Source organism: Phyllobates terribilis, unplaced genomic scaffold (genome assembly GCF_046119375.1).
Source record: "Phyllobates terribilis strain yellow unplaced genomic scaffold, ASM4611937v1 Scaffold_1__5_contigs__length_1240528914, whole genome shotgun sequence".
In the NCBI taxonomy this organism is placed as follows: Eukaryota; Metazoa; Chordata; class Amphibia; order Anura; family Dendrobatidae; genus Phyllobates; species Phyllobates terribilis.
In genome coordinates this window covers 647,318,264-647,606,621 of record NW_027362761.1, presented here as the reverse complement: position 1 = coordinate 647,606,621, position 288,358 = coordinate 647,318,264, and positions in this window count along the sequence as shown.

Genomic DNA, 288,358 nt, shown 5'->3' with positions numbered 1-288,358 from the left:
TGGATTTTTGAAAATTTCACTTTTTTGTGAAAATATCCACTAAATGAGGGAATAATATGTGTGAGGGTACCCCAGGAGAGTTCCAAATGTGTGTGGACAGAATATATATCCCACGGGGGTAAAATTGAAAAAAGTTGAAAAATTTTTTTTTGGACTTAGTCATTTTTCCGGCGTTTATCAGACTTTCAGATAGGGGAAATGTCAGTGAGCGTTCCGATTTCAGTTCCAGAGCAATTCGCCCAATGAGTCCTTGATATTTCGTCGTTTTCAGGCAATTTTCTGAATTTTTGAAAATTTCACTTTTTTTGTGAAAATATCAACTAAATGAGGGAATAATATGTGTGAGTTTACCCCAGGAGAGTCCCAAATGTGTGTGGGTAGACTATATATTCCACGGGGGTAAAATTGAAAAAAGTTGAAAAATTATTTTTTTTGGACTTAGTCATTTTTCCGGCGTTTATCAGACTTTCAGATAGGGGAAATGTCAGTGAGCATTCCGATTTCAGTTCCAGAGCGATTCGCCCAATAAGTCCTTGATATTTAGTCGTTTTCAGCCAATTTTCTGGATTTTTGAAAATTTCACTTTTTTGTAAAAATATCCACTAAATGAGGGGATAATATATGTGAGGGTACCCCAGGAGAGTTCCAAATGTGTGTGGGTAGAATATATCTCCCATGGGGGTAAAATTGAAAAAAGTTTAACATTTTTTTGGGGGGATTTAGTCATTTTTCCGGCGTTTATCAGACTTTCAGATATGGCAAATGTCAGTGACTGTTCCGATTTCAGTTCCAGAGCGATTCGACCAATGAGCCCGTGATATTTAGTCGTTTTCAGCCAATATTTTGGATTTTTGAAAATTTCACTTTTTTGTGAAAATATCCACTAAATGAGGGAATAATATGTGTGAGGGTACCCCAGGAGAGTTCCAAATGTGAGTGGGTAGAATATATATCACACGGGGGTAAAATTGAAAAAAGTTGAAAAATTTATTTTTTTGGACTTAGTCATTTTTCCGGCGTTTATCAGACTTTCAGATATGGCAAATGCCATTGAGTGTTCCGATTTCAGTTCCAGAGCGATTCGACCAATGAGCCCTTGATATTTAGTCGTTTTCAGACAATATTTTGGATTTTTGAAAATTTCACTTTTTTGTGAAAATATCCACTAAATGAGGGAATAATATGTGTGAGGGTACCCCAGGAGAGTTCCAAATGTGTGTGGGTAGAATATATATCCCACGCGGGTAAAATTGAAAAAAGTTGAAAAATTTTTTTTTTTGGACTTAGTCATTTTTCCGGCGCTTATCAGACTTTCAGATAGGGGAAATGTCAGTGAGCGTTCCGATTTCAGTTCCAGAGCGATTCGCCCTATGAGTCCTTGATATTTCGTCATTTTCAGCCAATTTTCTGAATTTTTGAAAATGTCACTTTTTTTGTGAAAATATCAACTAAATGATGGAATAATATATGTGAGGGTACCCCAGGAGAGTTCCAAATGTGTGTGGGTAGAATATATATCCCACGGGGGTAAAATTGAAAAAAGTTGAAAAAAATATTTTTTTTGGACTTAGTCATTTTTCCGGCATTTATCAGACTTTCAGATTGGATGAAATGTAAGTGAGCGTTCCGATTTCAGTTCCAGAGCGATTCGACCAATGAGTCCTTGATGTTTTGTCGTTTTCAGCCAATATTTTGGATTTTTGAAAATTTCAATTTTTGTGAAAATATCCACTAAATGAGGGAATAATATGTGTGAGGGTACCCCAGGAGAGTTCCAAATGTGTGTGGGTAGAATATATCTCCCACGGGGGTAAAATTGAAAAAAGTTTAAAAATTTTTTGGGGGGATTTAGTCATTTTTCCGGCGTTTATCAGACTTTCAGATAGGGGAAATGTCAGTGAGCGTTCCAAATTCAGTTCCAAAGCAATTCGCCCAATGAGTCCTTGATATTTCGTCGTTTTCAGGCAATTTTCTGAATTTTTGAAAATTTCACTTTTTTTGTGAAAATATCAACTAAATGAGGAAATAATATGTGTGAGGGTACCCCAGGAGAGTTCCAAATGTGTGTGGGTAGAATATATATCCCACGGGGGTAAAATTGAAAAAAGTTGAAAAATTATTTTTTTTGGACTTAGTCATTTTTCCGGCTTTTATCAGACTTTCAGATAGGGGAAATGTCAGTGAGCCTTCCGATTTCAGTTCCAGAGTGATTCGCCCAATGAGTCCTTGATATTTCGTCGTTTTCAGGCAATTTTCTGAATTTTTGAAAATTTCACTTTTTTGTGAAAATATCCACAAAATGAGGGAATAATATGTGTGAGGGTACCCCAGGAGAGTCCCAAATGTGTGTGGGTAGACTATGTATCCCACGGGGGTAAAATTGAAAAAAGTTGAAAAATTTTTTTTTTTGGACTTAGTCATTTTTCTGGCGTTTATCAGACTTTCAGATAGGGGAAATGTCAGTGAGCATTCCGATTGCAGTTCCAGAGCGATTCGCCCTATGAGTCCTTGATATTTAGTCGTTTCCAGCCAATTTTCTGGATTTTTGAAAATATCACTTTTTTGTGAAAATATCCACTAAATGAGGGAATAATATGTGTGAGGGTACCCCAGGAGAGTTCCAAATGTGTGTGGGTAGAATATATATCCCACGGGGGTAAAATTCAAAAAAGTTGAAAAAATTTTTTTTTTGGACTCAGTCATTTTTCCGCATTTATCAGACTTTCAGATAGGAGAAATGTCAGTGAGCGTTCTGATTTCAGTTCCAGAGCGATTCGCAAAATGAGTCCTTGATATTTAGTCGTTTTCAGCCAATTCTCTGGATTTTAGAAAATTTCACTTTTTTTGTGAAAATATCCACTAAATGAGGGAATAATATGTGTGAGGGTACCCCAGGAGATTTCCAAATGTGTGTGGGTAGAATATATATCCCACGGGGGTAAAATTCAAAAAAGTTTAAAAAAAATTTTTTTTGGACTCAGTAATTTTTCCGGCGTTTATCAGAATTTCAGATAGGAGAAAAGTCAGTGAGCGTTCTGATTTCAGTTCCAGAGCGATTCGCCCAATGAGTCCTTGATATTTAGTCGTTTTCAGCCAATATTTGGGATTTTTTGAATTTTTCACTTTTTTGTGAAAATATCCACTAAATGAGGGAATAATATGTGTGAGGGTACCAGGAGAGTTCCAAATGTGTGTGGGTAGAATATATATCCCACGGGGGTAAAATTGAAAAAAGTTGAAAAAAATTTTTTTTTGGACTTAGTCATTTTTCCGGCGTTTTTCAGACTTTCAGATACGGGAAATGTCAGTGAGCATTCCGATTTCAGTTCCAGAGTAATTCGCCCAATGAGTCCTTGATATTTAGTCGTTTTCAGCCAATTTTCAGAATTTTTGAAAATTTCACTTTTTTGTGAAAATATCTACTAAATGAGGGAATAATATGTGTGAGGGTACCCCAGGAGAGTTCCAAATGTGTGTGGGTAAAATATATATCCCACGGGGGTAAAATTGAAAAAAGTTGAAAAAAATTTTTTTTTTGGACTTAGTCATTTTTCCGGCGTTTATCAGACTTTCAGATAGGGGAAATGTCAGTGAGGCTTCCGATTTCATTTCCAGAGCGATTCGCCCAATGATTATTTGATATTTAGTCGTTTTCAGCCGATTATCTGATTTTTTGAAAATTTCACTCTTTTGTGAAATTATCCACTAAATGAGGGAATAATATGTGTGAGGGTACCCCAGGAGAGTTCCAAATGTGTGTGGGTAGAATATATATACCACGGGGGTAAAATTGAAAAGAGTTGAAAAAATTTTTATTTGGACTTAGTTATTTTTCCGGCGTTTATCAGACTTTCAGTTAGGGGAAATGTCAGTGAGCGTTCTGATTTCAGTTCCAGAGCGATTCGCCCAATGAGTCCTTGATATTTAGTCGTTTTCAGCCAATTTTCTGGATTTTTGAAAATTTCACTTTTTTGTGAAAATATCCACTAAATGAGGGAATAATATGTGTGAGGGTACCCCAGGAGAGTTCCAAATGTGTGTGGGTAGAATATATATCCCACAGGGGTAAAATTGAAAAAAGTAAAAAAAAATTTTTTTTTGGACTTAGTCATTTTTCCGGCGTTTATCAGACTTTCAGATAGGGGAAATGTCAGTGAGCGTTCTGATTTCAGTTCCAGAGCGATTCGCCCAATGAGTCCTTGATATTTAGTCATTTTCAGCCAATTTTCCGAATTTTTGAAAATTTCACTCTTTTGTGAAATTATCCACTAAATGAGGGAATAATATGTGTGAGGGTACCCCAGGAGAGTTCCAAATGTGTGTGGGTAGAATATATATCCCACAGGGGTAAAATTGAAAAAAGTTGAAAAAAAATTTTTTTTGGACTTAGTCATTTTTCCGGCGTTTATCAGACTTTCAGATAGTGGAAATGTCAGTGAGTGTTCCGATTTCATTTCCAGAGCGATTCGCCGGATGAGTCCTTGATATTTAGTCGTTTTCAGCCGATTATCTGAATTTTTGAAAATGTCACTCTTTTGTGAAATTATCCACAAAATGAGGGAATAATATGTGTGAGGGTACCCCAGGAGAGTTCCAAACGAGTGTGGGTAGAATATATATTCCACGGGGGTAAAATTGAAAAAAGTTGAAAAAAATTTTTTTTGGACTTAGTCATTTTTTCGGTGTTTATCAGACTTTCAGAAAGTAGAAATGTCAGTGAGCGTTCCGATTTCAGTTCCAGAGCGATTCTCCCAATGAGTCCTTGATATTTAGTTGTTTTCAGCCAATATTTTGGATTTTTGAAAATTTCACTTTTTTGTGGAAATATCCACTAAATGAGGGAATAATATGTGTGAGGGTACCAGGAGAGTTCCAAATCTGTGTGGGTAGAATATATATCCCACGGGGTAAAATTGAAAAAAGTTGAAAAAAATTTTTTTTTGGACTTAGTCATTTTTCCGGCATTTTTCAGACTTTCAGATACGGGAAATGTCAGTGAGCATTCCGATTTCAGTTCCAGAGTAATTCGCCCAATGAGTCCTTGATATTTAGTCGTTTTCAGCCAATTTTCAGAATTTTTGAAAATTTCACTTTTTTGTGAAAATATCCACTAAATGAGGGAATAATATGTGTGAGGGTACCCCAGGAGAGTTCCAAATGTGTGTGGGTAGAATATATATCTCACGGGGGTAAAATTGAAAAAAGTTGAAAATTTTTTTTTTTGGACTTAGTCATTTTTCCGTCGTTTACCAGACTTTCAGATAGGGGAAATGTCAGTGAGCATTCCGATTTCAGTTCCAGAGCAATTCTCCCAATGAGTCCTTGATATTTAGTAGTTTTCAGCCAATTTTCTGCATTTTTGAAAATTTCACTTTTTTGTGAAAATATCCACTAAGTGAGGGAATAATATGTGTGAGGGTACCCCAGTAGAGATCCAAATGTGTGTGGGTAGAATATATATCTCACGGGGGTAAAATTGAAAAAAGTTGAAAAAAAAATTTTTTTGCACTTGGTCATTTTTCTGGCGTTCATCATGCTTTCAGAGAGGGGAAATGTCAGTGAGCATTCCGATTTCAGTTCCAGAGCAATTCGCCCAATGAGTCCTTGATATTTAATAGTCTTCTGCCAATATTTTGGATTTTGGAAAATTTCACTTTTTGGTGAAAATATCCACTAAATGAGGGAATAATATGTGTGAGGGTACCCCAGGAGAGTTCCAAATGTGTGTGGGTAGAATATATATCCCACGGGGGTAAAATTGAAAAAAGTTGAAACATTTTTTTTTTGGACTTATTCATTTTTCCGGCGTTTATCAGAATTTCAGAGAGGGGAAATGTCAGTGAGCGTCCCGATTTCAGTTCCAGAGCGATTCGCCCATGAGTCCTTGATATTTAGTCGTTTTCAGCCAATTTTCTGGATTTTTGAAAATTTCACTTTTTTGTGAAAATATCCACTAAATGAGGGAATAATATGTGTGAGGGTACCCCAGGAGAGTTCCAAATGTGTGTGGACAGAATATATATCTCACGGGGGTAAAATTGAAAAAAGTTGAAAAATTTTTTTTTGGACTTAGTCATTTTTCCGGCGTTTATCAGACTTTCAGATAGGGGAAATGTCAGTGAGCGTTCCGATTTCAGTTCCAGAGCAATTCGCCCAATGAGTCCTTGATATTTCGTCGTTTTCAGGCAATTTTCTGAATTTTTGAAAATTTCACTTTTTTTGTGAAAATATCAACTAAATGAGGGAATAATATGTGTGAGTTTACCCCAGGAGAGTCCCAAATGTGTGTGGGTAGACTATATATTCCACGGGGGTAAAATTGAAAAAAGTTGAAAAATTATTTTTTTTGGACTTAGTCATTTTTCCGGCGTTTATCAGACTTTCAGATAGGGGAAATGTCAGTGAGCATTCCGATTTCAGTTCCAGAGCGATTCGCCCAATAAGTCCTTGATATTTAGTCGTTTTCAGCCAATTTTCTGGATTTTTGAAAATTTCACTTTTTTGTAAAAATATCCACTAAATGAGGGGATAATATATGTGAGGGTACCCCAGGAGAGTTCCAAATGTGTGTGGGTAGAATATATCTCCCATGGGGGTAAAATTGAAAAAAGTTTAAAATTTTTTTGGGGGGATTTAGTCATTTTTCCGGCGTTTATCAGACTTTCAGATATGGCAAATGTCAGTGACTGTTCCGATTTCAGTTCCAGAGCGATTCGACCAATGAGCCCGTGATATTTAGTCGTTTTCAGCCAATATTTTGGATTTTTGAAAATTTCACTTTTTTGTGAAAATATCCACTAAATGAGGGAATAATATGTGTGAGGGGACCCCAGGAGAGTTCCAAATGTGAGTGGGTAGAATATATATCACACGGGGGTAAAATTGAAAAAAGTTGAAAAATTTATTTTTTTGGACTTAGTCATTTTTCCGGCGTTTATCAGACTTTCAGATAGGGGAAATGTCAGTGAGCGTTCCGATTTCAGTTACAGAGCGATTCGACCAATGAGTCCTTGATATTTTGTCGTTTTCAGCCAATATTTTGGAGTTTTGAAAATTTCACTTTTTTGTGAAAATATCCACTAAATGAGGGAATAATATGTGTGAGGGTACCCCAGGAGAGTTCCAAATGTGTGTGGGTAGAATATATATCCCACGGGGGTAAAATTGAAAAAAGTTGAACATTTTTTTTTTTTGGACTTAGTCATTTTTCCGGCGTTTATCAGACTTTCAGATAGGGGAAATGTCAATGAGCGTTCCGATTTCAGTTCCAGAGCGATTCGAACAATGAGTCCTTGATATTTTGTCGTTTTCAGCCAATATTTTTGGATTTTTGAAAATTTCACTTCTTTGTGAAAATATCCACTAAATGAGGGAATAATATGTGTGAGGGTACCCCAGGAGAGTTCCAAATGTGTGTGGGTAGAATAAATCTCCCACGGGGGTAAAATTGAAAAAAGTTTAAAAATTTTTTGGGGGGATTTAGTCATTTTTCCGGCGTTTATCAGACTTTCAGATATGGCAAATGCCATTGAGTGTTCCGATTTCAGTTCCAGAGCGATTCGACCAATGAGCCCTTGATATTTAGTCGTTTTCAGAAAATATTTTGGATTTTTGAAAATTTCACTTTTTTGTGAAAATATCCACTAAATGAGGGAATAATATGTGTGAGGGTACCCCAGGAGAGTTCCAAATGTGTGTGGGTAGAATATATATCCCACGCGGGTAAAATTGAAAAAAGTTGAAAAATTTTTTTTTTTGGACTTAGTCATTTTTCCGGCGCTTATCAGACTTTCAGATAGGGGAAATGTCAGTGAGCGTTCCGATTTCAGTTCCAGAGCGATTCGCCCTATGAGTCCTTGATATTTCGTCATTTTCAAGCAAATTTCAGAATTTTTGAAAATTTCACTTTTTTTGTGAAAATATCAACTAAATGATGGAATAATATGTGTGAGGGTACCCCAGGAGAGTTCCAAATGTGTGTGGGTAGAATATATATCCCACGGGGGTAAAATTGAAAAAAGTTGAAAAAAATATTTTTTTTGGACTTAGTCATTTTTCCGGCATTTATCAGACTTTCAGATTGGATGAAATGTAAGTGAGCGTTCCGATTTCAGTTCCAGAGCGATTCGACCAATGAGTCCTTGATGTTTTGTCGTTTTCAGCCAATATTTAGGATTTTTGAAAATTTCAATTTTTGTGAAAATATCCACTAAATGAGGGAATAATATGTGTGAGGGTACCCCAGGAGAGTTCCAAATGTGTGTGGGTAGAATATATCTCCCACGGGGGTAAAATTGAAAAAAGTTTAAAAATTTTTTGGGGGGATTTAGTCATTTTTCCGGCGTTTATCAGACTTTCAGATAGGGGAAATGTCAGTGAGCGTTCCAAATTCAGTTCCAAAGCAATTCGCCCAATGAGTCCTTGATATTTCGTCGTTTTCAGGCAATTTTCTGAATTTTTGAAAATTTCACTTTTTTTGTGAAAATATCAACTAAATGAGGAAATAATATGTGTGAGGGTACCCCAGGAGAGTTCCAAATGTGTGTGGGTAGAATATATATCCCACGGGGGTAAAATTGAAAAAAGTTGAAAAATTATTTTTTTTGGACTTAGTCATTTTTCCGGCTTTTATCAGACTTTCAGATAGGGGAAATGTCAGTGAGCCTTCCGATTTCAGTTCCAGAGTGATTCGCCCAATGAGTCCTTGATATTTCGTCGTTTTCAGGCAATTTTCTGAATTTTTGAAAATTTCACTTTTTTGTGAAAATATCCACTAAATGAGGGAATAATATGTGTGAGGGTACCCCAGGAGAGTCCCAAATGTGTGTGGGTAGACTATGTATCCCACGGGGGTAAAATTGAAAAAAGTTGAAAAATTTTTTTTTTTGGACTTAGTCATTTTTCTGGCGTTTATCAGACTTTCAGATAGGGGAAATGTCAGTGAGCATTCCGATTTCAGTTCCAGAGCGATTCGCCCTATGAGTCCTTGATATTTAGTCGTTTCCAGCCAATTTTCTGGATTTTTGAAAATATCACTTTTTTGTGAAAATATCCACTAGATGAGGGAATAATATGTGTGAGGGTACCCCAGGAGAGTTCCAAATGTGTGTGGGTAGATTATATATCCCACGGGGGTAAAATTGAAAAAAGATTAAAACATTTTTTTTTTGGACTTAGTCATTTTTCCGGCATTTATCAGACTTTCAGATAGGGGAAATGTCAGTGAGCGTTCCGATTTCAGTTCCAGAGCGATTCGCCCTATGAGTCCTTGATATTAAGTCGTTTTCAGCCAATTTTTTGGATTTTTGAAAATATCACTTTTTTGTGAAAATATCCACTAGATGAGGGAATAATATGTGTGAGGGTACCCCAGGAGAGTTCCAAATGTGTGTGGGTAGAATATATATCCCACGGGGGTAAAATTGAAAAAAGTTGAAAATAATTTTTTTGGACTTAGTCATTTTTCCGGCGTTTATCAGACTTTCAGATAGGGGAAATGTCAGTGAGCGTTCCAATTTCAGTTCCAAAGCAATTCGCCCAATGAGTCCTTGATATTTCGTCATTTTCAGCCAATTTTCTGAATTTTTTAAAATTTCACTTTTTTTGTGAAAATATCAACTAAATGAGGGAATAATATGTGTGAGGGTACCCCAGGAGATTTCCAAATGTGTGTGGGTAGAATATATATCCCACGGGGGTAAAATTGAAAAAAGTTGAAAAATGTTTTTTTTTGGACTTAGTCATTTTTCCGGCGTTTATCAGACTTTCAGATAGGGGAAATGTCAGTGAGCGTTCCAATTTCAGTTCCAAAGCAATTCGCCCAATGAGTCCTTGATATTTCGTTGTTTTCAGGCAATTTTCTGAATTTTTGAAAATTTCACTTTTTTTGTGAAAATATCAACTAAATGAGGAAATAATATGTGTGAGGGTACCCCAGGAGAGTTCCAAATGTGTGTGGGTAGAATATATATCCCACGGGGGTAATATTGAAAAAAGTTGAAAAATTATTTTTTTTGGACTTAGTCATTTTTCCGGCGTTTATCAGACTTTCAGATAGGGGAAATGTCAGTCAGCCTTCCGATTTCAGTTCCAGAGTGATTCGCCCAATGAGTCCTTGATATTTCGTCGTTTTCAGGCAATTTTCTGAATTTTTGAAAATTTCACTTTTTTGTGAAAATATCCACTAAATGAGGGAATAATATGTGTGAGGGTACCCCAGGAGAGTCCCAAATGTGTGTGGGTAGAATATATATCCCACGGGGGTAAAATTGAAAAAAGTTGAAAAATTATTTTTTTTGGACTTAGTCATTTTTCCGGCGTTTATCAGACATTCAGATAGGGGAAATGTCAGTGAGCGTTCCGATTTCAGTTCCAGAGCGATTAGCCCAATAAGTCCTTGATATTTCGTCATTTTCAGCCAATTTTCTGAATTTTTTAAAATTTCACTTTTTTTGTGAAATGTCAGTCAGCCTTCCGATTTCAGTTCCAGAGTGATTCGCCCAATGAGTCCTTGATATTTAGTCATTTTCAGCCAATTTTCTGGATTTTTGAAAATTTCACTTTTTTGTGAAAATATCAACTAAATGAGGGAATAATATGTGTGAGGGTACCCCAGGAGAGTTCCAAATGTGTGTGGGTAGAATATATATCCCACGGGGGTAAAATTGAAAAAAGTTGAAAAAAATATTTTTTTGGGACATAGTCATTTTTCCGGCGTTTATCAGACTTTCAGATAGGGGAAATGTCAGTGAGCCTTCCGATTTCAGTTCCAGAGCGATTCGCCCTATGAGTCCTTGATATTTAGTCATTTTCAGCCAATTTTCTGGATTTTTGAAAATATCACTTTTTTGTGAAAATATCCACTAAATGAGGGAATAATATGTGTGAGGGTACCCCAGGAGAGTTCCAAATGTGTGTGGGTAGAATATATATCCCACGGGGGTAAAATTGAGAAAAGTTGAAAAAAATATTTTTTTGGGACATAGTCATTTTTCCGGCGTTTCTCAGACTTTCAGATAGGGGAAATGTCAGTGAGCCTTCCGATTTCAGTTCCAGAGTGATTCGCCCAATGAGTCCTTGATATGTCGTCGTTTTCAGGCTATTTTCTGAATTTTTGAAAATTTCACTTTTTTGCGAAAATATCCACTAAATGAGGGAATAATATGTGTGAGGGTACCCCAGGAGAGTTCCAAATGTGTGTGGGTAGAATATATCTCCCACGGGGGTAAAATTGAAAAAAGTTTAAAAATTTTTTGGGGGGATTTAGTCATTTTTCCGGCGTTTATCAGACTTTCAGATAGGGGAAATGTCAGTGAGCGTTCCAAATTCAGTTCCAAAGCAATTCGCCCAATGAGTCCTTGATATTTCGTCGTTTTCAGGCAATTTTCTGAATTTTTGAAAATTTCACTTTTTTTGTGAAAATATCAACTAAATGAGGAAATAATATGTGTGAGGGTACCCCAGGAGAGTTCCAAATGTGTGTGGGTAGAATATATATCCCACGGGGGTAAAATTGAAAAAAGTTGAAAAATTATTTTTTTTGGACTTAGTCATTTTTCCGGCTTTTATCAGACTTTCAGATAGGGGAAATGTCAGTGAGCCTTCCGATTTCAGTTCCAGAGTGATTCGCCCAATGAGTCCTTGATATTTCGTCGTTTTCAGGCAATTTTCTGAATTTTTGAAAATTTCACTTTTTTGTGAAAATATCCACTAAATGAGGGAATAATATGTGTGAGGGTACCCCAGGAGAGTCCCAAATGTGTGTGGGTAGACTATGTATCCCACGGGGGTAAAATTGAAAAAAGTTGAAAAATTTTTTTTTTTGGACTTAGTCATTTTTCTGGCGTTTATCAGACTTTCAGATAGGGGAAATGTCAGTGAGCATTCCGATTTCAGTTCCAGAGCGATTCGCCCTATGAGTCCTTGATATTTAGTCGTTTCCAGCCAATTTTCTGGATTTTTGAAAATATCACTTTTTTGTGAAAATATCCACTAGATGAGGGAATAATATGTGTGAGGGTACCCCAGGAGAGTTCCAAATGTGTGTGGGTAGATTATATATCCCACGGGGGTAAAATTGAAAAAAGATTAAAACATTTTTTTTTTGGACTTAGTCATTTTTCCGGCATTTATCAGACTTTCAGATAGGGGAAATGTCAGTGAGCGTTCCGATTTCAGTTCCAGAGCGATTCGCCCTATGAGTCCTTGATATTAAGTCGTTTTCAGCCAATTTTTTGGATTTTTGAAAATATCACTTTTTTGTGAAAATATCCACTAGATGAGGGAATAATATGTGTGAGGGTACCCCAGGAGAGTTCCAAATGTGTGTGGGTAGAATATATATCCCACGGGGGTAAAATTGAAAAAAGTTGAAAATAATTTTTTTGGACTTAGTCATTTTTCCGGCGTTTATCAGACTTTCAGATAGGGGAAATGTCAGTGAGCGTTCCAATTTCAGTTCCAAAGCAATTCGCCCAATGAGTCCTTGATATTTCGTCGTTTTCAGGCAATTTTCTGAATTTTTGAAAATTTCACTTTTTTTGTGAAAATATCAACTAAATGAGGAAATAATATGTGTGAGGGTACCCCAGGAGAGTTCCAAATGTGTGTGGGTAGAATATATATCCCACGGGGGTAATATTGAAAAAAGTTGAAAAATTATTTTTTTTGGACTTAGTCATTTTTCCGGCGTTTATCAGACTTTCAGATAGGGGAAATGTCAGTGAGCCTTCCGATTTCAGTTCCAGAGTGATTCGCCCAATGAGTCCTTGATATTTCGTCGTTTTCAGGCAATTTTCTGAATTTTTGAAAATTTCACTTTTTTGTGAAAATATCCACTAAATGAGGGAATAATATGTGTGAGGGTACCCCAGGAGAGTCCCAAATGTGTGTGGGTAGAATATATATCCCACGGGGGTAAAATTGAAAAAAGTTGAAAAATTATTTTTTTTGGACTTAGTCATTTTTCCGGCGTTTATCAGACATTCAGATAGGGGAAATGTCAGTGAGCGTTCCGATTTCAGTTCCAGAGCGATTAGCCCAATAAGTCCTTGATATTTAGTCATTTTCAGCCAATTTTCTGGATTTTTGAAAATTTCACTTTTTTGTGAAAATATCAACTAAATGAGGGAATAATATGTGTGAGGGTACCCCAGGAGAGTTCCAAATGTGTGTGGGTAGAATATATATCCCACGGGGGTAAAATTGAAAAAAGTTGAAAAAAATATTTTTTTGGGACATAGTCATTTTTCCGGCGTTTATCAGACTTTCAGATAGGGGAAATGTCAGTGAGCCTTCCGATTTCAGTTCCAGAGCGATTCGCCCTATGAGTCCTTGATATTTAGTCATTTTCAGCCAATTTTCTGGATTTTTGAAAATATCACTTTTTTGTGAAAATATCCACTAAATGAGGGAATAATATGTGTGAGGGTACCCCAGGAGAGTTCCAAATGTGTGTGGGTAGAATATATATCCCACGGGGGTAAAATTGAAAAAAGTTGAAAAAAATATTTTTTTGGGACATAGTCATTTTTCCGGCGTTTCTCAGACTTTCAGATAGGGGAAATGTCAGTGAGCCTTCCGATTTCAGTTCCAGAGTGATTCGCCCAATGAGTCCTTGATATGTCGTCGTTTTCAGGCTATTTTCTGAATTTTTGAAAATTTCACTTTTTTGCGAAAATATCCACTAAATGAGGGAATAATATGTGTGAGGGTACCCCAGGAGAGTCCCAAATGTGTGTGGGTAGACTATATATCCCACGGGGGTAAAATTGAAAAAAGTTGAAAAATTATTTTTTTTGGACTTAGTCATTTTTCCGGCGTTTATCAGACTTTCAGATAGGGGAAATGTCAGTGAGCGTTCCGATTTCAGTTCCAGAGCGATTCGCCCTATGAGTCCTTGATATTTAGTCGTTTCCAGCCAATTTTCTGGATTTTTGAAAATATCACTTTTTTGTGAAAATATCCACTAGATGAGGGAATAATATGTGTGAGGGTACCCCAGGAGAGTTCCAAATGTGTGTGGGTAGATTATATATCCCACGGGGGTAAAATTGAAAAAAGATTAAAACATTTTTTTTTTGGACTTAGTCATTTTTCCGGCATTTATCAGACTTTCAGATAGGGGAAATGTCAGTGAGCGTTCCGATTTCAGTTCCAGAGCGATTCGCCCTATGAGTCCTTGATATTTAGTCGTTTTCAGCCAATTTTTTGGATTTTTGAAAATATCACTTTTTTGTGAAAATATCAACTAGATGAGGGAATAATATGTGTGAGGGTACCCCAGGAGAGTTCCAAATGTGTGTGGGTAGAATATATATCCCACGGGGGTAAAATTGAAAAAAGTTGAAAAATAATTTTTTTGGACTTAGTCATTTTTCCGGCGTTTATCAGACTTTCAGATAGGGGAAATGTCAGTGAGCGTTCCAATTTCAGTTCCAAAGCAATTCGCCCAATGAGACCTTGATATTTCGTCGTTTTCAGCCAATTTTCAGAATTTTTTAAAATTTCACTTTTTTTGTGAAAATATCAACTAAATGAGGGAATAATATGTGTGAGGTTACCCCAGGAGAGTTCCAAATGTGTGTGGGTAGAATATATATCCCACGGGGGTAAAATTGAAAAAAGTTGAAAAATTTTTTTTTTTGGACTTAGTCATTTTTCCGGCGTTTATCAGACTTTCAGATAGGGGAAATGTCAGTGAGCGTTCCGATTTCAGTTCCAGAGCGATTCGCCCAATAAGTCCTTGATATTTAGTCGTTTTCAGCCAATTTTCTGGATTTTTGAAAATTTCACTTTTTTGTGAAAATATCCACTAAATGAGGGAATAATATGTGTGAGGGTACCCCAGGAGAGTTCCAAATGTGTGTGGGTAGATTGTATATCCCACGGGGGTAAAATTGAAAAAAGTTTAAAAAATTTTTTTTTTGGACTTAGTCATTTTTCCGGCATTTATCAGACTTTCAGATAGGGGAAATGTCAGTGAGCGTTCCGATTTCAGTTCCAGAGCGATTCGACCAATGAGTCCTTGATGTTTTGTCGTTTTCAGCCAATATTTTGGATTTTTGAAAATTTCACTTTTTTTGTGAAAATATCAACTAAATGAGGGAATAATATGTGTGAGGGTACCCCAGGAGAGTTCCAAATGTGTGTGGGTAGAATATATCTCCCACGGGGGTAAAATTGAAAAAAGTTTAAAATTTTTGGGGGGGATTTAGTCATTTTTCCGGCGTTTATCAGACTTTCAGATATGGCAAATGTCAGTGAGTGTTCCGATTTCAGTTCCAGAGCGATTCGACCAATGAGCCCTTGATATTTAGTCGTTTTCAGCCAATTTTTTGGATTTTTGAAAATTTAACTTTTTTGTGAAAATATCCACTAAATGAGGGAATAATATGTGTGAGGGTACCCCAGGAGAGTCCCAAATGTGTGTGGGTAGAATATATATCCCACGGGGGTAAAATTGAAAAAAGTTGAAAAATTATTTTTTTTGGACTTAGTCATTTTTCCGGCGTTTATCAGACTTTCAGATAGGGGAAATGTCAGTGAGCGTTCCGATTTCAGTTCCAGAGCGATTCGCCCTATGAGTTCTTGATATTTAGTCGTTTTCAGTCAATTTTCTGGATTTTTGAAAATGTCACTTTTTTGTGAAAATATCCACTAAATGAGGGAATAATATGTGTGAGGGTACCCCAGGAGAGTTCCAAATGTGTGTGGGTAGAATATATATCCCACGGGGGTAAAATTTAAAAAAGTTGAAAAATTTTTTTTTTTGGACTTAGTCATTTTTCCGGCGTTTATCAGACTTTCAGATAGGGGAAATGTCAGTGAGCGTTCCGATTTCAGTTCCAGAGCGATTCGACCAATGAGTCCTTGATGTTTTGTCGTTTTCAGCCAATATTTTGGATTTTTGAAAATTTCACTTTTTTTGTGAAAATATCAACTAAATGAGGGAATAATATGTGTGAGGGTACCCCAGGAGAGTTCCAAATGTGTGTGGGTAGAATATATCTCCCACGGGGGTAAAATTGAAAAAAGTTTAAAATTTTTGAGGGGGATTTAGTCATTTTTCCGGCGTTTATCAGACTTTCAGATATGGCAAATGTCAGTGAGTGTTCCGATTTCAGTTCCAGAGCGATTCGACCAATGAGCCCTTGATATTTAGTCGTTTTCAGCCAATTTTTTGGATTTTTGAAAATTTAGCTTTTTTTGAAAATATCCACTAAATGAGGGAATAATATGTGTGAGGGTACCCCAGGAGAGTCCCAAATGTGTGTGGGTAGAATATATATCCCACGGGGGTAAAATTGAAAAAAGTTGAAAAATTATTTTTTTTGGACTTAGTCATTTTTCCGGCGTTTATCAGACTTTCAGATAGGGGAAATGTCAGTGAGCGTTCCGATTTCAGTTCCAGAGCGATTCGCCCAATAAGTCCTTGATATTTTGTCGTTTTCAGCCAATTTTCTGGATTTTTGAAATTTTCACTTTTTTGTGAAAATATCCACTAAATGAGGGAATAATATGTGTGAGGGTACCCCAGGAGATTTTAAAATGTGTGTGGGTAGAATATATATCCCACGGGGGTAAAATTGAAAAAAGTTGAAAAATTTTTTTGGGGGGATTTAGTCATTTTTCCGGCGTTTATCAGACTTTCAGATATGGGAAATGTCAGTGAGCGTTCCGATTTTAGTTCCAGAGCGATTCGCCCTATGAGTCCTTGATATTTAGTCGTTTTCAGCCAATTTTCTGGATTTTTGAAAATATCATTTTTTTGTGAAAATATCCACTAGATGAGGGAATAATGTGTGAGGGTACCCCAGGAGAGTTCCAAATGTGTGTGGGTAGAATATATATCCCACGGGGTCAAAATTGAAAAAAGTTGAAAAATTTTTTTTTTTGGACTTAGTCATTTTTCCGGCGTTTATCAGACTTTCAGATAGGGGAAATGTAAGTGAGCGTTCTGATTTCAGTTCCAGTGCGATTCGACCAATGAGTCCTTGATGTTTTGTCGTTTTCAGCCAATATTTTGGATTTTTGAAAATTTCACTTTTTTGTGAAAATATCTACTAAATGAGGGAATAATATGTGTGACGGTACCCCAGGAGAGTTCCAAATGTGTGTGGGTAGAATATATCTCCCACGGGGGTAAAATTGAAAAAAGTTTAAAAATTTTTTTTGGGGATTTAGTCATTTTTCCGGCGTTTATCAGACTTTCAGACATGGCAGATGTCAGTGAGTGTTCCAATTTCAGTTCCAGAGCGATTCGCCCAATAAGTCCTTGATATTTTGTCGTTTTCAGCCAATTTTCTGGATTTTTGAAAATTTCACTTTTTTGTGAAAATATCCACTAAATGAGGGAATAATATGTGTGAGGGTACCCCAGGAGATTTTAAAATGTGTGTGGGTAGAATATATATCCCACGGGGGTAAAATTGAAAAAAGTTGAAAAAAATTTTTTTTTGAACTTAGTCATTTTTCCGGCATTTATCAGACTTTCAGATAGGGGAAATGTAAGTGAGCGCTCCGATTTCAGTTCCAGAGTGATTCGACCAATGAGTCCTTGATGTTTTGTCGTTTTCACCCAATATTTTGGATTTTTGAAAATTTCACTTTTTTGTGAAAATATCCACTAAATGAGGGAATAATATGTGTGAGGGTACCCCAGGAGAGTTCCAAATGTGTGTGGGTAGAATATATCTTCCACGGGGGTAAAATTGAAAAAAGTTTAAAAGTTTTTTTGGGGGATTTAGTCATTTTTCCGGCGTTTATCAGATTTTCAGATATGGCAGATGTCAGTGAGTGTTCCGATTTCAGTTCCAGAGCGATTCGCCCAATGAGCCCTTGATATTTAGTCGTTTTCAGCCAATATTTTGGATTTTTGAAAATTTCACTTTTTTGTGAAAATATCCACTAAATGAGGGAATAATATGTGTGAGGGTACCCCAGGAGAGTCCCAAATGTGTGTGGGTAGAATATATATCCCACGGGGGTAAAATTGAAAAAAGTTGAAAAATTTTTTTTTTTGGACTTAGTCATTTTTCCGGCGTTTATCAGACTTTCAGATAGGGGAACTGTCAGTGAGGGTTACGATTTCATTTCCAGAGCGATTCGCCCAATAAGTCCTTGATATTTAGTCGTTTTCAGCCAATTTTCTGGATTTTTGAAAATTTCACTTTTTTGTGAAAATATCCACTAAATGAGGGAATAATATGTGTGAGGGTACCCCAGGAGATTTCCAAATGTGTGTGGGTAGAATATATATCCCACGGGGGTAAAATTGAAAAAAGTTGAAAAAAATTTTTTTTTGAACTTACTCATTTTTCCGGCGTTTATCAGACTTTCAGATAGGGGAAATGTAAGTGAGCGTTCCGATTTCATTTCCAGTGCGATTCGACCAATGAGTCCTTGATGTTTTGTCGTTTTCAGCCAATATTTTGGATTTTTGAAAATTTCACTTTTTTGTGAAAATATCCACTAAATGAGGGAATAATATGTGTGAGGGTACCCCAGGAGAGTTCCAAATGTGTGTGGGTAGAATATATCTCCCACGGGGGTAAAATTGAAAAAAGTTTAAAATTTTTTTGGGGGGACTTAGTCATTTTTCCGGCGTTTATCAGACTTTCAGATAGGGGAAATGTCAGTGAGGGTTACGATTTCAGTTCCAGAGCGATTCGCCCAATAAGTCCTTGATATTTAGTCGTTTTCAGCCAATTTTCTGGATTTTTGAAAATTTCACTTTTTTGTGAAAATATCCACTAAATGAGGGAATAATATGTGTGAGGGTACCCCAGGAGAGTTCCAAATGTGTGTGGGTAGAATATTTATCCCACGGGGGTAAAATTGAAATAAGTTGAAAAATTTTTTTTTTTGGACTTAGTCATTTTTCCGGCGTTTATCAGACTTTCAGATAGGGGAAATGTCAGTGAGCGTTCCGATTTCAGTTCCAGAGCGATTCGCCCTATGAGTCCTTGATATTTAGTCGTTTTCAGCCAATTTTCTGGATTTTTGAAAATATCACTTTTTTGCGAAAATATGCAGTAGATGAGGGAATAATATGTGTGAGGGTACCCCAGGAGAGTTCCAAATGTGTGTGGGTAGAATATATCTCCCACGGGGGTAAAATTGAAAAAAGTTTAAAAATTTTTTTGGGGGATTTAGTCATTTTTCCGGCGTTTATCAGACTTTCAGATATGGCAGATGTCAGTGAGTGTTCCGATTTCAGTTCCAGAGCGATTCGCCCAATGAGCCCTTGATATTTAGTCGTTTTCAGCCAATATTTTGGATTTTTGAAAATTTCACTTTTTTGTGAAAATATCCACTAAATGAGGGAATAATATGTGTGAGGGTACCCCAGGAGAGTTCCAAATGTGTGTGGGTAGAATATATCTCCCACGGGGGTAAAATTGAAAAAAGTTTAAAATTTTTTGGGGGGGACTTAGTCATTTTTCCGGCGTTTATCAGACTTTCAGATAGCGGAAATGTCAGTGAGGGTTACGATTTCAGTTCCAGAGCGATTCGCCCAATAAGTCCTTGATATTTAGTCGTTTTCAGCCAATTTTCTGGATTTTTGAAAATTTCACTTTTTTGTGAAAATATCCACTAAATGAGGGAATAATATGTGCGAGGGTACCCCAGGAGATTTCCAAATGTGTGTGGGTAGAATATATATCCCACGGGGGTAAAATTGAAAAAAGTTTAAAATTTTTTTGGGGGGATTTAGTCATTTTTCCGGCGTTTATCAGACTTTCAGATAGGGGAAATGTCAGTGAGGGTTACGATTTCAGTTCCAGAGCGATTCGCCAAATAAGTCCTTGATATTTAGTCGTTTTCAGCCAATTTTCTGGATTTTTGAAAATTTCACTTTTTTGTGAAAATATCCACTAAATGAGGGAATAATATGTGCGAGGGTACCCCAGGAGATTTCCAAATGTGTGTGGGTAGAATATATATCCCACGGGGGTAAAATTGAAAAAAGTTTAAAATTTTTTTGGGGGGATTTAGTCATTTTTCCGGCGTTTATCAGACTTTCAGATAGGGGAAATGTCAGTGAGGGTTACGATTTCAGTTCCAGAGCGATTCGCCCAATGAGCCCTTGATATTTAGTCGTTTTCAGCCAATATTTTGGATTTTTGAAAATTTCACTTTTTTGTGAAAATATCCACTAAATGAGGGAATAATATGTGTGAGGGTAACCCAGGAGAGTTCCAAATGTATGTGGGTAGAATATATATCCCACGGGGGTAAAATTGAAAAAAGTTGAAAAAAAATTTTTTTTTGGACTTAGTCATTTTTCCGGCGTTTATCAGACTTTCAGATAGGGGAAATATCAGTGAGGGTTACGATTTCAGTTCCAGAGCGATTCGCCCAATAAGTCCTTGATATTTAGTCGTTTTCAGCCAATTTTCTGGATTTTTGAAAATTTCACTTTTTTGTGAAAATAACCACTAAATGAGGGAATAATATGTGTGAGGGTACCCCAGGAGATTTCCAAATGTGTGTGGGTAGAATATATATCCCACGGGGGTAAAATTGAAAAAAGTTGAAAAAATTTTTTTGGGGGATTTAGTCATTTTTCTGGCGTTTATCAGACTTTCAGAGAGGGGAAATGTCAGTGAGCGTTCCGATTTCAGTTCCAGAGCGATTCGCCAAATGAGTCCTTGATATTTCGTCGTTTTCAGCCAATATTTTGGATTTTTGAAAATTTCACTTTTTTGTGAAAATATCCACTAAATGAGGGAATAATTTTGTGTGAGGGTACCCCAGGAGAGTTCCAAATGTGTGTGGGTAGAATATATATCCCACGGAGGTAAAATTGAAAAAAGTTGAAAATTTTTTTTTTTGGGACTTAATCATTTTTCCGGGGTTTATCAGACTTTCAGATAGGGGAAATGTCAGTGAAAGTTCCGATTTCTGTTCCAGAGCGATTCGCCCAATGAGTCCTTGATATTTAGTCGTTTTCAGCCAATTTTCTGGATTTTTGAAAATTTCACTTTTTTTGTGAAAATATCCACTAAATGAGGGAATAATATGTGTGAGGGTACCCCAGGAGAGTTCCAAATGTGTGTGGGTAGAATATATATCCAACGGGGGTAAAATTGAAAAAAGTTGAAAAAAAAAATATTTTGGCCATAGTCATTTTTCCGGCGTTTATCAGACTTTCAGATAGGGGAAATGTCAGTGATCGTCCCGATTTCTGTTCCAGAGCGATTCGCCCAATGAGTCCTTGATATTTAGTCGTTTTCAGCCAATTTTCTGGATTTTTGAAAATTTCACTTTTTTGTGAAAATATCCACTAAATGAGGGAATAATATGTGTGAGAGTACCCCAGGAGAGTTCCAAATGTGTGTGGGTAGAATATATATCCAACGGGAGTAAAATTGAAAAAAGTTGAAAAAAATTTTTTTTTGGACTTAGTCATTTTTCCGGCGTTCATCAGACTTTAAGATAGGGGAAATGTCTGTGAGCAATCCGATTTCAGTTCCAGAGCGATTCGCCCTATGAGTCCTTGATATTTAGTCGTTTTCAGCCAATTTTCTGGATTTTTGAAAATTTCACTTTTTTGTGAAAATATCCACTAAATGAGGGAATAATATGTGTGAGGGTACCCCAGGAGAGTTCCAAATGTGTGTGGGTAGAATATATATCCCACGGGGGTAAAATTGAAAAAAGTTTAAAAAAATTTTTTTTTTGGACTTAGTCATTTTTCCAGAGTTTATCTGACTTTCAGATAGGGGAAATGTCAGTGAGCATTCCGATTTCAGTTCCAGAGCAATTCGCCGAATGAGTCCTTGATATTTCATCGTTTTCAGGCAATTTTCTGAAATTTTGAAAATTTCACTTTTTTGTGAAAATATCCGCTAAATGAGGGAATAATATGTGTGAGGGTACCCCAGAAGAGTCCCAAATGTGTGTGGGTAGAATATATATCCCACGGGGGTAAAATTGAAAAAAGTTGCAAAATTATTTTTTTTTGACTTAGTCATTTTTCCGGCGTTTATCAGACTTTCAGATAGGGGAAATGTCAGTGAGCGTTCCGATTTCAGTACCAGAGCAATTCGCCCAATGAGTCCTTGATATTTCGTCGTTTTCAGGCAATTTTCTGAATTTTTGAAAATTTCACTTTTTTGTGAAAATATCCACTAAATGAGGGAATAATATGTGTGAGGGTACCCCTGGAGAGTTCCAAATGTGTGTGGGTAGAATACATATCCCACGGGGGTAAAATTGAAAAAAGTTGAAAAAAAAATTATTTTGGCCATAGTCATTTTTCCGGCGTTTATCAGACTTTCAGATAGGGGAAATGTCAGTGATCATTCCGATTTCAGTTCCAGAGCGATTCGCCCAATGAGTACTTGATATTTAGTCGTTTTCAGCCAATTTTCTGAATTTTTGAAAATTTCACTTTTTTGTGAAAATATCCACTAAATGAGGGAATAATATGTGTGAGGGTACCCCTGGAGAGTTCCAAATGTGTGTGGGTAGAATACATAACCCACGGGGGTAAAATTGAAAAAAGTTGAAAAAAAAATTATTTTGGCCATAGTCATTTTTCCGGCGTTTATCAGACTTTCAGATAGGGGAAATATCAGTGAGCGTTCCGATTTCAGTTCCAGAGCAATTCGCCCAATCAGTCCTTGACATTTCGTCGTTTTCAGGCAATTTTCTGAATTTTTGAAAATTTCAATTTTTTGTGAAAATATCCACTTCATTAGGGAATAATATGTGTGAGGGTACCCCAGGAGAGTTCCAAATGTGTGTGGGTAGAATATATATCCCACGGGGGTAAAATTGAAAAAAGTTGAAAATTATTTTTTTTGGACTTAGTCATTTTTCCGGCGTTTATCAGACTTTCAGATAGGGGAAATGTCAGTGATCGTTCCGATTTCTGTTCCAGAGCGATTCGCCCAATGAGTCCTTGATATTTAGTCGTTTTCAGCCAATTTTCTGGATTTTTGAAAATTTCACTTTTTTGTGAAAATATCCACTAAATGAGGGAATAATATGTGTGAGAGTACCCCAGGAGAGTTCCAATTGTGTGTGGGTAGAATATATGTCCAACGGGGGTAAAATTGAAAAAAGTTGAAAAAAATTTTTTTTTTGGACATAGTCATTTTTCCGGCGTTTATCACTTTCAGATAGGGGAAATGTCAGTGAGCGTTCCGATTTCAGCTCCACAGCGATTCGCCCTTTGAGTCCTTGATATTTAGTCGTTTTCAGCCAATTTTCTAGATTTTTGAAAATTTCACTTTTTTGTGAAAATATCCACTAAATGAGGGAATAATATGTGTGAGGGTACCCCAAGAGAGTTCCAAATGTGTGTGGGTAGAATATATATCCCACGGAGGTAAAATTGAAAAAAGTTGAAAATTTATTTTTTTTGTACATAGTCATTTTTCCGGCGTTTATCAGACTTTCAGAGAGGGGAATTGTCAGTGAGCATTCTGATTTCAGTTCCAGAGCGATTCGCCCTTTGAGTCCATGATATTTAGTCGTTTTCTGCCAATTTTCTAGATTTTTGAAAATTTCACTTTTTTGTGAAAATATCCACTAAATGAGGGAATAATATGTGTGAGGGTACCCCAGGAGAGTTACAAATGTGTGTGGGTAGAATATATATCCCACGGGGGTAAAATTGAAGAAAGTTGAAAAAAATTTTTTTTTTGGACTTAGTCATTTTTCCGGCGTTTATCAGACTTTCAGATAGGGGAAATGTCAGTGAGCGTTCCGATTTCAGTTCCAGAGCAATTCGCCCAATCAGTCCTTGACATTTCGTCGTTTTCAGGCAATTTTCTGAATTTTTGAAAATTTCAATTTTTTGTGAAAATATCCACTTCATTAGGGAATAATATGTGTGAGGGTACCCCAGGAGAGTTCCAAATGTGTGTGGGTAGAATATATATCCCACAGGGGTAAAATTGAAAAAAGTTGAAAATTTTTTTTTTTTTGGACTTAGTCATTTTTCCGGCGTTTATCAGACTTTCAGATAGGGGAAATGTCAGTGAGCGTTCCGATTTCAGTTCCAGAGCGATTCGCCCAATGATTCCTTGATATTTCTTCATTTTCAGCCAATATTTTGGATTTTTGAAAATTTCACTTTTTTGTGAAAATATCCACTAAATGAGGGAATAATATGTGTGAAGGTACCCCAGGAGAGTTCCAAATGTGTGTGGGTAGAATATATATCCCACGGGGGTAAAATTGAAAAAAGTTGAAAATTTTTTTTTTTTTTTTATTTAGTCATTTTTCCGGCGTTTATCAGACTTTCAGATAGGGGAAATGTCAGTGAGCGTTCCGATTTCAGCTCCAGAGCAATTCGCCCAATCAGTCCTTGATATTTCGTCGTTTTCAGGCAATTTTCTGAATTTTTGAAAATTTCACTTTTTTGTGAAAATATCCACTAAATGAGGGAATAATATGTGTGAGGGTACCCCAGGAGAGTTACAAATGTGTGTGGGTAGAATATATATCCCACGGGGGTAAAATTGAAAAAAGTTGAAAAAAATTTTTTTTTTGAACTTAGTCATTTTTCCGGCGTTTATTAGACTTTCAGATAGGGGAAATGTCAGTGAGCGTTCCGATTTCAGTTCCAGAGCAATTCGCCCAATCAGTCCTTGATATTTCGTTGTTTTCAGGCAATTTTCTGAATTTTTGAAAATTTCACTTTTTTGTGAAAATATCCACTAAATGAGGGAATAATTTTGTGTGAGGGTACCCCAGGAGAGTTCCAAATGTGTGTGGGTAGAATACATATCCCACGGGGGTAAAATTGAAAAAAGTTGAAAAAAATTTTTTTTTGGATTTAGTCATTTTTCCGGCGTTTATCAGAATTTCAGATAGGGGAAATGTCATTGAGCGTTCCGATTTAAGTTCCAGAGCGATTCGCCCAATGAGTCCTTGATATTTCGTCGTTTTCAGCCAATATTTTGGATTTTTGAAAATTTCACTTTTTTGTGAAAATATCCACTAAATGAGGGAATAATTTTGTGTGAGGGTACCCCAGGAGAGTTCCAAATGTGTGTGGGTAGAATACATATCCCACGGGGGTAAAATTGAAAAAAGTTGAAAAAAATTTTTTTTTTGGACAGTCATTTTTCCGGCGTTTATCAGACTTTCAGATAGGGGAAATGTCAGTGAGCGTTCCGATTTCAGTTCCAGAGCAATTCGCCCAATGAGTCCTTGATATTTCGTCGTTTTCAGCCAATGTTTTGGATTTTTGAAAATTTCACTTTTTTGTGAAAATATCCACTAAATGAGGGAATAATATGTGTGAGGGTACCCCAGGAGACTTCCAAATGTGTGTGAGTAGAATACATATCCCACGGGGGTAAAATTGAAAAAAGTTTAAAAAAAATTTTTTTTTTGGACAGTCATTTTTCCGGCGGTTATCAGACTTTCAGAGAGGGGAATTGTCAGTGAGCATTCTCATTTCAGTTCCAGAGCGATTCGCTCAATAAGTCCTTGATATTTAGTCGTTTTCAGCTAATTTTCTGGATTTTTGAAAATTTCACTTTTTTGTGAAAATATCCAGCAAATGAGGGAATAATTTTGTGTGAGGGTACCCCAGGAGAGTTCCAAATATGTGTGGGTAGAATATATATCCCACGGGGGTAAAATTGAAAATAGTTGAAAAATTTTTTTTTTTGGACTTAGTCATTTTTCCGGCGTTTATCAGACTTTCAGATAGGGGAAATGTCATTGAGCGTTCCAATTTCAGTTCCAGAGCGATTTGCCCAATGAGTCCTTGATATTTCGTCGTTTTCAGCCAATATTTTCGATTTTCGAAAATTTCACTTTTTTGTGAAAATATCCACTAAATGAGGGAATAATTTTGTGTGAGGGTACCCCAGGAGAGTTCCATATGTGTGTGGGTAGAATACATATCCCATGGGGGTAAAATTGAAAAAAATTTTTTTTTTGGACAGTCATTTTTCCGGCGGTTATCAGACTTTCAGAGAGGGGAATTGTCAGTGAGCATTCTCATTTCAGTTCCAGAGCGATTTGCCCAATGAGTCCTTGATATTTCGTCATTTTCAGGCAATTTTCTGAATTTTTGAAAATTTCACTTTTTTGTAAAAATATCCACTAAATGAGGGAATAATATGTGTGAGGGTAACCCAGGAGAGTTCCAAATGTGTGTGGGTAGAATATATATCCCACGGGGGTAAAATTGAAAAAAGTTGAAAATTTTTTTTTTTTTGGACTTAGTCATTTTTCCGGCGTTTATCAGACTTTCAGATATGGGAAATGTCAGTGAGCGTTCCGATTTCAGTTCCAGAGCAATTCGCCCAATAAGTCCTTGATATTTCGTCATTTTCAGGCAATTTTCTGAATTTTTGAAAATTTCACTTTTTTGTGAAAATATCCACCTCATGAGGGAATAATATGTGTGAGGGTACCCCAGGAGAGTTCCAAATGTGTGTGGGTAGAATATATATCCCACGGGGGTAAAATTGAAAAAAGTTGAAAAAAAAAATATTTTGGCCATAGTCATTTTTCCGGCGTTTATCAGACTTTCAGATAGGGGAAATATCAGTGAGCGTTCCGATTTCAGTTCCAGAGCAATTCGCCCAATCAGTCCTTGACATTTCGTCGTTTTCAGGCAATTTTCTGAATTTTTGAAAATTTCAATTTTTTGTGAAAATATCCACTTCATTAGGGAATAATATGTGTGAGGGTACCCCAGGAGAGTTCCAAATGTGTGTGGGTAGAATATATATCCCACGGGGGTAAAATTGAAAAAAGTTGAAAATTATTTTTTTTGGACTTAGTCATTTTTCCGGCGTTTATCAGACTTTCAGATAGGGGAAATGTCAGTGATCGTTCCGATTTCTGTTCCAGAGCGATTCGCCCAATGAGTCCTTGATATTTAGTCGTTTTCAGCCAATTTTCTGGATTTTTGAAAATTTCACTTTTTTGTGAAAATATCCACTAAATGAGGGAATAATATGTGTGAGAGTACCCCAGGAGAGTTCCAATTGTGTGTGGGTAGAATATATGTCCAACGGGGGTAAAATTGAAAAAAGTTGAAAAAAATTTTTTTTTTGGACATAGTCATTTTTCCGGCGTTTATCACTTTCAGATAGGGGAAATGTCAGTGAGCGTTCCGATTTCAGCTCCACAGCGATTCGCCCTTTGAGTCCTTGATATTTAGTCGTTTTCAGCCAATTTTCTAGATTTTTGAAAATTTCACTTTTTTGTGAAAATATCCACTAAATGAGGGAATAATATGTGTGAGGGTACCCCAAGAGAGTTCCAAATGTGTGTGGGTAGAATATATATCCCACGGAGGTAAAATTGAAAAAAGTTGAAAATTTATTTTTTTTGTACATAGTCATTTTTCCGGCGTTTATCAGACTTTCAGAGAGGGGAATTGTCAGTGAGCATTCTGATTTCAGTTCCAGAGCGATTCGCCCTTTGAGTCCATGATATTTAGTCGTTTTCTGCCAATTTTCTAGATTTTTGAAAATTTCACTTTTTTGTGAAAATATCCACTAAATGAGGGAATAATATGTGTGAGGGTACCCCAGGAGAGTTACAAATGTGTGTGGGTAGAATATATATCCCACGGGGGTAAAATTGAAGAAAGTTGAAAAAAATTTTTTTTTTGGACTTAGTCATTTTTCCGGCGTTTATCAGACTTTCAGATAGGGGAAATGTCAGTGAGCGTTCCGATTTCAGTTCCAGAGCAATTCGCCCAATCAGTCCTTGACATTTCGTCGTTTTCAGGCAATTTTCTGAATTTTTGAAAATTTCAATTTTTTGTGAAAATATCCACTTCATTAGGGAATAATATGTGTGAGGGTACCCCAGGAGAGTTCCAAATGTGTGTGGGTAGAATATATATCCCACGGGGGTAAAATTGAAAAAAGTTGAAAATTATTTTTTTTGGACTTAGTCATTTTTCCGGCGTTTATCAGACTTTCAGATAGGGGAAATGTCAGTGATCGTTCCGATTTCTGTTCCAGAGCGATTCGCCCAATGAGTCCTTGATATTTAGTCGTTTTCAGCCAATTTTCTGGATTTTTGAAAATTTCACTTTTTTGTGAAAATATCCACTAAATGAGGGAATAATATGTGTGAGAGTACCCCAGGAGAGTTCCAATTGTGTGTGGGTAGAATATATGTCCAACGGGGGTAAAATTGAAAAAAGTTGAAAAAAATTTTTTTTTTGGACATAGTCATTTTTCCGGCGTTTATCACTTTCAGATAGGGGAAATGTCAGTGAGCGTTCCGATTTCAGCTCCACAGCGATTCGCCCTTTGAGTCCTTGATATTTAGTCGTTTTCAGCCAATTTTCTAGATTTTTGAAAATTTCACTTTTTTGTGAAAATATCCACTAAATGAGGGAATAATATGTGTGAGGGTACCCCAAGAGAGTTCCAAATGTGTGTGGGTAGAATATATATCCCACGGAGGTAAAATTGAAAAAAGTTGAAAATTTATTTTTTTTGTACATAGTCATTTTTCCGGCGTTTATCAGACTTTCAGAGAGGGGAATTGTCAGTGAGCATTCTGATTTCAGTTCCAGAGCGATTCGCCCTTTGAGTCCATGATATTTAGTCGTTTTCTGCCAATTTTCTAGATTTTTGAAAATTTCACTTTTTTGTGAAAATATCCACTAAATGAGGGAATAATATGTGTGAGGGTACCCCAGGAGAGTTACAAATGTGTGTGGGTAGAATATATATCCCACGGGGGTAAAATTGAAGAAAGTTGAAAAAAATTTTTTTTTTGGACTTAGTCATTTTTCCGGCGTTTATCAGACTTTCAGATAGGGGAAATGTCAGTGAGCGTTCCGATTTCAGTTCCAGAGCAATTCGCCCAATCAGTCCTTGACATTTCGTCGTTTTCAGGCAATTTTCTGAATTTTTGAAAATTTCAATTTTTTGTGAAAATATCCACTTCATTAGGGAATAATATGTGTGAGGGTACCCCAGGAGAGTTCCAAATGTGTGTGGGTAGAATATATATCCCACAGGGGTAAAATTGAAAAAAGTTGAAAATTTTTTTTTTTTTGGACTTAGTCATTTTTCCGGCGTTTATCAGACTTTCAGATAGGGGAAATGTCAGTGAGCGTTCCGATTTCAGTTCCAGAGCGATTCGCCCAATGATTCCTTGATATTTTTTCATTTTCAGCCAATATTTTGGATTTTTGAAAATTTCACTTTTTTGTGAAAATATCCACTAAATGAGGGAATAATATGTGTGAAGGTACCCCAGGAGAGTTCCAAATGTGTGTGGGTAGAATATATATCCCACGGGGGTAAAATTGAAAAAAGTTGAAAATTTTTTTTTTTTTTTGATTTAGTCATTTTTCCGGCGTTTATCAGACTTTCAGATAGGGGAAATGTCAGTGAGCGTTCCGATTTCAGCTCCAGAGCAATTCGCCCAATCAGTCCTTGATATTTCGTCGTTTTCAGGCAATTTTCTGAATTTTTGAAAATTTCACTTTTTTGTGAAAATATCCACTAAATGAGGGAATAATATGTGTGAGGGTACCCCAGGAGAGTTACAAATGTGTGTGGGTAGAATATATATCCCACGGGGGTAAAATTGAAAAAAGTTTAAAAAAATTTTTTTTTTGAACTTAGTCATTTTTCCGGCGTTTATTAGACTTTCAGATAGGGGAAATGTCAGTGAGCGTTCCGATTTCAGTTCCAGAGCAATTCGCCCAATCAGTCCTTGATATTTCGTTGTTTTCAGGCAATTTTCTGAATTTTTGAAAATTTCACTTTTTTGTGAAAATATCCACTAAATGAGGGAATAATTTTGTGTGAGGGTACCCCAGGAGAGTTCCAAATGTGTGTGGGTAGAATACATATCCCACGGGGGTAAAATTGAAAAAAGTTGAAAAAAATTTTTTTTTGGATTTAGTCATTTTTCCGGCGTTTATCAGAATTTCAGATAGGGGAAATGTCATTGAGCGTTCCGATTTAAGTTCCAGAGCGATTCGCCCAATGAGTCCTTGATATTTCGTCGTTTTCAGCCAATATTTTGGATTTTTGAAAATTTCACTTTTTTGTGAAAATATCCACTAAATGAGGGAATAATTTTGTGTGAGGGTACCCCAGGAGTGTTCCAAATGTGTGTGGGTAGAATACATATCCCACGGGGGTAAAATTGAAAAAAGTTGAAAAAAATTTTTTTTTTGGACATAGTAATTTTTCCGGCGTTTATCAGACTTTCAGAGAGGGGAATTGTCAGTGAGCATTCTCATTTCAGTTCCAGAGCGATTCGCCCTTTGAGTCCTTGATATTTAGTCGTTTTCAGCCAATTTTCTAGATTTTTGAAAATTTCACTTTTTTGTGAAAATATCCACTACATGAGGGAATGATATGTGTGAGGGTACCTCAGGAGAGTTCTAAATGTGTGTGGGGAGAATATATATCCCACGGGGGTAAAATTGAAAATAGTTGAAAAATTTTTTTTTTTGGACTTAGTCATTTTTCCGGCGTTTATCAGACTTTCAGATAGGGGAAATGTCATTGAGCGTTCCGATTTCAGTTCCAGAGCGATTCGCCCAATGAGTCCTTGATATTTCGTCGTTTTCAGCCAATATTTTGGATTTTTGAAAATTTCACTTTTTTGTGAAAATATCCACTAAATGAGGGAATAATTTTGTGTGAGGGTACCCCAGGAGAGTTCCAAATGTGTGTGGGTAGAATACATATCCCACGGGGGTAAAATTGAAAAAAGTTGAAAAAAATTTTTTTTTTGGACAGTCATTTTTCCGGCGTTTATCAGACTTTCAGATAGGGGAAATGTCAGTGAGCGTTCCGATTTCAGTTCCAGAGCAATTCGCCCAATGAGTCCTTGATATTTCGTCGTTTTCAGCCAATGTTTTGGATTTTTGAAAATTTCACTTTTTTGTGAAAATATCCACTAAATGAGGGAATAATATGTGTGAGGGTACCCCAGGAGACTTCCAAATGTGTGTGGGTAGAATACATATCCCACGGGGGTAAAATTGAAAAAAGTTTAAAAAAAATTTTTTTTTTGGACAGTCATTTTTCCGGCGGTTATCAGACTTTCAGAGAGGGGAATTGTCAGTGAGCATTCTCATTTCAGTTCCAGAGCGATTCGCTCAATAAGTCCTTGATATTTAGTCGTTTTCAGCTAATTTTCTGGATTTTTGAAAATTTCACTTTTTTGTGAAAATATCCAGCAAATGAGGGAATAATTTTGTGTGAGGGTACCCCAGGAGAGTTCCAAATATGTGTGGGTAGAATATATATCCCACGGGGGTAAAATTGAAAATAGTTGAAAAATTTTTTTTTTTGGACTTAGTCATTTTTCCGGCGTTTATCAGACTTTCAGATAGGGGAAATGTCATTGAGCGTTCCAATTTCAGTTCCAGAGCGATTTGCCCAATGAGTCCTTGATATTTCGTCGTTTTCAGCCAATATTTTCGATTTTCGAAAATTTCACTTTTTTGTGAAAATATCCACTAAATGAGGGAATAATTTTGTGTGAGGGTACCCCAGGAGAGTTCCATATGTGTGTGGGTAGAATACATATCCCATGGGGGTAAAATTGAAAAAAATTTTTTTTTTGGACAGTCATTTTTCCGGCGGTTATCAGACTTTCAGAGAGGGGAATTGTCAGTGAGCATTCTCATTTCAGTTCCAGAGCGATTTGCCCAATGAGTCCTTGATATTTCGTCATTTTCAGGCAATTTTCTGAATTTTTGAAAATTTCACTTTTTTGTGAAAATATCCACCTCATGAGGGAATAATATGTGTGAGGGTACCCCAGGAGAGTTCCAAATGTGTGTGGGTAGAATATATATCCCACGGGGGTAAAATTGAAAAAAGTTGAAAATTTTTTTTTTTTTGGACTTAGTCATTTTTCCGGCGTTTATCAGACTTTCAGATATGGGAAATGTCAGTGAGCGTTCCGATTTCAGTTCCAGAGCAATTCGCCCAATAAGTCCTTGATATTTCGTCATTTTCAGGCAATTTTCTGAATTTTTGAAAATTTCACTTTTTTGTGAAAATATCCACCTCATGAGGGAATAATATGTGTGAGGGTACCCCAGGAGAGTTCCAAATGTGTGTGGGTAGAATATATATCCCACGGAGGTAAAATTGAAAAAAGTTGAAAATTTTTTCTTTTTGCACTTAGTCATTTATCCGGCGTTTATCAGACTTTCAGAGAGGGGAAATGTCAGTGAGCATTCCGATTTCAGTTCCAGAGCGATTCGCCCTATGAGTCCTTGATATTTAGTCGTTTTCAGCCAATTTTCTGGATTTTTGAAAATTTCACTTTTTTGTGAAAATATCAACTAAATGAGGGAATAATATGTGTGAGGGTACCCCAGGAGAGTTCCAAATGTTTGTGGGTAGAATACATATCCCACGGGGGTAAAATTGAAAAAAGTTGAAAAAAATTTTTTTTTTATACATAGTCATTTTTGCGGCGTTGATCAGACTTTCAGAGAGGGGAAATGTCAGTGAGCATTCGGATTTCAGTTCCAGAGAGATTCGCCCTTTGAGTCCCTGATATTTAGTCGTTTTCAGCCAATTTTCGGGATTTTTGAAAATTTCACTTTTTTGTGAAAATATCCACCTCATGAGGGAATAATATGTGTGATGGTACCCCAGGAGAGTTCCAAATGTGTGTGGGTAGAATATATATCCCACGGGGGTAAAATTGAAAAAAGTTGCAAATTTTTTATTTTTTTTGGACTTAGTCATTTTTTCGGCGTTTGTCAGACTTTCAGATAGGGGAAATGTCAGTGAGAGTTCTGATTTCAGTACCAGAGCGATTCGCCCTATGAGTCCTTGATAGGTAGTCGTTTTCAGCCAATTTTCTGGATTTTTGAAAATTTCACTTTTTTTGTGAAAATATCCACTAAATGAGGGAATAATATGTGTGAGGGTACCCCAGGAGAGTTCCAAATGTGTGTGGGTAGAATATATATCCCACGGGGGTAAAATTGAAAAAAGTTGCAAATTTTTTATTTTTTTTGGACTTAGTCATTTTTTCGGCGTTTGTCAGACTTTCAGATAGGGGAAATGTCAGTGAGAGTTCTGATTTCAGTACCAGAGCGATTCGCCCTATGAGTCCTTGATAGGTAGTCGTTTTCAGCCAATTTTCTGGATTTTTGAAAATTTCACTTTTTTTGTGAAAATATCCACTAAATGAGGGAATAATATGTGTGAGGGTACCCCAGGAGAGTTCCAAATGTGTGTGGGTAGAATATATCTCCCATGGGGGTAAAATTGAAAAAAGTTTAAAATTTTTTTGGGGGGATTTAGTCATTTTTCCGGCGTTTATCAGACTTTCAGATAGGGAAAATGTCATTGAGCGTTCCGATTTCAGTTCCAGAGCGATTCGCCCAATGAGTCCTTGATATTTCGTCGTTTTCCGCCAATATTTTGGATTTTTGAAAATTTCACTTTTTTGTGAAAATATCCAATACATGAGGGAATAATTTTGTGTGAGGGTACCCCAGGAGAGTTCCAAATGTGTGTGGGTAGAACATATATCCCACGGAGGTAAAATTTAAAAAAGTTGAAAATTTTTTCTTTTTGCACTTAGTCATTTATCCGACGTTTATCAGACTTTCAGAGAGGGGAAATGTCAGTGAGCATTCCGATTTCAGTTCCAGAGCGATTCGCCCTTTGAGTCCTTGATATTTAGTCGTTTTCAGCCAATTTTCTAGATTTTTGAAAATTTCACTTTTTTGTGAAAATATCCACTAAATGAGGGAATAATATGTGTGAGGGTACCCCAGGAGAGTTCCAAATGTGTGTGGGTAGAATATATATCCCACGGGGGTAAAATTGAAAAAAGTTGCAAATTTTTTTTTTTTTGGACTGTCATTTTTCCGGCGTTTGTCAGACTTTCAGATAGGGAAATGTCAGTGAAAGTTCAGATTTCAGTTCCAGAGCGATTCGCCCAATGAGTTCTTGATATTTAGTCGTTTTCAGCCAATTTTCTGGATTTTTGAAAATTTCACTTTTTTGTGAAAATATCCACTAAATGAGGGAATAATATGTGTGAGGGTACCCCAGGAGAGTTCCAAATGTGTGTGGGTAGAATATATATCCCACGGGGGTAAAATTGAAAAAAGTTTTAAAAAAATTTTTTTGGGACATAGTCATTTTTCCGGCGTTTATCAGACTTTCAGATAGGGGAAATGTCAGTGAAAGTTCCGATTTCAGTTCCAGAGCGATTTGCTCAATAAGTCCTTGATATTTAGTCGTTTTCAGCTAATTTTCTGGATTTTTGAAAATTTCACTTTTTTGTGAAAATATCCACTAAATGAGGGAATATGTGTGAGGGTACCCCTGGAGAGTTCCAAATGTGTGTGGGTACAATATATATCCCACGGGGGTAAAATTGAAAAAAGTTTTAAAAAATTTTTTTTGGGACATACTCATTTTTACGGCGTTTATCAGACTTTCAAATATGGGAAATGTCAGTGAACGTTCCGATTTCTGTTCCAGAGCAATTCGCCCTATGAGCCCTTGATATTTCTTCGTTTTCAGGCAATTTTCTGAATTTTTGAAAATTTCACTTTTCTGTGAAAATATCCACTTCATGAGGGAATAATATGTGTGAGGGTACCCCAGGAGAGTTCCACATGTGTGTGGGTAGAATACATATCCCACGTGGGTAAAATTGAAAAAAGTTGAAAAAAAATTTTTTTTTGGACTTAGTCATTTTTCCGGCGTTTATCAGACTTTCAGAGAGGGGAAATGTCAGTGAGCATTCCGATTTCAGTTCCAGAGCGATTCGCCCTTTGAGTCCTTGATATTTAGTCGTTTTCAGCCAATTTTCTAGATTTTTGAAAATTTCACTTTTTTGTGAAAATATCCACTAAATGAGGGAATAATATGTGTGAGGGTACCCCAGGAGAGTTCCAAATGTGTGTGGGTAGAATACACATCCCACGGGGGTAAAATTGAAAAAAGTTGAAAATTTTTTTTTTTTGGACTTAGTCATTTTTCCGGCGTTTATCAGACTTTCAGATAGGGGAAATGTCAGTGAGTATTCCGATTTCAGTTCCAGAGCGATTCGCCCAATGAGTCCATGATATTTAGTCGTTTTCAGCCAATATTTTGGATTTTTGAAAATTTCACTTTTTTGTGAAAATATCCACTATATGAGGGAATAATATGTGTGAGGGTACCCCAGGAGAGTTCCAAATGTGTGTGGGTAGATTATATATCCCACGGGGGTAAAATTGAAAAAAGTTGAAAAAAATTTTTTTTTGGACTTAGTCATTTTTCCGGCGTTTATCAGACTTTCAGATAGGGAAAATGTCATTGAGCGTTCCGATTTCAGTTCCAGAGCGATTCGCCCAATGAGTCCTCGATATTTCGTCGTTTTCAGCCAATATTTTGGATTTTTGAAAATTTCACTTTTTTGTGAAAATATCCAATAAATGAGGGAATAATTTTGTGTGAGGGTACCCCAGGAGAGTTCCAAATGTGTGTGGGTAGAATATATATCCCACGGAGGTAAAATTGAAAAAAGTTTTAAAAAAATTTTTTTGGGACATAGTCATTTTTCCGGCGTTTATGAGACTTTCAGATAGGGGAAATGTCAGTGAAAGTTCCGATTTCAGTTCCAGAGCGATTTGCTCAATAAGTCCTTGATATTTAGTCGTTTTCAGCTAATTTTCTGGATTTTTGAAAATTTCACTTTTTTGTGAAAATATCCACTAAATGAGGGAATATGTGTGAGGGTACCTCTGGAGAGTTCCAAATGTGTGTGGGTAGAATATATATCCCACGGGGGTAAAATTGAAAAAAGTTGTAAAAAAATTTTTTTTTGGACTTAGTAATTTTTCCAGCGTTTATCAGACTTTCAGATAGGGGAAATGTCAGTGAGCGTTCCGATTTCAGTTCCAGAGCAATTCGCCCAATCAGTCCTTGATATTTCGTCGTTTTCAGGCAATTTTCTGAATTTTTGAAAATTTCACTTTTTTGTGAAAATATCCACTAAATGAGGGAATAATATGTGTGAGGGTAACCCAGGAGAGTTCCAAATGTGTGTGCGTAGAAGATATATCCCACGGGGGTAAAATTGAAAAAAGTTGAAAATTTTTTTTTTTTTGGACTTAGTCATTTTTCCGGCGTTTATCAGACTTTCAGATAGGGGAAATGTCAGTGAGCATTCCGATTTCAGTTCCAGAGCAATTCGCCCAATGAGTCCTTGATATTTCGTCGTTTTCAGCCAATATTTTGGATTTTTGAAAATTTCACTTTTTTGTGAAAATATCCAATAAATGAGGGAATAATTTTGTGTGAGGGTACCCCAGGAGAGTTCCAAATGTGTGTGGGTAGAATACATATCCCATGGGGGGTAAAATTGAAAAAAATTTTTTTTTTGGACATAGTCATTTTTCCGGCGTTTATCAGACTTTCAGATAGGGGAAATGTCAGTGAGCGTTCCGATTTCAGCTCCAGAGCGATTGGCCCTTTGAGTCCTTGATATTTAGTCGTTTTCAGCCAATTTTCTGGATTTTTGAAAATTTCACTTTTTTTGTGAAAATATCCACTAAATGAGGGAATAATATGTGTGAGGGTACCCCAGGAGAGTTCCAAATGTGTGTGGGTAGAATACATATCCCACGGTGGTAAAATTGAAAAAAGTTTTAAAAAAAATTTTTTGGGACATAGTCATTTTTCCGGCGTTTATCAGACTTTCAGATAGGGAAATGTCAGTGAAAGTTCAGATTTCAGTTCCAGAGCGATTCGCCCAATGAGTTCTTGATATTTAGTCGTTTTCAGCCAATTTTCTGGATTTTTGAAAATTTCACTTTTTTGTGAAAATATCCACTAAATGAGGGAATAATATGTGTGAGGGTACCCCAGGAGAGTTCCAAATGTGTGTGGGTAGAATTCATATCCCACGGGGGTAAAATTGAAAAAAGTTTTAAAAAAATTTTTTTGGGACATACTCATTTTTCCGGCGTTTATCAGACTTTCAGATATGGGAAATGTCAGTGAACGTTCCGATTTCTGTTCCAGAGCAATTCGCCCAATGAGCCCTTGATATTTCTTCGTTTTCAGGCAATTTTCTGAATTTTTGAAAATGTCACTTTTCTGTGAAAATATCCACTTCATGAGGGAATAATATGTGTGAGGGTACCCCAGGAGAGTTCCAAATGTGTGTGGGTAGAATACATATCCCACGTGGGTAAAATTGAAAAAAGTTGAAAAAAAATTTTTTTTTGGACTTAGTCATTTTTCCGGCGTTTATCAGACTTTCAGAGAGGGGAAATGTCAGTGAGCATTCCGATTTCAGTTCCAGAGCGATTCGCCCTTTGAGTCCTTGATATTTAGTCGTTTTCAGCCAATTTTCTAGAATTTTGAAAATTTCACTTTTTTGTGAAAATATCCACTAAATGAGGGAATAATATGTGTGAGGGTACCCCAGGAGAGTTCCAAATGTGTGTGGGTAGAATACATATCCCACGAGGGTAAAATTGAAAAAAGTTGAAAATTTTTTCTTTTTGCACTTAGTCATTTATCCGGCGTTTATCAGACTTTCAGAGAGGGGAAATGTCAATGAGCATTCCGATTTCAGTTCCAGAGCGATTCGCCCTTTGAGTCCTTGATATTTAGTCGTTCTCAGCCAATTTTCTGGATTTTTGAAAATTTCACTTTTTTGTGAAAATATCCACTAAATGAGGGAATAATATGTGTGAGGGTACCCCAGGAGAATTCCAAATGTGTGTGGGTAGAATATATATCCCACGGGGGTAAAATTGAAAAAAGTTGAAAAAAATTTTTTTTTTGGACTTAGTCATTTTTCCGGCTTTTATCAGACTTTCAGAGAGGGGAAATGTCAGTGAGCATTCCGATTTCAGTTCCAGAGCGATTTGCCCAATAAGTCCTTGATATTTAGTCGTTTTCAGCTAATTTTCTGGATTTTTGAAAATTTCACTTTTTTGTGAAAATATCCACTAAATGAGGGAATAATATGTGTGAGGGTACCCCAGGAGAGTTCTAAATGTGTGTGGGTAGAATACATATCCCACGGGGGTAAAATTGAAAAGAGTTTTAAAAAAATTTTTTTGGGACATACTCATTTTTCCGTCCTTTATCAGACTTTCAGATAGGGGAAATGTCAGTGAACGTTCCGATTTCTGTTCCAGAGCAATTCGCCCAATGAGCCCTTGATATTTCTTCGTTTTCAGGCAATTTTCTGAATTTTTGAAAATTTCACTTTTTTGTGAAAATATCCACTTCATGAGGGAATAATATGTGTGAGGGTACCCCAGGAGAGTTCCAAATGTGTGTGGGTAGAATATATATCCCACGGGGGTAAAATTGAAAAAAGTTGAAAAATTTTTTTTTTTGGACTTAGTCATTTTTCCGGCGTTTATCAGACTTTCAGATAGGGGAAATGTCAGTGAGCGTTCCGATTTCAGTTCCAGAGCAATTCGCCCAATCAGTCCTTGATATTTCGTCGTTTTCAGGCAATTTTCTGAATTTTTGAAAATTTCACTTTTTTGTGAAAATATCCACTAAATGAGGGAATAATATGTGTGAGGGTAACCCAGGAGAGTTCCAAATGTGTGTGCGTAGAAGATATATCCCACGGGGGTAAAATTGAAAAAAGTTGAAAATTTTTTTTTTTTTGGACTTAGTCATTTTTCCGGCGTTTATCAGACTTTCAGATAGGGGAAATGTCAGTGAGCATTCCGATTTCAGTTCCAGAGCAATTCGCCCAATGAGTCCTTGATATTTCGTCGTTTTCAGCCAATATTTTGGATTTTTGAAAATTTCACTTTTTTGTGAAAATATCCAATAAATGAGGGAATAATTTTGTGTGAGGGTACCCCAGGAGAGTTCCAAATGTGTGTGGGTAGAATATATATCCCACGGGGGTAAAATTGAAAAAAGTTTAAAAAAAATTTTTTTTTGGACTTAGTAATTTTTCCGGCGTTTATCAGACTTTCAGATAGGGGAAATGTCAGTGAACGTTCCGATTTCAGTTCCAGAGCAATTCGCCCAATGAGTCCTTGATATTTCGTCGTTTACAGGCAATTTTCTGAATTTTTGAAAATTTCACTTTTTTTGTGAAAATATCCACCTCATGAGGGAATAATATGTGTGAGGGTACCCCAGGAGAGTTCCAAATGTGTGTGGGTAGAATACATATCCCATGGGGGTAAAATTGAAAAAAATTTTTTTTTTGGACATAGTCATTTTTCCGGCGTTTATCAGACTTTCAGATAGGGGAAATGTCAGTGAGCGTTCCGATTTCAGCTCCAGAGCGATTGGCCCTTTGAGTCCTTGATATTTAGTCGTTTTCAGCCAATTTTCTGGATTTTTGAAAATTTCACTTTTTTTGTGAAAATATCCACTAAATGAGGGAATAATATGTGTGAGGGTACCCCAGGAGAGTTCCAAATGTGTGTGGGTAGAATACATATCCCACGGTGGTAAAATTGAAAAAAGTTTTAAAAAAAATTTTTTGGGACATAGTCATTTTTCCGGCGTTTATCAGACTTTCAGATAGGGAAATGTCAGTGAAAGTTCAGATTTCAGTTCCAGAGCGATTCGCCCAATGAGTTCTTGATATTTAGTCGTTTTCAGCCAATTTTCTGGATTTTTGAAAATTTCACTTTTTTGTGAAAATATCCACTAAATGAGGGAATAATATGTGTGAGGGTACCCCAGGAGAGTTCCAAATGTGTGTGGGTAGAATACATATCCCACGGGGGTAAAATTGAAAAAAGTTTTAAAAAAATTTTTTTGGGACATACTCATTTTTCCGGCGTTTATCAGACTTTCAGATATGGGAAATGTCAGTGAACGTTCCGATTTCTGTTCCAGAGCAATTCGCCCAATGAGCCCTTGATATTTCTTCGTTTTCAGGCAATTTTCTGAATTTTTGAAAATGTCACTTTTCTGTGAAAATATCCACTTCATGAGGGAATAATATGTGTGAGGGTACCCCAGGAGAGTTCCAAATGTGTGTGGGTAGAATACATATCCCACGGGGGTAAAATTGAAAAAAGTTGAAAAAAAATTTTTTTTTGGACTTAGTCATTTTTCCGGCGTTTATCAGACTTTCAGATAGGGGAAATGTCATTGAGTGTTCCGATTTCTGTTCCAGAGCAATTCGCCCAATGAGTCCTTGATATTTCGTCGTTTTCAGCCAATATTTTGGATTTTTGAAAATTTCACTTTTTTGTGAAAATATCCACTAAATGAGGGAATAATTTTGTGTGAGTGTACCCCAGTAGAGTTCCAAATGTGTGTGGGTAGAATATATATCCCACGGAGGTAAAATTGAAAAAAGTTGAACATTTTTTCTTTTTGCACTTAGTCATTTATCCGGCGTTTATCAGACTTTCAGAGAGGGGAAATGTCAGTGAGCATTCCGATTTCAGTTCCAGAGCGATTCGCCCTATGAGTCCTTGATATTTAGTCGTTTTCAGCCAATTTTCTGGATTTTTGAAAATTTCACTTTTTTGTGAAAATATCCACTAAATGAGGGAATAATATGTGTGAGGGTACCCCAGGAGAGTTCCAAATGTGTGTGGGTAGAATACATATCCCACGAGGGTAAAATTGAAAAAAGTTGAAAAAAAATTTTTTTTGAACTTAGTCATTTTTCCGGCGTTTATCAGACTTTCATATAGGGGAAATGTCAGTGAGCGTTCCGATTTCAGTTCCAGAGCGATTGCCCTTTGAGTCCTTGATATTTAGTCGTTTTCAGCCAATTTTCTGGATTTTTGAAAATTTCACTTTTTTGTGAAAATATCCACTAAATGAGGGAATAATATGTGTGAGGGTACGCCAGGAGAGTTCCAAATGTGTTTGGGTAGAATATATATCCCACGGGGGTAAAATTGAAAAAAGTTGAAAATTTTTTTTTTTTTGAACTTAGTCATTTTTCTGGCGTTTATCAGACTTTCAGATAGGGGAAATGTCATTGAGCGTTCCGATTTCAGTTCCAGAGCGATTCGCCCAATGAGTCCTTGATATTTCGTCGTTTTCAGCAAATATTTTGGAATTTTGAAAATTTCACTTCTTTGTGAAAATATCCACTAAATGAGGGAATAATTTTGTGTGAGGGTACCCCAGTAGAGTTCCAAATGTGTGTGGGTAGAATACATATCCCACGGGGGTAAAATTGAAAAAAAATTTTTTTTTGGACATAGTTATTTTTCCGCCGTTTATCAGACTTTCAGATAGGGGAAATGTCAGTGAGCGTTCCGATTTCAGCTCCAGAGCGATTCGCCCTTTGAGTCCTTGATATTTAGTCATTTTCAGCCAATTTTCTGGATTTTTGAAAATTTCACTTTTTTGTGAAAATATCCACTAAATGAGGGAATAATATGTGTGAGGGTACCCCAGGAGTGTTCCAAATGTGTGTGGGTAGAATATATATCCCACGGGGGTAAAATTGAAAAAAGTTGAAAAATTTTTTTTTTGGACTTAGTCATTTTTCCGGCGTTTATCAGACTTTCAGATAGGGGAAATGTCAGTGAGCGTTCCGATTTCAGTTCCAGAGCAATTCGCCCAATGAGTCCTTGATATTTCGTCGTTTTCAGGCAATTTTCTGAATTTTTGAAAATTTCACTTTTTTGTGAAAATATCCAACTCATGAGGGAATAATATGTGTGAGGGTACCCCAGGAGAGTTCCAAATGTGTGTGGGTAGAATATATATCCCACGGAGGTAAATTGAAAAAAGTTGAAAATTTTTTCTTTTTGCACTTAGTCATTTATCCGGCGTTTATCAGACTTTCAGAGAGGGGAAATGTCAGTGAGCATTCCGATTTCAGTTCCAGAGCGATTCGCCCTATGAGTCCTTGATATTTAGTCGTTTTCAGCCAATTTTCTGGATTTTTGAAAATATCACTTTTTTGTGAAAATATCCACTAAATGAGGGAATAATATGTGTGAGGCTACCCCAGGAGAGTTCCAAATGTGTGTGGGTAGAATACATATCCCACGAGGGTAAAATTGAAAAAAGTTGAAAAAAAATTTTTTTTGAACTTAGTCATTTTTCCGGCGTTTATCAGACTTTCAGATAGGGGAAATGTCAGTGAGCGTTCCGATTTCAGTTCCAGAGCAATTCGCCCAATGAGTCCTTGATATTTCGTCGTTTTCAGCCAATATTTTGGATTTTTGAAAATTTCACTTTTTTGTGAAAATATCCACTAAATGAGGGAATAATTTTGTGTGAGTGTACCCCAGTAGAGTTCCAAATGTGTGTGGGTAGAATACATATCCCACGGGGGTAAAATTGAAAAAAAATTTTTTTTTGGACATAGTTATTTTTCCGGCGTTTATCAGACTTTCAGATAGGGGAAATGTCAGTGAAAGTTCCGATTTCAGTTCCAGAGCGATTCGCCCAATAAGTCCTTGATATTTAGTCGTTTTCAGCTAATTTTCTGGATTTTTGAAAATTTCACTTTTTTATGAAAATATCCACTAAATGAGGGAATAATATGTGTGAGGGTACCCCAGGAGAGTTCCAAATGTGTGTGGGTAGAATATATATCCCACGGAGGTAAAATTGAAAAAAGTTGAACATTTTTTCTTTTTGCACTTAGTCATTTATCCGGCGTTTATCAGACTTTCAGAGAGGGGAAATGTCAGTGAGCATTCCGATTTCAGTTCCAGAGCGATTCGCACTATGAGTCCTTGATATTTAGTCGTTTTCAGCCAATTTTCTGGATTTTTGAAAATTTCACTTTTTTGTGAAAATATCCACAAAATGAGGGAATAATATGTGTGAGGGTACCCCAGGAGAGTTCCAAATGTGTGTGGGTAGAATATATATCCCACGGGGGTAAAATTGAAAAAAGTTTTAAAAAAATTTTTTTGGGACATAGTCATTTTTCCGACGTTTATCAGACTTTCAGATAGGGGAAATGTCAGTGAACGTTCCGATTTCTGTTCCAGAGCAATTCGCCCAATGAGCCCTTGATATTTCTTCGTTTTCAGGCAATTTTCTGAATTTTTGAAAATGTCACTTTTCTGTGAAAATATCCACTTCATGAGGGAATAATATGTGTGAGGGTACCCCAGGAGAGTTCCAAATGTGTGTGGGTAGAATACATATCCCACGTGGGTAAAATTGAAAAAAGTTGAAAATAAATTTTTTTTTGGACTTAGTCATTTTTCCGGCGTTTATCAGACTTTCAGAGAGGGGAAATGTCAGTGAGCATTCCGATTTCAGTTCCAGAGCGATTCGCCCTTTGAGTCCTTGATATTTAGTCGTTTTCAGCCAATTTTCTAGATTTTTGAAAATTTCACTTTTTTGTGAAAATATCCACTAAATGAGGGAATAATATGTGTGAGGGTACCCCAGGAGAGTTCCAAATGTGTGTGGGTAGAATACATATCCCACGAGGGTAAAATTGAAAAAAGTTGAAAATTTTTTCTTTTTGCACTTAGTCATTTATCCGGCGTTTATCAGACTTTCAGAGAGGGGAAATGTCAGTGAGCATTCCGATTTCAGTTCCAGAGCGATTCGCCCTATGAGTCCTTGATATTTAGTCGTTTTCAGCCAATTTTCTGGATTTTTGAAAATTTCACTTTTTTGTGAAAATATCCACTAAATGAGGGAATAATATGTGTGAGGGTACCCCAGGAGAGTTCCAAATGTGTGTGGGTAGAATACATATCCCACGAGGGTAAAATTGAAAAAAGTTGAAAAAAATTTTTTTTTGAACTTAGTCATTTTTCCGGCGTTTATCAGACTTTCATATAGGGGAAATGTCAGTGAGCGTTCCGATTTCAGTTCCAGAGCGATTGCCCTTTGAGTCCTTGATATTTAGTCGTTTTCAGCCAATTTTCTGGATTTTTGAAAATTTCACTTTCTTGTGAAAATATCCACTAAATGAGGGAATAATATGTGTGAGGGTACCCCAGGAGAGTTCTAAATGTGTGTGGGTAGAATACATATCCCACGTGGGTAAAATTGAAAAGAGTTTTAAAAAAATTTTTTTGGGACATACTCATTTTTCCGGCCTTTATCAGACTTTCAGATAGGGGAAATGTCAGTGAACGTTCCGATTTCTGTTCCAGAGCAATTCGCCCAATGAGCCCTTGATATTTCTTCGTTTTCAGGCAATTTTCTGAATTTTTGAAAATTTCACTTTTTTGTGAAAATATCCACTTCATGAGGGAATAATATGTGTGAGGGTACCCCAGGAGAGTTCCAAATGTGTGTGGGTAGAATATATATCCCACGGGGGTAAAATTGAAAAAAGTTGAAAAATTTTTTTTTTTGGACTTAGTCATTTTTCCGGCGTTTATCAGACTTTCAGATAGGGGAAATGTCAGTGAGCGTTCCGATTTCAGTTCCAGAGCGATTCGCCCTATGAGTCCTTGATATTTAGTCGTTTTCAGCCAATTTTCTGGATGTTTGAAAATTTCACTTTTTTGTGAAAATATCTACTAAATGAGGGAATAATATGTGTGAGGGTACCCCAGGAGAGTTCCAAATGTGTGTGGGTAGAATACATATCCCACGGGGGTAAAATTGAAAAAAGTTGAAAAAAAATTTTTTTTTGGACTTAGTCATTTTTCCGGCGTTTATCAGACTTTCAGATAGGGGAAATGTCAGTGAGTGTTCCGATTTCTGTTCCAGAGCAATTCGCCCAATGAGTCCTTGATATTTCGTCGTTTTCAGCCAATATTTTGGATTTTTGAAAATTTCACTTTTTTGTGAAAATATCCACTAAATGAGGGAATAATTTTGTGTGAGTGTACCCCAGTAGAGTTCCAAATGTGTGTGGGTAGAATATATATCCCACGGAGGTAAAATTGAAAAAATTTGAACATTTTTTCTTTTTGCACTTAGTCATTTATCCGGCGTTTATCAGACTTTCAGAGAGGGGAAATGTCAGTGAGCATTCCGATTTCAGTTCCAGAGCGATTCGCCCTATGAGTCCTTGATATTTAGTCGTTTTCAGCCAATTTTCTGGATTTTTGAAAATTTCACTTTTTTGTGAAAATATCCACTAAATGAGGGAATAATATGTGTGAGGGTACCCCAGGAGAGTTCCAAATGTGTGTGGGTAGAATACATATCCCACGAGGGTAAAATTGAAAAAAGTTGAAAAAAAATTTTTTTTGAACTTAGTCATTTTTCCGGCGTTTATCAGACTTTCAGATAGGGGAAATGTCAGTGAGCGTTCCGATTTCAGTTCCAGAGCAATTCGCCCAATGAGTCCTTGATATTTCGTCGTTTTCAGCCAATATTTTGGATTTTTGAAAATTTCACTTTTTTGTGAAAATATCCACTAAATGAGGGAATAATTTTGTGTGAGTGTACCCCAGTAGAGTTCCAAATGTGTGTGGGTAGAATACATATCCCACGGGGGTAAAATTGAAAAAAAATTTTTTTTTGGACATAGTTATTTTTCCGGCGTTTATCAGACTTTCAGATAGGGGAAATGTCAGTGAAAGTTCCGATTTCAGTTCCAGAGCGATTCGCCCAATAAGTCCTTGATATTTAGTCGTTTTCAGCTAATTTTCTGGATTTTTGAAAATTTCACTTTTTTATGAAAATGTCCACTAAATGAGGGAATAATATGTGTGAGGGTACCCCAGGAGAGTTCCAAATGTGTGTGGGTAGAATATATATCCCACGGAAGTAAAATTGAAAAAAGTTGAACATTTTTTCTTTTTGCACTTAGTCATTTATCCGGCGTTTATCAGACTTTCAGAGAGGGGAAATGTCAGTGAGCATTCCGATTTCAGTTCCAGAGCGATTCGCACTATGAGTCCTTGATATTTAGTCGTTTTCAGCCAATTTTCTGGATTTTTGAAAATTTCACTTTTTTGTGAAAATATCCACAAAATGAGGGAATAATATGTGTGAGGGTACCCCAGGAGAGTTCCAAATGTGTGTGGGTAGAATATATATCCCACGGGGGTAAAATTGAAAAAAGTTTTAAAAAAATTTTTTTGGGACATAGTCATTTTTCCGACGTTTATCAGACTTTCAGATAGGGGAAATGTCAGTGAAAGTTCCGATTTCAGTTCCAGATCGATTCGCCCAATGAGTCCTTGATATTTCGTCGTTTTCAGGCAATTTTCTTAATTTTTTTGAAAATTTCACTTTTTTGTGAAAATATCCACTAAATGAGGGAATAATATGTGTGAGTTTACCCCAGGAGACTTCCAAATGTGTGTGGGTAGAATATATATCCCACGCGGGTAAAATTGAAAAAAGTTGCAATTTTTTTTTTTTTTTGGACTTAGTCATTTTTCCGGCGTTTATCAGACTTTCAGATAGGGGAAATGTCAGTGAGCGTTCCGATTTCAGTTCCAAAGCGATTCGCCCAATGAGTCCTTGATATTTCATCGTTTTCAGCCAATATTTAGGATTTTTGAAAATTTCACTTTTTTGTGCAAACATCCACTAAATGAGGGAATAATATGTGTGAGGGTACCCTAGGAGAGTTCCAAATGTGTGTGGGTAGAATATATATCCCACGGGGATAAAATTGAAAAAAGTTGAAATTTTTTTTTTTTTTGGACTTAGTCATTTTTCTGGCGTTTATCAGACTTTCAGATAGGGGAAATGTCAGGGAGCGTTCCGATTTCAGTTCCAGAACGATTCGCCCAATGAGTCCTTGATATTTAGTCGTTTTCAGCCAATTTTCTGGATTTTTGAAAATTTCACTTTTTTGTGAAAATATCCACTAAATGAGGGAATAATAAATGTGAGGGTACCCCAGGAGAGTTCCAAATGTGTGTGGGTAAAATATATATCACTTGGGGGTAAAATTGAAAAAAGTTGAAAATTTTTTCTTTTTGCACTTAGTCATTTATAAGGCGTTTATCAGACTTTCAGAGAAGGGAAATGTCAGTGAGCATTCCGATTTCAGTTCCAGAGCGATTCGCCCTATGAGTCCTTGATATTTAGTCGTTTTCAGACAATTTTCTGGATTTTTGAAAATTTCACTTTTTTGTGAAAATATCCACTAAATGAGGGAATAATATGTGTGAGGGTACCCCAGGAGAGTTCCAAATGTGTGTGGGTAGAATATATATCCCAAGGGGGTAAAATTGAAAAAAGTTTAAAAAAAATTTTTTTTTGGACTTAGTCATTTTTCCGGCGTTTATCAGACTTTCAGATAGGGGAAATGTCATTGAGCGTTCCGATTTCAGTTCCAGAGCAATTCGCCCAATGAGTCCTTGATATTTCGTCGTTTTCAGGCAATTTTCTGAATTTTTGAAAATTTCACTTTTTTGTGAAAATATCCACCTCATGAGGGAATAATATGTGTGAGGGTACCCCAGGAGAGTTCCAAATGTGTGTGGGTAGAATATATATCCCACGGAGGTAAATTGAAAAAAGTTGAAAATTTTTTCTTTTTGCACTTAGTCATTTATCCGGCGTTTATCAGACTTTCAGAGAGGGGAAATGTCAGTGAGCATTCCGATTTCAGTTCCAGAGCGATTCGCCCTATGAGTCCTTGATATTTAGTCGTTTTCAGCCAATTTTCTGGATTTTTGAAAATTTCACTTTTTTGTGAAAATATCCACTAAATGAGGGAATAATATGTGTGAGGGTACCCCAGGAGAGTTCCAAATGTGTGTGGGTAGAATATATATCCCACGGGGGTAAAATTGAAAAAAGTTGAAAATTTTTTTTTTTTTGGACTTAGTCATTTTTCCGGCGTTTATCAGACTTTCAGATAGGGGAAATGTCAGTGAGCGTTCCGATTTCAGTTCCAGAGCAATTCGCCCAATGAGTCCTTGATATTTCGTCGTTTTCAGCCAATATTTTGGATTTTTGAAAATTTCACTTTTTTGTGAAAATATCCACTAAATGAGGGAATAATTTTGTGTGAGTGTACCCCAGTAGAGTTCCAAATGTGTGTGGGTAGAATACATATCCCACGGGGGTAAAATTGAAAAAAAATTTTTTTTTGGACATAGTTATTTTTCCGGCGTTTATCAGACTTTCAGATAGGGGAAATGTCAGTGAAAGTTCCGATTTCAGTTCCAGAGCGATTCGCCCAATAAGTCCTTGATATTTAGTCGTTTTCAGCTAATTTTCTGGATTTTTGAAAATTTCACTTTTTTGTGAAAATATCCACTAAATGAGGGAATAATATGTGTGAGGGTACCCCAGGAGAGTTCCAAATGTGTGTGGGTAGAATATATATCCCACGGGGGTAAAATTGAAAAAAGTTGAAAAAAAAATTTTTTTTGGACTTAGTCATTTTTCCAGCGTTTATCAGACTTTCAGATAGGGGAAATGTCAGTGAGCGTTCCGATTTCAGTTTCAGAGCAATTCGCCCAATAAGTCCTTGATATTTAGTCGTTTTCAGCTAATTTTCTGGATTTTTGAAAATTTCACTTTTTTGTGAAAATATCCACCTCATGAGGGAATAATATGTGTGAGGGTACCCCAGGAGAGTTCCAAATGTGTGTGGGTAGAATATATATCCCACGGAGGTAAAATTGAAAAAAGTTGAACATTTTTTCTTTTTGCACTTAGTCATTTATCCGGCGTTTATCAGACTTTCAGAGAGGGGAAATGTCAGTGAGCATTCCGATTTCAGTTCCAGAGCGATTCGCACTATGAGTCCTTGATATTTAGTCGTTTTCAGCCAATTTTCTGGATTTTTGAAAATTTCACTTTTTTGTGAAAATATCCACAAAATGAGGGAATAATATGTGTGAGGGTACCCCAGGAGAGTTCCAAATGTGTGTGGGTAGAATACATATTCCACGGGGGTAAAATTGAAAAAAGTTGAAAAAAATTTTTTTCTTGGACTTAGTCATTTTTCCGGTGTTTATCAGACTTTCAGATAGGGGAAATGTCAGTGAGCTTTCCGATTTCAGTTCCAGAGCGATTCTCCCTTTGAGTCCTTGGTATTTAGTCGTTTTCAGCCAATTTTCTGGATTTTTGAAAATTTCACTTTTTTGTGAAAATATCCACTAAATGAGGGAATAATATGTGTGAGGGCACCCCAGGAGAGTTTGAAATGTGTGTGGGTAGAATACATATCCCACGGGGGTAAAATTGAAAAAAGTTTAAAAAAAATTTTTTTGGGACATAGTCATTTTTCCGGCCTTTATCAGACTTTCAGATAGGGGAAATGTCAGTGAGCGTTCCGATTTCTGTTCCAGAGCAATTCACCCAATGAGCCCTTGATATTTCGTCGTTTTCAGGCAATTTTCTGAATTTTTGAAAATTTCACTTTTTTGTGAAAATATCCACTTCATGAGGGAATAATATGTGTGACGGTACCCCAGGAGAGTTCCAAATGTGTGTGGGTAGAATACATATCCCACGGGGGTAAAATTCAAAAAAATTGAAAAAAAATTTTTTTGCACTTAGTCATTTTTTCGGCGTTTATCAGACTTTCAGATAGGGGAAATGTCAGTGAGCGTTCCGATTTCAGTTCCAGAGCGATTCACCCAATGAGTCCTTGATATTTAGTCGTTTTCAGCCAATTTTCTGGATTTTTGAAAATTTCACTTTTTTGTGAAAATATCCACTAAATGAGGGAATAATATATGTGAGGGTACCCCAGGAGAGTTCCAAATGTGTGTGGGTAGAATACATATCCCACGGGTGTAAAATTGAAAAAAAATTTTTTTTTTGGACATAGTCATTTTTCCGCTGTTTATCAGACTTTCAGATAGGGGAAATGTCAGTGAAAGTTCCGATTTCAGTTCCAGATCGATTCGCCCAATGAGTCCTTGATATTTCGTCGTTTTCAGGCAATTTTCTTAATTTTTTTGAAAATTTCACTTTTTTGTGAAAATATCCACTAAATGAGGGAACAATATGTGTGAGTTTACCCCAGGAGAGTTCCAAATGTGTGTGGGTAGAATACATATCCCACGGGGGTAAAATTGAAAAAAATTGAAAAAAATTTTTTTTTGCACTTAGTCATTTTTCCGGCGTTTATCAGACTTTCAGATAGGGGAAATGTCAGTGAGCGTTCCGATTTCAGTTCCAGAGCAATTTGCCCAATGAGTCCGTGATATTTCGTCGTTTTCAGCCAATTTTCTGGATTTTTGAAAATTTCACTTTTTTGTGAAAATATCCACTTCATGAGGGAATAATATGTGTGAGTGTACCCCAGGAGAGTTCCAAATGTGTGTGGGTAGAATATATATCCCATGGGGGTAAAATTGAAAAAAGTTTAAAAATTTTTTTTTTTGCACTTAGTCATTTTTCCGGCGTTTATTAGACTTTCAGATAGGGGAAATGTCAGTGAGCATTCCGATTTCAGTTCCAAAGCGATTCGCCCAATGAGTCCTTGATATTTCATCGTTTTCAGCCAATATTTAGGATTTTTGAAAATTTCACTTTTTTGTGAAAATATCCACTAAATGAGGGAATAATATGTGTGAGGGTACCCCAGGAGAGTTCCAAATGTGTGTGGGTAGAATATATATCCCACGGGGGTAAAATTGAAAAAAATTGAAAAAAAATTTTTTTTTGCACTTAGTCATTTTTCCCGCGTTTATCAGACTTTCAGATAGGGGAAATGTCAGTGAGCGTTCAGATTTCAGTTCCAGAGCAATTCGCCCAATGAGTCCTTGATATTTCGTCGTTTTCAGGAAATTTTCAAAATTTTTGAAAATTTCACTTTTTTGTGAAAATATCCACTTCATGAGGGAATAATATGTGTGAGTGTACCCCAGGAGAGTTCCAAATGTGTGGGTAGAATATATATCCCATGGGTGTAAAATTGAAAAAAGTTGAAAATTTTTTTTTTTGGATTTAGTCATTTTTCCGGCGTTTATCAGACTTTCAGATAGGGGAAATGTCAGAGAGCGTTCCGATTTCAGTTCCAGATCTATTCGCCCAATGAGTCCTTGATATTTCGTCGTTTTCAGCCAATTTTCTGGATTTTTGAAAATTTCACTTTTTTGTGAAAATATCCACTAAATGAGGGAATAATATGTGTGAGGGTACCCCAGGAGAGTTCCAAATGTGTGTGGGTAGAATACATATCCCACGGGGGTAAAATTGAAAAAAGTTAAAAAAAAATTTTTTTTTTGCACTTAGTCATTTTTCCGGCGTTTATCAGACTTTCAGATAGGGGAAATGTCAGTGAGCGTTCCGATTTCAGTTCCAGAGCGATTCACCCAATGCACCCAATGAGTCCTTGATATTTAGTCGTTTTCAGCCAATTTTCTGAATTTTGAAAATTTCACTTTTTTGTGAAAATATCCACTAAATGAGGGAATAATATATGTGAGGGTACCCCAGGAGAGTTCCAAATGTGTGTTGGTAGAATATATATCCCACGGGGGTAAAATTGAAAAAAGTTTAAAAATTTTTTTTTTTTGGACATAGTCATTTTTCCAGCGTTTATTAGACTTTGAGATAGGGGAAATGTCAATGAGCATTCCGATTTCAGTTCCAAAGTGATTCGCCCAATCAGTCCTTGATATTTAGTCGTTTTCAGCCAATTTTCTGGATTTTTGAAAATGTCACTTTTTTGTGAAAATATCCACTAAATGAGGGAATAATATATGTGAGGGTACCCCAGGAGAGTTCCAAATGTGTGTGGGTAGAATATATATCCCACGGGGATAAAATTGAAAAAAGTTTAAATTTTTTTTTTTTTGGACTTAGTCATTTTTCTGGCGTTTATCAGACTTTCAGATAGGGGAAATGTCAGAGAGCGTTCCGATTTCAGTTCCAGAACGATTCGCCCAATGAGTTCTTGATATTTAGTCGTTTTCAGCCATTTTTCTGGATTTTTGAAAATTTCACTTTTTTGTGAAAATATCCACTAAATGAGGGAATAATATGTGTGAGGGTACCCCAGGAGAGTTCCAAATGTGTGTGGGTAGAATTCATATCCCACGGGGGCAAAATTGAAAAAAGTAAAAAAAAAAATTTTTCTTTGCGCTTAGTCATTTTTCTGGCGTTTATCAGACTTTCAGATAGGTGAAATGTCAGTGAGCGTTCCGATTTCAGTTCCAGAGCGATTCACCCAATGAGTCCTTGATATTTAGTCGTTTTCAGCCAATTTTCTGGATTTTTGAAAATGTCACTTTTTTGTGAAAATATCCACTAAATGAGGGAATAATATGTGTGAGGGTACCCCAGGAGAGATCCAAATGTGTGTGGGTAGAATATATATCCCACGGGGGTAAAATTGAAAAAAGTTGAAAAAAATTTTTTTTTGGACTTAGTAATTTTTCCGGCGTTTATCAGACTTTCAGATAGGGGAAATGTCAGTGAGCATTCCGATTTGAGTTCCAGAGCAATTCGCCCAATGAGTAGTGTTGAGCCACCCCCGTAGTGTTCGGGTTAGGTTCGGTTCGTCAAACACCGGGATGTTCGAGGAACTGTTCGTCGAACTGTTCGTCGAACACCTTAGAACACCGTCGAACACCGTTAAAACCAATGGCAGGCAAACAAAAACACATAGAAACACATAGAAAACACCTTCAAAACTGTCCAAAAACTGCTCAAAAGACGCTCTCTTTAAAAAAGCCGGCCGGCAATTCAGCAGCGGCATACACCGGTACCCGACAATTTAGACAAGAAGGAATAGAGCCTCACACATAGATTAGATAGATAGAAACATGTCAGTCACACATATAAGAAGCACAGTGACAGTGTTGCTTACTGTACTTGTCATTTAGTGTAAAGGATTTATTTAAAAAAATAATAGTGTTTTCATGCACCATCTCTTTAAAAAAGCCGGCCGGCAATTCAGCAGCGGTACCCGACAATTTATAACAGAAAGAATAGAGCATCACACATAGATAGATATAAACATGCCAATCACATATATAAGAAATACAGTGACAGTGTTGGTTACTGTACTTGTCATTTAGTGTTAAAATAAAGGATTTATTAAAAAAAAAAATTGGCATGGGGTTCCCCTTAATTTTAGTCTCTAGCGGAGGTTAAGCAGACCGCTGGAACAGATGTTTGAAGCCTGGGAAGGGGGTAATACTCATGGAGCTTCCCAGGCTACTAATATCAGCCCCCAGCTGAATACCTAGCCTTTACTAGCTATTAAAATGGGGGACCCCCCCAAAAAAATGACGTGGGATCCCCCCTATTTTAATAGCTAGCAAAGGCTAGGCAGACAGCTGGGGGCTGATATTAATAGCCCAGGAAGGGTACCATGAATATTGGCCCCCTCCCAGGCTAGAAACACCAGCCGTCAGCCACCCCAGAAATGGCGCATCCATAGGATGCGCCAATTCTGGCACTTAGCCTCGCTCTTCCACGCTGCCCTGGTGCGGTGGCAGGGGGTTATAGGGCTGGGGTTGATGTCAGCTTATAATGCCAGCTGACATCAAGCCCAGGTTAGTAATGGAGAGGCGTCTATAAGACACCCCCATTACTAACCCAGTAGTCAAAGTTAAAAAATAAAACACAAACACCCAGAATAAAGTCCTTTAATTGAAATAAACACACAATTCTTTATTGTTCTAAATTAAACTCTACTTACCATCACGCCCATTCCAGCTGAAGCCAACGATCTCCTGCAATAAAAGAAAAATAATAAAGCAACCTCATCCTTACCTTTCCATGGTTCCCACGACAGCTTCAGCTCTGCTACATCGAGATGACAGGCTGGACCGCAGCAGAACGCTGCCATCCAGCCTGTCATCCCGCAGACACTGAGAAGCGCAGGAATGCTTCCGCTCCTCAGTGTCTCTCTGTGACGGCATAAAGATGAGTCGAGGTCATGTCCAATGAACTCAGCTCACCTCATGCACGTCACTGACAGCGTGGGAAAATTCTCCTGCACTCAGCGCTTCAGCGTGAGAATTTTCCCACGCTGTCAGTGACGTGCATGAGGTGAGGTCATGTCCAATGAACTCAGCTCACCTCATGTACGTCACTGACAGCGTGGGAGAATTCTCACGCTGAAGCGCTGAGTGCAGGAGAATTTTCCCACGCTGTCAGTGACGTGCATGAGGCTGATATTTAAATTTGGCGCACAAATCGGTGATTGGTCGCGGGCAGCGTCCGCGACCAATCAGCATGGTAGTGTTTAACTTTGGCGGCAAGATCAGTGATTGGTCGCGCGCCAAGACCGCGACCAATCACCGATTTGGGCGCCACATTTAAATATCGGCCGCGACCAATCAGCACAGCGTTGTTTAAATGTGGATCCAAGATCGGTGATTGGTCGCGGCCGATATTTAAATTTGGCGCACAAATCTGTGATTGGTCGCGGGCAGCGTCCGCGACCAATCAGCACAGTAGTGTTTAACTTTGGCTGCAAGATCAGTGATTGGTCGCGGTCAAGACGGCGACCAATCACCGATTTGTGCCGCACATTTAAATAGCGGCCGCGACCAATTGGATGTCAGCGCCGCTCCCCGGTCCTCCCTTCACACCCTAGCCGCATGGATGTCAGCGGCGCTGCCTGTGCGGATACTTCCGCTGCGAGAACCCGGGACATGAGCGGGCGCTCGCAGCAGAAGTATCCCGACCCGCAGCGCCGCTCCCCGGTCCTCCCTTCACACCCTAGCCGCTGATGTCCCCACAGTATCAGCGATTTTTAACACAAATGTCCGGATCTTTGTAACACCATGCGGATACTGTGGGGACATCAGCGGCTAGGGTGTCAAGGGAGGACCGGGGAGCGGCGCTGCGGGTCGGGATACTTCTGCTGCGAGCAGTCTCTCATCTCCCGGCTTCTCGCAATGGAAGTATCCGACCAGGCAGCGGCGCTCCCCGGTCCTCACCAATACGATTAGCTGATTGGTCGCGCTCTCCGCACGCGACCAAACAGTGATCTTGGCGCTAAAGTTAAACACCGCTCTGCTGATTGGTCGCGGACGCTGCCTGCGACCAATCACCGATTTGGGCGCCACATTTAAATAGCGGCCGCGACCAATCAGCGAGCTTGGCGCCAAATTTAAACAACGCTCTGCTGATTGGTCGCGGACGCCAGACGCGTCCAATCAGTGAGATTGGCGCCAAATTTAAACAATGCTCTGCTGATTGGTCGCGGACTCCAGCCACGACCAATCAGCGAGATTGGCGCCAAATTTAAACCCCGCTCTGCTAATTGGTCGCGGATGCCGGCCGTGACTAATCAGCATTATTGGCGCCAAATTTAAACACCGCTCTGCTGATTGATCGCGGTCGCCGTCTGCGACCAATCAGTAGTATTGGCGCCAAATTTAAACCCTGCTCGGCTGATTGGTCACGGTTGCCGGCCGCGACCAATCAGCAGTATTGGCGCCAAATTTAAACCCCGCTCTACTGATTGGTCGTGACCGCCGGCCGCGACTAATCAACATTGTTGCCGCCAAATTTAAACACCGCTCTGCTGAATGGTCGAGGTCGTGACCAATCACCATTATTGGCGCCAAATTTAAACACCGCTTTGCTGATTGGTCGCGACCACAACCTATCAGCATTATTGGCGCAAAATTTAAACCCCGCTCTGCTGATTAGTCGCGACCGCCGGCCGCGACTAATCAACATTGTTGCCGCCAAATTTAAACACCGCTCTGGTGAATGGTCGAGGTCGTGACCAATCACCATTATTGGCGCCAAATTTAAACACCACTTTGCGGATTGGTCGCGACCACAACCTATCAGCATTATTGGCGCAAAATTTAAACCCCGCTCTGCTGATTAGTCGCGACCGCCGGCCGTGACCAATCAGTGATATAGTCACCAAATTTCAACACCGCTTTGCTGATTGGTCGCGGTTGCTGGCCGCGACCAGTCAGCGATTTTGGCGCCAAATTTAAACACCGCTCTGTTGATTGCGCCGGGTCTGCCGCATACATATTCTCGAATACCCGATGCGTTAGAATCGGGCCACCATCTAGTTTCATGAAATAATTTAAAAAAAAATTGACGTGGGGCTTCGCACTATATTTGTGTCCAGCCAGGTACAGCAGGCAGGAACGGGCTGCCCCCAACCACCAGCTGCCTATTTGTACCTGGCCGGACACAACAATATAGGGAAGCCCTTTTTTTCTTAATTATTTCATGAATTTCATGAAATAATTTAAAAAAAAAATACGTGGGGCTTCGCCCTATTTTTGTGTCCAGCCATGTACAACTAGGCAGCTGGGGGCTGGAATCTGCAGCGCAGGGAGGCCCAAGCTTTCTGGGTCCCCCCAGCTGCAAATTGCAGTCCGCAGCCACCCCGGAAAATGGCGCGTTCATAGAAGCACCATCTTCTGGCGCTGTACCCAACTCATCCAGGGCCCTGGTGCGGTGGCTCACTGGGTAATAAAGGGGTTAGGGCCAGCTTGGCATTATCAGCTGGCCCTAAGCCCGAAATTCATGGGGTCACGCCAATATTAGACATGACCACTATGAATTTCTAGTAAAGTATTTAAAAAAAACACAACACCCAGAAAAAAGTCCTTTAATTGAAATAAACACACAATTCTTTATTCTTCTAAATTAAACCATACTTACCGTCACGCCCATTCCAGCTGAAGCCAACGATCTCCTGCAATAAAAGTAAAATAATAAAGCAACCTCATCCTTACCTTTCCAGGGTTCCCAGACAGCTTCAGCTCTGCTACATCGAGATGACAGGCTGGACCGCAGCAGAACGCTGCCATCCAGCCTGTCATCCCGCAGACACTGAGAAGCACAGGCATGCTTGCGCTCCTCAGTGTCTCGCTGTGACGGCATCCAGATGAGCCGAGGTCATGTCCAATGAACTCAGCTCACCTCATTTACGTTACTGACAGCGTGGAAGAATTCTCCTGCACTCAGCGCTTCAGCGTGAGAATTTTCCCACGCTGTCAGTGACGTACATGAGGTCAGCTGAGTTCAATGGACATGAATGAGCTCACCTCATGCACGTCACTGACAGCGTGGGAAAATTCTCCTGCACTCAGCGCTTCAGCGTGAGAATTTTCCTACGCTGTCAGTGACGTGCATGAGGTGAGCTCATTCATGTCCAATGAACTCGGCTCACCTCATGCACGTCACTGACAGCATGGGAAAATTCTCACGCTGAAGCGCTGAGTGCAGGAGAATTCTCCCACGCTGTCACTGACGTGCATGAGGTGAGCCGAGTTCAATGTTGGCTCATCTTTATGCCGTCACAGCGAGACACTGAGGAGCGCAAGCATGCCTGCGCTTCTCAGTGTCTGCGGGATGACAGGCTGGATGGCAGCGTTCTGCTGCGGTCCAGCCTGTCATCTCAATGTAGCAGAGCTGAAGCTGTCCTGGGAACCATGGAAAGGTAAGGATGAGGTTGCTTTATTATTTTACTTTTATTGCAGGAGATCGTTGGCTTCAGCTGGAATGGGCGTGGTGGTAAGTATGGTTTAATTTAGAACAATAAAGGATTGTGTCTTTATTTCAATTAAAGGACTTTATTCTGGGTGTTTGTGTTTTCTTTTAACTTTGACTATGGGGTTAGTAATGGGGGTGTCTTATAGACGCCTCTCCATTACTAACCTGGGCTTGATGTCAGCTGGCATTATAAGCTGACATCAACCCCAGCCCTATTACCCCACTGCCACCGCTACAGGGCAGTGGGAAGAGCGAGGCTAAGTGCCAGAATTGGCGCATCCTATGGATGCGCCATTTCTGGGGCGGCTGACGGCTGGTGTTTCTAGCCTGGGAGGGGGCCAATATTCATGGCACCCTTCCTGGGCTATTAATATCAGCCCCCAGCTGTCTGCCTAGCCTTTGCTAGCTATTAAAATAGGGGGGACCCCACGTCATTTTTTGGGGGGGTCCCCCATTTTAATAGCTAGTAAAGGCTAGGTATTCTGCTGGGGGCTGATATTAGTAGCCTGGGAAGCTCCGTGGGTATTACCCCCTTCCCAGGCTTCAAACATCTGCCCCAGCCGTCTGCTTAACCTCCGCTAGAGCCTAAAATTACGGGGAACCCCACGCCAATTTTTTTTTAAATAAATCCTTTATTTTAACACTAAATGACAAGTACAGTAATCAACACTATCACTGTACTTCTTATATATGTGACTGACATGTTTCTATCTATCTAATCTATGTGTGATGCTCTATTCCTTCTATTCTAAATTGTCGGGTACAGATGCTGAAATGCCGGCCGGCTTTTTTAAAGAGACAGTGCATGAAAACACTATTATTTTTTTAAATAAATCCTTTACACTAAATGACAAGTACAGTAAGCAACACTGTCACTGTACTTCATAAATATGAGACTGACATGTTTCTATCTATCTAATCTATGTGTGATTCTCTATTCTTTCTATTCCAAATTGTCGGGTACCGCTGCTGAATTGCCGGCCGGCTTTTTTAAAGAGACGGTGCATGAAAACACTATTATTTTTTTTGATAAATCCTTTACACTAAATGACAAGTACAGTAAGCAACACTGTCACTGTACTTCATATATATGTGGCTGACATGCTTCTATCTATCTAATCTATGTGTGAAGCTCTATTGTTTCGGTTCTAAATTGTCGGGTACCGGTGTATGCCGCTGCTGAATTGCCGGCTTTTCATGTTTCACTGTTGGCACTGTTCCCATCGATTTGGGCAATCACTGTAATGCCACAACCACCATGGCTGTGGCATTACAGTGAGTGGCAGACAATCCCTGCATGATTGGTGCTCTAAATAGCGCCAGACATGCAGGACAAGCTTTTGGTGCACGAACAGTTATCGAACATAACCTCGAACAGCCGAATTTTTTGCAAATCGTTCGGGTTCGTGGAACAACTCGAACACCGCCCAAAACAGCTCGAATTTGAGATTGGCGAACAGTTCGAGTCGAACACCGCTCATCTCTACCAATGAGCCCTTGATATTTCGTCGTTTTCAGGCAATTTTCAGAATTTTTGAAAATTTCACTTTTTTGTGAAAATATCCACTTCATGAGGGAATAATATGTGTGAGGGTACCCCAGGAGAGTTCCAAATGTGTGTGGGTAGAATATATATCCCACGGGGGTAAAATTGAAAAAAGTTGAAAATTTTTTTTTTTGGACTTAGTCATTTTTCCGGCGTTTATCAGACTTTCAATAGGGGAAATGTCAGTGAGCGTTCCGATTTCAGTTCCAGAGCGATTCCCCCAATGAGTTCTTGATATTTAGTCGTTTTCAGCCAATTTTCTGGATTTTTGGAAATGTCACTTTTTTGTGAAAATATCCACTAAATGAGGGAATAATATATGTGAGGGTACCCCAGGAGAGTTTCAAATGTGTGTGGGTAGAATACATATCCCACGGGGGTAAAATTGAAAAAAATTGAAAAAAATTTTTTTTTTGCACTTAGTCATTTTTCCGGTGTTTATCAGACTTTCAGAAAGGGGAAATGTCAATGAGCGTTCCGATTTCAGTTCCAGAGCAATTCGCCCAATGAGTCCTTGATAGTTAGTCGTTTTCAGCCAATTTTCTGGATTTTTGAAAATTTCACTTTTTTTGTGAAAATATCCACTAAATGATGGAATAATATGTGTGAGGGTACCCCAGGAGTGTTCCAAATGTGTGTGGGTAGAATACATATCCCATGGGGGTAAAATTGAAAAAAGTTGAAAAAAAATTTTTTTTTTGTACTTAGTCATTTTTCCGGCGTTTATCAGACTTTCAGATAGGGGAAATGTCTGTGAGCGTTCCGATTTCAGTTCCAGAGCGATTCGCCCTATGAGTCCTTGATATTTAGTCGTTTTCAGCCAATTTTCTGGATTTTTGAAAATGTCACTTTTTTGTGAAAATATCCACTAAATGAGGGAATAATATGTGTGAGGGTACCCCAGGAGAGTTTCAAATGTGTGTGGGTAGAATATATATCCCACGGGGATAAAATTGAAAAAAATTTAAAAAAAATTTTTTTTTGCACTTAGTCATTTTTCCGGCGTTTATCAGACTTTCAATAGGGGAAATGTCAGTGAGCGTTCCGATTTCAGTTCCAGAGCGATTCCCCCAATGAGTCCTTGATATTTAGTCGTTTTCAGCCAATTTTCTGGATTTTTGGAAATTTCACTTTTTTGTGAAAATATCCACTAAATGAGGGAATAAAATGTGTGAGGGTACCCCAGGAGAGTTTCAAATGTGTGTGGGTAGAATACATATCCCACGGGGGTAAAATTGAAAAAAGTTGAAAAAAAATTTTTTTTTGGACTTAGTCATTTTTCCGGCGTTTATCAGACTTTCAGATAGGGGAAATGTCAGTGAGCGTTCCGATTTCAGTTCCAGAGCAATTCGCCCAATGAGTCCTTGATATTTCGTAGTTTTCAGGCAATTTTCCGAATTTTTGAAAATTTCACTTTTTTTGTGAAAATATCCACTAAATGAGGGAATAATATGTGTGAGGGTACCCCAGGAGAGTTCCAAATGTGTGTGGGTAGAATACATATCCCATGGGGGTAAAATTGAAAAAAGTTGAAAAAAATTTTTTTTTTTGTACTTAGTCATTTTTCTGGCGTTTATCAGACTTTCAGATAGGGGAAATGTCTGTGAGCGTTCCGATTTCAGTTCCAGAGCGATTCGCCCTATGAGTCCTTGATATTTAGTCATTTTCAGCCAATTTTCTGGATTTTTGAAAATGTCACTTTTTTGTGAAAATATCCACTAAATGAGGGAATAATATGTGTGAGGGTACCCCAGGAGAGTTTCAAATGTGTGTGGGTAGAATATATATCCCACGGGGGTAAAATTGAAAAAAATTTAAAAAAAATTTTTTTTTGCACTTAGTCATTTTTCCGGCGTTTATCAGACTTTCAATAGGGGAAATGTCAGTGAGCGTTCCGATTTCAGTTCCAGAGCGATTCCCCCAATGAGTCCTTGATATTTAGTCGTTTTCAGCCAATTTTCTGGATTTTTGGAAATTTCACTTTTTTGTGAAAATATCCACTAAATGAGGGAATAATATGTGTGAGGGTACCCCAGGAGAGTTTCAAATGTGTGTGGGTAGAATACATATCCCACGGGGGTAAAATTGAAAAAAATTTTAAAAAAATATTTTTTTGCACTTAGTCATTTTTCCGGCGTTTATCAGACTTTCAATAGGGGAAATGTCAGTGAGCGTTCCGATTTCAGTTCCAGAGCGATTCGCACTATGAGTCCTTGATATTTAGTCGTTTTCAGCCAATTTTCTGGATTTTTGAAAATGTCACTTTTTTGTGAAAATATCCACTAAATGAGGGAATAATATGTGTGAGGGTACCCCAGGAGATTTCCAAATGTGTGTGGGTAGAATATATATCCCACGGGGGTAAAATTGAAAAAAGTTGAAAAATTTTTTTTTTTGGACTTAGTCATTTTTCCTTTGTTTATCAGACTTTCAGAAAGGTGAAATGTTAGTGAGCGTTCCGATTTCAGTTCCAGAGCGATTCGCCCAATGAGTCCCTGATATTTAGTCGTTTTCAGCCAATTTTATGGATTTTTGAAAATTTCACTTTTTTGTGAAAATATCCACTAAATGAGGGAATAATATGTGTGAGGGTACCCCAGGAGAGTTCCAAATGTGTGTGGGTAGAATATACAGTCATATGAAAAAGTTTGGGCACCCCTATTAATCTTAAGCTTAATGTTTTATAAAAATTGGTGTTTTTGCAACAGCTATTTCAGTTTGATATATGTAATAACTGTTGGATACAGTAATGTTTCTGCCTTGAAATGAGGTTTATTGTACTAACAGAAAATGTGCAATCTGCATTCAAACAAAATTTGACAGGTGCATAAGTATGGGCACCTCACCAGAAAAGTGACATTAATATTTAGTAGATCCTCCTTTTGCAAAAATAACAGCCTCTAGTCGCTTCCTGTAGCTTTTAATGAGTTCCTGGATCCTGGATGAAGGTATTTTTGACCATTCCTCTTTACAAAACAATTCCAGTTCAGTTAAGTTTGATGGTCGCCGAGCATGGACAGCCTCTTCAAATGATCCCACAGATGTTCAATGATATTCAGGTCTGGGGACTGGGATGGCCATTCCAGAACATTGTAATTGTTCCTCTGCATGAATGCCTGAGTAGATTTGGAGCGGTGTTTTGGATCATTGTCTTGCTGAAAGATCCATCCACTGCGTAACTTCAACTTTATCACTGATTCTTGAACACTATTGCCAAGAATCTGCTGATACTGAGTGGAATCCATGCGTCCCTCAACTTTAACAAGATTCCCAGTGCCGGCATTGACCACACAGCCCCAAAGCATGATGGAACCTCCACCAAATTTTACTGTGGGTAGCAAGTGTTTTTCTTGGAATGCTGTGTTTTTTTGCCACCATGCATAACGCCTTTTTGTATGACCAAACAACTCAATCTTGGTTTCATCAGTCCACAGGACCTTCTTCCAAAAAGAAATAGGCTTCTTCAAATGTGCTTTTGCATACCTCAGCCGACTCTGTTTGTGGCGTACTTGCAGAAACGGCTTCTTTCGCATCACTCTCCCATACAGCTTCTCCTTGTGCAAAGTGCGTTGTATAGTTGACCGATGCACAGTGACACCATCTGCAGCAAGTTGATGCTACAGCTCTCTGGAGCTGGTCTGAGGATTGTCCTTGACTGATCTCACCATTCTTCTTCTCTGCTTTTCTGATGTTTTTCTTGTCCTGACACTTCTGGCCTTAACAAGAACTGTCCCTATGTTCTTCCATTTCCGTACTATGTTCCTCACAGTGGAAACTGACAGGTTAAATCTCTGAGACAGCTTTTTGTATCCTTCCCCTGAACAACTATGTTGAATAATCTTTGTTTTCAGATCATTTGACAGTTGTTTTGAGGAGCCCATGATGCCACTCTTCAGAGGAGATTCAAACAGGAGAACAACTTGCAAGTGGCCACTTTAATAGCTTTTCTCATGATTGCATACACCTGGCTATAAAGTTCAAAGCTCAATGAGGTTACAAAACCAAAAAAAGTGCTTTAGTAAGTCAGTAAAAAGTAGGCAGGAGTATTTAAAACAAGAAAATGATAAGGGTGCCCATACTTATGCACAGGTCAAATTTTGTTTGAATGCAGATTGCACATTTTCTGTTAGCACAATAAACCTCATTTCAAGGCAGAAACATTACTGTGTCCAACAGTTATTACATATATCAAACTGAAATAGCTGTTGCAAAAACACCAATTTTTATAAAACATTAAGCTTAAGATTAATAGGGGTGCCCAAACTTTTTCATATGACTGTATATCCCACACGGTGAAAATTGAAAAAAGTTGAAAAAAAAAAATTTTTTGTACTTAGTAATTTTTCCGGCGTTTATCAGACTTTTAGATAGGGGAAATGTCAGTGAGCGTTCCGATTTCAGTTCCAGAGCAATTCGCCCAATGAGCCCTTGATATTTCGTCGTTTTCAGGCAATTTTCTGAATTTTTGAAAATATCACTTTTTTGTGAAAATATCCACTTCATGAGGGAATAATATGTGTGAGGGTACCCCAGGAGAGTTCCAAATGTGTTTGGGTAGAATATATATCCCACGGGGGTAAAATTGAAAAAAGTTGAAAATTTTTTTTTTTGGACTTAGTCATTTTTCCGGCGTTTATCAGACTTTCAATAGGGGAAATGTCAGTGAGCGTTCCGATTTCAGTTCCAGAGCAATTCGCCCAATGAGTCCTTGATAGTTAGTCGTTTTCAGCCAATTTTCTGGATTTTTGGAAATTTCACTTTTTTGTGAAAATATCCACTAAATGAGGGAATAATATGTGTGAGGGTACCCCAGGAGAGTTTCAAATGTGTGTGGGTAGAATATATATCCCACGGGGGTAAAATTGAAAAAAATGTAAAAAAAATTTTTTTTTGCACTTAGTCATTTTTCAGGCGTTTATCAGACTTTCAATAGGGGAAATGTCAGTGAGCGTTCCGATTTCAGTTCCAGAGCGATTCCCCCAATGAGTCCTTGATATTTAGTCGTTTTCAGCCAATTTTCTGGATTTTTGAAAATTTCACTTTTTTTGTGAAAATATCCACTAAATGATGGAATAATATGTGTGAGGGTACCCCAGGAGTGTTCCAAATCTGTGTGGGTAGAATACATATCCCATGGGGGTAAAATTGAAAAAAGTTGAAAAAAAATTTTTTTTTGGACTTAGTCATTTTTCCGGCGTTTATCAGACTTTCAGATAGGGGAAATGTCAGTGAGCGTTCCGATTTCAGTTCCAGAGCAGTTCGCCCAATGAGTCCTTGATATTTCGTCGTTTTCAGGCAATTTTCCGAATTTTTGAAAATTTCTCTTTTTTGGTGAAAATATCCACTAAATGAGGGAATAATATGTGTGAGGGTACCCCAGGAGAGTTCCAAATGTGTGTGGGTAGAATACATATCCCACGGGGGTAAAATTGAAAAAAGTTGAAAAAATTTTTTTTTTTTGTACTTAGTCATTTTTCCGGCGTTTATCAGACTTTCAGATAGGGGAAATGTCTGTGAGCGTTCCGATTTCAGTTCCAGAGCGATTCGCCCTATGAGTCCTTGATATTTAGTCGTTTTCAGCCAATTTTCTGGATTTTTGAAAATGTCACTTTTTTGTGAAAATATCCACTAAATGAGGGAATAATATGTGTGAGGGTACCCCAGGAGAGTTTTAAATGTGTGTGGGTAGAATACATATCCCACGGGGGTAAAGTTGAAAAAAATTTAAAAAAAAATTTTTTTTTTTGCACTTAGTCATTTTTCCGGCGTTTATCAGACTTTCAATAGGGGAAATGTCAGTGAGCATTCCGATTTCAGTTCCAGAGCGATTCTCCCAATGAGTCCTTGATATTTTGTCGTTTTCAGCCAATTTTCTGGATTTTTGGAAATTTCACTTTTTTGTGAAAATATCCACTAAATGAGGGAATAATATGTGTGAGGGTACCCCAGGAGAGTTTCAAATGTGTGTGGGTAGAATACATATCCCACGGGGGTAAAATTGAAAAAAGTTGAAAAAATTTTTTTTTTGGACTTAGTCAATTTTCCTGCGTTTATCAGACTTTCAGAAAGGTGAAATGTTAGTGAGCGTTCCGATTTCAGTTCCAGAGCGATTCGCCCAATGAGTCCCTGATATTTAGTCGTTTTCAGCCAATTTTATGGATTTTTGAAAATTTCACTTTTTTGTGAAAATATCCACTAAATGAGGGAATAATATGTGTGAGGGTACCCCAGGAGAGTTCCAAATGTGTGTGGGTAGAATATATATCCCACACGGTTAAAATTGAAAAAAGTTGAAAAAAAAATAATTTTTTGTACTTAGTAATTTTTCCGGCGTTTATCAGACTTTCAGATAGGGGAAATGTCAGTGAGCGTTCCGATTTCAGTTCCAGAGCAATTCGCCCAATGAGCCCTTGATATTTCGTCGTTTTCAGGCAATTTTCTGAATTTTTGAAAATTTCACTTTTTTGTGAAAATATCCACTTCATGAGGGAATAATATGTGTGAGGGTACCCCAGGAGAGTTCCAAATGTGTTTGGGTAGAATATATATCCCACGGGGGTAAAATTGAAAAAAGTTGAAAAATTTTTTTTTTGGACTTAGTCATTTTTCCGGCATTTATCAGACTTTCAATAGGGGAAATGTCAGTGAGCGTTCCGATTTCAGTTCCAGAGCGATACCCCCAATGAGTCCTTGATATTTAGTCGTTTTCAGCCAATTTTCTGGATTTTTGGAAATTTCACTTTTTTGTGAAAATATGCACTAATTGAGGGAATAATATGTGTGAGGGTACCCCAGGAGAGTTCCAAATGTGTGTGGGTAGAATACATATCCCACGGGGGTAAAATTGAAAAAAATTAAAAAAATTTTTTTTTTGCACTTAGTCATTTTTCCGGCGTTTATCAGACTTTCAGATACGGGAAATGTCAGTGAGTGTTCCGATTTCAGTTCCAGAGCGATTCGCCCTATGAGTTCTTGATATTTATTCGTTTTCAGCCAATTTTCTGGATTTTTGGAAATGTCACTTTTTTGTGAAAATATCCACTAAATGAGGGAATAATATGTGTGAGGGTACCCCAGGAGAGTTCCAAATGTGTGCTGGTAGAATATATATCCCACGGGGGTAAAATTGAAAAAAGTTGAAAAATATTTTTTTTTGGACATAGTCATTTTTCCAGCGTTTATCAAACTTTCAGATAGAGGAAATGTCAGTGAGCATTCCGATTTCAGTTCCAGAGCGATTCACCCAAAGAGTCCTTGATACTTCGTCGTTTTCAGGCAATTTTCAGAATTTTTGAAAATTTCACTTTTTTATGAAAATACCCACTAAATGAGGGAATAATATGTGTGAGGGTACCCCAGGAGAGTTCCAAATGTGTGTGGGTAGAATATATATCCCATGGGGGTAAAATTGAAAAAAGTTGAAAAAAAATTTTTTTTTGGACTTAGTCATTTTTCCGGCGTTTATCAGACTTTCAGATAGGGGAAATGTCAGTGAGCTTTCCGATTTCAGTTCCAGAGCAATTCGCCCTATGAGTCCTTGATATTTCATCGTTTTCAGACAATTTTCTGGATTTTTTAAAATTTCACTCTTTTGTGAAAATATCCACTAAATGAGGGAATAATATGTGTGAGGGTACCCCAGGAGAGTTCCAAATGTGTGTGGGTAGAATATATATCCCACAGGGTTAAAATTGAAAAAAGTTGAACATTTTTTTTTTTATTGTACTTTGTCATTTTTCCTGCGTTTATCGACTTTCAGATAGGGGAAATGTCAGTGAGCATAATGATTTCAGTTCCAAAGCGATTCGCCCAATGAGTCCTTGATATTTAGTCTATTTCAGCCAATTTTCTGGATTTTTGAAAATGTCACTTTTTTGTGAAAATATCCACTAAATGAGAGAATAATATGTGTGAGGGTACCCCATGAGAGTTCCAAATGTGTGTGGTTAGAATATATATCCCACGGGGGTAAAATTGAAAAAAGTTAAAAAAAATTTTTTTTTGGACTTAGTCATTTTTCCGCCATTTATCAGACTTTCAGATAGGAGAAATGTCAGTGAGCGTTCTGATTTCAGTACCAGAGCGATTCGCCCAATGAGTCATTGATATTTAGTCGTTTTCAGCCAATTTTCTGGATTTTAGAAAATTTCACTTTTTTGTGAAAATATCCACTAAATGAGGGAATAATATGTGTGAGGGTACCCCAGGAGAGTTCCAAATGTGTGTGGGTAGAATATATATCCCACGGGGGTAAAATTGAAAAAAGTTGAAAAAAATTTTTTTTTGGACTTAGTCATTTTTCCGGCGTTTAGCAGACTTTCAGATAGGAGAAATGTCAGTGAGCGTTCTGATTTCAGTTCCAGAGCGATTCGCCCAATGAGTCCTTGATATTTTGTCGTTTTCAGCCAATATTTTGGATTTTTCAAAAGTTCACTTTTTTGTGAAAATATCCACTAAATGAGGGAATAATATGTGTGAGGGTACCTCAGGAGAGATCCATAAGTGTGTGGGTAGAATATATATCCCACGGGGGTAAAATTGAAAAAAGTTGAAAAAAATTATTTTTTGGACTTAGTCATTTTTCCGCCGTTTATTAGACTTTCAGATAGCGCAAATGTCAGTGAGCGTTCCGATTTCAGTTCCAGAGCGATTCCCCCAATGAGTCCTTGATATTTAGTCGTTTTCAGCCAATTTTCTGGATTTTTGGAAATTTCACTTTTTTGTGAAAATATCCACTAAATGAGGGAATAATATGTGTGAGGGTACCCCAGGAGTGTTCCAAATGTGTGTGGGTAGAATACATATCCCATAGGGGTAAAATTGGAAAAAGTTGAAAAAAATTTTTTTTTTGGACTTAGTCATTTTTCCGCCGTTTATCAGACTTTCAGATAGGGGAAATGTCAGTGAGCGTTCCGATTTCAGTTGCAGAGCAATTCACCCAATGAGTCCTTCATATTTCGTCGTTTTCAGGCAATTTTCCGAATTTTTGAAAATTTCACTTTTTTTGTGAAAATATCCACTAAATGAGGGAATAATATGTGTGAGGGTACCCCAGGAGAGTTTCAAATGTGTGTGGGTAGAATACATATCCCACGGGGGTAAAATTGAAAAAAATGTAAAAAAAATTTTTTTTTGCACTTAGTCATTTTTCCGGCGTTTATCAGACTTTCAATAGGGGAAATGTCAGTGAGCATTCCGATTTCAGTTCCAGAGCGATTCCCCCAATGAGTCCTTGATATTTAGTCGTTTTCAGCCAATTTTCTGGATTTTTGGAAATTTCACTTTTTTGTGAAAATATCCACTAAATGAGGGAATAATATGTGTGAGGGTACCCCAGGAGAGTTTCAAATGTGTGTGGGTAGAATACATATCCCACGGGGGTAAAATTGAAAAAAATTGAAAAAAAATTTTTTTTTGCACTTAGTCATTTTTCCGGCGTTTATCAGACTTTCAGAAAGGGGAAATGTCAGTGAGCGTTCCGATTTCTGTTCCAGAGCAATTCACCCAATGAGTCCTTGATAGTTAGTCGTTTTCAGCCAATTTTCTGGATTTTAGAAAATTTCACTTTTTTGTGAAAATATCCACTAAATGAGGGAATAATATGTGTGAGGGTACCCCAGGAGAGTTCCAAATGTGTGTGGGTTGAATATATATCCCACGGGGGTAAAATTGAAAAAAGTTGAAAAAAAATTTTTTTTGGACTTAGTCATTTTTCCGGCGTTTAGCAGATTTTCAGATAGGAGAAATGTCAGTGAGCGTTCTGATTTCAGTTCAAGAGCGATTCGCCCAATGAGTCCTTGATATTTAGTCGTTTTCAGCCAATATTTTGGATTTTTCAAAAGTTCACTTTTTTGTGAAAATATCCACTAAATGAGGGAATAATATGTGTGAGGGTACCCCAGGAGAGTTCCAAATGTGTGTGGGTAGAATATATATCCCACGGGGGTAAATTTGAAAAAAGTTTAAAAAAATTTTTTTTTGGACTTAGTCATTTTTCTGCCGTTTATCAGACTTTCAGATAGGGCAAATGTCAGTGAGCATTCCGATTTCAGTTCCAGAGCGATTCGCCCAATGAGTCCTTGATATTCAGTCGCTTTCAGCCAATTTTCTGGATTTTTGAAAATTTCACTTTTTTGTGAAAATATCCACTAAATGAGGGTATAATATGTGTGAGGGTACCCCAGGAGAGATCCATATGTGTGTGGGTAGAATATATATCCCACTGGGGTAAATTTGAAAAAAGTTTAAAAAAATTTTTTTTTGGACTTAGTCATTTTTCCGGCGTTTAGCAGACTTTCAGATAGGAGAAATGTCAGTGAGCATTCTGATTTCAGTTCCAGAGCGATTCGCCCAATGAGTCATTGATATTTAGGCGTTTTCAGCCAATTTTCTGGATTTTAGAAAATTTCACTTTTTTGTGAAAATATCCACTAAATGAGGGAATAATATGTGTGAGGGTACCCCAGGAGAGTTCCAAATGTGTGTGGGTAGAATATATATCCCACGGGGGTAAAATTGAAAAAAGTTGAAAAAAATTTTTTTTTGGACTTAGTCATTTTTCCGGCGTTTAGCAGACTTTCAGATAGGAGAAATGTCAGTGAGCGTTCTGATTTCAGTTCCAGAGCGATTCGCCCAATGAGTCCTTGATATTTAGTCGTTTTCAGCCAATATTTTGGATTTTTCAAAAGTTCACTTTTTTGTGAAAATATCCACTAAATGAGGGAATAATATGTGTGAGGGTACCCCAGGAGAGTTCCAAATGTGTGTGGGTAGAATATATATCCCACGGGGGTAAATTTGAAAAAAGTTTAAAAAAATTTTTTTTTGGACTTAGTCATTTTTCTGCCATTTATCAGACTTTCAGATAGGAGAAATGTCAGTGAGCATTCTGATTTCAGTTCCAGAGCGATTCGCCCAATGAGTCATTGATATTTAGTCGTTTTCAGCCAATTTTCTGGATTTTAGAAAATTTCACTTTTTTGTGAAAATATCCACTAAATGAGGGAATAATATGTGTGAGGGTACCCCAGGAGAGTTCCAAATGTGTGTGGGTAGAATATATATCCCACGGGGGTAAAATTGAAAAAAGTTGAAAAAAAATTTTTTTTGGACTTAGTCATTTTTCCGGCGTTTAGCAGACTTTCAGATAGGAGAAATGTCAGTGAGCGTTCTGATTTCAGTTCCAGAGCGATTCGCCCAATGAGTCTTTGATATTTAGTCGTTTTCAGCCAATATTTTGGATTTTTCAAAAGTTCACTTTTTTGTGAAAATATCCACTAAATGAGGGAATAATATGTGTGAGGGTACCCCAGGAGAGTTCCAAATGTGTGTGGGTAGAATATATATCCCACGGGGGTAAATTTGAAAAAAGTTTAAAAAAATTTTTTTTTGGACTTAGTCATTTTTCTGCCATTTATCAGACTTTCAGATAGGAGAAATGTCAGTGAGCATTCTGATTTCAGTTCCAGAGCGATTCGCCCAATGAGTCATTGATATTTAGTCGTTTTCAGCCAATTTTCTGGATTTTAGAAAATTTCACTTTTTTGTGAAAATATCCACTAAATGAGGGAATAATATGTGTGAGGGTACCCCAGGAGAGTTCCAAATGTGTGTGGGTAGAATATATATCCCACGGGGGTAAAATTGAAAAAAGTTGAAAAAAATTTTTTTTTGGACTTAGTCATTTTTCCGGCGTTTAGCAGACTTTCAGATAGGAGAAATGTCAGTGAGCGTTCTGATTTCAGTTCCAGAGCGATTCGCCCAATGAGTCTTTGATATTTAGTCGTTTTCAGCCAATATTTTGGATTTTTCAAAAGTTCACTTTTTTGTGAAAATATCCACTAAATGAGGGAATAATATGTGTGAGGGTACCCCAGGAGAGTTCCAAATGTGTGTGGGTAGAATATATATCCCACGGGGGTAAATTTGAAAAAAGTTTAAAAAAATTTTTTTTTGGACTTAGTCATTTTTCTGCCGTTTATCAGACTTTCAGATAGGAGAAATGTCAGTGAGCATTCTGATTTCAGTTCCAGAGCGATTCGCCCAATGAGTCATTGATATTTAGTCGTTTTCAGCCAATTTTCTGGATTTTAGAAAATTTCACTTTTTTGTGAAAATATCCACTAAATGAGGGAATAATATGTATGAGGGTACCCCAGGAGAGTTCCAAATGTGTGTGGGTAGAATATATATCCCACGGGGGTAAAATTGAAAAAAGTTTAAAAAAATTTTTTTTTGGACTTAGTCATTTTTCCGGCGTTTAGCAGACTTTCAGATAGGAGAAATGTCAGTGAGCGTTCTGATTTCAGTTCCAGAGCGATTCGCCCAATGAGTCCTTGATATTTAGTCGTTTTCAGCCAATATTTTGGATTTTTGAAAAGTTCACTTTTTTGTGAAAATATCCACTAAATGAGGGAACAATATGTGTGAGGGTACCGAAGGAGAGATCCAAATGTGTGTGGGTAGAATATAAATCCCACGGGGGTAAAATTGAAAAAAGTTGAAAAAAATTTTTTTTTGGACTTAGTCATTTTTCCGGAGTTTAGCAGACTTTCAGATAGGAGAAATGTCAGTGAGCGGTCTGATTTCAGTTCCAGAGCGATTCGCCCAATGAGTCCTTGATATTTAGTCGTTTTCAGCCAATATTTTGGATTTTTGAAAATTTCACTTTTTTGTGAAAATATCCACTAAATGAGGGAACAATATGTGTGAGGGTACCGAAGGAGAGATCCAAATGTGTGTGGGTAGAATATAAATCCCACGGGGGTAAAATTGAAAAAAGTTGAAAAAAATTTTTTTTTGGACTTAGTCATTTTTCTGCCGTTTATCAGACTTTCAGATGGGGCAAATGTCAGTGAGCATTCCGATTTCAGTTCCAGAGCGATTCGCCCAATGAATACTTGATATTTAGTCGTTTTCAGCCAATTTTCTGGATTTTTGAAAATTTCACTTTTTTGTGAAAATATCCACTAAATGAGTGAATAATATGTGTGAGGGTACCCCAGGAGATTTCCAAATGTGTGTGGGTAGAATATATATCCCACGGGGGTAAAATTCAAAAAAGTTGAAAAAATTTTTTTTTGGGCTCAGTCATTTTTCCGGCGTTTAGCAGACTTTCAGATAGGAGAAATGTCAGTGAGCGTTCTGATTTCAGTTCCAGAGCGATTCGCCCAATGAGTCCTTGATATTTAGTCGTTTTCAGCCAATATTTTGGATTTTTTGAATTTTTCACTTTTTCGTGAAAAGATCCACTAAATGAGGGAATAATATGTGTGGGGGTACCCCAGGAGAGTTCCAAATGTGTGTGGGTAGAATATATATCCCACGGGGGTAAAATTCAAAAAAGTTGAAAAAATTTTTTTTTTGGACTCAGTCATTTTTCCGACATTTATCAGACTTTCAGATAGGAGAAATGTCAGTGAGCGTTCTGATTTCAGTTCCAGAGCGATTCGCCCAATGAGTCCTTGATATTTAGTCGTTTTCAGCCAATATTTTGGATTTTTTGAATTTTTCACTTTTTTGTGAAAATATCCACTAAATGAGGGAATAATATGTGTGAGGGTACCCCAGGAGAGTTCCAAATGTGTGTTGGTAGAATATATATCCCACGGGGGTAAAATTAAAAAAAGTTGAAAAAATTTTTTTTTTGGACTCAGTCATTTTTCCGGCATTTATCAGACTTTCAGATAGGAGAAATGTCAGTGAGCGTTCTGATTTCAGCTCCAGAGCGATTCGCCCAATGAGTCCTTGATATTTAGTCGTTTTCAGCCAATTCTCTGGATTTTAGAAAATTTCCCTTTTTTTGTGAAAATATCCACTAAATGAGGGAATAATATGTGTGAGGGTACAAAAGGAAATTTCCAAATGTGTGTGGGTAGAATATATATCCCACGGGGGTAAAATTCAAAAAAGTTTGAAAAAAATGTTTTTTGTACTCAGTCATTTTTCCGGCGTTTATCAGACTTTCAGATAGGAGAAAAGTCAGTGAGCGTTCTGATTACAGTTCCAGAGCGATTCGCCCAATGAGTCCTTGATATTTAGTCGCTTTCAGCCAATATTTGGGATTTTTTGAATTTTTCACTTTTTTGTGAAAATATCCACTAAATGAGGGAATAATATGTGTGAGGGTACCCCAGGAGAGTTCCAAATGTGTGTGGGTAGAACATATATCCCACGGTGGTAAAATTGAAAAAAGTTGAAACAATTTTTTTTTGGACTCAGTCATTTTTCCGGCGTTTATCAGACTTTCAGATAGCGCAAATGTCAGTGAGCGTTCCGATTTCAGTTCCAGAGCAATTCTCCCAATGAGTCCTTGATATCTAGTAGTTTTCAGCCAATATTTTGGATTTTTGAAAATTTCACTTTTTTGTGAAAATATCCACTAAATGAGGGAATAATATGTGTGAGGGTACCCCAGGAGAGTTCCAAATGTGTGTGGGTAGAATAAATATCCCACGGGGGTAAAATTAAAAAAAGTTGAAAAAAATTTTTTTTTGGACTCAGTCATTTTTCCGGCGTTTATCAGACTTTCAGATAGGAGAAATGTCAGTGAGTGTTCTGATTTCAGTTCCAGAGCGATTCGCCCAATGAGTCCTTGATATTTAGTCGTTTTCAGCCAATTTTCTGAATTTTTGAAAATTTCAATTTTTTTGTGAAAATATCCACTAAATGAGGGAATAATATGTGTGAGGGTTCCCCTGGAGAGTTCCAAATGTGTGTGGGTAGAATATATATCCCACGGGGGTAAAATTAAAAAAATTTGAAAAAATTTTTTTTTTGGACTTAGTCATTTTTCCGGCGTTTATCAGACTTTCAGATACGGGAAATGTCAGTGAGCATTCCGATTTCAGTTCCAGAGTAATTCGCCCTATGAGTCCTTGATATTTAGTCGTTTTCAGCCAATTTTCTGAATTTTTGAAAATTTCACTTTTTTGTGAAAATATCCACTAAATGAGGGAATAATATGTGTGAGGGTACCCCTGGAGAGTTTCAAATGTGTGTGGGTAGAATATATAACCCACGGGTGTAAAATTGAAAAAAGTTGAAACATTTTTTTTTTTGGACTTAGTCATTTTTCCGGCGTTTATCAGACTTTCAGATAGGGGAAATGTCAGTGAGCGTTCTGATTTCAGTTCCAAAGCGATTCGCCCAATGAGTCCTTGATATTTAGTCGTTTTCAGCCAATATTTTGGATTTTTTTAATTTTTCACCTTTTTGTGAAAATGTCCACTAAATGAGGGAATAATATGTGTGAGGGTACCCCAGGAGAGTTCCAAATGTTTGTGGGTAGAATATATATCCCACGGGGGTAAAATTGAAAAAAGTTGAAAAAATTTTTTTTTGACTTAGTCATTTTTCCGGCGTTTATCAGACTTTCAGATAGGGGATATGTCATTGAGCGCTCCTATTTCAGTTCCAGAGCGATTCGCCCAATGAGTCCTTGATATTTAGTTGTTTTCAGCCAATATTTTGGATTTTTGAAAATTTCACTTTTTTGTGAAAATATCCACTAAATGAGGGAATAATATGTGTGAGGGTACCCCAGGAGATTTCCAAATGTGTGTGGGTAGCATATATATCCCACGGGGGTAAAATTGAAAAAATTTGAAAAATTTTTTTTTTTGGACTTAGTCATTTTTTCGGCGTTTATCAGACTTTCAAATAGGGGAAATGTCTGTGAGCGTTCCGATTTCAGTTCCAGAGCGATTCGCCCAATGAGTCCTTGATATTTAATCATTTTCAGCCAATATTTTGGATTTTTGAAAATTTCACTTTTTTGTGAAAATATCCACTAAATGAGGGAATAATATGCGTGAGGGTACCCCATGAGAGTTCCAAATGTGTGTGGGTAGAATATATATCCCACGGGGGTAAAATTGAAAAAAGTTGAAAAAATTTTTTTTTTGGACTTAGTCATTTTTCCGGCGTTTTTCAGACTTTCATATAGGGGAAATGTCAGTAAGCATTCCCATTTCAGTTCCAGAGGGATTCGCCCAATGAGTCCTTGATATTTAGTCGTTTTCAGCTAATTTTCTGAATTTTTGAAAATTTCACTTTTTTGTGAAAATATCCACTAAATGAGGGAATAATATGTGTGAGGGTACCCCAGGAGAGTTCCAAATGTGTGTGGGTAGAATATATATCCCACAGGGGTAAAATTGAAGAAAGTTGAAAAAAAATTTTTTTTGGACTTAGTCATTTTTCCGGCGTTTATCAGACTTTCAGATAGGGGAAATGTCATTGAGCACTCCGATTTCAGTTCCAGAGCGATTCGCCCAATGAGTCCTTGATGTTTAGTTGTTTTCAGCCAATATTTTGGATTTTTGAAAATTTCACTCTTTTGTGAAATTATCCACTAAATGAGGGAATAATATGTGTGAGGGTACCCCAGGAGAGTTCCAAATGTGAGTGGGTAGAATATATATCCAACGGGGGTAAAATTGAAAAAAGTTGAAAAAAATTTTTTTGGGACTTAGTCATTTTTCCCACGTTTTTCAGACTTTCAGATAGGGGAAATGTCAGTGAGCGTTCCGATTTCAGTTCCAGAGCGATTCGCCAAATGAGTCCTTGATATTTAGGTCTTTTCAGCCAATATTTTGGATTTTTGAAAATTTCACTTTTTTGTGAAAATATCCACTAAATGAGGGAATAATATGTGTGAGGGTACCCCAGGAGAGTTCCACATGTGTGTGGGTAGAATATATATCCCACGGGGGTAAAATTGAAAAAATTTGAAAAAATTTTTTTTTTGGACTTAGTCATTTTTCCGGCGTTTATCAGACTTTCAGATACGGGAAATGTCAGTGAGCATTCCGATTTCAGTTCCAGAGTAATTCGTCCTATGAGTCCTTGATATTTAGTCGTTTTCAGCCAATTTTCTGAATTTTTGAAAATTTCACTTTTTTGTGAAAATATCCACTAAATGAGGGAATAATATGTGTGAGGGTACCCCTGGAGAGTTCCAAATTTGTGTGGGTAGAATATATAACCCACGGGTGTAAAATTGAAAAAAGTTGAAACATTTTTTTTTTTGGACTTAGTCATTTTTCCGGCGTTTATCAGACTTTCAGATAGGGGAAATGTCAGTGAGCGTTCTGATTTCAGTTCCAAAGCGATTCGCCCAATGAGTCCTTGATATTTAGTCGTTTTCAGCCAATATTTTGGATTTTTTTAATTTTTCCCTTTTTGTGAAAATGTCCACTAAATGAGGGAATAATATGTGTGAGGGTACCCCAGGAGAGTTCCAAATGTGTGTGGGTAGAATATATATCCCACGGGGGTAAAATTTAAAAAACTTGAAAAAAATTTTTTTTTTGGACTTAGTCATTTTTCCGGCGTTTATCAGACTTTCAGATAGGGGAAATGTCAGTGCTGCTTCCGATTTCATTTCCAGAGCGATTCGCCCAATGATTATTTGATATTTAGTCGTTTTCAGCCGATTATCTGATTTTTTGAAAATTTCACTCTTTTGTGAAATTATCCACTAAATGAGGGAATAATATGTGTGAGGGTACCCCAAGAGAGTTCCAAATGTGTGTGGGTAGAATATATATACCACGGGGGTAAAATTGAAAAGAGTTGAAAAAATTTTTTTTTTGGACTTAGTTATTTTTCCGGCGTTTATCAGACTTTCAGTTAGTGGAAATGTCAGTGAGCGTTCTGATTTCAGTTCCAGAGCGATTCGCCCAATGAGTCCTTGATATTTAGTCGTTTTCAGCCAATTTTCTGAATTTTTGAAAATTTCACTCTTTTGTGAAATTATCCACTAAATGAGGGAATAATATGTGTGAGGGTACCCCAGGAGAGTTCCAAATGTGTGTGGGTAGAATATATATCCCACAGGGGTAAAATTGAAGAAAGTTTAAAAAAAATTTTTTTTGGACTTAGTCATTTTTCCGGCGTTTATCAGACTTTCAGATAGGGGAAATGTCAGTGAGTGTTCCGATTTCATTTCCAGAGCGATTCGCCGGATGAGTCCTTGATATTTAGTCGTTTTCAGCCGATTATCTGAATTTTTGAAAATGTCACACTTTTGTGAAATTATCCCCTAAATGAGGGAATAATATGTGTGAGGGTACCCGAGGAGAGTTCCAAACGAGTGTGGGTAGAATATATATTCCACGGGGGTAAAATTGAAAAAAGTTGAAAAAATTTTTTTTTTGGACTTAGTTATTTTTCCGGCGTTTATCAGACTTTCAGATAGGGGAAATGTCAGTGAGCGTTCCGATTTCAGTTCCAGAGCGCCTCGCCCAATGAGTTCTTGATATTTAATCGTATTCAGCCAATTTTCTGGATTTTTGAAAATTTCACTTTTTTGTGAAAATATCCACTAAATGAGGGAATAATATGTGTGAGGGTACCCCAGGAGAGTTCGAAATGTGTGTGGGTAAAATATATATCCCACGGGGGAAAAATTGAAAAAAGTTGAAAAAAAATTTTTTTTTGGACTTAGTCATTTTTACGGCGTTTATCAGACTTTCAGATAGGGGAAATGTCAGTGAGGCTTCCGATTTCATTTCCAGAGCGATTCGCCCGATGAGTTCTTGATATTTAGTCATTTTCAGCCGATTATCTGAATTTTTGAAAATGTCACTCTTTTGTGAAATTATCCACTAAATGAGGGAATAATATGTGTGAGGGTACCCCAGGAGAGTTTCAATTGTGTGAGGGTAGAATATATATCCCACGGGGGTAAAATTGAAAAATGTTGAAAAATTTTCTTTTTTGGACTTAGTCATTTTTCCGGCGTTTATCAGACTTTCAGATAGGGGAAATGTCAGTGAGTGTTCCGATTCCATTTCCAGAGCGATGCTCCCGATGAGTACTTCATATTTAGTTGTTTTCAGACGATTATCTCAATTTTTGAAAATGTCACTCTTTTGTGAAATTATCCACTAAATGAGGGAATAATATGTGTGAGGGTACCCCAGGAGAGTTCCAAATGTGTGTGGGTAGAATATATATCCCACGGGGGTAAAATAGAAAAAAGTTGAAAAAATTTTTTTTTTTGGACTTAGTCATTTTTCCGGCGTTTATCAGACTTTCAGATAGGGGAAATGTCAGTGAGGCTTCCGATTTCATTTCCAGAGCGATTCGCCCAATGATTATTTGATATTTAGACGTTTTCAGCCGATTATCTGATTTTTTAAAATTTCACTCTTTTGTGAAATTATCCACTAAATGAGGGAATAATATGTGTGAGGGTACCCCAGGAGAGTTCCAAAAGTGTGTGGGTAGAATATATATACAACGGGGGTAAAATTGAAAAGAGTTGGAAAAATTTTTTTTTTGGACTTAGTTATTTTTCCGGCGTTTATCAGACTTTCAGTTAGGGGAAATGTCAGTGAGCGTTCTGATTTCAGTTCCAGAGCGATTCGCCCAATGAGTCCTTGATATTTAGTCGTTTTCAGCCAATTTTCTGAATTTTTGAAAATTTCACTCTTTTGTGAAATTATCCACTAAATGAGGGAATAATATGTGTGAGGGTACCCCAGGAGAGTTCCAAACGAGTGTGGGTAGAATATATATTCCACGGGGGTAAAATTGAAAAAAGTTGAAAAAAAATTTTTTTTGGACTTAGTCATTTTTCCCACGTTTTTCAGACTTTCAGATAGGGGAAATGTCAGTGAGCATTTCGATTTCAGTTCAAGAGCGATTCGCCCAATGAGTCCTTGATATTTAGTCGTTTTCAGCCAATTTTCTGGATTTTTGAAAATTTCACTTTTTTGTGAAAATATCCACTAAATGAGGGAGTGATATGTGTGAGGGTACCCCAGGAGAGTTCCAAATGTGTGTGGGTAGAATATATATCCCATGAGGGTAAAATTGAAAAAAGTTTTAAAAAAATTTTTTTGGACTTAGTCATTATTCCGGCGTTTATCACACTTTCAGATAGGGGAAATGTCAGGGAGCATTCCGATTTCAGTTCCAGAGCAATTCGCCCATTGAGTCCTTGATATTTAGTCGTTTTCAGCCAATTTTCTGAATTTTTAAAAATTTCACTCTTTTGTGAAATTATCCACTAAATGAGGGAATAATATGTGTGAGGGTACCCCAGGAGAGTTCCAAATGTGTGTGGGTAGAACTGAAAAAAGTTGAAAAAAAATATTTTTTTGGACTTAGTCATTTTTCCGGAGTTTATCAGACTTTCAGATAGGGGAAATGTAAGTGAGCCTTCCGATTTCAGTTCCAGAGCGATTCGCCCAATGAGTCCTTGATATTTAGTCGTTTTCAGCGAATTTTCTGGATTTTTGAAAATGTCACTTTTTTGTGAAAATATCCACTAAATGAGGGAATAATATGTGTGAGTGTACCCCAGGAGAGTTCCAAATGTGTGTGGGTAGAATATATATCCCACGGTGGTAAAATTGAAAAAAGTTGAAAAATTTTTTTTTTGAACTTACTCATTTTTCCGGCTTTTATTAGACTTTCAGATAGAGGAAATGTCAGTGAGCGTTCCGATTTGAGTTAAAGAGCTATTCGCCCAATGAGTCCTTGATATTTTGTCGTTTTCAGGCAATTTTCTGTATGTTTGAAAATTTCACTTTTTTGTGAAAATATCCACTAAATGAGGAAATAATATGTGGAGGGTACCCCAGGAGTGTTCCAATTGTGTGTGGGTAGAATATATATCCCACGGGGGTAAAATTGAAAAAAGTTGAAAAATATTTTTTTTGGACTTAGTCATTTTTCCAGCGTTTATCAGACTTTCAGAGAGGGTACGTCAGTGAGCGTTCCGATTTCAGTTCCAGAGCGATTCGCCCTATGAGTCATTGATATTTAGTCGTTTTCAATCAATTTTCTGGATTTTTGAAAATTTCCCTTTTTTGTGAAAATATCCACAAAATGAGGCAATAATATGTGTGAGGGTATCACAGGAGAGTTCCAAATGTGTGTGGGTAGAATATATATCTCACGGGGGTAAAATTGAAAAAAGTTGAAAAAATATTTTTTTTGGCTTTGTCATTTTTCCGGCATTTATCAGACTTTCAGATAGGGGAAATGTTATTGAGTGTTCTGATTTCAGTTCCAGAGCGATTCGCCCTATGAGTCCTTGATATTTAGTCATATTCAGTCAATTTCTGGATTTTTGAAAATTTCACTTTTTTGTGAAAATATCCACTAAATGAGGGAATAATATGTGTGAGGGTACCGCAGGAGAGTTCCAAATGTGTTTGGGTAGAATACATATCCCACGGCGGTAAAATTGAAAAAAGTTGAAAAAAAGTTTTTTTTTGAACTTAGTCATTTTTTGGGAGTGTATCTGACTTTCAGATAAGGGAAATGTCAGTGAGCATTCCGATTTCAGTTCCAGAGCGATTCGCCCAATAAGCCCTTGATATTTAGTCGTTTTCAGCCAATTTTCTGGATTTTTGAAAATTTCACTTTTTTGTGAAAATATCCACTAAATGAGGGAATAATATGTGTGAGGGTACCCCAGGAGAGTTCCAAATGTGTTTGGGTAGAATATATATCTCAAGGGGGTAAAATTGAAAAAAGTTGAAAATTTTTTTTTTTTCGCTTAGTCATTTTTCCTGCGTTTATCAGACTTTCAGAGAGGGTAAATGTCAGTGGGCGTTCCAATTTCAGTTCCAGAGCGATTCGCCCAATGAGTCCTTGATATTTTGTCATTTTCAGCCAATTTCTGAATTTTTGAAAATTTCACTTTTTTGTGAAAATATCCACTAAATGAGGGAATAATATGTGTGAGGGCACCCCAGGAGAGTTCCAAATGTGTTTGGGTAGAATATATATCTCACGGGGGTAAAATTGAAAAAAGTTGAAAAAAAATTATTTTTGGACTTGGTCATTTTTCCGGCGTTCATCAGACTTTCAGATAAGGGAAATGTCAGTGAGCGTTACGATTTCAGTTCCAGAGCGATTCGCCCAATAAGTCCTTGGTATTTAGTCGTTTTCAGCCAATTTTCTGGATTTTTGAGAATTTCACTTTTTTGTGAAAATATCCACTAAATGAGGGAATAATATGTGTGAGGGTAACCCAGGAGAGTTCCAAATGTGTGTGGGTAGAATATATATCTCACGGGGGTAAAATTGAAAAAAGTTGAAAAAATGTTTTTTTTGGACTTAGTCATTTTTTCAGCGTTTATCAGAATTTCAGAGAGGGGAAATGTCAGTGAGCGTTCCGATTTCAGTTCCAGAGCGATTCTCCCTATGAGTCCTTGATATTTCGTCATTTTCAGCCAATTTTCTGGATTTTTGAAAATTTCACTTTTTTTGTGAAAATATCCACTAAATGAGGGAATAATATGTGGGAGGGTACCCCAGGAGAGTTCCAAATATGTGTGGGTAGAATGTATATCCCACGGGGTAAAATTGAAAAAAATTGAATAATTTTTTTTTTTTGGACTTAGTCATTTTTCCGGCGTTTATCACACTTTCAGAAAGGGGAAATGTCAGTGAGCGTTCCGATTTCAGTTCCAGAGCGATTCGCCCAATGTGTCCTTGATATTTAGTCGTTTTCAGCCAATTTTCTGGATTTTTGAAAATTTCAATATTTTATGAAACTATCCACTAAATGAGGGAATAATATGTGTGAGGGTACCCCAGGAGAGTCCCAAATGTGTGTGGGTAGAATGTATATCTCACGGGGGTAAAATTGAAAAAAGTTGAAAAAATGTTTTTTTTGGACTTAGTCATTTTTCCGGCGTTTATCAGACTTTCAGAGAGGGGAAATGTCAGTGAGCGTTCCGATTTCAGTTCCAGAGCGATTCGCCCTATGAGTCCTTGATATTTAGTCGTTTTCAGTCAATTTTCTGGATTTTTGAAAATTTCACTTTTTTGTGAAAATATCCACAAAATGAGGGAATGATATGTGTGAGGGTACCCCAGGAGAGTCCCAAATGTGTGTGGGTAGAATATATATCCCACGGGGTTAAAATTGAAAAAAGTTGAAAAAAAATTTTTTTTGGACTTAGTCATTTTTTCAGCGTTTATCAGAATTTCAGAGAGGGGAAATGTCAGTGAGCATTCCGATTTCAGTTCCAGAGTGATTTGCCCATGAGTCCTTGATATTTAGTCGTTTTTAGCCAATTTTCTGGATTTTTGAAAATTTCACTTTTTTGTGAAAATATCCACTAAATGAAGGAATAATATGTGTGAGGGTACCCCAGGAGAGATCCAAATGTGTGTGGGTAGAATATATATCTCAAGGGGGTAAAATTGAAAAAAGTTGAAAAAAAATTTTTTTGGGCTTTGTCATTTTTCCGGCGTTTATCAGAATTTCACAGAGGGGAAATGTCAGTGAGCGTTCCGATTTCAGTTCCAGAGCGATTGGCCCAATGTGTCCTTGATATTTAGTCGTTTTCAGCCAATTTTCTGGATTTTTGAAAATTTCAATTTTTTATGAAACTATCCACTAAATGAGGGAATAATATGTGTGAGGGTACCCCAGGAGAGTCCCAAATGTGTGTGGGTAGAATGTATATCTCACGGGGGTAAAATTGAAAAAAGTTGAAAAAATGTTTTTTTTGGACTTAGTCATTTTTCCGGCGTTTATCAGACTTTCAGAGAGGGGAAATGTCAGTGAGCGTTCCGATTTCAGTTCCAGAGCGATTCGCCCTATGAGTCCTTGATATTTAGTCGTTTTCAGTCAATTTTCTGGATTTTTGAAAATTTCACTTTTTTGTGAAAATATCCACAAAATGAGGGAATGATATGTGTGAGGGTACCCCAGGAGAGTCCCAAATGTGTGTGGGTAGAATATATATCCCACGGGGGTAAAATTGAAAAAAGTTGAAAAAAATTTTTTTTTTGGCTTAGTCATTTTTCCGGCGTTTATCAGACTTTCAGATAGGGGAAATGTCAGTGAGCGTTCCGATTTCACTTCCAGAGCTCCCTATGAGTCCTTGATATTTTGTCGCTTTCAGCCAATTTTCTGGATTTTTGAAAATTTCACTTTTTTTGTGAAAATATCCACTAAATGAGGGAATAATATGTGGGAGGGTACCCCAGGAGAGTTCCAAATGTGTGTGGGTAGAATGTATATCTCACGGGGGTAAAATTGAAAAAAGTTGAAAAAAAATTTTTTTTGGACCTAGTCATTTTTCCGGCGTTTAGCAGACTTTCAGAAAGGGGAAATGTCAGTGAGAGTTCCGATTTCAGTTCCAGAGCGATTCTCCCTATGAATCCTTGATATTTAGTCGTTTTCAGCCAATTTTCTGGATTTTTGAAAATTTCACTTTTTTGTGAAAATATCCACTAAATGAGGGAATAATATGTGTGAGGGTACCCCAGGAGAGTTCCAAATGTGTGTGGGTAGAATATATATCTCACGGGGGTAAAATTGAAAAAAGTTGAAACATTTTTTTTTTGGGACTTTGTCATTTTTCCGGCGTTTATCAGAATTTCAGAGAGGGGAAATGTCAGTGAGTGTTCCGATTTCAGTTCCAGAGCGATTCGCCCATGAGTCCTTGATATTTCGTCGTTTTCAGCCAATTTTCTGGATTATTGAAAATTTCACTTTTTTGTGAAAATATCCACTAAATGAGGGAATAATATGTGTGAGGGTACCCCAGGAGAGTTCCAAATGTGTGTGGATAGAATATATATCCCACGGGGGTAAAATTGAAAAAAGTTGAAAAATTTTTTTTTTGGACTTAGTGATTTTTCCAGCGTTTATCAGACTTTCAGATAGGGGAAATGTCAGTGAGCGTTCCGATTTCAGTTCCAGAGCGATTCGCCCAATGAGTCCTTGAAATTTAGTCGTTTTCAGCCAATTTTCTGGATTTTTGAAAATTTCACTTTTTTGTGAAAGTATCCACAAAATGAAGGAATAATATGTGTGAGGGTACCCCAGGAGAGTTCCAAATGTGTGTGGGTAGAATATATATCTCACGGGGGTAAAATTGAAAAAAGTTAAAAAAAATTTTTTTTTGGACTTAGTCATTTTTCCGGCGTTTATCAGAATTTCAGAGAGGGGAAATGTCAGTGAGCATTCCGATTTCAGTTCCAGAGCGATTCTCCCAATGAGTCCTTGATATTTAGTCGTTTTCAGCCAATTTTCTGCATTTTTGAAAATTTCACTTTTTTGTGAAAATATCCACTAAGTGAGGGAATAATATGTGTGAGGGTACCCCAGTAGAGATCCAAATGTGTGTGGGTAGAATATATATCTCACGGGGGTAAAATTGAAAAAAGTTGAAAAAAAAATTTTTTTGCACTTGGTCATTTTTCCGGCGTTCATCATACTTTCAGAGAGTGGAAATGTCAGTGAGCATTCCGATTTGAGTTCCAGAGCGATTCGCCCATGAGTCCTTGATATTTAGTCGTTTTCAGCCAATATTTTGGATTTTGGAAAATTTCACTTTTTTTGTGAAAATATCCACTAAATGAGGGAATAATATGTGTGAGGGCACCCCAGGAGAGTTCCAAATGTGTTTGGGTAGAATATATATCTCACGGGGGTAAAATTGAAAAAAGTTGAAAAAAAATTATTTTTGGACTTGGTCATTTTTCCGGCGTTCATCAGACTTTCAGATAAGGGAAATGTCAGTGAGCGTTACGATTTCAGTTCCAGAGCGATTCGCCCAATAAGTCCTTGGTATTTAGTCGTTTTCAGCCAATTTTCTGGATTTTTGAGAATTTCACTTTTTTGTGAAAATATCCACTAAATGAGGGAATAATATGTGTGAGGGTAACCCAGGAGAGTTCCAAATGTGTGTGGGTAGAATATATATCTCACGGGGGTAAAATTGAAAAAAGTTGAAAAAATGTTTTTTTTGGACTTAGTCATTTTTTCAGCGTTTATCAGAATTTCAGAGAGGGGAAATGTCAGTGAGCGTTCCGATTTCAGTTCCAGAGCGATTCTCCCTATGAGTCCTTGATATTTCGTCATTTTCAGCCAATTTTCTGGATTTTTGAAAATTTCACTTTTTTTGTGAAAATATCCACTAAATGAGGGAATAATATGTGGGAGGGTACCCCAGGAGAGTTCCAAATATGTGTGGGTAGAATGTATATCCCACGGGGTAAAATTGAAAAAAATTGAATAATTTTTTTTTTTTGGACTTAGTCATTTTTCCGGCGTTTATCACACTTTCAGAAAGGGGAAATGTCAGTGAGCGTTCCGATTTCAGTTCCAGAGCGATTCGCCCAATGTGTCCTTGATATTTAGTCGTTTTCAGCCAATTTTCTGGATTTTTGAAAATTTCAATATTTTATGAAACTATCCACTAAATGAGGGAATAATATGTGTGAGGGTACCCCAGGAGAGTCCCAAATGTGTGTGGGTAGAATGTATATCTCACGGGGGTAAAATTGAAAAAAGTTGAAAAAATGTTTTTTTTGGACTTAGTCATTTTTCCGGCGTTTATCAGACTTTCAGAGAGGGGAAATGTCAGTGAGCGTTCCGATTTCAGTTCCAGAGCGATTCGCCCTATGAGTCCTTGATATTTAGTCGTTTTCAGTCAATTTTCTGGATTTTTGAAAATTTCACTTTTTTGTGAAAATATCCACAAAATGAGGGAATGATATGTGTGAGGGTACCCCAGGAGAGTCCCAAATGTGTGTGGGTAGAATATATATCCCACGGGGTTAAAATTGAAAAAAGTTGAAAAAAAATTTTTTTTGGACTTAGTCATTTTTTCAGCGTTTATCAGAATTTCAGAGAGGGGAAATGTCAGTGAGCATTCCGATTTCAGTTCCAGAGTGATTTGCCCATGAGTCCTTGATATTTAGTCGTTTTTAGCCAATTTTCTGGATTTTTGAAAATTTCACTTTTTTGTGAAAATATCCACTAAATGAAGGAATAATATGTGTGAGGGTACCCCAGGAGAGATCCAAATGTGTGTGGGTAGAATATATATCTCAAGGGGGTAAAATTGAAAAAAGTTGAAAAAAAATTTTTTTGGGCTTTGTCATTTTTCCGGCGTTTATCAGAATTTCACAGAGGGGAAATGTCAGTGAGCGTTCCGATTTCAGTTCCAGAGCGATTGGCCCAATGTGTCCTTGATATTTAGTCGTTTTCAGCCAATTTTCTGGATTTTTGAAAATTTCAATTTTTTATGAAACTATCCACTAAATGAGGGAATAATATGTGTGAGGGTACCCCAGGAGAGTCCCAAATGTGTGTGGGTAGAATGTATATCTCACGGGGGTAAAATTGAAAAAAGTTGAAAAAATGTTTTTTTTGGACTTAGTCATTTTTCCGGCGTTTATCAGACTTTCAGAGAGGGGAAATGTCAGTGAGCGTTCCGATTTCAGTTCCAGAGCGATTCGCCCTATGAGTCCTTGATATTTAGTCGTTTTCAGTCAATTTTCTGGATTTTTGAAAATTTCACTTTTTTGTGAAAATATCCACAAAATGAGGGAATGATATGTGTGAGGGTACCCCAGGAGAGTCCCAAATGTGTGTGGGTAGAATATATATCCCACGGGGTTAAAATTGAAAAAAGTTGAAAAAAAATTTTTTTTGGACTTAGTCATTTTTTCAGCGTTTATCAGAATTTCAGAGAGGGGAAATGTCAGTGAGCATTCCGATTTCAGTTCCAGAGTGATTTGCCCATGAGTCCTTGATATTTAGTCGTTTTTAGCCAATTTTCTGGATTTTTGAAAATTTCACTTTTTTGTGAAAATATCCACTAAATGAAGGAATAATATGTGTGAGGGTACCCCAGGAGAGATCCAAATGTGTGTGGGTAGAATATATATCTCAAGGGGGTAAAATTGAAAAAAGTTGAAAAAAAATTTTTTTGGGCTTTGTCATTTTTCCGGCGTTTATCAGAATTTCACAGAGGGGAAATGTCAGTGAGCGTTCCGATTTCAGTTCCAGAGCGATTGGCCCAATGTGTCCTTGATATTTAGTCGTTTTCAGCCAATTTTCTGGATTTTTGAAAATTTCAATTTTTTATGAAACTATCCACTAAATGAGGGAATAATATGTGTGAGGGTACCCCAGGAGAGTCCCAAATGTGTGTGGGTAGAATGTATATCTCACGGGGGTAAAATTGAAAAAAGTTGAAAAAATGTTTTTTTTGGACTTAGTCATTTTTCCGGCGTTTATCAGACTTTCAGAGAGGGGAAATGTCAGTGAGCGTTCCGATTTCAGTTCCAGAGCGATTCGCCCTATGAGTCCTTGATATTTAGTCGTTTTCAGTCAATTTTCTGGATTTTTGAAAATTTCACTTTTTTGTGAAAATATCCACAAAATGAGGGAATGATATGTGTGAGGGTACCCCAGGAGAGTCCCAAATGTGTGTGGGTAGAATATATATCCCACGGGGGTAAAATTGAAAAAAGTTGAAAAAAATTTTTTTTTTGGCTTAGTCATTTTTCCGGCGTTTATCAAACTTTCAGATAGGGGAAATGTCAGTGAGCGTTCCGATTTCACTTCCAGAGCTCCCTATGAGTCCTTGATATTTTGTCGCTTTCAGCCAATTTTCTGGATTTTTGAAAATTTCACTTTTTTTGTGAAAATATCCACTAAATGAGGGAATAATATGTGGGAGGGTACCCCAGGAGAGTTCCAAATGTGTGTGGGTAGAATGTATATCTCACGGGGGTAAAATTGAAAAAAGTTGAAAAAAAATTTTTTTTGGACCTAGTCATTTTTCCGGCGTTTAGCAGACTTTCAGAAAGGGGAAATGTCAGTGAGAGTTCCGATTTCAGTTCCAGAGCGATTCTCCCTATGAATCCTTGATATTTAGTCGTTTTCAGCCAATTTTCTGGATTTTTGAAAATTTCACTTTTTTGTGAAAATATCCACTAAATGAGGGAATAATATGTGTGAGGGTACCCCAGGAGAGTTCCAAATGTGTGTGGGTAGAATATATATCTCACGGGGGTAAAATTGAAAAAAGTTGAAACATTTTTTTTTTGGGACTTTGTCATTTTTCCGGCGTTTATCAGAATTTCAGAGAGGGGAAATGTCAGTGAGTGTTCCGATTTCAGTTCCAGAGCGATTCGCCCATGAGTCCTTGATATTTCGTCGTTTTCAGCCAATTTTCTGGATTTTTGAAAATTTCACTTTTTTGTGAAAATATCCACTAAATGAGGGAATAATATGTGTGAGGGTACCCCAGGAGAGTTCCAAATGTGTGTGGATAGAATATATATCCCACGGGGGTAAAATTGAAAAAAGTTGAAAAATTTTTTTTTTGGACTTAGTGATTTTTCCAGCGTTTATCAGACTTTCAGATAGGGGAAATGTCAGTGAGCGTTCCGATTTCAGTTCCAGAGCGATTCGCCCAATGAGTCCTTGAAATTTAGTCGTTTTCAGCCAATTTTCTGGATTTTTGAAAATTTCACTTTTTTGTGAAAGTATCCACAAAATGAAGGAATAATATGTGTGAGGGTACCCCAGGAGAGTTCCAAATGTGTGTGGGTAGAATATATATCTCACGGGGGTAAAATTGAAAAAAGTTAAAAAAAATTTTTTTTTGGACTTAGTCATTTTTCCGGCGTTTATCAGAATTTCAGAGAGGGGAAATGTCAGTGAGCATTCCGATTTCAGTTCCAGAGCGATTCTCCCAATGAGTCCTTGATATTTAGTCGTTTTCAGCCAATTTTCTGCATTTTTGAAAATTTCACTTTTTTGTGAAAATATCCACTAAGTGAGGGAATAATATGTGTGAGGGTACCCCAGTAGAGATCCAAATGTGTGTGGGTAGAATATATATCTCACGGGGGTAAAATTGAAAAAAGTTGAAAAAAAAATTTTTTTGCACTTGGTCATTTTTCCGGCGTTCATCATACTTTCAGAGAGTGGAAATGTCAGTGAGCATTCCGATTTGAGTTCCAGAGCGATTCGCCCATGAGTCCTTGATATTTAGTCGTTTTCAGCCAATATTTTGGATTTTGGAAAATTTCACTTTTTTTGTGAAAATATCCACTAAATGAGGGAATAATATGTGGGAGGGTACCCCAGGAGAGTTCCAAATATGTGTGGGTAGAATGTATATCCCACGGGGTAAAATTGAAAAAAATTAAATAATTTTTTTTTTTTGGACTTAGTCATTTTTCCGGCGTTTATCACACTTTCAGAAAGGGGAAATGTCAGTGAGCGTTCTGATTTCAGTTCCAGAGCGATTCGCCCAATGTGTCCTTGATATTTAGTCGTTTTCAGCCAATTTTCTGGATTTTTGAAAATTTCAATATTTTATGAAACTATCCACTAAATGAGGGAATAATATGTGTGAGGGTACCCCAGGAGAGTCCCAAATGTGTGTGGGTAGAATGTATATCTCACGGGGGTAAAATTGAAAAAAGTTGAAAAAATGTTTTTTTTGGACTTAGTCATTTTTCCGGCGTTTATCAGACTTTCAGAGAGGGGAAATGTCAGTGAGCGTTCCGATTTCAGTTCCAGAGCGATTCGCCCTATGAGTCCTTGATATTTAGTCGTTTTCAGTCAATTTTCTGGATTTTTGAAAATTTCACTTTTTTGTGAAAATATCCACAAAATGAGGGAATGATATGTGTGAGGGTACCCCAGGAGAGTCCCAAATGTGTGTGGGTAGAATATATATCCCACGGGGTTAAAATTGAAAAAAGTTGAAAAAAAATTTTTTTTGGACTTAGTCATTTTTTCAGCGTTTATCAGAATTTCAGAGAGGGGAAATGTCAGTGAGCATTCCGATTTCAGTTCCAGAGTGATTTGCCCATGAGTCCTTGATATTTAGTCGTTTTTAGCCAATTTTCTGGATTTTTGAAAATTTCACTTTTTTGTGAAAATATCCACTAAATGAAGGAATAATATGTGTGAGGGTACCCCAGGAGAGATCCAAATGTGTGTGGGTAGAATATATATCTCAAGGGGGTAAAATTGAAAAAAGTTGAAAAAAAATTTTTTTGGGCTTTGTCATTTTTCCGGCGTTTATCAGAATTTCACAGAGGGGAAATGTCAGTGAGCGTTCCGATTTCAGTTCCAGAGCGATTGGCCCAATGTGTCCTTGATATTTAGTCGTTTTCAGCCAATTTTCTGGATTTTTGAAAATTTCAATTTTTTATGAAACTATCCACTAAATGAGGGAATAATATGTGTGAGGGTACCCCAGGAGAGTCCCAAATGTGTGTGGGTAGAATGTATATCTCACGGGGGTAAAATTGAAAAAAGTTGAAAAAATGTTTTTTTTGGACTTAGTCATTTTTCCGGCGTTTATCAGACTTTCAGAGAGGGGAAATGTCAGTGAGCGTTCCGATTTCAGTTCCAGAGCGATTCGCCCTATGAGTCCTTGATATTTAGTCGTTTTCAGTCAATTTTCTGGATTTTTGAAAATTTCACTTTTTTGTGAAAATATCCACAAAATGAGGGAATGATATGTGTGAGGGTACCCCAGGAGAGTCCCAAATGTGTGTGGGTAGAATATATATCCCACGGGGGTAAAATTGAAAAAAGTTGAAAAAAATTTTTTTTTTGGCTTAGTCATTTTTCCGGCGTTTATCAGACTTTCAGATAGGGGAAATGTCAGTGAGCGTTCCGATTTCACTTCCAGAGCTCCCTATGAGTCCTTGATATTTTGTCGCTTTCAGCCAATTTTCTGGATTTTTGAAAATTTCACTTTTTTTGTGAAAATATCCACTAAATGAGGGAATAATATGTGGGAGGGTACCCCAGGAGAGTTCCAAATGTGTGTGGGTAGAATGTATATCTCACGGGGGTAAAATTGAAAAAAGTTGAAAAAAAATTTTTTTTGGACCTAGTCATTTTTCCGGCGTTTAGCAGACTTTCAGAAAGGGGAAATGTCAGTGAGAGTTCCGATTTCAGTTCCAGAGCGATTCTCCCTATGAATCCTTGATATTTAGTCGTTTTCAGCCAATTTTCTGGATTTTTGAAAATTTCACTTTTTTGTGAAAATATCCACTAAATGAGGGAATAATATGTGTGAGGGTACCCCAGGAGAGTTCCAAATGTGTGTGGGTAGAATATATATCTCACGGGGGTAAAATTGAAAAAAGTTGAAACATTTTTTTTTTGGGACTTTGTCATTTTTCCGGCGTTTATCAGAATTTCAGAGAGGGGAAATGTCAGTGAGTGTTCCGATTTCAGTTCCAGAGCGATTCGCCCATGAGTCCTTGATATTTCGTCGTTTTCAGCCAATTTTCTGGATTTTTGAAAATTTCACTTTTTTGTGAAAATATCCACTAAATGAGGGAATAATATGTGTGAGGGTACCCCAGGAGAGTTCCAAATGTGTGTGGGTAGAATATATATCTCACGGGGGTAAAATTGAAAAAAGTTAAAAAAAATTTTTTTTTGGACTTAGTCATTTTTCCGGCGTTTATCAGAATTTCAGAGAGGGGAAATGTCAGTGAGCATTCCGATTTCAGTTCCAGAGCGATTCTCCCAATGAGTCCTTGATATTTAGTCGTTTTCAGCCAATTTTCTGCATTTTTGAAAATTTCACTTTTTTGTGAAAATATCCACTAAGTGAGGGAATAATATGTGTGAGGGTACCCCAGTAGAGATCCAAATGTGTGTGGGTAGAATATATATCTCACGGGGGCAAAATTGAAAAAAGTTGAAAAAAAAATTTTTTTGCACTTGGTCATTTTTCCGGCGTTCATCATACTTTCAGAGAGTGGAAATGTCAGTGAGCATTCCGATTTGAGTTCCAGAGCGATTCGCCCATGAGTCCTTGATATTTAGTCGTTTTCAGCCAATATTTTGGATTTTGGAAAATTTCACTTGTTTGTGAAAATATCCACTAAATGAGGGAATAATATGTGTGAGGGTACCCCAGGAGAGTTCCAAATGTGTGTGGGTATAATATATATCTCACGGGGGTAAAATTGAAAAAAATTTAAAAAAATTTTTTTTTGGACTTAGTCATTTTTCCGCCGTTTATCAGAATTTCAAAGAGGGGAAATGTCAGTGAGCATTCCGATTTCAGTTCCAGAGCGATTCGCCCAATGAGTCCTTGATATTTAGTCGTCTTCTGCCAATATTTTGGATTTTGGAAAATTTCACTTGTTTGTGAAAATATCCACTAAATGAGGGAATAATATGTGTGAGGGTACCCCAGGAGAGTTCCAAATGTGTGTGGGTAGAATATATATCCCACGGGGGTAAAATTGAAAAAAGTTGAAACATTTTTTTTTTGGACTTAGTCATTTTTCCGGCGTTTATCAGAATTTCAGAGAGGGGAAATGTCAGTGAGCGTCCCGATTTCAGTTCCAGAGCGATTCGCCCATGAGTCCTTGATATTTAGTCGTTTTCAGCCAATTTTCTGGATTTTTGAAAATATCACTTTTTTGTGAAAATATCCACTAAATGAGGGAATAATATGTGTGAGCGTACAACAGGAGAGTCCCAAATGTGTGTGGGTAGAATATATATCTCACGGGGGTAAAATTGAAAAAAGTTGAAAAAAAAATTTCTTTGCACTTGGTCATTTTTCCGGCGTTCATCATACTTTCAGAGAGTGGAAATGTCAGTGAGCATTCCGATTTCAGTTCCAGAGCGATTCGCCCAATGAGTCCTTGATATTTAGTCGTCTTCTGCCAATATTTTGGATTTTGGAAAATTTCACTTGTTTGTGAAAATATCCACTAAATGAGGGAATAATATGTGTGAGGGTACCCCAGGAGAGTTCCAAATGTGTGTGGGTAGAATATATATCCCACGGGGGTAAAATTGAAAAAAGTTAAAACATTTTTTTTTTGGACTTAGTCATTTTTCCGGCGTTTATCAGAATTTCAGAGAGGGGAAATGTCAGTGAGCGTCCCGATTTCAGTTCCAGAGCGATTCGCCCATGAGTCCTTGATATTTAGTCGTTTTCAGCCAATTTTCTGGATTTTTGAAAATTTCACTTTTTTGTGAAAATATCCACTAAATGAGGGAATAATATGTGTGAGGGTACAACAGGAGAGTCCCAAATGTGTGTGGGTAGAATATATATCTCACGGTGGTAAAATTGCAAAAAGTTGAAAAAAAATTTTTTTTGGACTTAGTCATTTTTCCTGCGTTTATCAGACTTTCAGATAGGGGAAATGTCAGTGAGCGTCCCGATTTCAGTTCCAGAGCGATTCGCCCATGAGTCCTTGATATTTAGTAATTTTCAGCCAATTTTCTGGATTTTTGAAAATTTCACTTTTTTGTGAAAATATCCACTAAATGAGGGAATAATATGTGTGAGGGTACCCCAGGAGAGCTCCAAATGTGTGTGGGTAGAATATATATCCCACGGGGGTAAAATTGAAAAAAGTTGAAAAATTTTTTTTTTGGACTTAGTCATTTTTCCGGCGTTTATCAGACTTTCAGAGAGGGGAAATGTCAGTGAGCGTTCCGATTTCAGTTCCCGAGCGATTCGCCCTATGAGTCCTTGATATTTAGTCGTTTTCAGTCAATTTTCTGGATTTTTGAAAATTTCACTTTTTTGTGAAAATATCCACTAAATGAGGGAATAATATGCGTGAGGGTACCCCAGGAGAGTTCCAAATGTGTGTGGGTAGAATATATATCTCACGGGGGTAAAATTGAAAAAAGTTGAAAATTTTTTTTTTTGGACTTAGTCATTTTTCCGTCGTTTATCAGACTTTCAGATAGGGGAAATGTCAGTGAGCATTCCGATTTCAGTTCCAGAGCGATTCTCCCAATGAGTCCTTGATATTTAGTCGTTTTCGGCCAATTTTCTGCATTTTTGAAAATTTCACTTTTTTGTGAAAATATCCACTAAGTGAGGGAATAATATGTGTGAGGGTACCCCAGTAGAGATCCAAATGTGTGTGGGTAGAATATATATCTCACGGGGGTAAAATTGAAAAAAGTTGAAAAAAAAATTTCTTTGCACTTGGTCATTTTTCCGGCGTTCATCATACTTTCAGAGAGTGGAAATGTCAGTGAGCATTCCGATTTCAGTTCCAGAGCGATTCGCCCAATGAGTCCTTGATATTTAGTCGTCTTCTGCCAATATTTTGGAAAATTTCACTTGTTTGTGAAAATATCCACTAAATGAGGGAATAATATGTGTGAGGGTACCCCAGGAGAGTTCCAAATGTGTGTGGGTAGAATATATATCCCACGGGGGTAAAATTGAAAAAAGTTGAAACATTTTTTTTTTGGACTTAGTCATTTTTCCGGCGTTTATCAGAATTTCAGAGAGGGGAAATGTCAGTGAGCGTCCCGATTTCAGTTCCAGAGCGATTCGCCCATGAGTCCTTGATATTTAGTCGTTTTCAGCCAATTTTCTGGATTTTTGAAAATTTCACTTTTTTGTGAAAATATCCACTAAATGAGGGAATAATATGTGTGAGGGTACAACAGGAGAGTCCCAAATGTGTGTGGGTAGAATATATATCTCACGGTGGTAAAATTGCAAAAAGTTGAAAAAAAATTTTTTTTGGACTTAGTCATTTTTCCTGCGTTTATCAGACTTTCAGATAGGGGAAATGTCAGTGAGCGTCCCGATTTCAGTTCCAGAGCGATTCGCCCATGAGTCCTTGATATTTAGTAATTTTCACCCAATTTTCTGGATTTTTGAAAATTTCACTTTTTTGTAAAAATATCCACTAAATGAGGGAATAATATGTGTGAGGGTAACCCAGGAGAGTTCCAAATGTGTGTGGGTAGAATATATATCTCATGGGGGTAAAATCGAAAAAAGTTTAAAAATATTTTTTTTTGGACTTAGTCATTTTTCCTGCGTTTATCAGACTTTCAGAGAGGGGAAATGTCAGTGAGCGTTCCGATTTCAGTTCCAGAGCGATTCGCCCATGAGTCCTTGATATTTAGTCGTTTTCAGCCAATTTTCTGGATTTTTGAAAATTTCACTTTTTTGTGAAAATATCCACTAAATGAGGGAATAATATGTGTGAGGGTACCCCAGGAGAGTTCCAAATGTGTGTGGGTAGAATATATATCCCAGGGGGTAAAATTGAAAAAAGTTGAAAAAATTTTTTTTTTGGACTTAGTCATTTTTCAGGCATTTATCAGTTTCAGAGAGGGGAAATGTCAGTGAGTGTTCCGATTTCAGTTCCAGAGCGATTCGCCCTATGAGTCCTTGATATTTTGTCGTTTTCAGCCAATTTTCTGTATTCTTGAAAATTTCACTTTTTTGTGAAAATATCCACTAAATGAGGGAATAATATGTGTGAGGGTACCCCTGAAGAGTTCCAAATGTGTGTGGGTAGAATACATATCCCACGAGGGGTAAAAATTGAAAAAAGTTTAAAAAAAATTTTTTTTGGACATAGTCATTTTTCCGGCCTTCATCAGACTTTCAGATATGGGAAATGTCAGTGAGCATTCCGAATTCAGTTCCAGAGCGATTCGCCCAATGAGTCCTTTATATTTAGTCGTTTTCAGCCAATTTTCTGGATTTTTGAAAATTTCACTTTTTTGTGAAAATATCCACTAAATGAGGGAATAATATGTGTGAGGGTACCCCAGGAGAGTCTCAAATGTGTGTGGGTAGAATATATATCCCACTGGGGTAAAATTGAAAAAAGTAAAAAAAAAAATTTTTTTGGACTTAGTCATTTTTCTGGCTTTTATCAGAATTTCAGAGAGGGGAAATGTCAGTGACCGTTCCGATTTCAGTTCCAGAGCGATTCGCCCATGAGTCCTTGATATTTAGTCGTTTTCAGAAAATTTTCTGGATTTTTGAAAATTTCACTTTTTTGTAAAAATATCCACTAAATGAGGGAATGATATCTGTAACGGTAACCCAGGAGAGTTCCAAATGTGTGTGGGTAGAATATATATCTCACGGGGGTAAAATTGAAAAAAGTTATCAATTTTTTTTTTTTGGACTTAGTCATTTTTCCGGTGTTTATCAGAATTTCAGACAGGGGAAATGTCAGTGAGCGTTCCGATTTCAGTTCCCGAGCGATTCGCCCTATGAGTCCTTGATATTTAGTCGTTTTCAGTCAATTTTCTGGATTTTTCAAAATTTCACTTTTTTGTGAAAATATCCACTAAGTGAGGGAATAATATGTGTGAGGGTACCCCTGGAGAGTTCCAAATGTGTGTGGGTAGAATACATATCCCACGGGGGGTAAAAATTGAAAAAAGTTTAAAAAAATTTTTTTTTGGACATTGTCATTTTTCCGGCCTTCATCAGACTTTCAGATATGGGAAATGTCAGTGAGCATTCCGAATTCAGTTCCAGAGCGATTCGACCAATGAGATCTTGATATTTTGTCGTTTTCAGCCAATTTTCTGGATTTTTGAAAATTTTACTTTTTTGCGAAAATATCCACTAAATGAGGGAATAATATGTGTGAGGGTACCCCAGGAGAGTTCCAAATGTGTGTGGGTATAATATATATCTCACGGGGGTAAAATTGAAAAAAGTTGAAAAAAATTTTTTTTTGGACCTAGTCATTTTTCCGGCGTTTATCAGAATTTCAGAGAGGGGAAATGTCAGTGAGCCTTCCGATTTCAGTTCCAGAGCGATTCTCCCTATGAATCCTTGATATTTAGTCGTTTTCAGCCAATTTTCTGGATTTTTGAAAATTTCACTTTTTTTGTGAAAATATCCACTAAATGAGGGAATAATATGTGTGAGGGTACCCCTGGAGAGTTCCAAATGTGTGTGGGTAGAATACATATCCCACGGGGGGTAAAATTGAAAAAAGTTGAAAAAAAATTTTTTTTGGACATAGTCATTTTTCCGGCCTTCATCAGACTTTCAGATATGGGAAATGTCAGTGAGCATTCAGAATTCAGTTCCAGAGCGATTCGACCAATGAGTCCTTGATATTTTGTCGTTTTCAGCCAAAATTTTGGATTTTTGAAAATTTAACTTTTTTGTGAAAATATCCACAAAATGAGGGAATAATATGTGTGAGGGTACCCCAGAAGAGTTCCAAATGTGTGTGGGTAGAATATATATCTCACGGGGGTAAAATTGAAAATAGTTGAAAAAAATTTTTTTTTAGACTTAGTCATTTTTCCGGCGTTTTTCAGAATTTCAGAGAGAGGAAATGTCAGTGAGCGTTCCGATTTCAGTTCCAGAGCGATTCGCCCATGAGTCCTTGATATTTAGTCGTTTTCAGCCAATTTTCTGGATTTTTCAAAATTTCACTTTTTTTGTGAAAATATCCACTAAATGAGGGAATAATATGTGTGAGGGTACCCCAGGAGAGTTCCAAATGTGTGTGGGTAGAATATATATCCCACGGGGGTAAAATTGAAAAAAGTTGAAAAATTTTTTTTTTGGACTTGATTCATTTTTCCAGCGTTTATCAGACTTTCAGATAGGGGAAATGTCAGTGAGCGTTCCGATTTCAGTTCCAGAGCGATTTGCCCAATAAGTCCTTGATATTTTCTCGTTTTCAGCCAATATTTTGGATTTTTGAAAATTTCTCTTTTTTGTGAAAATATCCACTAAATGAGGGAATAATATGTGTGAGGGTACCCCAGGAGAGTTCCAAATGTGTGTGGGTAGAATATATATCCCACGGGGGTAAAATTGAAAAAAGTTGAAAAAAATATTTTTTTTGGACTTAGTCATTTTTCGGGAGTTTATCTAACTTTCAGACAGGGGAAATGTAAGTGAGCGTTCCGATTTCAGTTCCAGAGTGATTCGACCAATGAGTCCTTAATATTTTGTCGTTTTCAGCCAATATTTTGGTTTTTTGAAAATTTCACTTTTTTGTGAAAATATCCACTAAATGAGGGAATAATATGTGTGAGGGTACCCCAGGAGAGTTCCAAATGTGTGTGGGTAGAATATATATCCCACGGGGGTAACATTTAAAAAAGTTGAAAAATTTTTTTTTTTGGACTTAGTCATTTTTCCGGCGTTTATCAGACTTTCAGATAGGGGAAATGTCAGTCAGCATTCCGATTTCAGTTCCAGAGCGATTCGCCCAATAAGTCCTTGATATTTAGTCATTTTCAGCCAATTTTCTGTATTTTTGAAAATGTCACTTTTTTGTGAAAATATCCACTAAATGAGGGAATAATATGTGTGAGGGTACCCCAGGAGAGTTCCAAATGTGTGTGGGTAGAATATATGTCCCACGGGGGTAAAATTGAAAAAAGTTATCAATTTTTTTTTTTTGGACTTAGTCATTTTTCCGGTGTTTATCAGAATTTCAGACAGGGGAAATGTCAGTGAGCGTTCCGATTTCAGTTCCCGAGCGATTCGCCCTGTGAGTCCTTGATATTTAGTCGTTTTCAGTCAATTTTCTGGATTTTTGAAAATTTCACTTTTTTGTGAAAATATCCACTAAATGAGGGAATAATATGTGTGAGGGTACCCCAGGAGAGTTCCAAATGTGTGTGGGTAGAATACATATCCCACGGGGGGTAAAATTGAAAAAAGTTTAAAAAAATTTTTTTTTTGGACTTAGTCATTTTTCGGGAGTTTATCTGACTTTCAGATAGGGGAAATGTCAGTGAGCGTTCTGATTTCAGTTCCAGAGCAATTCGACCTATGAGTCCTTGATATTTTGTCATTTTCAGCCAATATTTAGGATTTTTGAAAATTTCACTTTTTTGTGAAAATATCCACTAAATGAGGGAATAATATGTGTGAGGGTACCCCAGGAGAGTTCCAAATGTGTGTGTGTAGAATATATATCCCACGGGGGTAAAATTGAAAAAAGTTGAAAAATTTTTTTTTGGACTAAGTCATTTTTCCGGCGTTTATCAGACTTTCAGATAGGGGAAATGTCAGTGAGCGTTCCGATTTCAGTTCCAGAGCGATTTGCCCAATAAGTCTTTGATATTTTGTCGTTTTCAGCCAATATTTTGGATTTTTGAAAATTTCTCTTTTTTGTGAAAATATCCACTAAATGAGGGAATAATATGTGTGAGGGTACCCCAGGAGAGTTCCAAATGTGTGTGGGTAGAATATATATCCCACGGGGGTAAAATTGAAAAAAGTTGAAAAAAATATTTTTTTTGGACTTAGTCATTTTTCGGGAGTTTATCTAACTTTCAGATAGGGGAAATGTCAGTGAGCATTCCGAATTCAGTTCCAGAGCGATTCGCCCAATGAGTCCTTTATATTTAGTCGTTTTCAGCCAATTTTCTGGATTTTTGAAAATTTCACTTTTTTGTGAAAATATCCACTAAATGAGGGAATAATATGTGTGAGGGTACCCCAGGAGAGTCTCAAATGTGTGTGGGTAGAATGTATATCCCACTGGGGTAAAATTGAAAAAAGTTAAAAAAAAAATTTTTTTGGACTTAGTCATTTTTCTGGCTTTTATCAGAATTTCAGAGAGGGGAAATGTCAGTGACCGTTCCGATTTCAGTTCCAGAGCGATTCGCCCATGAGTCCTTGATATTTAGTCGTTTTCAGAAAATTTTCTGGATTTTTGAAAATTTCACTTTTTTGTAAAAATATCCACTAAATGAGGGAATGATATCTGTAACGGTAACCCAGGAGAGTTCCAAATGTGTGTGGGTATAATATATATCTCACGGGGGTAAAATTGAAAAAAGTTGAAAAAAATTTTTTTTTGGACCTAGTCATTTTTCCGGCGTTCATCAGACTTTCAGATATGGGAAATGTCAGTGAGCATTCAGAATTCAGTTCCAGAGCGATTCGACCAATGAGTCCTTGATATTTTGTCGTTTTCAGCCAAAATTTTGGATTTTTGAAAATTTAACTTTTTTGTGAAAATATCCACAAAATGAGGGAATAATATGTGTGAGGGTACCCCAGAAGAGTTCCAAATGTGTGTGGGTAGAATATATATCTCACGGGGGTAAAATTGAAAATAGTTGAAAAAAATTTTTTTTTAGACTTAGTCATTTTTCCGGCGTTTTTCAGAATTTCAGAGAGAGGAAATGTCAGTGAGCGTTCCGATTTCAGTTCCAGAGCGATTCACCCATGAGTCCTTGATATTTAGTCGTTTTCAGCCAATTTTCTGGATTTTTCAAAATTTCACTTTTTTTGTGAAAATATCCACTAAATGAGGGAATAATATGTGTGAGGGTACCCCAGGAGAGTTCCAAATGTGTGTGGGTAGAATATATATCCCACGGGGGTAAAATTGAAAAAAGTTGAAAAATTTTTTTTTTGGACTTGATTCATTTTTCCAGCGTTTATCAGACTTTCAGATAGGGGAAATGTCAGTGAGCGTTCCGATTTCAGTTCCAGAGCGATTTGCCCAATAAGTCCTTGATATTTTCTCGTTTTCAGCCAATATTTTGGATTTTTGAAAATTTCTCTTTTTTGTGAAAATATCCACTAAATGAGGGAATAATATGTGTGAGGGTACCCCAGGAGAGTTCCAAATGTGTGTGGGTAGAATATATATCCCACGGGGGTAAAATTGAAAAAAGTTGAAAAAAATATTTTTTTTGGACTTAGTCATTTTTCGGGAGTTTATCTAACTTTCAGATAGGGGAAATGTCAGTGAGCGTTCCGATTTCAGTTCCAGAGTGATTCGACCAATGAGTCCTTAATATTTTGTTGTTTTCAGCCAATATTTTGGTTTTTTGAAAATTTCACTTTTTTGTGAAAATATCCACTAAATGAGGGAATAATATGTGTGAGGGTACCCCAGGAGAGTTCCAAATGTGTGTGGGTAGAATATATATCCCACGGGGGTAACATTTAAAAAAGTTGAAAAATTTTTTTTTTTGGACTTAGTCATTTTTCCGGCGTTTATCAGACTTTCAGATAGGGGAAATGTCAGTCAGCATTCCGATTTCAGTTCCAGAGCGATTCGCCCAATAAGTCCTTGATATTTAGTCATTTTCAGCCAATTTTCTGTATTTTTGAAAATGTCACTTTTTTGTGAAAATATCCACTAAATGAGGGAATAATATGTGTGAGGGTACCCCAGGAGAGTTCCAAATGTGTGTGGGTAGAATATATATCCCACGGGGGTAACATTTAAAAAAGTTGAAAAATTTTTTTTTTTGGACTTAGTCATTTTTCCGGCGTTTATCAGACTTTCAGATAGGGGAAATGTCAGTGATCATTCCGATTTCAGTTCCAGAGCGATTCGCCCAATAAGTCCTTGATATTTAGTCGTTTTCAGCCAATTTTCTGGATTTTTGCAAATTTCACTTTTTTGTGAAAATATCCACAAAATGAGGGAATAATATGTGTGAGGGTACCCCAGGAGAGTTCCAAATGTGTGTGGGTAGAGTCACGGGGGTAAAATTGAAAATAGTTGAAAAAAATTTTTTTTTGGACTTAGTCATTTTTCCGGCGTTTATCAGACTTTCAGAAAGGGGAAATGTCAGTGAGCTTTCCGATTTCAGTTCCAGAGCGATTCGCCCAATAAGTCCGTGGTATTTAGTCATTTTCAGCCAATTTTCTGGATTTTTGAAAATGTCACTTTTTTGTGAAAATATCTACTAAATGAGGGAATAATATGTGTGAGGGTACCCCAGGAGAGTTCCAAATGTGTGTGGGTAGAATATATGTCCCACGGGGGTAAAATTGAAAAAAGTTGAAACATTTTTTTTTTGGACTTACTCATTTTTCCAGCGTTTATCAGACTTTCAGATAGGGGAAATGTCAGTGAGCATTCCGAATTCAGTTCCAGAGCGATTCGCCCAATAAGTCCTTGATATTTAGTCATTTTCAGCCAATTTTCTGTATTTTTGAAAATGTCACTTTTTTCTGAAAATATCCACTAAATGAGGGAATAATATGTGTGAGGGTACCCCAGGAGAGTCCCAAATGTGTGTGGGTAGAATATATATCCCACAGGGGTAAAACTGAAATAAGTTGAAAAATTAATTTTTTTGGACTTAGTCATTTTTCCAGCTTTTATCAGACTTTCAGATAGGGGAAATGTCAGTGAGCATTCCGATTTCAGTTCCAGAGCGATTCGACCATGAGTCCTTCATATTTAGTCGTTTTCAGCCAATTTTCTGAATTTTTCAAAATTTCACTTTTTTTGTGAAAATATCCACTAAATGAGGGAATAATATGTGTGAGGGTACCCCAGGAGAGTTCCAAATGTGTGTGGGTAGAATACATATCCCACGGGGTAAAATTGAAAAAAGTTTAAAAAAATTTTTTTTTTGGACTTAATCATTTTTCGGGAGTTTATCTGACTTTCAGTTAGCGGAAATGTCAGTGAGCATTCCGATTTCAGTTCCAGAGCGATTCACCCAATAAGTCCTTGATATTTAGTCATTTTCAGCCAATTTTCTGGATTTTTGAAAATTTCACTTTTTTGTGAAACTCTCCACTAAATGAGGGAATAATATGTGTGAGGGTACCCCAGGAGAGTTCCAAATGTGTGTGGGTAGAATATATATCCCACGAGGGTAAAATTGAGAAAAGTTGAAAACATTTTTTTTTGGACTTAGTCATTCTTCCGGCGTTTATCAGACTTTCAGAAAGGGGAAATGTCATTGAGCTTTCCGATTTCAGTTTCAGAGCGATTCGCCCAATAAGTCCTTGATATTTAGTCATTTTCAGCCAATTTTCTGGATTTTTGAAAATGTCACTTTTTTGTGAAACTATCCACTAAATGAGGGAATAATATGTGTGAGGGTACCCCAGGAGAGTTCCAAATGTGTGTGGGTAAAATACATATCCCACGGTGGGTAAAATTGAAAAAAGTTGAAAAAAATTTTTTTTTTGGACTCATTCATTTTTCGGGAGTTTATCTGACTTTCAGATAGGGGAAATGTCAGTGAGCGTTCCGATTTCAGTTCCAGAGCGATTCGACCAATGAGTCCTTGATATTTTGTCGTTTTCAGCCAATATTTTGGATTTTTGAAAATTTCACTTTTTTGTGAAAATATCCACTAAATGAGGGAATAATATGTGTGAGGGTACCCCAGGAGAGTTCCAAATGTGTGTGTGTAGAATATATATCCCACGGGGGTAAAATTGAAAAAAGTTGAAAAATTTTTTTTTTGGACTAAGTCATTTTTCCGGCGTTTATCAGACTTTCAGATAGGGGAAATGTCAGTGAGCATTCCGAATTTAGTTCCAGAGTGAGTTGACCAATGAGTCCTTGATATTTTGTCGTTTTTAGCCAATATTTTGGATTTTTGAAATTTTCACTTTTTTGTGAAAATATTCACTAAATGAGGGAATAATATGTGTGAGGGTACCCCAGGAGAGTTCCAAATGTGTGTGGGTAGAATATATATCCCACAGGGTAAAATTGAAAAAAGTTTAAAAAAATTTTTTTTTTGGACTTAATAATTTTTCGGGAGTTTATCTGACTTTCAGATAGCGGAAATGTCAGTGAGCATTCCGATTTCAGTTCCAGAGCGATTAGCCCAATAAGTCCTTGATATTTAGTCATTTTCAGCCAATTTTCGTGATTTTTGAAAATGTCACTTTTTTGTGAAAATATCCACTAAATGAGGGAATAATATGTGTGAGGGTACCCCAGGAGAGTTCCAAATGTGTGTGGGTAGAATATATATCCCACGGGGCGTAAAATTGAAAAAAGCTGAAAAAAATTTTTTTTTTGGACTTAGTCATTTTTCGGGAGTTTATCTGACTTTCAGATAGGGGAAATGTCAGTGAGCGTTCTGATTTCAGTTCCAGAGCGATTCGACCAATGAGTCCTTGATATTTTGTCGTTTTCAGCCAATATTTTGGATTTTTGAAAATTTCACTTTTTTGTGAAAATATCCACTAAATGATGGAATAATATGTGTGAGGGTACCCCAGGAGAGTTCCAAATGTGTGTGGGTAGAATATGTATCCCACGGGGGTAACATTTAAAAAAGTTGAAAAATTTTTTTTTTTGGACTTAGTCATTTTTCGGGAGTTTATCTGACTTTCAGATAGGGGAAATGTCAGTGAGCGTTCCGATTTCAGCTCCAGAGCGATTCGCCCAATAAGTCTTTGATATTTAGTCGTTTTCAGCCAATTTTCTGGATTTTTGAAAATTTCACTTTTTTGTGAAAATATCCACTAAATGAGGGAATAATATGTGTGAGGGTACCCCAGGAGAGTTCCAAATGTGTGTGGGTAGAATATATATCCCACGGGGGTAAAATTGAAAAACGTTGAAAAATTTTTTTTTTGGACTTAGTCATTTTTCCGGCGTTTATCAGACTTTCAGATAGGGGAAATGTCAGTCAGCATTCCGAATTCAGTTCCAGAGCGATTCGACCAATGAGTCCTTGATATTTTGTCGTTTTCAGCCAATATTTTGAATTTTTGAAAATTTCACTTTTTTGTGAAAATATCAACTAAATGAGGGAATAATATGTGTGAGGGTACCCCAGGAGAGTTCCAAATGTGTGTGGGTAGACTATATATCCCACGGGGGTGAAATTGAAAAAAGTTGAAAAATTATTTTTATTGGACTTAGTCATTTTTCCGGCGTTTATCAGACTTTCAGATAGGGGAAATGTCAGTGTGCGTTCCGATTTCAGTTCCAGAGCAATTCGCCCAATGAGTCGTTGATATTTCGTCGTTTTCAGGCAATTTTCTGAATTTTTGAAAATTTCACTTTTTTTGTGAAAATATCAACTAAATGAGGGAATAATATGTGTGAGGGTACCCCAGGAGAGTTCCCAATGTGTGTGGGTAGAATATATATCCCACGGGGGTAAAATTGAAAAAAGTTGAAAAAATTTTTTTTTTGGACTTAATCATTTTTCGGGAGTTTATCTGACTTTCAGTTAGCGGAAATGTCAGTGAGCATTCCGATTTCAGTTCCAGAGCGATTTGCCCAATAAGTCCTTGATATTTAGTCATTTTCAGCCAATTTTCTGGATTTTTGAAAATGTCACTTTTTTTGTGAAAATATCCACTAAATGAGGGAATAATATGTGTGAGGGTACCGCAGGAGAGTTCCTAATGTGTGTGGGTAGAATACATATCCCACGGGGCGTAAAATTGAAAAAAGTTGAAAAAAAATTTTTTTTTGGACTTAGTCATTTTTCGGGAGTTTATCTGACTTTCAGATAGGGGAAATGTCAGTGAGCGTTCTGATTTCAGTTCCAGAGCGATTCGACCAATGAGTCCTTGATATTTTGTCATTTTCAGCCAATTTTCTGGATTTTTGAAAATTTCACTTTTTTGTGAAACTATCCACTAAATGAGGGAATAATATATGTGAGGGTACCCCAGGAGAGTTCCAAATGTCTGTGGGTAGAATACATATCCCACGTGGGGTAAAATTGAAAAAAGTTGAAAAAAAATTTTTTTTTGGACTCATTCATTTTTCGGGAGTTTATCTGACTTTCAGATAGGGGAAATGTCAGTGAGCGTTCTGATTTCAGTTCCAGAGCGATTTGACCAATGAGTCCTTGATATTTTGTCGTTTTTAGCCAATATTTTGGATTTTTGAAATTTTCACTTTTTTGTGAAAATATTCACTAAATGAGGGAATAATATGTGTGAGGGTACCCCAGGAGAGTTCCAAATGTGTGTGGGTAGAATATATATCCCACGGGGTAAAATTGAAAAAAGTTTAAAAAAATTTTTTTTTTGGACTTAATCATTTTTCGGGAGTTTATCTGACTTTCAGATAGCGGAAATATCAGTGAGCACTCCGATTTCAGTTCCAGAGCGATTAGCCCAATAAGTCCTTGATATTTAGTCATTTTCAGCCAATTTTCGTGATTTTTGAAAATGTCACTTTTTTGTGAAAATATCCACTAAATGAGGGAATAATATGTGTGAGGGTACCCCAGGAGAGTTCCAAATGTGTGTGGGTAGAATACATATCCCACGGGGCGTAAAATTGAAAAAAGTTGAAAAAAATTTTTTTTTTGGACTTAGTCATTTTTCGGGAGTTTATCTGACTTTCAGATAGGGGAAATGTCAGTGAGCGTTCTGATTTCAGTTCCAGAGCAATTCGACCAATGAGTCCTTGATATTTTGTCGTTTTCAGCCAATATTTTGGATTTTTGAAAATTTCACTTTTTTGTGAAAATATCCACTAAATGAGGGAATAATATGTGTGAGAGTACCCCAGGAGAGTTCCAAATGTGTGTGGGTAGAATATATATCCCACGGGGGTAAAATTGAAAAACGTTGAAAAATTTTTTTTTTGGACTTAGTCATTTTTCCGTCGTTTATCAGACTTTCAGATAGGGGAAATGTCAGTGAGCATTCCGAACTCAGTTCCAGAGCGATTCGACCAATGAGTCCTTGATATTTTGTCGTTTTCAGCCAATATTTTGAATTTTTGAAAATTTCACTTTTTTTGTGAAACTATCAACTAAATGAGGGAATAATATGTGTGAGGGTACCCCAGGAGAGTTCCAAATGTGTGTGGGTAGACTATATATCCCACGGGGGTAAAATTGAAAAAAGTTGAAAAATTATTTTTATTGGACTTAGTCATTTTTCCGGCGTTTATCAGACTTTCAGATAAGGGAAATGTCAGTGAGCGTTCCGATTTCAGTTCCAGAGCAATTCGCCCAATGAGTCCTTGATATTTCGTCGTTTTCAGGCAATTTTAAGAATTTTTGAAAATTTCACTTTTTTTGTGAAACTATCAACTAAATGAGGGAATAATATGTGTGAGGGTACCCCAGGAGAGTTCCAAATGTGTGTGGGTAGACTATATATTCCACGGCGGTAAAATTGAAAAAAGTTGAAAAATTATTTTTATTGGACTTAGTCATTTTTCCGGCGTTTATCAGACTTTCTGATAGGGGAAATGTCAGTGAGCGTTCCGAATTCAGTTCCAGAGCAATTCACCCAATGAGTCCTTGATATTTCGTCATTTTCAGGGAATTTTCTGAATTTTTGAAAATTTCACTTTTTTTGTGAAAATATCAACTAAATGAGGGAATAATATGTGTGAGGGTACCCCAGGAGAGTTCCAAATGTGTGTGGGTAGACTATATATCCCACGGTGGTGAAATTGAAAAAAGTTGAAAAATTATTTTTATTGGACTTAGTCATTTTTCCGGCGTTTATCAGACTTTCAGATAGGGGAAATGTCAGTGTGCGTTCCGATTTCAGTTCCAGAGCAATTCGCCCAATGAGTCGTTGATATTTCGTCGTTTTCAGGCAATTTTCTGAATTTTTGAAAATTTCACTTTTTTTGTGAAAATATCAACTAAATGAGGGAATAATATGTGTGAGGGTACCCCAGGAGAGTTCCCAATGTGTGTGGGTAGAATATATATCCCACGGGGGTAAAATTGAAAAAAGTTGAAAAAATTTTTTTTTTTGGACTTAGTCATTTTTCCGCCATTTATCAGGCTTTCAGATAGGGGAAATGTAAGTGAGCGTTCCAATTTCTGTTCCAGAGCGATTCGACCAATGAGTCCTTGATATTTTGTTGTTTTCCGCCAATATTTTTGATTTTTGAAAATTTCACTTTTTTTTTTTAAATATCCACTAAATGAGGGAATAATATGTGTGAGGGTACCCCAGGAGAGTTCCAAATGTGTGTGGGTGGAATATATATCCCACGGGGGTAAAATTGAAAAAAGTTGAAAAAAAATTTTTTTTAGACAGTCATTTTTCCGGCATTTAACAGACTTTCAGATAGGGGAAATGTCAGTGAGCCTTCCGATTTCAGTTCCAGAGTGATTCGCCCAATGAGTCCTTGATATTTCGTCGTTTTCAGGCAATTTTCTGAATTTTTAAAAATTTCACTTTTTTGTGAAAATATCCACTAAATGAGGGAATAATATGTGTGAGGGTACCCCAGGAGAGTCCCAAATGTTTGTGGGTAGACTATATATCCCACGGGGGTAAAATTGAAAAAAGTTGAAAAAAAATTTTTTTTGAACTTAGTCTTTTTTCCGGCGTTTATCAGACTTTCAGATAGGGGAAATGTCAGTGAGGGTTCCGATTTCAGTTCCAGAGCGATTCGCCCAATAAGTCCATGATATTTAGTCGTTTTCAGCCAATTTTCTGGATTTTTGAAAATTTCACTTTTTTGTGAAAATATCCACTAAATGAGGGAATAATATGTGTGAGGGTACCCCAGGAGAGTTCCAAATGTGTGTGGGTAGAACATATATCCCACGGGGGTAAAATTGAAAAAAGTTGAAAAAAAATTTTTTTTTGGACAGTCATTTTTCCGGCGTTTATCAGACTTTCAGATAGGGGAAATGTCAGTGAGCCTTCCGATTTCAGTTCCAGAGTGATTCGCCCTATGAGTTCTTGATATTTAATCGTTTTCAGTCAATTTTCTGGATTTTTTAAAATGTCACTTTTTTGTGAAAATATCCACTAAATGAGGGAATAATATGTGTGAGGGTACCCCAGGAGAGTTCCAAATGTGTGTGGGTAGAATATATATCCCACGGGGGTAAAACTGAAAAAAGTTGAAAAATTTTTTTTTTTGGACTTAGTCATTTTTCCGGCATTTTTCAGACTTTCAGATAGGGGAAATGTAAGTGAGCGTTCCAATTTCAGTTCCAGAGCGATTCGACCAATGAGTCCTTGCTATTTTGTTGTTTTCCGCCAATATTTTGGATTTTTGAAAATTTCACTTTTTTTTTTAAATATCCACTAAATGAGGGAATAATATGTTTGAGGGTACCCCAGGAGAGTCCCAAATGTTTGTGGGTAGACTATATATCCCACGGGGGTAAAATTGAAAAAAGTTGAAAAAAAATTTTTTTTGAACTTAGTCATTTTTCCGGCGTTTATCAGACTTTCAGATAGGGGAAATGTAAGTGAGCGTTCCGATTTTTATTTCCAGAGCGATTCGACCAATGAGTCCTTGATGTTTTGTCGTTTTGAGCCAATATTTTGGATTTTTGAAAATTTCACTTTTTTGTGAAAATATTCACTAAATGAGGGAATAATATGTGTGAGGGTACCCCAGGAGAGTTCCAAATGTGTGTGGGTAGAATATATCTCCCACGGGAGTAAAATTGAAAAAAGTTTCAAAATTTTTTGGGGGTATTTAGTCATTTTTCCGGCGTTTATCAGACTTTCAGATATGGCAAATTTCAGTGAGTGTTCCGATTTCTGTTCCAGAGCGATTCGCCCAATGAGCCCTTGATATTTATTCGTTTTCAGCCAATATTTTGGATTTTTGAAAATTTCACTTTTTTGTGAAAATATCCACTAAATGAGGGAATAATATTTGTGAGGGTACCCCAGGAGAGTTCCAAATGTGTGTGGGTAGAATATATATCCCACGGGGGTGAAATTGAAAAAAGTTGAAAAAAATATTTTTTTGGACAGTCATTTTTCCGGCGTTTATCAGACTTTCAGATAGGGGAAATGTAAGTGAGCGTTCCGTTCTCAGTTCCAGAGCGATTCGCCCAATAAGTCCTTAATATTTAGTCATTTTCAGCCAATTTTCTGGATTTTTGAAAATTTCACTTTTTAGTGAAAATATCCACTAAATGAGGGAATAATATGTGTGAGAGTACCCCAGGAGAGTTCCAAATGTGTGTGGTAGAATATATCTCCCACGTGGGTAAAATTGAAAAAAGTTAAAAAATTTTTTTGGGGGATTTAGTCATTTTTTCGGCGTTTATCAGACTTTCAGATATGCCAAATGTCAGTGAGTGTTCCGATTTCAGTTCCAGAGTGATTCGCCCAATGAGCCCTTGATATTTAGTCGTTTTCAGCCAATATTTTGGATTTTTGAAAATTTCACTTTTTTGTGAAAATATCCACTAAATGAGGGAATAATATGTGTGAGGGTACCCCAGGAGAGTTCCATATGTGTGTGGGTAGAATATATATCCCAAGGGGGTAAAATTGAAAAAAGTTGAAAAAAATTTTTTTTTTGGACAGTCATTTTTCCGGCGTTTATCAGACTTTCAGATAGGGGAAATGTCAGTGAGCCTTCCGATTTCAGTTCCAGAGTGATTCGCCCTATGAGTTCTTGATATTTAATCGTTTTCAGTCAATTTTCTGGATTTTTGAAAATGTCACTTTTTAGTGAAAATATCCACTAAATGAGGGAATAATATGTGTGAGGGTACCCCAGGAGAGTTCCAAATGTGTGTGGGTAGAATATATATCACACGGGGGTAAAACTGAAAAAAGTTGAAAAATTTTTTTTTTTGGACTTAGTAATTTTTCCGGCATTTATCAGACTTTCAGATAGGGGAAATGTAAGTGAGCATTCCAATTTCAGTTCCAGAGCGATTCGACCAATGAGTCCTTGCTATTTTGTTGTTTTCCGCCAATATTTTGGATTTTTGAAAATTTCACTTTTTTTTTAAAATATCCACTAAATGAGGGAATAATATGTGTGAGGGTACCCCAGGAGAGTTCCAAATGTGTGTGGGTAGAATATATATCCCACGGCGGTAAAATTGAAAAAAGTTGAAAAAATTTTTTTTATGGACATAGTCATTTTTCCGGCATTTAACAGACTTTCAGATAGGGGAAATGTCAGTGAGCCCTCCGATTTCAGTTCCAGAGTGATTCGCCCTATGAGTTCTTGATATTTTATCGTTTTCAGTCAATTTTCTGGATTTTTGAAAATGTCACTTTTTTGTGAAAATATCCACTAAATGAGGGAATAATATGTGTGAGGGTACCCCAGGAGAGTTCCAAATGTGTGTGGGTAGAATATATATATCACGGGGGTAAAACTGAAAAAAGTTTAAAAATTTTTTTTTTTGGACTTAGTCATTTTTCCGGCATTTATCAGACTTTCAGATAGGGGAAATGTAAGTGAGCGTTCCGATTTCAGTTCCAGAGTGATTCGCCCAATGAGTCCTTGATATTTCGTCGTTTTCAGGCAATTTTCTGAATTTTTAAAAATTTCACTTTTTTGTGAAAATATCCACTAAATGAGGGAATAATATGTGTGAGGGTACCCCAGGAGAGTTCCAAATGTGTGTGGGTAGAATATATATCCCACGGGGGTGAAATTGAAAAAAGTTGAAAAAAAATATTTTTTTGGACAGTCATTTTTCCGGCGTTTATCAGACTTTCAGATAGGGGAAATGTCAGTGAGCGTTCCGATTTCAGTTCCAGAGCGATTCGCCCAATAAGTCCTTGATATTTAGTAGTTTTCAGTCAATTTTCTGGATTTTTGAAAATGTCACTTTTTTGTGAAAATATCCACTAAATGACAGAATAATATGTGTGATGGTACCCCAGGAGAGTTCCAAATGTGTGTGGGTAGAATATATATCCCACGGGGGTAAAATTGAAAAAAGTTGAAAAAAAATTTTTTTTTGAACTTAGTCATTTTTCCGGCATTTATCAGACTTTCAGATAGGGGAAATGTAAGTGAGCATTCCAATTTTTATTTCCAGAGCGATTCGACCAATGAGTCCTTGATGTTTTGTCATTTTCAGCCAATATTTTGGATTTTTGAAAATTTCACTTTTTTGTGAAAATATCCACTAAATGAGGGAATAATATGTGTGAGGGTACCCCAGGAGAGTTCCATATGTGTGTGGGTAGAATATATATCCCACGGGGGTAAAATTGAAAAAAGTTGAAAAATTTTTTTTTTTTCGACAGTCATTTTTCCGGCGTTTATCAGACTTTCAGATAGGGAAAATGTCAGTGAGCGTTCCGATTTCAGTTCCAGAGCGATTCGCCCAATAAGTCCTTGATATTTAGTCGTTTTCAGGCAATTTTCTGGATTTTTGAAAATGTCACTTTTATGTGAAAATATCCACTAAATGAGGGAATAATATGTGTGATTGTACCCCAGGAGAGTTCCAAATGTGTGTGGGTAGAATATATATCCCACGGGGGTAAAATTGAAAAAAGTTGAAAAATTTTTTTTTTTTAACTTAGTCATTTTTCCGGCGTTTATCAGACTTTCAGATAGGGGAAATGTCAGTGAGGGTTCCGATTTCAGTTCCAGAGCGATTCGCCCAATAGGTCCTTGATATTTAGTCGTTTTCAGCCAATTTTCTTGATTTTTGAAAATTTCACTTTTTTGTGAAAATATCCACTAAATGAGGGAATAATATGTGTGAGGGTACCCCAGGAGAGTTCCAAATGTGTGTGGGTAGAACATATATCCCACGGGGGTAAAATTGAAAAAAGCTGAAAAAAATTTTTTTTTGGACTTCGTCATCTTTCCGGCGTTTATCAGACTTTCAGATAGGGGAAATGTCAATGAGCGTTCCGATTTCAGTTCCAGAGCGATTCGACCTATGAGTTCTTGATATTTAATCGTTTTCAGTCAATTTTCTGGATTTTTGAAAATGTCACTTTTTTGTGAAAATATCCACTAAATGAGGGAATAATATGTGTGAGGGTACCCCAGGAGAGTTCCAAATGTGTGTGGGTAGAATATATATCCCACGGGGGTAAAATTGAAAAAAGTTGAAAATTTTTTTTTTTGGACTTAGTCATTTTTCCGGCGTTTATCAGACTTTCAGATAGGGGAAATGTAAGTGAGCATTCCAATTTCAGTTCCAGAGCGATTCGACCAATGAGTCCTTGCTATTTTGTTGTTTTCCGCCAATATTTTGGATTTTTTAAAATTTCACTTTTTTTTTAATATATCCACTAAATGAGGGAATAATATGTGTGAGGGTACCCCAGGAGAGTTCCAAATGTGTGTGGGTAGAATATATATCCCACGGGGGTAAAATTGAAAAAAGTTGAAAAATTTTTTTTTATGGACATAGTCATTTTTCCGGCATTTAACAGACTTTCAGATAGGGGAAATGTCAGTGAGCCTTCCGATTTCAGTTCCAGAGTGATTCGCCCAATGAGTCCTTGATATTTCATCGTTTTCAGGCAATTTTCTGGATTTTTGAAAATTTCACTTTTTTTGTGAAAATATCAACTAAATGAGGGAATAATATGTGTGAGGGTACCCCAGGAGAGTTCCAAATGTGTGTGGGTAGAACATATATCCCACGGGGGTAAAATTGAAAAAAGCTGAAAAAAATTTTTTTTTGGACAGTCATTTTTCCGGCGTTTATCAGACTTTCAGATAGGGGAAATGTCAGTGAGCCCTCCGATTTCAGTTCCAGAGTGATTCGCCCTATGAGTTCTTGATATTTAATCGTTTTCAGTCAATTTTCTGGATTTTTGAAAATGTCACTTTTTTGTGAAAATATCCACTAAATGAGGGAATAATATGTGTGAGGGTACACCAGGAGAGTTCCAAATGTGTGTGGGTAGAATATATATCCCACGGGGGTAAAACTGAAAAAAGTTTAAAAATTTTTTTTTTTGGACTTAGTCATTTTTCCGGCATTTATCAGACTTTCAGATAGGGGAAATGTAAGTGAGCGTTCCGATTTCAGTTCCAGAGTAATTCGCCCAATGAGTCCTTGATATTTCGTCGTTTTCAGGCAATTTTCTGAATTTTTAAAAATTTCACTTTTTTGTGAAAATATCCACTAAATGAGGGAATAATATGTGTGAGGGTACCCCAGGAGAGTTCCAAATGTGTGTGGGTAGAATATATATCCCACGGGGGTGAAATTGAAAAAAGTTGAAAAAAAATATTTTTTTGGACAGTCATTTTTCCGGCGTTTATCAGACTTTCAGATAGGGGAAATGTCAGTGAGCGTTCCGATTTCAGTTCCAGAGCGATTCGCCCAATAAGTCCTTGATATTTAGTAGTTTTCAGTCAATTTTCTGGATTTTTGAAAATGTCACTTTTTTGTGAAAATATCCACTAAATGAGGGAATAATATGTGTGAGGGTACCCCAGGAGAGTTCCAAATGTGTGTGGGTAGAACATATATCCCACGGGGGTAAAATTGAAAAAAGCTGAAAAAATTTTTTTTTTGGACAGTCATTTTTCCGGCGTTTATCAGACTTTCAGATAGGGGAAATGTCAGTGAGCCCTCCGATTTCAGTTCCAGAGTGATTCGCCCTATGAGTTCTTGATATTTAATCGTTTTCAGTCAATTTTCTGGATTTTTGAAAATGTCACTTTTTTGTGAAAATATCCACTAAATGAGGGAATAATATGTGTGAGGGTACCCCAGGAGAGTTCCAAATGTGTGTGGGTAGAATAAATATCCCACGGCGGTAAAATTGAAAAAAGGTGAAAATTTTTTTTTTTGGACTTAGTCATTTTTCCGGCCTTTATCAGACTTTCAGATAGGGCAAATGTCAGTGAGCGTTCCGATTTCAGTACCAGAGCGATTCGCCCAATGAGTCCTTGATATTTAGTCGTTTTCAGCCAATATTTTGGATTTTTGAAAATTTCACTTTTTTGTCTAAATATCCACTAAATGAGGGAATAATATGTGTGAGGGTACTCCAGGAGAGTTCCAAATGTTTGTGGGTAGAATATATATCCCACGGGGGTAAAATTTAAAAAAAATTTTTTTGGACTTAGTGATTTTTCCGGTGTTTATCAGACTTTCAGATAGGGGAAATGTCGGCGAGCGTTCCGATTTCAGTCCCAGAGCGATTCTCCGGATGAGTCCTTGATATTTAATCGTTTTCAGCCAATTTTCTGGATTTTTGAAAATTTCACTTATTTGTGAGAATATCCACTATATGAGGGAATAATATGTGTGAGGGTACCCCAGTAGAGTTCCAAATGTGTGTGGGTAGAATAAATATCCCACGGGGGTAAAATTGAAAAGAGGTGAAAAATTTTTTTTTTGGACTTAGTCATTTTTCCGGTGTTTATCAGACTTTCAGATAGGGCAAATGTCAGTGAGCATTCCGATTTCAGTTCCACAGCGATTCGCCCAATGAGTCCTTGATATTTAGTCATTTTCAGCCAATTTTCTGGATTTTTGAAAATTTCACTTTTTTGTGAAAATATCCACTAAATGAGGGAATAATATGTGTGAGGGTACCCCAGGAGAGTTCCAAATGTGTGTGGGTAGAATAAATATCCCACGGGGGTAAAATTGAAAAAAGGTGAAAAATTATTTTTTTTGGACTCAGTCATTTTTCCGGCGTTTATCAGACTTTCAGATAAGGGAAATGTCAGTGAGCGTTCCGATTTCAGTTCCAGAGCGATTCGCCCAATGAGTCCTTGGTATTTAGTAGTTTTCAGCCAATTTTCTGGATTTTTGAAAATTTCACTTTTTTGTGAAAATATCCACTAAATGAAGGAATAATATGTGTGAGGGCACCTCAGCAGAGTTAAAAATGTGTGTGGGTAGAATATATATCCCACGGGGGTAAAATTGAAAAAAGTTTTAAAAAATTTTTTTTAGACTTAGTCATTTTTCCGGCGCTTATCAGACTTTCAGATAGGGCAAATGTCAGTGAGCGTTCCGATTTCAGTTCCAGAGCGATTCGCCCAATGAGTCCTTGATATTTAGTCATTTTCAGCCAATATTTTGGGTTTTTGAAAATTTCACTTTTTTGTTAAAATATCCACTAAATGAGGGAATAATATGTGTGAGGGTACCCCAGGAGAGTTCCAAATGTGTGTGGGTAGAATATATCCCACGGGAGTAAAATTGAAAAAAGTTGAAAAAAATTTTTTTTTGACTTAGTCATTTTTCCCGCGTTTATCAGACTTTCAGATAGGGGAAATGTCAGTGAGCATTCTGATTTCAGTTCCAGAGCGATTCGCCCAATGAGTCCTTGATATTTAGTCGTTTTCAGCCAATATTTTGGATTTTTGAAAATTTCACTTTTTTGTGAAAATATCCCCTAAATGAGGGAATAATATGTGTGAGGGTACCCCAGGAGAGTTCCAAATGTGTGTGGGTAGAATATATATCCCACGGGGGTAAAATTGAAAAAAGTTGAAAAAAATTTTTTTTTGGACTTAGTCATTTTTCCGGCGTTTATCAGACTTTCAGATAGGGCAAATGTCAGTGAGCATTCCAATTTCAATTCCAGAGCGATTCGCCCAATGACTCCATGATATTTTTTCGTTGTCAAGCAATTTTCTGAATTTTTGAAAATGTCACTTTTTTGTGAAAATATCCACTAAATGAGGGAATAATATGTGTGAGGGTACCCCAGGAGAGTTCCAAATGTGTGTGGGTAGAATATATATCCCACGGGGGTAAAATTGAAAAAAGTTTTAAAAAATTTTTTTTAGACTTAGTCATTTTTCCGGCGTTTATCAGACTTTCAGATAGGGGAAATGTCAGTGAGCATTCTGATTTCAGTTCCAGAGCGATTCGCCCAATGAGTCCTTGATATCTAGTCGTTTTCAGCCAATATTTTGGATTTTTGAAAATTTCACTTTTTTGTGAAAATATCCACTAAATGAGGGAATAATATGTGTGAGGGTACCCCTGGAGAGTTCCAAATGTGTATGGGTAGAATATACATCCCACGGGGGTAAAATTGAAAAAAGTTGAAAAATTTTTTTTTTGGACTTAGTCATTTTTCCGGCGTTTATCAGACTTTCAGATAGGGGAAATGTCAGTGAGCGTTCCGATTTCAGTTCTAGAGCGATTCGCTGGATGAGTCCCTGATATTTTGTCGTTTTCAGGCAATTTTCTGAATTTTTGAAAATTTCACTTTTTTGTGAAAATATCCACTAAATGATGGAATAATATGTGTGAGGGTACCCCAGGAGAGTTCCAAATGTGTGTGGGTAGAATATATATCCCACGGGGGTAAAATTGAAAATAGTTAAAAAATTTATTTTTTTTGGACTTAGTTATTTTTCTGGCATTTATCAGACTTTCAGATAGGGGAAATGTCAGTGAGCGTTCCGAACTCAGTTCCAGAGCAATTCACCGGATGAGTACTTGATATTTTGTCATTTTTAGGCAATTTTCTGATATTTGGAAAATGTCACTTTTTTGTGAAAATATGAGGGTACCCCAGGAGAGTTCCAAATGTGTGTGGATAGAATATATATCCCACGGCGGTAAAATTGTAAAAAGTTGAAAAATTTATTTTTTTGGACTTAGTCATTTTTTCGGCGTTTATCATACTTTCAGATAGGGCAAATGTCAGTGAGCGTTCCGATTTCAGTTCCAGAGCGATTCGCCAAATGAGTCCTTGATAATTCGTCGCTGTCAGGCAATTTTCTGAATTTTTGAAAATTTCACTTTTTTGTGAAAATATCCACTAAATGAGGGATTAATATGTGTGAGGGTACCCCAGGAGAGTTCCAAATGTGTGTGGGTAGAATATATATCCCACGGGGGTAAAATTGAAAAAAGTTGAAAACATTTTTTTTTGGACTTAGTCATTTTTCCGGCGTTTATCAGACTTTGAGTTAGGGCAAATGTCAGTGAGCATTCCGATTTCAGTTCCAGAGCGATTCGCCCAATGAGTCCTTGATATTTAGTCGTTTTCAGCCAATTTTCTGGATTTTTGAAAATTTCACTTTTTTCTGAAAATATCCACTAAATGATGGAATAATATGTGAGAGGGTACCCCAGGAGACTTCCAAATGTGTATGGGTAGAATATATATCCCCCGGGGGTAAAATTGAAAAAAATTGAAAACATTTTTTTTTTGGACTTAGTCTTTTTTCCGGTGTTTATCAGACTTTCAGATAGGGGAAATGTCAGTGAGCGTTCCGATTTCAGTTCCAGAGCGATTCGCCCAATAAGTCCTTGATATTTCATCGTTTTCAGGCAATTTTCTGGATTTTTGAAAATTTCACTTTTTTGTGAAAATATCCACTAAATAAGGGAATAATATGTGTGAGGGTACCCCAGGAGAGTTCCAAATGTGTGTGGGTAGAATATATATCCCATGGGGTAAAATTGAAAAAAGTTGAAAAAAAATTTTTTTTGGACTTAGTCATTTTTACAGCGTTTATCAGACTTTCAGATAGGGAAAATGTCACTGAGCAATCCGATTTCAGTTCCAGAGTGGATCGCACAATGAGTCCTTGATATTTAGTTGTTTTCAGCCAATTTTCTGGATTTTTGAAAATTTCACTTTTTTTGTGAAAATATCCACTAAATGAGGGAATAATATGTGTGAGGGTACCCCAGGAGAGTTCCAAATGTGTGTGGGTAGAATATATATCCCATGGGGGTAAAATTGAACAAAGTTGAAAAAAAATTTTTTTGGGATTTAGTCATTTTTCCGGCGTTTAACAGACTTTCAGATAGGGGAAATGTCAGTGAGCATTCCGATTTCAGTTCCTGAGCGATTCGCACAATGAGTCCTTGATATTTAGTCGTTTCCAGCCAATTTTCTGGATTTTTGAAAATTTCACTTTTTTGTGAAAATATCCACTAAATGAGGGAATAATATGTGTGAGGGTACCCCAGGAGAGTTCTGTGTGAGGGTACCCCAGGAGAGTTCCAAATGTGTGTGGGTAGAATATATATCCCACGGGGTAAAATTGAAAAAAGTTTACAAAAATTTTTTTTTGGACTAGGTCATTTTTCCAGCGTTTATCAGACTTTCAGATAGGGGAAATGTCAGTGAGCGTTCCGATTTCAGTTCCAGAGCGGATCGCACAATTAGTCCTTGATATTTAGTCGTTTTCAGCCAATTTTCTGGATTTTGGAAAATTTTAATTTTTTGTGAAAATATCCACTAAATGAGGGAATAATATGTGTGAGGGTACCCCAGGAGAGTTCCAAATGTGTGTGGGTAGAATATATATCCCACGGGGGTAAAATTGAAAAAAGTTTAAAAAATTTTTTTTTTGGACTTAGTCATTTTTTCGTCGTTTATCAGACTTTCAGATAGGGAAAATGTCAGTGAGCGTTCCGATTTCAGTTCCAGAGTGGATCGCACAATGAGTCCTTGATATTTTGTCGTTTTCAGCCAATTTTCTGGATTTTTGAAAATTTTAATTTTTTGTGAAAATATCCTCTAAATGAGGGAATAATATATGTGAGGGTACCTCAGGAGAGTTCCAAATGTGTGTGGGTAGAAAATATATCCCACGGGGGTAAAATTGAAAAAAGTTGAAAAATTTTTTTTTTTGGACTTAGTCATTTTTCCGGTGTTTATCAGACTTTCAGATAGGGGAAATGTCAGTGAGCGTTCCGATTTCAGTTCCAGAGCGATTTGCCCAATCAGTCCTTGATATTTAGTTGTTTTCAGCCAATTTTCTGGATTTTTGAAAATTTCACTTTTTTTGTGAAAATATCCACTAAATGAGGGAATAATATGTGTGAGGGTACCCCAGGAGAGTTCCAAATGTTTGTCGGTAGAATATATATCCCACAAGGTAAAATTGCAAAAAGTTGAAAAAATTTTTTTTTTGGAGTTAGTCATTTTTTTGGCGTTTATCAGACTTTCAGATAGGGAAAATGTCAGTGAGCATTCCGATTTCAGTTCCAGAGTGGATCGCACAATGAGTCCTTGATATTTTGTCGTTTTCAGCCAATTTTCTGGATTTTTGAAAATTTTAATTTTTTGTGAAAATATCCACTAAATGAGGGAATAATATGTGTGAGGGTACCCAGTAGAGTTCCAAATGTGTGTGGGTAGAATATATATCTCACGGGGGTAAAATTGAAAAAAGTTGAAAAAAATTTTTTTGGGGACTTAGTCATTTTTCCGGCGTTTATCAGACTTTCAGATAGGGCAATTATCAGTGAGCATTCCGATTTCAGTTCCAGAGCGATTCGCCCAATGAGTCCTTGATATTTAGTCGTTTACAGCTAATATTTTAAATTTTTGAAAATTTCAAATTTTTGTGAAAATATCCACTAAATGAGGGAATAATATGTGTGAGGGTACCCCATGAGAGTTCCAAATGTGTGTGGGTAGAATATATATCCCACAGGGTTAATATTGAAAAAAGTTGAAAAAAAATTTTGTTTTGCACTTAATCATTTTTCCGGTGTTTATCAAACTTTCAGATAGGGCAAATGTGAGTGAGCGTTCCAATTTCAGTTCCAGAGCGATTCACCCAATGAGTCCTTGAAATTTAGTCGTTTTCAGTCAATTTTTTGGATTTTTGAAAATTTTACTTTTTTGTGAAAATATCCACTAAATGAGGGAATAATATGTGTTAGGGTACCCCAGGAGAGTTCCAAATGTTTGTGGGTAGAATATATATCCCACAGGATTAAAATTGAAAAAAAAATTTTTTTTTTGGACTGAGTCATTTTTCCGGCGTTTATCAGACTTTCAAATAGGGAAATGTTAGTGAGCGTTCCGATTTCAGTATTTCAGTTCCAGAGCAATTCGCCCAATGAGTCCTTGATATTTCTTCGTTGTCAGGCAATTTTCTGAATTTTTGAAAATTTTACTTTTCTGTGAAAATATCCACTAAATGAGGGAATAATATGTGTGAGGGTATCCCAGGAGAGTTCCAAATGTGTTTGGGTAGAATATATATCCCACGGGGGTAAATTTGAAAAAAGTTGAAAAAAAATTTTGTTTGGATTTAGCATTTTTTTCGGCGTTTATCATACTGTCAGATAGGGGAAATGTCAGTGAGCGTTCCGATTTCAGTTCCAGAGCGGATCGCACAAATGGTCCTTGATATTTAGTCGTTTTCAGCCAATTTTCTGGATTTTTAAAAAATATTTTTTTTTGTGAAAATATCCACTAAATGAGGGAATAATATGTGTGAGGTTACCTCAGGAGAGTTCCAAATGTGTGTGGGTAGAATATATATCCCACGGGGGTAAAGTTGAAAAAAGTTGAAAAATTTTTTTTTTTACACTTAGTCATTTTTCCGGCGTTTATTAGACTTTCAGATAGGGGAAATGTCAGTGAGCATTCCGATTTCAGTTCCAGAGCGATTCGTCCAATGAGTCCTTGATATTTTGTCGTTTTCAGCCAATATTTTGGATTTTTGAAAATTTCACTTTTTTGTTAAAATATCCACTAAATGAGGGAATAATATGTGTGAGGGTACGCCAGGAGAGATCCAAATGTGTGTGGGTAGAATATATATCCCACGGGGGTAAAATTGAAAAAAGTTGAAAAAAATTTTTTTTTTGACTTAGTGATTTCTCCGGCATTTATCAGACTTTCAGATAGGGTAAATGTCAGTGAGCATTCCGATTTCAGTTCCAGAGCGATTCGCCCAATGAGTCCTTGATATTAAGTCATTTTAAGCCAATATTTTGGGTTTTTGAAAATTTCACTTTTTTGTGAAAATATCCACTAAATGAGGGAATAATATGTGTGAGGGTACCCCAGGAGAGTTCCAAATGTGTGTGGGTAGAATATATATCCCACGGGGGTAAAATTGAAAAAAGTTGAAAAAAAATTTTTTTTGGACTTAGTCATTTTTCCGGCGTTTATCACACTTTCAGATAGGGAGTAAGCTAGGGAGTGAGCGTTCCGATTTCAGTTCCAGAGCGATTCGCACAATGAGTCCTTGATATTTAGTCGTTTTCAGACAATTTTCTGGATTTTTGGAAATTTCACTTTTTTGTGAAAATATCCACTAAATGAGGGAATAATATGTGTGAGGGTACCCAAGGAGAGTTCCAAATGTGTGTGGGTAGAATATATATCACACGGGGTAAAATTGAAAAAAGTTTAAAAAATTTTTTTGGGGGAATTAGTCATTTTTCCGGCGTTTATCAGACTTTCAGATAGGGCAAATGTCAGTGAGCGTTCCGACTTCAGTTCCACAGCGATTCGCCCAATGAGTCCTTGATATTTAGTCATTTTCAGCCAATTTTCTGGATTTTTGAAAATTTCACTTTTTTGTGAAAATATCCACTAAATGAGGGAATAATATGTGTGAGGGTACCCCAGGAAAGTTCCAAATGTGTGTGGGTAGAATATATATCACACGGGGGTAAAATTGAAAAAAGTTGAAAAAATTTTTTTTTGGACTTAGTCATTTTTCCGGCGTTTATCATACTTTCAGATAGGGGAAATGTCAGTGAGTGTTCCGATTTCAGTTCCAGAGTGATTCACCCAATGAGTCCTTGATATTTAGTCATTTTCAGCCAATTTTCTGGATTTTTAAAAATTTCACTTTTTTGTGAAAATATCCACTAAATGAGGGAATAATATGTGTGAGGGTACCCCAGGAGTGTTCCAAATGTGTGTGGGTAGAATATATATCCCACAGGATTAAAATTGAAAAAAGTTGAAAAAAATTTTTTTTTTGGACTTAGTCATTTTTCCGGCGTGTACAATACTTTCAGATAGGGAGTAAGCTAGGGAGTGAGCGTTCCGATTTCAGTTCCAGAGCGATTCGCCCAATGAGTCCTTGATATTTCGTCGTTGTCAGGCAATTTTCTGAATTTTTGAAAATTTCACTTTTTTGTGCAAATATCCACTAAATGAGGGAATAATATCTGTGAGGGTACCCCAGGAGAGTTCCAAATGTGTGTGGGAAGAATATATATCCCACGGGGGTAAAATTGAAAAAAGTTGAAAAAAAATTTTGTGTGGATTTAGTATTTTTTTCTGCGTTTTTCAGACTTTCAGATAGGGAAAATGTCAGTGAGCGTTCCGATTTCAGTTCCAGAGTGGATTGCACAATGAGTCCTTGATATTTTGTCGTTTTCAGCCAATTTTCTGGATTTTTGAAAATTTTAATTTTTTGTGAAAATATCCACTAACTGAGGGAATAATATGTGTGAGGGTACCCCAGGAGAGTTCCAAATGTGTGTGGGTAAAATATATATCCCACGGGGTAAAATTGAAAAAAGTTAAGAAAAAATTTTTTTTGGACTTAGTCATTTTTCCAGCGTTTATCAGACTTTCAGATAGGGGAAATATCACTGAGCGTTCCGATTTCAGTTCCAGAGTGGATCGCACAATGAGTCCTTGATATTTTGTCGTTTTCAGCCAATTTTCTGGATTTTTGAAAATGTTACTTTTTTCTGAAAATATCCACTAAATGAGGGAATAATTTGTGTGAGGGTACCCCAGGAGAGTTTCAAATGTTTGTGGGTAGAATATATATCACAAGGGGTAAAATTGAAAAAAGTTTAAAAAATTTTTTTTTGGGACTTAGTCATTTTTCCGGCGTTTATCAGACTTTCAGATAGGGCAAATGTCAGTGAGCATTCCGATTTCAGTTCCAGAGCGATTCACCCAATGAGTCCTTGATATTTAGTCGTTTTCAGCCAATTTTTTGAATTTTTGAAAACTTTACTTTTTTGTGAAAATGTCCACTAAATGAGGGAATAATATGTGTGAGGGTACCCCAGGAGAGTTCCAAATGTGTGTGGGTAGAATATATATCCCACGGGGGTAAAATTGAAAAAAGTTGAAAAAAAATATTTTTTGAATTAGTCATTTTTCCGGCGTTTATCAGTTTCAGGTAGGGGAAATGTCAATGAGCGTTCCAATTTCAGTTCCAGAGCGATTCACCCAATGAGTCCTTGATATTTAGTCGTTTTCAGCCAATTTTCTGGATTTTTGAAAATTTTACTTTTTTGTGAAAATATCCACTAAATGAGGGAATAATATGTGTGAGGGTACCCCAGGAGAGTTCCAAATGTGTGTGGGTAGAATAAATATCCCACGGGGGTAAAATTGAAAAAAGTTTAAAAAATTTTTTTTTTGGAATTAGTCATTTTTCCGGAGTTTATCAGAGTTTCATTTAGGGGAAATGTCAGTGAGCGTTCCGATTTCAGTTCCAGAGCGATTCACCCAATGAGTCCTTGATATTTAGTCGTTTTCAGCCAATTTTCTGGATTTTTGAAAATTTTACTTTTTTCTGAAAATATCCATTAAATGAGGGAATAATATGTGTGAGGGTACCCCAGGAGAGTTCCAAATGTTTGTGGGTAGAATATATATCACACGGGGAAAAATTGAAAAAAGTTTAAAAAAATTTTTTTGGGGACTTAGTCATTTTTCCGGCGTTTTTCAGACTTTCAGATAGGGAAAATGTCAGTGAGCGTTCCGATTTCAGTTCCAGAGTGGATTGCACAATGAGTCCTTGATATTTTGTCGTTTTCAGCCAATTTTCTGGATTTTTGAAAATTTTAATTTTTTGTGAAAATATCCACTAACTGAGGGAATAATATGTGTGAGGGTACCCCAGGAGAGTTCCAAATGTGTGTGGGTAAAATATATATCCCACGGGGTAAAATTGAAAAAAGTTAAGAAAAAATTTTTTTTGGACTTAGTCATTTTTCCAGCGTTTATCAGACTTTCAGATAGGGGAAATATCACTGAGCGTTCCGATTTCAGTTCCAGAGTGGATCGCACAATGAGTCCTTGATATTTTGTCGTTTTCAGCCAATTTTCTGGATTTTTGAAAATGTTACTTTTTTCTGAAAATATCCACTAAATGAGGGAATAATTTGTGTGAGGGTACCCCAGGAGAGTTTCAAATGTTTGTGGGTAGAATATATATCACAAGGGGTAAAATTGAAAAAAGTTTTAAAAATTTTTTTTTGGGACTTAGTCATTTTTCCGGCGTTTATCAGACTTTCAGATAGGGCAAATGTCAGTGAGCGTTCCGATTTCAGTTCCAGAGCGATTCACCCAATGAGTCCTTGATATTTAGTCGTTTTCAGCCAATTTTTTGAATTTTTGAAAACTTTACTTTTTTGTGAAAATGTCCACTAAATGAGGGAATAATATGTGTGAGGGTACCCCAGGAGAGTTCCAAATGTGTGTGGGTAGAATATATATCCCACGGGGGTAAAATTGAAAAAAGTTGAAAAAAAATATTTTTTGAATTAGTCATTTTTCCGGCGTTTATCAGTTTCAGGTAGGGGAAATGTCAATGAGCGTTCCAATTTCAGTTCCAGAGCGATTCACCCAATGAGTCCTTGATATTTAGTCGTTTTCAGCCAATTTTCTGGATTTTTGAAAATTTTACTTTTTTGTGAAAATATCCACTAAATGAGGGAATAATATGTGTGAGGGTACCCCAGGAGAGTTCCAAATGTGTGTGGGTAGAATAAATATCCCACGGGGGTAAAATTGAAAAAAGTTGAAAAAATTTTTTTTTTGGAATTAGTCATTTTTCCGGAGTTTATCAGAGTTTCATTTAGGGGAAATGTCAGTGAGCGTTCCGATTTCAGTTCCAGAGCGATTCACCCAATGAGTCCTTGATATTTAGTCGTTTTCAGCCAATTTTCTGGATTTTTGAAAATTTTACTTTTTTGTGAAAATATCCACTAAATGAGGGAATAATATGTGTGAGGGTACCCCAGGAGAGTTCCAAATGTGTGTTGGTAGAATATATATCCCACGGGGGTAAAATTGAAAAAAGTTGAAAACATTTTGTTTGGACTTAGTCATTTTTTTCGGCGTTTATCAGACTTTCAGATAGGGGAAATGTTAGTGAGCGTTCCGATTTCAGTTCCAGAGCGATTCACCCAATGAGTCCTTGATATTTAGTCGTTTTCAGCCAATTTTCTGGATTTTTGAAAATTTTACTTTTTTCTGAAAATATCCATTAAATGAGGGAATAATATGTGTGAGGGTACCCCAGGAGAGTTCCAAATGTTTGTGGGTAGAATATATATCACACGGGGAAAAATTGAAAAAAGTTTAAAAAATTTTTTTTGGGGACTTAGTCATTTTTCCGGCGTTTATCAGACTTTCAGATAGGGCAAATGTCAGTGAGCGTTCCGATTTCAGTTCCAGAGTGGATTGCACAATGAGTCCTTGATATTTTGTCGTTTTCAGCCAATTTTCTGGATTTTTGAAAATTTTAATTTTTTGTGAAAATATCCACTAACTGAGGGAATAATATGTGTGAGGGTACCCCAGGAGAGTTCCAAATGTGTGTGGGTAAAATATATATCCCACGGGGTAAAATTGAAAAAAGTTAAGAAAAAATTTTTTTTGGACTTAGTCATTTTTCCAGCGTTTATCAGACTTTCAGATAGGGGAAATATCACTGAGCGTTCCGATTTCAGTTCCAGAGTGGATCGCACAATGAGTCCTTGATATTTTGTCGTTTTCAGCCAATTTTCTGGATTTTTGAAAATGTTACTTTTTTCTGAAAATATCCACTAAATGAGGGAATAATTTGTGTGAGGGTACCCCAGGAGAGTTTCAAATGTTTGTGGGTAGAATATATATCACAAGGGGTAAAATTGAAAAAAGTTTTAAAAATTTTTTTTTGGGACTTAGTCATTTTTCCGGCGTTTATCAGACTTTCAGATAGGGCAAATGTCAGTGAGCGTTCCGATTTCAGTTCCAGAGCGATTCACCCAATGAGTCCTTGATATTTAGTCGTTTTCAGCCAATTTTTTGAATTTTTGAAAACTTTACTTTTTTGTGAAAATGTCCACTAAATGAGGGAATAATATGTGTGAGGGTACCCCAGGAGAGTTCCAAATGTGTGTGGGTAGAATATATATCCCACGGGGGTAAAATTGAAAAAAGTTGAAAAAAAATATTTTTTGAATTAGTCATTTTTCCGGCGTTTATCAGTTTCAGGTAGGGGAAATGTCAATGAGCGTTCCAATTTCAGTTCCAGAGCGATTCACCCAATGAGTCCTTGATATTTAGTCGTTTTCAGCCAATTTTCTGGATTTTTGAAAATTTTACTTTTTTGTGAAAATATCCACTAAATGAGGGAATAATATGTGTGAGGGTACCCCAGGAGAGTTCCAAATGTGTGTGGGTAGAATAAATATCCCACGGGGGTAAAATTGAAAAAAGTTGAAAAAATTTTTTTTTTGGAATTAGTCATTTTTCCGGAGTTTATCAGAGTTTCATTTAGGGGAAATGTCAGTGAGCGTTCCGACTTCAGTTCCAGAGCGATTCACCCAATGAGTCCTTGATATTTAGTCGTTTTCAGCCAATTTTCTGGATTTTTGAAAATTTTACTTTTTTGTGAAAATATCCACTAAATGAGGGAATAATATGTGTGAGGGTACCCCAGGAGAGTTCCAAATGTGTGTTGGTAGAATATATATCCCACGGGGGTAAAATTGAAAAAAGTTGAAAACATTTTGTTTGGACTTAGTCATTTTTTTCGGCGTTTATCAGACTTTCAGATAGGGGAAATGTTAGTGAGCGTTCCGATTTCAGTTCCAGAGCGATTCACCCAATGAGTCCTTGATATTTAGTCGTTTTCAGCCAATTTTCTGGATTTTTGAAAATTTTACTTTTTTCTGAAAATATCCATTAAATGAGGGAATAATATGTGTGAGGGTACCCCAGGAGAGTTCCAAATGTTTGTGGGTAGAATATATATCACACGGGGAAAAATTGAAAAAAGTTTAAAAAAATTTTTTTGGGGACTTAGTCATTTTTCCGGCGTTTATCAGACTTTCAGATAGGGCAAATGTCAGTGAGCGTTCCGATTTCAGTTCCAGAGCTATTCGCCCAATGAGTCCTTGATATTTAGTCGTTTTCAGACAATATTTTGGATTTTTGAAAATTTCACTTTTTTGTGAAAATATCCACTAAATGAGGGAATAATATGTGTGAGGGTACCCCAGGAGAGTTCCAAATGTGTGTGGGTAGAATATATATCCCACGGGGGTAAAATTGAAAAAAGTTGAAAAAAATTTTTTTTCTGGACTTAGTGATTTCTCCGGCATTTATCAGACTTTCAGATAGGGGAAATGTTAGTGAGCGTTCCGATTTCAGTTCCAGAGCGATTCACCCAATGAGTCCTTGATATTTAGTCGTTTTCAGCCAATTTTCTGGATTTTTGAAAATTTTACTTTTTTCTGAAAATATCCATTAAATGAGGGAATAATATGTGTGAGGGTACCCCAGGAGAGTTCCAAATGTGTGTGGGTAGAATATATACCCCACGGGGGTAAAATTGAAAAAAGTTGAAAAAAAATTTTTTTTGGACTTAGTCATTTTTCCGGCGTTTATCACACTTTCAGATAGGGAGTAAGCTAGGGAGTGAGCATTCCGATTTCAGTTCCAGAGCGATTCGCACATTGAGTCCTTGATATTTAGTCGTTTTCAGCCAATTTTCTGGATTTTTGGAAATTTCACTTTTTTGTGAAAATATCCACTAAATGAGGGAATAATATGTGTGAGGGTACCCAAGGAGAGTTCCAAATGTGTGTGGGTAGAATATATATCACACGGGGTAAAATTGAAAAAAGTTTAAAAAATTTTTTTTGGGGAATTAGTCATTTTTCCGGCGTTTATCAGACTTTCAGATAGGGCAAATGTTAGTGAGCGTTCCGATTTCAGTATTTCAGTTCCAGAGCAATTCGCCCAATGAGTCCTTGATATTTCGTCGTTGTCAGGCAATTTTCTGAATTTTTGAAAATTTCACTTTTTTGTGAAAATATCCACTAAATGAGGGAATAATATGTGTGAGGGTATCCCAGGAGAGTTCCAAATGTGTTTGGGTAGAATATATATCCCACGGGGGTAAATTTGAAAAAAGTTGAAAAAAAATTTTGTTTGGATTTAGCATTTTTTTCGGCGTTTATCAGACTTTCAGATAGGGCAAATGTGAGTGAGCGTTCCAATTTCAGTTCCAGAGCGATTCACCCAATGAGTCCTTGATATTTAGTCATTTTCAGCCAATTTTCTGGATTTTTGAAAATTTAACTTTTTTGTGAATATATCCACTAAATGAGGGAATAATATGTGTGAGGGAAACCCAGGAGAGTTCCAAACGTGTGTGGGTAAAATATATATCCCACGGGGGTAAATTTGAAAAAAGTTGAAAAAAAAATTTGTTTTGATTTAGCATTTTTTTCGGCGTTTATCAGACTTTCAGATAGGGGAAATGTCTGTGAGCGTTCCGATTTTAGTTCCAGAGCGATTCGCCCAATGAGTCATTGATATTTAGTCGTTTTCAGCCAATATTTTGGATTTTTGAAAGTTTCACTTTTTTGTGAAAATATCCACTAAATGAGGGAATAATATGTGTGAGGGTACCCAAGGAGAGTTCCAAATGTGTGTGGGTAGAATATATTTCCCACAGGATTAAAATTGAAGAAAGTCGAAAAAAAATTTTTTTTTGGACTTAGTCATTTTTCCGGCGTTCATCATACTTTCAGATAGGGAGTAAGCTAGGGAGTGAGTGTTCCGAATTCAGTTCCAGAGCGATTCGCCCAATGAGTCCTTGATATTTCGGCGTTGTCAGGCAATTTTCTGAATTTTTGAAAATTTCACTTTTTTGTGAAAATATCCACTAAATGAGGGAATAATATCTGTGAGGGTACCCCAGGAGAGTTCCAAATGTGTGTGGGTAGAATATATATCCCACGGGGGTAAAATTGAAAAAAGTAAAAAAAAAATTTTGTTTGGATTTAGTATTTTTTTCTGCGTTTTTCAGACTTTCAGATAGGGGAAATGTCAGTGAGCGTTCCGATTTCAGTTCCAGAGCGATTCGCCCAATGAGTCCTTGATATTTAGTCATTTTCAGCCAATATTTTGGATTTTAGAAAATTTCACTTTTTTGTGAAAATATCCACTAAATGAGGGAATAATATGTGTGAGGGTACCCCATAAGAGTTCCAAATGCGTGTGGGTAGAATATATATCCCACAGGGTTAATATTGAAAAAAGTTGGAAAAAAATTTTTTTTTGCACTTAGTCATTTTTCTGGCGTTTATCAGACTTTCAGATAGGGCAAATGTGAGTGAGCGTTCCAATTTCAGTTCCAGAGCGATTCACCCAATGAGTCCTTGATATTTAGTCATTTTCAGCGAATTTTCTGGATTTTTGAAAATTTCACTTTTTTGTGAAAATATCCACTAAATGAGGGAATAATATGTGTGAGGGTACCCCAGGAGAGTTCCAAATGTGTGTGGGTAGAATATATATCCCACGGGGTAAATTTGAAAAAAGTTGAAAAAATTTTTTTTTGGGGTTTAGCATTTTTTTCGGCGTTTATCAGACTTTCAGATAGGGGAAATGTCTGTGAGCGTTCCGATTTCAGTTCCAGAGCGATTGGCCCATGAGTCCTTGATATTTAGTCGTTTTCAGCCAATTTTCTGGATTTTTGAAAATTTCACTTTTTTGTGAAAATATCCACTAAATGAGGGAATAATATGTGTGAGGGTACCCCATGAGAGTTCCTAATGTGTGTGGGTAGAATATATATCCCGCAGGGTTAAAATTGAAAAAAGTTTAAAAAAATTTTTTTTTTGCACTTAGTCATTTTTCCGGTGTTTATCATACTTTCAGATAGGGAGTAAACTAGGGAGTGAGCGTTCCGATTTCAGTTCCAGAGCGATTCGCCCAATGAGTCCTTGATATTTCGTCGTTGTCAGGCAATATTCTGAATTTTTAAAAATTTCACTTTTTTGTGAAAATATCCACTAAATGAGGGAACAATATCTGTGAGGCAACCCCATGAGAGTTCCAAATGTGTGTGGGTAGAATATATATCCCATGGGGGTAAAATAGAAAAAAGTTGAAAAAAATTTTTGTTTGGATTTAGTATTTTTTTCTGCGTTTTTCAGACTTTCAGATAGGGGAAATGTCAGTGAGTGTTCCGATTTCAGTTCCAGAGCGATTCGCCCAATGAGTCCTTGATATTTAGTCGTTTTCAGCCAATATTTTGGATTTTTGAAAATTTCACTTTTTTGTGAAAATATCCACTAAATGAGGGAATAATATGTGTGAGGGTACCCCAGGAGTGTTCCAAATGTGTGTGGGTAGAATATATATCCCATGGGGGGTAAAATTGAAAAAAAATTTTTTTTTGGACTTAGTAATTTTTCCAGCGTTTATCAGACTTTCAGATAGGGCAAATGTGAGTGAGCGTTCCAATTTCAGTTCCAGAGCGATTCGCCCAATGTGTCCTTGATATTTAGTCATTTTCAGCCAATTTTCTGGATTTTTGAAAATTTCACTTTTTTGTGAAAGTATCCACTAAATGAGGGAATAATGTGTGTGAGGGTACCCCAGGAGAGTTCCAAATGTGTGTGGATAGAATATATATCCCACAGGATTAAAATTGAAAAAAGTTGCAAAAAATTTTTTTGGGGGACTTAGTCATTTTTCCGGCGTTTATCATACTTTCAGATAGGGGAAATGTCAGTGAGCGTTCCGATTTCAGTTCCAGAGCAATTCACCCAATGAGTCCTTGATATTTAGTCGTTTTCAGCCAATATTTTGGATTTTTGAAAATTTCACTTTTTTGTGAAAATATCCACTAAATGAGGGAATAAAATGTGTGAGGGTACCCCAGGAGAGTTCCAAATGTGTGTGGGTAGAATATATATCCCACGGGGGTAAAATTGAAAAAAGTTGATAAAATTTTGTTTTTGGACTTAGTAATTTTTCCGCCGTTTATCAGACTTTCAGATAGGGGAAATGTCAGTGAGCGTTCCGATTTCAGTTCCAGAGCAGATCGCACAATGAGTCCTTGATATTTAGTCATTTTCAGCCAATTTTCTGGATTTTTTAAAATTTCACTTTTTTGTGAAAATATCCACTAAATGAGGGAATAATATGTGTGAGGGTACCCCAGGAGAGTTCCAAATGTGTGTGGGTAGAATACATATCCAACAGGATTAAAATTGAAAAAAGTTTAAAAAAAATTTTTTTTTGGACTTAGTCATTTTTCCGGCGTTTATCAGACTTTCAGATAGGGAGTGTAGCGTCGGCTTCCCTGCCTCCTGGTAGGCAGGGACGCTGTTCCCCTCACCTCTCCGCTCTGTGCCCGGCGTCCTCCTCCCGCTCTGCTGGCAGCGCGCGCTGCTTCCCGGCTACGGTGCTTAGGGTGCGCGCGCTCCCCCTCTCTTAAAGGGGCCGCGCGCGCCATCCTAAGGAGTCCCCGGCCAATGGCTGGAGGACTTCACCATATATAAGAAGCCTCCTCCAAAATGGAGGTGCCCAAACAATGTTGTTGCAAAGCCTTCACTCTGCTTCAGCCCTCAGTTTTCGTTTCCATTTACCTGCCAGTCACCTGCCAGATTCCTGCCTGTTACCTGCCTGTTACCTGCCAGTCACCTGCCAGATTCCTGCCTGTTACCTGCCAGTCACCTGCCAGATTCCTGCTTGATACCTGCCAGATATCCGTTTATCTGCTTGCAAGCCTGCGGTCCGACGGTGTGCCTTCCGACACCTGTCAGTCTGTCTATGGACCAGCCTGCCCGCTCACCTGGGAGCGCTCGTCTGCTACCTGCCTGCTAGCCTACCTGGAGGCTCCGCCGTCACTTGCCGTGACCACCTGCCTGTCCAGAGACTCTTGTCTGCTCACCTTGGAGTGCTCATCTGCTACCTGCCTGCTAGCCTACCTGGAGGTCCCGCCGTCACTTGCCGTGACCACTTGCCTGTCCAGAGACTCTTGTCTGCTCACCTGGGAGCGCTCATCTGCTACCTGCCTGCTAGCCTACCTGGAGGCTCCGCCGTCACTTGCCGTGACCACCTGCCTGTCCAGAGACTCTCGGCTGCTCACCTAGGAGCGCTCACCTGCTACCTGCCTGCTAGCCTACCTGGAGGCTCTGCCGTCACTAGCCGTGACCACCTGCCTGTCCAGAGACTGTCCCTGTCACTTGCCGTAATTACCCGTCCTTCTACCCAGAGACTGTCCCTGTCACTTGCCGTGACTACCTGCCCTTCTGCCCAGAGACTGTCCCTGTCACTTGCCGTGACTACCTGCCCTTCTACCCAGAGACTGTCCCTGTCACTTGCCGTGATTTCCTGCCCGCCTTCCCTGGAAGCCACCCGCTTCCTTACAAGGACCGCCCCCTTGTATAGTTGCTCAGAGGTTCCGCCTCCCAGACCCGTTACAGTTTGCTCGGGCCATGGAATCCGGTGACACCCAAGCTCCCTCGCTCTCGGACCTATGTCATGAACTGTCCTGTCAGAGGTCCCAACAGGAGTCCATCCTGAGTCACCTGCGGAGTGTCAACTCTCGCCTGGACACTCTGTCTGCTCCACCTGCAACCACCGCTAGTGTCATGACTCGCAACCCGGCAGCACCGCTGCCCACCAATACCATGGCATCCTGTCCCGGACCCCGATTTTCTGCACCTCCTCGTTTCGGAGGTGACTCCGCTCAAGCTCGGGGCTTCATAAACCAGTGCACCCTGCACTTTGAACTCTTGTCCCACCAGTTTATCTCCGACCGGTCCAAAGTAGCCTTTATCATGTCCCACCTCACGGGGGAGGCTCTGGCTTGGCTAAATCCTCTGTGGGAGAGAGGAGATCCCCTGGTGCCCGACCTGCCAGCCAGTCTCACAGCTTTCCGGAAAATCTTCGACGAACCCGGACGGAAGGCCTCATCCGCATCGTCTCTGCTACGCCTCCGTCAAGGAGATCTCACCGTGGGCCAATATGCCATACGGTTCCGTACCCTTGCTTCAGAGCTGGCCTGGGATAATGACGCTCTGGTGTCTGTCTTCTGGGAGGGTCTGTCCGGCCGTATTAAAGATGAACTCGCCGGTCGGGACATTCCTACCACTCTCGACGACTTAATAACACTTGCCACCCGGATTGACATCCGATTCCAGGAGCGCGCCAAAGAGGTCACCGTGAGAGGAGGTTTCCACGTCTAGCCCCCACCTTCCAGAAACCCGTCTCTCCCTCCGTTACTCCCCAGGCACACTCACCTGAGCCTATGCAGGTCGACCAGACCAAGATGGTCAAAACCCGTCAAGACTTACGCCGTGCCGAGGGGAGCTGCTTCTACTGTGGCAGTAAGGAGCACCGGATCTGTTCCTGCCCAGAGAGGTCGGGAAACGCCTGTGTCTAGGATCGCTGAGAGAGGTCGCCCTAGACAAAAGTAAACCCTATCCATCTCTGATGCTGTCAGTCTCTATCACCTGCGGAGAGAACCGCTATTTCGAACTGGCTCAACTTGACTCAGGAGCTGCTGGAAATCTCATTTCTCAGTCTCTGGTAGAGAAATACCGCATTCCCACCAAACCTCTGGCTGTACCCTTATCTGTCGCCACCGTGGATGGGGGCCTCTTACCACATCCCATCCAACTCATCACCGAATCCATAACTCTGCAGGTGGGAATGCTGCATTCTGAGAGCATCTCCTTTCATGTTCTGCCTGGACTCTCCCACGCACTCCTGTTAGGCCTACCTTGGCTCCAGAAACATGCACCCGTGCTTGACTGGCAGACCGGAGAAGTCCTTCGCTGGGGACAGGACTGCCATAGGACTTGTCTAGTTCCCGTTCATCCTGCTCGTCCTTCTCCTACCCCAGTCAGTCTAACCGGTCTACCGGTTCCCTATTGGTCTTATGCGGATGTCTTCAATAAAAAAGAAGCAGAGACATTACCCCCTCATAGACCATACGATTGTCCAATCGACCTGATACCCGGCTCTACTCCTCCCTGTGGGCTTATCTACCCTTTGTCCGCAGCGGAGACCCAGTCCATGTCAAAATATATTGAGGAGAATCTGGCCCGGGGATTTATCCGGAAATCTACCTCCCCGGCGGGAGCAGGCTTCTTCTTCGTCAAAAAGAAGGACGGCTCACTCCGTCCATGTATAGATTATAGAGGCCTTAACCAGATTACAGTGAAGAATAAATACCCCCTCCCGCTCATTCCTGAATTATTTGACTGCCTGAGGGGGGCTAGAATCTTCACCAAACTGGATCTCCGTGGGGCGTATAACCTGGTCCGTATCCGTCAGGGGGATGAGTGGAAGACGGCATTCAACACCTGGGACGGCCACTATGAGTACCTTGTAATGCCCTTCGGTCTCTGTAACGCTCCTGTCGTCTTTCAAGAGTTGGTCAATGACATCTTCCGTGACCTTCTCTACTCCTGCGTGGTGGTGTACCTGGACGACATCTTGGTCTTCTCTCCGGACCTTCCTACTCACCGGAGGGATGTTCGTCAGGTCCTGCTCAGGCTCAGGCAGAACCACCTTTACGCTAAATATGAGAAGTGCATCTTTGAGCAGACCTCTCTTCCATTTCTGGGCTACATAATCTCTCAGACCGGCCTACAAATGGATCCTGAGAAACAGTCTGGCATCCAGAAGTGGCCCCGACCAGAGGGGTTGAAGGCTATTCAGCGGTTCCTGGGCTTCGCCAACTATTACCGCCTCTTCATACCGCACTTCTCTTCCCGGACTGCCCCTATCTCTGCGCTCACCCGTAAGGGTACTAATCCCAGAAGATGGCCGCCCGAAGCTGAGGAGGCCTTTCTTTCCTTAAAACAGGCCTTCTCCTCCGCTCCGGTGCTGCATCGTCTGGACGGCAACAAACAATTCTTCCTAGAAGTTGACGCTTCCTCCTCCGGAGCCGGGGCGGTACTTACCCAAAAGTCATCTTCCGGGAGAATGGTAACCTGCGTTTTTTTCTCCAATCTCTTCTCCTCTTCTGAGCGTAACTATTCTATTGGAGATCGTAAATTGTTAGCCATCAAGCTGGCACTGGAGGAGTGGCATTACCTGCTCGAGGGGGCTCTTCACCCGGTAACAATTTACACGGACCACAAGAACTTGGCTTACCTTCAGAGCGCCCAGAGACTTAACTCGCGCCAAGCCCGGTGGTCCTTGTTTTTTGCCTGCTTTGATTTTGTTCTTCATTTTCGCCCGGCAGACAAAAACATCAAAGCTGACGCCTTGTCCCGATCCTTCCTGGTGTCTGATCAAGAGGAGGAACCTAAGCACATCATTGATCCCGCCAGAGTAATGCAAGTGGCTCCCGTGAATCTAAATCGTCTCCCTCCTGGTAAGACGTTTGTAACTGTACCTGATTGGAAGAAGGTCCTACACTGGGGTCATTCGTCTAAGCTAGCTGGCCACGCCAGTCAGAAAAAGACCCTCCAGCTCATTACCCGGCATTACTGGTGGCCTACCCTGCACAAGGATGTAATAGACTTTGTTTCTGCCTGTGTGTCCTGCGCCCGCAACAAAGTTCCGAGACACCTGCCAGCCGGTCGCCTTCTTCCTCTTCCAGTACCTGCTGCCCCGTGGCAGCATATTGCTATGGACTTTATAACGGATCTTCCTGTCTCTGCCGGTTGTACGGTCATTTGGGTGGTCGCTGATCGCTTCTCCAAGATGGCGCACTTCATTCCCCTGCCGGGTCTCCCGTCTGCACCCGAACTGGCTAAAGACTTTATCCGCCACATCTTCCGTCTCCATGGCCTGCCCCTCCACATCGTGTCAGATCGTGGGGTTCAGTTCATCTCACGCTTCTGGAGAGCCACATGTAAGTTGCTTGACGTCACTCTGGACTTCTCCGCTTACCATCCACAGTCCAATGGTCAAGTGGAGCGGATCAATCAGAACCTGACCAGTTACCTCCGGCACTTTGTTAATGCCCACCATTCGGACTGGGTGGATCTCCTACCATGGGCCGAGTTCTCTTACAATAATCACGAGAGCGTATCTTCCTCCAAATCCCCGTTTTTTGTAGTCTTCGGTCAGCATCCTCGGATCCCATTTCCCGTCTCCACCTCGGTGGACAATCCGGCTGCGGAATCTCTCGTTCGCGAATTCTCCTCCATTTGGGAGAGTACACAATCCGCACTCCTTCAGTCGTCCGAACGGATGAAAAAACACGCTGACAAGAAACGCCTGGATCCTCCACAATTCCGTCCTGGAGATAAAGTCTGGCTCTCATCCAAATATGTCGGCTCAAGATTCCCTCCTACAAATTAGGGCCTCGGTTTATCGGCCCACTGGAAGTTATCAAACAGATCAACCCGGAGGCCTATAAATTAAAACTCCCGGCCAACTTGCGGATCCCTAACTCCTTCCATGTATCTCTCCTCAAATCCGTGGTACTTAACTCTTTTTCCAAGTCTACAGGCACGTCTCCTGCTCCGGTTTCCGCTGAGAACGAGTTTGAGGTAGAGAACATTCTGGCCACCAAAAGGGTAAGAGGAAAAACCTTTTTTCTGGTAGATTGGAAGGGGTTTGGTCCTGAGTAGAGAACGTGGGAGCCCCGGGAGAACATCCATGCCCCTCTCATCCTTGATAAATTTCTGTCTGGCCTAAAAAAGGGGGCCTAAAGGGGGGGTACTGTAGCGTCGGCGTCCCTGCCTCCTGCTAGGCAGGGACGCTGTTCCCCTCACCTCTCCGCTCTGTGCCCGGCGTCTTCCTCCCGCTCTGCTGGCAGCGCGCGCTGCATCCCGGCCACGGTGCTTAGGGCGCGCGCGCACGCGCTCCCCCTCTCTTAAAGGGGCTGCGAGCGCCGTCCTAAGGAGTCCCCGGCCAATGACCGGTGGACTTCACCATATATAAGGCACCTCCTCCAAAATGGAGGTGCCCGAACAATGTTGTTGCAAAGTCTTCACTCTGCTTCAGCCCTCAGGTTCCGTTTCCAGTTACCTGCCAGTCACCTGCCAGATTCCTGCCTCTTACCTGCCAGTCACCTGCCAGATTCCTGCTTGATACCTGCCAGATATCCGTTTACCTGCTTGCAAGCCTGCGGTCCGACGGTCTGCCTTCCGACACCTGTCAGTCTGTCTATGGACCAGCCTGCCCGCTCACCTGGGAGCGCTCGTCTGCTACCTGCCTGCTAGCCTACCTGGAGGCTCCGCCATCACTTGCCGTGACCACCTGCCTGTCCAGAGACTCTTGTCTGCTCACCTGGGAGCGCTCATCTGCTACCTGCCTGCTAGCCTACCTGGAGGTCCCGCCGTCACTTGCCGTGACCACCTGCCTGTCCAGAGACTCTTGTCTGCTCAACTGGGGGCGCTCATCTGCTACCTGCCTGCTAGCCTACCTGGAGGCTCTGCCGTCACTAGCCGTGACCACCTGCCTGTCCAGAGACTGTCCCTGTCACTTGCCGTGACTACCTGCCCTTCTACCCAGAGACTGTCCCTGTCACTTGCCGTGAGTACCTGCCCTTCTACCCAGAGACTGTCCCTATCACTTGCCGTGATTTCCTGCCCGTCTTCCCTGGGAGCCACCCGCTTAATTACAAGGACCGCCCCCTTGTATAGTTGCTCAGAGGTTCCGCCTCCCAGACCTGTTACAGGGAGTAAGCTAGGGAGTGAGCATTCCGATTTCAGTTCCAGAGCGATTCGCCCAATGAGTCCTTGATATTTCGTCGTTGTCAGGCAATTTTCTGAATTTTTGAAAATTTCACTTTTTTGTGAAAATATCCACTAAATGAGGGAATAATATGTGTGAGGGTACCCCAGGAGAGTTCCAAATGTGTGTGGGTAGAATATATATCCCACGGGGGTAAAATTGAAAAAAGTTAAAAAAAAATTTGGTTTGGATTTAGTATTTTTTTCGGCGTTTATCAGACTTGCAGATAGGGGAAATGTCAGTGAGCGTTCCGATTTCAGTTCCAGAGCGATTCGCCCAATGAGTCCTTGATATTTAGTCATTTTCAGCCAATATTATGGATTTTTGAAAATTTCCCTTTTTTGAAAATATCCACTAAATGAGGGAATAATATGTGTGAGGGTACCCCATGAGAGTTCCAAATGTGTGTGGGTAGAATATATATCCCACAGGGTTAAAATTGAAAAAAGTTGAAAAAAAATTTTTTTTTGCACTTAGTCATTTTTCCGGCGTTTATCAGACTTTCAGATAGGGCAAATGTGAGTGAGCGTTCCAATTTCAGTTCCAGAGCGGATCGCACAATGAGTCCTTGATATTTAGTCGTTTTCAGCCAATTTTCTGAATTTTTGAAAATTTCACTTTTTTGTGAAAATATCCACTAAATGAGGGAATAATATGTGTGAGGGTACCCCAGGAGAGTTCCAAATGTGTGTGGGTAGAATATATATCCCACGGGGGTAAAATTGAAAAAAGTTGAAAAAAATTTTTTTTTGGACTTAGTCATTTTTCCGGCGTTTATCAGACTTTCAGATAGGGAAAATGTCAGTGAGCGTTCCGATTTCAGTTCCAGAGCGATTCGCCGAATTAGTCCTTGATATTTAGTCGTTTTCAGCCAATATTTTGGATTTTTGAAAATTTCCCTTTTTTGTGAAAATATCCACTAAATGAGGGAATAATATGTGTGTGGGTACCCCAGGAGAGTTCCAAATGTGTGTGGGAAGAATATATATCACACGGGGGGTAAAATTGCAAAAAGTTGAAAAAAATTTTTTTTTGGACTTAGTTATTTTTCCGGCGTTTATCATACTTTCAGATAGGGGAAATGTCTGTGAGCGTTCCGATTTCAGTTCCAGAGCGATTCACCCAATGAGCCCTTGATATTTCGTCGTTTTCAGACAATATTTTGGATTTTTGAAAATTTCACTTTTTTGTGAAAATATCCACTAAATGAGGGAATAATATGTGTGAGGGTACCCCAGGAGAGTTCCAAATGTGTGTGGGTAGAATATATATCCCACGGGGGTAAAATTGAAAAAGTTGAAAAAAATTTTTTTTTGGATTTAGTCATTTTTCCGGCATTTATCAGACTTTCAGATAGGGAGTGCGCGTTCCGATTACAGTTCCAGAGCGATTCGACCAATGAGTCCTTGATATTTAGTCGTTTTCAGCCAATTTTCTGGATTTTTGAAAATTTCACTTTTTTGTAAAAATATCCACTAAATGAGGGAATAATATGTGTGAGGGTACCCCAGGAGAGTTCCAAATGTGTGTGGGTAGAATATATATCCCACAGGATTAAAATTGAAAAAAGTTTAAAAAAAATTTTTTTTTGGACTTAGTCATTTTTCCGGCGTTTATCAGACTTTCAGATAGGGAGTAAGCTAGGGAATGAGCGTTCCGATTTCAGATCCAGAGCGATTCGCCCAATGAGTCCTTGATATTTCGTCGTTGTCAGGCAATTTTCTGAATTTTTGAAAATGTCACTTTTTTGTGAAAATATCCACTAAATGAGGGAATAATATGTGTGAGGGTACCCCAGGAGAGTTCCAAATGTGTGTGGGTAGAATATATATCCCACGGGGGTAAAATTGAAAAAAGTAAAAAAAAAATTTTGTTTGGATTTAGTATTTTTTTCGGCGTTTATCAGACTTTCAGATCGGAGAAATGTCAGTGAGCGTTCCGATTTCAGTTCCAGAGCGATTCGCCCAATGAGTCCTTGATATTTAGTCATTTTCAGCCAATATTTTGGATTTTTGAAAATTTCACTTTTTTGTGAAAATATCCACTAAATGAGGGAATAATATGTGTGAGGGTACCCCAGGAGAGTTCCAAATGTGTGTGGGTAGAATATATATCCCACGGGGGTAAAATTGAAAAAAGTTTAAAAAAATTTATTTTTGGGCTTAGTCATTTTTCCGGCATTCATCAGACTTTCAGATAGGGGAAATGTCAGTTACCGTTCCGATTTCAGTTCCAGAGTGGTTCACCCAATGAGTCCTTGATATTTAGTCGTTTTCAGCCAATTTTCTGGATTTTTGAAAATTTTACTTTTTTGTGAAAATATCCACTAAATGAGGGAATAATATGTGTGAGGGTACCCCGGGAGAGTTCCAAATGTGTGTGGGTAGGATATATATCCCACGGGGTAAAATTGAAAAAAGTTGAAAAAAAATTTTTTTTGGACTTATTCATTTTTCCGGTGTTTATCAGACTTTCAGATAGGGGAAATGTCAGTGAGAATTCCGATTTCAGTTCTAGAGCGATTCACCCAATGAGTCCTTGATATTTAGTCGTTTTCAGCCAATTTTGTGGATTTTTGAAAATTTCACTTTTTTGTGAAAATATCCACTAAATGAGGGAATAATATGTGTGAGGGTACCCCAGGAGAGTTCCAAATGTGTGTGGGTAGAATATATATCCCATGGGGGTAAAATTGAAAAAAGTTGAAAAAAATTTTTTTTTGGACTTATTCATTTTTCCGGCGTTTATCAGACTTTCAGATAGGGGAAATGTCAGAGAGCGTTCTGATTTCAGTTCCAGAGCGATTCACCCAATGAGTCCTTAATATTTAGTCGTTTTCAGCCAATTTTCTGGATTTTTGAAAATTTTACTTTTTTGTGAAAATATCCACTAAATGAGGGAATGATATGTGTGAGGGTAACCCACCAGAGTTCCAAATGTGTGTGGGTAGAATATATATCCCACGGGGGTAAAATTGGAAAAAGTTGACTTTTTTTTTTTTTCGGACTTAGTAATTTTTCCGGCGTTTATCAGACTTTCAGATAGGGGAAATGTCAGTGAGCGTTCCGATTTCAGTTCCAGAGCGCATCGCACAATGAGTCCTTGATATTTAGTCGTTTTCAGCCAATTTTCTGGATTTTTGAAAATGTCACTTTTTTGTGAAAATATCCACGAAATGAGGGAATAATATGTGCGAGGGTACTCCAGGAGACTTCCAAATGTGTGTGGGTAGAATATATATCACACGGGGGGGTAAAATTGAAAAAAGTTGAAAAAAAAATTTTTTTGGACTTACTCATTTTTCCGGCGTTTATCAGACTTTCAGATAGGGGAAATGTCAGTGAGCGTTCCGATTTCAGTTCCAGAGTGGTTCACCCAATGAGTCCTTGATATTTAGTCGTTTTCAGCCAATTTTCTGGATTTTTGCAAATTTCACTTTTTTGTGAAAATATCCACTAAATGAGGGAATAATATGTGTGAGGGTACCCCGGGAGAGTTCCAAATGTTTGTGGGTAGAATATATATCCCACAGTGTAAAATTGAAAAAAGTTTAAAAAATTTTTTTTTTGGACTTAGTCATTTTTCCGGCGTTTATCAGACTTTCAGATAGGGGAAATGTCAGTGAGCGTTCCGATTTCAGTTCCAGAGCGGATTGCACAATGAGTCCTTGATATTTAGTCGTTTTCAGCCAATTTTCTGGATTTTTGAAAATTTCACTTTTTTGTGAAAATATCCACTAAATGAGGAAATAATATGTGTGAGGGTGCCCCAGGAGAGTTCCAAATGTGTGTGGGTAGAATATATATCCCACGGGAGTAAAATTGAAAAAAGTTGAAAAAAAATTTTTTGGGGTCTTATTCATTTTTCCGGCATTTATCAAACTTTCAGATAGGGGAAAAGTCAGTGAGTGTTCCGATTTCAGTTCCAGAGCGATTCGCCCAATGAGTCCTTGATATTTAGTCGTTTTAATCCAATTTTCTGGATTTTTGAAAATGTCACTTTTTTGTGACAATATCCACTAAATGAGGGAATAATATGTGTGAGGGTACCCAAGAAGAGTGCAAAATGTGTGTGGGTAGAATATATATCCCACGGATGTAAAATTGAAAAAAGGTGAAAACATTTTTTTTGGACTTAGTCATTTTTCCGGCTTTTATCAGACTTTCAGATAGGGGAAATGTCAGTGAGCGTTCCAATTTCAGTTCCAGAGCGATTCGCCCAATGAGTCCTTGATATTTAGTCGTTTTCAGCCAATTTTCTGGATTTTTGAAAATTTCACTTTTTTGTGAAAATATCCACTAAATGAGGGAATAATATGTGTAAGAGTACCCCAGGAGAGTTCCAAATGTGTGTGGGTAGAATATATATCCCACGGCGGTAAAATTGAAAATATTTAAAAAAAATATTTTTTTTGGTCTTAGTCATTTTCCCGGCGTTTAGCAAACTTTCAGATAGGGGAAATGTCAGTGAGCGTTCCGATTTCAGTTCCAGAGCGATTCACCCAATGAGTCCTTGATATTTAGTCATTTTCAGCCAATTTTCTGGATTTTTGAAAAATTCACTTTTTTGTGACAATATCCACTAAATGAGGGAATAATATGTGTGAGGGTACCCCAGGAGAGAACTAAATGTGTGTATGTAGAATATATATCCCACGGGGGTAAAATTGAAAAAAGTTGAAAATATTTTTTTTTTTGACTTAGTCATTATTCCGGCGTTTATCAGACTTTCAGATAGGTCAAATGTCAGTGAGCGCTCCGATTTCAGTTCCAGAGCGATTCGCCCTATGAGTCCTTGATGTTTAGTCGTTTTCAGCCAATATTTTGGATTTTTGAAAATTTCACATTTTTGTGAAAATATCCACTAAATGAGGGAATAATATGTGTGAGGGTACCCCAGGAGAGTTCCAAACGTGTGTGGGTAGAATATATATCCCACGGGGGTAAAATTGAAAATAGTTGAAAAAAATTTCTTTTTTGGACTTAGTCATTTTTCCGGCGTTTATCAGACTTTCAGATAGGTCAAATGGCAGTGAGCGTTCCAATTTCAGTTCCAGAGCGATTAGCCCAATGAGTCCTTGATATTTAGGTGTTTTCAGCCAATTTTCTGGATTTTTGAAAATTTAAATTTTTTTGTGAAAATATCCACTAAATGAGGGAATAATATGTGTGAGGGTACCCCAGGAGAGTTCCAAATGTGTGTGGGTAGAATATATATCCCACGGGGGTAAAACTGAAAAAAGTTTAAAAAAATTTTTTTTGGTCTTAGTCATTTTTCCGGCGTTTATCAAACTTTCAGATAGGGGAAATGTCAATGAGCGTTCCGATTTCAGTTCCAGAGCGATTCGCCCAATGAGTCCTTGATATTTAGTCGTTTTCAGCCAATTTTCTGGATTTTTGAAAATTTCACTTTTTTGCGAAAATATCCACTAAATGAGGGAATAATGTGTGTGAGGGTACCCCAGGAGAATTCCAAATGCGTGTGGGTAGAATATATATCCCATGGAGGTAAAATTGAATATAGTTAAAAAAAATTTTTTTTTTTGGGCTTAGTCGTTTTTCCGGCGTTTATCAAACTTTCAGATAGGGTAAAATGTCATTGAGAGTTCCGATTTCAGTTCCAGAGCTATTCGCCCCATGAGTCCTTGATATTTAGTCGTTTTCAGCCAATTTTCTGGATTTTTGAAAATTTCATTTTTTTGTGACAATATCCACTAAATGAGGGAATAATATGTGTGAGGGTACCCCAGGAGAATACCAAATGTGTGTGGGTAGAATATATATCCCACGGGGGTAAAATTGAAAAAAGTTGAAAAAATTTTTTGGGGGTCTTATTCATTTTTCCGGCGTTTATCAAACTTTCAGATAGGGGAAAAGTCAGTGAGTGTTCCGATTTCAGTTCCAGAGCGATTCGCCCAATGAGTCCTTGATATTTAGTCGTTTTCATCCAATTTTCTGGATTTTTGAAAATGTCACTTTTTTGTGACAATATCCACTAAATGAGGGAATAAGATGTGTGAGAGTACCCCAGGAGAGTTCCAAATGTGTGTGGGTAGAATATATATCCCACGGCGGTAAAATTGAAAATAGTTAAAAAAAAATTTTTTTTTTGGTCTTAGTCTTTTTCCCGGCGTTTAGCAAACTTTCAGATAGGGGAAATGTCAGTGAGCGTTCCGATTTCAGTTCCAGAGCGATTCTCCCAATGAGTCCTTGATATTTAGTCGTTTTCAGCCAATTTTCTGGATTTTTGAAAATTTTACTTTTTTGTGACAATATCCACTAAATGAGGGAATAATATGTGTGAGGGTACCCCAGGAGAATACTAAATGTGTGTATGTAGAATATATATCCCACGGGGGTAAAATTGAAAAAAGTTGAAAATATTTTTTTTTTTGACTTAGTCATTTTTCCGGCGTTTATCAGACTTTCAGATAGGTCAAATGTCAGTGAGCGCTCCGATTTCAGTTCCAGAGCGATTCGCCCAATGAGTCCTTGATGTTTAGTCGTTTTCAGCCAATATTTTGGATTTTTGAAAATTTCACATTTTTGTGAAAATATCCACTAAATGAGGGAATAATATGTGTGAGGGTACCCCAGGAGAGTTCCAAATGTGTGTGGGTAGAATATATATCCCACGGAGGTAAAATTGAAAATAGTTGAAAAAAATTTCTTTTTTGGACTTAGTCATTTTTCCGGCGTTTATCAGACTTTCAGATAGGTCAAATGTCAGTGAGCGTTCCAATTTCAATTCTAGAGCGATTAGCCCAATGAGTCCTTGATATTTAGTCGTTTTCAGCCAATTTTCTGGATTTTTGAAAATTTTAATTTTTTTGTGAAAATATCCACTAAATGAGGGAATAATATGTGTGAGGGTACCCCAGGAGAGTTCCAAATGTGTGTGGGTAGAAAATCTATCCCACGGGGGTAAAATTTAAAAAAGTTGAAAACAATTTCTTTTTGGACTTAGTCATTTTTCCGGCGTTTATCAAACTTTTAGTTAGGGGAAATGTCAGTGAGCGTTCCAATTTCAGTTCCAGAGCGATTCGCCCAATCAGTCCTTGATATTTAGTCGTTTTCAGCCAATTTTCTGGATTTTTGAAAATTTCACTTTTTTGTGACAATATCCACTAAATGAGGGAATAATATGTGTGAGGGTACCCCAGGAGAGTTCCAAATGTGTGTGGGTAGAATATATATCCCACGGGGGTAAAATTGAAAATAGTTGAAAAAAATTTCTTTTTTGGACTTAGTCATTTTTCCGGCGTTTATCAGACTTTCAGATAGGGGAAATGTCATTGAGCGTTCCGATTACAGTTCCAGAGCGATTCGCCCAATGAGTCCTTGATATTTAGTCGTTTTCAGCCAATTTTCGAAAATTTCAATTTTTTGTGAAAATATCCACTAAATGAGGGAATAATATGTGTGAGGGTACCCCAGGAGAGTTCCAAATGTTTGTGGGTAGAATATATATCTCACGGGGGTAAAATTTAAAAAAGTTGAAAAAAATTTATTTTTGGACTAAGTCATTTTTCCGGCGTTTATCAAACTTTCAGATAGGGGAAATGTCTGTGAGCGTTCCGATTTCAGTTCCAGAGCGATTCGCCCAATTAGTCCTTGATATTTAGTCGTTTTCAGCCAATTTTCTGGATTTTTGAAAATTTCACTTTTTTGTGACAATATCCGCTAAATGACGGAATAATATGTGTGAGGGTACCCCAGGAGAGTTCCAAATGTGTGTGGGTGGAATATATATCCCACGGTGGTAAAATTGAAAAAGTTGAAAATTTTTATTTTTGGACTTAGTCATTTTTGCGGCGTTAATCAGACTTTCAGATAGGTCAAATGTCAGTGAGCGTACCAATTTCAGTTCCAGAGCGATTACCCCAATGAGTCCTTGATATTTAGTCGTTTTCAGCCAATATTTTGTATTTTTGAAAATTTCACTTTTTTGTGAAAATATCCACTAAATGAGGGAATAATATGTGTGAGGGTACCCCAGGAGAATACCAAATGTGTGTGGGTAGAATATATATCCCACGGGGGTAAAACTGAAAAAAGTTGAAAACATTTTTTTTTTTGGACTTAGTCATTTTTTCGGCGTTTATTAGACTTTCAGATAGGTGAAATGTCAGTGAGTGTTCCGATTTCACTTCCAAAGCGATTCGTCCAATGAGTCCTTGATATTTAGTCATTTTCAGCCAATATTTTGGATTTTTGAAAATTTCACATTTTTGTGAAAATATCCACTAAATGAGGGAATAATATGTGTGAGGGTACCCCAGGAGAGTTCCAAATGTGTGTGGGTAGAATATATATCCCACGGGGGTAAAATTGAAAAAAGTTTAAAAAAAATTTTTTGGGGTCTTAGTCATTTTTTCGGCGTTTATCAAACTTTCAGATAGTGGAAATGTCAGTGAGCGTTCCGATTTCAGTTCCAGAGCGATTCGCCCAATGAGTCCTTGATATTTAGTCGTTTTCAGCCAATTTTCTGGATTTTTGAAAATTTCACTTTTTTGTGACAATATCCACTAAATGACGGAATAATATGTGTGAGGGTACCCCAGGAGAGTTCCAAATGTGTGTGGGTAGAATATATATCCCACGGAGGTAAAATTGAAAATAGTTGAAAAAAATTTCTTTTTTGGACTTAGTCATTTTTCCGGCGTTTATCAGACTTTCAGATAGGTCAAATGTCAGTGAGCGTTCCAATTTCAATTCTAGAGCGATTAGCCCAATGAGTCCTTGATATTTAGTCGTTTTCAGCCAATTTTCTGGATTTTTGAAAATTTTAATTTTTTTGTGAAAATATCCACTAAATGAGGGAATAATATGTGTGAGGGTACCCCAGGAGAGTTCCAAATGTGTGTGGGTAGAATATCTATCCCACGGGGGTAAAATTTAAAAAAGTTGAAAACAATTTCTTTTTGGACTTAGTCATTTTTCCGGCGTTTATCAAACTTTTAGTTAGGGGAAATGTCAGTGAGCGTTCCAATTTCAGTTCCAGAGCGATTCGCCCAATCAGTCCTTGATATTTAGTCGTTTTCAGCCAATTTTCTGGATTTTTGAAAATTTCACTTTTTTGTGACAATATCCACTAAATGAGGGAATAATATGTGTGAGGGTACCCCACGAGAGTTCCAAATGTGTGTGGGTAGAATATATATCCCACGGGGGTAAAACTGAAAAAAGTTCAAAAAAATTTTTTTTGGTCTTAGTCATTTTTCCGGCGTTTATCAAACTTTCAGATAGGGGAAATGTCAGTGATCGTTCCGATTTCAGTTCCAGAGCGATTTGCCGGTTGAGTCCTTGATATTTCGTTGTTTTCAGGCAATTTTCTGAATTTTTGAAAATTTCACTTTTTTGTGAAAATATCCACTAAATGAGGGAATAATATGTGTGAGGGAGCCCCAGGAGAATTCCAAATGTGTGTGGGTAGAATATATATCCCACAGGGGTAAAATTGAAAAAAGTTGAAAAAATTTTTTTTTTACTTAGTCATTTTTCTGGCGTTTATCAGACTTTCAGATAGGGCAAATGTCATTGAGCATTCCGATCACAGTTCCAGAGCGATTCGCCCAATGAGTCCTTGATATTTAGTCATTTTCAGACAATTTTCTGGATTTTTGAAAGTTTCACTTTTTTGTGAAAGTATTCACTAAATGAGGGAATAATATGTGTGAGGGTACCCCAGAAGAGTTCCAAATGTGTGTGGGTAGAATATATATCCCACGGGGGTAAAATTGAAAAAACTTGAAAACATTTTTTTTTTGGACTTAGTCATTTTTCCGGCGTTTATCAAACTTTCAGATAGGGGAAATGTCAGTGAGCGTTCCGATTTCAGTTCCAGAGCGAATCGCCCAATGAGTCCTTGATATTTAGTCGTTTTCAGCCAATATTTTGGCTTTTTGAAAGTTTCACTTTTTTGTGAAAATATCCACTAAATGAGGGAATAATATGTGTGAGGGTACCCCAGGAGAGTTCCAAATGTGTGTGGGTAGAATATACATCCCACGGGGGTAAAACTGAAAAAAGTTTTAAAAAATTTTTTTTGGTCTTAGTCATTTTTCCGGCGTTTATCAAACTTTCAGATAGGGGAAATGTCAGTGAGCGTTCCGACTTCTGTTCCAGAGCGATTCGCCCAATGAGTCCTTGATATTTAGTCGTTTTCAGCCAATTTTCTGGATTTTTGAAAATTTCACTTTTTTGTGACAATATCTACTAAATGAGGGAATAATATGTGTGAGGGTACCCCAGGAAAGTTCCAAATGTGTGTGGGTAGAATATATATCCCACGGTGGTAAAATTGAAAAAGTTGAAAAATTTTTTTTTTTGGACTTAGTCATTTTTCCGGCGTTAATCAGACTTTCAGATAGGTCAAATGTCAGTGAGCGTACCAATTTCAGTTCCAGAGCGATTAGCTCAATGAGTCCTTGATATTTAGTCGTTTTCAGCCAATTTTCGAAAATTTCAATTTTTTGTGAAAATATCCACTAAATGAGGGAATAATATGTGTGAGGGTACCCCAGGAGAGTTCCAAATGTGTGTGGGTAGAATATATATCTCACGGGGGTAAAATTTAAAAAAGTTGAAAAAAATTTATTTTTGGACTTAGTCATTTTTCCGGCGTTTATCAAACTATCAGATAGGGGAAATGTCTGTGAGCGTTCCGATTTCAGTTCCAGAGCGATTCGCCCAATTAGTCCTTGATATTTAGTCGTTTTCAGCCAATTTTCTGGATTTTTGAAAATTTCACTTTTTTGTGACAATATCCGCTAAATGACGGAATAATATGTGTGAGGGTACCCCAGGAGAGTTCCAAATGTGTGTGGGTGGAATATATATCCCACCGTGGTAAAATTGAAAAAAGTTGAAAACATATTTTTTTTTGGACTTAGTCATTTTTGCGGCGTTAATCAGACTTTCAGAGAGGTCAAATGTCAGTGAGCGTACCAATTTCAGTTCCAGAGCGATTAGCCCAATGAGTCCTTGATATTTAGTCGTTTTCAGCCAATATTTTGTATTTTTGAAAATTTCACTTTTTTGTGAAAATATACACTAAATGAGGGAATAATATGTGTGAGGGTACCCCATAAGAGTTCCAAATGTGTGTGGGTAGAATATATATCCCACGGGGGTAAAATTGAAAAAAGTTGAAAACATTTTTTTTTTTGGACTTAGTCATTTTTTCGGCGTTTATTAGACTTTCAGATAGGTGAAATGTCAGTGAGTGTTCCGATTTCACTTCCAAAGCGATTCGTCCAATGAGTCCTTGATATTTAGTCATTTTCAGCCAATATTTTGGATTTTTGAAAATTTCACATTTTTGTGAAAATATCCACTAAATGAGGGAATAATATGTGTGAGGGTACCCCAGGAGAGTTCCAAATGTGTGTGGGTAGAATATATATCCCACGGGGGTAAAATTGAAAAAAGTTGAAAAACATTTTTTTTTTGGACTTAGTCATTTTTCCGGCTTTTATCAGACTTTCAGATAGGGGAAATGTCAGTGAGCGTTCTGATTTCAGTTCCAGAGCGATTCGACCAATGAGTCCTTGATATTTAGTCATTTTCAGACAATTTTCTGGATGTTTGAAAATTTCACATTTTTGTGAAAATATCCACTAAATGAGGGAATAATATGTGTGAGGGTACCCCAGTAGAGTTCCAAATGTGTGTGGGTAGAATATATATCCCACGGAGGTAAAATTGAAAATAGTTGAAAAAAATTTCTTTTTTGGACTTAGTCATTTTTCCGGCGTTTATCAGACTTTCAGATAGGTCAAATGTCTGTGAGCGTTCCAATTTCAGTTCCAGAGCGATTAGCCCAATGAGTCCTTGATATTTAGTCGTTTTCAGCCAATTTTCTGGATTTTTGAAAATTTTAATTTTTTTGTGAAAATATCCACTAAATGAGGGAATAATATGTGTGAGGGTACCCCAGGAGACTTCCAAATGTGTGTGGGTAGAATATCTATCCCACGGGGGTAAAATTTAAAAAAGTTGAAAAAAAATTCTTTTTGGACTTAGTCATTTTTCCGGCGTTTATCAAACTTTTAGTTAGGGGAAATGTCAGTGAGCGTTCCAATTTCAGTTCCAGAGCGATTCGCCCAATCAGTCCTTGATATTTAGTCGTTTTCAGCCAATTTTCTGGATTTTTGAAAATTTCACTTTTTTGTGACAATATCCACTAAATGAGGGAATAATATGTGTGAGGGAGCCCCAGGAGAGTTCCAAATGTGTGTGGGTAGAATATATATCCCACAGGGGTAAAATTGAAAAAAGTTGAAAAAATTTTTTTTTTACTTAGTCATTTTTCCGGCGTTTATCAGACTTTCAGATAGGGCAAATGTCATTGAGCGTTCCGATCACAGTTCCAGAGCGATTCGCCCAATGAGTCCTTGATATTTAGTCGTTTTCAGCCAATTTTCTGGATTTTTGAAAATTTCACTTTTTAGTGACAATATCCACTAAATGAGGGAATCATATGTGTGAGGGTACCCCAGGAGAGTTCCAAATGTGTGTGGGTAGAATACATATCCCACGGTGGTAAAATTGAAAAAAGTTGAAAAAATTTTTTTTTTACTTAGTCATTTTTCCGGCGTTTATCAGACTTTCAGATAGGGCATATGTCAGTGAGCATTCCGATTTCAGTTCCAGAGCGATTCGCCAAATGAGTCCTTGATATTTAGTCGTTTTCAGACAATTTTCTGGATTTTTGAAAATTTCACTTTTTTGTGAAAATATCCACTAAATGAGGGAATAATATGTGTGAGGGAAACCCAGGAGAGTTCCAAATGTGTGTGGGTAGAATACATATCCCACGGTGGTAAAATTGAAAAAAGTTGAAAAAAATTTTTTTTTACTTAGTCATTTTTCCGGCGTTTATCAGACTTTCAGATAGGGCAAATGTCAGTGAGCATTCCGATTTCAGTTCCAGGGCAATTCGCCCAATGAGTCCTTGATATTTAGTCGTTTTCAGACAATTTTCTGGATTTTTGAAAATTTCACTTTTTTGTGAAAATATCCACTAAATGAGGGAATAATATGTGTGAGGGTTCCCCAGGAGAGTTCCAAATGTGTGTGGGTAGAATATATATCCCACGGGGGTAAAATTGAAAAAAGTTGAAAAAAATTTTTTTTTGGACTTAGTCATTTTTCCGGCGTTTATCAGACTTTCAGATAGGGGAAATGTCAGTGAGCATTCCGATTTCAGTTCCAGAGCGATTTGCCGGATGAGTCCTTGATATTTCGTCGTTTTCAGCCAATTTTCTGGATTTTTGAAAATTTCACTTTTTTGTGACAATATCCACTAAATGAGGGAATAATATGTGTGAGGGTACCCCAGGAGAGTTCCAAATGTGTGTGGGTAGAATATATAACCCACGGGGGTAAAACTGAAAAAAGTTGAAAAATTTTTTTTTTGGCCTTAGTCATTTTTCCGGCGTTTATCAAACTTTCAGATAGGGGAAATGTCAGTGAGCGTTCCGATTTCAGTTCCAGAGCGATTAGCTCAATGAGTCCTTGATATTTAGTCGTTTCCAGCCAATTTTCGAAAATTTCAATTTTTTGTGAAAATATTCACTAAATGAGGGAATAATATGTGTGAGGGTACCCCAGGAGAGTTCCAAATGTGTGTGGGTAGAATATATTTCCCACGGGGGTAAAATTGAAAAAAATTTTTTTTTTGGACTTAGTCATTTTTCCGGCGTTTATCAGACTTTCAGATAGGTCAAATGTCAGTGAGCGTTCCGATTTCAGTTCCAGAGCGATTCGCCCAATGAGTCCTTGATATTTAGTCGTTTTCAGCCAATATTTTGGATTTTTGAAAGTTTCAGTTTTTTGTGAAAATATCCACTAAATGAGGGAGTAATATGTGTGAGGGTACCCCAGGAGAGTTTCAAATGTGTTCGGGTAGAATATATATCCCACGCCCGTAAAATTGAAAAAAGTTGAAAATATTTTTTTTTTGGACTTAGTCATTTTTCCGGCGTTTATCAGACTTTCAGATAGGTCAAATGTCAGTGAGCGTTCCGTTTTCAGTTCCAGAGCGATTCGCCCAATGAGTCATTGATATTTAGTCATTTTCAGCCAATTTTCTGGATTTTTGAAAATTTCACTTTTTAGTGACAATATCCACTAAATGAGGGAATCATATGTGTGAGGGTACCCCAGGAGAATTCCAAATGTGTGTGGGTAGAATATATATCCCACGGGGGTAAAATTGAAAAAAATTGAAAACATTTTTTTTTTGGACTTAGTCATTTTTCCGTCTTTTATCAGACTTTTAGATACGGGAAATGTCAGTGAGCGTTCTGATTTCAGTTCCAGAGCAATTCGCCCAATGAGTCCTTGATATTTAGTCGTTTTCAGCCAATTTTCTGGATTTTTGAAAATTTCACTTTTTTTGTGAAAATATCCACTAAATGAGGGAATAATATGTGCGAGGGTACCCCAGGAGAGTTCCAAATGTGTGTGGGTAGAATATATATCCCACGGGGGTAAAATTGAAAAAAGTTGAAAAAAATTTATTTTTGGACTTAGTCATTTTTCCGGCGTTTACCAGACTTTCAGATAGGTCAAATATCAGTGAGCGTTCCGATTTCAGTTCCAGAGCGATTCGCCCAATGAGTCCTTAATATTTAGTCGTTTTCAGCCAATTTTTTGGAATTTTGAAAATTTCACTTTTTTGTGACAATATCCACTAAATGAGGGAATAATGTGTGTGAGGGTACCCCAGGAGAGTTCCAAATGTGTGTGGGTAGAATACATATCCCACGGTGGTAAAATTGAAAAAAGTTGAAAAAATTTTTTTTTTGCTTAGTCATTTTTCCGGCGTTTATCAGACTTTCAGATAGGGCAAATGTCAGTGAGCATTCCGATTTCAGTTCCAGAGCGATTCGCCCAATGATTCCTTGATATTTAGTAGTTTTCAGACAATTTTCTGGATTTTTGAAAATTTCACTTTTTTGTGAAAATATCAACTAAATGAGGGAATAATATGTGTGAGGGTACCCCAGGAGAGTTCCAAATGTGTGTGGGTAGAATATATATCCCACGGGGGTAAAATTGAAAAAAGTTGAAAAAAATTTTTTTTTGGACTTACTCATTTTTCCGACGTTTATCAGACTTTCAGATAGGGGAAATGTCATTGAGCGTTCCGATTTCAGTTCCAGAGCGATTTGCCGGATGAGTCCTTGATATTTCGTCGTTTTCAGGCAATTTTCTGAATTTTTGAAAATTTCACTTTTTTGTGAAAATATCCACTAAATGAGGGAATAATATGTGTGAGGGAATCCCAGGAGAGTTCCAAATGTGTGTGGGTAGAATATATATCCCACGGTGGTAAAATTGAAAAAAGTTGAAAAAATTTTTTTTTTACTTAGTCATTTTTCCGCCGTTTATCAGACTTTCAGATAGGGCAAATGTCAGTGAGCATACCAATTTCAGTTCCAGAGCGATTCGCCCAATGAGACCTTGATATTTAGTCGTTTTCAGCCAATTTTCTGGATTATTGAAAATTTCACTTTTTAGTGACAATATCCACTAAATGAGGGAATCATATGTGTGAGGGTACCCCAGGAGAGTTCCAAATGTGTGTGGGTAGAATATATATCCCACGGGAGTAAAATTGAAAAATGTTGAAAACATTTTTTTTTTGGACTTAGTCATTTTTCTGGCGTTTATCAGACTTTCAGATAGGGGAAATGTCAGTGAGCGTTCCGATTTCAGTTCCAGAGCGATTTGCCAGATGAGTCCTTGATATTTCGTCGTTTTCAGGCAATTTTCTGAATTTTTGAAAATTTCACTTTTTTGTGAAAATATCCACTAAATGAGGGAATAATATGTGTGAGGGTACCCCAGGAGAGTTCCAAATGTGTGTGGGTAGAATATATATCCCACGGGGGTAAAATTGAAAAAAAGTTGAAAAATTTTTTTTTTTACTTAGTCATTTTTCCGGAGTTTATCAGACTTTCAGATAGGGCAAATGTCAGTGAGCGTTCCGATTCCAGTTCCAGAGCGATTCGCCGGATGAGTCCTTGATATTTAGTCGTTTTCAGCCAATTTTCTGGATTTTTTTAAATTTCACTTTTTAGTGACAATATCCACTAAATGAGGGAATCATATGTGTGAGGGTACCCCAGGAGAGTTCCAAATGTGTGTCGGTAGAATATATATCCCACGGGGGGTAAAATTGAAAAATGTTGAAAACATTTTTTTTTTGGACCTGGTCATTTTTCTGGCGTTTATCAGACTTTCAGATAGGGGAAATGTCAGTGAGCGTTCCGATTTCAGTTCCAGAGCGATTTGCCGGATGAGTCCTTGATATTTCGTCGTTTTCAGGCAATTTTCTGAATTTTTGAAAATTTCACTTTTTTGTGAAAATATCCACTAAATGAGGGAATAATATGTGTGAGGGAATCCCAGGAGAGATCCAAATGTGTGTGGGTAGAATATATATCCCACGGGGGTAAAATTGAAAAAAAGTTGAAATTTTTTTTTTTTTACTTAGTCATTTTTCCGGCGTTTATCAGACTTTCAGATAGGGCAAATGTCAGTGAGCGTTCCGATTCCAGTTCCAGAGCTATTCGCCCAATGAGTCCTTGATATTTAGTCGTTTTCAGCCAATTTTCTGGATTTTTGAAAATTTCACTTTTTTGTGAAAATATCCACTAAATGAGGGAATAATATGTGTGAGGGTACCCAGGAGAGTTCTTTATGTGTGTGGGTAGAATATATATCCCACGGGGGTAAAATTGAAAAAAGTTGAAAAAAATTTTTTTTAGACTTAGTCATTTTTCTGCCGTTTATCAGACTTTCAGATAGGGGAAATGTCAGTGAGCGTTCCGATTTCAGTTCCAGAGCGATTTGCCGGATTAGTCCTTGATATTTCGTCGTTTTCAGGCAATTTTCTGAATTTTTGAAAATTTCACTTTTTTGTGAAAATATCCACTAAATGAGGGAATAATATGTGTGAGGGAACCCCAGGAGAGTTCCAAATGTGTGTGGGTAGAATATATATCCCACGGTGGTAAAATTGAAAACATTTTTTTTTTACTTAGTCATTTTTCCGGAGTTTATCAGACTTTCAGATAGGGCAAATGTCAGTGAGCGTTCCGATTCCAGTTCGAGAGCGATTCGCCCAATGAGTCCTTGATATTTAGTCGTTTTCAGCCAATTTTCTGGATTTTTTAAAATTTCACTTTTTAGTGACAATATCCACTAAATGAGGGAATAATATGTGTGAGGGTATCCCAGGAGAGTTCCAAATGTGTGTCGGTAGAATATATATCCCACGGGGGGTAAAATTGAAAAATGTTGAAAACATTTTTTTTTTGGACCTGGTCATTTTTCTGGCGTTTATCAGACTTTCAGATAGGGGAAATGTCAGTGAGCGTTCCGATTTCAGTTCCAGAGCGATTTGCCGGATGAGTCCTTGATATTTCGTCGTTTTCAGGCAATTTTCGGAATTTTTGAAAATTTCACTTTTTTGTGAAAATATCCACTAAATGAGGGAATAATATGTGTGAGGGAATCCCAGGAGAGTTCCAAATGTGTGTCGGTAGAATATATATCCCACGGGGGGTAAAATTGAAAAATGTTGAAAACATTTTTTTTTTGGACCTGGTCATTTTTCTGGCGTTTATCAGACTTTCATATAGGGCAAATGTCAGTGAGCATTCCAATTTCAGTTCCAGAGCTATTCGCCCAATGAGTCCTTGATATTTAGAGGTTTTCAGACAATTTTCGGGATTTTTGAAAATTTCACTTTTTTGTGAAAATATCCACTAAATGAGGGAATAATATATGTGAGGGTACTCCAGGAGAGATCCAAATGTGTGTGGGTAGAATATATATCCCACGGGGGTAAAATTGAAAAAAAGTTGAAATTTTTTTTTTTTTACTTAGTCATTTTTCCGGCGTTTATCAGACTTTCAGATAGGGCAAATGTCATTGAGCATACCAATTTCAGTTCCAGAGCGATTCGCCCAATGAGTCCTTGATATTTAGACGTTTTCAGCCAATTTTCTGGATTATTGAAAATTTCACTTTTTAGTGACAATATCCACTAAATGAGGGAATAATATGTGTGAGGGTACCCCAAGAGAGTTCCAAATGTGTGTGGGTAGAATATATATCCCACAGGGGTAAAATTGAAAAAAGTTGAAAACATTTTTTTTTGGACTTAGTCATTTTTCCGGCATTTATCAGACTTTCAGATAGGGGAAATGTCAGTGAGCATTCCGATTTCAGTTCCAGAGAGATTCACCCAATGAGTCCTTGATATTTAGTCGTTTTCAGCCAATTTTCTGGATTTTTGAAAATTTCACTTTTTTGTGAAAATATCCACTAAATGAGGGAATAACATGTGTGAGGGTTCCCCAGGAGAGTTCCAAATGTGTGTGGGTAGAATATATATCCCACAGGGGTAAAATTGAAAAAAGTTGAAAACATTTTTTTTTGGGACTTAGTCATTTTATCAGACTTTCAGATAGGGGAAATGTCAGTGAGCGTTCCGATTTCAGTTCCAGAGCGATTCACCCAATGAGTCCTTGATATTTAGTCATTTTCAGACAATATTTTGGATTTTTGAAAATTTCACTTTTTTGTCTAAATATCCACTAAATGAGGGAATAATATGTGTGAGGGTACCCCAGGAGAGTTCCAAATGTGTGTGGGTAGAATATATATCCCACGGGGGTAAAATTGAAAAATGTTGAAAACATTTTTTTTTTGGACCTGGTCATTTTTCTGGCGTTTATCAGACTTTCAGATAGGGGAAATGTCAGTGAGCGTTCCGATTTCAGTTCCAGAGCGATTTGCCGGATGTGTCCTTGATATTTCGTCGTTTTCAGGCAATTTTCTGAATTTTTGAAAATTTCACTTTTTTGTGAAAATATCCACTAAATGAGGGAATAATATGTGTGAGGGAATCCCAGGAGAGTTCCAAATGTGTGTGGGTAGAATATATATCCCACGGTGGTAAAATTGAAAAAAGTTGAAAAAATTTTTTTTTTACTTAGTCATTTTTCCGGCGTTTATCAGACTTTCAGATAGGGCAAATGTCAGTGAGCATTCCAATTTCAGTTCCAGAGCGATTCGCCCAATGAGTCCTTGATATTTAGACGTTTTCAGACAATTTTCTGGATTTTTGAAAATTTCACTTTTTTGTGAAAATATCCACTAAATGAGGGAATAATATGTGTGAGGGTACTCCAGGAGAGATCCAAATGTGTGTGGGTAGAATATATATCCCACGGGGGTAAAATTGAAAAAAAGTTGAAATTTTTTTTTTTTTACTTAGTCATTTTTCCGGCGTTTATCAGACTTTCAGATAGGGCAAATGTCAGTGAGCGTTCCGATTCCAGTTCCAGAGCTATTCGCCCAATGAGTCCTTGATATTTAGTCGTTTTCAGCCAATTTTCTGGATTTTTGAAAATTTCACTTTTTTGTGAAAATATCCACTAAATGAGGGAATAATATGTGTGAGGGTACCCAGGAGAGTTCTTTATGTGTGTGGGTAGAATATATATCCCACGGGGGTAAAATTGAAAAAAGTTGAAAAAAATTTTTTTTAGACTTAGTCATTTTTCTGCCGTTTATCAGACTTTCAGATAGGGGAAATGTCAGTGAGCGTTCCGATTTCAGTTCCAGAGCGATTTGCCGGATTAGTCCTTGATATTTCGTCGTTTTCAGGCAAATTTCTGAATTTTTGAAAATTTCACTTTTTTGTGAAAATATCCACTAAATGAGGGAATAATATGTGTGAGGGAACCCCAGGAGAGTTCCAAATGTGTTTGGGTAGAATATATATCCCACGGTGGTAAAATTGAAAACATTTTTTTTTTACTTAGTCATTTTTCCGGAGTTTATCAGACTTTCAGATAGGGCAAATGTCAGTGAGCGTTCCGATTCCAGTTCGAGAGCGATTCGCCCAATGAGTCCTTGATATTTAGTCGTTTTCAGCCAATTTTCTGGATTTTTTAAAATTTCACTTTTTAGTGACAATATCCACTAAATGAGGGAATCATATGTGTGAGGGTACCCCAGGAGATTTCCAAATGTGTGTGGGTAGAATATATATCCCACGGGGGTAAAATTGAAAAAAGTTGAAAACATTTTTTTTTGGACTTAGTTATTTTTCCGGCTTTTATCAGACTTTTAGATAGGGGAAATGACAGTGAGCGTTCCGATTTCAGTTCCAGAGCGATTCGCCGGATGAGTCCTTGATATTTAGTCGTTTTCAGCCAATTTTCTGGATTTTTGAAAATTTCACTTTTTTGTGACAATATCCACTAAATGAGGGAATAATATGTGTGAGGGTATCCCAGGAGAGTTCCAAATGTGTGTCGGTAGAATATATATCCCACGGGGGGTAAAATTGAAAAATGTTGAAAACATTTTTTTTTTGGACCTGGTCATTTTTCTGGCGTTTATCAGACTTTCAGATAGGGGAAATGTCAGTGAGCGTTCCGATTTCAGTTCCAGAGCGATTTGCCGGATGAGTCCTTGATATTTCGTCGTTTTCAGGCAATTTTCTGAATTTTTGAAAATTTCACTTTTTTGTGAAAATATCCACTAAATGAGGGAATAATATGTGTGAGGGAATCTCAGGAGAGTTCCAAATGTGTGTCGGTAGAATATATATCCCACGGGGGGTAAAATTGAAAAATGTTGAAAACATTTTTTTTTTGGACCTGGTCATTTTTCTGGCGTTTATCAGACTTTCAGATAGGGCAAATGTCAGTGAGCATTCCAATTTCAGTTCCAGAGCTATTCGCCCAATGAGTCCTTGATATTTAGAGGTTTTCAGACAATTTTCGGGATTTTTGAAAATTTCACTTTTTTGTGAAAATATCCACTAAATGAGGGAATAATATATGTGAGGGTACTCCAGGAGAGATCCAAATGTGTGTGGGTAGAATATATATCCCACGGGGGTAAAATTGAAAAAAAGTTGAAATTTTTTTTTTTTTACTTAGTCATTTTTCCGGCGTTTATCAGACTTTCAGATAGGGCAAATGTCATTGAGCATACCAATTTCAGTTCCAGAGCGATTCGCCCAATGAGTCCTTGATATTTAGACGTTTTCAGCCAATTTTCTGGATTATTGAAAATTTCACTTTTTAGTGACAATATCCACTAAATGAGGGAATAATATGTGTGAGGGTACCCCAAGAGAGTTCCAAATGTGTGTGGGTAGAATATATATCCCACAGGGGTAAAATTGAAAAAAGTTGAAAACATTTTTTTTTGGACTTAGTCATTTTTCCGGCATTTATCAGACTTTCAGATAGGGGAAATGTCAGTGAGCATTCCGATTTCAGTTCCAGAGAGATTCACCCAATGAGTCCTTGATATTTAGTCGTTTTCAGCCAATTTTCTGGATTTTTGAAAATTTCACTTTTTTGTGAAAATATCCACTAAATGAGGGAATAATATGTGTGAGGGTTCCCCAGGAGAGTTCCAAATGTGTGTGGGTAGAATATATATCCCACAGGGGTAAAATTGAAAAAAGTTGAAAACATTTTTTTTTGGGACTTAGTCATTTTATCAGACTTTCAGATAGGGGAAATGTCAGTGAGCGTTCCGATTTCAGTTCCAGAGCGATTCACCCAATGAGTCCTTGATATTTAGTCATTTTCAGACAATATTTTGGATTTTTGAAAATTTCACTTTTTTGTCTAAATATCCACTAAATGAGGGAATAATATGTGTGAGGGTACCCCAGGAGAGTTCCAAATGTGTGTGGGTAGAATATATATCCCACGGGGGTAAAATTGAAAAAAAGTTGAAAAGTTTTTTTTTTTACTTAGTCATTTTTCCGGAGTTTATCAGACTTTCAGATAGGGCAAATGTCAGTGAGCGTTCCGATTCCAGTTCCAGAGCGATTCGCCCAATGAGACCTTGATATTTAGTCGTTTTCAGCCAATTTTCTGGATTTTTTAAAATTTCACTTTTTAGTGACAATATCCACTAAATGAGGGAATCATATGTGTGAGGGTACCCCAGGAGAGTTCCAAATGTGTGTGGGTAGAATATATATCCCACGGGAGTAAAATTGAAAAATGTTGAAAACATTTTTTTTTTGGACTTAGTCATTTTTCTGGCGTTTATCAGACTTTCAGATAGGGGAAATGTCAGTGAGCGTTCCGATTTCAGTTCCAGAGCGATTTGCCGGATGAGTCCTTGATATTTCGTCGTTTTCAGGCAATTTTCTGAATTTTTGAAAATTTCACTTTTTTGTGAAAATATCCACTAAATGAGGGAATAATATGTGTGAGGGAATCCCAGGAGAGTTCCAAATGTGTGTGGGTAGAATATATATCCCACGGTGGTAAAATTGAAAAAAGTTGAAAAAAATTTTTTTTTACTTAGTCATTTTTCCGGCGTTTATCAGACTTTCAGATAGGGCAAATGTCAGTGAGCATTCCAATTTCAGTTCCAGAGCGATTCGCCCAATGCGTCCTTGATATTTAGACGTTTTCAGACAATTTTCTGGATTTTTGAAAATTTCACTTTTTTGTGAAAATATCCACTAAATGAGGGAATAATATGTGTGAGGGTACTCCAGGAGAGATCCAAATGTGTGTGGGTAGAATATATATCCCACGGGGGTAAAATTGAAAAAAAGTTGAAATTTTTTTTTTTTTACTTAGTCATTTTTCCGGCGTTTATCAGACTTTCAGATAGGGCAAATGTCAGTGAGCGTTCCGATTCCAGTTCCAGAGCTATTCGCCCAATGAGTCCTTGATATTTAGTCGTTTTCAGCCAATTTTCTGGATTTTTGAAAATTTCACTTTTTTGTGAAAATATCCACTAAATGAGGGAATAATATGTGTGAGGGTACCCAGGAGAGTTCTTTATGTGTGTGGGTAGAATATATATCCCACGGGGGTAAAATTGAAAAAAGTTGAAAAGAATTTTTTTTAGACTTAGTCATTTTTCTGCCGTTTATCAGACTTTCAGATAGGGGAAATGTCAGTGAGCGTTCCGATTTCAGTTCCAGAGCGATTTGCCGGATTAGTCCTTGATATTTCGTCGTTTTCAGGCAATTTTCTGAATTTTTGAAAATTTCCCTTTTTTGTGAAAATATCCACTAAATGAGGGAATAATATGTGTGAGGGAACCCCAGGAGAGTTCCAAATGTGTGTGGGTAGAATATATACAATTATTAAATTGTATTTATGTTGTTTTATCCTATGCTTTATTAAATTGTATTTATGTTGTTTTAACCCATGCTTTATTAAATTGTATTTATGTTGTTTTATCCTATGCTTTATTAAATTGTATTTATGTTGTTTTATCCTATGCTTTATTAAATTGTATATAGGTTGTTTTATCCTATGCTTTATTAAATTGTGTTTATGTTGTTTTAACCCATGCTTTATTAAATTGTATTTATTTTGTTTTATCCTATGCTTTATTAAATTGTATTTATGTTGTTTTGTCCTATGCTTTATTAAATTGTATTTATGTTGTTTTATCCTATGCTTTATTAAATTGTATTTATGTTGTTTTATCCTATGCTTTATTAAATTGTGTTTATGTTGTATTATCCTATGCTTTATTAAATTGTATTTATGTTGTTTTATCCTGTTTTATTAAATTGTATTTATGTTATTTTATCGTATGCTTTATTAAACTGCATTTATGTTGTTTTATCCTATGCTTTAATAAATTGTATTTATGTTGTTTTATCCTATGTTTTAATAAATTGTATTTATGTTGTTTTATTGTATGCTTTATTAAATTGTATTTACATAGTTACATAGTTTATAACTATGTAACTATGTAAATACAATTTAATAAAGCATACAATAAAACAACATAAATACAATTTATTAAAACATAGGATAAAACAACATAAATACAATTTATTAAAGCATAGGCTGAACTGGATGGACGCTTGTCTTTTTTCGGCCTTATAAACTATGTAACTATCCCACGGTGGTAAAATTGAAAACATTTTTTTTTTACTTAGTCATTTTTCCGGAGTTTATCAGACTTTCAGATAGGGCAAATGTCAGTGAGCGTTCCGATTCCAGTTCGAGAGCGATTCGCCCAATGAGTCCTTGATATTTAGTCGTTTTCAGCCAATTTTCTGGATTTTTTAAAATTTCACTTTGTAGTGACAATATCCACTAAATGAGGGAATCATATGTGTGAGGGTACCCCAGGAGAGTTCCAAATGTGTGTGGGTAGAATATATATCCCACGGGGGTAAAATTGAAAAAAGTTGAAAACATTTTTTTTTGGACTTAGTTATTTTTCCGGCTTTTATCAGACTTTTAGATAGGGGAAATGACAGTGAGCGTTCCGATTTCAGTTCCAGAGCGATTCGCCGGATGAGTCCTTGATATTTAGTCGTTTTCAGCCAATTTTCTGGATTTTTGAAAATTTCACTTTTTTGTGACAATATCCACTAAATGAGGGAATAATGTGTGTGAGGGTATGCCAGGAGAGTTCCAAATGTGTGTCGGTAGAATATATATCCCACGGGGGGTAAAATTGAAAAATGTTGAAAACATTTTTTTTTTGGACCTGGTCATTTTTCTGGCGTTTATCAGACTTTCAGATAGGGGAAATGTCAGTGAGCGTTCCGATTTCAGTTCCAGAGCGATTTGCCGGATGAGTCCTTGATATTTCGTCGTTTTCAGGCAATTTTCTGAATTTTTGAAAATTTCACTTTTTTGTGAAAATATCCACTAAATGAGGGAATAATATGTGTGAGGGAATCCCAGGAGAGTTCCAAATGTGTGTGGGTAGAATATATATCCCACGGTGGTAAAATTGAAAAAAGTTGAAAAAAATTTTTTTTTACTTAGTCATTTTTCCGGCGTTTATCAGACTTTCAGATAGGGCAAATGTCAGTGAGCATTCCAATTTCAGTTCCAGAGCTATTCGCCCAATGAGTCCTTGATATTTAGAGGTTTTCAGACAATTTTCGGGATTTTTGAAAATTTCACTTTTTTGTGAAAATATCCACTAAATGAGGGAATAATATGTGTGAGGGTACTCCAGGAGAGATCCAAATGTGTGTGGGTAGAATATATATCCCACGGGGGTAAAATTGAAAAAAAGTTGAAATTTTTTTTTTTTTACTTAGTCATTTTTCCGGCGTTTATCAGACTTTCAGATAGGGCAAATGTCAGTGAGCGTTCCGATTCCAGTTCCAGAGCTATTCGCCCAATGAGTCCTTGATATTTAGTCGTTTTCAGCCAATTTTCTGGATTTTTGAAAATTTCACTTTTTTGTGAAAATATCCACTAAATGAGGGAATAATATGTGTGAGGGTACCCCAGGAGAGTTCTTTATGTGTGTGGGTAGAATATATATCCCACGGGGGTAAAATTGAAAAAAGTTGAAAAAAAATTTTTTTAGACTTAGTCATTTTTCTGCAGTTTATCAGACTTTCAGATAGGGGAAATGTCAGTGAGCGTTCCGATTTCAGTTCCAGAGCGATTTGCCGGATTTGTCCTTGATATTTCGTCGTTTTCAGGCAATTTTCTGAATTTTTGAAAATTTCACTTTTTTGTGAAAGTATCCACTAAATGAGGGAATAATATGTGTGAGGGAACCCCAGGATAGTTCCAAATGTGTGTGGGTAGAATATATATCCCACGGTGGTAAAATTGAAAACATTTTTTTTTTACTTAGTCATTTTTCCGGCGTTTATCAGACTTTCAGATAGGGGAAATGTCAGTGAGCATTCCGATTTCAGTTCCAGAGCGATTTGCCAGATGATTCCTTGATATTACGTCGTTTTCAGGCAATTTTCTGGATTTTTGAAAATTTCAATTTTTTTGTGAAAATATCCACTAAATGAGGGAATACTATGTGTGAGAGTACCCCAGGAGAGTTCCAAATATGTGTGGGTAGAAAATATATCTCACGGGGGTAAAATTGAAAAAAGTTGAAAAAATTTTTTTTTTACTTAGTCATTTTTCCGGCTTTATCAGACTTTCAGATAGGGCAAATGTCAGTGAGCATTTCAATTTCAGTTCCAGAGCGATTCGCCCAATGAGTACTTGATATTTAGTTGTTTTCAGCCAATTTTCTGGAATTTTGAAAATTTCACTTTTTTGTGAAAATATCCACTAAATGAGGGAATAATATGTGTGAGGGTTCCCCAGGACAGTTCCAAATGTGTGTGGGTAGAATATATATCCCACGTGGGTAAAATTGAAAAAAGTTTAAAAAATTTTTTTCGGGGACTTAGTCATTTTATCAGACATTCAGATAGGGCAAATGTCAGTGAGCATTTCAATTTCAGTTCCAGAGCGATTCGCCCAATGAATCCTTGATATTTATTCGTTTTCAGCCAATATTTAGAATTTTTGAAATTTTCACTTTTTTGTGAAAATATCCACTATATGAGGGAATAATATGTGTGAGGGTACCCCAGGAGAGGTCCAAATATGTGTGGGTAGAAAATATATCTCACGGGGGTAAAATTGAAAAAAGTTGAAAAAAATTTTTTTTCACTTAGTCATTTTTCCGGCGTTTATCAGACTTTCAGATAGGGCAAATGTCAGTGAGCATTCCATTTTCAGTTCCAGAGCGATTAGCCCTATGAGTCCTTGATATTTAGTCGTTTTCAGCCAATTTTCTGGATTTTTGAAAATTTCACTTTTTTGTGAAAATATCCACTAAATGAGGGAATAATATGTGTGAGGGTACCCCAGGAGAGTTCCAAATGTGTGTGGGTAGAATATATATCCCACGGGGGTAAAATTGAAAAAAGTTTAAACATTTTTTTTTTTGGACTGTCATTTTTCCGGGATTTATCAGACTTTCAGATACGGGAAATGTCAGTGAGCGTTTCGATTTCAGTTCCAGAGCGATTCGCCCAATGAGTCCTTGATATTTAGTTGTATTCAGCCAATTTTCTGGATTTTTGAAAATTTCACTTTTTTGTGAAAATATCCACTAAATGAGGGAATAATATGTGTGAGGGTACCCCAGGAGAGTTCCAAATGTGTGTGTGTAGAATATATATCCCACGGGGGTAAAAATGAAAAAGTTGAAAACATTTTTTTTTGGACTTAGTCATTTTTCCGGCTTTTATCAGACTTTCACATAGGGGAAATATCAGTGAGCATTCCGATTTTAGTTCCAGAGCGATTCGCCCAATGAGTTCTTGATGTTTAGTCGCTTTCAGCCAATATTTTGGATTTTTGAAAATTTCACTTTTTTGTGAAAATATCCACTAAATGAGGGAATAATATGTGTGGGTAGAATATATATCCCACGGGGGTAAAATTGAAAAAAGTTTAAAAATTTTTTTTCGGGGACTTAGTCATTTTATCAGACTTTCAGATAGGGCAAATGTCAGTGAGCATTCCAATTTCAGTTCCAGAGCGATTCGTCGGATGAGTCCTTGATATTTAGTTATTTTCAGGCAATTTTCTGAATATTTGAAAATGTCATTTTTTTGTGAAAATAACCACTAAATGAGGGAATAATATGTGTGAGGGTACCCCAAGAGAGTTCCAAATGTGTGTGGGTAGAATATATAGCCAACGGGGGTAAAATTGAAAAAAGTTGAATAAATTTTTTTTTGACTTAGTCATTTTTCCGGCGTGTAGCAGACTTTCAGATAGGGCAAATGTCAGTGAGCATTCCGATTTCAGTTCCAGAGCGATTCGCCCAATGAGTCCTTGATATTTAGTCGTTTTCAGCCAATTTTCTGGATTTTTGAAAATTTCACTTTTTTGTGAAAATATCCACTAAATGAGGGAATAATATGTGTGAGGGTACCCCAGGAGAGTTCCAAATGTGTGTGGGTAGAATATATATCCCCCGGGGGTAAAATTGAAAAAAGTTTTAAAAATTTTTTTTAGGGGACTTAGTCATTTTATCAAACTTTCAGATAGGGCAAATGTCAGTGAGCATTCCGATTTCAGTTCCAGAGCGATTCTCCCAATGAGTCCTTGATATTTAGTCGTTTTCAGCCAATCTTTTGAATTTTTGAAAATTTCACTTTTTTGTGAAAATATCCACTATATGAGGGAATAATATGTGTGAGGGTACCCCAGGAGAGTTCCAAATGTGTGTGGGTAGAATATATATCCCACGGGGGTAAAATTGAAAAAAGTTTAAACATTTTTTTTTTTTGGACTGTCATTTTTCCGGGATTTTTCAAACTTTCAGATAGGGCAAATGTCAGTGGGCGTTCCAATTTCAGTTCCAGAGTGATTCGCCGAATGAGTCCTTGATATTTAGTCGTTTTCAGCCAATTTTCTGGATTTTTGAAAATTTCCCTTTTTTGTGAAAATATCCACTAAATGAGGGAATAATATGTGTGAGGGTACCCCAGGAGAGTTCCAAATGTGTGTGGGTAGAATATATATCCCACGGGGGTAAAATTAAAAAAGTTGAAAATTATTTTTTTTTGGACTGTCATTTTCCGGCGTTTATCAAACTTTCAGATAGGGCAAATGTCAGGGAGAGTTCCAATTTCAGTTCCAGAGCGATTCGCCCAATGAGTCCTTGATATTTAGTAGTTTTCAACCAATTTTCTGGATTTTTGAAAATTTCACTTTTTTGTGAAAATATCCACTAAATGAGGGAATAATATGTGTGAGGGTACCCCAGGAGAGTTCCAAATGTGTGTGGGTGGAATATATATCCCACGGGGGTAAAATTGAAAAATGTTGAAAAATTTTTTTTTTTGGACTTAGTCATTTTTCCGGCGTTTATCAGACTTTCAGATAGGGGAAATGTTAGTGAGCGTTTCAATTTCAGTTCCAGAGTGATTCGCCCAATGAGTCCTTGATACTTAGTAGTTTTCAGCCAATTTTCTGGATTTTTGAAAATTTCACTCTTTTGTGAAAATATCCACTAAATGAGGGAATAATATGTGTGAGGGTACCCCAGGAGAGTTCCAAATGTGTGTGGGTAGAATATAAATCCCACGAGGGTAAAATTGAAAAAAGTTGAAAAAAATTTTTTTTTGGACTTAGAAATTTTTCCGGCGTTTATCAGACTTTCAGAGAGGGTAAATGTCAGTTTGGAACCCTTCCATTGTTCTCGGAATTCTGCTGAAGTTTAAAAATGCTTCGGAACTCTTCCATTGTTTTCAAAATTCCGCTGAAGTTTAAAAATGCTTCGGAACCCTTCCATTGTTCTCGGAATTCTGCTGAAGTTTAAAAATGCTTCGGAAATCTTCCATTGTTTTCAAAATTCCGCTGACGGTTAAAAATGCTTCAGAACTCTTCCATTGTTCTCGGAATTCCGCTGACGTTTAATAATGCTTCGCAACTCTTTCATTGTTCTCGGAATTCCGCTGATGTTTAAAAATGCTTCGGAACTCTTCCATTGTTCTCGGAATTCCGTTGAAGTTTAAAAATGCTTCGAAACTCTTCCATTGTTCTCGGAATTCTGCTGAAGTTTAAAAATGCTTCGAAACTCTTTCATTGTTCTCGGAATTCTGCTGAAGTTTAAAAATGCTTCAGAACTCTTCCATTGCTCTCGGAATTCCGCTGACGTTTAATAATGCTTCGCAACTCTTCCATTGTTCTCGGAATTCCGTTGAAGTTTAAAAATGCTTCGAAACTCTTCCATTGTTCTCGGAATTCTGCTGAAGTTTAAAAATGCTTCGGTACTCTTCCATTGTTCTCGGAATTCCGCTGACATATAAAAATGCTTCGGAAATCTTGCATTGTTCTCGGCATTCCGCTGACATTTAAAAATGCTTCGGAACTCTTCAATTGTTCTCGGAATTCTGCTGAACTTTTAAAATGCTTTGGAACTCTTCCATTGCTCTCGGAATTCGGGTGAAGTTTAAAAATGCTTCGGAACTCTTCTATTGTTCTCGGAATTCCGCTGAAGTTTAAAAATGCTTAAAATCTCTTCCATTGTTCTCGTAATTCTGCTCATGTTTAAAAATGCTTCGGAACTCTTCCATTGTTCTCGTAATTCCGCTGACGCTTAAAAATGCTTCAGAACTCTTCCATTGTTCTCGGAACTCCGCTGACGTTTAATAATGCTTCGCAACTCTTCTATTGTTCTCGGAATTCCGCTGAAATTTAAAAATGCTTAAAATCTCTTACATTGTTCTCGGAATTCCGCTGAAGTTTAAAAATGCTTCGGAACTCTTCCATTGTTCTCGGAATTCTGCTGAAGTTTAAAAATGCTTCAGAACTCTTCCATTGTTCTCAGAATTCCGCTGACGTTTAAAAATGCTTCGGAAATCTTCCATTGTTTTCAAAATTCCGCTGACGTTTAAAAATGCTTCAGAACTTTTCCATTGTTCTCCGAATTCTGCTGACGTTTAAAAATGCTTCGGAACTCTTCCATTGTTCTCGGAATTCCGCTGACATTTAAAAATGCTTCACAACTCTTCCATTGTTCTCGGAATTCCTCTGACTTTTAAAAATGCTTCGGAACTCTTCCATTGTTTTCAAAATTCCGCTGACGTTTAAAAATGCTTCGGAAATCTTCCATTGTTTTCAAAATTCCGCTGACGTTTAAAAATGCTTCAGAACTTTTCCATTGTTCTCCGAATTCTGCTGACGTTTAAAAATGCTTCGGAACTCTTCCATTGTTCTCCAAATTCCGCTGAAGTTTAAAAATGCTTCGGAACTCTTCCATTGTTCTCGGAATTCTGCTGACGTTTAAAAATGCTTCGGAACTCTTCCATTGTTCTCGGAATTCTGTTGAAGTTTAAAAATGCTTCGAAACTCTTCCATTGTTCTCGGAATTCTGCTGAAGTTTAAAAATGCTTCAGAACTCTTCCATTGTTCTCGGAATTCCGCTGACGTTTAATAATGCTTCGCAACTCTTTCATTGTTCTCGGAATTCCGCTGACGTTTAAAAATGCTTCGGAACTCTTCCATTGTTCTCGGAATTCCGTTGAAGTTTAAAAATGCTTCGAAACTCTTCCATTGTTCTCGGAATTCTGCTGAAGTTTAAAAATGCTTCGGAACTCTTCCATTGTTCTCGGAATTCCGCTGACATATAAAAATGCTTCGGAAATCTTGCATTGTTCTCGACATTTCGCTGACGTTTAAAATTGCTTCGGAACTCTTCAATTGTTCTCGGAATTCTGCTGAACTTTTAAAATGCTTCGGAACTCTTCCATTGTTCTCGGAATTCTGTTGAAGTTTAAAAATGCTTCGAAACTCTTCCATTGTTCTCGGAATTCTGCTGAAGTTTAAAAATGCTTCGTAACTCTTCCATTGTTCTCAGAATTCCGCTGACGTTTAAAAATGCTTCGGTACTCTTCCATTGTTCTCTTAATTCCGCTGACATATAAAAATGCTTCGGAAATCTTGCATTGTTCTCGGCATTCTACTGACATTTAAAAATGCTTCGTAACTCTTCAATTGTTCTTTGAATTCTGCTAAACTTTTAAAATGCTTCGGAACTCTTCCATTGCTCTCGGAATTCTGCTGAAGTTTAAAAATGCTTCAGAACTCTTACATTGTTCTCGGAATTCTGCTGACGTTTAAAAATGCTTCGGAACTCTTCCATTGTTCTTGGAATTCCGCTGAAGTTTAAAAATGCTTCGGAACTCTTCCATTGTTCTCGGAATTCTGCTGAAGTTTAAAAATGCTTCAGAACTCTTTCATTGTTCTCAGAATTCCGCTGAAGTTTAAAAATGCTTCGGAACTCTTCCATTGTTCTCGGAATTCCGCTGACATTTAAAAATGCTTCACAACTCTTCCATTGTTCTCGGAATTCCTCTGACTTTTAAAAATGCTTCGGAACTCTTCCATTGTTTTCAAAATTCCGCTGACGTTTAAAAATGCTTCGGAAATCTTCCATTGTTTTCAAAATTCCGCTGACGTTTAAAAATGCCTCAGAACTTTTCCATTGTTCTCCGAATTCTGCAGACGTTTAAAAATGCTTCGGAACTCTTCCATTGTTCTCCAAATTCCGCTGAAGTTTAAAAATGCTTCGGAACCCTTCCATTGTTCTCGGAATTCTGCTGAAGTTTAAAAATGCTTCGGAACTCTTCCATTGTTCTCAGAATTCCGCTGACGTTTAAAAATGCTTCGGAAATCTTCCATTGTTTTCAAAATTCCGCTGACGCTTAAAAATGCTTCAGAACTCTTCCATTGTTCTCGGAATTCCGCTGGCGTTTAATAATGCTTCGCAACTCTTTCATTGTTCTCGGAATTCCGCTGAAGTTTAAAAATGCTTCGGAACTCTTCCATTGTTCTCGGAATTCTGCTGACGTTTAAAAATGCTTCGGAACTCTTCCATTGTTCTCGGAATTCCGTTGAAGTTTAAAAATGCTTCGAAACTCTTCCATTGTTCTCGGAATTCCGCTGTCATATAAAAATGCTTCGGAAATCTTGCATTGTTCTCGACATTTCGCTGACGTTTAAAAATGCTTCGTAACTCTTCCATTGTTCTCAGAATTCCGATGACGTTTAAAAATGCTTCGGTACTCTTCCATTGTTCTCGGAATTCCACTGACATATAAAAATGCTTCGGAAATCTTGCATTGTTCTCGGCATTCCGCTGACGTTTAAAAATGCTTCGGAACTCTTCAATTGTTCTCGGAATTCTGCTGAACTTTTAAAATGCTTTGGAACTCTTCCATTGCTCTCGGAATTCTGCTGTAGTTTAAAAATGCTTCAGAACTCTTACATTGTTCTCGGATTTCTGCTGACGTTTAAAAATGCTTCGGAACTCTTCCATTGTTCTCAGAATTCCGCTGAAGTTTAAAAATGCTTCGGAACTCTTCCATTGTTCTCGGAATTCTGCTGAAGTTTAAAAATGCTTCGGAACTCTTCCATTGTTCTCAGAATTCTGCTGACGTTTAAAAATGCTTCAGAAATCTTCCATTGTTTTCAAAATTCCGCTGCCGTTTAAAAATGCTTCAGAACTCTTCCATTGTTCTCAGAATTCCGCTGACGTTTAAAAATGCTTTGGAACTCTTCCATTGTTCTCGGAATTCCGCTGAAGTTTAAAAATGCTTCGGAACTCTTCCATTGTTCTCGGAATTCCGCTGACATATAAAAATGCTTCGGAAATCTTGCATTGTTCTCGGCATTCCGCTGACGTTTAAAAATGCTTTGGAACTCTTCAATTGTTCTCGGAATTCTGCTGAACTTTTAAAATGCTTTGGAACTCTTCCATTGCTCTCGGAATTCTGCTGAAGTTTAAAAATGCTTCAGAACTCTTACATTGTTCTCGGAATTCTGCTGACGTTTAAAAATGCTTCGGAACTCTTCCACTGTTCTCGGAATTCCGTTGAAGTTTAAAAATGCTTCGAAACTCTTCCATTGTTCTCGAAATTCTGCTGAACTTTTAAAATGCTTTGGAACTCTTCCATTGCTCTCGGAATTCTGCTGAAGTTTAAAAATGCTTCAGAACTCTTACATTGTTCTCGGAATTCTGCTGACGTTTAAAAATGCTTCGGAACTCTTCCATTGTTCTCGGAATTCTATTGAAGTTTAAAAATGCTTCGAAACTCTTCCATTGTTCTCGGAATTCTGCTGAAGTTTAAAAATGCTTCAGAACTCTTCCATTGTTCTCGGAATTCCGCTGACGTTTAATAATGCTTCGCAACTCTTTCATTGTTCTCGGAATTCCGCTGACGTTTAAAAATGCTTCGGAACTCTTCCATTGTTCTCGGAATTCCGTTGAAGTTTAAAAATGCTTCGAAACTCTTCCATTGTTCTCGGAATTCTGCTGAAGTTTAAAAATGCTTCGGAACTCTTCCATTGTTCTCGGAATTCCGCTGACATATAAAAATGCTTCGGAAATCTTGCATTGTTCTCGACATTTCGCTGACGTTTAAAATTGCTTCGGAACTCTTCAATTGTTCTCGGAATTCTGCAGAACTTTTAAAATGCTTCGGAACTCTTCCATTGTTCTCGGAATTCCGTTGAAGTTTAAAAATGCTTCGAAACTCTTCCATTGTTCTCGTAATTCTGCTGAAGTTTAAAAATGCTTCGTAACTCTTCCATTGTTCTCAGAATTCCGCTGACGTTTAAAAATGCTTCGGTACTCTTCCATTGTTCTCTTAATTCCGCTGACATATAAAAATGCTTCGGAAATCTTGCATTGTTCTCGGCATTCCACTGACATTTAAAAATGCTTCGTAACTCTTCAATTGTTCTTTGAATTCTGCTAAACTTTTAAAATGCTTCGGAACTCTTCCATTGCTCTCGGAATTCTGCTGAAGTTTCAAAATGCTTCAGAACTCTTACATTGTTCTCGGAATTCTGCTGACGTTTAAAAATGCTTCGGAACTCTTCCATTGTTCTCGGAATTCCGCTGAAGTTTAAAAATGCTACGGAACTCTTCCATTGTTCTCGGAATTCTGCTGAAGTTTAAAAATGCTTCAGAACTCTTCCATTGTTCTCAGAATTCCGCTGAAGTTTAAAAATGCTTCGGAACTCTTCCATTGTTCTCGGAATTCTGCTGAAGTTTAAAAATGCTTCACAACTCTTCCATTGTTCTCGGAATTCCTATGACTTTTAAAAATGCTTCGGAACTCTTCCATTGTTCTCGGAATTCTGCTGAAGTTTAAAAATGATTCGGAACTCTTCCATTGTTCTCAGAATTCCGCTGACGTTTAAAAATGCTTCGGAAATCTTCCATTGTTTTCAAAATTCCGCTGACGCTTAAAAATGCTTCAGAACTCTTCCATTGTTCTCGGAATTCCGCTGACGTTTAATAATGCTTCGCAACTCTTTCATTGTTCTCGGAATTCCGCTGACGTTTAAAAATGCTTCGGAACTCTTCCATTGTTCTCGGAATTCCGTTGAAGTTTAAAAATGCTTCGAAACTCTTCCATTGTTCTCGGAATTCTGCTGAAGTTTAAAAATGCTTCGAAACTCTTTCATTGTTCTCGGAATTCTGCTGAAGTTTAAAAATGCTTCAGAACTCTTCCATTGCTCTCGGAATTCCGCTGACGTTTAATAATGCTTCGCAACTCTTTCATTGTTCTCGGAATTCCGTTGAAGTTTAAAAATGCTTCGAAACTCTTCCATTGTTCTCGGAATTCTGCTGAAGTTTAAAAATGCTTCGGTACTCTTCCATTGTTCTCGGAATTCCGCTGACATATAAAAATGCTTCGGAAATCTTGCATTGTTCTCCGCATTCCGCTGACATTTAAAAATGCTTCGGAACTCTTCAATTGTTCTCGGAATTCTGCTGAACTTTTAAAATGCTTTGGAACTCTTCCATTGCTCTCAGAATTCGGGTGAAGTTTAAAAATGCTTCGGAACTCTTCTATTGTTCTCGGAATTCCGCTGAAGTTTAAAAATGCTTAAAATCTCTTCCATTGTTCTCGTAATTCTGCTCATGTTTAAAAATGCTTCGGAACTCTTCCATTGTTCTCGTAATTCCGCTGAAGTTTAAAAATGGTTCAGAACTCTTCCATTGTTCTCGGAATTCCGATGACATTTTAAAATGCTTCGGTACTCTTCCATTGTTCTCGGAATTCCGCTGACGTTTAAAAATGCTTCGGAACTCTTCCATTGTTATCGGAATTCTGCTGAAGTTTAAAAATGCTTCGGAACTCTTCCATTGTTCTAGGAATTCTGCTGAAGTCTAAAAATTCATCTGAACTCTTCCATTATTCTCGGAATTCGTGTGAATTTTAAAAATGCTTCGGAACTCTTCTATTGTTCTCGGAATTCCGCTGAAATTTAAAAATGCTTAAAATCTCTTACATTGTTCTCGGAATTCCGCTGAAGTTTAAAAATGCTTCGGAACTCTTCCATTGTTCTCGGAATACTGCTGAAGTTTAAAAATGCTTCAGAACTCTTCCATTGTTCTCAGAATTCCGCTGACGTTTAAAAATGCTTCAGAACTCTTCCATTGTTCTCGGAATTCCGCTGGCGTTTAATAATGCTTCGCAACTCTTTCATTGTTCTCGGAATTCCGCTGAAGTTTAAAAATGCTTCGGAACTCTTCCATTGTTCTCGGAATTCTGCTGACGTTTAAAAATGCTTCGGAACTCTTCCATTGTTCTCGGAATTCCGTTGAAGTTTAAAAATGCTTCGAAACTCTTCCATTGTTCTCGGAATTCCGCTGTCATATAAAAATGCTTCGGAAATCTTGCATTGTTCTCGACATTTCGCTGACGTTTAAAAATGCTTCGTAACTCTTCCATTGTTCTCAGAATTCCGATGACGTTTAAAAATGCTTCGGTACTCTTCCATTGTTCTCGGAATTCCACTGACATATAAAAATGCTTCGGAAATCTTGCATTGTTCTCGGCATTCCGCTGACGTTTAAAAATGCTTCGGAACTCTTCAATTGTTCTCGGAATTCTGCTGAACTTTTAAAATGCTTTGGAACTCTTCCATTGCTCTCGGAATTCTGCTGTAGTTTAAAAATGCTTCAGAACTCTTACATTGTTCTCGGATTTCTGCTGACGTTTAAAAATGCTTCGGAACTCTTCCATTGTTCTCAGAATTCCGCTGAAGTTTAAAAATGCTTCGGAACTCTTCCATTGTTCTCGGAATTCTGCTGAAGTTTAAAAATGCTTCGGAACTCTTCCATTGTTCTCAGAATTCTGCTGACGTTTAAAAATGCTTCAGAAATCTTCCATTGTTTTCAAAATTCCGCTGCCGTTTAAAAATGCTTCAGAACTCTTCCATTGTTCTCAGAATTCCGCTGACGTTTAAAAATGCTTTGGAACTCTTCCATTGTTCTCGGAATTCCGCTGAAGTTTAAAAATGCTTCGGAACTCTTCCATTGTTCTCGGAATTCCGCTGACATATAAAAATGCTTCGGAAATCTTGCATTGTTCTCGGCATTCCGCTGACGTTTAAAAATGCTTTGGAACTCTTCAATTGTTCTCGGAATTCTGCTGAACTTTTAAAATGCTTTGGAACTCTTCCATTGCTCTCGGAATTCTGCTGAAGTTTAAAAATGCTTCAGAACTCTTACATTGTTCTCGGAATTCTGCTGACGTTTAAAAATGCTTCGGAACTCTTCCACTGTTCTCGGAATTCCGTTGAAGTTTAAAAATGCTTCGAAACTCTTCCATTGTTCTCGAAATTCTGCTGAACTTTTAAAATGCTTTGGAACTCTTCCATTGCTCTCGGAATTCTGCTGAAGTTTAAAAATGCTTCAGAACTCTTACATTGTTCTCGGAATTCTGCTGACGTTTAAAAATGCTTCGGAACTCTTCCATTGTTCTCGGAATTCTATTGAAGTTTAAAAATGCTTCGAAACTCTTCCATTGTTCTCGGAATTCTGCTGAAGTTTAAAAATGCTTCAGAACTCTTCCATTGTTCTCGGAATTCCGCTGACGTTTAATAATGCTTCGCAACTCTTTCATTGTTCTCGGAATTCCGCTGACGTTTAAAAATGCTTCGGAACTCTTCCATTGTTCTCGGAATTCCGTTGAAGTTTAAAAATGCTTCGAAACTCTTCCATTGTTCTCGGAATTCTGCTGAAGTTTAAAAATGCTTCGGAACTCTTCCATTGTTCTCGGAATTCCGCTGACATATAAAAATGCTTCGGAAATCTTGCATTGTTCTCGACATTTCGCTGACGTTTAAAATTGCTTCGGAACTCTTCAATTGTTCTCGGAATTCTGCAGAACTTTTAAAATGCTTCGGAACTCTTCCATTGTTCTCGGAATTCCGTTGAAGTTTAAAAATGCTTCGAAACTCTTCCATTGTTCTCGTAATTCTGCTGAAGTTTAAAAATGCTTCGTAACTCTTCCATTGTTCTCAGAATTCCGCTGACGTTTAAAAATGCTTCGGTACTCTTCCATTGTTCTCTTAATTCCGCTGACATATAAAAATGCTTCGGAAATCTTGCATTGTTCTCGGCATTCCACTGACATTTAAAAATGCTTCGTAACTCTTCAATTGTTCTTTGAATTCTGCTAAACTTTTAAAATGCTTCGGAACTCTTCCATTGCTCTCGGAATTCTGCTGAAGTTTCAAAATGCTTCAGAACTCTTACATTGTTCTCGGAATTCTGCTGACGTTTAAAAATGCTTCGGAACTCTTCCATTGTTCTCGGAATTCCGCTGAAGTTTAAAAATGCTACGGAACTCTTCCATTGTTCTCGGAATTCTGCTGAAGTTTAAAAATGCTTCAGAACTCTTCCATTGTTCTCAGAATTCCGCTGAAGTTTAAAAATGCTTCGGAACTCTTCCATTGTTCTCGGAATTCCGCTGACATTTAAAAATGCTTCACAACTTTTCCATTGTTCTCGGAATTCCTATGACTTTTAAAAATGCTTCGGAACTCTTCCATTGTTCTCGGAATTCTGCTGAAGTTTAAAAATGATTCGGAACTCTTCCATTGTTTTCAAAATTCCGCTGACGCTTAAAAATGCTTCAGAACTCTTCCATTGTTCTCGGAATTCCGCTGACGTTTAATAATGCTTCGCAACTCTTTCATTGTTCTCGGAATTCCGCTGACGTTTAAAAATGCTTCGGAACTCTTCCATTGTTCTCGGAATTCCGTTGAAGTTTAAAAATGCTTCGAAACTCTTCCATTGTTCTCGGAATTCTGCTGAAGTTTAAAAATGCTTCGAAACTCTTTCATTGTTCTCGGAATTCTGCTGAAGTTTAAAAATGCTTCAGAACTCTTCCATTGCTCTCGGAATTCCGCTGACGTTTAATAATGCTTCGCAACTCTTCCATTGTTCTCGGAATTCCGTTGAAGTTTAAAAATGCTTCGAAACTCTTCCATTGTTCTCGGAATTCTGCTGAAGTTTAAAAATGCTTCGGTACTCTTCCATTGTTCTCGGAATTCCGCTGACATATAAAAATGCTTCGGAAATCTTGCATTGTTCTCGGCATTCCGCTGACATTTAAAAATGCTTCGGAACTCTTCAATTGTTCTCGGAATTCTGCTGAACTTTTAAAATGCTTTGGAACTCTTCCATTGCTCTCAGAATTCGGGTGAAGTTTAAAAATGCTTCGGAACTCTTCTATTGTTCTCGGAATTCCGCTGAAGTTTAAAAATGCTTAAAATCTCTTCCATTGTTCTCGTAATTCTGCTCATGTTTAAAAATGCTTCGGAACTCTTCCATTGTTCTCGTAATTCCGCTGAAGTTTAAAAATGGTTCAGAACTCTTCCATTGTTCTCGGAATTCCGATGACATTTTAAAATGCTTCGGTACTCTTCCATTGTTCTCGGAATTCCGCTGACGTTTAAAAATGCTTCGGAACTCTTCCATTGTTATCGGAATTCTGCTGAAGTTTAAAAATGCTTCGGAACTCTTCCATTGTTCTAGGAATTCTGCTGAAGTCTAAAAATTCATCTGAACTCTTCCATTATTCTCGGAATTCGTGTGAATTTTAAAAATGCTTCGGAACTCTTCTATTGTTCTCGGAATTCCGCTGAAATTTAAAAATGCTTAAAATCTCTTACATTGTTCTCGGAATTCCGCTGAAGTTTAAAAATGCTTCGGAACTCTTCCATTGTTCTCGGAATACTGCTGAAGTTTAAAAATGCTTCAGAACTCTTCCATTGTTCTCAGAATTCCGCTGACGTTTAAAAATGCTTCGGAAATCTTCCATTGTTTTCAAAATTCCGCTGACGTTTAAAAATGCTTCAGAACTTTTCCATTGTTCTCCGAATTCTGCTGACGTTTAAAAATGCTTCGGAACTCTTCCATTGTTCTCGGAATTCCGCTGACATTTAAAAATGTTTTACAACTCTTCCATTGTTCTCGGAATTCCTCTGACTTTTAAAAATGCTTCGGAACTCTTCCATTGTTTTCAAAATTCCGCTGACATTTAAAAATGCTTCGGAAATCTTCCATTGTTTTCAAAATTCCGCTGACGTTTAAAAATGCTTCAGAACTTTTCCATTGTTCTCCGAATTCTGCTGACGTTTAAAAATGCTTCGGAACTCTTCCATTGTTCTCCAAATTCCGCTGAAGTTTTAAAATGCTTCGGAACCCTTCCATTGTTCTCGGAATTCTGCTGAAGTTTAAAAATGCTTCGGAACTCTTCCGTTGTTCTCAGAATTCCGCTTACGTTTAAAAATGCTTCGGAAATCTTCCATTGTTTTCAAAATTCCGCTGACGCTTAAAAATGCTTCAGAACTCTTCCATTGTTCTCGGAATTCCGCTGGCGTTTAATAATGCTTTGCAACTCTTCAATTGTTCTCGGAATTCTGCTAAACTTTTAAAATGCTTCGGAACTCTTCCATTGCTCTCGGAATTCTGCTGAAGTTTAAAAATGCTTCAGAACTCTTCCATTGTTCTCGGAATTCTGCTGACGTTTAAAAATGCTTCGGAACTCTTCCATTGTTCTCAGAATTCCGCTGAAGTTTAAAAATGCTTCGGAACTCTTCCATTGTTCTCGGAATTCTGCTGAAGTTTAAAAATGCTTCAGAACTCTTCTATTGTTCTCGGAATTCCGCTGACGTTTAAAAATGCTTCGGAACTCTTCCATTGTTCTCCAAATTCCGTTGAAGTTTAAAAATGCTTCGAAACTCTTCCATTGTTCTCGGAATTCTGCTGAAGTTTAAAAATGCTTCGAAACTCTTTCATTGTTCTCGGAATTCTGCTGAAGTTTAAAAATGCTTCAGAACTCTTCCATTGCTCTCGGAATTCCGCTGACGTTTAATAATGCTTCGCAACTCTTCCATTGTTCTCGGAATTCCGTTGAAGTTTAAAAATGCTTCGAAACTCTTCCATTGTTCTCGGAATTCTGCTGAAGTTTAAAAATGCTTCGGTACTCTTCCATTGTTCTCGGAATTCCGCTGACATATAAAAATGCTTCGGAAATCTTGCATTGTTCTCGGCATTCCGCTGACATTTAAAAATGCTTCGGAACTCTTCAATTGTTCTCGGAATTCTGCTGAACTTTTAAAATGCTTGGAACTCTTCCATTGCTCTCGGAATTCGGGTGAAGTTTAAAAATGCTTCGGAACTCTTCTATTGTTCTCGGAATTCCGCTGAAGTTTAAAAATGCTTAAAATCTCTTCCATTGTTCTCGTAATTCTGCTCATGTTTAAAAATGCTTCGGAACTCTTCCATTGTTCTAGGAATTCTGCTGAAGTCTAAAAATTCATCTGAACTCTTCCATTATTCTCGGAATTCGTGTGAATTTTAAAAATGCTTCGGAAATCTTCTATTGTTCTCGGAATTCCGCTGAAGTTTAAAAATGCTTAAAATCTCTTACATTGTTCTCGGAATTCCGCTGAAGTTTAAAAATGCTTCGGAACTCTTCCATTGTTCTCGGAATTCTGCTGAAGTTTAAAAATGCTTCAGAACTCTTCCATTGTTCTCAGAATTCCGCTGACGTTTAAAAATGCTTCGGAAATCTTCCATTGTTTTCAAAATTCCGCTGACGTTTAAAAATGCTTCAGAACTTTTCCATTGTTCTCCGAATTCTGCTGACGTTTAAAAATGCTTCGGAACTCTTCCATTGTTCTCCAAATTCCGCTGAAGTTTAAAAATGCTTCGGAACCCTTCCATTGTTCTCGGAATTCTGCTGAAGTTTAAAAATGCTTCGGAACTCTTCCATTGTTTTCAAAATTCCGCTGACGCTTAAAAATGCTTCGGAACCCTTCCATTGTTCTCGGAATTCTGCTGAAGTTTAAAAATGCTTCGGAACTCTTCCATTGTTTTCAAAATTCCGCTGAAGTTTAAAAATGCTTCGGAACCCTTCCATTGTTCTCGGAATTCTGCTGAAGTTTAAAAATGCTTCGGAAATCTTCCATTGTTTTCAAAATTCCGCTGACGCTTAAAAATGCTTCAGAACTCTTCCATTGTTCTCGGAATTCCGCTGACGTTTAATAATGCTTCGCAACTCTTTCATTGTTCTCGGAATTCCGCTGACGTTTAAAAATGCTTCGGAACTCTTCCATTGTTCTCGGAATTCTGTTGAAGTTTAAAAATGCTTCGAAACTCTTCCATTGTTCTCGGAATTCTGCTGAAGTTTAAAAATGCTTCGGAACTCTTCCATTGTTCTCGGAATTCCGCTGACATATAAAAATGCTTCGGAACTCTTCCATTGTTCTCGGAATTCCGTTGAAGTTTAAAAATGATTCGAAACTCTTCCATTGTTCTCGGAATTCTGCTGAAGTTTAAAAATGCTTCAGAACTCTTCCATTGTTCTCGGAATTCCGCTGACATTTAATAATGCTTCGCAACTCTTTCATTGTTCTCGAAATTCCGCTGACGTTTAAAAATGCTTCGGAACTCTTCCATTGTTCTCGGAATTCCGTTGAAGTTTAAAAATGCTTCGAAACTCTTCCATTGTTCTCGGAATTCCGCTGACATTTAAAAATGCTTCGGAAATCTTCCATTGTTTTCAAAATTCCGCTGACATTTAAAAATGCTTCAGAACTCTTCCATTGTTCTCGGAATTCTGCTGACATTTAAAAATGCTTCGGAACTCTTCCATTGTTCTCGGAATTCCGCTGACGTTTAAAAATTGTTCGGTACTCTTCCATTGTTCTCGGAATTCCGCTGACATATAAAAATGCTTCGGAAATCTTGCATTGTTCTCGGCATTCCGCTGACGTTTAAAAATGCTTCGGAAATCTTCCATTGTTTTCAAAATTCCGCTGACGTTTAAAAATGCTTCAGAACTCTTCCATTGTTCTTGGAATTCCGCTGACGTTTAAAAATGCTTTGGAACTCTTCCATTGTTCTCGGAATTCCGCTGACGTTTAAAAATGCTTCGGAACTCTTCCATTGTTCTCGGAATTCTGTTGAAGTTTAAAAATGCTTCGAAACTCTTCCATTGTTCTCGGAATTCTGCTGACGTTTAAAAATGCTTCGGAACTCTTCCATTGTTCTCGGAATTCTGTTGAAGTTTAAAAATGCTTCGAAACTCTTCCCTTGTTCTCAGAATTCCGCTGAAGTTTAAAAATGCTTCGGAACTCTTCCATTGTTCTCGGAATTCTGCTGAAGTTTAAAAATGCTTCAGAACTCTTCTATTGTTCTCGGAATTCCGCTGACGTTTAAAAATGCTTCGGAACTCTTCCATTGTTCTCCAAATTCCGTTGAAGTTTAAAAATGCTTCGAAACTCTTCCATTGTTCTCGGAATTCTGCTGAAGTTTAAAAATGCTTCGAAACTCTTTCATTGTTCTCGGAATTCTGCTGAAGTTTAAAAATGCTTCAGAACTCTTCCATTGCTCTCGGAATTCCGCTGACGTTTAATAATGCTTCGCAACTCTTCCATTGTTCTCGGAATTCCGTTGAAGTTTAAAAATGCTTCGAAACTCTTCCATTGTTCTCGGAATTCTGCTGAAGTTTAAAAATGCTTCGGTACTCTTCCATTGTTCTCGGAATTCCGCTGACATATAAAAATGCTTCGGAAATCTTGCATTGTTCTCGGCATTCCGCTGACATTTAAAAATGCTTCGGAACTCTTCAATTGTTCCCGGAATTCTGCTGAACTTTTAAAATGCTTTGGAACTCTTCCATTGCTCTCGGAATTCGGGTGAAGTTTAAAAATGCTTCGGAACACTTCTATTGTTCTCGGAATTCCGCTGAAGTTTAAAAATGCTTAAAATCTCTTCCATTGTTCTCGTAATTCTGCTCATGTTTAAAAATGCTTCGGAACTCTTCCATTGTTCTAGGAATTCTGCTGAAGTCTAAAAATTCATCTGAACTCTTCCATTATTCTCGGAATTCGTGTGAATTTTAAAAATGCTTCGGAACTCTTCTATTGTTCTCGGAATTCCGCTGAAGTTTAAAAATGCTTAAAATCTCTTACATTGTTCTCGGAATTCCGCTGAAGTTTAAAAATGCTTCGGAACTCTTCCATTGTTCTCGGAATTCTGCTGAAGTTTAAAAATGCTTCAGAACTCTTCCATTGTTCTCAGAATTCCGCTGACGTTTAAAAATGCTTCGGAAATCTTCCATTGTTTTCAAAATTCCGCTGACGTTTAAAAATGCTTCAGAACTTTTCCATTGTTCTCCGAATTCTGCTGACGTTTAAAAATGCTTCGGAACTCTTCCATTGTTCTCCAAATTCCGCTGAAGTTTAAAAATGCTTCGGAACCCTTCCATTGTTCTCGGAATTCTGCTGAAGTTTAAAAATGCTTCGGAACTCTTCCATTGTTTTCAAAATTCCGCTGACGCTTAAAAATGCTTCGGAACCCTTCCATTGTTCTCGGAATTCTGCTGAAGTTTAAAAATGCTTCGGAACTCTTCCATTGTTTTCAAAATTCCGCTGAAGTTTAAAAATGCTTCGGAACCCTTCCATTGTTCTCGGAATTCTGCTGAAGTTTAAAAATGCTTCGGAAATCTTCCATTGTTTTCAAAATTCCGCTGACGCTTAAAAATGCTTCAGAACTCTTCCATTGTTCTCGGAATTCCGCTGACGTTTAATAATGCTTCGCAACTCTTTCATTGTTCTCGGAATTCCGCTGACGTTTAAAAATGCTTCGGAACTCTTCCATTGTTCTCGGAATTCTGTTGAAGTTTAAAAATGCTTCGAAACTCTTCCATTGTTCTCGGAATTCTGCTGAACTTTTAAAATCCTTTGGAACTCTTCCATTGCTCTCAGAATTCGGGTGAAGTTTAAAAATGCTTCGGAACTCTTCTATTGTTCTCGGAATTCCGCTGAAGTTTAAAAATGCTTAAAATCTCTTCCATTGTTCTCGTAATTCTGCTCATGTTTAAAAATGCTTCGGAACTCTTCCATTGTTCTCGTAATTCCGCTGAAGTTTAAAAATGGTTCAGAACTCTTCCATTGTTCTCGGAATTCCGATGACGTTTTAAAATGCTTCGGTACTCTTCCATTGTTCTCGGAATTCCGCTGACGTTTAAAAATGCTTCGGAACTCTTCCATTGTTATCGGAATTCTGCTGAAGTTTAAAAATGCTTCGGAACTCTTCCATTGTTCTAGGAATTCTGCTGAAGTCTAAAAATTCATCTGAACTCTTCCATTATTCTCGGAATTCGTGTGAATTTTAAAAATGCTTCGGAACTCTTCTATTGTTCTCGGAATTCCGCTGAAATTTACAAATGCTTAAAATCTCTTACATTGTTCTCGGAATTCCGCTGAAGTTTAAAAATGCTTCGGAACTCTTCCATTGTTCTCGGAATTCTGCTGAAGTTTAAAAATGCTTCAGAACTCTTCCATTGTTCTCAGAATTCCGCTGACGTTTAAAAATGCTTCGGAAATCTTCCATTGTTTTCAAAATTCCGCTGACGTTTAAAAATGCTTCAGAACTTTTCCATTGTTCTCCGAATTCTGCTGACGTTTAAAAATGCTTCGGAACTCTTCCATTGTTCTCGGAATTCCGCTGACATTTAAAAATGTTTTACAACTCTTCCATTGTTCTCGGAATTCCTCTGACTTTTAAAAATGCTTCGGAACTCTTCCATTGTTTTCAAAATTCCGCTGACATTTAAAAATGCTTCGGAAATCTTCCATTGTTTTCAAAATTCCGCTGACGTTTAAAAATGCTTCAGAACTTTTCCATTGTTCTCCGAATTCTGCTGACGTTTAAAAATGCTTCGGAACTCTTCCATTGTTCTCCAAATTCCGCTGAAGTTTTAAAATGCTTCGGAACCCTTCCATTGTTCTCGGAATTCTGCTGAAGTTTAAAAATGCTTCGGAACTCTTCCATTGTTCTCAGAATTCCGCTTACGTTTAAAAATGCTTCGGAAATCTTCCATTGTTTTCAAAATTCCGCTGACGCTTAAAAATGCTTCAGAACTCTTCCATTGTTCTCGGAATACCGCTGGCGTTTAATAATGCTTTGCAACTCTTCAATTGTTCTCGGAATTCTGCTAAACTTTTAAAATGCTTCGGAACTCTTCCATTGCTCTCGGAATTCTGCTGAAGTTAAAAAATGCTTCAGAACTCTTCCATTGTTCTCGGAATTCTGCTGACGTTTAAAAATGCTTCGGAACTCTTCCATTGTTCTCAGAATTCCGCTGAAGTTTAAAAATGCTTCGGAACTCTTCCATTGTTCTCGGAATTCTGCTGAAGTTTAAAAATGCTTCAGAACTCTTCTATTGTTCTCGGAATTCCGCTGACGTTTAAAAATGCTTCGGAACTCTTCCATTGTTCTCCAAATTCCGTTGAAGTTTAAAAATGCTTCGAAACTCTTCCATTGTTCTCGGAATTCTGCTGAAGTTTAAAAATGCTTCGAAACTCTTTCATTGTTCTCGGAATTCTGCTGAAGTTTAAAAATGCTTCAGAACTCTTCCATTGCTCTCGGAATTCCGCTGACGTTTAATAATGCTTCGCAACTCTTCCATTGTTCTCGGAATTCCGTTGAAGTTTAAAAATGCTTCGAAACTCTTCCATTGTTCTCGGAATTCTGCTGAAGTTTAAAAATGCTTCGGTACTCTTCCATTGTTCTCGGAATTCCGCTGACATATAAAAATGCTTCGGAAATCTTGCATTGTTCTCGGCATTCCGCTGACATTTAAAAATGCTTCGGAACTCTTCAATTGTTCTCGGAATTCTGCTGAACTTTTAAAATGCTTTGGAACTCTTCCATTGCTCTCGGAATTCGGGTGAAGTTTAAAAATGCTTCGGAACTCTTCTATTGTTCTCGGAATTCCGCTGAAGTTTAAAAATGCTTAAAATCTCTTCCATTGTTCTCGTAATTCTGCTCATGTTTAAAAATGCTTCGGAACTCTTCCATTGTTCTAGGAATTCTGCTGAAGTCTAAAAATTCATCTGAACTCTTCCATTATTCTCGGAATTCGTGTGAATTTTAAAAATGCTTCGGAAATCTTCTATTGTTCTCGGAATTCCGCTGAAGTTTAAAAATGCTTAAAATCTCTTACATTGTTCTCGGAATTCCGCTGAAGTTTAAAAATGCTTCGGAACTCTTCCATTGTTCTCGGAATTCTGCTGAAGTTTAAAAATGCTTCAGAACTCTTCCATTGTTCTCAGAATTCCGCTGACGTTTAAAAATGCTTCGGAAATCTTCCATTGTTTTCAAAATTCCGCTGACGTTTAAAAATGCTTCAGAACTTTTCCATTGTTCTCCGAATTCTGCTGATGTTTAAAAATGCTTCGCAACTCTTCCATTGTTCTCCAAATTCCGCTGAAGTTTAAAAATGCTTCGGAACCCTTCCATTGTTCTCGGAATTCTGCTGAAGTTTAAAAATGCTTCGGAACTCTTCCATTGTTTTCAAAATTCCGCTGACGCTTAAAAATGCTTCGGAACCCTTCCATTGTTCTCGGAATTCTGCTGAAGTTTAAAAATGCTTCGGAACTCTTCCATTGTTTTCAAAATTCCGCTGAAGTTTAAAAATGCTTCGGAACCCTTCCATTGTTCTCGGAATTCTGCTGAAGTTTAAAAATGCTTCGGAAATCTTCCATTGTTTTCAAAATTCCGCTGACGCTTAAAAATGCTTCAGAACTCTTCCATTGTTCTCGGAATTCCGCTGACGTTTAATAATGCTTCGCAACTCTTTCATTGTTCTCGGAATTCCGCTGACGTTTAAAAATGCTTCGGAACTCTTCCATTGTTCTCGGAATTCTGTTGAAGTTTAAAAATGCTTCGAAACTCTTCCATTGTTCTCGGAATTCTGCTGAAGTTTAAAAATGCTTCGGAACTCTTCCATTGTTCTCGGAATTCCGCTGACATATAAAAATGCTTCGGAACTCTACCATTGTTCTCGGAATTCCGCTGACATTTAATAATGCTTCGCAACTCTTTCATTGTTCTCGGAATTCCGCTGACGTTTAAAAATGCTTCGGAACTCTTCCATTGTTCTCGGAATTCCGTTGAAGTTTAAAAATGCTTCGAAACTCTTCCATTGTTCTCGGAATTCCGCTGACATTTAAAAATGCTTCGGAAATCTTCCATTGTTTTCAAAATTCCGCTGACGTTTAAAAATGCTTCAGAACTCTTCCATTGTTCTCGGAATTCTGCTGACATTTAAAAATGCTTCGGAACTCTTCCATTGTTTTCGGAATTCCGCTGACGTTTAAAAATTGTTCGGTACTCTTCCATTGTTCTCGGAATTCCGCTGACATATAAAAATGCTTCGGAAATCTTGCATTGTTCTCGGCATTCCGCTGACGTTTAAAAATGCTTCGGAAATCTTCCATTGTTTTCAAAATTCCGCTGACGTTTAAAAATGCTTCAGAACTCTTCCATTGTTCTTGGAATTCCGCTGACGTTTAAAAATGCTTTGGAACTCTTCCATTGTTCTCGGAATTCCGCTGACGTTTAAAAATGCTTCGGAACTCTTCCATTGTTCTCGGAATTCTGTTGAAGTTTAAAAATGCTTCGAAACTCTTCCATTGTTCTCGGAATTCTGCTGACGTTTAAAAATGCTTCGGAACTCTTCCACTGTTCTCGGAATTCTGTTGAAGTTTAAAAATGCTTCGAAACTCTTCCATTGTTCTCAGAATTCCGCTGAAGTTTAAAAATGCTTCGGAACTCTTCCATTGTTCTCGGAATTCTGCTGAAGTTTAAAAATGCTTCAGAACTCTTCTATTGTTCTCGGAATTCCGCTGACGTTTAAAAATGCTTCGGAACTCTTCCATTGTTCTCCAAATTCCGTTGAAGTTTAAAAATGCTTCGAAACTCTTCCATTGTTCTCGGAATTCTGCTGAAGTTTAAAAATGCTTCGAAACTCTTTCATTGTTCTCGGAATTCTGCTGAAGTTTAAAAATGCTTCAGAACTCTTCCATTGCTCTCGGAATTCCGCTGACGTTTAATAATGCTTCGCAACTCTTCCATTGTTCTCGGAATTCCGTTGAAGTTTAAAAATGCTTCGAAACTCTTCCATTGTTCTCGGAATTCTGCTGAAGTTTAAAAATGCTTCGGTACTCTTCCATTGTTCTCGGAATTCCGCTGACATATAAAAATGCTTCGGAAATCTTGCATTGTTCTCGGCATTCCGCTGACATTTAAAAATGCTTCGGAACTCTTCAATTGTTCCCGGAATTCTGCTGAACTTTTAAAATGCTTTGGAACTCTTCCATTGCTCTCGGAATTCGGGTGAAGTTTAAAAATGCTTCGGAACACTTCTATTGTTCTCGGAATTCCGCTGAAGTTTAAAAATGCTTAAAATCTCTTCCATTGTTCTCGTAATTCTGCTCATGTTTAAAAATGCTTCGGAACTCTTCCATTGTTCTAGGAATTCTGCTGAAGTCTAAAAATTCATCTGAACTCTTCCATTATTCTCGGAATTCGTGTGAATTTTAAAAATGCTTCGGAACTCTTCTATTGTTCTCGGAATTCCGCTGAAGTTTAAAAATGCTTAAAATCTCTTACATTGTTCTCGGAATTCCGCTGAAGTTTAAAAATGCTTCGGAACTCTTCCATTGTTCTCGGAATTCTGCTGAAGTTTAAAAATGCTTCAGAACTCTTCCATTGTTCTCAGAATTCCGCTGACGTTTAAAAATGCTTCGGAAATCTTCCATTGTTTTCAAAATTCCGCTGACGTTTAAAAATGCTTCAGAACTTTTCCATTGTTCTCCGAATTCTGCTGATGTTTAAAAATGCTTCGCAACTCTTCCATTGTTCTCCAAATTCCGCTGAAGTTTAAAAATGCTTCGGAACCCTTCCATTGTTCTCGGAATTCTGCTGAAGTTTAAAAATGCTTCGGAACTCTTCCATTGTTTTCAAAATTCCGCTGACGCTTAAAAATGCTTCGGAACCCTTCCATTGTTCTCGGAATTCTGCTGAAGTTTAAAAATGCTTCGGAACTCTTCCATTGTTTTCAAAATTCCGCTGAAGTTTAAAAATGCTTCGGAACCCTTCCATTGTTCTCGGAATTCTGCTGAAGTTTAAAAATGCTTCGGAAATCTTCCATTGTTTTCAAAATTCCGCTGACGCTTAAAAATGCTTCAGAACTCTTCCATTGTTCTCGGAATTCCGCTGACGTTTAATAATGCTTCGCAACTCTTTCATTGTTCTCGGAATTCCGCTGACGTTTAAAAATGCTTCGGAACTCTTCCATTGTTCTCGGAATTCTGTTGAAGTTTAAAAATGCTTCGAAACTCTTCCATTGTTCTCGGAATTCTGCTGAAGTTTAAAAATGCTTCGGAACTCTTCCATTGTTCTCGGAATTCCGCTGACATATAAAAATGCTTCGGAACTCTACCATTGTTCTCGGAATTCCGTTGAAGTTTAAAAATGCTTCGAAACTCTTCCATTGTTCTCGGAATTCTGCTGAAGTTTAAAAATGCTTCAGAACTCTTCCATTGTTCTCGGAATTCCGCTGACATTTAATAATGCTTCGCAACTCTTTCATTGTTCTCGGAATTCCGCTGACGTTTAAAAATGCTTCGGAACTCTTCCATTGTTCTCGGAATTCCGTTGAAGTTTAAAAATGCTTCGAAACTCTTCCATTGTTCTCGGAATTCCGCTGACATTTAAAAATGCTTCGGAAATCTTCCATTGTTTTCAAAATTCCGCTGACGTTTAAAAATGCTTCAGAACTCTTCCATTGTTCTCGGAATTCTGCTGACATTTAAAAATGCTTCGGAACTCTTCCATTGTTCTCGGAATTCCGCTGACGTTTAAAAATTGTTCGGTACTCTTCCATTGTTCTCGGAATTCCGCTGACATATAAAAATGCTTCGGAAATCTTGCATTGTTCTCGGCATTCCGCTGACGTTTAAAAATGCTTCGGAAATCTTCCATTGTTTTCAAAATTCCGCTGACGTTTAAAAATGCTTCAGAACTCTTCCATTGTTCTTGGAATTCCGCTGACGTTTAAAAATGCTTTGGAACTCTTCCATTGTTCTCGGAATTCCGCTGACGTTTAAAAATGCTTCGGAACTCTTCCATTGTTCTCGGAATTCTGTTGAAGTTTAAAAATGCTTCGAAACTCTTCCATTGTTCTCGCAATTCTGCTGACGTTTAAAAATGCTTCGGAACTCTTCCACTGTTCTCGGAATTCTGTTGAAGTTTAAAAATGCTTCGAAACTCTTCCATTGTTCTCAGAATTCCGCTGAAGTTTAAAAATGCTTCGGAACTCTTCCATTGTTCTCGGAATTCTGCTGAAGTTTAAAAATGCTTCAGAACTCTTCTATTGTTCTCGGAATTCCGCTGACGTTTAAAAATGCTTCGGAACTCTTCCATTGTTCTCCAAATTCCGTTGAAGTTTAAAAATGCTTCGAAACTCTTCCATTGTTCTCGGAATTCTGCTGAAGTTTAAAAATGCTTCGAAACTCTTTCATTGTTCTCAGAATTCCGCTGATGTTTAAAAATGCTTCGGTACTCTTCCATTGTTCTCTTAATTCCGCTGACATATAAAAATGCTTCGGAAATCTTGCATTGTTCTCGGCATTCCACTGACATTTAAAAATGCTTCGTAACTCTTCAATTGTTCTTTGAATTCTGCTAAACTTTTAAAATGCTTCGGAACTCTTCCATTGCTCTCGGAATTCTGCTGAAGTTTAAAAATGCTTCAGAACTCTTCCATTGTTCTCGGAATTCTGCTGACGTTTAAAAATGCTTGGGAACTCTTCCATTGTTCTCGGAATTCCGCTGAAGTTTAAAAATGCTTCGGAACTCTTCCATTGTTCTCGGAATTCTGCTGAAGTTTAAAAATGCTTCAGAACTCTTCCATTGTTCTCAGAATTCCGCTGAAGTTTAAAAATGCTTCGGAACTCTTCCATTGTTCTCGGAATTCCGCTGACATTTAAAAATGCTTCACAACTCTTCCATTGTTCTCGGAATTCCTCTGACTTTTAAAAATGCTTCGGAACTCTTCCATTGTTTTCAAAATTCCGCTGACGTTTAAAAATGCTTCGTAAATCTTCCATTGTTTTCAAAATTCCGCTGACGTTTAAAAATGCTTCAGAACTTTTCCATTGTTCTCCGAATTCTGCAGACGTTTAAAAATGCTTCGGAACTCTTCCATTGTTCTCCAAATTCCGCTGAAGTTTAAAAATGCTTCGGAACCCTTCCATTGTTCTCGGAATTCTGCTGAAGTTTAAAAATGCTTCGGAACTCTTCCATTGTTCTCAGAATTCCGCTGACGTTTAAAAATGCTTCGGAAATCTTCCATTGTTTTCAAAATTCCGCTGACGCTTAAAAATGCTTCAGAACTCTTCCATTGTTCTCGGAATTCCGCTGGCGTTTAATAATGCTTCGCAACTCTTTCATTGTTCTCGGAATTCCGCTGAAGTTTAAAAATGCTTCGGAACTCTTCCATTGTTCTCGGAATTCTGCTGACGTTTAAAAATGCTTCGGAACTCTTCCATTGTTCTCGGAATTCCGTTGAAGTTTAAAAATGCTTCGAAACTCTTCCATTGTTCTCGGAATTCCGCTGTCATATAAAAATGCTTCGGAAATCTTGCATTGTTCTCGACATTTCGCTGACGTTTAAAAATGCTTCGTAACTCTTCCATTGTTCTCAGAATTCCGATGACGTTTAAAAATACTTCGGTACTCTTCCATTGTTCTCGGAATTCCACTGACATATAAAAATGCTTCGGAAATCTTGCATTGTTCTCGGAATTCTGCTGACGTTTAAAAATGCTTCGGAACTCTTCCATTGTTCTCAGAATTCCGCTGAAGTTTAAAAATGCTTCGGAACTCTTCCATTGTTCTCGGAATTCTGCTGAAGTTTAAAAATGCTTCGGAACTGTTCCATTGTTCTCAGAATTCTGCTGACGTTTAAAAATGCTTCAGAAATCTTCCATTGTTTTCAAAATTCCGCTGCCGTTTAAAAATGCTTCAGAACTCTTCCATTGTTCTCAGAATTCCGCTGACGTTTAAAAATGCTTTGGAACTCTTCCATTGTTCTCGGAATTCCGCTGAAGTTTAAAAATGCTTCGGAACTCTTCCATTGTTCTCGGAATTCCGCTGACATATAAAAATGCTTCGGAAATCTTGCATTGTTCTCGGCATTCCGCTGACGTTTAAAAATGCTTTGGAACTCTTCAATTGTTCTCGGAATTCTGCTGTACTTTTAAAATGCTTTGGAACTCTTCCATTGCTCTCGGAATTCTGCTGAAGTTTAAAAATGCTTCAGAACTCTTACATTGTTCTCGGAATTCTGCTGACGTTTAAAAATGCTTCGGAACTCTTCCATTGTTCTCGGAATTCCACTGACATATAAAAATGCTTCGGAAATCTTGCATTGTTCTCGGCATTCCGCTGACGTTTAAAAATGCTTCGGAACTCTTCAATTGTTCTCGGAAATCTGCTGAACTTTTAAAATGCTTTGGAACTCTTCCATTGCTCTCGTAATTCTGCTGAAGTTTAAAAATGCTTCAGAACTCTTACATTGTTCTCAGAATTCCGCTGAAGTTTAAAAATGCTTCGGAACTCTTCCATTGTTTTCGGAATTCTGCTGAAGTTTAAAAATGCTTCGGAACTCTTCCATTGTTCTCAGAATTCCGCTGAAGTTTAAAAATGCTTCGGAACTCTTCCATTGTTTTCGGAATTCTGCTGAAGTTTAAAAATGCTTCGGAACTCTTCCATTGTTCTCAGAATTCCGCTGACGTTTAAAAATGCTTCGGATATCTTCCATTGTTTTCAAAATTCCGCTGACGTTTAAAAATGCTTCAGAACTCTTCCATTGTTCTCGGAATTCCGCTGACGTTTAAAAATGCTTTGGAACTCTTCCATTTTTCTCGGAATTTCGCTGAAGTTTAAAAATGCTTCGGAACTCTTCCATTGTTCTCAGAATTCTGCTGACGTTTAAAAATGCTTCGGAACTCTTTTATTGTTCTCGGAATTCTGCTGACGTTTAAAAATGCTTCAGAACTCTTCCATTGTTCTCGGAATTCCGCTGACGTTTAAAAATGCTTCGGAACTCTTCCATTGTTCTCGGAATTCTGCTGAAGTTTAAAAATGATTCGGAACTCTTCCATTGTTCTCAGAATTCTGCTGACATTTAAAAATGCTTCGGAAATCTTCCATTGTTTTCAAAATTCCGCTGACGCTTAAAAATGCTTCAGAACTCTTCCATTGTTCTCGGAATTCCGCTGACGTTTAATAATGCTTCGCAACTCTTTCATTGTTCTCGGAATTCCGCTGACGTTTAAAAATGCTTCGGAACTCTTCCATTGTTCTCGGAATTCCGTTGAAGTTTAAAAATGCTTCGAAACTCTTCCATTGTTCTCGGAATTCTGCTGAAGTTTAAAAATGCTTCAGAACTCTTCCATTGTTCTCGGAATTCTGCTGACGTTTAAAAATGCTTGGGAACTCTTCCATTGTTCTCGGAATTCCGCTGAAGTTTAAAAATGCTTCGGAACTCTTCCATTGTTCTCGGAATTCTGCTGAAGTTTAAAAATGCTTCAGAACTCTTCCATTGTTCTCAGAATTCCGCTGAAGTTTAAAAATGCTTCGGAACTCTTCCATTGTTCTCGGAATTCCGCTGACATTTAAAAATGCTTCACAACTCTTCCATTGTTCTCGGAATTCCTCTGACTTTTAAAAATGCTTCGGAACTCTTCCATTGTTTTCAAAATTCCGCTGACGTTTAAAAATGCTTCGTAAATCTTCCATTGTTTTCAAAATTCCGCTGACGTTTAAAAATGCTTCAGAACTTTTCCATTGTTCTCCGAATTCTGCAGACGTTTAAAAATGCTTCGGAACTCTTCCATTGTTCTCCAAATTCCGCTGAAGTTTAAAAATGCTTCGGAACCCTTCCATTGTTCTCGGAATTCTGCTGAAGTTTAAAAATGCTTCGGAACTCTTCCATTGTTCTCAGAATTCCGCTGACGTTTAAAAATGCTTCGGAAATCTTCCATTGTTTTCAAAATTCCGCTGACGCTTAAAAATGCTTCAGAACTCTTCCATTGTTCTCGGAATTCCGCTGGCGTTTAATAATGCTTCGCAACTCTTTCATTGTTCTCGGAATTCCGCTGAAGTTTAAAAATGCTTCGGAACTCTTCCATTGTTCTCGGAATTCTGCTGACGTTTAAAAATGCTTCGGAACTCTTCCATTGTTCTCGGAATTCCGTTGAAGTTTAAAAATGCTTCGAAACTCTTCCATTGTTCTCGGAATTCCGCTGTCATATAAAAATGCTTCGGAAATCTTGCATTGTTCTCGACATTTCGCTGACGTTTAAAAATGCTTCGTAACTCTTCCATTGTTCTCAGAATTCCGATGACGTTTAAAAATACTTCGGTACTCTTCCATTGTTCTCGGAATTCCACTGACATATAAAAATGCTTCGGAAATCTTGCATTGTTCTCGGAATTCTGCTGACGTTTAAAAATGCTTCAGAACTCTTCCATTGTTCTCAGAATTCCGCTGAAGTTTAAAAATGCTTCGGAACTCTTCCATTGTTCTCGGAATTCTGCTGAAGTTTAAAAATGCTTCGGAACTGTTCCATTGTTCTCAGAATTCTGCTGACGTTTAAAAATGCTTCAGAAATCTTCCATTGTTTTCAAAATTCCGCTGCCGTTTAAAAATGCTTCAGAACTCTTCCATTGTTCTCAGAATTCCGCTGACGTTTAAAAATGCTTTGGAACTCTTCCATTGTTCTCGGAATTCCGCTGAAGTTTAAAAATGCTTCGGAACTCTTCCATTGTTCTCGGAATTCCGCTGACATATAAAAATGCTTCGGAAATCTTGCATTGTTCTCGGCATTCCGCTGACGTTTAAAAATGCTTTGGAACTCTTCAATTGTTCTCGGAATTCTGCTGAACTTTTAAAATGCTTTGGAACTCTTCCATTGCTCTCGGAATTCTGCTGAAGTTTAAAAATGCTTCAGAACTCTTACATTGTTCTCGGAATTCTGCTGACGTTTAAAAATGCTTCGGAACTCTTCCATTGTTCTCGGAATTCCACTGACATATAAAAATGCTTCGGAAATCTTGCATTGTTCTCGGCATTCCGCTGACGTTTAAAAATGCTTCGGAACTCTTCAATTGTTCTCGGAAATCTGCTGAACTTTTAAAATGCTTTGGAACTCTTCCATTGCTCTCGTAATTCTGCTGAAGTTTAAAAATGCTTCAGAACTCTTACATTGTTCTCAGAATTCCGCTGAAGTTTAAAAATGCTTCGGAACTCTTCCATTGTTTTCGGAATTCTGCTGAAGTTTAAAAATGCTTCGGAACTCTTCCATTGTTCTCAGAATTCCGCTGAAGTTTAAAAATGCTTCGGAACTCTTCCATTGTTTTCGGAATTCTGCTGAAGTTTAAAAATGCTTCGGAACTCTTCCATTGTTCTCAGAATTCCGCTGACGTTTAAAAATGCTTCGGATATCTTCCATTGTTTTCAAAATTCCGCTGACGTTTAAAAATGCTTCAGAACTCTTCCATTGTTCTCGGAATTCCGCTGACGTTTAAAAATGCTTTGGAACTCTTCCATTTTTCTCGGAATTCCGCTGAAGTTTAAAAATGCTTCGGAACTCTTCCATTGTTCTCAGAATTCTGCTGACGTTTAAAAATGCTTCGGAACTCTTTTATTGTTCTCGGAATTCTGCTGACGTTTAAAAATGCTTCAGAACTCTTCCATTGTTCTCGGAATTCCGCTGACGTTTAAAAATGCTTCGGAACTCTTCCATTGTTCTCGGAATTCTGCTGAAGTTTAAAAATGATTCGGAACTCTTCCATTGTTCTCAGAATTCTGCTGACATTTAAAAATGCTTCGGAAATCTTCCATTGTTTTCAAAATTCCGCTGACGCTTAAAAATGCTTCAGAACTCTTCCATTGTTCTCGGAATTCCGCTGACGTTTAATAATGCTTCGCAACTCTTTCATTGTTCTCGGAATTCCGCTGACGTTTAAAAATGCTTCGGAACTCTTCCATTGTTCTCGGAATTCCGTTGAAGTTTAAAAATGCTTCGAAACTCTTCCATTGTTCTCGGAATTCTGCTGAAGTTTAAAAATGCTTCGAAACTCTTTCATTGTTCTCGGAATTCTGCTGAAGTTTAAAAATGCTTCAGAACTCTTCCATTGCTCTCGGAATTCCGCTGACGTTTAATAATGCTTCGCAACTCTTCCATTGTTCTCGGAATTCCGTTGAAGTTTAAAAATGCTTCGAAACTCTTCCATTGTTCTCGGAATTCTGCTGAAGTTTAAAAATGCTTCGGTACTCTTCCATTGTTCTCGGAATTCCGCTGACATATAAAAATGCTTCGGAAATCTTGCATTTTTCTCGGCATTCCGCTGACATTTAAAAATGCTTCGGAACTCTTCAATTGTTCTCGGAATTCTGCTGAACTTTTAAAATGCTTTGGAACTCTTCCATTGCTCTCGTAATTCGGGTGAAGTTTAAAAATGCTTTGGAACTCTTCTATTGTTCTCGGAATTCCGCTGAAGTTTAAAAATGCTTAAAATCTCTTCCATTGTTCTCGTAATTCTGCTCATGTTTAAAAATGCTTCGGAACTCTTCCATTGTTCTCGTAATTCCGCTGAAGTTTAAAAATGGTTCGGAACTCTTCCATTGTTCTCGGAATTCCGATGACGTTTTAAAATGCTTCGGTACTCTTCCATTGTTCTCGGAATTCCGCTGACGTTTAAAAATGCTTCGGAACTCTTCCATTGTTATCGGAATTCTGCTGAAGTTTAAAAATGCTTCGGAACTCTTCCATTGTTCTAGGAATTCTGCTGAAGTCTAAAAATTCATCTGAACTCTTCCATTATTCTCGGAATTCGTGTGAATTTTAAAAATGCTTCGGAACTCTTCTATTGTTCTCGGAATTCCGCTGAAATTTAAAAATGCTTAAAATCTCTTACATTGTTCTCGGAATTCCGCTGAAGTTTAAAAATGCTTCGGAACTCTTCCATTGTTCTCGGAATTCTGCTGAAGTTTAAAAATGCTTCAGAACTCTTCCATTGTTCTCAGAATTCCGCTGACGTTTAAAAATGCTTCGGAAATCTTCCATTGTTTTCAAAATTCCGCTGACGTTTAAAAATGCTTCAGAACTTTTCCATTGTTCTCCGAATTCTGCTGACGTTTAAAAATGCTTCGGAACTCTTCCATTGTTCTCGGAATTCCGCTGACATTTAAAAATGTTTCACAACTCTTCCATTGTTCTCGTAATTCCTCTGACTTTTAAAAATGCTTCGGAACTCTTCCATTGTTTTCAAAATTCCGCTGACATTTAAAAATGCTTCGGAAATCTTCCATTGTTTTCAAAATTCCGCTGACGTTTAAAAATGCTTCAGAACTTTTCCATTGTTCTCCGAATTCTGCTGACGTTTAAAAATGCTTCGGAACTCTTCCATTGTTCTCCAAATTCCGCTGAAGTTTTAAAATGCTTCGGAACCCTTCCATTGTTCTCGGAATTCTGCTGAAGTTTAAAAATGCTTCGGAACTCTTCCATTGTTCTCCGAATTCTGCTGAAGTTTAAAAATGCTTCGGAACTCTTCCATTGTTTTCAAAATTCCGCTGACGCTTAAAAATGCTTCGGAACCCTTCCATTGTTCTCGGAATTCTGCTGAAGTTTAAAAATGCTTCGGAACTCTTCCATTGTTTTCAAAATTCCGCTGAAGTTTAAAAATGCTTCGGAACCCTTCCATTGTTCTCGGAATTCTGCTGAAGTTTAAAAATGCTTCGGAAATCTTCCATTGTTTTCAAAATTCCGCTGACGCTTAAAAATGCTTCAGAACTCTTCCATTGTTCTCGGAATACCGTTGAAGTTTAAAAATGCTTCGGTACTCTTCCATTGTTCTCGGAATTCCGCTGACATATAAAAATGCTTCGCAACTCTTTCATTGTTCTCGGAATTCCGCTGACGTTTAAAAATGCTTCGGAACTCTTCCATTGTTCTCGGAATTCCGTTGAAGTTTAAAAATGCTTCGAAACTCTTCCATTGTTCTCGGAATTCTGCTGAAGTTTAAAAATGCTTCGGAACTCTTCCATTGTTCTCGGAATTCCGCTGACATATAAAAATGCTTCGGAAATCTTGCATTGTTCTCGGCATTTCGCTGACGTTTAAAAATGCTTCGGAATTCTTCAATTGTTCTCGGAATTCTGCTGAACTTTTAAAATGCTTTGGAACTCTTCCATTGCTCTCGGAATTCGGGTGAAGTTTAAAAATGCTTCGGAACTCTTCTATTGTTCTCGTAATTCCGCTGAAGTTTAGAAATGGTTCGGAACTCTTCCATTGTTCTCGGAATTCCGATGACGTTTTAAAACGCTTCGGAACTCTTCCATTGTTCTCGGAATTCCGCTGACGTTTAAAAATGCTTCGGAACTCTTCCATTGTTATCGGAATTCTGCTGAAGTTTAAAAATGCTTCGGAACTCTTCCATTGTTCTAGGAATTCTGCTGAAGTCTAAAAATTCATCTGAACTCTTCCATTGTTCTCGGAATTCTGCTGAAGTTTAAAAATGCATCAGAACTCTTCCATTGTTCTCAGAATTCCGCTGACGTTTAAAAATGCTTCGGAAATCTTCCATTGTTTTCAAAATTCCGCTGACGTTTAAAAATGCTTCAGAACTTTTCCATTGTTCTCCGAATTCTGCTGACGTTTAAAAATGCTTCGGAACTCTTCCATTGTTCTCGGAATTCCACTGACATTTAAAAATGCTTCACAACTCTTCCATTGTTCTCGGAATTCCTCTGACTTTTAAAAATGCTTCGGAACTCTTCCATTGTTTTCAAAATTCCACTGACGTTTAAAAATGCTTCGGAAATCTTCCATTGTTTTCAAAATTCCGCTGACGTTTAAAAATGCTTCAGAACTTTTCCATTGTTCTCCGAATTCTGCTGACGTTTAAAAATGCTTCGGAACTCTTCCATTGTTCTCCAAATTCCGCTGAAGTTTAAAAATGCTTCGGAACCCTTCCATTGTTCTCGGAATTCTGCTGAAGTTTAAAAATGCTTCGGAACTCTTCCATTGTTCTCAGAATTCCGCTGACGTTTAAAAATGCTTCGAAAATCTTCCATTGTTTTCAAAATTCCGCTGACGCTTAAAAATGCTTCAGAACTCTTCCATTGTTCTCGGAATTCCGCTGGCGTTTAATAATGCTTCGCAACTCTTTCATTGTTCTCGGAATTCCGCTGAAGTTTAAAAATGCTTCGGAACTCTTCCATTGTTCTCGGAATTCTGCTGACGTTTAAAAATGCTTCGGAACTCTTCCATTGTTCTCGGAATTCCGTTGAAGTTTAAAAATGCTTCGAAACTCTTCCATTGTTCTCGGAATTCTGCTGAAGTTTAAAAATGCTTCAGAACTCTTCCATTGTTCTCGGAATTCCGCTGACGTTTAATAATGCTTCGCAACACTTTCATTGTTCTCGGAATTCCGCTGACGTTTAAAAATGCTTCGGAACTCTTCCATTGTTCTCGGAATTCCGTTGAAGTTTAAAAATGCTTCGAAACTCTTCCATTGTTCTCGGAATTCTGCTGAAGTTTAAAAATGCTTAAAATCTCTTCCATTGTTCTCGTAATTCTGCTCATGTTTAAAAATGCTTCGGAACTCTTCCATTGTTCTCGTAATTCCGCTGAAGTTTAAAAGTGGTTCGTAACTCTTCCATTGTTCTCGGAATTCCGATGACGTTTTAAAATGCTTCGGTACTCTTCCATTGTTCTCGGAATTCCGCTGACGTTTAAAAATGCTTCGGAACTCTTCCATTGTTATCGGAATTCCGCTGAAGTTTAAAAATGCTTCGGAACTCTTCCATTGTTCTAGGAATTCTGCTGAAGTCTAAAAATTCATCTGAACTCTTCCATTATTCTCGGAATTCGTGTGAATTTTAAAAATGCTTCGGAACTCTTCTATTGTTCTCGGAATTCCGCTGAAGTTTAAAAATGCTTAAAATCTCTTACATTGTTCTCGGAATTCCGCTGAAGTTTAAAAATGCTTCAGAACTCTTCCATTGTTCTCGGAATTCTGCTGAAATTTAAAAATGCTTCAGAACTCTTCCATTGTTCTCAGAATTCCTCTGTTGTTTAAAAATGCTTCGGAAATCTTCCATTGTTTTCAAAATTCCGCTGACGTTTAAAAATGCTTCAGAACTTTTCCATTGTTCTCCGAATTCAGCTGACGTTTAAAAATGCTTCGGAACTCTTCCATTGTTCTCCAAATTCCGCTGAAGTTTAAAAATGCTTCGGAACCCTTCCATTGTTCTCGGAATTCTGCTGAAGTTTAAAAATGCTTCGGAACTCTTCCATTGATTTCAAAATTCCGCTGACGCTTAAAAATGCTTCGGAACCCTTCCATTGTTCTCGGAATTCTGCTGAAGTTTAAAAATGCTTCGGAACTCTTCCATTGTTTTCAAAATTCCGCTGAAGTTTAAAAATGCTTCGGAACCCTTCCATTGTTCTCGGAATTCTGCTGAAGTTTAAAAATGCTTCGGAAATCTTCCATTGTTTTCAAAATTCCGCTGACGCTTAAAAATGCTTCAGAACTCTTCCATTGTTCTCGGAATTCCGTTGAAGTTTAAAAATGCTTCGGTACTCTTCCATTGTTCTCAGAATTCCGCTGACATATAAAAATGCTTCGCAACTCTTTCATTGTTCTCGGAATTCCGCTGACGTTTAAAAATGCTTCGGAACTCTTCCATTGTTCTCGGAATTCCGTTGAAGTTTAAAAATGCTTCGAAACTCTTCCATTGTCCTCGGAATTCTGCTGAAGTTTAAAAATGCTTCGGAACTCTTCCATTGTTCTCGGAATTCCGCTGACATATAAAAATGCTTCGGAAATCTTGCATTGTTCTCGGCATTTCGCTGACGTTTAAAAATGCTTCGGAACTCTTCAAATGTTCTCGGAATTCTGCTGAACTTTTAAAATGCTTTGGAACTCTTCCATTGCTCTCGGAATTCGGGTGAAGTTTAAAAATGCTTCGGAACTCTTCTATTGTTCTCGTAATTCCGCTGAAGTTTAAAAATGGTTCGGAACTCTTCCATTGTTCTCGGAATTCCGATGACGTTTTAAAATGCTTCGGAACTCTTCCATTGTTCTCGGAATTCCGCTGACGTTTAAAAATGCTTCGGAACTCTTCCATTGTTATCGGAATTCTGCTTAAGTTTAAAAATGCTTCGGAACTCTTCCATTGTTCTAGGAATTCTGCTGAAGTCTAAAAATTCATCTGAACTCTTCCATTGTTCTCGGAATTCTGCTGAAGTTTAAAAATGCATCAGAACTCTTCCATTGTTCTCAGAAATCCGCTGACGTTTAAAAATGCTTCGGAAATCTTCCATTGTTTTCAAAATTCCGCTGACGTTTAAAAATGCTTCAGAACTTTTCCATTGTTCTCCGAATTCTGCTGACGTTTAAAAATGCTTCGGAACTCTTCCATTGTTCTCGGAATTCCGCTGACATTTAAAAATGCTTCACAACTCTTCCATTGTTCTCGGAATTCCTCTGACTTTTAAAAATGCTTCGGAACTCTTCCATTGTTTTCAAAATTCTGCTGACGTTTAAAAATGCTTCGGAAATCTTCCATTGTTTTCAAAATTCCGCTGACGTTTAAAAATGCTTCAGAACTTTTCCATTGTTCTCCGAATTCTGCTGACGTTTAAAAATGCTTCGGAACTCTTCCATTGTTCTCCAAATTCCGCTGAAGGTTAAAAATGCTTCGGAACCCTTCCATTGTTCTCCGAATTCTGCTGAAGTTTAAAAATGCTTCGGAACTCTTCCATTCTTCTCAGAATTCCGCTGACGTTTAAAAATGCTTCGAAAATCTTCCATTGTTTTCAAAATTCCGCTGGCGTTTAATAATGCTTCGCAACACTTTCATTGTTCTCGGAATTCCGCTGACGTTTAAAAATGCTTCGGAACTCTTCCATTGTTCTCGGAATTCCGTTGAAGTTTAAAAATGCTTCGAAACTCTTCCATTGTTCTCGGATTTCTGCTGAAGTTTAAAAATGCTTCGTAACTCTTCCATTGTTCTCAGAATTCCGCTGACGTTTAAAAATGCTTCGGTACTCTTCCATTGTTCTCTTAATTCCGCTGACATATAAAAATGCTTCGGAAATCTTGCATTGTTCTCGGCATTCCACTGACATTTAAAAATGCTTCGTAACTCTTCAATTGTTCTTTGAATTCTGCTAAACTTTTAAAATGCTTCGGAACTCTTCCATTGTTCTCGGAATTCTGCTGAAGTTTAAAAATGCTTCGAAACTCTTTCATTGTTCTCAGAATTCTGCTGAAGTTTAAAAATGCTTCAGAACTCTTCCATTGCTCTCGGAATTCCGCTGACGTTTAATAATGCTTCGCAACTCTTCCATTGTTCTCGGAATTCCGTTGAAGTTTAAAAATGCTTCGAAACTCTTCCATTGTTCTCGGAATTCTGCTGAAGTTTAAAAATGCTTCGGTACTCTTCCATTGTTCTCGGAATTCCGCTGACATATAAAAATGCTTCGGAAATCTTGCATTTTTCTCGGCATTCCGCTGACATTTAAAAATGGTTCGGAACTCTTCAATTGTTCTCATAATTCTGCTGAACTTTTAAAATGCTTTGGAACTCTTCCATTGCTCTCGGAATTCGGGTGAAGTTTAAAAATGCTTCGGAACTCTTCTATTGTTCTCGGAATTCCGCTGAAGTTTAAAAATGCTTAAAATCTCTTCCATTGTTCTCGTAATTCTGCTCATGTTTAAAAATGCTTCGGAACTCTTCCATTGTTCTCGTAATTCCGCTGAAGTTTAAAAGTGGTTCGTAACTCTTCCATTGTTCTCGGAATTCCGATGACATTTTAAAATGCTTTGGTACTCTTCCATTGTTCTCGGAATTCCGCTGACGTTTAAAAATGCTTCGGAACTCTTCCATTGTTATCGGAATTCCGCTGAAGTTTAAAAATGCTTCGGAACTCTTCCATTGTTCTAGGAATTCTGCTGAAGTCTAAAAATTCATCTGAACTCTTCCATTATTCTCGGAATTCGTGTGAATTTTAAAAATGCTTAGGAACTCTTCCATTGTTCTCAGAATTCCGCTGACCTTTAAAAATGCTTCGAAAATCTTCCATTGTTTTCAAAATTCCGCTGACGCTTAAAAATGCTTCAGAACTCTTCCATTGTTCTCGGAATTCCGCTGGCGTTTAATAATGCTTCGCAACTCTTTCATTGTTCTCGGAATTCCGCTGAAGTTTAAAAATGCTTCGGAACTCTTCCATTGTTCTCGGAATTCTGCTGACGTTTAAAAATGCTTCGGAACTCTTCCATTGTTCTCGGAATTCCGTTGAAGTTTAAAAATGCTTCGAAACTCTTCCATTGTTCTCGGAATTCTGCTGAAGTTTAAAAATGCTTCAGAACTCTTCCATTGTTCTCGGAATTCCGCTGACGTTTAATAATGCTTCGCAACTCTTTCATTGTTCTCGGAATTCCGTTGACGTTTAAAAATGCTTCGGAACTCTTCCATTGTTCTCGGAATTCCGTTGAAGTTTAAAAATGCTTCGAAACTCTTCCATTGTTCTCGGAATTCTGCTGAAGTTTAAAAATGCTTAAAATCTCTTCCATTGTTCTCGTAATTCTGCTCATGTTTAAAAATGCTTCGGAACTCTTCCATTGTTCTCGTAATTCCGCTGAAGTTTAAAAGTGGTTCGTAACTCTTCCATTGTTCTCGGAATTCCGATGACGTTTTAAAATGCTTCGGTACTCTTCCATTGTTGTCGGAATTCCGCTGACGTTTAAAAATGCTTCGGAACTCTTCCATTGTTATCGGAATTCCGCTGAAGTTTAAAAATGCTTCGGAACTCTTCCATTGTTCTAGGAATTCTGCTGAAGTCTAAAAATTCATCTGAACTCTTCCATTATTCTCGGAATTCGTGTGAATTTTAAAAATGCTTCGGAACTCTTCTATTGTTCTCGGAATTCCGCTGAAGTTTAAAAATGCTTAAAATCTCTTACATTGTTCTCGGAATTCCGCTGAAGTTTAAAAATGCTTCGGAACTCTTCCATTGTTCTCGGAATTCTGCTGAAATTTAAAAATGCTTCAGAACTCTTCCATTGTTCTCAGAATTCCTCTGATGTTTAAAAATGCTTCGGAAATCTTCCATTGTTTTCAAAATTCCGCTGACGTTTAAAAATGCTTCAGAACTTTTCCATTGTTCTCCGAATTCAGCTGACGTTTAAAAATGCTTCGGAACTCTTCCATTGTTCTCCAAATTCCGCTGAAGTTTAAAAATGCTTCGGAACCCTTCCATTGTTCTCGGAATTCTGCTGAAGTTTAAAAATGCTTCGGAACTCTTCCATTGTTTTCAAAATTCCGCTGACGCTTAAAAATGCTTCGGAACCCTTCCATTGTTCTCGGAATTCTGCTGAAGTTTAAAAATGCTTCGGAACTCTTCCATTGTTTTCAAAATTCCGCTGAAGTTTAAAAATGCTTCGGAACCCTTCCATTGTTCTCGGAATTCTGCTGAAGTTTAAAAATGCTTCGGAAATCTTCCATTGTTTTCAAAATTCCGCTGACGCTTAAAAATGCTTCAGAACTCTTCCATTGTTCTCGGAATTCCGTTGAAGTTTAAAAATGCTTCGGTACTCTTCCATTGTTCTCGGAATTCCGCTGACATATAAAAATGCTTCGCAACTCTTTCATTGTTCTCGGAATTCCGCTGACGTTTAAAAATGCTTCGGAACTCTTCCATTGTTCTCGGAATTCCGTTGAAGTTTAAAAATGCTTCGAAACTCTTCCATTGTTCTCGGAATTCTGCTGAAGTTTAAAAATGCTTCGGAACTCTTCCATTGTTCTCGGAATTCCGCTGACATATAAAAATGCTTCGGAAATCTTGCATTGTTCTCGGCATTTCGCTGACATTTAAAAATGCTTCGGAACTCTTCAATTGTTCTCGGAATTCTGCTGAACTTTTAAAATGCTTTGGAACTCTTCCATTGCTCTCGGAATTCGGGTGAAGTTTAAAAATGCTTCGGAACTCTTCTATTGTTCTCGTAATTCCGCTGAAGTTTAAAAATGGTTCGGAACTCTTCCATTGTTCTCGGAATTCTGATGACGTTTTAAAATGCTTCGGAACTCTTCCATTGTTCTCGGAATTCCGCTGACGTTTAAAAATGCTTCGGAACTCTTCCATTGTTATCGGAATTCTGCTGAAGTCTAAAAATTCATCTGAACTCTTCCATTGTTCTCGGAATTCTGCTGAAGTTTAAAAATGCATCAGAACTCTTCCATTGTTCTCAGAATTCCGCTGACGTTTAAAAATGCTTCGGAAATCTTCCATTGTTTTCAAAATTCCGCTGACGTTTAAAAATGCTTCAGAACTTTTCCATTGTTCTCCGAATTCTGCTGACGTTTAAAAATGCTTCGGAACTCTTCCATTGTTCTCGGAATTCCGCTGACATTTAAAAATGCTTCACAACTCTTCCATTGTTCTCGGAATTCCTCTGACTTTTAAAAATGCTTCGGAACTCTTCCATTGTTTTCAAAATTCCGCTGACGTTTAAAAATGCTTCGGAAATCTTCCATTGTTTTCAAAATTCCGCTGACGTTTAAAAATGCTTCAGAACTTTTCCATTGTTCTCCGAATTCTGCTGACGTTTAAAAATGCTTCGGAACTCTTCCATTGTTCTCCAAATTCCGCTGAAGTTTAAAAATGCTTCGGAACCCTTCCATTGTTCTCGGAATTCTGCTGAAGTTTAAAAATGCTTCGGAACTCTTCCATTCTTCTCAGAATTCCGCTGACGTTTAAAAATGCTTCGAAAATCTTCCATTGTTTTCAAAATTCCGCTGACGCTTAAAAATGCTTCAGAACTCTTCCATTGTTCTCGGAATTCCGCTGGCGTTTAATAATGCTTCGCAACTCTTTCATTGTTCTCGGAATTCCGCTGAAGTTTAAAAATGCTTCGGAACTCTTCCATTGTTCTCGGAATTCTGCTTACGTTTAAAAATGCTTCGGAACTCTTCCATTGTTCTCGGAATTCCGTTGAAGTTTAAAAATGCTTCGAAACTCTTCCATTGTTCTCGGAATTCTGCTGAAGTTTAAAAATGCTTCAGAACTCTTCCATTGTTCTCAGAATTCCGCTGACGTTTAAAAATGCTTCGGAACTCTTCCATTGTTCTCGGAATTCCGTTGAAGTTTAAAAATGCTTCGAAACTCTTCCATTGTTCTCGGAATTCTGCTGAAGTTTAAAAATGCTTCGTAACTCTTCCATTGTTCTCAGAATTCCGCTGACGTTTAAAAATGCTTCGGTACTCTTCCATTGTTCTCTTAATTCCGCTGACATATAAAAATGCTTCGGAAATCTTGCATTGTTCTCGGCATTCCACTGACATTTAAAAATGCTTCATAACTCTTCAATTGTTCTTTGAATTCTGCTAAACTTTTAAAATGCTTCGGAACTCTTCCATTGCTCTCGGAATTCTGCTGAAGTTTAAAAATGCTTCAGAACTCTTACATTGTTCTCGGAATTCTGCTGACGTTTAAAAATGCTTCAGAACTCTTCCATTGTTCTCAGAATTCCGCTGACGTTTAAAAATGCTTCGGAACTCTTCCATTGTTCTCGGAATTCCGCTGACATTTAAAAATGCTTCACAACTCTTCCATTGTTCTCGGAATTCCTCTGACTTTTAAAAATGCTTCGGAACTCTTTCATTGTTTTCAAAATTCCGCTGACGTTTAAAAATGCTTCGGAAATCTTCCATTGTTTTCAAAATTCCGCTGACGTTTAAAAATGCTACAGAACTCTTCCATTGTTCTCGGAATTCTGCTGAAGTTTAAAAATGCTTCGAAACTCTTTCATTGTTCTCAGAATTCTGCTGAAGTTTAAAAATGCTTCAGAACTCTTCGATTGCTCTCGGAATTCCGCTGACGTTTAATAATGCTTCGCAACTCTTCCATTGTTCTCGGAATTCCGTTGAAGTTTAAAAATGCTTCGAAACTCTTCCATTGTTCTCGGAATTCTGCTGAAGTTTAAAAATGCTTCGGTACTCTTCCATTGTTCTCGGAATTCCGCTGACATATAAAAATGCTTCGGAAATCTTGCATTTTTCTCGGCATTCTGCTGACATTTAAAAATGCTTCGGAACTCTTCAATTGTTCTCATAATTCTGCTGAACTTTTAAAATGCTTTGGAACTCTTCCATTGCTCTCGGAATTCGGGTGAAGTTTAAAAATGCTTCGGAACTCTTCTATTGTTCTCGGAATTCCGCTGAAGTTTAAAAATGCTTAAAATCTCTTCCATTGTTCTCGTAATTCTGCTCATGTTTAAAAATGCTTCGGAACTCTTCCATTGTTCTCGTAATTCCGCTGAAGTTTAAAAGTGGTTCGTAACTCTTCCATTGTTCTCGGAATTCCGATGACGTTTTAAAATGCTTCGGTACTCTTCCATTGTTCTCGGAATTCCGCTGACGTTTAAAAATGCTTCGGAACTCTTCCATTGTTATCGGAATTCCGCTGAAGTTTAAAAATGCTTCGGAACTCTTCCATTGTTCTAGGAATTCTGCTGAAGTCTAAAAATTCATCTGAACTCTTCCATTATTCTCGGAATTCGTGTGAATTTTAAAAATGCTTCGGAACTCTTCTATTGTTCTCGGAATTCCGCTGAAGTTTAAAAATGCTTAAAATCTCTTACATTGTTCTCGGAATTCCGCTGAAGTTTAAAAATGCTTCGGAACTCTTCCATTGTTCTCGGAATTCTGCTGAAGTTTAAAAATGCTTCAGAACTCTTCCATTGTTCTCAGAATTCTGCTGATGTTTAAAAATGCTTCGGAAATCTTCCATTGTTTTCAAAATTCCGCTGACGTTTAAAAATGCTTCAGAACTTTTCCATTGTTCTCCGAATTCTGCTGACGTTTAAAAATGCTTCGGAACTCTTCCATTGTTCTCCAAATTCCGCTGAAGTTTAAAAATGCTTCGGAACCCTTCCATTGTTCTCGGAATTCTGCTGAAGTTTAAAAATGCTTCGGAAATCTTCCATTGTTTTCAAAATTCCGCTGACGCTTAAAAATGCTTCAGAACTCTTCCATTGTTCTCGGAATTCCGTTGAAGTTTAAAAATGCTTCGGTACTCTTCCATTGTTCTCGGAATTCCGCTGACATATAAAAATGCTTCGCAACTCTTTCATTGTTCTCGGAATTCCGCTGACGTTTAAAAATGCTTCGGAACTCTTCCATTGTTCTCGGAATTCCGCTGAAGTTTAAAAATGCTTCGAAACTCTTCCATTGTTCTCGGAATTCTGCTGAAGTTTAAAAATGCTTCGGAACTCTTCCATTGTTCTCGGAATTCCGCTGACATATAAAAATGCTTCGGAAATCTTGCATTGTTCTCGGCATTTCGCTGACGTTTAAAAATGATTCGGAACTCTTCAATTGTTCTCGGAATTCTGCTGAACTTTTAAAATGCTTTGGAACTCTTCCATTGCTCTCGGAATTCGGGTGAAGTTTAAAAATGCTTCGGAACTCTTCTATTGTTCTCGTAATTCCGCTGAAGTTTAAAAATGGTTCGGAACTCTTCCATTGTTCTCGGAATTCCGATGACGTCTTAAAACGCTTCGGAACTCTTCCATTGTTCTCGGAATTCCGCTGACGTTTAAAAATGCTTCGGAACTCTTCCATTGTTATCGGAATTCTGCTGAAGTTTAAAAATGCTTTGGAACTCTTCCATTGTTCTAGGAATTCTGCTGAAGTCTAATAATTCATCTGAACTCTTCCATTGTTCTCGGAATTCTGCTGAAGTTTAAAAATGCATCAGAACTCTTCCATTGTTCTCAGAATTCCGCTGACGTTTAAAAATGCTTCGGAAATCTTCCATTGTTTTCAAAATTCCGCTGACGTTTAAAAATGCTTCAGAACTTTTCCATTGTTCTCCGAATTCTGCTGACGTTTAAAAATGCTTCGGAACTCTTCCATTGTTCTCGGAATTCCGCTGACATTTAAAAATGCTTCACAACTCTTCCATTGTTCTCGGAATTCCTCTGACTTTTAAACATGCTTCGGAACTCTTCCATTGTTTTCAAAATTCCGCTGACGTTTAAAAATGCTTCGGAAATCTTCCATTGTTTTCAAAATTCCGCTGACGTTTAAAAATGCTTCAGAACTTTTCCATTGTTCTCCGTATTCTGCTGACGTTTAAAAATGCTTCGGAACTCTTCCATTGTTCTCCAAATTCCGCTGAAGTTTAAAAATGCTTCGGAACCCTTCCATTGTTCTCGGAATTCTGCTGAAGTTTAAAAATGCTTCGGAACTCTTCCATTGTTCTCAGAATTTCGCTGACGTTTAAAAATGCTTCGAAAATCTTCCATTGTTTTCAAAATTCCGCTGACGCTTAAAAATGCTTCAGAACTCTTCCATTGTTCTCGGAATTCCGCTGGCGTTTAATAATGCTTCGCAACTCTTTCATTGTTCTCGGAATTCCGCTGAAGTTTAAAAATGCTTCGGAACTCTTCCATTGTTCTCGGAATTCTGCTGACGTTTAAAAATGCTTCGGAACTCTTCCATTGTTCTCGGAATTCCGTTGAAGTTTAAAAATGCTTCGAAACTCTTCCATTGTTCTCGGAATTCTGCTGAAGTTTAAAAATTCTTCAGAACTCTTCCATTGTTCTCGGAATTCCGCTGACGTTTAATAATGCTTCGCAACTCTTTCATTGTTCTCGGAATTCCGTTGACGTTTAAAAATGTTTCAGAACTTTTCCATTGTTCTCCGAATTCTGCTGACGTTTAAAAATGCTTCGGAACTCTTCCATTGTTCTCCAAATTCCGCTGAAGGTTAAAAATGCTTCGGAACCCTTCCATTGTTCTCCGAATTCTGCTGAAGTTTAAAAATGCTTCGGAACTCTTCCATTCTTCTCAGAATTCCGCTGACGTTTAAAAATGCTTCGAAAATCTTCCATTGTTTTCAAAATTCCGCTGGCGTTTAATAATGCTTCGCAACACTTTCATTGTTCTCGGAATTCCGCTGACGTTTAAAAATGCTTCGGAACTCTTCCATTGTTCTCGGAATTCCGTTGAAGTTTAAAAATGCTTCGAAACTCTTCCATTGTTCTCGGAATTCTGCTGAAGTTTAAAAATGCTTCGTAACTCTTCCATTGTTCTCAGAATTCCGCTGACGTTTAAAAATGCTTCGGTACTCTTCCATTGTTCTCTTAATTCCGCTGACATATAAAAATGCTTCGGAAATCTTGCATTGTTCTCGGCATTCCACTGACATTTAATAATGCTTCGTAACTCTTCAATTGTTCTTTGAATTCTGCTAAACTTTTAAAATGCTTCGGAACTCTTCCATTGTTCTCGGAATTCTGCTGAAGTTTAAAAATGCTTCGAAACTCTTTCATTGTTCTCAGAATTCTGCTGAAGTTTAAAAATGCTTCAGAACTCTTCCATTGCTCTCGGAATTCCGCTGACGTTTAATAATGCTTCGCAACTCTTCCATTGTTCTCGGAATTCCGTTGAAGTTTAAAAATGCTTCGAAACTCTTCCATTGTTCTCGGAATTCTGCTGAAGTTTAAAAATGCTTCGGTACTCTTCCATTGTTCTCGGAATTCCGCTGACATATAAAAATGCTTCGGAAATCTTGCATTTTTCTCGGCATTCCGCTGACATTTAAAAATGCTTCGGAACTCTTCAATTGTTCTCATAATTCTGCTGAACTTTTAAAATGCTTTGGAACTCTTCCATTGCTCTCGGAATTCGGGTGAAGTTTAAAAATGCTTCGGAACTCTTCTATTGTTCTCGGAATTCCGCTGAAGTTTAAAAATGCTTAAAATCTCTTCCATTGTTCTCGTAATTCTGCTCATGTTTAAAAATGCTTCGGAACTCTTCCATTGTTCTCGTAATTCCGCTGAAGTTTAAAAGTGGTTCGTAACTCTTCCATTGTTCTCGGAATTCCGATGACATTTTAAAATGCTTCGGTACTCTTCCATTGTTCTCGGAATTCCGCTGACGTTTAAAAATGCTTCGGAACTCTTCCATTGTTATCGGAATTCCGCTGAAGTTTAAAAATGCTTCGGAACTCTTCCATTGTTCTAGGAATTCTGCTGAAGTCTAAAAATTCATCTGAACTCTTCCATTATTCTCGGAATTCGTGTGAATTTTAAAAATGCTTAGGAACTCTTCCATTGTTCTCAGAATTCCGCTGACCTTTAAAAATGCTTCGAAAATCTTCCATTGTTTTCAAAATTCCGCTGACGCTTAAAAATGCTTCAGAACTCTTCCATTGTTCTCGGAATTCCGCTGGCGTTTAATAATGCTTCGCAACTCTTTCATTGTTCTCGGAATTCCGCTGAAGTTTAAAAATGCTTCGGAACTCTTCCATTGTTCTCGGAATTCTGCTGACGTTTAAAAATGCTTCGGAACTCTTCCATTGTTCTCGGAATTCCGTTGAAGTTTAAAAATGCTTCGAAACTCTTCCATTGTTCTCGGAATTCTGCTGAAGTTTAAAAATGCTTCAGAACTCTTCCATTGTTCTCGGAATTCCGCTGACGTTTAATAATGCTTCGCAACTCTTTCATTGTTCTCGGAATTCCGTTGACGTTTAAAAATGCTTCGGAACTCTTCCATTGTTCTCGGAATTCCGTTGAAGTTTAAAAATGCTTCGAAACTCTTCCATTGTTCTCGGAATTCTGCTGAAGTTTAAAAATGCTTAAAATCTCTTCCATTGTTCTCGTAATTCTGCTCATGTTTAAAAATGCTTCGGAACTCTTCCATTGTTCTCGTAATTCCGCTGAAGTTTAAAAGTGGTTCGTAACTCTTCCATTGTTCTCGGAATTCCGATGACGTTTTAAAATGCTTCGGTACTCTTCCATTGTTGTCGGAATTCCGCTGACGTTTAAAAATGCTTCGGAACTCTTCCATTGTTATCGGAATTCCGCTGAAGTTTAAAAATGCTTCGGAACTCTTCCATTGTTCTAGGAATTCTGCTGAAGTCTAAAAATTCATCTGAACTCTTCCATTATTCTCGGAATTCGTGTGAATTTTAAAAATGCTTCGGAACTCTTCTATTGTTCTCGGAATTCCGCTGAAGTTTAAAAATGCTTAAAATCTCTTACATTGTTCTCGGAATTCCGCTGAAGTTTAAAAATGCTTCGGAACTCTTCCATTGTTCTCGGAATTCTGCTGAAATTTAAAAATGCTTCAGAACTCTTCCATTGTTCTCAGAATTCCTCTGATGTTTAAAAATGCTTCGGAAATCTTCCATTGTTTTCAAAATTCCGCTGACGTTTAAAAATGCTTCAGAACTTTTCCATTGTTCTCCGAATTCAGCTGACGTTTAAAAATGCTTCGGAACTCTTCCATTGTTCTCCAAATTCCGCTGAAGTTTAAAAATGCTTCGGAACCCTTCCATTGTTCTCGGAATTCTGCTGAAGTTTAAAAATGCTTCGGAACTCTTCCATTGTTTTCAAAATTCCGCTGACGCTTAAAAATGCTTCGGAACCCTTCCATTGTTCTCGGAATTCTGCTGAAGTTTAAAAATGCTTCGGAACTCTTCCATTGTTTTCAAAATTCCGCTGAAGTTTAAAAATGCTTCGGAACCCTTCCATTGTTCTCGGAATTCTGCTGAAGTTTAAAAATGCTTCGGAAATCTTCCATTGTTTTCAAAATTCCGCTGACGCTTAAAAATGCTTCAGAACTCTTCCATTGTTCTCGGAATTCCGTTGAAGTTTAAAAATGCTTCGGTACTCTTCCATTGTTCTCGGAATTCCGCTGACATATAAAAATGCTTCGCAACTCTTTCATTGTTCTCGGAATTCCGCTGACGTTTAAAAATGCTTCGGAACTCTTCCATTGTTCTCGGAATTCCGTTGAAGTTTAAAAATGCTTCGAAACTCTTCCATTGTTCTCGGAATTCTGCTGAAGTTTAAAAATGCTTCGGAACTCTTCCATTGTTCTCGGAATTCCGCTGACATATAAAAATGCTTCGGAAATCTTGCATTGTTCTCGGCATTTCGCTGACATTTAAAAATGCTTCGGAACTCTTCAATTGTTCTCGGAATTCTGCTGAACTTTTAAAATGCTTTGGAACTCTTCCATTGCTCTCGGAATTCGGGTGAAGTTTAAAAATGCTTCGGAACTCTTCTATTGTTCTCGTAATTCCGCTGAAGTTTAAAAATGGTTCGGAACTCTTCCATTGTTCTCGGAATTCTGATGACGTTTTAAAATGCTTCGGAACTCTTCCATTGTTCTCGGAATTCCGCTGACGTTTAAAAATGCTTCGGAACTCTTCCATTGTTATCGGAATTCTGCTGAAGTCTAAAAATTCATCTGAACTCTTCCATTGTTCTCGGAATTCTGCTGAAGTTTAAAAATGCATCAGAACTCTTCCATTGTTCTCAGAATTCCGCTGACGTTTAAAAATGCTTCGGAAATCTTCCATTGTTTTCAAAATTCCGCTGACGTTTAAAAATGCTTCAGAACTTTTCCATTGTTCTCCGAATTCTGCTGACGTTTAAAAATGCTTCGGAACTCTTCCATTGTTCTCGGAATTCCGCTGACATTTAAAAATGCTTCACAACTCTTCCATTGTTCTCGGAATTCCTCTGACTTTTAAAAATGCTTCGGAACTCTTCCATTGTTTTCAAAATTCCGCTGACGTTTAAAAATGCTTCGGAAATCTTCCATTGTTTTCAAAATTCCGCTGACGTTTAAAAATGCTTCAGAACTTTTCCATTGTTCTCCGAATTCTGCTGACGTTTAAAAATGCTTCGGAACTCTTCCATTGTTCTCCAAATTCCGCTGAAGTTTAAAAATGCTTCGGAACCCTTCCATTGTTCTCGGAATTCTGCTGAAGTTTAAAAATGCTTCGGAACTCTTCCATTCTTCTCAGAATTCCGCTGACGTTTAAAAATGCTTCGAAAATCTTCCATTGTTTTCAAAATTCCGCTGACGCTTAAAAATGCTTCAGAACTCTTCCATTGTTCTCGGAATTCCGCTGGCGTTTAATAATGCTTCGCAACTCTTTCATTGTTCTCGGAATTCCGCTGAAGTTTAAAAATGCTTCGGAACTCTTCCATTGTTCTCGGAATTCTGCTGACGTTTAAAAATGCTTCGGAACTCTTCCATTGTTCTCGGAATTCCGTTGAAGTTTAAAAATGCTTCGAAACTCTTCCATTGTTCTCGGAATTCTGCTGAAGTTTAAAAATGCTTCAGAACTCTTCCATTGTTCTCGGAATTCCGCTGACGTTTAATAATGCTTCGCAACTCTTCCATTGTTCTCGGAATTCCGTTGAAGTTTAAAAATGCTTCGAAACTCTTCCATTGTTCTCGGAATTCTGCTGAAGTTTAAAAATGCTTCGTAACTCTTCCATTGTTCTCAGAATTCCGCTGACGTTTAAAAATGCTTCGGAACTCTTCCATTGTTCTCGGAATTCCGTTGAAGTTTAAAAATGCTTCGAAACTCTTCCATTGTTCTCGGAATTCTGCTGAAGTTTAAAAATGCTTCGTAACTCTTCCATTGTTCTCAGAATTCCGCTGACGTTTAAAAATGCTTCGGTACTCTTCCATTGTTCTCTTAATTCCGCTGACATATAAAAATGCTTCGGAAATCTTGCATTGTTCTCGGCATTCCACTGACATTTAAAAATGCTTCATAACTCTTCAATTGTTCTTTGAATTCTGCTAAACTTTTAAAATGCTTCGGAACTCTTCCATTGCTCTCGGAATTCTGCTGAAGTTTAAAAATGCTTCAGAACTCTTACATTGTTCTCGGAATTCTGCTGACGTTTAAAAATGCTTCAGAACTCTTCCATTGTTCTCAGAATTCCGCTGACGTTTAAAAATGCTTCGGAACTCTTCCATTGTTCTCGGAATTCCGCTGACATTTAAAAATGCTTCACAACTCTTCCATTGTTCTCGGAATTCCTCTGACTTTTAAAAATGCTTCGGAACTCTTTCATTGTTTTCAAAATTCCGCTGACGTTTAAAAATGCTTCGGAAATCTTCCATTGTTTTCAAAATTCCGCTGACGTTTAAAAATGCTACAGAACTCTTCCATTGTTCTCGGAATTCTGCTGAAGTTTAAAAATGCTTCGAAACTCTTTCATTGTTCTCAGAATTCTGCTGAAGTTTAAAAATGCTTCAGAACTCTTCCATTGCTCTCGGAATTCCGCTGACGTTTAATAATGCTTCGCAACTCTTCCATTGTTCTCGGAATTCCGTTGAAGTTTAAAAATGCTTCGAAACTCTTCCATTGTTCTCGGAATTCTGCTGAAGTTTAAAAATGCTTCGGTACTCTTCCATTGTTCTCGGAATTCCGCTGACATATAAAAATGCTTCGGAAATCTTGCATTTTTCTCGGCATTCCGCTGACATTTAAAAATGCTTCGGAACTCTTCAATTGTTCTCATAATTCTGCTGAACTTTTAAAATGCTTTGGAACTCTTCCATTGCTCTCGGAATTCGGGTGAAGTTTAAAAATGCTTCGGAACTCTTCTATTGTTCTCGGAATTCCGCTGAAGTTTAAAAATGCTTAAAATCTCTTCCATTGTTCTCGTAATTCTGCTCATGTTTAAAAATGCTTCGGAACTCTTCCATTGTTCTCGTAATTCCGCTGAAGTTTAAAAGTGGTTCGTAACTCTTCCATTGTTCTCGGAATTCCGATGACGTTTTAAAATGCTTCGGTACTCTTCCATTGTTCTCGGAATTCCGCTGACGTTTAAAAATGCTTCGGAACTCTTCCATTGTTATCGGAATTCCGCTGAAGTTTAAAAATGCTTCGGAACTCTTCCATTGTTCTAGGAATTCTGCTGAAGTCTAAAAATTCATCTGAACTCTTCCATTATTCTCGGAATTCGTGTGAATTTTAAAAATGCTTCGGAACTCTTCTATTGTTCTCGGAATTCCGCTGAAGTTTAAAAATGCTTAAAATCTCTTACATTGTTCTCGGAATTCCGCTGAAGTTTAAAAATGCTTCGGAACTCTTCCATTGTTCTCGGAATTCTGCTGAAGTTTAAAAATGCTTCAGAACTCTTCCATTGTTCTCAGAATTCCTCTGATGTTTAAAAATGCTTCGGAAATCTTCCATTGTTTTCAAAATTCCGCTGACGTTTAAAAATGCTTCAGAACTTTTCCATTGTTCTCCGAATTCTGCTGACGTTTAAAAATGCTTCGGAACTCTTCCATTGTTCTCCAAATTCCGCTGAAGTTTAAAAATGCTTCGGAACCCTTCCATTGTTCTCGGAATTCTGCTGAAGTTTAAAAATGCTTCGGAAATCTTCCATTGTTTTCAAAATTCCGCTGACGCTTAAAAATGCTTCAGAACTCTTCCATTGTTCTCGGAATTCCGTTGAAGTTTAAAAATGCTTCGGTACTCTTCCATTGTTCTCGGAATTCCGCTGACATATAAAAATGCTTCGCAACTCTTTCATTGTTCTCGGAATTCCGCTGACGTTTAAAAATGCTTCGGAACTCTTCCATTGTTCTCGGAATTCCGCTGAAGTTTAAAAATGCTTCGAAACTCTTCCATTGTTCTCGGAATTCTGCTGAAGTTTAAAAATGCTTCGGAACTCTTCCATTGTTCTCGGAATTCCGCTGACATATAAAAATGCTTCGGAAATCTTGCATTGTTCTCGGCATTTCGCTGACGTTTAAAAATGATTCGGAACTCTTCAATTGTTCTCGGAATTCTGCTGAACTTTTAAAATGCTTTGGAACTCTTCCATTGCTCTCGGAATTCGGGTGAAGTTTAAAAATGCTTCGGAACTCTTCTATTGTTCTCGTAATTCCGCTGAAGTTTAAAAATGGTTCGGAACTCTTCCATTGTTCTCGGAATTCCGATGACGTTTTAAAACGCTTCGGAACTCTTCCATTGTTCTCGGAATTCCGCTGACGTTTAAAAATGCTTCGGAACTCTTCCATTGTTATCGGAATTCTGCTGAAGTTTAAAAATGCTTTGGAACTCTTCCATTGTTCTAGGAATTCTGCTGAAGTCTAATAATTCATCTGAACTCTTCCATTGTTCTCGGAATTCTGCTGAAGTTTAAAAATGCATCAGAACTCTTCCATTGTTCTCAGAATTCCGCTGACGTTTAAAAATGCTTCGGAAATCTTCCATTGTTTTCAAAATTCCGCTGACGTTTAAAAATGCTTCAGAACTTTTCCATTGTTCTCCGAATTCTGCTGACGTTTAAAAATGCTTCGGAACTCTTCCATTGTTCTCGGAATTCCGCTGACATTTAAAAATGCTTCACAACTCTTCCATTGTTCTCGGAATTCCTCTGACTTTTAAACATGCTTCGGAACTCTTCCATTGTTTTCAAAATTCCGCTGACGTTTAAAAATGCTTCGGAAATCTTCCATTGTTTTCAAAATTCCGCTGACGTTTAAAAATGCTTCAGAACTTTTCCATTGTTCTCCGTATTCTGCTGACGTTTAAAAATGCTTCGGAACTCTTCCATTGTTCTCCAAATTCCGCTGAAGTTTAAAAATGCTTCGGAACCCTTCCATTGTTCTCGGAATTCTGCTGAAGTTTAAAAATGCTTCGGAACTCTTCCATTGTTCTCAGAATTTCGCTGACGTTTAAAAATGCTTCGAAAATCTTCCATTGTTTTCAAAATTCCGCTGACGCTTAAAAATGCTTCAGAACTCTTCCATTGTTCTCGGAATTCCGCTGGCGTTTAATAATGCTTCGCAACTCTTTCATTGTTCTCGGAATTCCGCTGAAGTTTAAAAATGCTTCGGAACTCTTCCATTGTTCTCGGAATTCTGCTGACGTTTAAAAATGCTTCGGAACTCTTCCATTGTTCTCGGAATTCCGTTGAAGTTTAAAAATGCTTCGAAACTCTTCCATTGTTCTCGGAATTCTGCTGAAGTTTAAAAATTCTTCAGAACTCTTCCATTGTTCTCGGAATTCCGCTGACGTTTAATAATGCTTCGCAACTCTTTCATTGTTCTCGGAATTCCGTTGACGTTTAAAAATGTTTCGGAACTCTTCCATTGTTCTCGGAATTCCGTTGAAGTTTAAAAATGCTTCGAAACTCTTCCATTGTTCTCGGAATTCTGCTGAAGTTTAAAAATGCTTAAAATCTCTTCCTTTGTTCTCGTAATTCTGCTCATGTTTAAAAATGCTTCGGAACTCTTCCATTGTTCTCGTAATTCCGCTGAAGTTTAAAAGTGGTTCGTAACTCTTCCATTGTTCTCGGAATTCCGATGACGTTTTAAAATGCTTCGGTACTCTTCCATTGTTGTCGGAATTCCGCTGACGTTTAAAAATGCTTCGGAACTCTTCCATTGTTATCGGAATTCCGCTGAAGTTTAAAAATGCTTCGGAACTCTTCCATTGTTCTAGGAATTCTGCTGAAGTCTAAAAATTCATCTGAACTCTTCCATTATTCTCGGAATTCGTGTGAATTTTAAAAATGCTTCGGAACTCTTCTATTGTTCTCGGAATTCCGCTGAAGTTTAAAAATGCTTAAAATCTCTTACATTGTTCTCGGAATTCCGCTGAAGTTTAAAAATGCTTCGGAACTCTTCCATTGTTCTCGGAATTCTGCTGAAATTTAAAAATGCTTCAGAACTCTTCCATTGTTCTCAGAATTCCTCTGATGTTTAAAAATGCTTCGGAAATCTTCCATTGTTTTCAAAATTCCGCTGACGTTTAAAAATGCTTCAGAACTTTTCCATTGTTCTCCGAATTCAGCTGACGTTTAAAAATGCTTCGGAACTCTTCCATTGTTCTCCAAATTCCGCTGAAGTTTAAAAATGCTTCGGAACCCTTCCATTGTTCTCGGAATTCTGCTGAAGTTTAAAAATGCTTCGGAACTCTTCCATTGTTTTCAAAATTCCGCTGACTCTTAAAAATGCTTCGGAACCCTTCCATTGTTCTCGGAATTCTGCTGAAGTTTAAAAATGCTTCGGAACTCTTCCATTGTTTTCAAAATTCCGCTGAAGTTTAAAAATGCTTCGGAACCCTTCCATTGTTCTCGGAATTCTGCTGAAGTTTAAAAATGCTTCGGAAATCTTCCAGTGTTTTCAAAATTCCGCTGACGCTTAAAAATGCTTCAGAACTCTTCCATTGTTCTCGGAATTCCGTTGAAGTTTAAAAATGCTTCGGTACTCTTCCATTGTTCTCGGAATTCCGCTGACATATAAAAATGCTTCACAACTCTTTCATTGTTCTCGGAATTCCGCTGACGTTTAAAAATGCTTCGGAACTCTTCCATTGTTCTCGGAATTCCGTTGAAGTTTAAAAATGCTTCGAAACTCTTCCATTGTTCTCGGAATTCTGCTGAAGTTTAAAAATGCTTCGGAACTCTTCCATTGTTCTCGGAATTCCGCTGACATATAAAAATGCTTCGGAAATCTTGCATTGTTCTCGGCATTTCGCTGACGTTTAAAAATGCTTCGGAACTCTTCAATTGTTCTCGGAATTCTGCTGAACTTTTAAAATGCTTTGGAACTCTTCCATTGCTCTCGGAATTCGGGTGAAGTTTAAAAATGCTTCGGAACTCTTCTATTGTTCTCGTAATTCCGCTGAAGTTTAAAAATGGTTCGGAACTCTTCCATTGTTCTCGGAATTCTGATGACGTTTTAAAATGCTTCGGAACTCTTCCATTGTTCTCGGAATTCCGCTGACGTTTAAAAATGCTTCGGAACTCTTCCATTGTTATCGGAATTCTGCTGAAGTTTAAAAATGCTTCGGAACTCTTCCATTGTTCTAGGAATTCTGCTGAAGTCTAAAAATTCATCTGAACTCTTCCATTGTTCTCGGAATTCTGCTGAAGTTTAAAAATGCATCAGAACTCTTCCATTGTTCTCAGAATTCCGCTGACGTTTAAAAATGCTTCGGAAATCTTCCATTGTTTTCAAAATTCCGCTGACGTTTAAAAATGCTTCAGAACTTTTCCATTGTTCTCCGAATTCTGCTGACGTTTAAAAATGCTTCGGAACTCTTCCATTGTTCTCGGAATTCCTCTGACTTTTAAAAATGCTTCGGAACTCTTCCATTGTTTTCAAAATTCCGCTGACGTTTAAAAATGCTTCGGAAATCTTCCATTGTTTTCAAAATTCCGCTGACGTTTAAAAATGCTTCAGAACTTTTCCATTGTTCTCCGAATTCTGCTGACGTTTAAAAATGCTTCGGAACTCTTCCATTGTTCTCCAAATTCCGCTGAAGTTTAAAAATGCTTCGGAACCCTTCCATTGTTCTCGGAATTCTGCTGAAGTTTAAAAATGCTTCGGAACTCTTCCATTCTTCTCAGAATTCCGCTGACGTTTAAAAATGCTTCGAAAATCTTCCATTGTTTTCAAAATTCCGCTGACGCTTAAAAATGCTTCAGAACTCTTCCATTGTTCTCGGAATTCCGCTGGCGTTTAATAATGCTTCGCAACTCTTTCATTGTTCTCGGAATTCCGCTGAAGTTTAAAAATGCTTCGGAACTCTTCCATTGTTCTCGGAATTCTGCTGACGTTTAAAAATGCTTCGGAACTCTTCCATTGTTCTCGGAATTCCGTTGAAGTTTAAAAATGCTTCGAAACTCTTCCATTGTTCTCGGAATTCTGCTGAAGTTTAAAAATGCTTCAGAACTCTTCCATTGTTCTCGGAATTCCGCTGACGTTTAATAATGCTTCGCAACTCTTCCATTGTTCTCGGAATTCCGTTGAAGTTTAAAAATGCTTCGAAACTCTTCCATTGTTCTCGGAATTCTGCTGAAGTTTAAAAATGCTTCGTAACTCTTCCATTGTTCTCAGAATTCCGCTGACGTTTAAAAATGCTTCGGAACTCTTCCATTGTTCTCGGAATTCCGTTGAAGTTTAAAAATCCTTCGAAACTCTTCCATTGTTCTCGGAATTCTGCTGAAGTTTAAAAATGCTTCGTAACTCTTCCATTGTTCTCAGAATTCCGCTGACGTTTAAAAATGCTTCGGTACTCTTCCATTGTTCTCTTAATTCCGCTGACATATAAAAATGCTTCGGAAATCTTGCATTGTTCTCGGCATTCCACTGACATTTAAAAATGCTTCATAACTCTTCAATTGTTCTTTGAATTCTGCTAAACTTTTAAAATGCTTCGGAACTCTTCCATTGCTCTCGGAATTCTGCTGAAGTTTAAAAATGCTTCAGAACTCTTACATTGTTCTCGGAATTCTGCTGACGTTTAAAAATGCTTCAGAACTCTTCCATTGTTCTCAGAATTCCGCTGACGTTTAAAAATGCTTCGGAACTCTTCCATTGTTCTCGGAATTCCGCTGACATTTAAAAATGCTTCACAACTCTTCCATTGTTCTCGGAATTCCTCTGACTTTTAAAAATGCTTCGGAACTCTTTCATTGTTTTCAAAATTCCGCTGACGTTTAAAAATGCTTCGGAAATCTTCCATTGTTTTCAAAATTCCGCTGACGTTTAAAAATGCTTCAGAACTTTTCCATTGTTCTCCGAATTCTGCTGACGTTTAAAAATGCTTCGGAACTCTTCCATTGTTCTAAAATTCCGCTGAAGTTTAAAAATGCTTCGGAACCCTTCCATTGTTCTCGGAATTCTGCTGAAGTTTAAAAATGCTTCGGAACTCTTCCATTGTTCTCAGAATTTCGATTACGTTTAAAAATGCTTCGGAAATCTTCCATTGTTTTCAAAATTCCGCTGACGCTTAAAAATGCTTCAGAACTCTTCCATTGTTCTCGGAATTCCGCTGAAGTTTAAAAATGCTTCGGAACTCTTCCATTGTTCTCGGAATTCTGCTGACGTTTAAAAATGCTTCGGAACTCTTCCATTGTTCTCGGAATTCCGTTGAAGTTTAAAAATGCTTCGAAACTCTTCCATTGTTCTCGGAATTCTGCTGAAGTTTAAAAATGCTTCAGAACTCTTCCATTGTTCTCGGAATTCCGCTGACGTTTAATAATGCTTCGCAACTCTTTCATTGTTCTCGGAATTCCGCTGACGTTTAAAAATGCTTCGGATCTCTTCCATTGTTCTCGGAATTCCGTTGAAGTTTAAAAAAGCTTCAAAACTCTTCCATTGTTCTCGGAATTCCGCTGTCATATAAAAATGCTTCGGAAATCTTGCATTGTTCTCGACATTTCGCTGACGTTTAAAAATGCTTCGTGACTCTTCAATTGTTCTTTGAATTCTGCTAAACTTTTAAAATGCTTCGGAACTCTTCCATTGCTCTCGGAATTCTGCTGAAGTTTAAAAATGCTTCAGAACTCTTACATTGTTCGCGGAATTCTGCTGACGTTTAATAATGCTTCGCAACTCTTTCATTGTTCTCGGAATTCCGCTGACGTTTAAAAATGCTTCGGAACTCTTCCATTGTTCTCGGAATTCCGTTGAAGTTTAAAAATGCTTCGAAACTCTTCCATTGTTCTCGGAATTCTGCTGAAGTTTAAAAATGCTTCGTAACTCTTCCATTGTTCTCAGAATTCCGCTGACGTTTAAAAATGCTTCGGTACTCTTCCATTGTTCTCTTAATTCCGCTGACATATAAAAATGCTTCGGAAATCTTGCATTGTTCTCGGCATTCCACTGACATTTAAAAATGCTTCGTAACTCTTCAATTGTTCTTTGAATTCTGCTAAACTTTTAAAATGCTTCGGAACTCTTCCATTGCTCTCGGAATTCTGCTGAAGTTTAAAAATGCTTCAGAACTCTTACATTGTCTCGGAATTCTGCTGACGTTTAAAAATTCTTCGGAACTCTTCCATTGTTCTCGGAATTCCGCTGAAGTTTAAAAATGCATCGGAACTCTTCCATTGTTCTCGGAATTCTGCTGAAGTTTAAAAATGCTTCAGAACTCTTCAATTGTTCTCAGAATTCCGCTGACGTTTAAAAATGCTTCGGAAATCTTCCATTGTTTTCAAAATTCCGCTGACGTTTAAAAATGCTTCAGAACTTTTCCATTGTTCTCCGAATTCTGCTGACGTTTAAAAATGCTTCGGAACTCTTCCATTGTTCTCGGAATTCCGCTGACATTTAAAAATGCTTCACAACTCTTCCATTGTTCTCGGAATTCCTCTGACTTTTAAAAATGCTTCGGAACTCTTCCATTGTTTTCAAAATTCCGCTGACGTTTAAAAATGCTTCGGAAATCTTCCATTGTTTTCAAAATTCCGCTGACGTTTAAAAATGCTTCAGAACTTTTCCATTGTTCTCCGAATTCTGCTGACATTTAAAAATGCTTCGGAACTCTTCCATTGTTCTCCAAATTCCGCTGAAGTTTAAAAATGCTTCGGAACCCTTCCATTGTTCTCGGAATTCTGCTGAAGTTTAAAAATGCTTAGGAACTCTTCCATTGTTCTCAGAATTCCGCTGACATTTAAAAATGCTTCGGAAATCTTCCATTGTTTTCAAAATTCCGCTGACGCTTAAAAATGCTTCAGAACTCTTCCATTGTTCTCGGAATTCCGCTTGCGTTTAATAATGCTTCGCAACTCTTTCATTGTTCTCGGAATTCCGCTGAAGTTTAAAAATGCTTCGGAACTCTTCCATTGTTCTCGGAATTCTGCTGACGTTTAAAAATGCTTCGGAACTCTTCCATTGTTCTCGGAATTCCGTTGAAGTTTAAAAATGCTTCGAAACTCTTCCATTGTTCTCGGAATTCTGCTGAAGTTTAAAAATGCTTCGTAACTCTTCCATTGTTCTCAGAATTCCGCTGACGTTTAAAAATGCTTCGGTACTCTTCCATTGTTCTCTTAATTCCCCTGACATATAAAAATGCTTCGGAAATCTTGCATTGTTCTCGGCATTCCACTGACATTTAAAAATGCTTCGTAACTCTTCAATTGTTCTTTGAATTCTGCTAAACTTTTAAAATGCTTCGGAACTCTTCCATTGCTCTCGGAATTCTGCTGAAGTTTAAAAATGCTTCAGAACTCTTACATTGTTCTTGGAATTCTGCTGACGTTTAAAAATGCTTCGGAACTCTTCCATTGTTCTCGGAATTCCGCTGAAGTTTAAAAATGCATCGGAACTCTTCCATTGTTCTCGGAATTCTGCTGAAGTTTAAAAATGCTTCAGAACTCTTCCATTGTTCTCAGAATTCCGCTGACGTTTAAAAATTCTTCGGAAATCTTCCATTGTTTTCAAAATTCCGCTGACGTTTAAAAATGCTTCAGAACTTTTCCATTGTTCTCCGAATTCTGCTGACGTTTAAAAATGCTTCGGAACTCTTCCATTGTTCTCGGAATTCCGCTGACATTTAAAAATGCTTCACAACTCTTCCATTGTTCTCGGAATTCCTCTGACTTTTAAAAATGCTTCGGAACTCTTCCATTGTTTTCAAAATTCCGCTGACGTTTAAAAATGCTTCGGAAATCTTCCATTGTTTTCAAAATTCCGCTGACGTTTAAAAATGCTTCAGAACTTTTCCATTGTTCTCCGAATTCTGCTGACATTTAAAAATGCTTCGGAACTCTTCCATTGTTCTCCAAATTCCGCTGAAGTTTAAAAATGCTTCGGAACCCTTCCATTGTTCTCGGAATTCTGCTGAAGTTTAAAAATGCTTAGGAACTCTTCCATTGTTCTCAGAATTCCGCTGACATTTAAAAATGCTTCGGAAATCTTCCATTGTTTTCAAAATTCCGCTGACGCTTAAAAATGCTTCAGAACTCTTCCATTGTTCTCGGAATTCCGCTTGCGTTTAATAATGCTTCGCAACTCTTTCATTGTTCTCGGAATTCCGCTGAAGTTTAAAAATGCTTCGGAACTCTTCCATTGTTCTCGGAATTCTGCTGACGTTTAAAAATGCTTCGGAACTCTTCCATTGTTCTCGGAATTCCGTTGAAGTTTAAAAATGCTTCGAAACTCTTCCATTGTTCTCGGAATTCTGCTGAAGTTTAAAAATGCTTCGTAACTCTTCCATTGTTCTCAGAATTCCGCTGACGTTTAAAAATGCTTCGGTACTCTTCCATTGTTCTCTTAATTCCCCTGACATATAAAAATGCTTCGGAAATCTTGCATTGTTCTCGGCATTCCACTGACATTTAAAAATGCTTCGTAACTCTTCAATTGTTCTTTGAATTCTGCTAAACTTTTAAAATGCTTCGGAACTCTTCCATTGCTCTCGGAATTCTGCTGAAGTTTAAAAATGCTTCAGAACTCTTACATTGTTCTTGGAATTCTGCTGACGTTTAAAAATGCTTCGGAACTCTTCCATTGTTCTCGGAATTCCGCTGAAGTTTAAAAATGCATCGGAACTCTTCCATTGTTCTCGGAATTCTGCTGAAGTTTAAAAATGCTTCAGAACTCTTCCATTGTTCTCAGAATTCCGCTGACGTTTAAAAATTCTTCGGAAATCTTCCATTGTTTTCAAAATTCCTCTGACGTTTAAAAATGCTTCAGAACTTTTCCATTGTTCTCCGAATTCTGCTGACGTTTAAAAATGCTTCGGAACTCTTCCATTGTTCTCGGAATTCCGCTGACATTTAAAAATGCTTCACAACTCTTCCATTGTTCTCGGAATTCCTCTGACTTTTAAAAATGCTTCGGAACTCTTCCATTGTTTTCAAAATTCCGCTGACGTTTAAAAATGCTTCGGAAATCTTCCATTGTTTTCAAAATTCCGCTGACGTTTAAAAATGCTTCAGAACTTTTCCATTGTTCTCCGAATTCTGCTGACGTTTAAAAATGCTTCGGAACTCTTCCATTGTTCTCCAAATTCCGCTGAAGTTTAAAAATGCTTCGGAACCCTTCCATTGTTCTCGGAATTCTGCTGAAGTTTAAAAATGCTTCGGAACTCTTCCATTGTTCTCAGAATTCCGCTGACGTTTAAAAATGCTTCGGAAATCTTCCATTGTTTTCAAAATTCCGCTGACGCTTAAAAATGCTTCAGAACTCTTCCATTTTTCTCGGAATTCCGCTGGCGTTTAATAATGCTTCGCAACTCTTTCATTGTTCTCGGAATTCCGCTGAAGTTTAAAAATGCTTCGGAACTCTTCCATTGTTCTCGGAATTCTGCTGACGTTTAAAAATGCTTCGGAACACTTCCATTGTTCTCGGAATTCCGTTGAAGTTTAAAAATGCTTCAAAACTCTTCCATTGTTCTCGGAATTCCGCTGTCATATAAAAATGCTTCGGAAATCTTGCATTGTTCTCGACATTTCGCTGACGTTTAAAAATGCTTCGTGACTCTTCAATTGTTCTTTGAATTCTGCTAAACTTTTAAAATGCTTCGGAACTCTTCCATTGCTCTCGGAATTCTGCTGAAGTTTAAAAATGCGTCAGAACTCTTACATTGTTCTCGGAATTCTGCTGACGTTTAAAAATGCTTCGGAACTCTTCCATTGTTCTCAGAATTCCGCTGAAGTTTAAAAATGCTTCGGAACTCTTCCATTGTTCTCGGAATTCTGCTGAAGTTTAAAAATGCTTCGGAACTCTTCTATTGTTCTCGGAATTCCGCTGACGTTTAAAAATGCTTTGGAACTCTTCCATTGTTCTCGGAATTCCGCTGAAGTTTAAAAATGCTTCGGAACTCTTCCATTGTTCTCAGAATTCTGCTGACGTTTAAAAATGCTTCGGAACTCTTCTATTGTTCTCGGAATTCTGCTGACGTTTAAAAATGCTTCAGAACTCTTCCATTGTTCTCGGAATTCCGCTGATGTTTAATAATGCTTCGGAACTCTTTCATTGTTCTCGGAATTCCGTTGAAGTTTAAAAATGCTTCGAAACTCTTCCATTGTTCTCGGAATTCTGCTGAAGTTTAAAAATGCTTCAGAACTCTTCCATTGTTCTCGGAACTCCGCTGACGTTTAATAATGATTCGCAACTCTTTCATTGTTCTCGGAATTCCGCTGACGTTTAATAATGCTTCGCAACTCTTTCATTGTTCTCGGAATTCCGCTGACGTTTAAAAATGCTTCGGAACTCTTCCATTGTTCTCGGAATTCCGCTGACATTTAAAAATGCTTCACAACTCTTCCATTGTTCTCGGAATTCCTCTGACTTTTAAAAATGCTTCAGAACTTTTCCATTGTTCTCCGAATTCTGCTGACGTTTAAAAATGCTTCGGAACTCTTCCATTGTTCTCCAAATTCCGCTGAAGTTTAAAAATGCTTCGGAACCCTTCCATTGTTCTCGGAATTCTGCTGAAGTTTAAAAATGCTTCGGAACTCTTCCATTGTTCTCAGAATTCCGCTGACGTTTAAAAATGCTTCGGAAATCTTCCATTGTTTTAAAAATTCCGCTGACGCTTAAAAATGCTTCAGAACTCTTCCATTGTTCTCGGAATTCCGCTGAAGTTTAAAAATGCTTCGGAACTCTTCCATTGTTCTCGGAATTCTGCTGACGTTTAAAAATGCTTCGGAACTCTTCCATTGTTCTCGGAATTCCGTTGAAGTTTAAAAATGCTTTGAAACTCTTCCATTGTTCTCGGAATTCTGCTGAAGTTTAAAAATGCTTCAGAACTCTTCCATTGTTCTCGGAATTCCGCTGACGTTTAATAATGCTTCGCAACTCTTTCATTGTTCTCGGAATTCCGCTGACGTTTAAAAATGCTTCGGAACTCTTCCATTGTTCTCGGAATTCCGTTGAAGTTTAAAAATGCTTCGAAACTCTTCCATTGTTCTCGGAATTCTGCTGAAGTTTAAAAATGCTTCGGAACTCTTCCATTGTTCTCGGAATTCCGCTGACATATAAAAATGCTTCGGAAATCTTGCATTGTTCTCGGCATTTCGCTGACGTTTAAAAATGCTTCGGAACTCTTCAATTGTTCTCGGAATTCAGCTGAACTTTTAAAATGCTTTGGAACACTTCCATTGCTCTCGGAATTCTGCTGAAGTTTAAAAATGCTTCAGAACTCTTACATTGTTCTCGGAATTCTGCTGACGTTTAAAAATGCTTCGGAACTCTTCCATTGTTCTCGGAATTCCGTTGAAGTTTAAAAATGCTTCGAAACTCTTCCATTGTTCTCGGAATTCTGCTGAAGTTTAAAAATGCTTCGTAACTCTTCCATTGTTCTCAGAATTCCGCTGACGTTTAAAAATGCTTCGGTACTCTTCCATTGTTCTCTTAATTCCGCTGACATATAAAAATGCTTCGGAAATCTTGCATTGTTCTCGGCATTCCACTGACATTTAAAAATGCTTCGTAACTCTTCAATTGTTCTTTGAATTCTGCTAAACTTTTAAAATGCTTCGGAACTCTTCCATTGCTCTCGGAATTCTGCTGAAGTTTAAAAATGCTTCAGAACCCTTCCATTGTTCTCGGAATTCTGCTGAAGTTTAAAAATTCTTCGGAACTCTTCCATTGTTCTCAGAATTCCGCTGACGTTTAAAAATGCTTCGGAAATCTTCCATTGTTTTAAAAATTCCGCTGACGCTTAAAAATGCTTCAGAACTCTTCCATTGTTCTCGGAATTCCGCTGAAGTTTAAAAATGCTTCGGAACTCTTCCATTGTTCTTGGAATTCTGCTGACGTTTAAAAATGCTTCGGAACTCTTCCATTGTTCTCGGAATTCCGTTGAAGTTTAAAAATGCTTTGAAACTCTTCCATTGTTCTCGGAATTCTGCTGAAGTTTAAAAATGCTTCAGAACTCTTCCATTGTTCTCGGAATTCCGCTGACGTTTAATAATGCTTCGCAACTCTTTCATTGTTCTCGGAATTCCGCTGACGTTTAAAAATGCTTCGGAACTCTTCCATTGTTCTCGGAATTCCGTTGAAGTTTAAAAATGCTTCGAAACTCTTCCATTGTTCTCGGAATTCTGCTGAAGTTTAAAAATGCTTCGGAACTCTTCCATTGTTCTCGGAATTCCGCTGACATATAAAAATGCTTCGGAAATCTTGCATTGTTCTCGGCATTTCGCTGACGTTTAAAAATGCTTCGGAACTCTTCAATTGTTCTCGGAATTCAGCTGAACTTTTAAAATGCTTTGGAACGCTTCTATTGCTCTCGGAATTCTGCTGAAGTTTAAAAATGCTTCAGAACTCTTACATTGTTCTCGGAATTCTGCTGACGTTTAAAAATGCTTCGGAACTCTTCCATTGTTCGCGGAATTCCGTTGAAGTTTAAAAATGCTTCGAAACTCTTCCATTGTTCTCGGAATTCTGCTGAAGTTTAAAAATGCTTCGTAACTCTTCCATTGTTCTCAGAATTCCGCTGACGTTTAAAAATGCTTCGGTACTCTTCCATTGTTCTCTTAATTCCGCTGACATATAAAAATGCTTCGGAAATCTTGCATTGTTCTCGGCATTCCACTGATATTTAAAAATGCTTCGTAACTCTTCAATTGTTCTTTGAATTCTGCTAAACTTTTAAAATGCTTCGGAACTCTTCCATTGCTCTCGGAATTCTGCTGAAGTTTAAAAATGCTTCAGAACTCTTACATTGTTCTCGGAATTCTGCTGACGTTTAAAAATGCTTCGGAACTCTTCCATTGTTCTCGGAATTCCGCTGAAGTTTAAAAATGCTTCGGAACTCTTCCATTGTTCTCGGAATTCTGCTGAAGTTTAAAAATGCTTCAGAACTCTTCCATTGTTCTCAGAATTCCGCTGACGTTTAAAAATGCTTCGGAAATCTTCCATTGTTTTCAAAATTCCGCTGACGTTTAAAAATGCTTCAGAACTTTTCCATTGTTCTCCGAATTCTGCTGACGTTTAAAAATGCTTCGGAACTCTTCCATTGTTCTCGGAATTCCGCTGACATTTAAAAATGCTTCACAACTCTTCCATTGTTCTCGGAATTCCTCTGACTTTTAAAAATGCTTCGGAACTCTTCCATTGTTTTCAAAATTCCGCTGACGTTTAAAAATGCTTCGGAAATCTTCCATTGTTTTCAAAATTCCGCTGACGTTTAAAAATGCTTCAGAACTTTTCCATTGTTCTCCGAATTCTGCTGACGTTTAAAAATGCTTCGGAACTCTTCCATTGTTCTCCAAATTCCGCTGAAGTTTAAAAATGCTTCGGAACCCTTCCATTGTTCTCGGAATTCTGCTGAAGTTTAAAAATGCTTCGGAACTCTTCCATTGTTCTCAGAATTCCGCTGACGTTTAAAAATGCTTCGGAAATCTTCCATTGTTTTCAAAATTCCGCTGACGCTTAAAAATGCTTCAGAACTCTTCCATTGTTCTCGGAATTCCGCTGGCGTTTAATAATGCTTCGCAACTCTTTCATTGTTCTCGGAATTCCGCTGAAGTTTAAAAATGCTTCGGAACTCTTCCATTGTTCTCGGAATTCTGCTGATGTTTAAAAATGCTTCGGAACTCTTCCATTGTTCTCGGAATTCCGCTGACATTTAAAAATGCTTCACAACTCTTCCATTGTTCTCGGAATTCCTCTGACTTTTAAAAATGCTTCGGAACTCTTCCATTGTTTTCAAAATTCCGCTGACGTTTAAAAATGCTTCGGAAATCTTCCATTGTTTTCAAAATTCCGCTGACGTTTAAAAATGCTTCAGAACTTTTCCATTGTTCTCCGAATTCTGCTGACGTTTAAAAATGCTTCGGAACTCTTCCATTGTTCTCCAAATTCCGCTGAAGTTTAAAAATGCTTCGGAACCCTTCCATTGTTCTCGGAATTCTGCTGAAGTTTAAAAATGCTTAGGAACTCTTCCATTGTTCTCAGAATTCCGCTGACGTTTAAAAATGCTTCGGAAATCTTCCATTGTTTTCAAAATTCCGCTGACGCTTAAAAATGCTTCAGAACTCTTCCATTGTTCTCGGAATTCCGCTGGCGTTTAATAATGCTTCGCAACTCTTTCATTGTTCTCGGAATTCCGCTGAAGTTTAAAAATGCTTCGGAACTCTTCCATTGTTCTCGGAATTCTGCTGACGTTTAAAAATGCTTCGGAACTCTTCCATTGTTCTCGGAATTCCGTTGAAGTTTAAAAATGCTTCGAAACTCTTCCATTGTTCTCGGAATTCTGCTGAAGTTTAAAAATGCTTCGTAACTCTTCCATTGTTCTCAGAATTCCGCTGACGTTTAAAAATGCTTCGGTACTCTTCCATTGTTCTCTTAATTCCGCTGACATATAAAAATGCTTCGGAAATCTTGCATTGTTCTCGGCATTCCACTGACATTTAAAAATGCTTCGTAACTCTTCAATTGTTCTTTGAATTCTGCTAAACTTTTAAAATGCTTCGGAACTCTTCCATTGCTCTCGGAATTCTGCTGAAGTTTTAAAATGCTTCAGAACTCTTACATTGTTCTCGGAATTCTGCTGATGTTTAAAAATGCTTCGGAACTCTTCCATTGTTCTCGGAATTCCGCTGAAGTTTAAAAATGCATCGGAACTCTTCCATTGTTCTCGGAATTCTGCTGAAGTTTAAAAATGCTTCAGAACTCTTCCATTGTTCTCAGAATTCCGCTGACGTTTAAAAATTCTTCGGAAATCTTCCATTGTTTTCAAAATTCCGCTGACGTTTAAAAATGCTTCAGAACTTTTCCATTGTTCTCCGAATTCTGCTGACGTTTAAAAATGCTTCGGAACTCTTCCATTGTTCTCGGAATTCCGCTGACATTTAAAAATGCTTCACAACTCTTCCATTGTTCTCGGAATTCCTCTGACTTTTAAAAATGCTTCGGAACTCTTCCATTGTTTTCAAAATTCCGCTGACGTTTAAAAATGCTTCGGAAATCTTCCATTGTTTTCAAAATTCCGCTGACGTTTAAAAATGCTTCAGAACTTTTCCATTGTTCTCCGAATTCTGCTGACGTTTAAAAATGCTTCGGAACTCTTCCATTGTTCTCCAAATTCCGCTGAAGTTTAAAAATGCTTCGGAACCCTTCCATTGTTCTCGGAATTCTGCTGAAGTTTAAAAATGCTTCGGAACTCTTCCATTGTTCTCAGAATTCCGCTGACGTTTAAAAATGCTTCGGAAATCTTCCATTGTTTTCAAAATTCCGCTGACGCTTAAAAATGCTTCAGAACTCTTCCATTTTTCTCGGAATTCCGCTGGCGTTTAATAATGCTTCGCAACTCTTTCATTGTTCTCGGAATTCCGCTGAAGTTTAAAAATGCTTCGGAACTCTTCCATTGTTCTCGGAATTCTGCTGACGTTTAAAAATGCTTCGGAACACTTCCATTGTTCTCGGAATTCCGTTGAAGTTTAAAAATGCTTCAAAACTCTTCCATTGTTCTCGGAATTCCGCTGTCATATAAAAATGCTTCGGAAATCTTGCATTGTTCTCGACATTTCGCTGACGTTTAAAAATGCTTCGTGACTCTTCAATTGTTCTTTGAATTCTGCTAAACTTTTAAAATGCTTCGGAACTCTTCCATTGCTCTCGGAATTCTGCTGAAGTTTAAAAATGCGTCAGAACTCTTACATTGTTCTCGGAATTCTGCTGACGTTTAAAAATGCTTCGGAACTCTTCCATTGTTCTCAGAATTCCGCTGAAGTTTAAAAATGCTTCGGAACTCTTCCATTGTTCTCGGAATTCTGCTGAAGTTTAAAAATGCTTCGGAACTCTTCTATTGTTCTCGGAATTCCGCTGACGTTTAAAAATGCTTTGGAACTCTTCCATTGTTCTCGGAATTCCGCTGAAGTTTAAAAATGCTTCGGAACTCTTCCATTGTTCTCAGAATTCTGCTGACGTTTAAAAATGCTTCGGAACTCTTCTATTGTTCTCGGAATTCTGCTGACGTTTAAAAATGCTTCAGAACTCTTCCATTGTTCTCGGAATTCCGCTGATGTTTAATAATGCTTCGGAACTCTTCCATTGTTCTCGGAATTCCGTTGAAGTTTAAAAATGCTTCGAAACTCTTCCATTGTTCTCGGAATTCTGCTGAAGTTTAAAAATGCTTCAGAACTCTTCCATTGTTCTCGGAACTCCGCTGACGTTTAATAATGATTCGCAACTCTTTCATTGTTCTCGGAATTCCGCTGACGTTTAATAATGCTTCGCAACTCTTTCATTGTTCTCGGAATTCCGCTGACGTTTAAAAATGCTTCGGAACTCTTCCATTGTTCTCGGAATTCCGCTGACATTTAAAAATGCTTCACAACTCTTCCATTGTTCTCGGAATTCCTCTGACTTTTAAAAATGCTTCAGAACTTTTCCATTGTTCTCCGAATTCTGCTGACGTTTAAAAATGCTTCGGAACTCTTCCATTGTTCTCCAAATTCCGCTGAAGTTTAAAAATGCTTCGGAACCCTTCCATTGTTCTCGGAATTCTGCTGAAGTTTAAAAATGCTTCGGAACTCTTCCATTGTTCTCAGAATTCCGCTGACGTTTAAAAATGCTTCGGAACTCTTCCATTGTTCTCGGAATTCCGTTGAAGTTTAAAAATGCTTTGAAACTCTTCCATTGTTCTCGGAATTCTGCTGAAGTTTAAAAATGCTTCAGAACTCTTCCATTGTTCTCGGAATTCCGCTGACGTTTAATAATGCTTCGCAACTCTTTCATTGTTCTCGGAATTCCGCTGACGTTTAAAAATGCTTCGGAACTCTTCCATTGTTCTCGGAATTCCGTTGAAGTTTAAAAATGCTTCGAAACTCTTCCATTGTTCTCGGAATTCTGCTGAAGTTTAAAAATGCTTCGGAACTCTTCCATTGTTCTCGGAATTCCGCTGACATATAAAAATGCTTCGGAAATCTTGCATTGTTCTCGGCATTTCGCTGACGTTTAAAAATGCTTCGGAACTCTTCAATTGTTCTCGGAATTCAGCTGAACTTTTAAAATGCTTTGGAACGCTTCTATTGCTCTCGGAATTCTGCTGAAGTTTAAAAATGCTTCAGAACTCTTACATTGTTCTCGGAATTCTGCTGACGTTTAAAAATGCTTCGGAACTCTTCCATTGTTCTCGGAATTCCGTTGAAGTTTAAAAATGCTTCGAAACTCTTCCATTGTTCTCGGAATTCTGCTGAAGTTTAAAAATGCTTCGTAACTCTTCCATTGTTCTCAGAATTCCGCTGACGTTTAAAAATGCTTCGGTACTCTTCCATTGTTCTCTTAATTCCGCTGACATATAAAAATGCTTCGGAAATCTTGCATTGTTCTCGGCATTCCACTGATATTTAAAAATGCTTCGTAACTCTTCAATTGTTCTTTGAATTCTGCTAAACTTTTAAAATGCTTCGGAACTCTTCCATTGCTCTCGGAATTCTGCTGAAGTTTAAAAATGCTTCAGAACTCTTACATTGTTCTCGGAATTCTGCTGACGTTTAAAAATGCTTCGGAACTCTTCCATTGTTCTCGGAATTCCGCTGAAGTTTAAAAATGCTTCGGAACTCTTCCATTGTTCTCGGAATTCTGCTGAAGTTTAAAAATGCTTCAGAACTCTTCCATTGTTCTCAGAATTCCGCTGACGTTTAAAAATGCTTCGGAAATCTTCCATTGTTTTCAAAATTCCGCTGACGTTTAAAAATGCTTCAGAACTTTTCCATTGTTCTCCGAATTCTGCTGACGTTTAAAAATGCTTCGGAACTCTTCCATTGTTCTCGGAATTCCGCTGACATTTAAAAATGCTTCACAACTCTTCCATTGTTCTCGGAATTCCTCTGACTTTTAAAAATGCTTCGGAACTCTTCCATTGTTCTCAGAATTCCGCTGACGTTTAAAAATGCTTCGGAAATCTTCCATTGTTTTCAAAATTCCGCTGACGCTTAAAAATGCTTCAGAACTCTTCCATTGTTCTCGGAATTCCGCTGGCGTTTAATAATGCTTCGCAACTCTTTCATTGTTCTCGGAATTCCGCTGAAGTTTAAAAATGCTTCGGAACTCTTCCATTGTTCTCGGAATTCTGCTGACGTTTAAAAATGCTTCGGAACTCTTCCATTGTTCTCGGAATTCCGCTGACATTTAAAAATGCTTCACAACTCTTCCATTGTTCTCGGAATTCCTCTGACTTTTAAAAATGCTTCGGAACTCTTCCATTGTTTTCAAAATTCCGCTGACGTTTAAAAATGCTTCGGAAATCTTCCATTGTTTTCAAAATTCCGCTGACGTTTAAAAATGCTTCAGAACTTTTCCATTGTTCTCCGAATTCTGCTGACGTTTAAAAATGCTTCGGAACTCTTCCATTGTTCTCCAAATTCCGCTGAAGTTTAAAAATGCTTCGGAACCCTTCCATTGTTCTCGGAATTCTGCTGAAGTTTAAAAATGCTTAGGAACTCTTCCATTGTTTTCAGAATTCCGCTGACGTTTAAAAATGCTTCGGAAATCTTCCATTGTTTTCAAAATTCCGCTGACGCTTAAAAATGCTTCAGAACTCTTCCATTGTTCTCGGAATTCCGCTGGCGTTTAATAATGCTTCGCAACTCTTTCATTGTTCTCGGAATTCCGCTGAAGTTTAAAAATGCTTCGGAACTCTTCCATTGTTCTCGGAATTCTGCTGACGTTTAAAAATGCTTCGGAACTCTTCCATTGTTCTCGGAATTCCGTTGAAGTTTAAAAATGCTTCGAAACTCTTCCATTGTTCTCGGAATTCTGCTGAAGTTTAAAAATGCTTCGTAACTCTTCCATTGTTCTCAGAATTCCGCTGACGTTTAAAAATGCTTCGGTACTCTTCCATTGTTCTCTTAATTCCGCTGACATATAAAAATGCTTCGGAAATCTTGCATTGTTCTCGGCATTCCACTGACATTTAAAAATGCTTCGTAACTCTTCAATTGTTCTTTGAATTCTGCTAAACTTTTAAAATGCTTCGGAACTCTTCCATTGCTCTCGGAATTCTGCTGAAGTTTAAAAATGCTTCAGAACTCTTACATTGTTCTCGGAATTCTGCTGATGTTTAAAAATGCTTCGGAACTCTTCCATTGTTTTCGGAATTCCGCTGAAGTTTAAAAATGCATCGGAACTCTTCCATTGTTCTCGGAATTCTGCTGAAGTTTAAAAATGCTTCAGAACTCTTCCATTGTTCTCAGAATTCCGCTGACGTTTAAAAATTCTTCGGAAATCTTCCATTGTTTTCAAAATTCCGCTGACGTTTAAAAATGCTTCAGAACTTTTCCATTGTTCTCCGAATTCTGCTGACGTTTAAAAATGCTTCGGAACTCTTCCATTGTTCTCGGAATTCCGCTGACATTTAAAAATGCTTCACAACTCTTCCATTGTTCTCGGAATTCCTCTGACTTTTAAAAATGCTTCGGAACTCTTCCATTGTTTTCAAAATTCCGCTGACGTTTAAAAATGCTTCGGAAATCTTCCATTGTTTTCAAAATTCCGCTGACGTTTAAAAATGCTTCAGAACTTTTCCATTGTTCTCCGAATTCTGCTGACGTTTAAAAATGCTTCGGAACTCTTCCATTGTTCTCCAAATTCCGCTGAAGTTTAAAAATGCTTCGGAACCCTTCCATTGTTCTCGGAATTCTGCTGAAGTTTAAAAATGCTTCGGAACTCTTCCATTGTTCTCAGAATTCCGCTGACGTTTAAAAATGCTTCGGAAATCTTCCATTGTTTTCAAAATTCCGCTGACGCTTAAAAATGCTTCAGAACTCTTCCATTTTTCTCGGAATTCCGCTGGCGTTTAATAATGCTTCGCAACTCTTTCATTGTTCTCGGAATTCCGCTGAAGTTTAAAAATGCTTCGGAACTCTTCCATTGTTCTCGGAATTCTGCTGACGTTTAAAAATGCTTCGGAACACTTCCATTGTTCTCGGAATTCCGTTGAAGTTTAAAAATGCTTCAAAACTCTTCCATTGTTCTCGGAATTCCGCTGTCATATAAAAATGCTTCGGAAATCTTGCATTGTTCTCGACATTTCGCTGACGTTTAAAAATGCTTCGTGACTCTTCAATTGTTCTTTGAATTCTGCTAAACTTTTAAAATGCTTCGGAACTCTTCCATTGCTCTCGGAATTCTGCTGAAGTTTAAAAATGCGTCAGAACTCTTACATTGTTCTCGGAATTCTGCTGACGTTTAAAAATGCTTCGGAACTCTTCCATTGTTCTCAGAATTCCGCTGAAGTTTAAAAATGCTTCGGAACTCTTCCATTGTTCTCGGAATTCTGCTGAAGTTTAAAAATGCTTCGGAACTCTTCTATTGTTCTCGGAATTCCGCTGACGTTTAAAAATGCTTTGGAACTCTTCCATTGTTCTCGGAATTCCGCTGAAGTTTAAAAATGCTTCGGAACTCTTCCATTGTTCTCAGAATTCTGCTGACGTTTAAAAATGCTTCGGAACTCTTCTATTGTTCTCGGAATTCTGCTGACGTTTAAAAATGCTTCAGAACTCTTCCATTGTTCTCGGAATTCCGCTGATGTTTAATAATGCTTCGGAACTCTTCCATTGTTCTCGGAATTCCGTTGAAGTTTAAAAATGCTTCGAAACTCTTCCATTGTTCTCGGAATTCTGCTGAAGTTTAAAAATGCTTCAGAACTCTTCCATTGTTCTCGGAACTCCGCTGACGTTTAATAATGATTCGCAACTCTTTCATTGTTCTCGGAATTCCGCTGACGTTTAATAATGCTTCGCAACTCTTTCATTGTTCTCGGAATTCCGCTGACGTTTAAAAATGCTTCGGAACTCTTCCATTGTTCTCGGAATTCCGCTGACATTTAAAAATGCTTCACAACTCTTCCATTGTTCTCGGAATTCCTCTGACTTTTAAAAATGCTTCAGAACTTTTCCATTGTTCTCCGAATTCTGCTGACGTTTAAAAATGCTTCGGAACTCTTCCATTGTTCTCCAAATTCCGCTGAAGTTTAAAAATGCTTCGGAACCCTTCCATTGTTCTCGGAATTCTGCTGAAGTTTAAAAATGCTTCGGAACTCTTCCATTGTTCTCAGAATTCCGCTGACGTTTAAAAATGCTTCGGAAATCTTCCATTGTTTTAAAAATTCCGCTGACGCTTAAAAATGCTTCAGAACTCTTCCATTGTTCTCGGAATTCCGCTGAAGTTTAAAAATGCTTCGGAACTCTTCCATTGTTCTCGGAATTCTGCTGACGTTTAAAAATGCTTCGGAACTCTTCCATTGTTCTCGGAATTCCGTTGAAGTTTAAAAATGCTTTGAAACTCTTCCATTGTTCTCGGAATTCTGCTGAAGTTTAAAAATGCTTCAGAACTCTTCCATTGTTCTCGGAATTCCGCTGACGTTTAATAATGCTTCGCAACTCTTTCATTGTTCTCGGAATTCCGCTGACGTTTAAAAATGCTTCGGAACTCTTCCATTGTTCTCGGAATTCCGTTGAAGTTTAAAAATGCTTCGAAACTCTTCCATTGTTCTCGGAATTCTGCTGAAGTTTAAAAATGCTTCGGAACTCTTCCATTGTTCTCGGAATTCCGCTGACATATAAAAATGCTTCGGAAATCTTGCATTGTTCTCGGCATTTCGCTGACGTTTAAAAATGCTTCGGAACTCTTCAATTGTTCTCGGAATTCAGCTGAACTTTTAAAATGCTTTGGAACACTTCCATTGCTCTCGGAATTCTGCTGAAGTTTAAAAATGCTTCAGAACTCTTACATTGTTCTCGGAATTCTGCTGACGTTTAAAAATGCTTCGGAACTCTTCCATTGTTCTCGGAATTCCGTTGAAGTTTAAAAATGCTTCGAAACTCTTCCATTGTTCTCGGAATTCTGCTGAAGTTTAAAAATGCTTCGTAACTCTTCCATTGTTCTCAGAATTCCGCTGACGTTTAAAAATGCTTCGGTACTCTTCCATTGTTCTCTTAATTCCGCTGACATATAAAAATGCTTCGGAAATCTTGCATTGTTCTCGGCATTCCACTGACATTTAAAAATGCTTCGTAACTCTTCAATTGTTCTTTGAATTCTGCTAAACTTTTAAAATGCTTCGGAACTCTTCCATTGCTCTCGGAATTCTGCTGAAGTTTAAAAATGCTTCAGAACCCTTCCATTGTTCTCGGAATTCTGCTGAAGTTTAAAAATTCTTCGGAACTCTTCCATTGTTCTCAGAATTCCGCTGACGTTTAAAAATGCTTCGGAAATCTTCCATTGTTTTAAAAATTCCGCTGACGCTTAAAAATGCTTCAGAACTCTTCCATTGTTCTCGGAATTCCGCTGAAGTTTAAAAATGCTTCGGAACTCTTCCATTGTTCTCGGAATTCTGCTGACGTTTAAAAATGCTTCGGAACTCTTCCATTGTTCTCGGAATTCCGTTGAAGTTTAAAAATGCTTTGAAACTCTTCCATTGTTCTCGGAATTCTGCTGAAGTTTAAAAATGCTTCAGAACTCTTCCATTGTTCTCGGAATTCCGCTGACGTTTAATAATGCTTCGCAACTCTTTCATTGTTCTCGGAATTCCGCTGACGTTTAAAAATGCTTCGGAACTCTTCCATTGTTCTCGGAATTCCGTTGAAGTTTAAAAATGCTTCGAAACTCTTCCATTGTTCTCGGAATTCTGCTGAAGTTTAAAAATGCTTCGGAACTCTTCCATTGTTCTCGGAATTCCGCTGACATATAAAAATGCTTCGGAAATCTTGCATTGTTCTCGGCATTTCGCTGACGTTTAAAAATGCTTCGGAACTCTTCAATTGTTCTCGGAATTCAGCTGAACTTTTAAAATGCTTTGGAACGCTTCTATTGCTCTCGGAATTCTGCTGAAGTTTAAAAATGCTTCAGAACTCTTACATTGTTCTCGGAATTCTGCTGACGTTTAAAAATGCTTCGGAACTCTTCCATTGTTCTCGGAATTCCGTTGAAGTTTAAAAATGCTTCGAAACTCTTCCATTGTTCTCGGAATTCTGCTGAAGTTTAAAAATGCTTCGTAACTCTTCCATTGTTCTCAGAATTCCGCTGACGTTTAAAAATGCTTCGGTACTCTTCCATTGTTCTCTTAATTCCGCTGACATATAAAAATGCTTCGGAAATCTTGCATTGTTCTCGGCATTCCACTGATATTTAAAAATGCTTCGTAACTCTTCAATTGTTCTTTGAATTCTGCTAAACTTTTAAAATGCTTCGGAACTCTTCCATTGCTCTCGGAATTCTGCTGAAGTTTAAAAATGCTTCAGAACTCTTACATTGTTCTCGGAATTCTGCTGACGTTTAAAAATGCTTCGGAACTCTTCCATTGTTCTCGGAATTCCGCTGAAGTTTAAAAATGCTTCGGAACTCTTCCATTGTTCTCGGAATTCTGCTGAAGTTTAAAAATGCTTCAGAACTCTTCCATTGTTCTCAGAATTCCGCTGACGTTTAAAAATGCTTCGGAAATCTTCCATTGTTTTCAAAATTCCGCTGACGTTTAAAAATGCTTCAGAACTTTTCCATTGTTCTCCGAATTCTGCTGACGTTTAAAAATGCTTCGGAACTCTTCCATTGTTCTCGGAATTCCGCTGACATTTAAAAATGCTTCACAACTCTTCCATTGTTCTCGGAATTCCTCTGACTTTTAAAAATGCTTCAGAACTCTTCCATTGTTTTCAAAATTCCGCTGACGTTTAAAAATGCTTCGGAAATCTTCCATTGTTTTCAAAATTCCGCTGACGTTTAAAAATGCTTCAGAACTTTTCCATTGTTCTCCGAATTCTGCTGACGTTTAAAAATGCTTCGGAACTCTTCCATTGTTCTCCAAATTCCGCTGAAGTTTAAAAATGCTTCGGAACCCTTCCATTGTTCTCGGAATTCTGCTGAAGTTTAAAAATGCTTCGGAACTCTTCCATTGTTCTCAGAATTCCGCTGACGTTTAAAAATGCTTCGGAAATCTTCCATTGTTTTCAAAATTCCGCTGACGCTTAAAAATGCTTCAGAACTCTTCCATTGTTCTCGGAATTCCGCTGGCGTTTAATAATGCTTCGCAACTCTTTCATTGTTCTCGGAATTCCGCTGAAGTTTAAAAATGCTTCGGAACTCTTCCATTGTTCTCGGAATTCTGCTGACGTTTAAAAATGCTTCGGAACACTTCCATTGTTCTCGGAATTCCGTTGAAGTTTAAAAATGCTTCAAAACTCTTCCATTGTTCTCGGAATTCCGCTGTCATATAAAAATGCTTCGGAAATCTTGCATTGTTCTCGACATTTCGCTGACGTTTAAAAATGCTTCGTGACTCTTCAATTGTTCTTTGAATTCTGCTAAACTTTTAAAATGCTTCGGAACTCTTCCATTGCTCTCGGAATTCTGCTGAAGTTTAAAAATGCGTCAGAACTCTTACATTGTTCTCGGAATTCTGCTGACGTTTAAAAATGCTTCGGAACTCTTCCATTGTTCTCAGAATTCCGCTGAAGTTTAAAAATGCTTCGGAACTCTTCCATTGTTCTCGGAATTCTGCTGAAGTTTAAAAATGCTTCGGAACTCTTCTATTGTTCTCGGAATTCCGCTGACGTTTAAAAATGCTTTGGAACTCTTCCATTGTTCTCGGAATTCCGCTGAAGTTTAAAAATGCTTCGGAACTCTTCCATTGTTCTCAGAATTCTGCTGACGTTTAAAAATGCTTCGGAACTCTTCTATTGTTCTCGGAATTCTGCTGACGTTTAAAAATGCTTCAGAACTCTTCCATTGTTCTCGGAATTCCGCTGATGTTTAATAATGCTTCGGAACTCTTCCATTGTTCTCGGAATTCCGTTGAAGTTTAAAAATGCTTCGAAACTCTTCCATTGTTCTCGGAATTCTGCTGAAGTTTAAAAATGCTTCAGAACTCTTCCATTGTTCTCGGAACTCCGCTGACGTTTAATAATGATTCGCAACTCTTTCATTGTTCTCGGAATTCCGCTGACGTTTAATAATGCTTCGCAACTCTTTCATTGTTCTCGGAATTCCGCTGACGTTTAAAAATGCTTCGGAACTCTTCCATTGTTCTCGGAATTCCACTGACATTTAAAAATGCTTCACAACTCTTCCATTGTTCTCGGAATTCCTCTGACTTTTAAAAATGCTTCAGAACTTTTCCATTGTTCTCCGAATTCTGCTGACGTTTAAAAATGCTTCGGAACTCTTCCATTGTTCTCCAAATTCCGCTGAAGTTTAAAAATGCTTCGGAACCCTTCCATTGTTCTCGGAATTCTGCTGAAGTTTAAAAATGCTTCGGAACTCTTCCATTGTTCTCAGAATTCCGCTGACGTTTAAAAATGCTTCGGAAATCTTCCATTGTTTTAAAAATTCCGCTGACGCTTAAAAATGCTTCAGAACTCTTCCATTGTTCTCGGAATTCCGCTGAAGTTTAAAAATGCTTCGGAACTCTTCCATTGTTCTCGGAATTCTGCTGACGTTTAAAAATGCTTCGGAACTCTTCCATTGTTCTCGGAATTCCGTTGAAGTTTAAAAATGCTTTGAAACTCTTCCATTGTTCTCGGAATTCTGCTGAAGTTTAAAAATGCTTCGGAACTCTTCCATTGTTCTCGGAATTCCGCTGGCGTTTAATAATGCTTCGCAACTCTTTCATTGTTCTCGGAATTCCGCTGAAGTTTAAAAATGCTTCGGAACTCTTCCATTGTTCTCGGAATTCTGCTGAAGTTTAAAAATGCTTCGGAACTCTTCCATTGTTCTCGGAATTCCGCTGACATATAAAAATGCTTCGGAAATCTTGCATTGTTCTCGGCATTTCGCTGATGTTTAAAAATGCTTCGGAACTCTTCAATTGTTCTCGGAATTCAGCTGAACTTTTAAAATGCTTTGGAACGCTTCCATTGCTCTCGGAATTCTGTTGAAGTTTAAAAATGCTTCAGAACTCTTCCATTGTTCTCGGAATTCCGCTGAAGTTTAAAAATGCTTCGGAACTCTTCCATTGTTCTCGGAATTCTGCTGACGTTTAAAAATGCTTCGGAACTCTTCCATTGTTCTCGGAATTCCGTTGAAGTTTAAAAATGCTTTGAAACTCTTCCATTGTTCTCGGAATTCTGCTGAAGTTTAAAAATGCTTCAGAACTCTTCCATTGTTCTCGGAATTCCGCTGACGTTTAATAATGCTTCGCAACTCTTTCATTGTTCTCGGAATTCCGCTGACGTTTAAAAATGCTTCGGAACTCTTCCATTGTTCTCGGAATTCCGTTGAAGTTTAAAAATGCTTCGAAACTCTTCCATTGTTCTCGGAATTCTGCTGAAGTTTAAAAATGCTTCGGAACTCTTCCATTGTTCTCGGAATTCCGCTGACATATAAAAATGCTTCGGAAATCTTGCATTGTTCTCGGCATTTCGCTGACGTTTAAAAATGCTTCGGAACTCTTCAATTGTTCTCGGAATTCAGCTGAACTTTTAAAATGCTTTGGAACGCTTCTATTGCTCTCGGAATTCTGCTGAAGTTTAAAAATGCTTCAGAACTCTTACATTGTTCTCGGAATTCTGCTGACGTTTAAAAATGCTTCGGAACTCTTCCATTGTTCTCGGAATTCCGTTGAAGTTTAAAAATGCTTCGAAACTCTTCCATTGTTCTCGGAATTCTGCTGAAGTTTAAAAATGCTTCGTAACTCTTCCATTGTTCTCAGAATTCCGCTGACGTTTAAAAATGCTTCGGTACTCTTCCATTGTTCTCTTAATTCCGCTGACATATAAAAATGCTTCGGAAATCTTGCATTGTTCTCGGCATTCCACTGATATTTAAAAATGCTTCGTAACTCTTCAATTGTTCTTTGAATTCTGCTAAACTTTTAAAATGCTTCGGAACTCTTCCATTGCTCTCGGAATTCTGCTGAAGTTTAAAAATGCTTCAGAACTCTTACATTGTTCTCGGAATTCTGCTGACGTTTAAAAATGCTTCGGAACTCTTCCATTGTTCTCGGAATTCCGCTGAAGTTTAAAAATGCTTCGGAACTCTTCCATTGTTCTCGGAATTCTGCTGAAGTTTAAAAATGCTTCAGAACTCTTCCATTGTTCTCAGAATTCCGCTGACGTTTAAAAATGCTTCGGAAATCTTCCATTGTTTTCAAAATTCCGCTGACGTTTAAAAATGCTTCAGAACTTTTCCATTGTTCTCCGAATTCTGCTGACGTTTAAAAATGCTTCGGAACTCTTCCATTGTTCTCGGAATTCCGCTGACATTTAAAAATGCTTCACAACTCTTCCATTGTTCTCGGAATTCCTCTGACTTTTAAAAATGCTTCAGAACTCTTCCATTGTTTTCAAAATTCCGCTGACGTTTAAAAATGCTTCGGAAATCTTCCATTGTTTTCAAAATTCCGCTGACGTTTAAAAATGCTTCAGAACTTTTCCATTGTTCTCCGAATTCTGCTGACGTTTAAAAATGCTTCGGAACTCTTCCATTGTTCTCCAAATTCCGCTGAAGTTTAAAAATGCTTCGGAACCCTTCCATTGTTCTCGGAATTCTGCTGAAGTTTAAAAATGCTTCGGAACTCTTCCATTGTTCTCAGAATTCCGCTGACGTTTAAAAATGCTTCGGAAATCTTCCATTGTTTTCAAAATTCCGCTGACGCTTAAAAATGCTTCAGAACTCTTCCATTGTTCTCGGAATTCCGCTGGCGTTTAATAATGCTTCGCAACTCTTTCATTGTTCTCGGAATTCCGCTGAAGTTTAAAAATGCTTCGGAACTCTTCCATTGTTCTCGGAATTCTGCTGACGTTTAAAAATGCTTCGGAACACTTCCATTGTTCTCGGAATTCCGTTGAAGTTTAAAAATGCTTCAAAACTCTTCCATTGTTCTCGGAATTCCGCTGTCATATAAAAATGCTTCGGAAATCTTGCATTGTTCTCGACATTTCGCTGACGTTTAAAAATGCTTCGTGACTCTTCAATTGTTCTTTGAATTCTGCTAAACTTTTAAAATGCTTCGGAACTCTTCCATTGCTCTCGGAATTCTGCTGAAGTTTAAAAATGCGTCAGAACTCTTACATTGTTCTCGGAATTCTGCTGACATTTAAAAATGCTTCGGAACTCTTCCATTGTTCTCAAAATTCCGCTGAAGTTTAAAAATGCTTCGGAACTCTTCCATTGTTCTCGGAATTCTGCTGAAGTTTAAAAATGCTTCGGAACTCTTCTATTGTTCTCGGAATTCCGCTGACGTTTAAAAATGCTTTGGAACTCTTCCATTGTTCTCGGAATTCCGCTGAAGTTTAAAAATGCTTCGGAACTCTTCCATTGTTCTCAGAATTCTGCTGACGTTTAAAAATGCTTCGGAACTCTTCTATTGTTCTCGGAATTCTGCTGACGTTTAAAAATGCTTCAGAACTCTTCCATTGTTCTCGGAATTCCGCTGATGTTTAATAATGCTTCGGAACTCTTCCATTGTTCTCGGAATTCCGTTGAAGTTTAAAAATGCTTCGAAACTCTTCCATTGTTCTCGGAATTCTGCTGAAGTTTAAAAATGCTTCAGAACTCTTCCATTGTTCTCGGAACTCCGCTGACGTTTAATAATGATTCGCAACTCTTACATTGTTCTCGGAATTCCGCTGACGTTTAATAATGCTTCGCAACTCTTTCATTGTTCTCGGAATTCCGCTGACGTTTAAAAATGCTTCGGAACTCTTCCATTGTTCTCGGAATTCCACTGACATTTAAAAATGCTTCACAACTCTTCCATTGTTCTCGGAATTCCTCTGACTTTTAAAAATGCTTCAGAACTTTTCCATTGTTCTCCGAATTCTGCTGACGTTTAAAAATGCTTCGGAACTCTTCCATTGTTCTCCAAATTCCGCTGAAGTTTAAAAATGCTTCGGAACCCTTCCATTGTTCTCGGAATTCTGCTGAAGTTTAAAAATGCTTCGGAACTCTTCCATTGTTCTCAGAATTCCGCTGACGTTTAAAAATGCTTCGGAAATCTTCCATTGTTTTAAAAATTCCGCTGACGCTTAAAAATGCTTCAGAACTCTTCCATTGTTCTCGGAATTCCGCTGAAGTTTAAAAATGCTTCGGAACTCTTCCATTGTTCTCGGAATTCTGCTGACGTTTAAAAATGCTTCGGAACTCTTCCATTGTTCTCGGAATTCCGTTGAAGTTTAAAAATGCTTTGAAACTCTTCCATTGTTCTCGGAATTCTGTTGAAGTTTAAAAATGCTTCGGAACTCTTCCATTGTTCTCGGAATTCCGCTGGCGTTTAATAATGCTTCGCAACTCTTTCATTGTTCTCGGAATTCCGCTGAAGTTTAAAAATGCTTCGGAACTCTTCCATTGTTCTCGGAATTCTGCTGAAGTTTAAAAATGCTTCGGAACTCTTCCATTGTTCTCGGAATTCCGCTGACATATAAAAATGCTTCGGAAATCTTGCATTGTTCTCGGCATTTCGCTGATGTTTAAAAATGCTTCGGAACTCTTCAATTGTTCTCGGAATTCAGCTGAACTTTTAAAATGCTTTGGAACGCTTCCATTGCTCTCGGAATTCTGTTGAAGTTTAAAAATGCTTCAGAACTCTTACATTGTTCTCGGAATTCTGCTGACGTTTAAAAATGCTTCGGAACTCTTCCATTGTTCTCGGAATTCCGTTGAAGTTTAAAAATGCTTCGAAACTCTTCCATTGTTCTCGGAATTCTGCTGAAGTTTAAAAATGCTTCGTAACTCTTCCATTGTTCTCAGAATTCCGCTAACGTTTAAAAATGCTTCGGTACTCTTCCATTATTCTCTTAATTCCGCTGACATATAAAAATGCTTCGGAAATCTTGCATTGTTCTCGGCATTCCACTGACGTTTAAAAATGCTTCGTAACTCTTCAATTGTTCTCGGAATTCTGCTAAACTTTTAAAATGCTTCGGAACTCTTTCATTGCTCTCGGAATTCTGCTGAAGTTTAAAAATGCTTCAGAACTCTTACATTGTTCTCGGAATTCTGCTGACGTTTAAAAATGCTTCGGAACTCTTCCATTGTTCTCAGAATTCCGCTGAAGTTTAAAAATGCTTCGGAACTCTTCCATTGTTCTCGGAATTCTGCTGAAGTTTAAAAATGCTTAAGAACTCTTCTATTGTTCTCGGAATTCCGCTGACGTTTAAAAATGCTTCGGAACTCTTCCATTGTTCTCCGAATTCCGTTGAAGTTTAAAAATGCTTCGAAACTCTTCCATTGTTCTCGGAATTCTGCTGAAGTTTAAAAATGCTTCGAAACTCTTTCATTGTTCTCTGAATTCTGCTGAAGTTTAAAAATGCTTCAGAACTCTTCCATTGCTCTCGGAATTCCGCTGACGTTTAATAATGCTTCGCAACTCTTCCATTGTTCTCGGAATTCCGTTGAAGTTTAAAAATGCTTCGAAACTCTTCCATTGTTCTCGGAATTCTGCTGAAGTTTAAAAATGCTTCGGTACTCTTCCATTGTTCTCGGAATTCCACTGACATATAAAAATGCTTCGGAAATCTTGCATTGTTCTCTGCATTCCGCTGACATTTAAAAATGCTTCGGAACTCTTCAATTGTTCTCGGAATTCTGCTGAACTTTTAAAATGCTTTGGAACTCTTCCATTGCTCTCGGAATTCGGGTGAAGTTTAAAAATGCTTCGGAACTCTTCTATTGTTCTCGGAATTCCGCTGACGTTTAAAAATGCTTCGGAACTCTTCCATTGTTCTCCGAATTCCGTTGAAGTTTAAAAATGCTTCGAAACTCTTCCATTGTTCTCGGAATTCTGCTGAAGTTTAAAAATGCTTCGAAACTCTTTCATTGTTCTCTGAATTCTGCTGAAGTTTAAAAATGCTTCAGAACTCTTCCATTGCTCTCGGAATTCCGCTGACGTTTAATAATGCTTCGCAACTCTTCCATTGTTCTCGGAATTCCGTTGAAGTTTAAAAATGCTTCGAAACTCTTCCATTGTTCTCGGAATTCTGCTGAAGTTTAAAAATGCTTCGGTACTCTTCCATTGTTCTCGGAATTCCACTGACATATAAAAATGCTTCGGAAATCTTGCATTGTTCTCTGCATTCCGCTGACATTTAAAAATGATTCGGAACTCTTCAATTGTTCTCGGAATTCTGCTGAACTTTTAAAATGCTTTGGAACTCTTCCATTGCTCTCGGAATTCGGGTGAAGTTTAAAAATGCTTCGGAACTCTTCTATTGTTCTCGGAATTCCGCTGAAGTTTAAAAATGCTTAAAATCTCTTCCATTGTTCTCGTAATTCTGCTCATGTTTAAAAATGCTTCGGAACTCTTCCATTGTTCTCGTAATTCCGCTGAAGTTTAAAAGTGGTTCGGAACTCTTCCATTGTTCTCGGAATTCCGATGACGTTTTAAAATGCTTCGGTACTCTTCCATTGTTCTCGGAATTCCGCTGACGTTTAAAAATGCTTAAAATCTCTTACATTGTTCTCGGAATTCCGCTGAAGTTTAAAAATGCTTCGGAACTCTACCATTGTTCTCGGAATTCTGCTGAAGTTTAAAAATGCTCAGAACTCTTTCATTGTTCTCAGAATTCCGCTGACGTTTAAAAATGCTTCGGAAATCTTCCATTGTTTTCAAAATTCCGCTGACGTTTAAAAATGCTTCGGAACCCTTCCATTGCTCTCGGAATTCTGCTGAAGTTTAAAAATGCTTCGGAACTCTTCCATTGTTCTCAGAATTCCGCTGACGTTTAAAAATGCTTCGAAAATCTTCCATTGTTTTCAAAATTCCGCTGACGCTTAAAAATGCTTCAGAACTCTTCCATTGTTCTCGGAATTCCGCTGGCGTTTAATAATGCTTCGCAACTCTTTCATTGTTCTCGGAATTCCGCTGAAGTTTAAAAATGCTTCGGAACTCTTCCATTGTTCTCGGAATTCTGCTGACGTTTAAAAATGCTTCGGAACTCTTCCATTGTTCTCGGAATTCCGTTGAAGTTTAAAAATGCTTCGAAACTCTTCCATTGTTCTTGGAATTCTGCTGAAGTTTAAAAATGCTTCAGAACTCTTCCATTGTTCTCGGAATTCCGCTGACGTTTAATAATGCTTCGCAACTCTTTCATTGTTCTCGGAATTCCGCTGACGTTTAAAAATGCTTCGGAACTCTTCCATTGTTCTCGGAATTCCGTTGACATATAAAAATGCTTCGGAAATCTTGCATTGTTCTCGGCATTCCACTGACATTTAAAAATGCTTCGGAACTCTTGAATTGTTCTTTGAATTCTGCTAAACTTTTAAAATGCTTCGGAACTCTTCCATTGCTCTCGGAATTCTGATGAAGTTTAAAAATGCTTCAGAACTCTTACATTGTTCTCGGAATTCTGCTGACGTTTAAAAATGCTTCGGAACTCTTCCATTGTTCTCGGAATTCCGCTGAAGTTTAAAAATGCTTCGGAACTCTTCCATTGTTCTCGGAATTCTGCTGAAGTTTAAAAATGCTTCAGAACTCTTCCATTGTTCTCAGAATTCCGCTGACGTTTAAAAATGCTTCGGAAATCTTCCATTGTTTTCAAAATTCCGCTGACGTTTAAAAATGCTTCAGAACTTTTCCATTGTTCTCCGAATTCTGCTGACGTTTAAAAATGCTTCGGAACTCTTCCATTGTTCTCGGAATTCCGCTGACATTTAAAAATGCTTCACAACTCTTCCATTGTTCTCGGAATTCCTCTGACTTTTAAAAATGCTTCGGAACTCTTCCATTGTTTTCAAAATTCCGCTGACGTTTAAAAATGCTTCGGAAATCTTCCATTGTTTTCAAAATTCCGCTGACGTTTAAAAATGCTTCAGAACTTTTCCATTGTTCTCCGAATTCTGCTGACGTTTAAAAATGCTTCGGAACTCTTCCATTGTTCTCCAAATTCCGCTGAAGTTTAAAAATGCTTCGGAACACTTCCATTGTTCTCGGAATTCTGCTGAAGTTTAAAAATGCTTCGGAACTCTTCCATTGTTCTCGGAATTCCGCTGGCGTTTAATAATGCTTCGCAACTCTTTCATTGTTCTCGGAATTCCGCTGAAGTTTAAAAATGCTTCGGAACTCTTCCATTGTTCTCGGAATTCTGCTGACGTTTAAAAATGCTTCGGAACTCTTCCATTGTTCTCGGAATTCCGTTGAAGTTTAAAAATGCTTCGAAACTCTTCCATTGTTCTCGGAATTCCGCTGTCATATAAAAATGCTTCGGAAATCTTGCATTGTTCTCGACATTTTGCTGACGTTTTAAAATGCTTCGGAACTCTTCAATTGTTCTCGGAATTCTGCTGAACTTTTAAAATGCTTCTGAACTCTTCCATTGTTCTCGGAATTCCGTTGAAGTTTAAAAATGCTTCAAAACTCTTCCATTGTTCTCGGAATTCTGCTGAAGTTTAAAAATGCTTCGCAACTCTTCCATTGTTCTCAGAATTCCGCTGACGTTTAAAAATGCTTCGGTACTCTTCCATTGTTCTCTTAATTCCGCTGACATATAAAAATGCTTCGGAAATCTTGCATTGTTCTCGGCATTCCACTGACGTTTAAAAATGCTTCGTAACTCTTTAATTGTTCTTTGAATTCTGCTAAACTTTTAAAATGCTTCGGAACTCTTCCATTGCTCTCGGAATTCTGCTGAAGTTTAAAAATGCTTCAGAACTCTTACATTGTTCTCGGAATTCTGCTGACGTTTAAAAATGCTTCGGAATTCTTCCATTGTTCTCAGAATTCCGCTGAAGTTTAAAAATGCTTCGGAACTCTTCCATTGTTCTCGGAATTCTGCTGAAGTTTAAAAATGCTTCGGAACTCTTCTATTGTTCTCGGAATTCCGCTGACGTTTAAAAATGCTTTGGAACTCTTCCATTGTTCTCGGAATTCCGCTGACGTTTAAAAATGCTTCGGAAATATTCCATGGTTTTCAAAATTCCGCTGACGCTTAAAAATGCTTCAGAACTCTTCCATTGTTCTCGGAATTCCGCTGGCGTTTAATAATGCTTCACAACTCTTTCATTGTTCTCGGAATTCCGCTGAAGTTTAAAAATGCTTCGGAACTCTTCCATTGTTCTCGGAATTCTGCTGAAGTTTAAAAATGCTTCAGAACTCTTCCATTGTTCTCGGAATTCCGCTGACGTTTAATAATGCTTCGCAACTCTTTCATTGCTCTCGGAATTCCGCTGACGTTTAAAAATGCTTCGGAACTCTTCCATTGTTCTCGGAATTCCGTTGAAGTTTAAAAATGCTTCGAAACTCTTCCATTGTTCTCGGAATTCTGCTGAAGTTTAAAAATGCTTCGGAACTCTTCCATTGTTCTCGGAATTCCGCTGACATATAAAAATGCTTCGGAAATCTTGCATTGTTCTCGGCATTTCGCTGACGTTTAAAAATGCTTCGGAACTCTTCAATTGTTCTCGGAATTCAGCTGAACTTTTAAAATGCTTTGGAATGCTTCCATTGCTCTCGGAATTCTGCTGAAGTTTAAAAATGCGTCAGAACTCTTACATTGTTCTCGGAATTCTGCTGACGTTTAAAAATGCTTCGGAACTCTTCCATTGTTCTCAGAATTCCGCTGAAGTTTAAAAATGCTTCGGAACTCTTCCATTGTTCTCGGAATTCCGCTGAAGTTTAAAAATGCTTCGGAACTCTTCTATTGTTCTCGGAATTCCGCTGACGTTTAAAAATGCTTTGGAACTCTTCCATTGTTCTCGGAATTCCGCTGAAGTTTAAAAATGCTTCGGAACTCTTCCATTGTTCTCAGAATTCTGCTGACGTTTAAAAATGCTTCGGAACTCTTCTATTGTTCTCGGAATTCTGCTGACGTTTAAAAATGCTTCAGAACTCTTCCATTGTTCTCGGAATTCCGCTGATGTTTAATAATGCTTCGGAACTCTTCCATTGTTCTCGGAATTCCGTTGAAGTTTAAAAATGCTTCGAAACTCTTCCATTGTTCTCGGAATTCTGCTGAAGTTTAAAAATGCTTCAGAACTCTTCCATTGTTCTCGGAACTCCGCTGACGTTTAATAATGATTCGCAACTCTTTCATTGTTCTCGGAATTCCGCTGACGTTTAATAATGCTTCGCAACTCTTTCATTGTTCTCGGAATTCCGCTGACGTTTAAAAATGCTTCGGAACTCTTCCATTGTTCTCGGAATTCCACTGACATTTAAAAATGCTTCACAACTCTTCCATTGTTCTCGGAATTCCTCTGACTTTTAAAAATGCTTCAGAACTTTTCCATTGTTCTCCGAATTCTGCTGACGTTTAAAAATGCTTCGGAACTCTTCCATTGTTCTCCAAATTCCGCTGAAGTTTAAAAATGCTTCGGAACCCTTCCATTGTTCTCGGAATTCTGCTGAAGTTTAAAAATGCTTCGGAACTCTTCCATTGTTCTCAGAATTCCGCTGACGTTTAAAAATGCTTCGGAAATCTTCCATTGTTTTAAAAATTCCGCTGACGCTTAAAAATGCTTCAGAACTCTTCCATTGTTCTCGGAATTCCGCTGAAGTTTAAAAATGCTTCGGAACTCTTCCATTGTTCTCGGAATTCTGCTGACGTTTAAAAATGCTTCGGAACTCTTCCATTGTTCTCGGAATTCCGTTGAAGTTTAAAAATGCTTTGAAACTCTTCCATTGTTCTCGGAATTCTGCTGAAGTTTAAAAATGCTTCGGAACTCTTCCATTGTTCTCGGAATTCCGCTGGCGTTTAATAATGCTTCGCAACTCTTTCATTGTTCTCGGAATTCCGCTGAAGTTTAAAAATGCTTCGGAACTCTTCCATTGTTCTCGGAATTCCGCTGACATATAAAAATGCTTCGGAAATCTTGCATTGTTCTCGGCATTTCGCTGATGTTTAAAAATGCTTCGGAACTCTTCAATTGTTCTCGGAATTCAGCTGAACTTTTAAAATGCTTTGGAACGCTTCCATTGCTCTCGGAATTCTGTTGAAGTTTAAAAATGCTTCAGAACTCTTACATTGTTCTCGGAATTCTGCTGACGTTTAAAAATGCTTCGGAACTCTTCCATTGTTCTCGGAATTCCGTTGAAGTTTAAAAATGCTTCGAAACTCTTCCATTGTTCTCGGAATTCTGCTGAAGTTTAAAAATGCTTCGTAACTCTTCCATTGTTCTCAGAATTCCGCTGACGTTTAAAAATGCTTCGGTACTCTTCCATTATTCTCTTAATTCCGCTGACATATAAAAATGCTTCGGAAATCTTGCATTGTTCTCGGCATTCCACTGACGTTTAAAAATGCTTCGTAACTCTTCAATTGTTCTCGGAATTCTGCTAAACTTTTAAAATGCTTCGGAACTCTTTCATTGCTCTCGGAATTCTGCTGAAGTTTAAAAATGCTTCAGAACTCTTACATTGTTCTCGGAATTCTGCTGACGTTTAAAAATGCTTCGGAACTCTTCCATTGTTCTCAGAATTCCGCTGAAGTTTAAAAATGCTTCGGAACTCTTCCATTGTTCTCGGAATTCTGCTGAAGTTTAAAAATGCTTAAGAACTCTTCTATTGTTCTCGGAATTCCGCTGACGTTTAAAAATGCTTCGGAACTCTTCCATTGTTCTCCGAATTCCGTTGAAGTTTAAAAATGCTTCGAAACTCTTCCATTGTTCTCGGAATTCTGCTGAAGTTTAAAAATGCTTCGAAACTCTTTCATTGTTCTCTGAATTCTGCTGAAGTTTAAAAATGCTTCAGAACTCTTCCATTGCTCTCGGAATTCCGCTGACGTTTAATAATGCTTCGCAACTCTTCCATTGTTCTCGGAATTCCGTTGAAGTTTAAAAATGCTTCGAAACTCTTCCATTGTTCTCGGAATTCTGCTGAAGTTTAAAAATGCTTCGGTACTCTTCCATTGTTCTCGGAATTCCACTGACATATAAAAATGCTTCGGAAATCTTGCATTGTTCTCTGCATTCCGCTGACATTTAAAAATGATTCGGAACTCTTCAATTGTTCTCGGAATTCTGCTGAACTTTTAAAATGCTTTGGAACTCTTCCATTGCTCTCGGAATTCGGGTGAAGTTTAAAAATGCTTCGGAACTCTTCTATTGTTCTCGGAATTCCGCTGAAGTTTAAAAATGCTTAAAATCTCTTACATTGTTCTCGTAATTCTGCTCATGTTTAAAAATGCTTCGGAACTCTTCCATTGTTCTCGTAATTCCGCTGAAGTTTAAAAGTGGTTCGGAACTCTTCCATTGTTCTCGGAATTCCGATGACGTTTTAAAATGCTTCGGTACTCTTCCATTGTTCTCGGAATTCCGCTGACGTTTAAAAATGCTTAAAATCTCTTACATTGTTCTCGGAATTCCGCTGAAGTTTAAAAATGCTTCGGAACTCTACCATTGTTCTCGGAATTCTGCTGAAGTTTAAAAATGCTCAGAACTCTTTCATTGTTCTCAGAATTCCGCTGACGTTTAAAAATGCTTCGGAAATCTTCCATTGTTTTCAAAATTCCGCTGACGTTTAAAAATGCTTCAGAACTTTTCCATTGTTCTCCGAATTCTGCTGACGTTTAAAAATGCTTCGGAACTCTTCCATTGTTCTCCAAATTCCGCTGAAGTTTAAAAATGCTTCGGAACCCTTCCATTGCTCTCGGAATTCTGGTGAAGTTTAAAAATGCTTCGGAACTCTTCCATTGTTCTCAGAATTCCGCTGACGTTTAAAAATGCTTCGAAAATCTTCCATTGTTTTCAAAATTCCGCTGACGCTTAAAAATGCTTCAGAACTCTTCCATTGTTCTCGGAATTCCGCTGGCGTTTAATAATGCTTCGCAACTCTTTCATTGTTCTCGGAATTCCGCTGAAGTTTAAAAATGCTTCGGAACTCTTCCATTGTTCTCGGAATTCCGTTGACATATAAAAATGCTTCGGAAATCTTGCATTGTTCTCGGCATTCCACTGACATTTAAAAATGCTTCGGAACTCTTGAATTGTTCTTTGAATTCTGCTAAACTTTTAAAATGCTTCGGAACTCTTCCATTGCTCTCGGAATTCTGATGAAGTTTAAAAATGCTTCAGAACTCTTACATTGTTCTCGGAATTCTGCTGACGTTTAAAAATGCTTCGGAACTCTTCCATTGTTCTCGGAATTCCGCTGAAGTTTAAAAATGCTTCGGAACTCTTCCATTGTTCTCGGAATTCTGCTGAAGTTTAAAAATGCTTCAGAACTCTTCCATTGTTCTCAGAATTCCGCTGACGTTTAAAAATGCTTCGGAAATCTTCCATTGTTTTCAAAATTCCGCTGACGTTTAAAAATGCTTCAGAACTTTTCCATTGTTCTCCGAATTCTGCTGTAGTTTAAAAATGCTTCGGAACTCTTCCATTGTTCTCGGAATTCCGCTGACATTTAAAAATGCTTCACAACTCTTCCATTGTTCTCGGAATTCCTCTGACTTTTAAAAATGCTTCGGAACTCTTCCATTGTTTTCAAAATTCCGCTGACGTTTAAAAATGCTTCGGAAATCTTCCATTGTTTTCAAAATTCCGCTGACGTTTAAAAATGCTTCAGAACTTTTCCATTGTTCTCCGAATTCTGCTGACGTTTAAAAATGCTTCGGAACTCTTCCATTGTTCTCCAAATTCCGCTGAAGTTTAAAAATGCTTCGGAACACTTCCATTGTTCTCGGAATTCTGCTGAAGTTTAAAAATGCTTCGGAACTCTTCCATTGTTCTCAGAATTCCGCTGACGTTTAAAAATGCTTCGGAAATCTTCCATTGTTTTCAAAATTCCGCTGACGCTTAAAAATGCTTCAGAACTCTTCCATTGTTCTCGGAATTCCGCTGGCGTTTAATAATGCTTCGCAACTCTTTCATTGTTCTCGGAATTCCGCTGAAGTTTAAAAATGCTTCGGAACTCTTCCATTGTTCTCGGAATTCTGCTGACGTTTAAAAATGCTTCGGAACTCTTCCATTGTTCTCGGAATTCCGTTGAAGTTTAAAAATGCTTCGAAACTCTTCCATTGTTCTCGGAATTCCGCTGTCATATAAAAATGCTTCGGAAATCTTGCATTGTTCTCGACATTTTGCTGACGTTTTAAAATGCTTCGGAACTCTTCAATTGTTCTCGGAATTCTGCTGAACTTTTAAAATGCTTCTGAACTCTTCCATTGTTCTCGGAATTCCGTTGAAGTTTAAAAATGCTTCAAAACTCTTCCATTGTTCTCGGAATTCTGCTGAAGTTTAAAAATGCTTCGCAACTCTTCCATTGTTCTCAGAATTCCGCTGACGTTTAAAAATGCTTCGGTACTCTTCCATTGTTCTCTTAATTCCGCTGACATATAAAAATGCTTCGGAAATCTTGCATTGTTCTCGGCATTCCACTGACGTTTAAAAAAGCTTCGTAACTCTTTAATTGTTCTTTGAATTCTGCTAAACTTTTAAAATGCTTCGGAACTCTTCCATTGCTCTCGGAATGCTGCTGAAGTTTAAAAATGCTTCAGAACTCTTACATTGTTCTCGGAATTCTGCTGACGTTTAAAAATGCTTCGGAATTCTTCCATTGTTCTCAGAATTCCGCTGAAGTTTAAAAATGCTTCGGAACTCTTCCATTGTTCTCGGAATTCTGCTGAAGTTTAAAAATGCTTCGGAACTCTTCTATTGTTCTCGGAATTCCGCTGACGTTTAAAAATGCTTTGGAACTCTTCCATTGTTCTCGGAATTCCGCTGACGTTTAAAAATGCTTCGGAAATATTCCATGGTTTTCAAAATTCCGCTGACGCTTAAAAATGCTTCAGAACTCTTCCATTGTTCTCGGAATTCCGCTGGCGTTTAATAATGCTTCACAACTCTTTCATTGTTCTCGGAATTCCGCTGAAGTTTAAAAATGCTTCGGAACTCTTCCATTGTTCTCGGAATTCTGCTGAAGTTTAAAAATGCTTCAGAACTCTTCCATTGTTCTCGGAATTCCGCTGACGTTTAATAATGCTTCGCAACTCTTTCATTGCTCTCGGAATTCCGCTGACGTTTAAAAATGCTTCGGAACTCTTCCATTGTTCTCGGAATTCCGTTGAAGTTTAAAAATGCTTCGAAACTCTTCCATTGTTCTCGGAATTCTGCTGAAGTTTAAAAATGCTTCGGAACTCTTCCATTGTTCTCGGAATTCCGCTGACATATAAAAATGCTTCGGAAATCTTGCATTGTTCTCGGCATTTCGCTGACGTTTAAAAATGCTTCGGAACTCTTCAATTGTTCTCGGAATTCAGCTGAACTTTTAAAATGCTTTGGAATGCTTCCATTGCTCTCGGAATTCTGCTGAAGTTTAAAAATGCTTCAGAACTCTTACATTGTTCTCGGAATTCTGCTGACGTTTAAAAATGCTTCGGAACTCTTCCATTGTTCTCGGAATTCCGTTGAAGTTTAAAAATGCTTCGAAACTCTTCCATTGTTCTCGGAATTCTGCTGAAGTTTAAAAATGCTTCGTAACTCTTCCATTGTTCTCAGAATTCCGCTGACGTTTAAAAATGCTTCGGTACTCTTCCATTGTTCTCTTAATTCCGCTGACATATAAAAATGCTTCGGAAATCTTGCATTGTTCACGGCATTCCACTGACGTTTAAAAATGCTTCGTAACTCTTCAATTGTTCTCGGAATTCTGCTAAACTTTTAAAATGCTTCGGAACTCTTTCATTGCTCTCGGAATTCTGCTGAAGTTTAAAAATGCTTCAGAACTCTTCCATTGTTCTCAGAATTCCGCTGAAGTTTAAAAATGCTTCGGAACTCTTCCATTGTTCTCGGAATTCTGCTGAAGTTTAAAAATGCTTCAGAACTCTTCTATTGTTCTCGGAATTCCGCTGACGTTTAAAAATGCTTCGGAACTCTTCCATTGTTCTCCGAATTCCGTTGAAGTTTAAAAATGCTTCGAAACTCTTCCATTGTTCTCGGAATTCTGCTGAAGTTTAAAAATGCTTCGAAACTCTTTCATTGTTCTCGGAATTCTGCTGAAGTTTAAAAATGCTTCAGAACTCTTCCATTGCTCTCGGAATTCCGCTGACGTTTAATAATGCTTCGCAACTCTTCCATTGTTCTCGGAATTCCGTTGAAGTTTAAAAATGCTTCGAAACTCTTCCATTGTTCTCGGAATTCTGCTGAAGTTTAAAAATGCTTCGGTACTCTTCCATTGTTCTCGGAATTCCACTGACATATAAAAATGCTTCGGAAATCTTGCATTGTTCTCGGCATTCCGCTGACATTTAAAAATGCTTCGGAACTCTTCAATTGTTCTCGGAATTCTGCTGAACTTTTAAAATGCTTTGGAACTCTTCCATTGCTCTCGGAATTCGGGTGAAGTTTAAAAATGCTTCGGAACTCTTCTATTGTTCTCGGAATTCCGCTGAAGTTTAAAAATGCTTAAAATCTCTTCCATTGTTCTCGTAATTCTGCTCATGTTTAAAAATGCTTCGGAACTCTTCCATTGTTCTCGTAATTCCGCTGAAGTTTAAAAGTGGTTTGGAACTCTTCCATTGTTCTCGGAATTCCGATGACGTTTTAAAATGCTTCGGTACTCTTCCATTGTTCTCGGAATTCCGCTGACGTTTAAAAATGCTTCTGAACTCTTCCATTGTTATCGGAATTCCGCTGAAGTTTAAAAATGCTTCGGAACTCTTCCATTGTTCTAGGAATTCTGCTGAAGTCTAAAAATTCATCTGAACTCTTCCATTATTCTCGGAATTCGTGTGAATTTTAAAAATGCTTCGGAACTCTTCTATTGTTCTCGGAATTCCGCTGAAGTATAAAAATGCTTAAAATCTCTTTCATTGTTCTAGGAATTCCGCTGAAGTTTAAAAATGCTTCGGAACTCTTCCATTGTTCTCGGAATTCTGCTGAAGTTTAAAAATGCTTCAGAACTCTTCCATTGTTCTCAGAATTCCACTGACGTTTAAAAATGATTCGGAAATCTTCCATTGTTTTCAAAATTCCGCTGACGTTTAAAAATGCTTCAGAACTTTTCCATTGTTCTCCGAATTCTGCTGACGTTTAAAAATGCTTCGGAACTCTTCCATTGTTCTCTTAATTCCGCTGACATATAAAAATGCTTCGGAAATCTTGCATTGTTCTCGGCATTCCACTGACGTTTAAAAATGCTTCGTAACTCTTCAATTGTTCTTTGAATTCTGCTAAACTTTTAAAATGCTTCGGAACTCTTCCATTGCTCTCGGAATTCCACTGACATATAAAAATGCTTCGGAAATCTTGCATTGTTCTCTGCATTCCGCTGACATTTAAAAATGCTTCGGAACTCTTCAATTGTTCTCGGAATTCTGCTGAACTTTTAAAATGCTTCGGAACTCTTCCATTGTTCTCAGAATTCCGCTGAAGTTTAAAAATGCTTCGGAACTCTTCCATTGTTCTCGGAATTCTGCTGAAGTTTAAAAATGCTTAAGAACTCTTCTATTGTTCTCAGAATTCCGCTGACGTTTAAAAATGCTTCGGAACTCTTCCATTGTTCTCCGAATTCCGTTGAAGTTTAAAAATGCTTCGAAACTCTTCCATTGTTCTCGGAATTCTGCTGAAGTTTAAAAATGCTTCGAAACTCTTTCATTGTTCTCTGAATTCTGCTGAAGTTTAAAAATGCTTCAGAACTCTTCCATTGCTCTCGGAATTCCGCTGACGTTTAATAATGCTTCGCAACTCTTCCATTGTTCTCGGAATTCCGTTGAAGTTTAAAAATGCTTCGAAACTCTTCCATTGTTCTCGGAATTCTGCTGAAGTTTAAAAATGCTTCGGTACTCTTCCATTGTTCTCGGAATTCCACTGACATATAAAAATGCTTCGGAAATCTTGCATTGTTCTCTGCATTCCGCTGACATTTAAAAATGATTCGGAACTCTTCAATTGTTCTCGGAATTCTGCTGAACTTTTAAAATGCTTTGGAACTCTTCCATTGCTCTCGGAATTCGGGTGAAGTTTAAAAATGCTTCGGAACTCTTCTATTGTTCTCGGAATTCCGCTGAAGTTTAAAAATGCTTAAAATCTCTTCCATTGTTCTCGTAATTCTGCTCATGTTTAAAAATGCTTCGGAACTCTTCCATTGTTCTCGTAATTCCGCTGAAGTTTAAAAGTGGTTCGGAACTCTTCCATTGTTCTCGGAATTCCGATGACGTTTTAAAATGCTTCGGTACTCTTCCATTGTTCTCGGAATTCCGCTGACGTTTAAAAATGCTTAAAATCTCTTACATTGTTCTCGGAATTCCGCTGAAGTTTAAAAATGCTTCGGAACTCTACCATTGTTCTCGGAATTCTGCTGAAGTTTAAAAATGCTCAGAACTCTTTCATTGTTCTCAGAATTCCGCTGACGTTTAAAAATGCTTCGGAAATCTTCCATTGTTTTCAAAATTCCGCTGACGTTTAAAAATGCTTCAGAACTTTTCCATTGTTCTCCGAATTCTGCTGACGTTTAAAAATGCTTCGGAACTCTTCCATTGTTCTCCAAATTCCGCTGAAGTTTAAAAATGCTTCGGAACCCTTCCATTGCTCTCGGAATTCTGCTGAAGTTTAAAAATGCTTCGGAACTCTTCCATTGTTCTCAGAATTCCGCTGACGTTTAAAAATGCTTCGAAAATCTTCCATTGTTTTCAAAATTCCGCTGACGCTTAAAAATGCTTCAGAACTCTTCCATTGTTCTCGGAATTCCGCTGGCGTTTAATAATGCTTCGCAACTCTTTCATTGTTCTCGGAATTCCGCTGAAGTTTAAAAATGCTTCGGAACTCTTCCATTGTTCTCGGAATTCTGCTGACGTTTAAAAATGCTTCGGAACTCTTCCATTGTTCTCGGAATTCCGTTGAAGTTTAAAAATGCTTCGAAACTCTTCCATTGTTCTTGGAATTCTGCTGAAGTTTAAAAATGCTTCAGAACTCTTCCATTGTTCTCGGAATTCCGCTGACGTTTAATAATGCTTCGCAACTCTTTCATTGTTCTCGGAATTCCGCTGACGTTTAAAAATGCTTCGGAACTCTTCCATTGTTCTCGGAATTCCGTTGACATATAAAAATGCTTCGGAAATCTTGCATTGTTCTCGGCATTCCACTGACATTTAAAAATGCTTCGGAACTCTTGAATTGTTCTTTGAATTCTGCTAAACTTTTAAAATGCTTCGGAACTCTTCCATTGCTCTCGGAATTCTGATGAAGTTTAAAAATGCTTCAGAACTCTTACATTGTTCTCGGAATTCTGCTGAAGTTTAAAAATGCTTCGGAACTCTTCCATTGTTCTCGGAATTCCGCTGAAGTTTAAAAATGCTTCGGAACTCTTCCATTGTTCTCGGAATTCTGCTGAAGTTTAAAAATGCTTCAGAACTCTTCCATTGTTCTCAGAATTCCGCTGACGTTTAAAAATGCTTCGGAAATCTTCCATTGTTTTCAAAATTCCGCTGACGTTTAAAAATGCTTCAGAACTTTTCCATTGTTCTCCGAATTCTGCTGACGTTTAAAAATGCTTCGGAACTCTTCCATTGTTCTCGGAATTCCGCTGACATTTAAAAATGCTTCACAACTCTTCCATTGTTCTCGGAATTCCTCTGACTTTTAAAAATGCTTCGGAACTCTTCCATTGTTTTCAAAATTCCGCTGACGTTTAAAAATGCTTCGGAAATCTTCCATTGTTTTCAAAATTCCGCTGACGTTTAAAAATGCTTCAGAACTTTTCCATTGTTCTCCGAATTCTGCTGACGTTTAAAAATGCTTCGGAACTCTTCCATTGTTCTCCAAATTCCGCTGAAGTTTAAAAATGCTTCGGAACACTTCCATTGTTCTCGGAATTCTGCTGAAGTTTAAAAATGCTTCGGAACTCTTCCATTGTTCTCAGAATTCCGCTGACGTTTAAAAATGCTTCAGAAATCTTCCATTGTTTTCAAAATTCCGCTGACGCTTAAAAATGCTTCAGAACTCTTCCATTGTTCTCGGAATTCCGCTGGCGTTTAATAATGCTTCGCAACTCTTTCATTGTTCTCGGAATTCCGCTGAAGTTTAAAAATGCTTCGGAACTCTTCCATTGTTCTCGGAATTCTGCTGACGTTTAAAAATGCTTCGGAACTCTTCCATTGTTCTCGGAATTCCGTTGAAGTTTAAAAATGCTTCGAAACTCTTCCATTGTTCTCGGAATTCCGCTGTCATATAAAAATGCTTCGGAAATCTTGCATTGTTCTCGACATTTTGCTGACGTTTAAAAATGCTTCGGAACTCTTCAATTGTTCTCGGAATTCTGCTGAACTTTTAAAATGCTTCTGAACTCTTCCATTGTTCTCGGAATTCCGTTGAAGTTTAAAAATGCTTCAAAACTCTTCCATTGTTCTCGGAATTCTGCTGAAGTTTAAAAATGCTTCGCAACTCTTCCATTGTTCTCAGAATTCCGCTGACGTTTAAAAATGCTTCGGTACTCTTCCATTGTTCTCTTAATTCCGCTGACATATAAAAATGCTTCGGAAATCTTGCATTGTTCTCGGCATTCCACTGACGTTTAAAAATGCTTCGTAACTCTTTAATTGTTCTTTGAATTCTGCTAAACTTTTAAAATGCTTCGGAACTCTTCCATTGCTCTCGGAATTCTGTTGAAGTTTAAAAATGCTTCAGAACTCTTACATTGTTCTCGGAATTCTGCTGACGTTTAAAAATGCTTCGGAATTCTTTCATTGTTCTCAGAATTCCGCTGAAGTTTAAAAATGCTTCGGAAATCTTCCATTGTTCTCGGAATTCTGCTGAAGTTTAAAAATGCTTCGGAACTCTTCTATTGTTCTCGGAATTCCGCTGATGTTTAAAAATGCTTTGGAACTCTTCCATTGTTCTCGGAATTCCGCTGACGTTTAAAAATGCTTCGGAAATATTCCATGGTTTTCAAAATTCCGCTGACGCTTAAAAATGCTTCAGAACTCTTCCATTGTTCTCGGAATTCCGCTGGCGTTTAATAATGCTTCACAACTCTTTCATTGTTCTCGGAATTCCGCTGAAGTTTAAAAATGCTTCGGAACTCTTCCATTGTTCTCGGAATTCTGCTGAAGTTTAAAAATGCTTCAGAACTCTTCCATTGTTCTCGGAATTCCGCTGACGTTTAATAATGCTTCGCAACTCTTTCATTGTTCTCGGAATTCCGCTGACGTTTAAAAATGCTTCGGAACTCTTCCATTGTTCTCGGAATTCCGTTGAAGTTTAAAAATGCTTCGAAACTCTTCCATTGGTCTCGGAATTCTGCTGAAGTTTAAAAATGCTTCGGAACTCTTCCATTGTTCTCGGAATTCCGCTGACATATAAAAATGCTTCGGAAATCTTGCATTGTTCTCGGCATTTCGCTGACGTTTAAAAATGCTTCGGAACTCTTCAATTGTTCTCGGAATTCAGCTGAACTTTTAAAATGCTTTGGAATGCTTCCATTGCTCTCGGAATTCTGCTGAAGTTTAAAAATGCTTCAGAACTCTTACATTGTTCTCGGAATTCTGCTGACGTTTAAAAATGCTTCGGAACTCTTCCATTGTTCTCGGAATTCCGTTGAAGTTTAAAAATGCTTCGAAACTCTTCCATTGTTCTCGGAATTCTGCTGAAGTTTAAAAATGCTTCGTAACTCTTCCATTGTTCTCAGAATTCCGCTGACGTTTAAAAATGCTTCGGTACTCTTCCATTGTTCTCTTAATTCCGCTGACATATAAAAATGCTTCGGAAATCTTGCATTGTTCACGGCATTCCACTGACGTTTAAAAATGCTTCGTAACTCTTCAATTGTTCTCGGAATTCTGCTAAACTTTTAAAATGCTTCGGAACTCTTTCATTGCTCTCGGAATTCTGCTGAAGTTTAAAAATGCTTCAGAACTCTTCCATTGTTCTCAGAATTCCGCTGAAGTTTAAAAATGCTTCGGAACTCTTCCATTGTTCTCGGAATTCTGCTGAAGTTTAAAAATGCTTCAGAACTCTTCTATTGTTCTCGGAATTCCGCTGACGTTTAAAAATGCTTCGGAACTCTTCCATTGTTCTCCGAATTCCGTTGAAGTTTAAAAATGCTTCGAAACTCTTCCATTGTTCTCGGAATTCTGCTGAAGTTTAAAAATGCTTCGAAACTCTTTCATTGTTCTCGGAATTCTGCTGAAGTTTAAAAATGCTTCAGAACTCTTCCATTGCTCTCGGAATTCCGCTGACGTTTAATAATGCTTCGCAACTCTTCCATTGTTCTCGGAATTCCGTTGAAGTTTAAAAATGCTTCGAAACTCTTCCATTGTTCTCGGAATTCTGCTGAAGTTTAAAAATGCTTCGGTACTCTTCCATTGTTCTCGGAATTCCACTGACATATAAAAATGCTTCGGAAATCTTGCATTGTTCTCGGCATTCCGCTGACATTTAAAAATGCTTCGGAACTCTTCAATTGTTCTCGGAATTCTGCTGAACTTTTAAAATGCTTTGGAACTCTTCCATTGCTCTCGGAATTCGGGTGAAGTTTAAAAATGCTTCGGAACTCTTCTATTGTTCTCGGAATTCCGCTGAAGTTTAAAAATGCTTAAAATCTCTTCCATTGTTCTCGTAATTCTGCTCATGTTTAAAAATGCTTCGGAACTCTTCCATTGTTCTCGTAATTCCGCTGAAGTTTAAAAGTGGTTTGGAACTCTTCCATTGTTCTCGGAATTCCGATGACGTTTTAAAATGCTTCGGTACTCTTCCATTGTTCTCGGAATTCCGCTGACGTTTAAAAATGCTTCTGAACTCTTCCATTGTTATCGGAATTCCGCTGAAGTTTAAAAATGCTTCGGAACTCTTCCATTGTTCTAGGAATTCTGCTGAAGTCTAAAAATTCATCTGAACTCTTCCATTATTCTCGGAATTCGTGTGAATTTTAAAAATGCTTCGGAACTCTTCTATTGTTCTCGGAATTCCGCTGAAGTATAAAAATGCTTAAAATCTCTTTCATTGTTCTAGGAATTCCGCTGAAGTTTAAAAATGCTTCGGAACTCTTCCATTGTTCTCGGAATTCTGCTGAAGTTTAAAAATGCTTCAGAACTCTTCCATTGTTCTCAGAATTCCACTGACGTTTAAAAATGATTCGGAAATCTTCCATTGTTTTCAAAATTCCGCTGACGTTTAAAAATGCTTCAGAACTTTTCCATTGTTCTCCGAATTCTGCTGACGTTTAAAAATGCTTCGGAACTCTTCCATTGTTCTCCAAATTCCGCTGAAGTTTAAAAATGCTTCGGAACACTTCCATTGTTCCCGGAATTCTGCTGAAGTTTAAAAATGCTTCGGAACTCTTCCATTGTTCTCAGAATTCCGCTGACGTTTAAAAATGCTTCGGAAATCTTCCATTGTTTTCAAAATTCCGCTGACGCTTAAAAATGCTTCAGAACTCTTCCATTGTTCTCGGAATTCCGCTGGCGTTTAATAATGCTTCGCAACTCTTTCATTGTTCTCGGAATTCCGCTGAAGTTTAAAAATGCTTCGGAACTCTTCCATTGTTCTCGGAATTCTGCTGACGTTTAAAAATGCTTCGGAACTCTTCCATTGTTCTCGGAATTCCGTTGAAGTTTAAAAATGCTTCGAAACTCTTCCATTGTTCTCGGAATTCCGCTGTCATATAAAAATGCTTCGGAAATCTTGCATTGTTCTCGACATTTTGCTGACGTTTAAAAATGCTTCGGAACTCTTCAATTGTTCTCGGAATTCTGCTGAACTTTTAAAATGCTTCTGAACTCTTCCATTGTTCTCGGAATTCCGTTGAAGTTTAAAAATGCTTCAAAACTCTTCCATTGTTCTCGGAATTCTGCTGAAGTTTAAAAATGCTTTGCAACTCTTCCATTGTTCTCAGAATTCCGCTGACGTTTAAAAATGCTTCGGTACACTTCCATTGTTCTCTTAATTCCGCTGACATATAAAAATGCTTCGGAAATCTTGCATTGTTCTCGGCATTCCACTGACGTTTAAAAATGCTTCGTAACTCTTTAATTGTTCTTTGAATTCTGCTAAACTTTTAAAATGCTTCGGAACTCTTCCATTGCTCTCGGAATTCTGCTGAAGTTTAAAAATGCTTCAGAACTCTTACATTGTTCTCGAAATTCTGCTGACGTTTAAAAATGCTTCGGAATTCTTCCATTGTTCTCAGAATTCCGCTGAAGTTTAAAAATGCTTCGGAACTCTTCCATTGTTCTCGGAATTCTGCTGAAGTTTAAAAATGCTTCGGAACTCTTCTATTGTTCTCGGAATTCCGCTGACGTTTAAAAATGCTTTGGAACTCTTCCATTGTTCTCGGAATTCCGCTGACGTTTAAAAATGCTTCGGAAATATTCCATGGTTTTCAAAATTCCGCTGACGCTTAAAAATGCTTCAGAACTCTTCCATTGTTCTCGGAATTCCGCTGGCGTTTAATAATGCTTCACAACTCTTTCATTGTTCTCGGAATTCCGCTGAAGTTTAAAAATGCTTCGGAACTCTTCCATTGTTCTCGGAATTCTGCTGAAGTTTAAAAATGCTTCAGAACTCTTCCATTGTTCTCGGAATTCCGCTGACGTTTAATAATGCTTCGCAACTCTTTCATTGTTCTCGGAATTCCGCTGACGTTTAAAAATGCTTCGGAACTCTTCCATTGTTCTCGGAATTCCGTTGAAGTTTAAAAATGCTTCGAAACTCTTCCATTGTTCTCGGAATTCTGCTGAAGTTTAAAAATGCTTCGGAACTCTTCCATTGTTCTCGGAATTCCGCTGACATATAAAAATGCTTCGGAAATCTTGCATTGTTCTCGGCATTTCGCTGACGTTTAAAAATGCTTCGGAACTCTTCAATTGTTCTCGGAATTCAGCTGAACTTTTAAAATGCTTTGGAATGCTTCCATTGCTCTCGGAATTCTGCTGAAGTTTAAAAATGCTTCAGAACTCTTACATTGTTCTCGGAATTCTGCTGACGTTTAAAAATGCTTCGGAACTCTTCCATTGTTCTCGGAATTCCGTTGAAGTTTAAAAATGCTTCGAAACTCTTCCATTGTTCTCGGAATTCTGCTGAAGTTTAAAAATGCTTCGTAACTCTTCCATTGTTCTCAGAATTCCGCTGACGTTTAAAAATGCTTCGGTACTCTTCCATTGTTCTCTTAATTCCGCTGACATATAAAAATGCTTCGGAAATCTTGCATTGTTCACGGCATTCCACTGACGTTTAAAAATGCTTCGTAACTCTTCAATTGTTCTCGGAATTCTGCTAAACTTTTAAAATGCTTCGGAACTCTTCCATTGCTCTCGGAATTCTGCTGAAGTTTAAAAATGCTTCAGAACTCTTACATTGTTCTCGAAATTCTGCTGACGTTTAAAAATGCTTCGGAATTCTTCCATTGTTCTCAGAATTCCGCTGAAGTTTAAAAATGCTTCGGAACTCTTCCATTGTTCTCGGAATTCTGCTGAAGTTTAAAAATGCTTCGGAACTCTTCTATTGTTCTCGGAATTCCGCTGACGTTTAAAAATGCTTTGGAACTCTTCCATTGTTCTCGGAATTCCGCTGACGTTTAAAACTGCTTCGGAAATATTCCATGGTTTTCAAAATTCCGCTGACGCTTAAAAATGCTTCAGAACTCTTCCATTGTTCTCGGAATTCCGCTGGCGTTTAATAATGCTTCACAACTCTTTCATTGTTCTCGGAATTCCGCTGAAGTTTAAAAATGCTTCGGAACTCTTCCATTGTTCTCGGAATTCTGCTGAAGTTTAAAAATGCTTCAGAACTCTTCCATTGTTCTCGGAATTCCGCTGACGTTTAATAATGCTTCGCAACTCTTTCATTGTTCTCGGAATTCCGCTGACGTTTAAAAATGCTTCGGAACTCTTCCATTGTTCTCGGAATTCCGTTGAAGTTTAAAAATGCTTCGAAACTCTTCCATTGTTCTCGGAATTCTGCTGAAGTTTAAAAATGCTTCGGAACTCTTCCATTGTTCTCGGAATTCCGCTGACATATAAAAATGCTTCGGAAATCTTGCATTGTTCTCGGCATTTCGCTGACGTTTAAAAATGCTTCGGAACTCTTCAATTGTTCTCGGAATTCAGCTGAACTTTTAAAATGCTTTGGAATGCTTCCATTGCTCTCGGAATTCTGCTGAAGTTTAAAAATGCTTCAGAACTCTTACATTGTTCTCGGAATTCTGCTGACGTTTAAAAATGCTTCGGAACTCTTCCATTGTTCTCGGAATTCCGTTGAAGTTTAAAAATGCTTCGAAACTCTTCCATTGTTCTCGGAATTCTGCTGAAGTTTAAAAATGCTTCGTAACTCTTCCATTGTTCTCAGAATTCCGCTGACGTTTAAAAATGCTTCGGTACTCTTCCATTGTTCTCTTAATTCCGCTGACATATAAAAATGCTTCGGAAATCTTGCATTGTTCACGGCATTCCACTGACGTTTAAAAATGCTTCGTAACTCTTCAATTGTTCTCGGAATTCTGCTAAACTTTTAAAATGCTTCGGAACTCTTTCATTGCTCTCGGAATTCTGCTGAAGTTTAAAAATGCTTCAGAACTCTTCCATTGTTCTCAGAATTCCGCTGAAGTTTAAAAATGCTTCGGAACTCTTCCATTGTTCTCGGAATTCTGCTGAAGTTTAAAAATGCTTCAGAACTCTTCTATTGTTCTCGGAATTCCGCTGACGTTTAAAAATGCTTCGGAACTCTTCCATTGTTCTCCGAATTCCGTTGAAGTTTAAAAATGCTTCGAAACTCTTCCATTGTTCTCGGAATTCTGCTGAAGTTTAAAAATGCTTCGAAACTCTTTCATTGTTCTCGGAATTCTGCTGAAGTTTAAAAATGCTTCAGAACTCTTCCATTGCTCTCGGAATTCCGCTGACGTTTAATAATGCTTCGCAACTCTTCCATTGTTCTCGGAATTCCGTTGAAGTTTAAAAATGCTTCGAAACTCTTCCATTGTTCTCGGAATTCTGCTGAAGTTTAAAAATGCTTCGGTACTCTTCCATTGTTCTCGGAATTCCACTGACATATAAAAATGCTTCGGAAATCTTGCATTGTTCTCGGCATTCCGCTGACATTTAAAAATGCTTCGGAACTCTTCAATTGTTCTCGGAATTCTGCTGAACTTTTAAAATGCTTTGGAACTCTTCCATTGCTCTCGGAATTCGGGTGAAGTTTAAAAATGCTTCGGAACTCTTCTATTGTTCTCGGAATTCCGCTGAAGTTTAAAAATGCTTAAAATCTCTTCCATTGTTCTCGTATTTCTGCTCATGTTTAAAAATGCTTCGGAACTCTTCCATTGTTCTCGTAATTCCGCTGAAGTTTAAAAGTGGTTTGGAACTCTTCCATTGTTCTCGGAATTCCGATGACGTTTTAAAATTCTTCGGTACTCTTCCATTGTTCTCGGAATTCTGCTGACGTTTAAAAATGCTTCTGAACTCTTCCATTGTTATCGGAATTCCGCTGAAGTTTAAAAATGCTTCGGAACTCTTCCATTGTTCTAGGAATTCTGCTGAAGTCTAAAAATTCATCTGAACTCTTCCATTATTCTCGGAATTCGTGTGAATTTTAAAAATGCTTCGGAACTCTTCTATTGTTCTCGGAATTCCGCTGAAGTATAAAAATGCTTAAAATCTCTTTCATTGTTCTAGGAATTCCGCTGAAGTTTAAAAATGCTTCGGAACTCTTCCATTGTTCTCGGAATTCTGCTGAAGTTTAAAAATGCTTCAGAACTCTTCCATTGTTCTCAGAATTCCACTGACGTTTAAAAATGATTCGGAAATCTTCCATTGTTTTCAAAATTCCGCTGACGTTTAAAAATGCTTCAGAACTTTTCCATTGTTCTCCGAATTCTGCTGACGTTTAAAAATGCTTCGGAACTCTTCCATTGTTCTCTTAATTCCGCTGACATATAAAAATGCTTCGGAAATCTTGCATTGTTCTCGGCATTCCACTGACGTTTAAAAATGCTTCGTAACTCTTCAATTGTTCTTTGAATTCTGCTAAACTTTTAAAATGCTTCGGAACTCTTCCATTGCTCTCGGAATTCTGCTGAAGTTTAAAAATGCTTCAGAACTCTTACATTGTTCTCGGAATTCTGCTGACGTTTAAAAATGCTTCGGAACTCTTCCATTGTTCTCAGAATTCCGCTGAAGTTTAAAAATGCTTCGGAACACTTCCATTGTTCTCGGAATTCTGCTGAAGTTTAAAAATGCTTCGGAACTCTTCTATTGTTCTCGGAATTCCGCTGACGTTTAAAAATGCTTTGGAACTCTTCCATTGTTCTCGGAATTCCGCTGAAGTTTAAAAATGCTTCGGAACTCTTCCATTGTTCTCAGAATTCTGCTGACGTTTAAAAATGCTTCGGAACTCTTCTATTGTTCTCGGAATTCTGCTGACGTTTAAAAATGCTTCAGAACTCTTCCATTGTTCTCAGAATTCCGCTGATGTTTAATAATGCTTCGGAACTCTTCCATTGTTCTCGGAATTCCGTTGAAGTTTAAAAATGCTTCGAAACTCTTCCATTGTTCTCGGAATTCTGCTGAAGTTTAAAAATGCTTCAGAACTCTTCCATTGTTCTCGGAACTCCGCTGACGTTTAATAATGCTTCGCAACTCTTTCATTGTTCTTGGAATTCCGCTGACGTTTAATAATGCTTTGCAACTCTTTCATTGTTCTCGGAATTCCGCTGACGTTTAAAAATGCTTCGGAACTCTTCCATTGTTCTCGGAATTCCGTTGAAGTTTAAAAATGCTTCGAAACTCTTCCATTGTTCTCGGAATTCTGCTGAAGTTTAAAAAGGCTTCGGAACTCTTCCATTGTTTTCGGAATTCCGCTGACATATAAAAATTCTTCAGAAATCTTGCATTGTTCTCGGCATTCTGCTGACATTTAAAAATGCTTCGGAACTCTTCAATTGTTCTCGGAATTCTGCTGAACTTTTAAAATGCTTTGCAACTCTTCCATTGCTCTCGGAATTCTGCTGAAGTTTAAAAATGCTTCAGAACTCTTACATTGTTCTCGGAATTCTGCTGACGTTTAAAAATGCTTCGGAAATCTTCCATTGTTCTCAGAATTCCGCTGAAGTTTAAAAATGCTTCGGAACTCTTACATTGTTCTCGGAATTCTGCTGAAGTTTAAAAATGCTTCGGAACTCTTCCATTGTTCTCAGAATTCTGCTGACGTTTAAAAATGCTTCAGAAATCTTCCATTGTTTTCAAAATTCCGCTGACGTTTAAAAATGCTTCAGAACTCTTCCATTGTTCTCGGAATTCCGCTGACGTTTAAAAATGCTTTGGAACTCTTCCATTGTTCTCGGAATTCCGCTGAAGTTTAAAAATGCTTCGGAACTCTTCCATTGTTCTCGGAATTCCGCTGACATATAAAAATGCTTCGGAAATCTTGCATTGTTCTCGGCATTCCGCTGACGTTTAAAAATGCTTCGGAACTCTTCAATTGTTCTCGGAATTCTGCTGAACTTTTAAAATGCTTTGGAACTCTTCCATTGCTCTCGGAATTCTGCTGAAGTTTAAAAATGCTTCAGAACTCTTACATTGTTCTCGGAATTCTGCTGACGTTTAAAAATGCTTCGGAACTCTTCCATTGTTCTCGGAATTCCGTTGAAGTTTAAAAATGCTTCGAAACTCTTCCATTGTTCTCGGAATTCTGCTGAAGTTTAAAAATGCTTCGTAACTCTTCCATTGTTCACAGAATTCCGCTGACGTTTAAAAATGCTTCGGTACTCTTCCATTGTTCTCGGAATTCCACTGACATATAAAAATGCTTCGGAAATCTTGCATTGTTCTCGGCATTCCGCTGACGTTTAAAAATGCTTCGGAACTCTTCAATTGTTCTCGGAAATCTGCTGAACTTTTAAAATGCTTTGGAACTCTTCCATTGCTCTCGGAATTCTGCTGAAGTTTAAAAATGCTTCAGAACTCTTACATTGTTCTCGGAATTCTGCTGACGTTTAAAAATGCTTTGGAACTCTTCCATTGTTCTCAGAATTCCGCTGAAGTTTAAAAATGCTTTGGAACTCTTCCATTGTTTTCGGAATTCTGCTGAAGTTTAAAAATGCTTCGGAACTCTTCCATTGTTCTCAGAATTCCGCTGACGTTTAAAAATGCTTCGGAACTCTTCCATTGTTCTCGGAATTCCGTTGAAGTTTAAAAATGCTTCGAAACTCTTCCATTGTTCTCGGAATTCTGCTGAAGTTTAAAAATGCTTCGGAACTCTTCCATTGTTCTCGGAATTCCGCTGACATATAAAAATGCTTCGGAAATCTTGCATTGTTCTCGGCATTTCGCTGACGTTTAAAAATGCTTCGGAACTCTTCAATTGTTCTCGGAATTCAGCTGAACTTTTAAAATGCTTTGGAATGCTTCCATTGCTCTCGGAATTCTGCTGAAGTTTAAAAATGCTTCAGAACTCTTACATTGTTCTCGGAATTCTGCTGACGTTTAAAAATGCTTCGGAACTCTTCCATTGTTCTCGGAATTCCGTTGAAGTTTAAAAATGTTTCGAAACTCTTCCATTGTTCTCGGAATTCTGCTGAAGTTTAAAAATGCTTCGTAACTCTTCCATTGTTCTCAGAATTCCGCTGACGTTTAAAAATGCTTCGGTACTCTTCCATTGTTCTCTTAATTCCGCTGACATATAAAAATGCTTCGGAAATCTTGCATTGTTCACGGCATTCCACTGACGTTTAAAAATGCTTCGTAACTCTTCAATTGTTCTCGGAATTCTGCTAAACTTTTAAAATGCTTCGGAACTCTTTCATTGCTCTCGGAATTCTGCTGAAGTTTAAAAATGCTTCAGAACTCTTCCATTGTTCTCAGAATTCCGCTGAAGTTTAAAAATGCTTCGGAACTCTTCCATTGTTCTCGGAATTCTGCTGAAGTTTAAAAATGCTTCAGAACTCTTCTATTGTTCTCGGAATTCCGCTGACGTTTAAAAATGCTTCGGAACTCTTCCATTGTTCTCCGAATTCCGTTGAAGTTTAAAAATGCTTCGAAACTCTTCCATTGTTCTCGGAATTCTGCTGAAGTTTAAAAATGCTTCGAAACTCTTTCATTGTTCTCGGAATTCTGCTGAAGTTTAAAAATGCTTCAGAACTCTTCCATTGCTCTCGGAATTCCGCTGACGTTTAATAATGCTTCGCAACTCTTCCATTGTTCTCGGAATTCCGTTGAAGTTTAAAAATGCTTCGAAACTCTTCCATTGTTCTCGGAATTCTGCTGAAGTTTAAAAATGCTTCGGTACTCTTCCATTGTTCTCGGAATTCCACTGACATATAAAAATGCTTCGGAAATCTTGCATTGTTCTCGGCATTCCGCTGACATTTAAAAATGCTTCGGAACTCTTCAATTGTTCTCGGAATTCTGCTGAACTTTTAAAATGCTTTGGAACTCTTCCATTGCTCTCGGAATTCGGGTGAAGTTTAAAAATGCTTCGGAACTCTTCTATTGTTCTCGGAATTCCGCTGAAGTTTAAAAATGCTTAAAATCTCTTCCATTGTTCTCGTAATTCTGCTCATGTTTAAAAATGCTTCGGAACTCTTCCATTGTTCTCGTAATTCCGCTGAAGTTTAAAAGTGGTTTGGAACTCTTCCATTGTTCTCGGAATTCCGATGACGTTTTAAAATGCTTCGGTACTCTTCCATTGTTCTCGGAATTCCGCTGACGTTTAAAAATGCTTCTGAACTCTTCCATTGTTATCGGAATTCCGCTGAAGTTTAAAAATGCTTCGGAACTCTTCCATTGTTCTAGGAATTCTGCTGAAGTCTAAAAATTCATCTGAACTCTTCCATTATTCTCGGAGTTCGTGTGAATTTTAAAAATGCTTCGGAACTCTTCTATTGTTCTCGGAATTCCGCTGAAGTATAAAAATGCTTAAAATCTCTTTCATTGTTCTAGGAATTCCGCTGAAGTTTAAAAATGCTTCGGAACTCTTCCATTGTTCTCGGAATTCTGCTGAAGTTTAAAAATGCTTCAGAACTCTTCCATTGTTCTCAGAATTCCACTGACGTTTAAAAATGATTCGGAAATCTTCCATTGTTTTCAAAATTCCGCTGACGTTTAAAAATGCTTCAGAACTTTTCCATTGTTCTCCGAATTCTGCTGACGTTTAAAAATGCTTCGGAACTCTTACATTGTTCTCTTAATTCCGCTGACATATAAAAATGCTTCGGAAATCTTGCATTGTTCTCGGCATTCCACTGACGTTTAAAAATGCTTCGTAACTCTTCAATTGTTCTTTGAATTCTGCTAAACTTTTAAAATGCTTCGGAACTCTTCCATTGCTCTCGGAATTCTGCTGAAGTTTAAAAATGCTTCAGAACTCTTACATTGTTCTCGGAATTCTGCTGACGTTTAAAAATGCTTCGGAACTCTTCCATTGTTCTCCAAATTCCGCTGAAGTTTAAAAATGCTTCGGAACACTTCCATTGTTCTCGGAATTCTGCTGAAGTTTAAAAATGCTTCGGAACTCTTCCATTGTTCTCAGAATTCCGCTGACGTTTAAAAATGCTTCGGAAATCTTCCATTGTTTTCAAAATTCCGCTGACGCTTAAAAATGCTTCAGAACTCTTCCATTGTTCTCAGAATTCCGCTGGCGTTTAATAATGCTTTGCAACTCTTTCATTGTTCTCGGAATTCCGCTGAAGTTTAAAAATGCTTCGGAACTCTTCCATTGTTCTCGGAATTCTGCTGACGTTTAAAAATGCTTCGGAACTCTTCCATTGTTCTCGGAATTCCGTTGAAGTTTAAAAATGCTTCGAAACTCTTCCATTGTTCTCGGAATTCCGCTGTCATATAAAAATGCTTCGGAAATCTTGCATTGTTCTCGACATTTTGCTGACGTTTAAAAATGCTTCGGAACTCTTCAATTGTTCTCGGAATTCTGCTGAACTTTTAAAATGCTTCTGAACTCTTCCATTGTTCTCGGAATTCCGTTGAAGTTTAAAAATGCTTCAAAACTCTTCCATTGTTCTCGGAATTCTGCTGAAGTTTAAAAATGCTTCGCAACTCTTCCATTGTTCTCAGAATTCCGCTGACGTTTAAAAATGCTTCGGTACTCTTCCATTGTTCTCTTAATTCCGCTGACATATAAAAATGCTTCGGAAATCTTGCATTGTTCTCGGCATTCCACTGACATTTAAAAATGCTTCGTAACTCTTTAATTGTTCTTTGAATTCTGCTAAACTTTTAAAATGCTTCGGAACTCTTCCATTGCTCTCGGAATTCTGCTGAAGATTAAAAATGCTTCAGAACTCTTACATTGTTCTCGGAATTCTGCTGACGTTTAAAAATGCTTCGGAATTCTTCCATTGTTCTCAGAATTCCGCTGAAGTTTAAAAATGCTTCGGAACTCTTCCATTGTTCTCGGAATTCTGCTGAAGTTTAAAAATGCTTCGGAACTCTTCTATTGTTCTCGGAATTCCGCTGACGTTTAAAAATGCTTTGGAACTCTTCCATTGTTCTCGGAATTCCGCTGACGTTTAAAAATGCTTCGGAAATATTCCATGGTTTTCAAAATTCCGCTGACGCTTAAAAATGCTTCAGAACTCTTCCATTGTTCTCGGAATTCCGCTGGCGTTTAATAATGCTTCACAACTCTTTCATTGTTCTCGGAATTCCGCTGAAGTTTAAAAATGCTTCGGAACTCTTCCATTGTTCTCGGAATTCTGCTGAAGTTTAAAAATGCTTCAGAACTCTTCCATTGTTCTCGGAATTCCGCTGACGTTTAATAATGCTTCGCAACTCTTTCATTGTTCTCGGAATTCCGCTGACGTTTAAAAATGCTTCGGAACTCTTCCATTGTTCTCGGAATTCCGTTGAAGTTTAAAAATGCTTCGAAACTCTTCCATTGTTCTCGGAATTCTGCTGAAGTTTAAAAATGCTTCGGAACTCTTCCATTGTTCTCGGAATTCCGCTGACATATAAAAATGCTTCGGAAATCTTGCATTGTTCTCGGCATTTCGCTGACGTTTAAAAATGCTTCGGAACTCTTCAATTGTTCTCGGAATTCAGCTGAACTTTTAAAATGCTTTGGAATGCTTCCATTGCTCTCGGAATTCTGCTGAAGTTTAAAAATGCTTCAGAACTCTTACATTGTTCTCGGAATTCTGCTGACGTTTAAAAATGCTTCGGAACTCTTCCATTGTTCTCGGAATTCCGTTGAAGTTTAAAAATGCTTCGAAACTCTTCCATTGTTCTCGGAATTCCGCTGAAGTTTAAAAATGCTTCGTAACTCTTCCATTGTTCTCAGAATTCCGCTGACGTTTAAAAATGCTTCGGTACTCTTCCATTGTTCTCTTAATTCCGCTGACATATAAAAATGCTTCGGAAATCTTGCATTGTTCACGGCATTCCACTGACGTTTAAAAATGCTTCGTAACTCTTCAATTGTTCTCGGAATTCTGCTAAACTTTTAAAATGCTTCGGAACTCTTTCATTGCTCTCGGAATTCTGCTGAAGTTTAAAAATGCTTCAGAACTCTTCCATTGTTCTCAGAATTCCGCTGAAGTTTAAAAATGCTTCGGAACTCTTCCATTGTTCTCGGAATTCTGCTGAAGTTTAAAAATGCTTCAGAACTCTTCTATTGTTCTCGGAATTCCGCTGACGTTTAAAAATGCTTCGGAACTCTTCCATTGTTCTCCGAATTCCGTTGAAGTTTAAAAATGCTTCGAAACTCTTCCATTGTTCTCGGAATTCTGCTGAAGTTTAAAAATGCTTCGAAACTCTTTCATTGTTCTCGGAATTCTGCTGAAGTTTAAAAATGCTTCAGAACTCTTCCATTGCTCTCGGAATTCCGCTGACGTTTAATAATGCTTCGCAACTCTTCCATTGTTCTCGGAATTCCGTTGAAGTTTAAAAATGCTTCGAAACTCTTCCATTGTTCTCGGAATTCTGCTGAAGTTTAAAAATGCTTCGGTACTCTTCCATTGTTCTCGGAATTCCACTGACATATAAAAATGCTTCGGAACTCTTCAATTGTTCTCGGAATTCTGCTGAACTTTTAAAATGCTTTGGAACTCTTCCATTGCTCTCGGAATTCGGGTGAAGTTTAAAAATGCTTCGGAACTCTTCTATTGTTCTCGGAATTCCGCTGAAGTTTAAAAATGCTTAAAATCTCTTCCATTGTTCTCGTAATTCTGCTCATGTTTAAAAATGCTTCGGAACTCTTCCATTGTTCTCGTAATTCCGCTGAAGTTTAAAAGTGGTTTGGAACTCTTCCATTGTTCTCGGAATTCCGATGACGTTTTAAAATGCTTCGGTACTCTTCCATTGTTCTCGGAATTCCGCTGACGTTTAAAAATGCTTCTGAACTCTTCCATTGTTATCGGAATTCCGCTGAAGTTTAAAAATGCTTCGGAACTCTTCCATTGTTCTAGGAATTCTGCTGAAGTCTAAAAATTCATCTGAACTCTTCCATTATTCTCGGAATTCGTGTGAATTTTAAAAATGCTTCGGAACTCTTCTATTGTTCTCGGAATTCCGCTGAAGTATAAAAATGCTTAAAATCTCTTTCATTGTTCTAGGAATTCCGCTGAAGTTTAAAAATGCTTCGGAACTCTTCCATTGTTCTCGGAATTCTGCTGAAGTTTAAAAATGCTTCAGAACTCTTCCATTGTTCTCAGAATTCCACTGACGTTTAAAAATGATTCGGAAATCTTCCATTGTTTTCAAAATTCCGCTGACGTTTAAAAATGCTTCAGAACTTTTCCATTGTTCTCCGAATTCTGCTGACGTTTAAAAATGCTTCGGAACTCTTCCATTGTTCTCTTAATTCCGCTGACATATAAAAATGCTTCGGAAATCTTGCATTGTTCTCGACATTCCACTGACGTTTAAAAATGCTTCGTAACTCTTCAATTGTTCTTTGAATTCTGCTAAACTTTTAAAATGCTTCGGAACTCTTCCATTGCTCTCGGAATTCTGCTGAAGTTTAAAAATGCTTCAGAACTCTTACATTGTTCTCGGAATTCTGCTGACGTTTAAAAATGCTTCGGAACTCTTCCATTGTTCTCAGAATTCCGCTGAAGTTTAAAAATGCTTCGGAACACTTCCATTGTTCTCGGAATTCTGCTGAAGTTTAAAAATGCTTCGGAACTCTTCTATTGTTCTCGGAATTCCGCTGACGTTTAAAAATGCTTTGGAACTCTTCCATTGTTCTCGGAATTCCGCTGAAGTTTAAAAATGCTTCGGAACTCTTCCATTGTTCTCAGAATTCTGCTGACGTTTAAAAATGCTTCGGAACTCTTCTATTGATCTCGGAATTCTGCTGACGTTTAAAAATGCTTCAGAACTCTTCCATTGTTCTCAGAATTCCGCTGATGTTTAATAATGCTTCGGAACTCTTCCATTGTTCTCGGAATTCCGTTGAAGTTTAAAAATGCTTCGAAACTCTTCCATTGTTCTCGGAATTCTGCTGAAGTTTAAAAATGCTTCAGAACTCTTCCATTGTTCTCGGAACTCCGCTGACGTTTAATAATGCTTCGCAACTCTTTCATTGTTCTTGGAATTCCGCTGACGTTTAATAATGCTTTGCAACTCTTTCATTGTTCTCGGAATTCCGCTGACGTTTAAAAATGCTTCGGAACTCTTCCATTGTTCTCGGAATTCCGTTGAAGTTTAAAAATGCTTCGAAACTCTTCCATTGTTCTCGGAATTCTGCTGAAGTTTAAAAAGGCTTCGGAACTCTTCCATTGTTTTCGGAATTCCGCTGACATATAAAAATTCTTCAGAAATCTTGCATTGTTCTCGGCATTCTGCTGACATTTAAAAATGCTTCGGAACTCTTCAATTGTTCTCGGAATTCTGCTGAACTTTTAAAATGCTTTGCAACTCTTCCATTGCTCTCGGAATTCTGCTGAAGTTTAAAAATGCTTCAGAACTCTTACATTGTTCTCGGAATTCTGCTGACGTTTAAAAATGCTTCGGAAATCTTCCATTGTTCTCAGAATTCCGCTGAAGTTTAAAAATGCTTCGGAACTCTTACATTGTTCTCGGAATTCTGCTGAAGTTTAAAAATGCTTCGGAACTCTTCCATTGTTTTCAGAATTCTGCTGACGTTTAAAAATGCTTCAGAAATCTTCCATTGTTTTCAAAATTCCGCTGACGTTTAAAAATGCTTCAGAACTCTTCCATTGTTCTCGGAATTCCGCTGACGTTTAAAAATGCTTTGGAACTCTTCCATTGTTCTCGGAATTCCGCTGAAGTTTAAAAATGCTTCGGAACTCTTCCATTGTTCTCGGAATTCCGCTGACATATAAAAATGCTTCGGAAATCTTGCATTGTTCTCGGCATTCCGCTGACGTTTAAAAATGCTTCGGAACTCTTCAATTGTTCTCGGAATTCTGCTGAACTTTTAAAATGCTTTGGAACTCTTCCATTGCTCTCGGAATTCTGCTGAAGTTTAAAAATGCTTCAGAACTCTTACATTGTTCTCGGAATTCTGCTGACGTTTAAAAATGCTTCGGAACTCTTCCATTGTTCTCGGAATTCCGTTGAAGTTTAAAAATGCTTCGAAACTCTTCCATTGTTCTCGGAATTCTGCTGAAGTTTAAAAATGCTTCGTAACTCTTCCATTGTTCACAGAATTCCGCTGACGTTTAAAAATGCTTCGGTACTCTTCCATTGTTCTCGGAATTCCACTGACATATAAAAATGCTTCGGAAATCTTGCATTGTTCTCGGCATTCCGCTGACGTTTAAAAATGCTTCGGAACTCTTCAATTGTTCTCGGAAATCTGCTGAACTTTTAAAATGCTTTGGAACTCTTCCATTGCTCTCGGAATTCTGCTGAAGTTTAAAAATGCTTCAGAACTCTTACATTGTTCTCGGAATTCTGCTGACGTTTAAAAATGCTTTGGAACTCTTCCATTGTTCTCAGAATTCCGCTGAAGTTTAAAAATGCTTTGGAACTCTTCCATTGTTTTCGGAATTCTGCTGAAGTTTAAAAATGCTTCGGAACTCTTCCATTGTTCTCAGAATTCCGCTGACGTTTAAAAATGCTTCGGAAATCCTCCATTGTTTTCAAAATTCCGCTGACGTTTAAAAATGCTTCAGAACTCTTCCATTGTTCTCGGAATTCCGCTGACGTTTAAACATGCTTTGGAACTCTTCCATTGTTCTCGGAATTCCGCTGAAGTTTAAAAATGCTTCGGAACTCTTCCATTGTTCTCAGAATTCTGCTGACGTTTAAAAATCCTTCGGAACTCTTCTATTGTTCTCGGAATTCTGCTGACGTTTAATAATGCTTCGCAACTCTTTCATTGTTCTCGGAATTCCGCTGACGTTTAAAAATGCTTCGAAACTCTTCCATTGTTCTCGGAATTCTGCTGAAGTTTAAAAATGCTTCGGTACTCTTCCATTGTTCTCGGAATTCCGCTGACATATAAAAATGCTTCGGAAATCTTGCATTGTTCTCGGCATTCCGCTGACATTTAAAAATGCTTCGGAACTCTTCAATTGTTCTCGGAATTCTGCTGAACTTTTAAAATGCTTTGGAACTCTTCCATTGCTCTCGGAATTCGGGTGAAGTTTAAAAATGCTTCGGAACTCTTCTATTGTTCTCGGAATTCCGCTGAAGTTTAAAAATGCTTAAAATCTCTTCCATTGTTCTCGTAATTCTGCTCATGTTTAAAAATGCTTCGGAACTCTTCCATTGTTCTCGTAATTCCGCTGAAGTTTAAAAGTGGTTCGGAACTCTTCCATTGTTCTCGGAATTCCGATGACGTTTTAAAATGCTTCGGTACTCTTCCATTGTTCTCGGAATTCCGCTGACGTTTAAAAATGCTTCTGAACTCTTCCATTGTTATCGGAATTCCGCTGAAGTTTAAAAATGCTTCGGAACTCTTCCATTGTTCTAGGAATTCTGCTGAAGTCTAAAAATTCATCTGAACTCTTCCATTATTCTCGGAATTCGTGTGAATTTTAAAAATGCTTCGGAACTCTTCTATTGTTCTCGGAATTCCGCTGAAGTTTAAAAATGCTTAAAATCTCTTTCATTGTTCTAGGAATTCCGCTGAAGTTTAAAAATGCTTCGGAACTCTTCCATTGTTCTCGGAATTCTGCTGAAGTTTAAAAATGCTTCAGAACTCTTCCATTGTTCTCAGAATTCCACTGACGTTTAAAAATGATTCGGAAATCTTCCATTGTTTTCAAAATTCCGCTGACGTTTAAAAATGCTTCAGAACTTTTCCATTGTTCTCCGAATTCTGCTGACGTTTAAAAATGCTTCGGAACTCTTCCATTGTTCTCTTAATTCCGCTGACATATAAAAATGCTTCGGAAATCTTGCATTGTTATCGGCATTCCACTGACGTTTAAAAATGCTTCGTAACTCTTCAATTGTTCTTTGAATTCTGCTAAACTTTTAAAATGCTTCGGAACTCTTCCATTGCTCTCGGAATTCTGCTGAAGTTTAAAAATGCTTCAGAACTCTTACATTGTTCTCGGAATTCTGCTGACGTTTAAAAATGCTTCGGAACTCTTCCATTGTTCTCAGAATTCCGCTGAAGTTTAAAAATGCTTTGGAACACTTCCATTGTTCTCGGAATTCTGCTGAAGTTTAAAAATGCTTCGGAACTCTTCTATTGTTCTCGGAATTCCGCTGACGTTTAAAAATGCTTTGGAACTCTTCCATTGTTCTCGGAATTCCGCTGAAGTTTAAAAATGCTTCGGAACTCTTCCATTGTTCTCAGAATTCTGCTGACGTTTAAAAATGCTTCGGAACTCTTCTATTGTTCTCGGAATTCTGCTGACGTTTAAAAATGCTTCAGAACTCTTCCATTGTTCTCAGAATTCCGCAGATGTTTAATAATGCTTCGGAACTCTTCCATTGTTCTCGGAATTCCGTTGAAGTTTAAAAATGCTTCGAAACTCTTCCATTGTTCTCGGAATTCTGCTGAAGTTTAAAAATGCTTCAGAACTCTTCCATTGTTCTCGGAACTCCGCTGACGTTTAATAATGCTTCGCAACTCTTTCATTGTTCTTGGAATTCCGCTGACGTTTAATAATGCTTTGCAACTCTTTCATTGTTCTCGGAATTCCGCTGACGTTTAAAAATGCTTCGGAACTCTTCCATTGTTCTCGGAATTCCGTTGAAGTTTAAAAATGCTTCGAAACTCTTCCATTGTTCTCGGAATTCTGCTGAAGTTTAAAAAGGCTTCGGAACTCTTCCATTGTTTTCGGAATTCCGCTGACATATAAAAATTCTTCAGAAATCTTGCATTGTTCTCGGCATTCTGCTGACATTTAAAAATGCTTCGGAACTCTTCAATTGTTCTCGGAATTCTGCTGAACTTTTAAAATGCTTTGCAACTCTTCCATTGCTCTCGGAATTCTGCTGAAGTTTAAAAATGCTTCAGAACTCTTACATTGTTCTCGGAATTCTGCTGACGTTTAAAAATGCTTCGGAAATCTTCCATTGTTCTCAGAATTCCGCTGAAGTTTAAAAATGCTTCGGAACTCTTCCATTGTTCTCGGAATTCTGCTGAAGTTTAAAAATGCTTCGGAACTCTTCTATTGTTCTCAGAATTCTGCTGACGTTTAAAAATGCTTCAGAAATCTTCCATTGTTTTCAAAATTCCGCTGACGTTTAAAAATGCTTCAGAACTCTTCAATTGTTCTCGGAATTCTGCTGAACTTTTAAAATGCTTTGGAACTCTTCCATTGCTCTCGGAATTCTGCTGAAGTTTAAAAATGCTTCAGAACTCTTACATTGTTCTCGGAATTCTGCTGACGTTTAAAAATGCTTCGGAACTCTTCCATTGTTCTCGGAATTCCGTTGAAGTTTAAAAATGCTTCGAAACTCTTCCATTGTTCTCGGAATTCTGCTGAAGTTGAAAAATGCTTCGTAACTCTTCCATTGTTCACAGAATTCCGCTGACGTTTAAAAATGCTTCGGTACTCTTCCATTGTTCTCGGAATTCCACTGACATATAAAAATGCTTCGGAAATCTTGCATTGTTCTCGGCATTCCGCTGACGTTTAAAAATGCTTCGGAACTCTTCAATTGTTCTCGGAAATCTGCTGAACTTTTAAAATGCTTTGGAACTCTTCCATTGCTCTCGGAATTCTGCTGAAGTTTAAAAATGCTTCAGAACTCTTACATTGTTCTCGGAATTCTGCTGACGTTTAAAAATGCTTTGGAACTCTTCCATTGTTCTCAGAATTCCGCTGAAGTTTAAAAATGCTTTGGAACTCTTCCATTGTTTTCGGAATTCTGCTGAAGTTTAAAAATGCTTCGGAACTCTTCCATTGTTCTCAGAATTCCGCTGACATTTAAAAATGCTTCGGAAATCCTCCATTGTTTTCAAAATTCCGCTGACGTTTAAAAATGCTTCAGAACTCTTCCATTGTTCTCGGAATTCCGCTGACGTTTAAACATGCTTTGGAACTCTTCCATTGTTCTCGGAATTCCGCTGAAGTTTAAAAATGCTTCGGAACTCTTCCATTGTTCTCAGAATTCTGCTGACGTTTAAAAATGCTTCGGAACTCTTCTATTGTTCTCGGAATTCTGCTGACGTTTAATAATGCTTCGCAACTCTTTCATTGTTCTCGGAATTCCGCTGACGTTTAAAAATGCTTCGAAACTCTTCCATTGTTCTCGGAATTCTGCTGAAGTTTAAAAATGCTTCGGTACTCTTCCATTGTTCTCGGAATTCCGCTGACATATAAAAATGCTTCAGAAATCTTGCATTGTTCTCGGCATTCCGCTGACATTTAAAAATGCTTCGGAACTCTTCAATTGTTCTCGGAATTCTGCTGAACTTTTAAAATGCTTTGGAACTCGTCCATTGCTCTCGGAATTCGGGTGAAGTTTAAAAATGCTTCGGAACTCTTCTATTGTTCTCGGAATTCCGCTGAAGTTTAAAAATGCTTAAAATCTCTTCCATTGTTCTCGTAATTCTGCTCATGTTTAAAAATGCTTCGGAACTCTTCCATTGTTCTCGTAATTCCGCTGAAGTTTAAAAATGGTTCGGAACTCTTCCATTGTTCTCGGAATTCCGATGACGTTTTAAAATGCTTCGGTACACTTCCATTGTTCTCGGAATTCCGCTGACGTTTAAAAATGCTTCGGAACTCTTCCATTGTTATCGGAATTCTGCTGAAGTTTAAAAATGCTTCGGAACTCTTCCATTGTTCTAGGAATTCTGCTGAAGTCTAAAAATTCATCTGAACTCTTCCATTATTCTCGGAATTCGTGTGAATTTTAAAAATGCTTCGGAACTCTTCTATTGTTCTCGGAATTTCGCTGAAATTTAAAAATGCTTAAAATCTCTTACATTGTTCTCGGAATTCCGCTGAAGTTTAAAAATGCTTCGGAACTCTTCCATTGTTCTCGGAATTCTGCTGAAGTTTAAAAATGCTTCAGAACTCTTCCATTGTTCTCAGAATTCCACTGACGTTTAAAAATGATTCGGAAATCTTCCATTGTTTTCAAAATTCCGCTGACGTTTAAAAATGCTTCAGAACTTTTCCATTGTTCTCCGAATTCTGCTGACGTTTAAAAATGCTTCGGAACTCTTCCATTGTTCTCTTAATTCCGCTGACATATAAAAATGCTTCGGAAATCTTGCATTGTTCTCGGCATTCCACTGACGTTTAAAAATGCTTCGTAACTCTTCAATTGTTCTTTGAATTCTGCTAAACTTTTAAAATGCTTCGGAACTCTTCCATTGCTCTCGGAATTCTGCTGAAGTTTAAAAATGCTTCAGAACTCTTACATTGTTCTCGGAATTCTGCTGACGTTTAAAAATGCTTCGGAACTCTTCCATTGTTCTCAGAATTCCGCTGAAGTTTAAAAATGCTTTGGAACACTTCCATTGTTCTCGGAATTCTGCTGAAGTTTAAAAATGCTTCGGAACTCTTCTATTGTTCTCGGAATTCCGCTGACGTTTAAAAATGCTTTGGAACTCTTCCATTGTTCTCGGAATTCCGCTGAAGTTTAAAAATGCTTCGGAACTCTTCCATTGTTCTCAGAATTCTGCTGACGTTTAAAAATGCTTCGGAACTCTTCTATTGTTCTCGGAATTCTGCTGACGTTTAAAAATGCTTCAGAACTCTTCCATTGTTCTCAGAATTCCGCAGATGTTTAATAATGCTTCGGAACTCTTCCATTGTTCTCGGAATTCCGTTGAAGTTTAAAAATGCTTCGAAACTCTTCCATTGTTCTCGGAATTCTGCTGAAGTTTAAAAATGCTTCAGAACTCTTCCATTGTTCTCGGAACTCCGCTGACGTTTAATAATGCTTCGCAACTCTTTCATTGTTCTTGGAATTCCGCTGACGTTTAATAATGCTTTGCAACTCTTTCATTGTTCTCGGAATTCCGCTGACGTTTAAAAATGCTTCGGAACTCTTCCATTGTTCTCGGAATTCCGTTGAAGTTTAAAAATGCTTCGAAACTCTTCCATTGTTCTCGGAATTCTGCTGAAGTTTAAAAAGGCTTCGGAACTCTTCCATTGTTTTCGGAATTCCGCTGACATATAAAAATTCTTCAGAAATCTTGCATTGTTCTCGGCATTCTGCTGACATTTAAAAATGCTTCGGAACTCTTCAATTGTTCTCGGAATTCTGCTGAACTTTTAAAATGCTTTGCAACTCTTCCATTGCTCTCGGAATTCTGCTGAAGTTTAAAAATGCTTCAGAACTCTTACATTGTTCTCGGAATTCTGCTGACGTTTAAAAATGCTTCGGAAATCTTCTATTGTTCTCAGAATTCTGCTGACGTTTAAAAATGCTTCAGAAATCTTCCATTGTTTTCAAAATTCCGCTGACGTTTAAAAATGCTTCAGAACTCTTCCATTGTTCTCGGAATTCCGCTGACGTTTAAAAATGCTTTGGAACTCTTCCATTGTTCTCGGAATTCCGCTGAAGTTTAAAAATGCTTCGGAACTCTTCCATTGTTCTCGGAATTCCGCTGACATATAAAAATGCTTCGGAAATCTTGCATTGTTCTCGGCATTCCGCTGACGTTTAAAAATGCTTCGGAGCTCTTCAATTGTTCTCGGAATTCTGCTGAACTTTTAAAATGCTTTGGAACTCTTCCATTGCTCTCGGAATTCTGCTGAAGTTTAAAAATGCTTCAGAACTCTTACATTGTTCTCGGAATTCTGCTGACGTTTAAAAATGCTTCGGAACTCTTCCATTGTTCTCGGAATTCCGTTGAAGTTTAAAAATGCTTCGAAACTCTTCCATTGTTCTCGGAATTCTGCTGAAGTTGAAAAATGCTTCGTAACTCTTCCATTGTTCACAGAATTCCGCTGACGTTTAAAAATGCTTCGGTACTCTTCCATTGTTCTCGGAATTCCACTGACATATAAAAATGCTTCGGAAATCTTGCATTGTTCTCGGCATTCCGCTGACGTTTAAAAATGCTTCGGAACTCTTCAATTGTTCTCGGAAATCTGCTGAACTTTTAAAATGCTTTGGAACTCTTCCATTGCTCTCGGAATTCTGCTGAAGTTTAAAAATGCTTCAGAACTCTTACATTGTTCTCGGAATTCCGCTGACGTTTAAAAATGCTTCGAAACTCTTCCATTGTTCTCGGAATTCTGCTGAAGTTTAAAAATGCTTCGGTACTCTTCCATTGTTCTCGGAATTCCGCTGACATATAAAAATGCTTCAGAAATCTTGCATTGTTCTCGGCATTCCGCTGACATTTAAAAATGCTTCGGAACTCTTCAATTGTTCTCGGAATTCTGCTGAACTTTTAAAATGCTTTGGAACTCGTCCATTGCTCTCGGAATTCGGGTGAAGTTTAAAAATGCTTCGGAACTCTTCTATTGTTCTCGGAATTCCGCTGAAGTTTAAAAATGCTTAAAATCTCTTCCATTGTTCTCGTAATTCTGCTCATGTTTAAAAATGCTTCGGAACTCTTCCATTGTTCTCGTAATTCCGCTGAAGTTTAAAAATGGTTCGGAACTCTTCCATTGTTCTCGGAATTCCGATGACGTTTTAAAATGCTTCGGTACACTTCCATTGTTCTCGGAATTCCGCTGACGTTTAAAAATGCTTCGGAACTCTTCCATTGTTATCGGAATTCTGCTGAAGTTTAAAAATGCTTCGGAACTCTTCCATTGTTCTAGGAATTCTGCTGAAGTCTAAAAATTCATCTGAACTCTTCCATTATTCTCGGAATTCGTGTGAATTTTAAAAATGCTTCGGAACTCTTCTATTGTTCTCGGAATTTCGCTGAAATTTAAAAATGCTTAAAATCTCTTACATTGTTCTCGGAATTCCGCTGAAGTTTAAAAATGCTTCGGAACTCTTCCATTGTTCTCGGAATTCTGCTGAAGTTTAAAAATGCTTCAGAACTCTTCCATTGTTCTCAGAATTCCGCTGACGTTTAAAAATGCTTCGGAAATCTTCCATTGTTTTCAAAATTCCGCTGACGTTTAAAAATGCTTCAGAACTTTTCCATTGTTCTCCGAATTCTGCTGACGTTTAAAAATGCTTCGGAACTCTTCCATTGTTCTCGGAATTCCGCTGACATTTAAAAATGCTTCACAACTCTTCCATTGTTCTCGGAATTCCTCTGACTTTTAAAAATGCTTCGGAACTCTTCCATTGTTCTCCAAATTCCGCTGAAGTTTAAAAATGCTTCCGATCCCTTCCATTGTTCTCGGAATTCTGCTGAAGATTAAAAATGCTTCGGAACTCTTCCATTGTTCTCAGAATTCCGCTGACGTTTAAAAATGCTTCGGAAATCTTCCATTGTTTTCAAAATTCCGCTGACGCTTAAAAATGCTTCAGAACTCTTCCACTGTTCTCGGAATTCCGCTGGCGTTTAATAATGCTTCGCAACTCTTTCATTGTTCTCGGAATTCCGCTGAAGTTTAAAAATGCTTCGGAACTCTTCCATTGTTCTCGGAATTCCGCTGACGTTTAAAAATGCTTCGGAACTCTTCCATTGTTCTCGGAATTCCGTTGAAGTTTAAAAATGCTTCGGAACTCTTCCATTGTTCTCGGAATTCCGCTGACGTTTAATAATGCTTCGCAACTCTTTCATTGTTCTCGGAATTCCGCTGACGTTTAAAAATGCTTTGGAACTCTTCCATTGTTCTCAGAATTCCGCTGAAGTTTAAAAATGCTTTGGAACTCTTCCATTGTTTTCGGAATTCTGCTGAAGTTTAAAAATGCTTCGGAACTCTTCCATTGTTCTCAGAATTCCGCTGACATTTAAAAATGCTTCGGAAATCCTCCATTGTTTTCAAAATTCCGCTGACGTTTAAAAATGCTTCAGAACTCTTCCATTGTTCTCGGAATTCCGCTGACGTTTAAACATGCTTTGGAACTCTTCCATTGTTCTCGGAATTCCGCTGAAGTTTAAAAATGCTTCGGAACTCTTCCATTGTTCTCAGAATTCTGCTGACGTTTAAAAATGCTTCGGAACTCTTCTATTGTTCTCGGAATTCTGCTGACGTTTAATAATGCTTCGCAACTCTTTCATTGTTCTCGGAATTCCGCTGACGTTTAAAAATGCTTCGAAACTCTTCCATTGTTCTCGGAATTCTGCTGAAGTTTAAAAATGCTTCGGTACTCTTCCATTGTTCTCGGAATTCCGCTGACATATAAAAATGCTTCAGAAATCTTGCATTGTTCTCGGCATTCCGCTGACATTTAAAAATGCTTCGGAACTCTTCAATTGTTCTCGGAATTCTGCTGAACTTTTAAAATGCTTTGGAACTCGTCCATTGCTCTCGGAATTCGGGTGAAGTTTAAAAATGCTTCGGAACTCTTCTATTGTTCTCGGAATTCCGCTGAAGTTTAAAAATGCTTAAAATCTCTTCCATTGTTCTCGTAATTCTGCTCATGTTTAAAAATGCTTCGGAACTCTTCCATTGTTCTCGTAATTCCGCTGAAGTTTAAAAATGGTTCGGAACTCTTCCATTGTTCTCGGAATTCCGATGACGTTTTAAAATGCTTCGGTACACTTCCATTGTTCTCGGAATTCCGCTGACGTTTAAAAATGCTTCGGAACTCTTCCATTGTTATCGGAATTCTGCTGAAGTTTAAAAATGCTTCGGAACTCTTCCATTGTTCTAGGAATTCTGCTGAAGTCTAAAAATTCATCTGAACTCTTCCATTATTCTCGGAATTCGTGTGAATTTTAAAAATGCTTCGGAACTCTTCTATTGTTCTCGGAATTTCGCTGAAATTTAAAAATGCTTAAAATCTCTTACATTGTTCTCGGAATTCCGCTGAAGTTTAAAAATGCTTCGGAACTCTTCCATTGTTCTCGGAATTCTGCTGAAGTTTAAAAATGCTTCAGAACTCTTCCATTGTTCTCAGAATTCCACTGACGTTTAAAAATGATTCGGAAATCTTCCATTGTTTTCAAAATTCCGCTGACGTTTAAAAATGCTTCAGAACTTTTCCATTGTTCTCCGAATTCTGCTGACGTTTAAAAATGCTTCGGAACTCTTCCATTGTTCTCTTAATTCCGCTGACATATAAAAATGCTTCGGAAATCTTGCATTGTTCTCGGCATTCCACTGACGTTTAAAAATGCTTCGTAACTCTTCAATTGTTCTTTGAATTCTGCTAAACTTTTAAAATGCTTCGGAACTCTTCCATTGCTCTCGGAATTCTGCTGAAGTTTAAAAATGCTTCAGAACTCTTACATTGTTCTCGGAATTCTGCTGACGTTTAAAAATGCTTCGGAACTCTTCCATTGTTCTCAGAATTCCGCTGAAGTTTAAAAATGCTTTGGAACACTTCCATTGTTCTCGGAATTCTGCTGAAGTTTAAAAATGCTTCGGAACTCTTCTATTGTTCTCGGAATTCCGCTGACGTTTAAAAATGCTTTGGAACTCTTCCATTGTTCTCGGAATTCCGCTGAAGTTTAAAAATGCTTCGGAACTCTTCCATTGTTCTCAGAATTCTGCTGACGTTTAAAAATGCTTCGGAACTCTTCTATTGTTCTCGGAATTCTGCTGACGTTTAAAAATGCTTCAGAACTCTTCCATTGTTCTCAGAATTCCGCAGATGTTTAATAATGCTTCGGAACTCTTCCATTGTTCTCGGAATTCCGTTGAAGTTTAAAAATGCTTCGAAACTCTTCCATTGTTCTCGGAATTCTGCTGAAGTTTAAAAATGCTTCAGAACTCTTCCATTGTTCTCGGAACTCCGCTGACGTTTAATAATGCTTCGCAACTCTTTCATTGTTCTTGGAATTCCGCTGACGTTTAATAATGCTTTGCAACTCTTTCATTGTTCTCGGAATTCCGCTGACGTTTAAAAATGCTTCGGAACTCTTCCATTGTTCTCGGAATTCCGTTGAAGTTTAAAAATGCTTCGAAACTCTTCCATTGTTCTCGGAATTCTGCTGAAGTTTAAAAAGGCTTCGGAACTCTTCCATTGTTTTCGGAATTCCGCTGACATATAAAAATTCTTCAGAAATCTTGCATTGTTCTCGGCATTCTGCTGACATTTAAAAATGCTTCGGAACTCTTCAATTGTTCTCGGAATTCTGCTGAACTTTTAAAATGCTTTGCAACTCTTCCATTGCTCTCGGAATTCTGCTGAAGTTTAAAAATGCTTCAGAACTCTTACATTGTTCTCGGAATTCTGCTGACGTTTAAAAATGCTTCGGAAATCTTCCATTGTTCTCAGAATTCCGCTGAAGTTTAAAAATGCTTCGGAACTCTTCCATTGTTCTCGGAATTCTGCTGAAGTTTAAAAATGCTTCGGAACTCTTCTATTGTTCTCAGAATTCTGCTGACGTTTAAAAATGCTTCAGAAATCTTCCATTGTTTTCAAAATTCCGCTGACGTTTAAAAATGCTTCAGAACTCTTCCATTGTTCTCGGAATTCCGCTGACGTTTAAAAATGCTTTGGAACTCTTCCATTGTTCTCGGAATTCCGCTGAAGTTTAAAAATGCTTCGGAACTCTTCCATTGTTCTCGGAATTCCGCTGACATATAAAAATGCTTCGGAAATCTTGCATTGTTCTCGGCATTCCGCTGACGTTTAAAAATGCTTCGGAGCTCTTCAATTGTTCTCGGAATTCTGCTGAACTTTTAAAATGCTTTGGAACTCTTCCATTGCTCTCGGAATTCTGCTGAAGTTTAAAAATGCTTCAGAACTCTTACATTGTTCTCGGAATTCTGCTGACGTTTAAAAATGCTTCGGAACTCTTCCATTGTTCTCGGAATTCCGTTGAAGTTTAAAAATGCTTCGAAACTCTTCCATTGTTCTCGGAATTCTGCTGAAGTTGAAAAATGCTTCGTAACTCTTCCATTGTTCACAGAATTCCGCTGACGTTTAAAAATGCTTCGGTACTCTTCCATTGTTCTCGGAATTCCACTGACATATAAAAATGCTTCGGAAATCTTGCATTGTTCTCGGCATTCC